The sequence below is a fragment of the Aulonocara stuartgranti genome (assembly GCF_965226115.1).
Source record: "Aulonocara stuartgranti genome assembly, chromosome: 5".
Taxonomy (NCBI): domain Eukaryota; kingdom Metazoa; phylum Chordata; class Actinopteri; order Cichliformes; family Cichlidae; genus Aulonocara; species Aulonocara stuartgranti.
The window spans coordinates 10,090,070-10,378,427 of NC_138943.1; the positions used below are offsets into that span (position 1 = coordinate 10,090,070).

A 288,358-nucleotide genomic window follows, 5' to 3' on the forward strand; every position below is an offset into this window, starting at 1 on the left:
CACATGCAAATTCAAAAACACAACGGAAGTGCTCCAGGACGCTAGGGGCAGTGTTGAGCTTTTGTTACCTAGTAACTACACAAGCCAGGAAGTACCAATGACCGGATTTGGGGTTTGCAGCCTTAAAGGCCGCATTTTAAGGCCGATTACCTCACAGCGACAAGAGAAGGCTTTCCGAATTCAAAGGCTGCCCGAAATGCGGCCCTGAAATGCGTCCTTAATTTCCCTGAATTTTAAGGATGGGTCGGTGTAGCCTTCATGGCCCAACATATCCCAGACTTCATAGTGCGGTGGTGGTGTGGATAATTTTGCCGGAAAAAAAACGGTGGAAGCGGAGCGGAGGAAGAGTAAACTTTCAGAAGTAAGTACTGAATATTATGTCACTTATTTATGCGCAAATATTTTTTTAATGAAGAACATGAAACCATTATTGTTGGCCACATGTCAGGAAAGTTGACATTAGCGATGTTTGTACTTTCAGAATTAACTTGGTTTTAAAGCCTTTACTTTAATAAATATATATATAGTCGACCTTAATCTTACAGAGATGATTTTGTGGATAATTAAAGTCAGTCATATATCCACAAACACAACAAGCTGAAAGTCAGTGATGCTGCTCAGTTCGCAGTCATGAATATCACGGCACAAGCAGGATTCACTGCACTGTTAACGTTAGCTATGTTATATTGCTGCCTCTGTTCGGTGGTGTCGAGCCAAACGGACTTTAACGTGTGTTTGAACGAGCTGACGGTTCACTCGTTAAGCTGAAAGAAAGATGCTTTAATCACAGCAGTCACACATGTGTCCACTGTACCATCTGGGAACTCTTCTTGTTTTGTAATAACACAAACTAAATCCTCCTTCTTTTGTGCTGTTTTGTAGCAGTGTATACACCTGAGACTTTAACCTGTGTCTGTCCTGCACTCTCTCTCTTTTTCTTTCTCTCTGATTGTGGAATAAAAGTATGAACATGTGTTTATAAGTTACGCTTGTGTTTGAATCCTGCAGCTTATCACACATTTGATTTCCATGTGTGACAACTGCAAGTGTCCAGAGTGAGGACAGACTGAGGGACCCACTGCTGCACATCATCTGTGAGGCTTTGCATCCCTGATGATCCACCGAACTCAACAGTGTGTGAGGAAGAGGAGGAGGAAGAGCCAGCAGCAGCTGATAGATGGAGAGAATAGACAGACTGTTCCCTGTTTGTGAAGGACTGCTAGAAAAGTTTAACATAACTGTCTGTCCTGAATCAGTCTTATTAGGTAATGTTCAAATAATTTTATCCTCCCAGTGTTTTCAGTGTGGGAGAAAGTACTCAGGGCCTTCAAGTTACACACTATGAAAGGCAGCAACAAGTGTAATATTCAGAAACCTAAAGTATGTATCTGCAGCAGAATGGAGCTAAAAATAAATGTTTGTTCCAGTTCTATGAAGCTTTGAGTATTTTGGATTAGTAGCACTGCTGTGTTTGTTGCATCATATTGCTGTAATTGTTTATATGCTTTATATATTCTGAGGTAAGTTGATCTATAGTGTTACATCATATTCTATAAGGATGTTATGTGTTTGTTTACTTTCTGCCCAGTTTGACCCATTTAGCAGAAGTCAGCCTGTTTAAGGCTCTGATATCTATTCTGTATGACTTAAAGCAGTTATGACATGGTCTGATTTTCTCACCCAATAAAGGAATATTTCATATATCAGTCTACTCTTCATTTTATCAGAAACAGTTATCACAGCTTGTACATTTTCTTTTTATAAATATATGTAAGCAATGAGCCAAATTTAGTAATGGCAACATACTGAAGTAACAACATTTGTCTCTGATATATGATACACCTATATATACACTGCCAAAGATACTTGTCTTTGAGTGAAGATTTAAGGTGATAAGACATAACTGCAACTTGAATCTGTACTGGTCAGTATTTGACACAGAGTTCATGTTCACTGCTGTAATAGCTAATAATTTATATAATAACTATAATATTGGCCATATTATATTTACATTACCAAAGTGATATGACTTTAGTCTCATGAACAACATTAGCTAATTCTTATTTACTAACTAATCTTGAAATAACTGTTCAGTACAGAAATGAAGCCCAAAAATCATGTTTTACTGTCCTGTGGTCTCAGCCTCAGATACTTATCAAATCACACAAAGCTCTTGTAGAAACAAACAAATGAACAAAATATATTCTCCCTCATTTCTGTCAAACCAAGTTGTATGACACGTTTCCAGCGGTTAGTATCATGGTTGCTAGGCAACCTGGGAAGCGCGACAGAGACTAGACCGTCCCATACAGACAAACTTGCCGTTTATTTTGCAAATAGAGCTCAACACTGCCCCTAGCGTCCTGGAGCACTTCCGTTGTGTTTTTGAATTTGCATGTGTTTTTGAGTTTGCAAGTGTTTTGGAGTTTGCAAGTGTTTTGGAGTTTGCAAGTGTTTTGGAGTTTGCAAGTGTTTTGGAGTTTGTACGTGTTTTGGAGTTTGTACGTGTTTTGGAGTTTGCAAGTGTTTTGGAGTTTGCAAGTGTTTTGGAGTTTGCAAGTGTTTTGGAGTTTGCAAGTGTTTTGGAGTTTGCAAGCGTTTTGGAGTTTGCAAGCGTTTTGGAGTTTGCAAGCGTTTTGGAGTTTGCATGTGTTTTTTAGTTTGCAAGTGTTTTTTAGTTTGCAAGTGTTTTTTAGTTTGCAAGTGTTTTGGATTTTGCAAGCGTTTTGGAGTTTGTACGCGTTTTGGAGTTTGTACGCGTTTTGGAGTTTGTACGCGTTTTGGAGTTTGTACGCGTTTTGGAGTTTGCATGTGTTTTTTAGTTTGCAAGTGTTTTTTAGTTTGCATGTGTTTTGGAATTTGCATGTGTTTTGGAGTTTGCAATTGTTTTGGAGTTTGTACGTGCTTTGTCTCTAGGGGCCACCATAATAAACCCATGAAACTACTGATGATTTCTATGTGGCTGAAGCTATCCTACTATCAACCACTTAGAAACAGCATTGTGTTTTTTAGAGCATTAAGCAATAGTGATGTTTACACATTCCTGATTTAGTCTAAGTTAGTTATAAGGGCGTACACAAATCATTCCTGGTCACATATGACCAATTAAAACACACACACACACACACACACACACACACACACACACACACACACCAACTGCAACCATGGGATGAATCTTAAATGCAAAAACATCCAAAAGAGCTTAAAAATAAAATACAGGTTCACTACAACACAGCTGCTGCAGCTAAAGCAGAACGAGAGCGTGTGTGAAAGGAAAAACAATGCACTAATGTGTGTGTGTGCTTGTTGAGTTGATGAGACTAGAACAGTGGTATATTTAAAAAACTAAAGCTATTTAAAGTTTATCATGAGAGGCCAAAACTAGGCCATGTCTTCCTTGGTCCTGGTGATCTTGTTCATATTATTTGCAAGAGAGTTACTGGTCAATAGCTTTGAAAATAACTTGCTCAGCAGTGCATTAGGTCTGCAGCTTAATGGCAGTGTACCCTGGTAAGAAATGAAGTACGGGTCTTTGGTATGTTTTTAAGACAGCTGATATAAGAAAAAGGATTTCTACGATAGTTTCAGGCTGCTAAAATTGTTGTTTTGTTTTGGGTTTTTTTTTTTTCAAATTTAGTGTCCGCATGTTAGGTTTCTTTCCTCACAGCTGGTTAATGACAGCAACCAAATCCTGCTGCTGCAGTAAAGAGAAAGAAACAAGTCAGTTATGTTTAGTAACAAGATTTTTTATGCCATTGGGTCAAAATATCAAGATCACATAATTTGACTAAAGTAAGAAAACTGCCAGTTGAAAGAAACCCTCGAGAAACATATCACCATATCAGCAAGGTTCTGAGAAAGTTTCAAGCCTTTAAACATTGGTTAGTAAAAACGGCTGGTTCCTGGCAGCTTCTTTGGCCTGTGCTTCCCTGAGACATCGGGGCCAAGAGGAAATGCCACACTAAAATAGCATTTTGACCTTCAACCCCATCTTGTCATGTCTCTGAAAGACTACATGAAGTCTCCACAGCGAGCCTTAAGCTAAGCTGTTCTCTGTTCTCCACTATTTTTTGAGACATTATACTGACCTTTATGTACTGTGTGGGAGGCACAGGTCAATAATGCTGAGTGGTAGAATCACTGTCGAATACATTCTTTCAGTTTAACCTGAATGACAGATTTTTCATTCTTGAAAGCTACTATAATGGATGTGGGTACGAGGTCAAGAGCCCTGCTAACTCAACAAATTCCACTATGGAGGTATTAATGTTAAGAGTTTCAAAATTACCATTCACTGAAGAACACATCCTCATGGCCAACAGAGATGTGCTTAAAAATCTTTTGGCTAAGCACATCAACATTTTGACAACGTGGAAATGTTGGCTTTCACCTTTTTCTTCTGGACTTGATGCTTTAGCAGGCTTTTGGTTACGTGAGAACCAGTGCATGCTGAGAGAGGATTTAAGATGCTATGAAAACACTACAATTGAACATCTGCATTCTAGTTGTGTTTCGGGTGTATTGAGTGATATGGTGATCCACAAGTCTTAGCGTGGGTGAGAGAACACACACAAAAAGAACACATCTGGTCTATTATTTATCTCCACTCAAATTATAACTCCAAACCTGCCTGTATGTACAATTAACCACATTTAATTATATAGTCTATATCTATAAAAGTAACTGCTCGTCTGCCTTCACACACATATGAACCTGAGTGACATCCCATTCTTAATCCACAGGGTTTAATATGATGTTAGCCCACCCTTTGCAGCTATAACAGCTTCAACTCCAAGGAAAGGTTTTCAGAAGGTTTAGGATTGTTTACGGGATTTTTTGACAGTGCGTTTGTGAGGTCAGACACTGATGTTGGAAGAGAAGGTCTGGCTCACAGTATCTGTTCTAATTCTTCCCAAAGATGTTCTGTCAGGTTGAAATCAGCACTGTGCAACCCAGTAAAGTTCTTCCACACCAAACAGGCTCATGCCTTTATGGACCTTGTTTGTGTACTGGTGCACAGTCATGTTGGAACAAGAAGGGGCTAGCCCAAAACTGTTCCCACAAAGTTGGGAGCATGAAATTGTCTAAAATGTCAAGTTGGCCCCTCGACAAATGTTGAGTTTCTTTCACTGGAAATACGGTTCCGAGCTCAACTCCTGAAAAACAACCCCATAGCATAATCCCGCCTCCACCAAACTTTACCCTTGGAACAGTGTCATCAGACAATATAACAACTATAACAACAAACACTACAGAAAGTTAGCAACCTCTGCACACACTGCACCTCAGCATCAGCTAACACCGCTCTGTGATTTTATGTGGCCTAACACCTCATGGCTGAGTTGCTGTCATTCCCAATCGCTTCCACTTCACAACTGGATTTCTTTATAGGTGGCATCCTATCACATATCACACTGAAATTCACTGAGCTCCTGAGAGTGACTCATTCTTTCACAAATATTTGTAAAAGCACTCTGAATGCCTAGGCGCTTGATTTTATACCCCTGTGGCCATGGATATGCAATATAGCATAGATTGACTGACAACTTTGGTTGCAGTTGCATTGGCGTGTACGTTTTTGTTAGTTTTGTGGCATCCACTGTTCTGTTCAGAAAAAAGGTGCTGATGAAATGCTGATGATAATACAGAAGGGCCACCACTGCTACCTCTACACCATAGCTGCTCAAACCGATATCTCATCTCGAGCTTTTCCTCTCTAAAACGTGAAATAGACACGCATGCAGAAGTTGCAGTAACAGCACAGGGAGGTGTCTATTACACATTTTGCCGTGATACTGGATTGAGCTGCTAGACTAGGCTATTTAAAAGGTTGATATCAGGAAATTTGCAAATGTCGTGACTGATTTGCAGACCAAATTCGATGCTTGTTTTCAATTTTACCTCTGAGCTCTATGAAATCTTGTAGTAAGCAGTAACACAAAAATTGGATTATTGTGGTGTTAGTAGGGGGAAAAAAAGTTTCTCTTCACTTCATACATTTTGACACCAAATTCTAAACTGAAAAACGCAGAACGACATGTGACTGCTTAGGCCATTATGGCATTTGTATTAAGCAGCTGGTGAAAACCAAGAAGCAGCTGTTTGTTTAAGCATCTGTTTTATCGTATGTCCCCTTACAAACACCAGATTTAAATTGGGTCTAAAAGTATATATCCAAGGGAATAAGTGAATGAAGGATTGTGCTTCTGTACTTGGTATAGTCTCAGCTCAGCCCATATGTGAATCAAACTCTTTGTAATAACTTGCGTCTGTCAAGAGAGAGGATGTACCTGTCAGATCATTTAAATTACTACAACCATTGTTGAGATGGAAATGCTTGGATCAGCGTGTTTGACGTTGTGGAACTTTCAGGGCCCTGAAAGTATGCCTCGCTGAGTTTTGGTGGCTTTGCAAAGCAGAATTATGCTCTGTGAAATGTCTCTGTCCAAACTCGCGAAGTTGAATCAACAAACTCAGGTTGAGCTTGGATGTATTTCATAAACACACACACTGTTCCCCACCAGCATAAGCCTGCCTTTCATTCACTTTGACTCACACACTTATATAATCAGTGTACACACACACACACAGCAGACATTTACATACCGGGTGCTGCATGAATGATTGTCTTAATTTATGCTGTCACCATCAATACACTTTGACTGTACTGCAAGATGGTCACACTGGAAATTTTATACAAAAAAAAAAAAAAAAAGACTTTGTAATCATCCATTTATGGTATAAACTTCAAATACTTCTCATACAAAAAAAAGCATCTTTGCACAGGAAAATCCTGGATTTTAATTTACATTCATACACCTCACTCCTCCTCGTTCCCTATATTTAATAGCCTCTTGTAGATCCCCGACTGTTCATAAATCAAGAATTCAGCTTTGGCGCTATTACAAATTGAGTCATCTAGCAAACGCTGCTGTATCCATGATGCTTCAATGTTAAGTGCAGGAAAAGATGGAGAAAAACAAAGGAAAGGCCTTACTTCATTTCCATGTTATTTTTCCATGACAGTTTCCAAGATCTAGAACAAACCAGGTCTTATTTTTGGTCTAATAACCCAACACACCACAATAACTAAACACCTGCTTGTGAGCTAAATATAACATTCTTTACATGGGTTCTAAATGAAGAGACATCCATTTATTTATTTTACTTTACAATTTTAGAGGCACCTAAATATATTTTTTAAAACAGTTTTTAGAACTTTGGATGTTTATTTGTTTTATTTGTGTTTGCATGTTCATTTTTTCAACTTTTTATCATATTGACACAAGTGCAGCACACTGAAACACCGACCCTTCATTGCACTTGCACCACATATGTTGAAATGTTTCTTGGGAAGGAAGGATGACAAAGTCGTGTAAAATATGGCATTGTAGCATAACACATTGAAAGATTTTATAGGACCCTCAAACAACATACCACAGAAATATTACTGAATCTCAAACACATGATTGATTATCTGCGTCAGAACGCCGTGAAATTCTTATAGGTGCATGTTGAACAAGCCGTGGACTTGTGTGCTGAGACATATAGAAAGCCTCGATATGGAGGGAATTTATAAATAAATGCCCTGCTGGCTGAACTAGGCTCTTGCTGGTTTTTACAAATGATTCCTTCTTGTCATGTTACCTGTAATGCATTTATTTAAGAAAAAACAAAACTATTGCTATACATGTATACAGTACTGTGTAAGTAGTGCTGGAGTTTTGACTTCTTGAAATTCTATTCAGGTATAAATATTTGCAAACAAAGAAAAACAGGGATGATAGAATTTTGAGCAGAGAAAACACTGAAAGCATTTTATGATGTACAGCACGTCTTGCGCTACCCCTCAGTTTTTTATATATTGATGGAAAAAGGGAAAATCGCTGTAGAGAGGCATCGAAACATGCACATAGAAATAAAGTATATCAGGCAAAAACAAAGTTTGTACATTTCTAGCAAGCTTGAAAGTCAATATTTAGAATGCCCACCCTTTTTCTTCAACACAGCCTCAACTCACTTTTGTAATTTCTTGAAGTTGTTGTCAGGAATACTTCTTCATACTTCTTGAAGGACATTCAAAGTGCAGTTGAAGTCTGAGCTCTGGGGAGGCCAATCCATGACTGATAGTTACTAACTGTGACCGGTTTTTTTTTTGTTTTTTGTTTTTCTTTCTATCCAGTTGTGATGTTTCCTCATTGTGAGTGTATTTGGGATCAGTCATGCCAAAAAAAAAAAAAAAAACCTGTAGTATTGTATGGTGGATTAATCACTCCATGCCACTGTCACTTAATATCAATCCAGTTCTTGTATAATTTGGCATACTTCAATCTTTTTTCCCCAAATTTCCTATCCTTAAGAATGGCTTCTTTGCAGCCTCCCTTGAACAAAGACCATTTAGGATGCTTCTTCAGTGAACTTTAGATTAATAAACAAAAGGGTCAGATACATTTCTCAGTTTCTGTGTCAGGTCTTTGCTAGATTTTAATTTAAAATATGACTTTCACATACTGTTCATACGCTGCAAGCCTGACACTTCTTTCCTTCTCTACTTCTTCAGTTTCCAAGAAAATATTTCGCCTTAGAAGCAAAGAAATTAGGGGTCATAAATGACACAAAACATTGTATATTTGAAAGAGCTCCTTGTGATTTTTATGAGACTTTGATATAACAAAAAAAAAAAAAAAAAAAAAAAAAGCAATAATCAAGATCTTCCTGTGGGTTTGGGCAAGGTTGACACAAGAAGGAAAAATACATGCATAATATTGAGAATATTTCTACCTACTGGGAATACAAACCACCTTCATCAAGAAACTGAGCAGCACCAGTGTGTCTGAGTTAAGAATGCGCGGCTACTTCAGTCTGTTTTGCTTGGAGTTTTGTGTCCCAACTGCAAAGCCTCTATGACTTTTAGGATTATAATGAGTCTGTGGTAGTGTCTGAAGGGATTATTCCAAAATAGCATTGTTCTCAAATGAACTCCTCTTCCGTAATTACAATCCAACGAGATTACTGAACATTATACAAAACAAAAGTTTTGGGCTCACTTTGTGAATTTTTTGTTCACTACTGGTTCATGATAAGGCTCAGAGTAGTCCCTTTGTTTCCTCTGTTTTTCACAGTCAAGGTTAAAATTTTAAAGACTGGTATAACTGAAAGTCATAGCTTCAGTGACCTGTCTCTTAAATGTTGTAAGGAAGCACACTGTTGCTATGTGCTGGATTCCTGAAGTACTTTCTGAGTAGAGCCCCTGCAGGGAAAACCTATTGCACCTTTTAAAGAAGTGCTAGTGCCAACGCTGCGAAAGAGACATATGAGACTGTGGACATCCAATTGATTTTCAGTCAACACATCCCTCACGTAGTCTTTTATGTGTTAAATTATTTAAGCACTGCAGCTTGAGGGAAGTGAGTTTATATCCTCCCAGAGGAGCAGGCAACTTACCTGTGTCACTGAGTATTTTGCATCAGGTATTTCACACAGATTCAACTGTATTAGTTAAATTGGTTTTCTCAATTGGCCTTTTCACCCGTGGGTTGAAAAGGTCTTAAGCTGGTGCTTTAGGGCACTGCACATTATCCTCACAGAGAAGGTTTCTATCATTACTACCATGTATTAGTAAATGGACCATTTCAAATTTCCCCTCCAAGCATCATTTTATCATCATACAATGGACTTTCCCCGGCGGCGTCTCTGATAAATGATCATACTCATTATTCTTCAAGGATTAGTGTCATAATCGATTTTGTCCGAACAGGCTGCATTCCACAATGTGTTCTTAATCCTATCCCCAAGAGATGCTGAACTTTGTCACATCCAATTAGGTCACATAAGTCAGTTAAACTGAGCAGCTTTTACAACTTCTTTTTATATGCTGTATAGTTGCTGAGCCATCCTTGGATAAGACCCGTCTTTATTCATTTCTGGCATTTGTAAAGGTTGTTGTGGGAGGATATTTGACATGCCTAGCATTTAATGGGTGTGGGGTTTATTTAGCATGCAATCATTCAAATATGCTTTTCATCAACAAACAGCACAGTTTAAACTTTGAATTCAATTGTGACTCACATGGCAACTTAAAAGAAAAAATAGATGTGTTCAGCCTTCAAGTCACTGGATATCTTTGTAAAGCTGCCCTGTGTGTTCTCTGGCCCTTTGGTAATGGCTGCCCTGTACTCTATTCCCAGCTGCAAGATGGACCTGTGGTGCATGTGACATCTGTATCTGCCAATGGACGTGCTAAGCCTGTCAGCTCCACAGCACTGAGCCTGTCAGTCAGACTTGCTACGAACAGCCTGGGACCACAGCTGTCATAATGATCCAACAAAAGAAAAGAACAATCTGCTGATCTTCTCTTAGCCTGACTGAGACTGCGTGTGTTCTTAGCAGTAGTCAGTGGTCGGTTCAGCTAATGTAGACCAGATACAGAATATGACGGTCCTTCCCTGGCAACATTTTAGCATGATAATGATGGCGACGAATAGCATTATACAACAACACAAATTAAAGGGATTATATCTACAGAACTGACAATGACTGCACTGATTAGTTCATTCCTAAGCACTGTAGCATTAAGAGGGGAAAACTATAATTGTGAGGGACAGTTGGATTGGTTTAGAGTAGGTTTCTTGTAATTAAATAAGCTGCATAGTCAATAAATGCCATTTTAGTTAGCACAAAATTACATCCCTAGTGTTTAAACCATTCTAAATAAATCATGGCCTAAGAGAGCTCTGTTAGTTACAGGCATCTGTTTGGTACAATATACATAAAAATTGGGCCCAGAGGTACATTGCTCTGTGACTTTTTTTTTTTTTTAACATTGCCATTTAGAGAAAACTGTGAAAAGGTTAGTATGTCAGGTATTCTGGGAGGGCAGTTGGTACTTTAATGGTAAGAGAGTGTATGAATAGAGCTTACAAGAATAGCCAATTATATTTTAACAAGACTGCTCTAGACTGCTGATACTTCATTGATGTATACAGGGCTAAAACCCCTAATCCCCTGGGAATATTGGTAAGGTATAACGAGGCAGTTATTCAGACAAGATCAGTTCTGCCAGCCACTCGTTACACAGGCTGTCACTGCTGATAAAACTTGATGAATTGCTTTGTATAATAGCTTTAATAGTGTATGTTATAGTTTTTATCCATTTGTCAGCAAGCAGTTGAAGATCAGGGGGATAGACTGTATTTCTACATCTGTTAAAATTGCACTGCAATAATCTATCATGTGAACCACATGGCCAGGAATTATAGACTGTATTAAATTGTTGCCATCTTAGCAAAATATTACACTGGCTGAGAGATCCAAGAAAAAGAACACACATTAAAAAGGTTTTTGTTTTTTGTTTTTTTAAATGAAATCCAAGGAATTAATGGAAATAAATATCAGTTTTAAGCAAAAGAAATTATACAAACTAACTTTAAGAATCATTTATTTGAAAACATACACAATAATACACATAAATAAGACACGTAACTCATCTACACATGAAGAAATATGATTATTTTTCAAGCAGCTGTATATACTATACATCTGAAATTGCATATTTATAAACAAAATTTAAATTTTGCATAGTAAAATAAATTGTAAGTATTGGTGTTACAAATGAGCATATATGATAATTATGTTGCATAGTTGGAAAAATATATATATACATTGTGGGCCATTTATATGGATACACCGTAATAAGGTTCAAGGTTCTAGGTTCTTTATTATTTGTCACATGCATAGTTATACAAGTATAACACACAGTGAAATGTAGCCTGACACGCTCCTCGACAATAACATGGGAATGGTTGGTGATATCAAAGTCCTGTTTGTGGCACATTAGTATATGTGAGGGGGCAAACTCCTCAAGATGGGTGGTGACCATGGTGGACATTTAGAAGTCGGCCATCTTGGATACTTTTGTTTGTTTGTTTTTTTCCAATAGGAAGAGGGCCAGGTTAGGGTTATTTGAAATTGCTACACGATGATGTGTTTCCCTCTTTATGCACTGAAGCAGGCACGTTCCCTGAGTTTTTCCAGCAAGATGGTGCTCCACCACATTATGGGTGCCAGGTCCGAGCATTCCTAGATGAACATTTTCCTGGAAAGTGGATTGGTCGTCGTGGGCCAGTTGAATGGCCCCCAAGGTCTCCCGATCTGACCCCCTTAGACTTTTCTCTTTGGGGTCATCTGAAGGCAATTGTCTATGGTGTGAAGATACGAGATGTGCAGCACCTGAAACTACGGATACTGGATGCCTGTGCTGGCATTTCTCCTGCGGTGTTGCTATCAGTGTGTGAAGAGTGGGAGAAGAGGGTTGCATTGACAATCCAACACAATGGGCAGCACATTGAACACATTTTATAAGTGGTCAGAAACTTGTAAATAACTGATGAAAGAATAAAGTTACATTGAAACCAAGCACACCATTGTTTTTCTTGTGACATTACCAATAAGTTTGATGTGTCACATGGCCCTCTTCCTATTGAAAAAACAAAAGTTGTATCCAAGATGGCCGACTTCTAAATAACCACCATGGTCACCACCCATCTTGAGGAGTTTGCCCCCTCACATATACTAATGTGCCACAAACAGGACTTTAATATCACCAACCATTCCCATGTTATTACGTTGTATCCATATAAATGGCCCACCCTGTAGAATCCCAACACTTTGAGATAAAGAAGTAGAATTTGTGTTTGTTACATGAAAGGTGTCCTGAGCAGTGGAATCTGCCTCTAATCCTTTTCTAATACAAGCTCAGACTAACATATGGAACACAGAAAATGTGGTGCAGTAATTTTTTGTTGTTTCTGAACATAAAAATGTGGTTTACGTTTTGTTGTTGCTGTGGAACAAGTTTTCAAGGATCCAATGGGTGTTCACTTGGAGTGACTCCACTTCTTGTAAACGAACGGAAGCTCTTGCAAAGGGATTTAAAATGACAGTTCATATTTTTTCCCCCTCCACTGTTAGTGTTCAACAAATGCAGCCAGGATTGTAATGAGGCTATGGGTTGTCTTTGCCTCCTGTTACCCAAAGCAGAGTTTTAACAAGGGCATTGTGAAGGGAATGCTGTCATATGGCTGAGTGTGAATACGACGCTGTCTGCATTCAGATCGTAGTCTCACTCTCCCTGCTCAATGAATAATGCAAAGCTAGCTAGTCAGGTGATAAATTCTCAAGTGTAAATCCACGAAGCACATCAGTGATGTGACTGTATTTTGACAGTACATCGTCAGATGGAGAGGGTTCATACCAATCTGCAGAGAGCTGAGACAGGAAAACACTTCAGTGTTAACAGCTGCACTGTAACGGCTGACATTCGAAAGGATAAATGATCACAAATGCTTTGTTTCTGCGCCAATGCTCTATGAGTGATCAGATAAACATAATTATTATGTGTTCGCAATGAAATGGGAAAATTGCACCTGTAACTTTGGGTCATGGACTACCACCAGGTGTAGTCATACCCAATTATTTCAGTGGTTCAGGTAATGATAGGTGGAGAGGAACAACAACAGTCTGTAGTCATTCAAATACCATTTCATTTGAAACTCACAAGAAACAATAACTTAAACAGGGCATGGAAAAAATAGCTTTAATGTCATTTTCTATAATAAGAAAGTGTTTCTGCTTTAATTTCAGTAGCTTTACACTATTATTTAGTGCTTAGGTAACTAAGCTGACAGTTGCCATTAAGTTGCAGGTGGATTTGGCTGTCAGTATGAGGGTGACGCTGCAAAGGAGTGAATGAGGCTTAAAAGAAAATAAAACCATAGTGTTGTCAGTAAAAGACTCATGACAAGAAGCCTGTACTAGGAGGTGGTATAAAGCTGGTTATCAACTTCATCCATCCATTCGCGTCCGCTTATCCTTTTCAGGGTCGCGGGGGGCGCTGGAGCCTATCCCAGCTGTCATAGGGCGAGAGGCGGGGTACACCCTGGACAGGTCGCCAGTCTGTCGCAGGGCTAACACACAGAGACAGACAACCATTCGCACTCACATATTCACACCTATGGGCAATTTGGATTAACCAATTAACCTGTCCCCACTAAGTGCATGTCTTTGGACAGTGGGAGGAAGCCGGAGTACCCGGAGAGAACCCACGCAAACACGGGGAGAACATGCAAACTCCACACAGATGGTGGCCTGATGGTGGAATTGAACTCAGGACCTTCTTGCTGTGCGGCAACAGTGCCAACCACTGTGCCACCATGCTGCCCTGGTAATCAACTTGATGAGTTAATTCATTTTTTTTCCTTGTACATTAATACGAAAGGTGTGATGTTGACTAATCACAATTATGGCTAAATAACTCTGTTTTATTTTACAAAGGAAAATAAAAATGTACTATGGAGAAAATATAGAGGTTACACCTAGAATATAAAGTGAAAGTAAGACAGCTGCTGCAGACAAATCAGGGGTGTGAGTGTGTGCGAAAGGAAAAGCGATGCACAGTAGTTTAGTATTAAAAGCACTATAAATGCACATGTGCTTCAAGTGCTTTGGTCAGTAAGACTTTAAAAGTGCCACTAAATTAATGAAGTTCTGCCTGTTTGAAGGCAGAAAGGAAAGTAATCAAAAAAAAAAAAAAATGCTGACTGTGGAAGTTAACAGACTTATCAATATCATGATCGACTGTAATGATTAGTCCATTAAATTAACATTGAAATGTGCACAAAACATTTTTAATTTTTATTCTTTCTGCTGCAGCATCGTTGGCGTTTAACAGAGCAAAGAACATATACCAAAACAGAATTCAAATATAGGCTTAGACTAGGCAAAGTGTGAATTTGATGTAAAGTCCACCAATTTACAAATAAGTGCCCTGCTTCAGGTTCATATAGTCATGCTTATAGGATAATATAATTGTTCTAAATTTGCTTGCAGCAAACAATAACTACATATAAAAAGAGAAATCAAGTTACATACAGCAATTAAAAAAAAAAAAAAAAAAAAAAATCTCTGAAGGACAGAAAATGGGTTTTAACAAAAAGTCTTTAATTATGGCTGATAGAGGAATGTTAAAATAAAAGGCAATGGCAAAACTAAACTATAACCTGAAATGGGGAAGCTAGGATTAACCATGAAAACTGTGACATGAAACATGAATCTGAACCCAAGCTTGAAAATCATCCTGTGACTTAAAGTAAAGCTAGAAAGAAACACTAGACCTTTCAAAATAAAAGAGGGAAACATGGAGAGACACAGACACGCAACATAGCCTTGTCAATGGAACATGGAGCATGTAGACATGAAACACGTGACAGACTGAGGACGGATGGAACATGGGAGAGGTAACTGGGAAGAGAAAAGGGAGTCGATGGCACGGGCATAACTTACACATTTAACATGAGGGACAAGACAGACTGCGCAGAGGACACAAAGACTCCATAAACACAGAGACCTAAAACATAAACCAGACTAAGATTCAACTAAGACAACATTATCTCATAAGTCAAAATAACCAACTCAACTACAACCTTAAGAACAACACACTAACTAAACATTTTAACACAAGACAACACCAAATAAATTCAAAACGCTGGGTCAGACCCAGGCCCTGACAGGGCCCCAATAAGAAGAACGAAAACCCAGGGTTAACCCCGAAGTTACTTGGATAACCCCAAACCCTGCCGTACACACCCCAGGACTTCCTGATACGATGCAAACCCCTGGTAAATCCAAATCAGCAATATGAGGAGCACAGCTGACAAATTAAAAAAGTAAACTTCTGTTAAGGTAACGAATAAACAAAAGTATAGAGAGAAAGAAAAACGAAAAGTTCATGACCTGAAGCAGACCACCTCATCTGTAAAAGAATGTGGTGCTTCTGTTGCAGCTAGGGCATGTGTGACTGCCAATGTAACTGGCATTTGTCTGCGATTTCACTGCCACAAACAGAAGCAACAGCATGGATGTTCATACAGTTTGTATACTCAGATTCAACCAAATGCTGCATAACACAAAGTTGATACAAGCAGAATAGGAATCTTATGCATATAGTCAAAGCAAGCCCAAAAAAAAGGTCAAAGATAAGACGTGGAATTCAGTGACTGTATCACCTGATCTCAGAATAATTAACAGTCTTTTTTAAACATGATTTCATCCACATTTGTGATATTTACATTTTTCCTCTAAACTACTGAAAGGTTAATGCTTTCATTTCATCAACCCTTATGAACTGTTCATATGCATGTTTGTTCTTCATTTGAAGGTGTAGCTGCTCTACAATTTCATTTTGCATCATTTAATGACTAAAAGGCTTCCATTTTTTTAAAAGTTTTTAAAACAAATTTTTGGAGAAAACATCCATGATAAGAAAATATAATGTTCTGTTTGACCTAAGACAAGGAAATATAGTCATTTAACTATATACTGAAAGTGAAAATGTCAAGCATATTCAGGATCTCCATGCAAAATAATCACAACCATTAAATACTTACTGCTATATGAGAAAAAAAAATTAAATCTCAGAGCTGCCATCTAGTTATAAGATGGACTATTTGTTCATTTAAAGCAGACTAGTTTGAATGTGTGGGACTTTCACATGAGTTTCCAAAACTCACTAAAATGGCAGCTTATGTGCTTTTATAATCTTGTGACCCTCAAATCCCTCTTTTGATCCCCATTTTAACATCAGTTAGATTCATCTCAATTCTCTAAGAATAAATCTCAGTATAAATCATAAATACATTTTTTTTGATGTTCTGTGTTCCTTGACTTGTACAAAATGTACCAAAAATTACTTGAACAGCACAAAATTTTGCAATGTTTTCATTTTTGTATTCGGGGTCATTTTAGAAAAAAAATTATCATATCTGAGGGTAAAAGTGCAACATTTGGGGTATTCTTAACGCAGTTCAATCTCAAATTTTGGCCCAAACAGAAATGATTAAAAAAAGATTTTCTTCACATGTTTCTGTGTCTTTTAATAATTTAATTACAAGCTTTTGATGCTAAAGTACACCTTGACACCAGTACACAAAACATTTTAGAAAGACCTGCAGGTTAAGAATGTTTCTTGTCCTACAATCATCATAAGCAGTTTGAGTGAAATTGACTGTCCAGAACAAAAGGTGCAGAGAGTGATCTCTTTCAGAAATGCTTCTCACCATGTTAACAGTGTGTTTTGACTAACTCAGTTTAGCTTAATTAGACATATTCTCCATTTTTAATGGAGTTCTAAATCTGTCTAAAACTAAACAGAAATCGTAAGAAAGTCTAGAACTAGATTAGAGCGTGTCCTTGATACAATGCTCTGTACTATGCACACACATTGACGGAGCGTATAGAAAAACAGACCAGTGCACTTAAAAATGCAAGTGGTGCACAGGTGCATGCAGGGCATGTGCTATGGAAGACAACACAATTCATGTTTTGCCTACATCGCCACAGGCTCTCCTCTCTTCACGCTTCATTGCTGCAACCAGTATAACCACAAACATCGTCTGCTTAGACATTGATCTGTCGGTTTGATTTGGGCCCACTCCAAACTGGTACACATCCAAGTGATTTCTAATTATCATCACGGTAACACATGAAGAGGTAAGTTGACTGTAACACATTGGCATCTCTCTCATTAAGTCCTAGAACAGGAGAATGGCTTTACGTACAAGAGCAATTAAGCCTTGATGCCACTGCAGACTTACTCTTTTCCACTGGTTTACATCATTAGGGCTCAAAAGTGCTGCACTCTGCCTGTGGGAACCAGCTCCCAAGCCCTCAGAGCCACCTCAGATATCAAAAGGATGTTTGAATGTGCTTTGATTACGTGCACATTTTCAGAACAGGTGCAGTCAAAAAATCCCTTGCTCTGCCATGAAAATGAAAGTCTGTTTGGCTAATATGCCATTAGGATACTGAGTGTGAGACGCACAGCATTTATAATTAAAACTCTGGGTGAAAAGTATTTTGAAAAATAACCCTCGCATGTCTATAAATGTTAATGGCAACAGCACGACAGTGAAAGTCCAACCTATCATTTTAATACCTTCACACAGGAGCTAGATAATGCTTTATGACTAAACCGAGTACTTTACTATGCTTACTTTCTTTGTATACGGTTTTGTATGCATTAACAGCTTATTATCTTCATCATGCAACCAGAGATCTGAACATTCACAGCAATCTGTTAGATATTTGTCATACCTGAACCCCTACTTGGCTAAAATCAGCTTTTTGGCCAATTCCCACTCAATGCAATTTTCACATATGGAGCCCAAGGATGGGAAGAGAAGAGAAGTTACCCAAGAGGACCATCCCTGTTATTTCTAAATCAACAACTGTGCCTAAAGCCGACTGCATCCAAATTCTGTCACTTGAAACCTGCCAAAACCCAGGCCTGTTTCTGCTTCCTACTAGCTTCCACACACTGTGTCCGATGGTTCCCTGCCTCAGTCCTCCTGCCATTCACATTCTGGTCTCTTGTTTCTTGGCAAATTAGACGTTTGCTGTAAAATACAAGCCACGCATGCTCAGCATCTTTATGTTCATAGCGATGGAGAGGGAGGACTCTTCAGGCAACGACTGAGATACAGATTTCTAACTGCAGAGTTTTCCAGTAAAATATGTATACATCGGACACATGTGCTCCTTACTATGCACAATTCTGGCTATATATTTAGGGATCAGAGATGTTTCTTATTACCAAGAAAGATATTCCAGTTTATTTGTTTGTTTTTTAAACATAGAAAAAGAAAACCCAGATCTTCCTATTAATCATATTAGCAGTAAAGAGCTGAGTACAAGAACATGGATGATAATTTAATGTGGTCATGTGACAAGGACAAGATGCAGAAATCCGTTCTCCATATACGCAAATATCTTAGGGATTGCCTAACATCAAACCTACAGATACAATCTTTTTGTTTTGTTTTTTTAAATCAAATTTATAAGAACAACAAACAAACAAAGGTCAGTGGAGCATTATTAGCACATATTAAGTTGAACCTTGAGATGAAGAGAACTTTAGATAACAGATACAATAAGTCCTGCAACCTTGACCACACTCACCTCAGAAGCTTCAGAAAAACGCAAACAAGCCAATGCATCATGTGGCACTTTGATGCTGAACAATAACGGAAAACAAGGTTACAGGACCAATTATGAAGATGCTGCACTGGTATACATTTGTTTCTACAAGGGCACCACTTTATACCACTCGGCTTGCTTTCCTGTTCCAATGTGAGATTTAGTTTCAGAAATAAAATTGCTTTGTTAGATTTAGCAGTGTTTGTATAATGTAGGATTTGCTATATATACACAGCAGAATAGGTTTAGCAACCATCTCTCCCTCTTAAAGGGGAAATGGTTTGGAGTCTTCTCCCACCCCCATTCTCTGCGGCCTGCTGGAGCGGGAGGGCTAGTAGGAGGAGTTGGCCGTCCGACTGCGGTCTGGGGTGTGGGGCCTCCCTGCTGCTGCGGAGTCGGGGTGGTCTGCCTCTCCCCACCGCAGGGAAAAGGGTAACACCACCTGGGTCTGGGTGCAATTCCCCCCTCCAGGGGCAAGGGTACCTAGACCCGGTTTGTAGAGTACGCTTGGGGAGTGTGATTGTGTGTACAGCGTCTCTTTATGTCTGTCTCCACGTTGGTTGAGTGTGGAGTGAGTGCATATGAGAGCATGAGGGTGGGAATGGATGTTTGTGTCTGTGTGTGCCTGTATGTCTGTGTCTATATGTCAGGTTGGGTATCAGACGCCACCTCTCTGGGGACACCTTAGGCCCTCCAAGGTTTGGAGGCCTATCTCCACCCACCACCACTTCCCCTGCCGGTGGCGGACTCCCTCAGGTGTCGGTGTGTTGGTGGTTCTTTGTGTCTGGGGGTGGGCGTCCGGGTACACACCGGCTCACTCCTTGGCGGCCGCTTGTCGGGGCCTGGGGCCTGGGGCTTGCTCGGGCCACTTCGGAGGTGGGGTGCCCCCGGCCTCTCGGCCTAGGGCTCGGTCACTCAGGCGCAGCTGGGGGCCGGCGGAGCTCACGGGCACGTCACTGCAACTCCCCCTGGCTTCTGCTCCGCGGCTGCTGGGCGAGCCCTCATCTGGGACTCTCCTCAGCTCTTACTGGGACAGTGGCGCGGCTGCCCCTCTGTTGGTCTTCCATGGTCTCTTGTGTTCTGGGGGCCTCTGGATGTCTGGAGTTTTGATCTCCTCCATACCCGCTTCACACCCTGGAGGACGGGGCTGTGGCCCCCCCACACTCCCTAGCAGATCATTACATGGAGAAACCTTTGGAATGCAAGCATGCTGATCCACACAGGTATGCACACATGGGTATTCACAGACGCGGACTAAAGCTTTCTTGGCTGCTGCCTCAAAGCACACTGTGCGCTGTCTATCTTGCGTGCTGCACAATATCGTTTATTACTTAGTAAATATTGATATCTATGACTAGCTAGTTTATTGTGATGGTGCTTTGTTTTCTCTATTATTATGTTGCTCTTTGTTGTTTGCTGTCTCCTCTGTTTGTTTTTGTTTGTTTGTTTTTTTTTTTTTCTCCATACAGGTGACCCAGGAGTTTGTTTCTCTCTCTCTTCCCCCCCCTTCTCACCGTCTCTTCTCCCCTTTGGTTTTCTTTCTTTCTCTCCCCCTCTTTCTCTCATTCATTCCCCCTGTCCTATTTATTTAAAAAAAAAAAAAAAAAAAAAGGGGAAATGGTTTGTTGCTCCACCACCCATTCAGCAAAAAGGACTTGCATCAAAGAACAGACCATAAATTCATTCATTTCATTTCATTTTTCATTCATTTATTTATTCATTTTCAGGCACAACAAATACCTATATTGAACATAAAATACACAAAACAAAAAACAAAACTTGCCTGAAAAAGGAGTGGGACGAAGAAAACGTATTAAATCCCACCCCTATACTCACTCATCAACAAAAAAAAAAAACAATAAACTTCCCGCAGCTACGCCCATCATTGCATACAGACCCATCAACAGCCCCGGGCAGATACAAGCATCTAAGCGGCAGCTCGCAACCAACAATTAGAGCCTTCATAACTGAATACAGAATATATAAATTATAAATTGCATTACCACAGGTAACAGGCAGTAATAACTACAAGTAACAAACACACATACATATACATACATATATATCTACACACACAAGTACATATACTGTATGTACATACATACGCACACTTTATTTATTTATTTTTTGGAATCCATACCAGCAATGGTAAGAGGACAGACATTACAGAGCACACTAAAACCCATCATTGAGTATACTGTGACCAGACCAACTGTTTGTAGAGAAATTTAAATCTATGAATATTTTTGCATTGTTTCAATTGTAAACTCAGACTGTTCCAGATTTTCACACCACATACAGACACACAAAAGCCTTTACGGGTTGTTCGAGTTCTGGGTAATTTGAATTCTCCAAAGCCTCTCACATTATAAACCTTTTCTCGAATTTCAAATCTAGTTTGTAAATTTGCCGGTAAAAGTTTAGTAAAAGCTTTATACAAAATTATGGATGTATTGTAATTAACCAGATCCTGGAATTTAAGTAACTTTGCCTGAAGAAAGAATTTGTGAGTATGATCTAGATAACCAGCCTTGTGAATTATACGCAGTGCTCGTTTCTGTACTGTGACTAATGGATTAGTTGTATTTTTATATGTATTTCCCCACACTTCCACACAATATGTAAGATATGGAAGAACCAGGGTACAGTACAGAGTACGAAGTGCATCTTTATCAAGGAATTGTTTCACTTTGTTCAAAACTGCGAGGCTTCTAGAAATTTTGGTTTTTATGTGTCTGACGTGGGGTTTCCATGAAATTTTGTTATCAATTATAACTCCCAAAAATTTGTTTTCACTCACATTATCAATTGGTACACCTTCAATGATAATTGGTAATTCTATATTATATTTTAAATTACCAAAAAACATTGCTTTAGTTTTATTTATATTTAATGATAATTTATTTATGTCCATCCATTTTTTTATTAATTGTAGCTCCCTGTTTACAGTCATTACAAGATCAGTATAATCATCGCTACTGAAAAATATGTTGGTGTCATCTGCGAACAGTATGAGTTTAAGTACTTGAGAAACATCAAAAATATCATTTATGTATACATTGAAAAGTTTTGGTCCCAACACTGACCCTTGGGGAACACCACATGTAATACCAAGTTTCTCTGAATAGTAATGCCCTATGCTAACATATTGTTCCCGACCTGTTAGGTAACTTTTTAACCAGTTACCAGCTTTCCCTCGAATACCATATCTTTCCAATTTATCCAGTAAAATTGAGTGATTGATTGTGTCGAAGGCCTTTTTGAGGTCAACAAAAATACCAACTGCATATTTATTTTTATCCAGTGTATCAGTAATTTCTTCTACTGCCTCAATTATCGCCATTGAAGTGGTTCTTTGCGTTCTGAAACCATACTGACCAACATTTATTATTTGATGTTTTTCAAGGAATTTTTCTAATCTTGAATTAAAAAGTTTTTCTAGAATTTTTGAGAATTGAGGCAGTAGAGAAATAGGCCTATAATTGGTAAAACTGTGTTTGTCATTACTTTTATATAGTGGTATTACTTTCGCAATTTTCATTTTTTTTGGAAAACAACCGGACTGAAATGATAAATTACAGATATATGTTAAGGGACTAGCAATATTCAGAATAACCTGTTTAACTACAGACATATTTATGTCATGATAATCCATTGAAGACTTACTTTTACATTTTAATGTGATATTTATTACTTCTTGCTCATTTGTAGCTGAGAGGAACAGTGAAAAGGGATTTGATTTTATATAACTGATATTTTCATTTTTATGACACGGGATGTCTGCTGCTAGTTCAGGGCCAACATTTATGAAGAATTTATTGAACCCATCGACAATATTACTCATGTTGTGATTTTCACCATTTGCATCAGTAAAATATTCAGGATATGATGTTCCAGAAGATCCTTGTTTAATTAAGTTGTTTAACACATCCCAAGTTCCTTTTATATTGTTTTTATTTTCATATAATCTTCTTCTATAATAAAGTTGTTTGCTCGTTCTTATAATATCAGTCAATTTATTTCTATATGCTTTATATCTTTGTTCCACTTCTTTTGTTTTTACTTTGATAAACTGTTTATACAGATTGTTTTTCTTTTTGCAAGCATTAATAATTCCTTTTGTGAGCCAAGGACTTTTTATCTTTTTTTTCTTTGTCATGTGTTCGTTTACAGGACAATGTTTGTTGTACCACATAGTAAAAATATCTAGAAAATTATCATAAGCCTTGTCCACATCTGACTCTTCATACACCGAACTCCAATCTTGTTGTGCTAAATCGAAATTGGAGTTCGGTGTATGAAGAGTCAGATGTGGACTCTTGAGTCTAACCATACATGATGAATGGTTAGACTCAGTAGCTGCTGTTTGAGGGATTTCCGAGCAAATCTGAGCCGTTAGGAGTTAGAATTCTGCTTAGAAATCAAATCTAACTTAAAAACAGCAAATATTGACACATTTACTATTTATTTTAGTTCAATCAGCTGCTGTATGTGAAATGCCGAAGCTTGTTTTCAGGACCCAATAAAGAATGAGTGGTTAACTCCAGCTGTATTAGTGAGGCAAGAATCAACTTATCTATTAGCTTGGTGGCACTTACATCTTGAAAAGACTTGAACAGCTCCGTCTTTCGCTCCCATAAGTGGTGTGCCTCATCATTGTAGTTCATTTTTATTTTTCTGAGTGGTGGGATCTCACAGAAATGTATACGTGTAGAGAAGGTGCTGTCTGATTAATCCTGTGGTCAAAAAGGTCAACTTTTTCACTCCCTCAGCTGTGTGAGTTTCACACCTGAGACAGGTTACTTGATTAGGGATCGCAAGAATCTGCTGCACATGTGCCTCACACTGGTGCATTTGACACCATCTATACAAGTAATATTCCAGTTAAAATCTATCATATCTCCAATAGTAATTTTTCAACAGATGTATTAGTTGACTTTTCGTTGTTTTCTTTATTTTAAATATGGTTTTATATGACTGTGTCCAAAGACTTGCTTGTTAAGTTAACTGGTGATTCTAAACTGGTTTTAGGTGCAGATGGATGGTTATAGAATTTGAAGCTGTCCACTTTACAAACAAGCTAGTGAACAATTACTTCAGTCAGTTTTTTTACAGTGTTCTTGGCTACAACCAGTAGTGGTGATTTAGCTTATTTTATTCAAACCTCTATTCTTCCTCCCAAATTAGCACAAAACAGTGTCAAAGGTTGTTTAACTAACTAACTACGGTACGTCGTCCCAGGGATGACTGGTTGAGCTGGGTTATATAAATATGATAAATGTACAGTCTATTTCCCATGTATTCCATATATTGTCTATTACATTCATTATATATCCAATACATTTCTTTACTTTATGAAGCAGCGTGGAATAGCTTTCATTAGGTGAAAATGATTGTGGCTCAAGAGTTGGGAGTTCGCCTTGTAATTGGAAGGTTGCCGGTTCGAGCCCCAGCTTGGACAGTCTCGGTCGTTGTGTCCTTGGGCAAGACACTTCACCCGTTGCCTACTGGTGGCGCCAGTGTCCGGCAACCTCTTTCAGTGCGCCCCAGGGTGGCTGTGGCTACAATGTAGCTTACCATCACCAGTGTGTGAATGGGTGGCTGACTAGATGTGTAAAGCGCTTTGGGGTCCTTAGGGACTAGAAAAGCGCTATACAGGCCATTTACCTTAACCTCCTAGGACCTGGCGTCCACATATGTGGACATCACATTTTGGGGCGTCTAGACCAAACTACTTAATTTTTCTCTACAAGGGCCTGATATCCACTTACGAGGACATTATACTGTCACTGTTCGATCAAAATTTGAAACAAATGTCCTCATATGTGGATCTCATTTTTCTCAAAAACAAAAATTAGGTAAAAAAAATAATAATCTGGTAATTCTTTAGGTCCCAATCAACCCAAATAGCAAAGAAAAATTAAAAATGCATGCCATGAAAGAGTTCGGGTCTTAGGAAGTTAATATCAAAAAGGCTGAAAGGTTGAGTTCACTATCACTTGGAACCCAAAAAAGCATCAACAAGGAAAGTCTGAGGTAAGGTCACTTAAGAATGATTAGTGTGCACAAAGAATGAACCTTGAGATGAAGGGAAAAAAGAAAACAGATATATCTTGCCACATATATCCAGCACTTGCATACTGGAAAATAACAAGGTTACACTTTCTACTTTCAAGGATGCTGTGAGTCATCAAAGGAAAACTGGCTTTACTGTAGGCCCTGTCACCCAGTGTAGCTGCTGGGCAATTTGTCAGCACCAGAATTTCTTTATTTGTCCTGTGAAAAATATATATACATGGTACTACCCTGATATCATAGTTGCAAGGGAAATGTACTCCAAGTAAACTGATGTATGATCACAGTACACGGGCAACACATCTTTTGTAGGAATGGGTGCCGTAAAAAGACACGTACACTTGGCACAACTATATAGATAATCCTCTGAACATTCAGTCGCTTCGCTATACATTTTAAGACAGCTTCAAGTATAGAGCAACCATAGTTTTAGAGTAAGGTATGATTAGTCTATAACAACCAAACAGCTTAACATGATGGGATTATAGTGAACAACATGAGGGACCTATTAGGGAGATTTTAGAACACGGACATAATTCCTGGGGCTGGAAAGTGTGATAATGTGCAAAAAGCAATGCTGACAGACAGTCTAAGATAAGTGGAGCCCCACAGTAATGTTTCTGCAATAATGCATATCATGGGTATATGTCGCAGAGCAGAAATACAGGTTGACAGCTCGGTGGGTGGAAGAAGGAATCTAGAATTTGTTTGGTTAATGTACAGAACCAGTGGGAATAAATTACTACATAAATAAGGTAGTCATACTGAGTGAGCTGAGGACTGTGTATGTGTTGTAAATATATTGGCATTTCAGATTTACATATTGTAATACATTTTATTTAGAAAATACCATAAACGGCATTTATAGTCTCTCCTTCATTTATTTTCTGTGATATTAGGTTAAAAAAAATCACTTTTTTTCTTTTTGACTTAAATGCAAGGCCACCTGGGTTGGCTGGAAGACTGTTTACTTAGCCTGGCAGGGCGAAGGACACTGTCTCAGCTGAACTATGGACATGCACACACATACATGTACTGATTCTGATAAGCACTCACTGACGCATCACCCTCCCTACCCCAGATCCAACGCCACCTCCAATGCTTACCCCTCTGATGTGGACATCAGGTCAGCTGGAGGCGCAGTTGAAGATTGCAGCGGTCCCAGATCAGATGTACACACTGGAACACTTTCCCATGTTGCTTGTCTGTGTTTATTGTGCTATGGTGTGTTGATATCTGTGCATTCCTATATTATCCTTTTGTGTTACACATTTCGATGTTTTTTTCCTCGCTACCTAGCCTGACCTGTCTCCCCAATGTGATGTTTGTGTATTGTATGTACGGTCGGCAAGGTCTGTCATCTCGGTTGTGGGCAAAAGACCTGCAACTGACAAATAAAGGCTATCTCATCTCTGTCTCATCAAATGCGATGTAATGTAATAATAGCCATTTAATTAATGTGAAGTATTCACATCAGACTCAAAAAGGAAATGTTCCTCATATTACTGGTTAACTCAAAATTACTGGGTTTCCTGGTTATAGAGTAAGGTTTTCTTATTTCCATTGTAGGGCTAAAGCACAAAAAAGCCTTTGTGTAAATGGCGAATTTATACTTAATGTTAAAGGTCTACAACCGGCAGTTGTACCACAATGAGCAAGTGATAAGATACCTAACATAAAATTGCTTCCAGGTAATCATAGGTCTTTGAGCCAGAACCACCTGCAGGGTAATAGTCCATTCTCTTTTTCTTGGGAACAAGTTAATCTTATTCCAAGTTAATCATGTGTGGATCCCACTTGAAGAGCATATCGAAATTACACTGACCATGTGGTAATAGTTAGGTTAAACTGAAGATAATGTTTAATACCTGTAGTGGCGTTTAAAATAAGTAAATAATGATGTTTAAGGCCAGCTCAAAATATTTCCCCTGGAAGCGCATATGTCTCAAAATTGAGGGACGCGATTCATATTAGAAATTAAAGTGCTCATGCTGATAGTGGCTTTCGTGCTCGTGTTTATCAGATAGGATCTACAAGTTTACCTATCGTGCTCCCTCAGTCCTCCTGAGCTGCCCACTCCAGGCTTCGTTTTCTCTCTGTCTCCCTCTCCTTTCTCTATGCTTGTGTGTACATCCGTGTTCATGAGCGGGACTCATCATGGGTTCCTGCCTCTGGCTGAACACGCCTGCAGTAATCAACTACCTGTTCCAGATGATCTCATCAGCAGGCCAGTACTTAAGGTGGTGGCTGAGATTCAGTCTTTGCTGGATTGTTGAACTATGCTGTTAGTAAAGCCCTGGCTCTTTAGTCTAGTGTGTTTCCCTTACAACTAATCTCATTGTTCTTTCCTTCGTTTTACAGACCTTCCCTGGATTTTTCCCTCCCTTGAGTGCTTGGAGAGACTACCTGAGCTGAATGAGAGAGGAGAGTTTGGATTGCTTGGATGGCCCTTTTGCCTGGATCCCTGGAGCCTCTGTTTCCCCCATCACAACCTGTATATATCACCCTGTTGTTTTCACTGTGAATAAATGCGCAAAACCTGACCTCTGAGTTCTGCCATTGAATCCATTCCGCCCAGTGTTCTTATATTACCATTTTAACATTTGTTCTAGTAAGTAGTGCAGCCCAGGTACATGGGGTAATAGCCTTAGTTTGAGTCATAAAAAATGTTTTGAACAACTTTAGCCCATTTAGCACCAGCACCACTTCTTGTGCCCATTCAATCAGAAGATACTGGAAATAGAAACTTTGATCTGCTAGAAATGTAGTGCAAAATTTTCTGCACAGTTTGTCTTGAGCAAAATATCACCTGATTTGCGATGCAGACAAACAAGATAAAAATGCAATTTTTGTTTTTAATTAAAAAAAAAATATGTGGAGCTCTGGTAACAGTGTATTTTATCTCCATTGTTAGCTTGTGAAAAGAGAACATAGTATTAGAACATTTACTTAAAAAAAAATACTGATAATTATGCTATCCTCAAAAGTCACCCACACAAGAAAACAATGAATGTTAAGTTAAATAACAAATTGTGGAAAATACAGTATGGCATTGTTCTCACTCCATCTTGCTCAGCATGAGTAGATTTTCCATCTGCAGTATTGGCTTCCTGTCCATAGAGACCCTTACATAATGTATCTGATAAGCTTTGACTGTCCCGGACATCCTCTCACTGAGCTTTTCATATTGCATGAGCATTAAACCTTAGGCACACCAGCCAATTTGATATGTATACACATTCTGTCTCCAGTGGTTATACTCCGTAAGATTACCTTCTACTTTATGCCACCTGGATTGTTGATATCACAATAAAAGTCCTTTGGGGTATCGGGTTTATTCAATTTTGCCACCTAATTTCTTAAATCTGAGCTAGGATCCCTGTGGCTGTGTGGTAATACTCAGGCACTAGAACATTAAACTGTTTAGTTAAACTTGCTCTGCATGCCAAAGGGGTAATCCTATATTAGAGATGAGACCAAAAAAAAAATCCCACAGACTCTGGCAAATACAGAAACCCTTTAGACTGTGACAGCAACATAATCGCTTCAGTAACCATTGGCTTATTTGTCTGCCTGGCCCATTTTGATTTACTGTGTGACAACTACCTCAAGCAATAAGAAAGAACCAGTGAGTCCAATCTGTTAAAAAAATGGAGGGATGGGGGGTGTTAAGAAATGCTCCTCAGATATGCCCACTCTCTATTGTGTTAATGTCTCCTAAGCAAAAAAGAAAGCAATAGCTGATAAGTCTTTTGTTGACAGTTGCTCTGACATTAATACTGTTTTTATACCTTTTCCATTATACAGAGTGTCCAAGAGAAAGGCATCTTTGTAAACTGGGATTATGGGCATCTGTTTGCACTTTGCAAACAGTGGCTGTTCATGAATTCAGAGCACTAACTCATCCGCTGTTTGTACTGTATACTCCAAGTGTGACCTTCGCAGTGCACAACGGCCTTTACTGTGAACTCCCACTCTGTCTTACCTCTGTAACAACAGGGGAGTAAACCTCACATTTGTATCCAGCATCCTCTGACTGCTTTTAATGAAATGATGCTACTTCTCTAGAAAGAAGTGTGGGTTTTTTAAAGTGTTAATTGTTTTTTTTTTAATCAAATTAGGAATTAGCATAATATAATTCATGAAAAATAGAACTTTACTGACCCCACAGGAGAAATAACAATAAAATAGAAATTTTGAATTTAAAGTTTGTAAAACAGTAAGCAGCTATTTCCCATTGCTGAAATATATTCTAGAACAAAAGCAGTATAATTAAATGATAGCTTTTATGGAATTTAAAGAATATTTTTATTGCAAAACACCGGTGTGTTTCTCATATGGTAGGCAAAGTGTGAAATAACGCATGTGTCTAATATTCACGTGATACAGAATATCCACTGTTACTGCTAAAAGTTCCCGTTTTGATTAGATGAGGCTGTTATACAAACTGAGACCGTTGGAACGCAGATCCAAAAAAGAAACAAGGGTAGAGAAATGTGCACATTACTGTGTTGTGCTGAAGATGATTGCACTACACAGTGGGTGGTGAAGTTCATTCGTCAAGTATTTCAGCATTTTCTGAATCCACTGCTGAGAATCCTCAACCCTGCAGACAAGCAGAGGAAGAGTAACAATAAAAGAAAATTGGTCAAAACTTAACAGGGTTTCAGTGAAGGGCTATATTCAGTCAATACGCTCAATAAATGCTTTGGCCTGTTAAAGCTGGTATAGCTGAAAGGCTTAAATCAGTTAGACCAAACAACAAATAAATGTATCACTTACTCCAGGTTTAAACAAGTGGGTTGGTAAAATGAGCTGTCATTGAACATGTTGGTACTTGTAACTGTATGGCTGTGACTTTTGCACAGCCATACAGTTTTTAAAAAATGCTGCAAAAAGAATGAATGAAACAATGCGTCAACTTTTCTCCTCTTTTTAATAAGCTGTGCTTTTGGAACACCAACTGGATCACTAATTGTGTCTAAGGATGGATGCTTCTGTACACTTGCACAAGATGCACGATGCATCAAAGCCTGATGGGTGGTTTAAGCGGAGCCCTCATTTTTACTGTTTGAACAACATTGAATAAATGTTGAAGTCACTGAGCCACCTTGGAGTATAGAAAACTTGGAGCAACATTCCTTTCTTGCTGAGATGTGTGTAAAGTGAATAGACAAAGAAAAATTTTACACAGCTGCCTTTTCAGCAAAAAGTGCTTTTCGAAGTAGGCTAATATGCATGGCCATATCCTGAATTACAGGAAAATCTTCAGTTGGAAAGAGTTGTGTTTGTCTTGAACATAAAAAATTCTTACAAGATTTGCATCTGGTTTCACCAGAAATTTGTTTACTTGCTGTTTGTCTTCAGTCTGTTTGTCTGGCACCTTTGGCAGGCAATGTTCCCTCTAAGTTGCGCGTGTGCGCAATTGCGCACTGCTGGCACGGTCTCTGCGCACAGAAAATCTGCGTTGCGCACAAAAAAGAAAAAATCTAACCTGAATTGAAATTAAAATTAATACTTTAACAATTCTGTTTTGCAGTGTTAGTCAGTAAGTGACTGGCTGCTCCCGTATGTGATTAGAACGATGCCACCTATCCCATAGTCCAGCCAATAATGCGATTCACATTCATATATACGCAGCCAATCAACGTCGTTGACAGGGTATGACAGCGTCCTTATGTGCCAACACCAGTGTTTTAGCTGCCAAGGCGGCGTGGCTGATGTGGAGTGAAGCCACGTTAATGACAGCGTGTACAACCATTGGAGATGTGAGCAGGACAGACGGAACAATTGACGAAAAAAAGTGTGGACTTTATACCAGTTTTTAAATTGTGTTGATAGGCCACGTAAAACCAGAGTTATGATAAAAATATTTGCAATGTTTGGTTTTCTTCCTGAATAATATCGTTGTTTATATTTACTGCGGGAAGAAACAGTAAAAACGGCGTTTTATAAGGAAAACGCTCAAAAGCACTCTCCACCTGTGAGCAAAAACAATGCCAAAAAAAACCCCACCCTTTCCCATTGGTCAAAAAATTTACCATGTCGACCAATCAAAAAATGATATGGCAACATTGCATTTTGAGGTTTAGGAAGGGGGAAGTTTTAGAAGTGATTTGAGATGTGAGAGATTTTCGACGTTTAACGCAAATCTTGTGTAGTTAGTGTGTAGTGTGGTCAATAGTTTTGTTGTGTGTGTCAGAACAATGAGGCGACTGCTGAATGTTACAGGTGTTACAGGAGTGATACATCTCCTGTTGTCAGGCCTGCAGGTATCAGGCTGTTGCTCTCCTTTATCTCATAGTGGACAGAAATTATTTTTGGAGTGACACAAATAATTTGTGACATCAAATTTGATGCAGAACAGCTGATTGTTCTGTAAATAGTTTGAAATGTTTATTTAAAAAAACGCCTTGGCTGCATTTTTAGGTAAACAGCTGCAAAAAAAACTTTGTTGTTTGCAAAACTCAGTTACTTTTTTGAAGAAGTAACTACGTATATAATTAATTGCCCAACATTGGTCATTATATACTGTATTTTGCAGACAGAGAGTTACAGACTCTCTACCAGACCACAGACTCAGAATACAAGTCAGAGCTTTATAAAAAAAAAAAAAAAAAGAAAGTTTTGTTTTGAAAATTGGAGTTAAAGTTATTTTTACTTCCAATAGTGTTAACATACTACACAGGTCATGAACAAGGTCTTTTTCATTTTCATTGTAAGTGGGCTAAAGCACTTAATTAAAAGTAGTCTAACATAAATGTAAACGCTGTAATTTGATTATTTCAATAAACCATGTAACTTGGATGGATTCGATGCTGGCTTGACCACAGTGCACACGTCTACTGTTGCTCACAGTGGTCCAAGGGAGCGCGCAGGGAGTTTGTGTGTTCGCTCAGACACATGAAAAATTAGAGGGAACATTGCTGGCAGGGCAGGTACCACCCAATTGGCTTGCGTAAGCTTAGGGGCCATGAATCACTCTCCACACGAGTCGCTATAAGCTGGTGTGTCTTACAGAAAAATTAGCAAACAAACTAAAACTAAAAGCCTCATTGTACGTGGATCCTTATCATCAGTATGTTTTAAAACACACTGATACTTTTGGAGTCATTATAAAAAAAATACAAAATCCTCATTACTTTTATTTGAAAGAAGTAAATTATTTTACCTAATTATTGGCTGGAGAAAGTAATTTGTTACACTACTCATTGCATCACTTTAAAGTTACTACCTTATATGCCATGAGATGCATTGTCATTACCACTTAACAACATAAACCCAAGGCTGCTGTCCCAAACACTGACACATATCCCTTTTCTAATGAGGATGAACACAAGTTCTTTCTCCTAGTGTTCAAATTTTAACACAAAGCCGACAGCAAAGCTGAAAACCAGCCCAAAAGGCACTTCAGCAACGCTAGAGCAGTCATACTAGAAACACATACAAGGAAGAAATGGACTGCAGTGCCACGAGCCCGACTACTTGTAGCATCTCAGCTTTTGTTACCTGTTGAAAGCCAAGCTTTGGTTGCTTGGATGGGTTTGGCACGCATTCACTTGGCATGCTAATGTTGGCATGTTGTCCGTGCAGAGTCAGTGTGTTAGCAGTAGTTGTTTTTGGTTTGAGTGTGTATGCACTTCACCATCATCTATTTGTGCCTTTGTGGAAAAAATAAAGCAATAAATAATTAAAACTAACGTCCACAGCTCCACTTCTCCTCTTCCATTTTCCTCCGTCAGCTGAGTGTAATGCAAGTTCAAAGGTTTGAAAAAGCCACGTTTAACTTTTTAATCCCCCCATCGTTCAGACAACTGAAACAACTTTGTAATAGAAGTCACCACATAATCATCACTGTAATGTGAATTTAGCGTCATAATGCCTTGTCCGTGCACTATGTTTATACATGTTTATCTATTTATCTACATATACAGGGTGGGCCATTTATATGGATACACCGTAATAACATGGGAATGGTTGGTGATATTAAAGTCCTGTTTGTGGCACATTAGTATATGTGAGGGGGCAAACTCCTCAAGATGGGTGGTGACCATGGTGGCCATTTAGAAGTCGGCCATCTTGGATACAACTTTTGTTTTTTCAATAGGAAGAGGGCCATGTGACACATCAAATTTATTGGTATTTTGTTTTGTATTTACAGATTCAAAGTTATATTTGATCTTAACTATAGCAGCCAAATGACACAGTCACTGCATTTCTCTGCGTCTTCAGTACAGTTCAAAAACTTCTACTCCCTGACCACTGGCAGTCTCACCTCCTCCTGAAAGTTAGTTAGGAAATGTGCTGAGTGTGCAGCTGCACTGCCATGAAGCCCTGCTTTCTCTGCTGACACAAAAAAAAATTCGAAAATTACACATTTTAAACATTATTACAGAAATACCATTATGGTTAGAACAAAATATTGAAGGAGCAGTTTATTGTATCACTTTGTTTTTCGATGCAGTTATTAATGCACTGTGGCCAAATGTCTGTCTTACCTGTTACTACTTCAGGACTTCTTTTGCTTCTTAAATATTTTGGAGTTTTAAAAAAAAACTAAAGTTAACTAACGTGCAGTGATTAAGAAGAAACTGGGAAAATGGTCCACAGCAGGGGAACACAAATCAGAAAGCTAATTAAATGAATTATTTAGATTTAACAATAATTATACACACAGAGGGAGTCAGAGTGTGAGACTACTGGGATTTTGCCATTTTAGAGGTATTTTGTTTTCTTATTCCGCCACAAAGAGTCACAAGCTGTGAGATACTCTACGATTCTCAGCCCTAAATCACAGTAGCTTAACTTTAACAACAAGGCTGACTGTGTTTTTTGCACAGTTTATTGCCTAAAAAGCAATAAATAAATAATTTTTTTTACATTTTGCTCATTCTGTTTTAACATATTGGACATGTTTTTGATCATTATTTTGTATTACTACTGTTTAAATACAATGGGGGTTTTTTCTATTCTGTATTTGAAAAAGAAATGAATTCTCTGTGGTCCAACCAACTGCTGTGACAGTGTTGGATTGCAGGGTCTTTCTCAGAGGAGTGAGGGGTATAAAAATAGAAACTGTCATTGCTGGTTATGTGAATGTCCACTCTATAAAATAGACAGCCTAAAAGCTGCCAAGCTTCTTGCAAAGCCAACCCTCCTCTCCTCTTTTTATCAAGAGAGGGAGTGCATTTTGAATAAATATCATACCTGCCACCACTCACATTGATTTTCTATACCTCTGGAAAACCAAGAATCTTAACTGCACCGTGTAAGTGGCTGTCAAACTTGATGCCTTGTACAAAAGTCCATTACTCTGTTACACTCCTTTCGTGCAAGACAGGAAATCATGCTTGATGAGCTTATGTCATATCTTCTTCTCTTCTTTTTTTTTTAAATACTTCATTCTGAACTAGGGCCATCAAAACCACAGCTGACATGCCGTAGCTCTGTAAAAACAACCCACAGTAACTAAATCAGAGATACCACATCTACTTTATATATAGAGAGAAACCCGTGGCAGGACAGTTATGATTTCCTCTTGCATCCTTTAGTACTGTCTTGGGAACAGTAATATTTTATAAAACATGGCTGCCATATTTACCATAATACAATGAAAATGTGTTTTAATAGCCTCCATCTGTCATGCTGAAGACTAGAGCAGTAAAAGGTGCAGCACATCTCTCCCCCCAGGGAGAAAGTGATGCAGGACAGAGATGGAGAGGGAGATAATGAGGAAGCGTAAGAGTGAGAACAAGTCAGAAACATGTGAATGAGAGTCACAGAAAACTGAACAAAAACAAAACAAAAACACTTAGAAACTTGGATGGTTGGAAATATGGTTAATATTAAAAACAATGGATCAAAAATAAAAATTGCTTAGCTATCCTGTGAATCGTGTGATTCAGGTGATGCAAGCGTTGCCTCAGAGGTGTCAAACCGATCGACAGAGACAGTGAAGATGAGATGTTGCTGCTTTTGATACTGAAAGAAAAAAATTCAAGTCATAGTTTTGCCCCTCCGGTGAAATGCAGGCAGGTTAGAGCCACATTCAACACATTATTTACCTCTGAAATGCTCTCTGGCTGGCTTCCAGATTCAACAGGGATGCAAAAAGGAGAAAACCTGGACCCGAATGCTAACATTCTCATTTTGTTTGAATAGTCAGAGAAATGTTGGCATAAAAGTGACTAGATACACTGCGAGACATAAAAAGAAATTTTATCTTCTCTACAGAGGTCCCACTGAGGTAGTAGCAAAGAGTTATAGCAACAGATATATGAATTGAAGGTCGCCCTTCAAAGGCCTAAACAGACTTGGAAAATAAAACACTGCAGGACAGAAGGGTGTGCAGAAACATGTAAAACTGGCAAGTTTATGCGTAGCACCGTAAATAAATAGTGGGGATAGGAACGTTGGCCTGAGACATTATATAAATGCATTTGGAGAAAATTGGCTATAAAACTCTGCAAGTTGCACTTCACCTATTATGATTTTACAGACTGCCAAAAAAAAACCATAAATGCCATTGTCAAAGGGACATAAAGCAATCCAAAGCACACAGAGACGCTACTTTTACAAGCAGCAATCACATTTTTATTTTTCAGTACCTTTATACAAGTAGATGGACAAAGAGAGAGAAACTCTGGGAGATTATTACTATTCAATACAGGCCATGTATCATGCCATTAAACAGACCTCTCTCCTTTGGGACAAGTTAAATAATGTACAGTTATCAAAATTGTATTAGTCTTTTGCATGATTAAAACGTTGTAAATAAAACATAAGTGTAAGCAGCCAGGAGAGGATTGTAAAAGACAGTCCTACTTTAAACGAGACATTGAGGGAATTTAGTTCAGCTCTAAGTTTCTGAACTCAAAAACAATATCCACTATTAAAATATTGATTTTTTTTCCTGTTTATTTGAAGCTGACATTGCCAGAGGAGACAGTTACATCTGACATCATGATGTGACCTAGCCTATCTCTTTGGGGCTGTGCATTAGATGTTGACAGGCATCAGCTCCGAGCGTTGATGGAGGGTGATAATAAGACCCGAGGCAGCCCTGTGCGGGCCTTATCCATGCATTCTTCGTATGCAAATCAGTAGCTACTGCCTCCTTTGTTAGGCAAGGTTTGTACAGTGTGCTCTTCTTCCTTTATCATTCGTACTGCCAAGCCTGCGGAAATGAAAAGCAATGCAAATATGCCAGGCTTTTAGGAGTCGGCAGATAAAGCAGGGAGACCTTCAAACTGCAAAGCTTCATCCGCTTCAGTTTAGCCTTGACCGAGGCATGCAAATTATACCTGAGACGTAGGGAGAGTGACGCCGCAAGCTGCACAGGCGCAAAGCTGGGGCTTGAGATAGGCAAATCTCTCCTGGAGCAGGGTTAATTGGCAGAAAATATCTATAGAAAGGTTTAGAAAAGGGGGTTTGTGAAGTCCCACCAGAAAAAGCACACTTATTTATGCCTTATACTGTTTGGGGTTTGACAGTGGAATGCTGGCACAGCATTTTGGCCTCTCATTTCGCTTCTAGGCAAGCATGTGCTCCATTGTTGACCTTGGTACAGGAAGCAATTGAGCACTGCTTTATCAGATCAGTGTTACATTCTCAGTTCTTACTGGAGTTTTAAGGACTTTTTCAGGAGCTCCCTGTTGTGGTGTCATCCTTATTGTGCTGCCGGATGCATGTTTGCGTATTGGATGCTCCCACGATAACATCTATGAGCCAAAAAGTTTGGGTAAATGAGAGCTTGCGGCAAAACTGAAAGGAGTACAAGTAAACAAAACCTAGATTGTGCGCATACCCAAGAAATGAAGAGGCATATTAATGGCAGAGAATGCATTATTTTCTGATCTAGATCTGACTTTTATGTTTATCTAACTGAATCAGTGACTTTGGACGTTATTACTATTTTAAATAAAAAAAGAAAATTAGTCCATGTTCATTTGCATAGTGTATTTAAAAACAGGGTGGTAAGCCACAAAATAAATAGCAATGCAGAAAAACAGGTTAAAATAAAAACTGTAAACAAGAAGTTGATACAAACTGTAAAATCAATGGCTGCATAAAATAAACATGATACAACACAAAAGCAAGACACAACACTAAACCTGCACAATCAATATGGTCCAGCATAATGTTGCACCAGCTACAAATGTGAAAATGTGTGGATTGAGCAATAAGAGCAGTGTATTACAGCAATCAAATATTAAGAAGATTAGTGCAGTGGTAACAATCATTTCGCTTCTCAGATTACTCATGTACTGCAAATCCCTACTCTCTTCTTCTTTTTTCTTTCAGGGTTGTGCCCTAAGATTTTGTTACAGTGTGCATTAATGCTTGCATGTAGGTATGTATGCATGAGCGTGTGCTTGAATGTGCATATTTGGGATTATTTTTTGCACTTGTCTGTAATATGTGAATTTTATCCAGACTGTGCAACCTGTGTCAATTAAAAAGTAAAATAAAAATCAGCAAACAAAAAGAATAATTACGTCATTATTGGATAGATATTGGATGGATGTTTTCGTTATTTCCTCTTCAGCCTCAGCTGATGGGCACAAGGTTACAGTAGGTTTATACCTCAGCTGGTTGTGATCAGTTTAGACATGTAGTCTAAATCTGCTGCATACAGCTGAACCACAGTTTGACCTCTCTTTGTTTAGTCCATCATTTATGGTTTATTTAAGAGCTGACCTTTCGTGGTAATTTCCTGTAGGCTGCTGTGGAAGCTCAACTCATTGGCGCACAGCCCCATTACCCCCACCCTCTGAACCTTTATCTGACATTGTCAGCACTAAAGGGAGCCTTCATGTGGCCTGACGGCTCCATGTGAAAGTAGCAGGAAGAGGAGACTATTAATATAACTGTGGTCAAAGGACACCCGTGTACACTGACCTGAGAATTACTCATGAGGAAAAAGCATGGCTGGATTTCCTACTACAAAGTATTCTATATTTGTAAAGACTTCATTGGCACATTTTAAATGAGAATAAAAAAAAGACATTGAGGGAGAGAGAGGAAGACAGGCAGAGGCAATAGAGGGAGGAGGGGTGAAAGAGGATGGTTGAGGAATGGTAGGAGTTCCCCAGTGTGTTTTTGAGTGTGCCGGTAACAATCCTGCCCGTCTCCCTGAAGTGCAGTGTGCCATGCAACGACATAAGCCTCTGGCACTTTACCTACGATGAAGGTGAAGAGGCATAAAGGATGTGACAAAACAAGTCTCAGTGGCGATAATTTAACTCAAAGACTGCACTTATAGAAACTACATCTCTGTAAAGTGCCTATGATTGACAAAAGCTGTCAATCTAGGGAAATATAGGCTTGGAACATTTTGTCCCCTACTGACTGTTAAAGGATATAATCAATGCTTTTCTTCTTCTTCTTCTTCTTTTAAATTAAATCCACTTGTAAAATTGATGCCGTCTTCAGTTTTAAGCCAACAATGCTCTTGGGAAATAACAAGAAAAAAAGTCCTGGACTAAGTAGCCTGTGATGTGATGTCTTGGGGGTAGTGGGAAACCACTGAGCACAAAATTAAAAATTACATCAGCTTTTGTTTTCCTCAGTCTCAGTAGTCCCCAAAAAGTTCGGTTTTTGTTGTTTCTTTTTTTTTTAAAAGCCCGGCTTCCAACAGATTAAGCCTGTTATAATTTAAATAACCAAACACAAAATAAAATGAGGTAATTACCCAAATGATGGTATCAAACAAATAGAGGACATTCTGCTGCTAAATCTCAGAAAAGTAGCAACATTTTAATGACAAGAAATATAGTAAACTTTTGACAGCATCCACTGCCCCGTTATTATTAATCAGTCATGTAAATAAATAAAAATCAAGCTTAAACTCTTCATCTTCAATGAAATGCTTTAATTTAGTATATGCACATTAGACAATATTTAGACATGTAACATCGAAGTACTGCAGCAAAAGGAAACAAGCATTTTTTCCTGTATGCTTGTGGCCATTCAAGTGCAATATTATTACTTGAAGTATAATTCTTCTTCATCGCTTTTCTAACCTTATTGACGTTACATTTCTATCAGCTATGATAATATTCTACTCGCCAAAGTAACGAGTCACTGAGATCTGGGAACTATGTGACAACGAAGCCTGTAAATAAGCCAACAAACCTAAGAGGAGGAACTTAGGGTGGATGCATCTTTTATGACGGTAATAATGCTTCACTGCACAGGAAAATTATGCGTACAACGACATCAAAGTAGGCGATGGGTGTTTACAACAGAGGCTTCTTACTTTCAGTACTGTCACAATGTTGTCAAATCTCAGCATCTTTACGTTGTGAGTAAATGTTATCATAGCTCAAAGAAATAATTGTCAAATCTACTTCTATAGATCACCACAGGAAGAAAACAATGTGTAAACTGCTTCTTATTTCAAAACGTCAGTAGAGTTGCAGTCCTTTATATAAAATGAAATAGGTTTAGTACAGTAGGACTTCTAATTAGTAATACATTATGTTCATTCTTGAGTATTAACATTCAGTGCATGGATAATACCTGCAGGCCAATACTGTAAGCAAATGAAATGCCAAGGTTGATATGTGATATGAAACTTTTATTGCAGAAATTACATTTATGCTCTGTTTAAATAAGTTAAGTGCCATAGTAGCCAAATGCAACACTCCTGGTTTGATTCCAGCCATGTTTGCTGTCTATTCCCTCTCCAGTCGAGGCAAAAAATAACCCTAAAAACGGCTGAATGAACAATCTCTACAGTTACTGTGAGTTTTGTGCCTTCAGCAGCGTTGAATTTCACATGAATTAAAATATACATTTCTGATGTGACATTTAGATTTACATTTAGATGACAGCATCCAAGGACAGTTTACATCATTTTATTTTATTTTATCTTTTTCCTGAATGATTCCGGCTGACAGCGGGATGTTTAAAACGTTTTTTGGAATCTCACTTGTGAGGAGCAGAACAAAAGAGAGAATAAACCTCGGTGTGCCTCAGGGAAATACAAAACATGAACTTCATGCTTCTGCGATAAAGGGATAAGATGAGAATCCACGTGTGGTGGAAAAGCTAAGTAGAATAGAGGTGGAGAAAAATGATATACCATAACCTTAACCATCGCTAGGCTTATTGAAAATCAACAAAACTCAGGTCGTAGTTGGATACTTGTGTGGCCTCCACCTACTGTGCCTGCACACCGTGAAAGATGTGCATTGTAAAATACGTACCTCTTGATTTGGGTTCCTCTATGAAAGTCCGTGTTTACAAGTCTGCCAACACGTGTTCAACTTTAAGACGTCTTAAAGGAAAACCTTTCAAATACTTCACACAGTACCACTGAACACTTCTCATACTGTTGGGTGCTCACAAGTTTAAAAATATGTATGGACTCTAAGGACACTGCATTACATATACTTTGTTATCCCTTTGTATTTTTTTAATTATTTAAAAAAAAGAGTTTTATATATATATTTTTTTGGTTAAACACAGATTCTGTAAATCAACTAATCTCGAGACATGATAACCACAGAAAAACTGTGAGGTTTCTATACATAAGGAATGACAGGTTGTTTAAGGACGTCTTCATATCCTGATTATAAAATATTATGGACAAAATGTTTGACTAAAATTCCAAATATTTACAAAACATTAGCAAAACAGAAGGAAAACACGAAAAAGTCTCCATGACTTAAAGTCCTGGGTGATATCACTGGTAATATACATCATCACGACCATCTGTTAATTGTATTGTAACTGTATTAGAACATATTTAGTCAGAATCTTCCTCTGTTACTGAAATTAATGGTCCTGTAAACATGAGCATTTGTATTTGTACACAGCTGACAGCAGTTTAGATGGCTGCAGCGCTTTCATTTCATCATTCGTTTGAGTCTAACTTTGAATATTTGAATGTGGCTTCCCACTGATGTGAGCCGAGTATTCGCAAACCAGGGTGCACATTTGTTTAATTATGCTGATAGATGCCAGTGACTAATGAAACACATATCTGGCATTTATAATATTGCGGGAAGATAATATGCTGCTCTGGCACTGAAAAGTTTCATTTGATCAAATAAAACTGTAATAATTAGATCATTCTGCAGTGTGATTATAGATTCTGTAGTGTAGAGTATCACCATCTGTGACTCTCATCAGGTAGTTTTCCAAATCACGTATTTTCTTCTTCTTCTTCTTTTTTTAAAAACACTGTACTAGGATGACTCTTCTTAATATAGGCAAAGTACGCTTTAAGAACCAAGAGTAATTTTTGCAACACCTGCAAAAAAATAAGAAAAATGACATTCTTTTTTTTTTTCCCTCAGAGAGCACCGATTCAGCTTTGAGACACAATGCAAGGTATCGTACATTCACATTGTATGGGATGAGAAAAAAGCTGGCAAAGCTTATAAAGTGATGCTAATGTGCTTTGTGATGCGATGGTAGTCCCCAGCTTTCAGCTCTAAACAGATGGGATCTCTCCCACAGGATCAGATAAAAGACGTCCATTTCCAACTCTGCAGAGCATGGCAGATTCCACAAAGGCTGCCTCTCAAACGCGTCGTGTCCATGGGCGCTCACACAGAAATCCTGTGGCACGGCACACGTAGCAATGATGAGGTTAAATTGTGGCGCATCAATCTTAACTAAGGAGGGGAGCTGTTCAAAACAATCCCACAGCACACACCTAATCTGTAGTGGCCTGTGCCTCTGCTGCAAAGATCACGATGCGCCATCCTGAACATTCAAAGGATCCTATGGGCTGACTTATAAGCAGCATTAACTCATTAGCGTGCTTATTTCACAGGTTCGAACATAACATGCCATGCTCTGGGACAGAGGCACCGCCTTCTCATCATATACTCAAATGTACAGAATTTATGGAGTAGGTGATTCAAGCCTAAGCTATGGAGAATTCTATGAATACACATAAGTTTGCCACATCACACTGTCAGTGGGAGCTGCCATACCATAAGAATATTCTCTAAACCCTCCCCACTTGTCCTAGTACCTGCTGCTGCTCCCTCCTTCAGTCTGCGAAAACCTTTTCCTCCAGAGATAACTGCAGCAGAAATCACCCTGTCCCTGCGGCCCCCATCCCTTTCACAAGTGCGTCCCCGGACCCACATTTCTGGGTCATCGCTGAGCTCGTAGATAGATCCGTCTTCCACGCTGTGCTCTAAAGACTCCAGCGAGGAGTCCGACGCCTCGTCGCCCAGCGCCGTTAACGGCCGTCCGGGCAGTCCCGACGTGGAGCGCAGCTTATACTGCAGCAGAACGCCACGCCCTTTGCCTCTCCCCTCTCCCTGGTAGGAGCTGGAAGGTTGCAGGGATTCCTGAGAGGAGTTGTCACTGCGATCCTCGACTACACATGCAGAGTCTGGGCTCTCCCCAACAGAATCCCTCTTTAGAAGTTCAGGAGACAGAGAACTTGTGGTGGCCGCCAAAAAGTCCACAGGCCCACAGTGGGCATTTAGTGAGATCATTCCCTTTCCTGAAGAAGGCAGAAGACAAAAATATTCAAATGGCATTCTGCTATAAACAGGGCCGGGGTCAAGACGTCATGAGTTGCATCAATTAAATGTGAGAATAATGCAAGTTCCAATTTCAAATGTATGAACTTGAAATAATTTGAACCCAGCCTTGGATCATATGTCATCAGCTGTTAACTGTGTCAATTTATCATAATCCTACCAATATAGCAGCAATAACGGCAGCTATAGTTTGTGGCATATTTACATATTAATCAATAAACTAGCCTGGAATAAGATGGCCGTGAAGTAAGGGTACTGCAAGTGGGAAACTAATGACCTCATTTCCTTGGCATTATAAACAAAACACAGCCAAGCAGTTTTTAAATTATCCTTCGAAAACATATATACACACAATGATTTGTGTCTTGTCAGCCTAGTTATATTTGCACTGATTCCCACGGTAACAAGAAGAATGTGAAGTGCGACCTCAATAATGGGCAGTGCAGAGTAATTTTCTTTCGAAAAAAAGCACAACTCCTCCATTTTCTTTTGACCTCTTAAGAGGCCGTTCAATCAGAGTCAGACACCCCCTTTCTGATCCATACCTGTTATTTTGGGGATGCCCTCCAGTTTGGAAACTGGAAGAGTGATAATTAAGCCTTGAGCTGTGCCCACCCATAACAGCCCCTGGCAAATTAGAAGACTTGTGACTCGCATGCTCTTCTGACCTGCAATATAGAAAACATTGACAGAAAATTGAGTTTTCTTCACCACGTATTGTTACAGAATAACATAGTTCAAAACTCCAGCATGTTATTGGAGATTGTGGAATAAAAATAGACTCCCTGCTGATAAAAAGATACAACCAGACTGGATGGTCTATCTTTTAGAGAATGAATTATGGGCTTTCATTTATTTTAATAATACCAGAACAGTTCAGTCCTAGTATGTCCACATAAATAAGTAAATAAATAGAAATACTTTCATTGTTGATTCCCGGTGTTAGCTTTAGGTAAGATTTAAGCTCTGTGATCAGTCTGTATTTGCCAAGCTTAACACATGCACAGCACAGCTACCTAGGGCTCTGGGTTACATAAGATTATGAAAAGTTGGATCCATGTTCTTGCTACTGACCCAGTTGAAAGAAAACTCATAGAAGCACAACAGAAGAAACGAGACTGTGAACTCAATATTAAACATTTTTGTCTGCGAACTGAGTGCTTCAGAAATGTGGAGCTACATCGTTTTCATAGTCGCTGCACCTTCTATACTAAAACAAACCCAACTTTAACACGAACATGGGTCTGATTTTTAAAAAGTCCTGATGGTGAAAATATGAGTGTGTATACTACATGCTGTAGGCCACAAGTTTGTGTATTATCTGCTGTGCAGGTATGTGTCAGGTGTGTCTCCCCAAAACAATGCTGCACAAAACTGATACTGTGATATGAAGGGGTTGGTGTTTTTTGCTCTGTGACAGTTTTGTTGAGACACAGCCACCTCCTGCTTTATTTTATTTTGGGAAGAGCAATATCTTGTCTTATTCGTAGCTTGAACCTCTGCTGTTTTTTACTGGCCGTTCTTATTAAAAAATATCATTTTCAGCTGCTTCGTAATTATACTAGCTGATTTATTTTTAAAATTGCGGGCTGTAATTTTCATATTATTATTCAAAATATATTTATTTTGCAATTTCTGGGAAGATTTAGAGTGCAAGCGAAGCAGAAGGCATGGGAGAAATGTTTTGCTGACTGTAGTGGAGGGAGTTCCAACTCTCCTGATAACACACACGCACACACGCATCTACAAAAGTTTTGATTTTTGTGTCTTGTTATTTATCTTAACCAGGGCCATCACTGTGCACGTGGACAAGCAGAATTAGCTTTAACTCTTTACCTACTTATTTATTCTCGTCTGTAGTTGATAACACCAGATGTGATGCACTGCAGCAAGTTGTTATTCATTCTGCTACAATTCAGGCATATTTTCTTTTCCTTTAGAGTGTGTTAATAATCCTTTGGATAAAGTTAACTTTGAAATTCTGTTATAGAGCATGATGCAATATTCAACATATATTTTGTACTGTTAGGTTTCCCACTGCAGAGCTGTTTGTAGCACTGCATTAGTGCCTTGGAAAGGATAATTGCACCCTCTTATTGTACATGCACATTCTTTGTTTCCAGTTAACAAAGGACTAAAAAAACATTGTTGCTGTGGATTTATTTTTGCATTCCTTATGTGGTCCCTCAGCTTTTGGCTCCCACTGTGGCCTAGTTATCTATAGAACCATTTACCATAATATCCATGGCAATGATAATTGAATTACACCAACAGTCATTTGAATACAACCAAGAGAATGCTCATTTACATGTGTAGCTGTATTTACACGCGGTTGTGTGTCATGCTCAGATTATGACGATTTGCATGAGTGGCTCAACACTGTTATTAATTAATTAATTTCACTGTGCAGAGATGAATCCTGCCAAGTAAGAAGTTCATGCAGTGTGTACAAGAGGAAGCGCAGTGAGCAAACAGAGCGCAGAGGCCTTTGGATGGAGACGTTAGAGGGTCACAGCAGTTAGTTAGACGTCGGGGGAAATGGCTTTTATCTCAAAACTGTTTATTTGAGCTGTTTGTCTGTTTGTGCTTTGGTTAGAGGGCTTAAGTGAGAGAATGATGCTCATGAACACCCACTCACAGGCTACCATGAAATCTCAAGTTAAGTCAGAAGATGTGGGCACCAGGCATTGTCTTTAGAACAGTGTTACAGAGGGATAATGGCAAAGATTAAGGAGGTATAGCTTAACCTCGAGCAATATTGCACCTCCAATTTTTACAGCAATGTACACACTCCGAAATGTAGTGGGTTTATCGTGGGAGCTTAAAAAGAAGATGTCTCCAAAAGATAAATGTTTCCCTATGATATGTCACTGAGGAGTTTATTTTGGGATATTTTTTTCACCCTAAGGATAGAACTATTAAAGGCATTAGTAGAGAAGAGATCAGCAGTTTTCTCTGCCTCAGAAACTTCTCTGTTGTTTACTGCAACTGGAATTCCCTGTTGAGTATAAATCACATTAAGGGGAGAGGATTAGGGGGTATATCATTACTGCATGTCCTAGCATAAGTCAAGGAGAAACCTAAGGGAGCAGAGACCGAGTGATGGAAAGCAACTATCAGTAATTCATGTGCAGTATCTTTGGTTGTAGAGTGTCGAGGGATCCGCTTTTCTCTTGTGAGCTCAACAAATCACAACTTAAGTCAAAGATCCTCTTCCTTTTGTGGACCCAGAAGACATGAGCCGCGCAACTCTTTTTCTTTTCACCCTGTAACTTCCCCCAGGGCCAAGTCTTGAGGCTGTGACCCTCCCACAGATCTACTGCATATTTCAAGGGGGAGCACCAGCGCTGGGTGAAGATGACCTCTGGGTCACAGTTTTCTCCAGATACTATGGCCATAGGAGCCTGTTCTCCTTAAAGTCTCCTCGTGAGCGGGGGGGAAAAAAAGGAACTTTGATCTAAAAGAGAAAGGTTCTGTGCTTGAAACATATGCCTGTTGGTATTCTTTCTTTACACAACTCACAAGAGAAAAGCTTTTTATTCCTGATATGATGGAGTAATGCTCTAAATACATCAATCACACTCTGGTGTGACTCAATAAAAGGACCAAATTTTCTGAATCCAGATGTATTTATACCTCTCCCTTAAGCTTAAAGCGATCTTCAATATTCTGAATTCATGTTACAAATAGGCTAATAGGTGCACAAGCCACCGCTTGAAAATGTTTGAGCGAAGTTGACACTGAGTCAAACTATCATTATCACATTAGACACTTTTAGGTATGCTCTAATTTGTTTACCATAGTTCTTGCTTAAAAAAGGGAAAAACACCCACAGTTGCAGATAAATATTTCATCCATCATGAAGGAAGGTGCACAGAAAGTAATGGGTTCTCTGTGGCATCCTAAACACACTGCAGTGAGAAGTAAAACAGGGGTGAGAGGATTTTAAAGCAGAGTGGAAAAGATGAAAAAGGGAGCGTAAGGGAAAAAGTGGGACAAAAAGAAAGTAAAATATTAACTCAAAAAGAGGATAGAGGGGAGGTGCATGTAGAGAAGAAGAGGTAAAATGGCACGATATTAAACAAGCATGGATTTGAAGAAAGGCAAGAATATTTTCAAAGTAATCCTATGTATAAAATCTTTAAGGCTGCCATTTTACTACTGCTTAATGACATTAATCTTTTTTTTATTAATCCCTGTCATTCACCGAGAGACTCTATTATGGCTTTCCAGAGGCCCGAGATGGATACTTATCAGGTCAATCTTGTGAGTGCAAGAAACCAAAGGAGAAGAATATTTCTCTGCATTCTGGAGGAAAGCATCATGTCGTGCAATAAAGACAAACCCCAAAAAATGAAACAGGCATGTACCAGTGTTCTGGAGCGTTGAGCGTGTTGAGATGTTGATTTCCTGCAGAAGTTCCAACGTTTCAGTATGAAAGAGACGAATGGAGGAACCTTCTGAGAATGCCATCCACACCCCTCCACCAGCACACGCCATGTGTGCAACACTGACCAGCGGGTCTGGATGAACTTCAAACTTCTGTCAAACAAACAGTTTATTTCTGTTACAACAACATGTGAAGAAAATGCAATCATCCATTTCATCAATAAATAATATAGAAAACATTTAGAAAACTGAAAGGTTAGCTCTCTCTGGATTCTCGTTCTGGTCTTTCAAACAACAGACATGACTTTTTCTCCACATAATGAGTGGACATCCAATATTGAGGCCTCGGTACAATATTTGCAAGATTTTCAGCATCAACTATAAAAATACAGCTAAAATACAAAGTGAACCAGAGAAAAAATGACAACATTTTCAGTTAGCGTTCAAATTATTGTGGCATTCAATTCAAATTTCAAGAGTGTAGTGTTCATTTTTTTTGTTAAATATCTAAGATAACTGCCGTGGTTATATTACAACTCGATGAGGTCGAAGTAGAAGTCCCCTGAATAATACATTTAGTGTTGCTCTACAAATAAAGTCTAGCTGTCCCTCCTAATTTAGTCATTTAAAGAGTCACTGACACACGGGGCATGTTTTTGCATCATTGCCTTGGCTTCTATCATTTTAAGAGCACAATGGAAAAATAGTTTTGGGCACAGTCTTAATGAGTAGCTTGAAATAAATGCAATGAGCCTTATCATGGCAACACATACAGCCCCTGCGGTCTAAGGCGTGACAAGGGCTGCTTTGGGCATCATCTTGAAACTCATATCACTGTCAATGCACAAGTTGCATGAAGCTGGGCAATTAGTCAGTGAGAGTGACTCAGTATGGATGAGAATGCACCACCCACCCCAACCCAAGTGCACCAGCAGACAGGGATTACCACCTGTTTGTGTGCCCTTGCCAGTGGGTCCTCCTTTGTTTGAAATTAGGGAAAAGGAGAGAAGACTTTGATGTGTTTTCCCTTTTAATTGACTCCTCAGCAGTGGGTGCCTGTTCCACTAGGGAAACAATATGCAGTGCATCTCTACGTTTTTCAAGTGCAGCCATCGAAAAATTAGATATCCATAATAACAAGGAAAATTTCACCTTCAATAAGCCATTGCAATTCAAATATATTGACACGTTTGGAGAGAAAAATTCTGTTGCACTGCATGCGATGTATAAGTAATGCATTCCTCAATATCGAGCAAGGTGGCTCTAAAACGGACTTCCAGCTCATCAATGGGTAACATACTGCGGCGGTTAGACGCCATCTTTCCTGCCATGTGTGTGAAACCACCTGGATGGGATCCTGGAAAAACGAAACCAACACATCAGGCCCATCTGACGGGGCTACAAGGATTCTCAAAAAGTGCCCAAGAATATTTAAAATATTGATTTAATGGGTGTAATAAAATTTACAAAAGCATCGATTCACATTTCAGCCCGCACGGCAAAATCCATTCCATATTTCATCACACGTATACTGTAGATAAAACACAGTGAATGCCCATTGTGTTGTGTCAAATACGAGGTAAGTAAAAGCCACAACTGTTGCCCCCAACCAACAACGTGGTATTAGTCTCCTGAATCCAACGCTGCTTACAGAGATGAGTTAGTCAGTGAAGCTTGACAGTAGTAATGTGCCCTTTCCACTCAGCTCGGCAGTGCCACACTAACAGCAACATCTCCCCTATATTCCTCCCACCAGCAGTGGGAAATAACAGCAGAGCTAAAGCCACAAACACCACAGCTGGTCTGAACAGCTCATTAGTCCTTCATTACACAGGGTGACAAGGTGTCTTTGTCCTTTTCTGAGTGCAAAGTCCACATCTTCACTCTAAGGGCGAAGGAGCTGAGTGGACGTGTGAGTGATAGGCGAAAGCAGGAAGAGTAAGAAATAGTAATGGGAAGAGGAAAGAACAAGGCCTGCCAGTCAGTATTGATCAAAGCCTGTATGCCCACGTATGTCCTACTTTGTTAAGGTCTGGTTATATGGGAGTGACTCAAACCTCCACAGACTGTTGGAGTTTGTGGAGCACTGTAATGATACTGAGACTGGATGTTGAGTGCCTGAAATAACGAAGCCAAGCTTGGCAGTTTTCGAGCAAAATGAAATTTGTGTATGAATCAAAACAAACAAACCGAGCTCTGTTTTACTCTCATAGTCAGATCCCCTACTGCGTGACAATCTACTAAATAAAAAATCCCTTGATTGGTTGAAATTTTCTTCATTTTCTAATCAATGAAGGTGTTTCAGAGTCCCGTCGTATTCAGCGTTCCTGCTGCTACCAAACCCTTTCCTCTGGCGTGATGTGAATGTAAACAGGGTTATAATTTTAGTAATTTCGTTGTTTTTGTTTGAGTGAAACAGTTTAATAACAAATAAAAACACTGTTCCCTCCACCCCGACACACACCTTCTGTGTGTGTTTGGTGTAAATAGGGTTGGTCGGTGTGAACATGCCTCACAGCGTGACTGTAGCAATTGTATGTGAAGAGACACAGTGGGTGTGGCGGTGGGGGAAAGAGTTGGTGGCAATCCTTTTTAGGTCAAGAGGGGGGTATTTTTTTGTTGCAGTGCCAACTGAACGACATCTAGGTTGAGCTCTGTTAGTCTGAATACAAGAAAACAAACAGCTGAGAATAACACAAAAGCACACTTCTTAAAGCTATATTTATTTTCATGGCCAGCAGGAGCGACTGCAAGGTCGACTGCATTAGAAAACGCTCCAACTTCTGACTTAAAATAATACATCAATAATTTTTTTCCTGATGAGCATGTGGTCTCAATCCTTACTTTTACATCTTGATTGACAAGTCACTTCCTAACCACGTAGCCTTTGCTGTCACGACCATTTCCAAAAAGTTGTAAAGTGAGGGCTTGCTGTGAGGTAATTGATCACTCTTACTGAAAAGAAACAGCCTGATAGAGATAGATAACTCTCTAAAGCAGCACCTTTAGTCTTGCCACACTTTATCAACTCCACCAGTCTGAAGCTAGAAAATCTTAAACTGCATAGGAAAACCACAGAAACGGTCAGCACATTATTAGAACCCTTTGAAAGCTGCATATGTAAACATTTAAGCATGTAAATGTTAGATCTGCAACCTCTGAACATATTTTTGTAAATGAACACAAATATGGATTCACTTCTAAAACCTTACAGAACTTCACAACCAACAAGTGAAGTCACGAGGGGTCTACACATTTCAAATTCAGTCTATGCATAAAACAGATGTGTGCCAAATTAGAGGTGTGATTAGTGGGAACTAATGCTGATCTTGGCAAGGATTGGATCTCTGCTTCTGTCTGAAAAAACATTTTAGCACCACTAACAACTCAGACGGCAACGGGCGTTTTGATTAATATAGGCTAGATTAGCATGAAATTTTGCACCGACCTAGATGGCTCCAAGAGGTTGAATCACAAATAACGATTAAATGATGATCCATTTTCATAAACAGGGAAAATCTGTTGAGGTTGGGTCATAAACTGTACTTTGTTTTTAGAGCTGAACAAGATAAACGGCGTGCTATCTGAGCATTGAGAAAGTTGTCATTGTCATGCTAGTATTTGCATTTTGGTTAAAATAACACTCATCTTGTTTTCAGCTACAGATACAGCAGTGAAAAGTGCCATTTGGAGTTTCTTTGAACTACATAAAATATCCTTGTGTGATAAAACTGATAGCTGCTTCTGAATTTCTAAATGTGTTCTTTCTTCTATTATTGCTTTCTCCTTTCCTTACAAACATGGTATTTTTAAGCATTTGTCAGCACTATAATTTTCACGTACTCCACTGGGCTAGAGTGAATATAATTAAATAATACAAAGCTGAGAGTCCATACAATTTTGCAAGTGTTATGACAATCCTTTGGGGATCTGCTGAAGGCAATTTCAACACCACAGGAAGTATTTTCTTGTTTACCCAAACAGACTAAAAATGATATATTTAAATAACACTGTGCAGCCAAGGCCAGATTGTGAACATTTAAAAAGACTCTCACGATGAGCAGCAGGGTGCATCAAATGAAACGGGGCACGTGTCCAGCAGAGTCACAGATAAATGATTCAGAAGTACAAATCTCACAAAGTGGTGAACATCCATGTGGGGAAACAATGAAGTGAAGTAGAATTGAGTCCATGACCCTTGAGCCTTGAACCAAGTCACATCTCTTCCTGTAGGTGCCAAATACTTCTTGTCTAGATCCTGGATATGCACCACAGCCCCTGTGAAGTCAGCCCTCTTGAGTCCATATTAGTGAGGAAGACAAGGTTAGCAAAGTAGTAACCAGAGCTGACCTGCTAAGCTCTGTGGGAGATACTGTGAACCAGAACTGCGTGGTCATTCAGCTGATTAAGCTTGTGTCTCTGGAGAAGTAGACTACGGGAAAAAAGGTGAAGGAATAAAAGGAGACACTAGCTCGACTCGATTTTGAAGCATGCTGAAAAAGCAGCTATTTTTGATTTGAATATCCAGATCTGTCACATGATGTTTCTGAAAAAACCAAAAAACAACACCTATAAAATGTATCTTATATAATTCTGATTTTTGAGGAAGATGTTTTTTTTCCTCTACATCAGCAGTTTTATGATAGGCATAGGGGGAACAAAAACATCAGTAATTGCAATTGAAATGAAGGTGGTACATTTTCTACCGCTTTCTCCCCCCCGAAAATGTAACTCATTTACAATGAAAATGAAAAACACTTTTATATGAAATGAAATGAAGTGAATTCTCTTAATTGGTATTGTTTCTGTTTGTTAGTTGTTGTTTTTTTAATTAAATTCAGCAATTAATTTTATATGTCATAAACTTTTATTTACCCAGGAAAGGTTGACTTGGTACACATGCTCATTTAAGCTAACACCCTGTCCATTTATACAGCCATGTAGACTTACATCTGGGAGCTATAATTAAGCAGTAATGGTTTGCAGTTTTGCATCGGAATACCATATTAACATTACCCAGAAGAGTTTGTTTTATGTCATTCATTATTGTGTACCTCAGCTGGAGAAGTCACCCTGCTCTAAACCGCTAATGACGCGCTGTACAGAAGAACACCTTGGAGAATGACTACACGAAAAATGGAAACAATGACAAAGGCAACTAATTTTCTGGAGAGAATGGTACACATTCTGTGCCGCAACTTTGAGTGGCACAGAAAAATAAAACCATTTTCTGAGCAAGAACTCCAACAAACACTGTATGACTCTACAAGGGGTCTGTGTCTCTGTCTATGCAGCAGCTCCAGGCAGTAAATCTTGATTACATCACAGATTAGAATGCTGGCTCTCTAGGATGGCTGCATAAATCTTCCCAGAAAATGAAAGGAGTGTAAGTTTGCATTTCTTCAAATGTTGCAGAAAACAAAAATAGAACAAAACCACTGTAATGTGGATTTTCACTGAACTCATTTGTTTGCTCGCGTAACCTTTTGGAAAAAGTCAAAGATAATCTCTTTGAAGTTTATTTCTTAACCTGTTTTTAAACAGCGTCCACATTTCTTAATATGATGGGTAACCGTGATGAGATGCTAAATCTAGATGCAGTTGAAAATATAACATTAACTAATATTTCTTAGAACAAAATATTAGCAGGGAACATAAACGGATGTTCTAACAACTGAATTTTAGCATGCAATAATTTCTCTTCTGTCATTGGCCATGTGGAAATGAGATTTCACACAGACAGGGAGTGACAACAGCTATCAGCTCATCAGCTACTTGCTAACTATATCTGACTTGTTTCAACCAAATACATTTCTCTTTGTTCTATGGGCTTTTTCATAACGCAGATTTACTATCAGCTGTGGAAATTCAACAGTATTCAAATACTAACATTAAGTTTTGTGTTTTGCTCTGTTTTATTTAGTTTGAAGCAATGTAGAAAAATCACTGGCTGTTCACATTTTTAGCAGTTGTATACACTGCCAAACTGTATGTCCAGAGACAGTTTCTTTATTTACCTGTGTGTTGAAGCTAGATATTTCCATGACTGTGACAGAGTTCCCGCAGCTCGCCCACACTGAGTCGTCTAACACCAGCAGTGTCCGAACTGACTCTGTACCCAGGCTTACACATCTACGGGATTTAGGGTCCCAAAGATCATCTGAGGAACAAAAACAGTAACGAAATGAGAAAAAACAAACAAACAAACACCACAATGCTCAAAACTACAACCAACATGTGAGAAACCCCTTAAAATCAGAAAAGGCTATTATCACATCTAGCCTACAGTTATATTAATAAAGTCTGAACACATGCCCCACTTCTGCTGGAGCCCTTTCACACTGAGTAAGGCAATTAAAGTCAATTCTTCCCACTTGTACCACAGCAAGTTAGCTTGGTGTTTATAACGCAAAAAAATAAAAAAATAAATATAAATAGAGCTCTTTAACACTGTTGAGCAATTACGAAAGCTTCAGCGGAGAGGGTTCACGGAAGAGATTTGCTTTGTTTTTTTCATTCTACTGAACAACTGTGAGAGAACTACAGGTTGACTGAAGATTGTGGACTTCCATTTGAAATACCACACACTGTGTCTCACCACACACTGTGTCTCACCACACACTGTGTCTCGCCACACACTGTGTAACGCCACACTGTGTAGAACAATGCTTACACCCTTGCCACCCATATCCCAACGAGCCTGGTGTACACTTTAGTGCATTTCCTAACATCTTTATCACCAGGTCTTTTGCCAATTAAAAAATAAAACAAAACAAAAAAAACTGAAATTTTGGCTCTCGACACCTCATCCTCGTTCTTTGGTTCATCGGTGTGAAAATGAAGCAGAGTTTTAATCACGGGGCACACACTGTGGCTACCACAGAAGCACATTATAAAGTAAATTACACGAGAATTTCCTTTGCTATGCGTTAATGAAGCAAAATTAGAGAAGAGTGCATCCAACCAGTTAATTAACATTTTGAATTGTTTATTTCTGCCTTTCAGTGCAGAATAGCTTTACAATGCCTTCTGACTTCCACAGGTTAATTGTTTGGCATGTTATAAAGGTCATTTTTTTCACCTTTTCAAAATTCAATCTTGTAAATGTCCCTCTGGCCACTATGGCGAAGCAATGCCACGCCGTTACTTCTCTCTCTTTAACATATGGTCCAATCTTGTTGCAGTAAACCAAACTTCCCTCCCACGTTTTGTGTAATATTACCATCGCAAGAGTACATGATATTCAACATGCACTTCACAGTGAGATAAGCTGCAGAAGCATGCTATTTATTGTCAACAGTTTATTAAATGTATTGACAAAGGTTTCAGCTGAAGCCTTGGTATATCCTGAATGCTGTAGACTCGTTTTCAGACAGCAACATGCTAGTCAGGGGCATAAATCTCTAACAGATGTGCCGAACCCACAAACATTCCTGGGCAACCTCCAGAGCTCTTCTCCTGTCCTCTTTTTTAAAAAATTTTTTTTAATGCAATGCATGAATAGTAATATTTAATCGGTATGCAGCAGCTTGGTGTAATTAATCATCTTTTCTGCTTGGGAGGAGAGAGAAGCACAAGAGGCAAGCAGGCGAGCCTGTTGACATACTGTGGCCAGGTAAAAGGAATCTGGTGATAGAGCTATTGTGCTCCTGCTGGCTGTGAAGACTGCAAAGCGCTGCTGAGATGGTGTTAAGCCCCCTTGGCCTTTGCAATGCCTGACTAAACATGGCATGCCATCTACCACATGGTGTAGTGTTATTTTCATACTTTCAGCAGGTGTGAAAATCACTGGGAAAGGGAAGTGTAGCATACTGAGAAAAGTGATTCTATGGCAATAATTTCAAATCTAGTCATATATATATATATATATATATATATATATATATACACACACACATATACATATATACACATATACATATATAGGACTAGATTTGAAATTATTGCCATAGGAGACATATATATATTACATAGAATAAATCATTTTTATTTTTAGATTATTTTATCTAAACACACACACACACACACACACACACACAAATTTGCAGACCAAATTAATGAAACAATTTACATTTGAATACAATAGATGTTTTATAAATACCTAATGAGAGAAAACAGCAAACCCATGTGTACTAATTATTTCACTGCTGGGAAAAATATTATTGTTGATTAACGATCCCCATTAGAAATCAACCATAAAATACTTTTTAGCCCATTTTGGTGTCACGTCTCATTAGGAGTTGACATCAGTGCCATGCAGGTGCCTATCTGTAGAGGCACAAAAAGACCTGAAATATGGGATGACCTCACATGAGTAAATAACCAACAAAGTAATCTAAATTTAATTTGTTGTTAAAAACAATGCTTTCTGCCTGTGTAATTGGGACTGTTTTGGAAAAACAACACACATTGATTTCATAAAGGAGAAAACCTCATTTGCCATCTCTACAGGATATACATGTTTTTTTAAAAAAAAGAAAAAACAGCATTTTTCGCATTTATTTAATATAAATATGCTTTTCTTTTTTTTTTGCCTGTCCCATTTTGCTCTTTTGCCATCAGAATTATTGTCTAAAGGCGAAGAAAGATGCCCAACGGATATGCATTTATGTTCTGATGTCTTTATCATTTTATACCCATTACAAAGGGCAAACTACACCCAGTGTCAATTATACATCCTTAACTTCCTTAACTAGCACACAGACACACACACTCACAGACAGATAGCCACCCCTCACAGACACTAAACTATAGCCAATCAGTCTATGGAGCAAAGCAGCTTCAGGAGCACCTTACCACTGTTATTTCTTCCATAAACCATCATGGTCCCGTTCCGCAGTCCTGCAAACAGGAAGCGGGAGGAGTGCTTCAGGCAGAGCACAGGGCACCCCTCTGGGTTATGGAGGGTCAGTAAGCATTGTGCTGCAGTGTCCACACTGCCATAGACCAGCACTCTGTAAGAACAACAGCGGCACAAGCCAACGTGATAAATGAGCATCATTTGAAATGACAGAGTGGCTCATTTTCATGCAGTTTGATTTAAGAGTGCACGGAGCATTGAGTATGTGGGACTACTCCGTCTTTCTTGTGTTTGAAATGCCATCTGAACTTTGCTGCATCTTATTGTCTTCTTCAGGATGACAAATGCACATCACATTTGTTTCTTTCTGACTGAGAAAAAAAATGTTAAGTCACATTGGAGCTGACAAGCTGTGCTAAAATGCTGAAATTGTGTTTTTTTTTTTTTATTTATTAGTTGTTATTATATCTTTTTTCCCCTTGCCCCAGAATAGACACTTACACTGAAAAGGAATATGTCAGCATAAACAAACTGCTGACATATCAGTTCCTATGCAAATGACTAACACTAACGTTAATAAAAATAACTAAATTTATAAACATAGGAGTTCTCTCTGTCTAAAACAACAACAACAATTTATGCACTGTAACTGTGACAGGGGACTGAGATTAAACCTATCCCCTATCTCACACAGTGAGGATCAGAAGGTTTATTATTTGAAAATGAAACAGTGATCTTAGCTAAAGTAGCGGTATTGATGCTGTGTTGAGGTTTCATCTCTGATATCTTGCTTTGATGAAATACTGACAAGCAAATCTATACTGCTAGAAATCCCAGGGGACCATCACAGAGAATAATACAGCAGATTATTTTAAAACAGAAGATGTCAGGTATACCCAAAGCCATTTCCTCCCTTATCTTTGAATTTGTGCTTTTTCTGTTACACTAAGCATAGCTTTAAAAATTGGCCTTTTCTGACATTAAACCTCTCTTATATTTTGTGTCGCTCACCGGCCATCGTCTAATCCAACACAAATATTGGAGCCGATTGCCGAGGGTGTCTTATGAACTCCTGACTCCACTTCGTCAGTCGGGGAAGGTAGCGGGACATATTCTAGACATCGGACTGGAGAATCTACTTGTAGGCTTTTTACAGCCCGTGGGATGGGTCTGTTGAGGGAAAATATCTCTATCTGTCCTTGGGAACCTTCTGCTCCACCAGCCACCTGTAGAAAGGAAAAAACCTTGAGTGAAAAAGGTTGAGACCTCATGTTAAGCGGTACCAGTGGACTGAATCATAATGCCACGGATAATAAGCTATTTTGCTGAAAAAAGGACACCAGTAGCAGGGAGCACAACCGGAGCAGTTCTCTTAGATCACAATTGCAGTGTATGTTCACTGAAGGCAAGAGGATAGTATCATGATTAAACATTATCTACCTGACAACAATGTAGACCTAAAAAAAAATCCAACCAATTATCCTGTTAAAGCGTTCTGTTTGTAGCCCAAACTCACTCCCTTTTATATTCTTTAGGCTATTAAATACCATTATATAATGGATTCACAATGTCATCGCCAGAACATCAAACAAATCTTAAAACTTGTGCGATCTTTTCATCAGTGAAGAACAGAGGGTTCTGAAAGGCTTTGAGTTGTTTAATCATGATGGTTTTTGTTACTTTACAAGATCAAGTGACTGATTGCAGGAGTCAGTTCATTACAAAGAGAAAAGAAAAATCATTTTCAATTAAATGTACTGACATCTGATATTAACAAGTCCAAGGTCACACTAAACATCTGAGACGCTGCTCTCAGTTCTAATATTCAGATATCAGAATCAGAATCAGAATACTTTATTGATCCCTGGGGGAAATTATTTTTTGTTACAGTGCTCCATTTTAAACCAACATTAAGACAAGACAGACAATACGCTAACTAAGAATAGTACAATATATACATATATATACATACATACATACATAAGTCACTCATAAATAAATATTTGGAAAAGAAACATGTGTAGTTGTAGCAGTAAACAGTGTGTTAAGTGGATGCGTTGTACAGGGAGATGGCCACAGGCAGGAATGATTTCCTGTGTCGTTCAGTGGTGCTTTTCGGTAATCTCAGTCTCTCACTGAACGAGCTCCTGTGACTGACCAACATGTCATGGAGTGGGTGGGAGGTGTTATCCAACATTGTCTTTATCTTGGACAGCATCCGCCTCTCCGACACCACCTTGAGGGAGTCCAGCTCCATCCCCACAACATTGCTGGCCTTATGGATTAGTTTATAAGTCTGTTGGCATCTGCGACCCTCAGCCTGCTCCCCCAGCATGCAACAGCATAGAGGATCGCACTGGCCACAACAGACTCATAGAAAATCCTCAGCATTTTCTGGCAGATGTTGAAGGACCTCAGTCGCCTCAAAAAATAGAGACGACTCTGGCCCTTCCTGTAAAGTGCTGTGGTGTTTTTAGCCCAGTCCAGTTTATTGTCAATGTGTACTCCAAGGTATTTATAGTCCTCCACAATGTCAACACTGACCCCACTGATATATACAAGGTTACAAACTGAGCTATTGACAGCTCAGTTTCGTGGAGGCCCGATGTGGAGAAAGTTTTCACCAATCAATGACTGTAGATGTCGCCCACTTTGCTTGATGCTCCATAAATTTGTCATGGGTGGAGAAGCATCACCACCCATGACAAATTCCTCAAGGCGATTGACACCCTGAGCTGTAGCTAAAAGTCTGCCTCAACAGAAGCTTGATATCCTGTGTACCACATTTTTACTGCGCATTTATTGGTCTGTGAGTAAGCCTGTCAAAACCAATTCTGAGAAAACTAAAAGGGCAGGAACCCTCCAACCTATCGCTGATGCAATTCCAATTAAGATGACATCGCTTTCATTCCTAAACAATTAAAGTGTCACTTTGAGTTTTCAATATGATTTCATTACTCCTGTGAGAAGCCAAGGTAGATGTACATACAAAACACAATGCTGTTCTTGGAAAAGAACACACACAGCAGCTTGCTGCGAGACAGCGAGGATTTATTCCCTGTATGAATCACATCGTGCGAATGTGACAGGAGCTAAATATAGTCTTTAGCTCTTCTCCTCCACCCTCACCCTTATTTGCATGCAATCATTTGTTTGATTTGTATCAGTGTGCAGAATCTGGACAGGAGCAATCCTTCGAGCTCTTGAGAAGGAGCCAGAACAAATAATGCTCTGTTGCACAGGGTGAAGCGACGATAGGGAGAACTTATCTTGCAGGAAGGAGCCCAAAAATGACTTCAAAGGACTGTGGAAACAGAGCCAGAGGCCTAGACCCCTTCATCCTGCCTCTTACACAATTTAACATTCACACGTCCACTTGTACCTCCCAAAACCCAAACAGCCTTAGTTTAACCTATCCAGGGAATCTGTGGTGTCCACACAAAGACTTATTTAAAGGGACAGATACATTTGGAGTTATGCCCTGGAAAGAATCTTTGCCTTGGAGAAAGAAAAACAAACTTTCTCTGCCAGCATTAATGAGATTATTCTGCAAACCGTGAGGAGGTGTGGGAGAGTGGTTATGATGGCACCCTCTCCTAAATTCTTTTCACCACACAGAATGCAAACAATGGGTCATTAATTTCCTCTGAAGCTGTTATATTTTTAAGTTTCTCATGAGCTATGAAAGGTAGCTTGTTGAATAGGTGCGTAAAGAAAACGCACAAAACCAGAATTCATTAGGCCTTTATCTAAAATGAGAAGTAGGAAGTTGGGGAAAGTGGGACAAGGAAGGTGAAGGCAAACAGGGAAACACTGGGGTATCAGTATGATTAGACACAATGTCATTACTCTGATCAAAGCACGCGGAAATCCCCATAGCCCATCTCACTTTAACATGATTAGTGTCATCCCTTATTTGACAAGCCTGCCAGGGAGGTAGAACCAACTGGAGGCGGAACACTCAGCCACTAATTATTCGTCCTGGTTCCTCAGGCCTTCACTATCTTTTTCTTTATTGGAAACCATCTTTTTGTTACACTTGGTACCGTACTGTATGGAACAATCACCGTGATAGAAAAAAGAGGATCAGTGTATTTACTACTCAGGAGCTGCTTGTTCTGTCTGCAAGGTTGGTTTGCGTACTGTGCACCACTGCGTAAGCAGAATGCAAAGGAAATTCACTCCTGAGACTTTAATTCATAACAAAGAAAAATTACCTCCTGAATGGATTTTTGTTATAGAAAACATTCAACACAAAGGACTCTTAGTCCTTTAGTTTCCACAGGGAGATATTTTGAACTTATGGAAGAGCAATAAGAGTAAAAACAATTTAGAGTAGTTTTGTTTCCAAACAAAATTATAAATACGTCAAGAGATACATTTCCGTTTTTTACCGAGCAATGTTCCATCTGAGTAAACCCCAGCATTTTCTCTTTTGAAGCACACTTATATGATGCTCAAGAGAACTGAATGGGAAACTTGCACAATTTTAACTTTCATTGTTGGTGTGATTTGGAGTTTCATTTGCAGTGGCCATTGTACATCATTTATTTATTTTCTTTCAGCAAATTGCATCAGTACATTAGTCATGATTTTCAACTTGGACATTTCACTCATTAAGATCTGATATGTCATTCAAGTGTCCTGGTTTAAAATAGGCAGCATTAACACAGCACGCCCCAGATAGTTGATTCTGTTCAACAGGACGTAGAGTTTTCAGTGGGAGAAACGTTTCGTCACTCATCCAAGTGACTTCTGCAGTCACCTGGATGAGTGAGCATGCATCAAGACATTACCATGGCCTGCTTTTCAACTGTGGGAGAACCCAGAAGAAGAACCCAAAACAAGCACAAGAGAATAAGAACAAACCACATAGAAAACTTTTACTGTAAGGCAAAAGAAACTTACATTTTTAGCTTGAGCGTCACCAAAATTGGAATTTAGTCCCTAAATATTTGACTTAGAAATGAAACCTCTGAGGCGATGACCTGAAAATGTTTCTAAATAACCGAGAATACGAAACGGCCCGCAAACCTTTGATGGTCTCATGCAAAATGCAGTTAGTTAACTGAAAAAGATTTCAATTCAGACACGGTAAAACTGGAACTTTGAAAGAAAACATTTAGACAATGTGGGTCAGCAGTTAGAGACCTGGGGAAGTTCCTGAAGTTTTAGAAGAGCTGCAAATTTAACAAACTACGCCTACAGACGTCTAAGAAGGTCTGCAGATGTCCTTCTCACTCTGATTTGACAGAACAGATGGTTTCTATTTAATCAATACAACTGTTTCTTCTAGTCTAAAGCATTTCCATCTACATGTACAAAACCGCGTCTCACTGCATCATTACAAGCATCAAACCAATCTTCTCTGAATGCCTAATTCAAATTCATGATTTAAAAAAAGTACTCACAAAAACTGTGTGAACCAACTTCAGCTTTTTTAATACATTAATCCCCCTTAAAATGTTTATTTTACCTTATTTTAGGCCACTCTGCTCTAAAAAAAAGTAGAAAGTTAGATCAGCCTGTTCTCCTTTAATCACTGATATCAAAAGACCCTAAATGGTAATGGCACCATATCTCCTCCTCATCTGAGTGAGCATCCAGTCTTCTTTAGAATACCAACACAAAAGCAATTAAGCCTGAGACACTGAGCCATAGTCTGTCTCTTGGAGGGCCTGTACTTGATTTAACCACCCTTCTCCAAAAAGAAGGGGAAGAAAAAATTAAAACTGGAAGATTAATAGCAATAATAGATTGTCTGCATCATTTTAAATTCTCCCCGTCTTTGTAGATTCAGCTAAATTTCCACAAGTCCCGAGACACGATGCGATAGTCAGGCTCTGCAATTTTCCTCGCTCGCCATGAAACATTCTGCAGCAGTTACTCCACGGTAGCCTTTTTACAGAATGAATTCACAGTTTTCAGGCGATATTTTGCAAAATGAAAAATGTTGCATATCCTGTTCTTAGCCTTGAGATAGATTTTTTTTATTCGCTCTTTAATGAATGAGAGGAAAATTTAGGAAGGACATTTAAATTGTCATGGTAATTGTGTGAAAAGCTTAAATAATCAGTACCAATAAAACAGGCATTCTTCTCCCTTGAGTTTAGTCAATGGACATTAAACAGCGTCTGTGTGCTTATATACACTCCTGTACAGACAGGTGACAAATTAAAGGAAAGCCAATATTCAAGCGTCAAGGTCACTGTGTGCTGCCAGAACTTTACTTGTCCCACCTTTCCTGTAAAATCTACTCGCTGTTTTGATGATGATAGCAGTTGAGAGCACTATCTCCAATAGATGGCCAGTTTGGTGGAGATGTGGTTTTTAAGGTTATAGCCTAAAGCACTCCAGATGAGATCGCCCCTCTCAGGAACTAAATGTTTCATCACCACCATCAGATCTCTTCATTTTCAGAGTGAAGAGTTTGTTTTTTTACTTTAAATGCCTGTAATGTAATGTCTGCATGCGTGTATAAGGAAGATGTTACTTACCCAGAGGTATCCTTGAGGTAAGGATGTACTTGCTGCAGAGAAGCCCAACAGTGCACAATGAACAGGATTGTGGAGAGCAGCTTCAAGCTTTAAGAGACAAAAATGAATATTGCTTATATAATGTATTTATCACGGCTCCATACCTTAACATTTTTTTTTCCTTTTACACTGACAGAACCTTGTTATATACTTTCCCACAAACATTACATATTACATTCATATTACATCATCACCCAATGCAAGTTTTACACCACAGCTGCCTTAAATCATTTTTTATGTTTCTGGTTAATCCACCAGTATGTGCTAGCTTTTTAATCAAAATTATATTTTTAATGCTAAAACATAATTATTGTTATCCATGAATTTTAAAATTCATTAAAAAAAAAAAATCAGTAAAGCAAATCATTACTGTTTGATTAAAATGCCAAATTACAGTTATTTACTAGCTTTCCCCTAAAAAAATAAAAAATAAAAATTGTTTTTGTGGTTGAATATCATGCTTGATTAATTTCTGGCTTTCTGGCATCAAAAGTGGTTTTGGAATGGTTAAAGCAGACTAATATTATGCTTCTTGAAAGTTTTGCCCAAAGCCCAGACCTCAACCTTATTAAAAAAAAAAAAGTAGCTTAAAAGCTGGGGCTGTCCCAACGAAGCAAATAAATAAATTCTACCAACACCGCCAAAAAGAGTCGTCAAATGTCTAGCCAGGATTATGGAAGAAGCTTGTTGATGGCTACCAAAAATTATTTGGACGAGCTGGTTTTATGAGACATTTAACCAAATATTGGTAGGGGTATATGTATACTTTTGACACCGTGCGTATTAGAGAAAAGCCAAGACAATTTCAAACTTGTTCATCCAATTCTTGCTTTTTTTATTTGCTAAACGTTTTTGCTGTACAACTATATAACCTTTAAAAAAGAGCATTTGAAAGACATCCTGAAAAGGCCAAAATTACCATGATATCCATGCCCATGATGAGTATATGTAAACTTTTGACCACAACTGTATATATTCTTTTTACTCGTTTGCTGTTGAAATACTCTTGAGTTTAATTCTAAGAACACTGACACAGAAAAACACAGCTTTTTCCATCCAATGTCCTATTATTATATAACCAGCAGGTGTTAAATGTTACTTTGCATTCTGCTACCATTGGCAAGATCAAAAGAACAACACCAAAACAATGTTTGATGTTCCAGCTATTGTTGGAGGCAACCATTGGGGTTCTAGTTTAGTTTGAGCTTTCTTTATAAAAAATGATTGGATTTGTTACTTTTCAGTTTAGTTTTTTTCCTTTAGTGCCCTCAGCTCCCTTCTTATCAACTTATTCGCTCTATGAATTCTTTTGCTCAGTGCACTTTATACATTTTGTTTGGCAAACTTTGAAACACAAAAATAACAATTTAAACATAGAGAGCAAAGGCAGAAAAGTGAATCTCCTTATTATTTCCACGTGCAATAATTTTGCAAAGATTATTCCCTTAAAAAGTACCTGGGATTTAGTATAGCTGCTAACTTTACAATATTAACTTGTCAAACTTGAATGCACATTGATGTGAAAGACAAAGTACCTGTCAAAGTATTTATTATCAATACAAAAGAGCTAATAAGTTTTAAAAAAAGTAAAATAAATCAAAAGTTATTTGACAGGTTGTAAATGAGACATTGACATTTGCAGTGTGGAGTCTATACCCGATCAAACCCCCAGCTTCTCTAACCTGCAGTCTGTCATATAGGAAATGATTACCATTTTACTGTATGACCGCTAAGGGTGGACTGTGTGACAGAGAGAACAGCTAATTGTGTGTTGTCGGGATGATGGGAGGTGACAGTGGGTAAGGTGCTGCTTTTGAGAATGGTGGGAAGGGTGAGTGAAAGTGAACAGAGTGTCAACAATAAGAGCTGCGCGTCTTTAACTGTCGTCCTCTATGGCAGCAAGCATCAATCACAGGTAATTTATAGCCACCCTTGTCCAAGACCCTCCCTCTTTTCTCTCTTGTTGGGTGTGTTTGTAAACACTAAACAAAAAAATGGTAGTGGATAGCTCACGGCTCCCCTCATCTGCACTGCGAGGCTATTTCTCCACTCCCTCTGTGTCTCTCTCCATTTATTCAAATTCACCCCACAGATGCATGGCTGGTCCTCTCTATCAATCTTTCAGTCCCAATTTCCCATTTCTCTTGCATCGTTCATGCTCTTTTTATCCCTGCTTTTTTCTTCTTTATCCCTGCCTCCCCACCCCTTTTCCCCTTCTGCAAGCCCTCCGTCAAGAGCTGTGAAATGTTTTTTGATAGGTAATTAAGTGGCAGCCATAATAGGTATCCATATGGAAGCCCTGTGGTTAAGAGAAAGAGAGTGACGGTGGACCAGAGGGACAGGAACACTATAGCTTACGGTGCTGGCAGCACAATGGTGGTTGGAGTTTATCAGTCACCTGAGACCGGTAAGCATTGCAGGCCAATCTTCCCAGACCTAGATTACTTTCTGAGTTAGCAAAGTCAGTCTGGCAGCACAAATGGGAGCAGTATTCAAAAACAGGAATGTGCATTCGGATCATTCGGATAAAGAACTCATTTGTAAATGAAGAGGCTCCTTCCTTAATGAGTTATCCACCATTCGAAAAATTTGACGCCTACTCCTGTAAAAATGATTGCGGGTATAAAGAGGAAATCTCATTTTAGAATATTGTATAAGTAATTAGCTATTTGCTAATGACCCCTTATTATGCTTAAAATCTTAAACAGCACTTCTTTCCTCATAGGGCAATTATTTAATTCCACACAATCATGTGATAATTAGTGCGAGTCATATTTTCTATATTATCAATTTGAAATGAAGCTCTTCAACAGCTACATGAACAATTTGAGTGGAAATAGCTCACAAGGCCTGATATACACAAGGATACCAAGCCAAGGATAGATCTGGCTCCCATTAAAGTGCAGACAGTGACTATGATCGATACAGTAAACCACTGGTCCACTTATTGAAGTTCTTTAAGCAGCCAGTGGAAAGAGCACGGGTGAGCATAACAACAGAGCCTGTAAGACCACTTCTACCTGTGAATGTGCAAATTATATTGACAGGCACCTAGGAAATGTGAGCCTTCAGCAATGGCCATATCACTGGCAATCCCAATGCTAATACCGTATCAGTGAGGCCCCATTTAAAAATCAATAAGATCCAAGCCTTCTCAAAGTCTATTGTCAGTCTCGTTTATCGCACATTCTGCGTGTGTGTGCCTGCAGAGCTGTAGGTGTGAAGTTGAAAAGCTAACGCTATTCCCCTGCGCGGGAGGCAGGATGAGAGAGGAAGGTGAGCCTGTAAGCCAGCTGAGGGAGGGTTGATGGAAGACTTCAGGGAACACGGGGGAAGAAAAGGGAGGAAATGGGCAGGTGAGCTAATTAAAGCAAGATTTGTTGATGTGATGAGAGCGCGGCCTCCCAGCTGCTGGTTACCAATGAACAGAATAGGATAGAATAGCCCTTTATTGTCACCGTACATGTACAATGAAATTGTGGGTGCTCTGAGCCAGCTGTGCCAAAATAAAATATAAAAAGTAGACAGCGGGAATAAACAGCAAACAGGAGAAATATATACAATCAAGAGGGACATATACAAAAATAAAAGAAAGGCACATGTTAGAGAACAAGTTGCAAAGTCCCCCACCCATTACCCCAAGACGGCGCCAGCCCAGATGCTGGCTCCAGGTGGCAATGGTAAGCACGGGAGCTTTGTTGTTCTTCTGAAAATAAATGTGAAACGTGTGTAATTAAATTACAATCCTACAGGGAAGAATGGATGGGACCATTTATTGTTATTGTCTTTTATTTACTGTGAAGATTTTGCCTAGTTGGTGTACACGCTGGTACAGCTCTTGGATCTGTGCAACAACAACTGCAAATGCATGCAGTGGTAGAGATTGGTAGTGGTCTAATATGACAGGGAGGCACTTTAATGATTCATGCTTCTGGCTGTCAGACTGTCAGAACAGTGTTCCCTTGCAAAAGATGACTTCTCCAAATCCAATTAATGTTGTTATACTTCCCAAGGCTACTCAGGTGCACTGTTTTTCCTTACAGCAATGTTCCTCTGTAAGCACAGTGAAACCTGCTTTCAGATATGCGGGAGATTTACTACACGTGGGATTTTTGACAATTGCTTCCCGAAAAAAGTCCATGCATCATATTCACTAGGGTCCTATAATGTTATCAACAAGAAGATGAGACACGCTGCAGCCAGCGTTGCATTGTTTGGTCTCCGCTACACTTATATATGCTTTATTGGAAAGAGAGCTTTATAGTCAATTATGATATATTGCCTTACTAGAAACTCCTGACCACACATTTCTGGACCTTTTTTACGAGACAAAAAAAGTATTTGGAAACGCTATACACTGCACCATGGCCTTCTGAAAATCAAATAACAAATATTATCTCTTTAAATGGCATGCACAGAGAGGGCTGGGTGCTGTATATTACACCCAGAGAAAGCAAATATGGCTGTACTATTTTTTTCGGATTCCATAGTCACAGTGACTTCCCCCAATTCCACATACCAACAATCTTTTACACGCACTAACAAGCACTAATAGAAAACTTCCACTGTTTATTAACTGGTAATTGACTGACTGGTGTTTGCGCTCCCTCCCCACTGCAACCCCACTGCCTAAGGCTACAGGCAGGATGGCCGCAGAGTGAATCGCCAGTCAGCCTGAAATTGCTTACATCCAAAGCCTTGCTACAGGTAATGCACACTAAACAAACCACAAATATAAGAGATTTTTCAAAGTTTCTGCTCAGATTATCAAGAAGGCAACCCTGACGCACAGGCATTTCTAAATAACACGATACTGACTTGGTTAACCACATTTCTTCGTCTTAATCTGACCTTTTATGTCAGTGTAGCACTGACAAGCGTGTCTTCTATTGAGCGTGCTCTCTACATCTAAACGTGCTCTAAACTTGTTCACAGCCTGGTCCCGGTTGAGTAAGTGATTTCTAACCTTGCACAAAAATTCCCTTGAAACTCCTAATATATTGGATTTGTTCTGTGCTTGAACTAAAGTACAAAAAACAAATACGAAAATTACATTTTAAAAAAGAAAGTAAATCAGTGAGTGTAGTCAAAGGAGCTTGCAAAGAAAAGCGTCTGGACTTCTTTAAGTTGCTTGAAGACGTTTCACCTCTCATCCGAGAAGCTTCTTCAGTTCTAAGGTCAAATGGTGGAGAGTCCCAGATATATACCTAGTGGGAGTAACCCCCCACAGAGGGACAAAAGGACCCCCTGATGATCCTCTAATCGCCTGAGCCAAGGTGTGAAACTGGGTGTGGGTCCCAATCAGCCAGAGTTTCGGGTGTGTTCATTGTGAAACCTGGCCCCACCTTATCATGCGAATTCCTGAGATCAGATGGCCCAGGATGTGAGTGGGCGTTAAGGCGTCTGGGAAGGGATCTCAAAACTGGATTATAGATGGCAGAGAGTTGGTGTCGGAAACCCCCGCCTCTGTTCAAAGATGGTCGCTCACAGTGGACATAGATGGCTTCTTTCACTCCTCTTTCAAACCATCTGTCCTCTCTGTCCAAAATGTGAACATTGGCATCCTAGAAAGAGTGTCCTTTATCCTTAAGATGCAGATGGACTGCTGAGTCTTGTCCTGTGGAGGTGGCTCTTCTGTGTTGTGCCATGCGCTTGTGAAGTGGCTGTTTGATCTCTCCAATGTAGAGGTCTGAGCATTCCTTGCTGCACTGTACCGCATACATCACATTGTTAAGTCTGTGTTTTGGCGTTTTGTCTTTCGGGTGAACCAGTTTTTGTCTGAGCGTGTTGCTGGGTCTGAAATACACTGGGATGTCGTGCTTGGAGAAAACTCTCCTGTGTTTTTCTGATACACCGGCTACATAGGGGATGACAATGTTGTTGCGTCTGTCCTTCTTATCCTCCCTCGCTGGTGTCTGGTCTTCTTTTCTGTGCCTCTTTGCTGACTTTAAGAACGCCCATTTAGGATAGCCGCACGTTTTGAGGGCTTCCTTTACATGTGTGTGTTCCTTCTTTTTTCCTTCAGGCTTAGAGGGAACATGTTCTGCCCGGTGGTGTAGGGTCCTACTTACTCCAAGTTTGTGTTCCAAAGGGTGATGGGAGTCAAAGAGTGTAGGTAAAAATTGAGTGTAGGTAAAAATAATGTACAGTGAGGTATACACAACGCAGTCTGAACACACACACAAACAAAAGAAGAAAAAAATGTTACAAAGACATGAAAGACAGATGGTGAGAGCTGAAAGAAACAAAAGACAAGGTGACATTTAGCAAATGTTCAGTGAGAATTTTTGACCAGAGTAATGGAGGAGGGGGAGGACAACCAGAGACAAGATTTCAACTACACAAAGTGAAAGCATGTAACAACTATGCCTACGCTTTGTTTTTTTCTTTTTCAACAATTCAATTCTGCTGGTCAGCAGGTGGCACAACGGTCAAAATCCCATCAGTCCTTGGTGTGCTTTGCAGTTCTTTTTGACACTGACACGCATAAAAAAACAAAACGATGATACAATCCAAAGCCTTAATTATCCCTTTATCTTTTTATCAATTTACAGAAGAATCCTTGTCTATTAATCTAATTCTAAATGATGTACTTTTTGGTTGTTGTCTAAGAAACTGAATTTTGAAAAAGAAACAAAAAAAGACCATGAATACATTTGGAACAAAGGAACTCTGACCTCTGTCAACCTGTAGTTTTAATACCTCCAAGATCACACTGGCACACTTGAGGACAGTTTGGGTAATGTATTTGAACTACTTAATACTAACAGAGTGACGAGACAGTCCAGTCTGTTAGTTTTATTATTGTTTTTTAAGTAAGCGGAGGCTCCTTTTACACTACTGACTGTTGGGCTCATATTCAACAGGGCCATTCTGTGTGACAGGTACATATAGGGAAGAAGGGACATTAGTTTTGCACATTTTACCCAAAAACAGAGAAGAGCTGTGTAAATAAATTATTGGCACGGTGTAATGTTGCTATAGAAACAACTGAGATATTATTTTACTAATAGGGAAATCTATAAGTAAAAAAAGTATATCATGAATATTTAATAACAATTGATGTTTTTTTTAATGGTGACAGCAAAATTGAACAAAGACCTGCAGAGTTGCACGGAGTAATCTCTGAGGTTAGAGAGAGGTTAACTAACATATTTATGTGCTTGCTTCTTCCTACCATAAGAAAACTCGGGCTGAATCACAAACATGGACATTACATCTTAGAATCTCTTGTCTATTCACTGGTAACTATTATATGCAAATCACAATTTGCTGTAACTAGTAAATTTTAACTAATATTAACTTTTTTTAAACTTATTTTTTTTCTATTTAAAAGGGAAAAGTAAATGGACGCTGAAACAGAGGTCATTCAGGTTCAGGTTACCTTATTTGTACCTGCAGGCAGATTTTGTAAAGGTCAAAGAGTTGGTAAGACAAAACATTTCCATTGCACATACATGTAGAGTATACCATATGCACACAAAATTTCACAAACATAGTGCTTGTGGACAGTCACACTCTCAAGACATGACCATATGGCCACGGCAAAGTGTTGTTTGCTAATTATCACTCTTGCAATTTATCATAATCTGTCATGAACCTAATACAAAAGGACAACAGGATCAAAGCAGAAGCTTGCTGTTAATGTTATGATTTCATGAGCTAGATGTCACCCTGTGATTTAAATTCCACTAGCATCAACAAGCAGAGATCAAAGGGCCAACCACCTGCTGTGCTTGCAGGCCTGCGTTACACTCAGAATATTCAAAGTCATTGGAAGACAATAAGATTAAACCATCTGCACAAGAAGGCTGAGTAGACAACCTGATTTTTAATTCTTGATAGGTCCGTATCGGGCCTTTTAGAGGTGGTTAGGACTTGCTGCAAAACCATATGGCTATCAGCTTATTATTAAAACTGGCTCAGGACATTTCCTCCAATTTAATAACCACTGTCTGTACAGTAACGATTCCCTGTCTCCCCTGGCTATGCCACAGATCATATCAGCAATAAGTGGAATGAAGCTGGAGAGTGGTTTTGCATATCTCTGCTCAAAGCCACAGCCTGACATTGGTAGGACATTACAAACTCATATTCATGACTCGACTGAGATTTTATTCCTCGTGTCCTTCACCGCTCCTGGCTGAACGATTGCAACACGCTCAACAAATGTGATGCAAATTCGCTGTGTCGCTATGCCCCCCCTTCACAGATACACACACACGGATCCACACACCCACACCGCTGACTCCTGCGGCCATGGCAGTTCCAACTCTGGATGAAAGCGGTTGTACTGCCCCTGCATTAATGGGTTCAAAAGAGGACTACGGGCTACTGTGTATTCAATCACTTCCTCCATCTTCCCTTCCCTTTTGCCAGAGACAGGAGATATCCGTACTGGGTCCAAACAAGCTTGGGATCTTTACTCACCTCAAACACAGAAACTGACACAACTGTGTGTCAACATGGGGTCCCAGATGAAACCCTGGGCATAAGACTGGACAGGGCTTTCAATAATCCTTAATATCAGATGGCAGGAAATGCAGAACAAAGGGAACCTTGGTGCCAGCTCAGTCCTAGCCATTTGGTGGCTGTAACACTTTTGCCAAGGAAGCTGTGCACATCAAGGAGTACCTCCCAAATTTGAATGTGGCCCTTACAATCCTTGGACACTAAATCTATGGTGGCCTCTTTGGCATAACATAAAACAAACATAAATCTTTGGTTCTTAAACAGGACTTCAAGCACCATAGGTTAGGCCAGTTATCTCAATTTCTCTTCTTCTTCTGTTACTTTTGATGAACATATACTTTTCTAACCATGATGTGATGATCTTAGATTGGTTAACCTTCTTTCATGACTGAACTGAACGGCAAATTCATGAGTTTCCACAGTAATTAAATGAATTGAACAAACATTCTGAAAAACCTGAAAGCTAAAAGTAATCCTGGTGTTTGCACCTTCATAAAGAGAGATCAGAATGCAAAGACAGCCTATCCTTAAAAAGCTTACCAGTGGCCAACAACAAAAAATTAAGCAGAATTCAGAGCAGTAGCTCTGCATGTCTTAAAAATATGAAGCAGAAACACTAATTAGACAAACTGGAAAAGCAATATAAGGAGAGAAGCTATCACTGCAATAGACAGGACTTGTTTAGCACAATAGGAACTCAAAGACAAGACGGCCTTCATCCCTTTCCCTTTGACTCAATACAGCTTTTTCCTATCATCCTTTCCATATTGATGTATAATCACAGAGGAAAATGTGACCAAATTAGCACATTTAGCAGATCTGCAGGATTTCCCTTCTGGGTACATAATTTGTTCCTGCATGCTATCTTGACAAGTACAGAGCGAGCAGAAACCCAGGGCCCGAGAAGGAGAACTCCACTCTGAGGCATTGCTAGAGTGTCTATGATTCACTGTAATTAGTATGTTAGCTGTCACAGCAACGGATCAGGCCCTTTGCAAATGACCTCACTGTCAAGATGGGGTGTGGCTGCTCTATTCACATTTATACAGACACTGCACTGCCCTCTTTTGGAAAGGAGATTGCTAGGAGGAAAGCAGAGGAAAGTGAACATTGCAAAGCCTTTAACTAGTTTACAAAGACTATGCACAGCATGTGTAAATAATAAGAAAACTGAAAATGCATTCAGTGAAAGACTCTTGCTCCGCAGCACTAACTGTGACAGCAAGACCACCGCAATCCATTCACTACACTATAAATTAAAAATTTCAAATCCTTTTCACTGTTCCTAGTTCCAGCTGTTTAGCAAATTAATTAAAAGCTTAGATACGCAGGCGGTAATGATGACATAATTATTTTAACATGCAGGTAGTAAAAAAGCCTTTCAGAGTTTGCACTATTTATTTCGAAACACCGCTGTTTATTTCAGCAACTTTAATGCCTGCTCTGGCAGTCCAAGCGGTATCGCCCTGCTGGCCAATAAGGCAGGGAGAAAAGGTGGTTACTGTTAGTGAGCTTGGCAGCCATTTGCAATACAATACAATAACTGCACAATACAATAACTCCTCTCTGGTATTATGTTGTTAGTTAGGTTGTATATACAATACAAAAATGTTTCCCCCTGAAAGTCTGAAAGAGTACAAGGTCAGCATCACTTATTATAAAAATAATGTGCTTTAGGCTTTAAACTCTTACCTTATCTTTCTTTTTGTTTTTTTTAGTCTAGTACATTTTTTTCCACAGGTGCTTATAAAATTGTAAAAAGTTCCCACTTTCATAGTCAGCTCCTGTTTGTAACCGTTGATACAGAATTTAAGAGAGATCCAGACACACAGCAGTCAATCCAATATTATACGAAGCACCTTCTAACTATTACATGACTTCAATAATCTCGGCTGCTGATGCTGCTGACCAACAGCAGGGTAGATACAGATCTACAAAGAAAGCATGACCTCTGGACACTTTGGTACATTAGCCAAAATGTTGGGAACTGTCACAACTCCCCCAGAGTTGTTCTCGGCGAATGCCAAAGTTTGACTTCTGCCCTGACCTCAGAGAGAGGGCTCTTTGATCGGGAATGTCAAGCAGTCTGAAACTGCAGGTTGTCAATGCCCCCTGTATATGTGACAGTGACAAGTTTGGTGTGTCTGGGGTTGGGTTTTGCTGTGCTGAGCCGCAGTGACCAGAAGGGCCAGCTCTGGCGACAGATCTGCTGTGATCCAGCTTCACACAGAGAAATTAGACTGACACTTCCTCCTGCTTTGTTATATTCTGCATGCCAAACACTCCTCTGCCCTCTCTGAACTCAGAAGATGAGCATGAACAGAAGTGCTCTGTTTTTGTGGTCAGGACAATGGTCCATGTTTACAAAGCTTCAGATAGTGGTTTAAAAATAGAGCAATTACAGCAATCAGTTACATCTACTAATCAGAGGATACAGTTTTTATACCAAATCCATTTTAAATACAAGTTTGCGGATTGAAACAAACACAAAAGCAGTTTTAAAAAACAGAATGTGCCAACATCTATGCATTTAATGCTTAAGACTGCAATTATTCGAACATATAAGCAAGAACTCCAACAACGCCGGTTATCCTGTGAAAACATCAGCGTGACGCATAATTTGTGGTGAGCATATACAATAAATCTTCAGAATCTAAACTGCAAACCTTGCAAACCAAAACAAATCCAGAAGCTGCGCACATGAACATATTAGCCTTATTTGGGGTTAAATCAAAAATCAAAATCAAAGTGCAGTTATTGGTGTTAGATCTGAGCATCGCTGCAGCAAAAAATTATGAAGAAAAACTTATTTGAACTTGTTGAACATCATTATTAATATGACCCAATGTATGTTGAGTATCCTAAATTTCTAATGCTTCACTGTGCTCAGTGGACAAGTTAAAAGTCAGAAACAAACTAAAGAGTTTGTCTTTATTCACTATTTAGTTAAATATTCCAAATAACAGTTAGATGCGGAATAACAGTCTGAATTATTTTCCCCTTCATTTACCCAACTCAGAATTCTATGATTGACTAATCAAGAGTCAATTTATAAAGCCTCAGACGCACCTGATTTTGTTTTACAAAATTGCAATCATTGTAAAAATAGGGACACACGTTTCATTTCCATTCCGGCAATTATTAATAAATTGATGTAGAAACTTTCTTAAATGTGACCTGCTAGGCACGGATATGGCGATTTATAGAACTACTATGAAATGTGCCTGTAAAACAGTATTGATGATCAGTGATTAATCAACTGAGGGATTAAATGAAGAGATTGTTTACAGAGGAGCAGTGGCTTGAATTGAAATGGCACTGAAACTAATTAATCACTAAATGTTCATGAATGTGCCCTGAGAAACATTTTTTCCGAATATGATGTTGACTGAAAAATAATAAGATAATCTGTGAAGCGACCACAAACAATTTCTTCACCTTATATTGCCCTGTAGCTGGGACGAGGTCTACTGTGAAGTATTTAAAGGTTACACAGTTTATAGCCACTTATAAGAATCACGCATAAATGATAGGGGTGCAACGATACTCGTATCGATATTGAACCGTTCGATACAGTGCTTTCGGTTCAGTACGCATATGTATCGAACAATAGAAATTTTTAAATTTATTTTATCAACTTTTCTTCTGACGATGCTGTCTGTGTTGAGAGCTCAGTGGATCTGCGTTCGACTGCTCCGCCTAGGCTGCACTGTCCAGCGCAGATCCACTGAGTGCAGGGCAAGCTAGCGAGACAGAAGTTAAGCTCTCCTTGCAACATGGCAAATTGAACCTCCCCCACCCTCATTCAGATCTGGCCTTTGGAACTATTTTGGTCTTCATGTGATGTATGACCCTGAAGGTAAGCGCGTCATGGACAAAAGTAAAACAGTATGTCGGATGTGCCACGCAATGTTCAATTACATTGGTGGGAACTACTGCGTTAGCGCAGTTAGCTCGTTAACGTGTTGACGCTGTCCAGCCCCACACACGGGGCGAACCGCGGTAGCTCATTAATGGAGATTTGCCGTGTTGTGGCGTTAACGTCATTTTAGCGAGATTAACGCTGACAGCACTAGTGGGAACAACGAATATGACTGCACATTTACTCCGACATCATCCTAGTGCAAAGACAAGTGGAAGCAGACAAAAACAACAAGCACGCATGCTACAAACTTTACCCGAGTCATTTAGACAGCCGTTAGCACATGATTCTCCTTATGGGGACCTGATATGTTTAATATGCTGCTGAGAATATAGCCCAGAAGAAGCGTATAGTATAGCTTTTATTTTGGAAAGAGACATTTCTCTGTAATAAACTCTCTTTTCCAAAGATGAGTGATTTCTCGATAAGATAGATTTATTTTTTTTATTACTTTGTTGTTTCAGCAACATTAAATTTAAAAACTGTACATTTGAGTTAAAATATATATTTATAATTATAATAAATGACAAATTAAAAAAGCGTGAACATTTTTTGTATCGAAAAACTATCGAACCGTGACACCAAAGTATCGAACCGAACCGTGAATTTTGTGTATCGTTGCACCCCTAATAAATGAATTATTTTAATTCCTTTGTTTGCTTTCTAATGTTCATTCAGAATCTGAGAACTGCACTATGCATTGAAAAAATGAAAAAGAGACTCATGTTTAGTTACGTGAAATCTAAACACACTTGTCAGATATTTGGACAGATGCTTCAAAGTTAATGTCAAGCCTTTAACAATATAAGCAAAGTGATCTTGATGAGGATCGGGTCTGAGAGAGATCGATGTGCTCTCTCGAAACAGTCTCAAGCACTTGCGCATCCTGCTGTTTGTGTTTTTCTGTTTGCCAGAAGGATATTACTGCAGAGTTAGAAGGGGAGCCGCTACGCCTGGGTGGCTATGTGGATAGAACAAGCTTTTAATCCATGCTGGGGCATATTTTCTCAACAAATCAGAGAGGTGGCTGAAGCTGCTACCTTGAAAGGTAGCAAATGACCTTCAAGAAAAACAGAGGGACAAGCATTGCGTAACTTGCCAATTTGATGACTTTACCTTTAAAAAATTAGAATAAAAATAGTCTAGAGGGGGAAAAGGAAATAAATCATCAGAAATGTGTTGCTACAGGGGAAGGCCACCTTTTCACACTGTCGTCCTTTTTTATCCATATTTCATAACATTGTGTCTCATCTGTACTGTCCATGCACACACACAGAGCCTTCAAAGTGAACTCTTTCATTCATCTTTTGTGTAAAAGCTTTGAGTCATTATGTCTGTAAATCACTCATTCCCCCGACAATGCCATAAATGTAGCCATGAACAAAGTGTATGCTGCTGCCAGGGGTGCCACTCAACCCGCTCATTTTCTGTACATGCAGTCACTTTCATGTGCCTAGCTGAATGTGCATTGCTGCTCTCTTATCACTCCATCAGCAGGAAAGATGGATGACACAGCAAGTGAGAGGGACATGCACAACATGGCCCAAAAGCACCAGCTAGTCCGGGAAACAAGAATTGACCTCGGTGCGTTTCAACAGATGGTAATGACCCGAGCACCTATAATTAATAGTTTTCGAGGCTTAGTACCAATCAATTCAAACGCGTTTGTTTGACTACAGCAAACATAAGTAAGTAAATAAATAATAATGGCGATGATCTGTGCGATCTATGTAAACTAGTGGAGTGTATTAGCGGTGAATGTGAGCAGGCTTTGCCGTTTTCTGAGCTGAGACACAGAAGCTAATCCTCTCAGAAATAGAGAAAGAAGGCTAACCCTGATGCAGTCCAAACCCCTTCCAGTTTGTCATTCCGCACTTCAAAGCATACATGATGAAATCCCCCAAGGTATTATAAGAGCTCTGGCATAGCAGCCATCCTCAACCCCATCCTAGCCTAATGCCTCATAAATGGAGTCTAGAAACATGTCCCTTTACTATTTCGCAAGTCTTTGTAGTCTTGGATCGTAAAGAACCTTTTTAGAGCGGCAGAAGAAGAGGTGCTTTCCTACTGGAGAAGATATGAGGCATTTGTGATTCACTATTTGTCCCCTAACTGTAAAATACTGCAAATACAGAATGCACATACACCTCTTTGAAAATGGTTAGATCACGAAAGGAAGTAGGCATTGATCATCTTCAGAGCCTTGCTGACTAAGTGGTGGGACAGAAATACTGTGCACAAGAAAACATACAGTATGTGTCCTAGATAGAGACAGGTATGTAATTTAGGTAATTCAGTTCCAAGTGCTCCATGTGATGCCATCGAATGCCAGTTAGTTGCTAAACAGCTTGCTGAGCTGTCAGATTACTGGGTTTCATAAACGCCTCCATTATTGGTCTCCAGGCTTCAAACTAACACAGCCTGTCTGACAAAACCGAAAGATACGGCCGATTAAACTGTAGGAGCTGTACAGTCAAAGAGAGAGATGAAAGGGGAGAAAGAGCAAACAAACATGATTACGGTCCATGCCAAAAAATATCATGTCCTTTTTTTCCCCCCTTTTACAGCAAATACAGTGCAGTAAATACCATTCCTGATTCAGCTACTACCTCCTTTTAGAGCTGCAACTCTTCTCACAGTTAAAGTAATGAAACATTACCACGTCACCACAGAGTCCAGGATGCCATTTTTAAACTGCTTCATCCAGGCTTTGGGCTGAAACCCAAGTGTTCCAATCGTACAATACAAAATAGTAAATATACTGAAACTGAAAAGATAAAAGTAGCTTACATTTGGCATTTTACTTTGAAAAATGACTTAAGCAGTTAATTGAATTTAAAACGGATTGTTTTGTAAACACACCCTGAGTTTCAAAACTGGTTCGTTTCAGTGCTATGTTTATTTGAATCACCACCGATGCACTCGGGAACAGTTCGGCAAAAATTCAGTCAAATTCTGAGCTAACGTTTAATCTGTTTATCTGTAATAATTAAAAACATCAATCCTGTTAAGACTGACATCATGCACCAACATGCAACTGTTGCAGAAAATAGTATTAATTGTTCCATTTAACAGCCAATTCTCCTGTATAGAAGTCTGGTTCGGCTGTTACCCTTTCTGCTATAGGATTTCCTATTAATCCTTTAACCCAACCACCTCACACCCTCCCTTTGGGCCAACTGCCAAACCTGCTCCGTTTCATCTTTCAAAGTGGCAAAGAGGGCAGTGAAACAGAGCGTGCACTGACTCTTTAAACAACAAGGACCATCAGAATGTGGTTTGTCTATTAACCAAGATAGTGCCTGATCCTGTGTGTTTGTGTGTATGTGAGAGACAGACAGAGAACGAGGGAGAAAGACAGGAAAAGAATGAAAGAGATAAATTGAGAGGAATCAGTCCACCCCTGCTGTTCTCACTCAGCAGACTTGTGATAAGGTTTATCTCCGGCGCCTAACGAGTTCGCCCAGTAGCCCACTCCAGCTCCCACTGAGTGGACCGGGGCACACAGAGCTGCACACAGCCAGCAGTGAATTGAGCTCCCTAAGGTGACCTGTGCGTGTTGTTCATGCTATGCTGCTTTAGAACTTTATTTTTGTAGGAAATGGCTTTGGCCCCTTCGGCCACATCTTTTTTAATCTGGGATTTCTTTTTTGCCTTTTCTTCATCCTTTCTACTCACTGTAACTCAGACTGCCAAGAGAAGCTGCAAAAGCTGGAGAAAGAGCTGTGGAGCTTTGGCACAGAGAGGCGTGTGTTTCCCAGAGGCAGTGTCTGAGGCAAAGATGGAGACACAGAGAGGGAGTGGGGGGCTGCTGCTGAGTTAAGCCCCTAATCACAGTCTGCTCTGCATGAAGGACTTAAAGTCACTCCATTTAATGCTACCTTCTCTTTAGTCAAAAAAGGAAAGAAATATTACTGCCTACCTCTCCAGCTTTCTGATACCTCGGCCCCCATTCCCATTACTAACCCATTCTTGAGATGCATAAAATTCCAAAGCTACAGTATACACTCAAATATAGCGCAACGCGCAAGTCATGCACATTCATAGAGTTAAGGAAGCATGAACATAATACCTGCACACACAGAAGTACAAACGTAAATGCTTCTACCTTTTACTCATGCATGTTCATTTCACCACATGGACCAATTTTGCGGTAAACAAGGTTTGTAACTGACATAGCTGCTATGATTTTCACTGGTGTGCTCAGGTGCTTCATTTATTTTTGCAAGAAGACGGTGGTATCAGCAGATCCTTAGAGACTGCAGCGTCCCTCTGGCTCAAAATTCATTAATTCACTTGGCTCAGCTTCTACACGGGTGTAACACGCTTTTGCAAAATACTCCAGATAGTCATTAGCACCTTTTGGGAAATCCCACACCCCACCCTGACCCCGCTGTGTCAGTGCTGCACTTTTTCCACTTTTCACCAGCTGCTCTTTCACCTTATCGTCCTCTCTCATCAACATGGCTAGCAGACAATGGTTTGCTGTACAGGTCTTAATCTAATGCTGGAAGATTGATTTATGCTTGGTTGTCCCACAGCCATTAAGATAATTGCATGATCACTTTATAACATCCTCCCCTGGTGGTTGTGGTAATTTGCCTCCCCGCCACATTCCAACTTGCACAGTAGGACCCATAACCACATTATGGATACAGAAAATGTGGTCGGAAATATCATCTTTCAGCCCTTGCAAACTGATTTCATACCATTACCACTGACTTCTAAAACCCCTTAAGTCTATCTCTCACCTGTACTGACCATTTGATCTATCTGCGGCTTCTAGGTCTTAACAGCTTGTATTGATCGAAATTCTTGAGCCAGCAACCAGAAGCAAAAGCTTGCGTGTCACCTTGTAATTCCAATAGTCTATGTATTTTTGAGTGAGATCATCACTGAGATGGTGTATTTTTATCTGTTAGGTCAGTGCAAGTGGGCTTTGATTACATTCAATGGGAAATGGCTGTGTAAAATGGCACTATGATCTCTTTTGACAAAATCTTTATTAAAGGAGCCATTCTGCCACCACTATGGACTAATGGCTGCTTCACAGGAAAAGTTAACGTCAGTGGAAGTCAAATTGGTTTGACAGATTGATCTTAAGAGAGGCACTTTGCTTCCCGAATATAAACACTGCCAGTTCAAAAACATTGAACACATCAAAATATTTGCAGCTAAAGCACAATTGGCAAGTTCAAAAAGAAGCAGAGATTTAAAATTCTGAACTGACAACAACAGTAAGATGATCCTGCTAAAAATTTAATTTGTTCCACTGTTTATACTTCATCAGTCATTATTAGCATTATTGCTGCACTTCCAATTAAATTATACCGAGTCAGTGAGAGTATTAAAAAGCAGAATGTGTTCATCCAGTGGATTGCTAATTCTACAAGATAAAATTACATACACCCATAATCCTCAACAAGGTACAGCTTAATATTACACCAGATGTGCTGCTTTGACCATAAATAAGCAAGCTGAAACCTGTGATGCAATTTAGCCCATTCCAGACATGGGATATGTAACACCATTGGCTTCCTCAATCTGGTAAAGTGATGCTTCATTGAGACATACTCCATCAGGAAGAGCCAGGGCGTGGTGTGAACATTTAATAGGCTTGTTGCACTTCTTGAAACCAATACTGTAAGCACTAACTGCAGAGAATTGTAATAACACTTTCAAACTTGTGTATTTGTGTATATGTGCATGTGTGTGTCTGTTATGATGACAGCTATTTCCAACAAAAACACGGACCAAGAAATCTCTGGATTTGCATTAGACAATTAGTAGACTCCAGCTTATAAATTTGGACTGTTTAACAGCTCACCTGTCTAAAGTGGGGGGCATAATGCCATTTCCTGTTAGACCCTGAATGCTCTAGTCTCCATGCCAGAAATGGTTTAACTCATTAATGAATTGCTGCTGTCATACTCTGTGGGTGATTGTTCCAACCTTCCTCATGGATGGATTAAGGTATAGTCATGAGTAATGAGTCATCACATACTCTGCCCTTATCATAGTAAAACCCTAACATTTTTGCTTTTAAATCAACATCTAAATTATAACAGATAATAAAGCAAAGTGGGGGAAAAGAGGAAAATTCAACACACATAAAAGGAGTTTTGTCTTAATGGAGTGGTTTGTTTGCACCTCTGGTAATAAAATCTGTGCCTCTTCCTCTCAGTGATATTTGTGTACCAGTGTTGGTGTTTAAATGTTAAAAAGCTTAATGTTCAGACTTTGTCCTGCGTGCACTAAAACCTTAAGATGTACTGCTGTTTTTTCCCAAAACAGCAGATTTGAGGTTTCCATGAGATTAGTTTGAGCAGTGTGAATGTAAGATAGAGACTGAAGGAGAGAATCTATTTCTCTGGGGTTTTTTATGTTCTTGCTGTTTATAACATTCTCCAAAACAATAATGACTTTGGTGCGCAATTCAAGGCGCTACATAGAGATGCCATCCTAATTTTGTGTCTGCTCATCTGTAAATGAGACAGCCATGTTAAAACAACATGTAACAGTTACTATCTGACCTAGCAGGGATGCTATTTGGACTGGCTTCACCAGAACAGTGACCAGAATGAACATTTGAACATGGAGCCTATATGTTGAAATACCATTAGACTGTTGGAAAGCAGTGCTGGCAGGGGCTGATCTTTGAAACTTCAGAAACATGTGTACAAACTAATTGTTTTTAAAAATAGATTTTTTTCCTTTAATCACAGAAGCAAAATTACCTTTCTCTCTGTTGATTTTGTAGCAAAGACAGACATGTGACAGGCAAGCAGTGGATACCAAAAGGGGGCTGTCGTCTTTCCTTCATCCTCTCCACATAACCAGCCTGGTGAATTTTCCTCTCCTGAAATAGAAAAAAAAAAGAGACTCTTTTCTATTCATTCTTACTTAGGTCACCCCAACTTGATGTTTAGTTTATGTACTTATTTTATTTCTTTTCAACATGCATCTCATTCCCACAGCTCAGCTAATCTGTAAACTATTTCAAGCTATGTCAAACCACATAAAATCACCATAAAGACATTTCACAATCTCAGGTATATAATATGAATGGTGTGATTAGCATGTGAATAATCAGCCAGAGGCTTATCCCCTGTTGTAGGAGGCGAGGCCAGGTACTGCCAATGCAGGGCTTCAACAGTGATTAAACCTTTACTTAATCAACAGTGAGAGTCTGCCCCAGCAGGAAAAATGCAACTGCCGGATTTGTGTTATAATATAATGGATTTGCCTGGTGTGTGAGCCTCATAGCACTGAGCCTTACAACAGGTGTACCCCTGACAAGTCACTGGGCAATTCTGCCAAGGTACTCCCATTATATAATTGTGTAATCATCTATTTCAATGTATAGAAACTAAACTGAGCATGAAATTTAACAGCTCTCCTTTCTGGTTTGTTTGCATATTTTATCTAGGTATAAGCTAGTAGAGATCACAGATGCATTATAATGAGCAAAAGGAAAAAGCTAATTGCAGAGTTTGTTTTATAGGAGTATCATATCCTTATTCTTTAGGTAGGGGATAAAATTTAAGAGTCAGTCAGTTATGTTGGCCAAGACAACTAGCCTGGCTGTACCCAAGAAAACATACCTTAATCACCAACTCCTCTACAAGAATGCTTGCATTACTGCAAAATCATTGGATTACTCAAAAGTTCCAGCACTGGAATCAAGGACAAAGCACTACAATAGCTCTCCTTTTGTCGAATTTCCCAGAGGAACCCACCCGAGGGATTAATAAAGTTCTATCTTATCTTATCTCTTATCTTATCTTTATTGCAAAAAAAATGCAGGAAACAGTTTGCCCAAGGCAAGACTCTCTGCACTCCATCAGCCTCCAGAACATGTGGTGTCCCTCAGGGATCAGTTCTGGGACCCCTGCTATTTATAATTTATTTCCTTCCTATTGGAAATATTTTTTCCATTTTGAAATACAGTTTCAGTTTTATGCTGATAGGATATAACTTTATATTTCCACGAACCCCAACACCTCTTTTCACCTTCTAACCTCACTGCCCGCCTAGAAGCCATCACCACTTGATTAACAATCAATTAGCTCAAAGCAAAAAGCTATAAAACTGAAGTCATAGATATTAACTCAAAGTACTCACTTTCCAAAGTGTCTCCATAGCTGGTTCGCTAGACATTCCCTTTTTTACCACTCACACAAATAATGTCACAGTCAGCCTATTCCACCTATGTAACATTTCTAGACTATGCACTTTTCTTTCTCAACACAGCATCCAAGTTCTGGTTCAAGCCCTGGTCACCCCTAATTTGGATTATTCTAATGCCATTCTCTCTCATCTCCTCAAAAACTCTAAAGCAAGAATCATCACCTGCACAAAGTTCACAGACCATATTGCACCTATCCAACTTGGCTCCCCATTCCCAAGTGCATCCAGTACAAGATTGTGCTTTTCACTTTTAAAGCTCTCAGTGAGTTGGCACCCCCATATCTCTTCGAGCTCCTTCACCCTCACACCCCATCCTGTGCTTTACGCTCAACCTCAGGAGCTGTCCTGACTGCTCCTCGTTTCAGACTAAACGCATTGGTTGCCAGAGCCTTTAGCTGTGCTGTGCCTCGTCTTTGGAACGTACTACCCTTTTCACCTTCTTACAACTAGTCTCTATCACATAGTTTAAATTACAGCTCAAAATCCACCTGTTCCCATCAGCATATCAGCTGTCATGCTTTGTGTTTAATATGTTTAGATTCAAATATTATTCCTGGATTTTTAATATCTATTTAATATTGATGTTGTTTTAGGCATCTTGCATTGTTGTGATATTCGAGGCTTTAGCAGTATAAATAAAAGCCAAAACACATTTATACAAAGAAAACAATAAGAATGATCAAGGGCAAAACTGTGTAGACTTAGATAAGTGCATTCTATCTTTTTTAGAAATTTCTTTCAGTGAGTTTCATCCTGTGCTTTGTGCCTTGTATTTTCTCATAATTTTCACATTTCCATACTGAAACTTTTGACCTCTACAGAATTTCTTTCAGCTCTACTGGATTCGTAAAAGCAGAATCATAACTGTCATTTTTTCTAATCAACATACATTCAATAAACCATTAAAAAAATGTTAATTATTTGTTGTATATGAATTGTCAATTTTTTTGTATAAAAATAGTACTTTGTCATTTGGCAGCCATTACAAATTCAAACCTTCTTAGGCGAGTGTCTACAGGCTTAAAACTGAGGGGTTTATGTCTTAGCTTTGGCTACTCAAGGACAGTCAGTGACTTGTCCTTAAGTCATTTCTGCAATATTGTGACAGAATGTTTTTGTTCACTGAAATTATAGATGAACTATTTCCCCAAACTCAAATGCCTTTTCAAAAGCCTGTAACAGGTTTTCTACAAGGACCTCCGTTTTTGGCTGCATTCAACCTTTGCACAGTCTAACTGTACCTGAGACAAGCAACCCCCCACCCCCCACCCCCTGTCTTATCCACATGATCGTCAAAGGAGGAGGATCACTTCTCGTCTTTGGGCTTTCAGTGTAGCCAGCAGAGATCAGGAAAAAGGCTTTTAATTTTGTCATTCTGTCCACTGAATTGTTAGGCAATGACCGATAATTTCAAGAATACATTTTAGAAAAATTAAAGCCGTCTGTAAACTGACTGGCCAATTGACCACAGACTATAAGTGGACCTCAAGCAAAAACCAGAACCATCCCAGGGCCAGAAATGTTTTTCTTGTTGTTTATAAATTCAACATCTTCATTACAGATGTATGTTCATAAAGATATTCCATTGATGGACTCCAATCAAATTTAAACATTTAAAAAAAAAGACCAAAAAAAAAAAAAGCAAACAGGATCCATTTGGACACAATTTGGAACGCTACAGCAAAAATCACGAGTGCTTCTGTAAATGAAAGGTCTCAGTTTTTAATTATTTTATAAGGTTGCTTACTTTTCAAATCCAAATTTTAATTTTGTCACTTTGAATTATTGGATGAAAGCAATTTTAAAAACAAAATTTACAATGGAAAAAGCAAACTAATATTAATATTCTGTTAATCAAAATATCCTCAAGTATAACAGGATATATTCCTGGCTCCTGTAAAGATATAAAGAAAAAAATATTTGTACATTATAGTATAAATTCTAAGCAGCTTTGCATACAGATTGTACCTTGTTGACCCCATACACACAACATACTTGATATAATTTACTTACAATTCAAACATTTTTTAAGCTGTATAATCAAATTATGCTTTATGTTAGATACTTAATGGAGATATTACAAAGAATTCATCCATTTGAGTGCTTCATCTCAACACTTAAACAGTCACACTAAAAGCAGGGTTAATATAAATCCTTTCGTATTTTTTTAATCATCTTGAATTGTGGAGTATTATTGAATACAGTGATTATTTTGTGTGTGGTTGGCTTGTGTGCTGACTATCCCTCAGCAAGCCCCTGCTACGATTCATGGAGGTGTGAGGTCACTTATTAAAAGACTACTTGAAGACGGAGCAGCAAGTTCAGTGGTTTTCTATTCCACAGAGAAATTATCGACTTTCTTCAACTAATTATTAGATTAGCATAAATAATGTGCCGTTTGGGTACGCTGACTTCTTTTACTAAATTGTCACTCAGTAAAAATTAAAAGACAAATACATAGAGAGAAACACGGGGAATGAAAAGGACTGGGATACAAAGAAAATGACAGAGAGAAAAGTGGTAGGAAAGAACACAAATTAGCCTTAACCTTCAATCTTTGCCATGTAGTAATGAAGATGAATAACGGTGAACAAATGATAAGCACAGACCTAAATTGAATACGGCATCGAATAGGGACACACAGGCCAGTATCCTCACACACACACTCGCACAATCACACGCATGTACAACTACACAGTACACTTTCGCATCTGGGAATTTATTTTGCATCAGTCAAACCTTTAAACACAGGAAAATCTAACAATCAAGTCCTCCTGTTACATCCCATTTCTCCTATAAAGGACTCTCACGTAAGCATTTTAGGCTTCAGTGGTCTCACTTCTCATTCACTTTGATTGAGGTGACGTCATGTGTTGGCCAACTAAATTGTCGGGCTAGTCCGTCATCACAACAACGGCAACCAATCACATCGTGTAAACGCATAACAACAGGGCAAGCTCCGGTGTCTGGCTGTTTTTTTGACAACTAATATATGAACTACACAGACAGACACACACACGCGTTTATAACCTCTATATTTCATATCCAGATGTTACATCAGCTAATACAGGAGCCTGAACTGCTCCTATTGATGCACACGAAAACTTTTGCTGTATTTATCTCTATTACAACAACAAATGTGATTTTGGTATATCATGTCTTAGATTTTCTCCTTTTTAAAGGACAATAGCCAAATAAATATTTATAAGAAAACTACATTTCACATGCTTACAGCATTTGTTTGTGTCTTCACAGCACACTGCACCTCAAACTAGATTCACATCGTGTTGAATTTACCACAGATAGGCTTTACAAATCAGGAGAGAAAGACAGTCACATTAGCTTTCGAATCGCAATTACAAGCAGTTGTGTAGGACATGCGATTTATTGTATCTTCCTATGCATACCAATTAGATTCAAATTGTCGGAAATTGTCGACACAGGCAGAAAACTACAGCAAAGCTACTAACAAAAGCAGTCTAAAGAACAACCAAAGAGGTGAGTTATTATGGTATTATGAAATGAGACAGTTATTTTCCATGCAGGTGGTTAGTAACTTAAATGTAGAGGCTTGGAATGTGCATCCACCTGTAAGCAGGCTGTTAAAAACATGTGTTTTAATGTCACATACAGACAATAGTTGTTTGTTTGTTTATTTTTTACCATGGTGTCCTATCAGAATAATACAACATTTGATCCAAAGAAATTGACATATAAAATTATGTGACAGTACAAAATTTGTCAGCTTAGTTGTTAATTCCCTGTTGGAAAACAGTGAAACTGAAGGCATGAACCATATGGATAAACATCTTAGACACAAACTGGAAAATCTGGTAGTATGCCCAAGTAACAGTTCAATCAGATTCCCTGGAAACATCACAGACCATGTAGATAACTAGATCTTGACTGATTTTTCCTGTTTGCCTCACCCCCATGCAAAAACACGAGACATCAATCATATCATCCTCGTCATTTGGCAGCTTATACAGTAAATGTCTTTCACGCTGGTGTCACATGCAAACTACATCACATTGGTTAAATGGGATTACAAATATACACGATAATAAATCAAGAAATAATGACAGATACAACCTTTCACAGATTACAAGAACATTATAGTTCTCATGAATCTAACCTCTTTGATATTTAACATTTAATTTTTGCGCTGTTTGCAAAACCTTTGAATGAACCACTTGGGTTTCCTCTAAACCAGAAAATCCTGTGTTTCTGTGTAGTCTCCTGGGAAAAATCTATAGTGAGTCTGAGAAAATATTCAGAAGTCAAAATGTAGCTTTCAGTTTGCCATTTACAGGCAAATACTCTCGCACCACCAGGCTTACTAAATCATAATCTCACCAGGGGGCTGAGGTACATATTAAATTCAAATGCCCGGATGCTACGGCTCTATTAGTGTGCTCTTAGTTAAATGACTGCTAATGGCACTTCTGCAGGGCAAGCTACCACCTGTTTGAGCAAGGGCTACACTTATTATCTCAGGGTAAACCATATTGAAGTCAATTACTGAGCTATGCTCCCACTCGCAAAAATGGAGTTACATCTATACGTGACTGCTGTTTCTGGCCCCTAATGACACTGAAGTACTCAGTCTGTTCTCGGTCTACATTTCCTGCAAACCTCCATCGTAAGGATTTATTGGAACACTGTTGACCATTTTATACCAGCGTTAGTGTCTTGTTACAATAAAAACTAATAAAACAACCAATTAAATCATAACACTGAATTTTTTTAAATAAAATTTTACTGTCTTAAAAAGCAAAAAATAAATTGCAGTGATTTCCAGCCGTGATGTTTATTTTCATACAGTGTTGATTAAAAGCAATTATGTAAAAAATGAGATTACACAAATTAAAGGTCATGGTCAGTTCTACTCAATCCCAGCTACTGTACCGTAACTATTCATAACAACATCATTTGTAACGCTTCTGGATTGGAATACTAAGTAGGGAGATTTCGTTTCTCAGTTTCTTTATTCTTATCATGCTTTTGTTTCAAGTCTTTTGCTGATTAAGATTCATTTGCAGATCATGGCACTCTATCAACCCTTGTGACACAAAGGCCAAAGATATAGACTAATTAAATACACCAGTGCAATTGATATTTCCCATGGATCAATGCGAGTGTGGGATCTGTTAATTAAATCCGTGATAATGTTTGCTCATCATAAACATTTCCCATGTTTGAGCACAGTGAGATAGGGAGATAATCTCTGCTGTCTGACAGATTAATTTTAGGGCTAACAGAAAATCCTTCCGATGAACGCCTTTTTTAAATGGGAGGTTTTCCTTGAATGTTTAGTTTAAAAGACAAAGGTGTTCAAAAGAAATCTTTCCACCTTCTTTAGCTTACTGGCACAAAAATAAAAGACAACACTTCCACATAAGGTTGACTAATGTTATCTGAAGAGATGCAGCAATATCAGTCACCATAGCAACCAAGTAATCTAAATCCCTTGGCTAATGGAAGTAAACCCCTGACGGTCTCCCATAAGACCAGGTGGATTTTGTATTCTCTACCCTTACTTGTCTCCTGTGTGGTATACATCGGCATGGCATAGGTTATCACACAGTGGATTAAGAAGGCGTGTCAGAGTGTGTGCCAGAACCCCCAAGCCGCACTCAACTCATCTATTGATCCACGTACGAGGGAAAAAGTGAGAGACCGCCACACTTAGCAGTGTAACCGCAGGCAACAGCCCCCTGTCTGCCCTCTGTTCCCTGCAGTGGGACTGATTGCTTGTCTCAATCATCCTTTCACCCCCCCCTCCACAACCGCCACTTTCTCACCTCCACACACAAACACACAATCCCACACAACTTCACCATCTCTCTCTCTCTCTCTTTACCCTCATTCATTTTTCCACTTCTGTCTCCTATGTCTCAGCGACAGTCTCTCATGATTTGACGGCCTCTTGTTCTTCTTGTGAGGGCCATCAAAGTCTGCAGCCTTAACCCTGCCTGAAAGAGCTGGGACTGCATGGAAGGAAGCAATTAATTCTGCAGTGAGAAAACCCATTAATTAAGCAATGCTTCTGGCTATTTCACGAAGACCCTTCAGAAACAGTAGGGCCACTCGGAGAGGCATAAAAGATGCAGTGGCACACCAGGTTATTAATGGACCCCAGGGCTCCTGGCAAGGAACCACCATAGGATAATTCTCACTTTTTGTTTCTAGGCCTCATAACTACACCACACGCACTCAAAAGTGACAAAAACTGTTTTCTGGAAACATGTCTTGTCAGAATTTGCTGCCATAATCATATCTAAAGCTCCACTACCAGAACAGTTTAAACATCTTGCTGAAGCACATCATGCTGTAGTTGATTTTTTTTTAAACTACCAAGAAACCAAAGGTTTATGGATGATCCAGGTGCAATGAGTTGAGAGACCAAAATGTATCAACAAACCATGGTTAATGGGCAATACACTAATAAGACTTAAATACAGTGTACAGAAATGTCATTAAAAGTCAGTGATAGTCACATGTGGCACGCACAGGGAAGGCCAGCAAGTACGTCAGAGTGATGGAGCCGTATTTTCTCTAAATGGGGGTAACAGGATAAACTCTAGTGTGAAGATGGGTCTGGGAAAATGAGTTTTGTGATATCTAATCGCTCACTAAATCATGCATGCGAACATTATCTACTTGTGTTGTCCACTATTCAGGGACATTTCGAAGCAAGGCACCCATTTCAGACTAAACAAGACCATGGTTCGGTGCGTTTGAAATGCTGATTCAACTCTAGGTCTCCCCTGAGCACAGGCCAGGCCTGCCTACGATTGCAATGATGAGGAAGCCTCGATGACAGCACGCCATCCGTGAAATTAAATCAACAACTCCCATATTGTAATTACATTTGGTTAAATGGGAAGGCAAAGTGTGGTTGTAATACAATTAACACGTAATTGTCATCCTGACCAGGTTGGTGCTGATCTATTTCCCCAAGGGATTCAATGAAATCCATCTCCCTGCCCTCCTCTGTACCATTTGTTTTGAAATGAATGATTTGCTGAGTACCAATGGGTCACAGGGCAGCTTCATTACCAAACCGGTGTAATGTAAGTGATCTAAATGCTTCTGTGATCAACTGGAAAAAAGATATATTTCGCAGAATTATGACACCGATTCTAAACTTAAGGAAGATGTTTTACAACAGCTGTACAAGTGTAACAGCTGGTCATACAAATATTGTCAAGAATAAACCTCAAGCATAGCTTCATGAAATTGATGCAAGACCATTTTAGACAGTTGGTCAGAATTGCGTACATTTTTAGAATCTATTTAGTTGCACAACATATGTTCCAGATTAATAAAATAAAATTAGCACTAAACTGTGTATTAATATTCAACAATCATTCATGGTTTGCATGTGGTATCGCTTACTTTACAGCATTTGGGGTCATCTGCACCCCTGTAATCCTATAGAAGCTATCACAAATAACCAGAAAGATGAACTACAGGCAGCTCGTTTAATTCATACTTTTAGACCAGCTTAGGTAAACAAGGTTTTTTTTTAATTATTTTGTTTTGTTTTCATAAACTCTATACTCTTATTAGCTATTAAAAATTTCCATTAGTTTCAGTTTGTGATTGCAAATGAAGTAGAGTGACATTGTGTGCACTGTCAGCTGTGAATATCTTACATCTTTCCCCATCTCTCTCTCTCTCTCTGGCTCGCTCTCTTCAAGGGTAAGAGAAATGTAAGATGGCCCTAGACTAATACTTTGAAAAAAAAAAATAATAATAAAACGAAAACAAGCAACTTTTCTCAAGTCTGTGCCACTCACGACTTTTTCCAATTGCTCGCACTTTTATGTGCATCATTTTTGTGCATGCCACTGGTAAGTTAAGACTGCAGTGATCCTAAAACTGCACTGATACAGCTGTATGATGCATAATACGAGAGTTACTTCTATCATTTCTGGGCGAAAAAGTCAAAAGAGCATGAAATAACACCACAGAGCTCTGCAGATCGAAACAACCAAGGCTTATGTATATATTAAAGTCCAAAAAAATAATGTTGCAACTTAAGTTCTTTGTAAATATCTGATGTTATCCTGAGACAAAATCTGAGACTTAACCCTAGTTGTTTTTTGATAATCCAATCAAAAAAGCAAACATCACCAAAGTAAGCACAGGTTTAAACACAAATGCTGTCAATCACTGACAGGGAATCAAGTTGAAGCATGGTCTTCATTCTTCCTCCAGCCTACACTGCCCAAATCTGTGTCTTGAACTTGATATGTAGTAATCACATAATTACTTGATATCTTGACTGCAGCGGGAGGTTGTCTATAATCTATCTTTTCCCCTCTTTGAACTCATCTTCTTACTCGCTCTTATTTCATTCCTTGTCCCTACGCTGCTATTTTATTACTTTTCCATGCACCTTCAAGCTTGTTCTCCTCACACTTGACTGCTTGTCATGTTGGTGATGGTAAAATCTAGATGTATGTTACTGCAGTTCTCATGGTAACATGGCCTTGATAGCAGTGTTGGCTAAAGGCCTAAAATCTTACAATCTTAGATATGTCAAAAATGTGACACTTTTCTAAGTCAAAGAAAAATTGTAATGTCAGTGACAAGCACTTGACACTGCAAGGTAGAAGGGTAACGTGGCAAACACAAATAGGTGCTGACATTGCCGTTATTGTGAATAAACATTACAGTAAAATAATATTAATAATACAATACAATATTTACATTTTGATAGCATTTTATCCATTGTCTTCAGGCTGTTCAGGTTCTTTCTAAAGGTGTCAAATCCAATAAACCAAGAAAATTCAATGTTTGTCTTCCTCCCATGTGAATGCCAAATATATTTTGTTTACTGGATTAATTTAAGCACAGTGGGTTAAAATTGCATACTTTTAATCTTCTTCTGGTCATTGTATTCTCCTTAGTATTCTCTTGAATTCATATTTGATATGGATGGTCTATATAAATGAGTAATAACTGCAGCATGGGGGTTCCTTGTGAGTATGACAACTATGGCTAATTTGCATGATTTGGCTTTGAATAATGTCCACACAGAAGCCATAGGGGAGGAGAGCTGCGTGTTATAACTATGGTGCTGTCCTCATCAGTACGCCTGCTGTGTTGCTGATAAAGGTGTGAGCAACAAGGAAAGACTGGGGATGCTGTGCTTCACTGCCACCACAGAATCCTCTGCTCTCAGCCTGATGTCTTTGATGTCACTCTGACACAAACCATATACAGCAGGATCTACTGGAGGGTCTACAGGTGCACTTCATGCTTCTTGCACCTCTATACCCCTGCTGTGAGAGGTAGGCCGGCAGCGCATGGGAAGAATCCAGTGTTGTTTTTTTATTGTAATGTGCAAGATTGGAGAATCTCTAGATACAGCAGAAGTATAGTTATTGGGAAAAATCCTGTAAAGCACAAAACATTTCAAATTTCCTCTTGATCGTTGCACAACCAAGATTTATCCGACCCCCTGTTCATTTCAAAGCCCAGTAGGGGTATTAAATCATTCCCAAATACATGGCCACTTATCTAAACAAGACATTTCATTGAGTTTTCTTTAATCTAGCTACAAAACCTTCTAAAACTATTTTTTTCTGTGCTAACACTCAATGCAATAGCCTCTTGGATGAAAGAAACCACATCAGTAAAACTGCACAAGAGCTTTGTTGGAAGACCAACAGCATGCACAGTGCAATTGAATTTGCACAAGAGCTGTGTAAGGGGACACATTGCACGCACAACAAACCCAGAATAAACTGTATGTGACATAAAAAGTGCTCAAGGCAATACAGTGAAAGGGAAAGGATTGGAAAAAGGAAACAGAGGTGGTGATTAAGTCGAAAATGCGCCTTCATGGATAAATAAACAGATTACTGTCCTCGAGAGTCTTGTTTCTGCTTTTGCCACTGGATGACAGAATGCACCGATGAACCAAAGACAGGAAGATCTCCTGTACTACAGCATGGTCAGATTGCATAATAGGCAAAAGTCTGGGCAGAGCAAGACAAGGGTTAGAGGAAAGAGGTTAGGGAGATAAAGAAGAACTGTGCTGCTCCCTGCTGGGCAGGGTCTGGCCAATTTTATTTCTTTCTATGTTGAATGTGCACGTTGTGAAGTCTTGATACCCAGTCGTGATGTCCAGAATTAGAAAAAGAAGACTTACTGCATTAAAAATGGTAGGATATAGAGCTATAAAACAGTTCTAAAGCTAATGCTTTTTCAGTCCCAATAGTAACCTTCATCCTTACAAAGCAACTTCATTAACTCGTAGGCGGGAATCTTTCCTGAATGATCACTGACGATTGTTTCCACAACAGACAGATGGAAAATTGTATTAACGTAACGTTGTTTTAACAGTTTGCTTCACTGTTCAACATAAACTTCAGGTGACCCAAGTGAGAATCCTTTTCTCTGCTTACATAAGCCGTAATACTTAGTACTTAGCCAATAGAGTAAGAAGCAAACACTGATGATGTGTCTGAGCGCCTGACTTAAAACATTGTCATTGCATTTCATTGTATTACATCATCCCGTTTAAAAAGAAATGACTTCGTAATCCTTTCTGTTTGTGTTAGACTGCTGCATGCCTTTGTGAATGTGTGTGTTTGTGTGTGCTTACGTAGTGCAATCTTGGCCAAGTGCAGACGGTTGACCCATGAGATCTTACTAAGGGGGTTAGGAGTGTTGAAGACCACCATGAAACTGACAGGACGCCCTGACCTGGTGGAGAAAACAAATGCACAAAAAAAAAAAACACACAGACTCAGCTTCAGATGGATGCAGACATCATATGGCATCGAAAGGCATTATTAAGCAATAGCAGAAACACTTTTTGGGTATTATTTCTTTTATTTTTATTATATTTGTGCAATTTGGTGGCATTTGGGTGGAGTTTGCATGTTCCTGTCTAGCCTGCATGGGTTCTCTCCAAGTACTCTTGCTTTCTCCAACAGTCAAAGACATGCTGGTTAGGTTAATCAGTTGTTCTAAATTGACAGTAGGAGTGAATGATTGTCTGTTTCTCTGTTAGATCTGTGGCATACACCCTATTTAAGCTGTGGAGGCGTAGATATGTTCCATGCCCCACTGCAACCCTGACTTGGATAAAAAGATAAAAGAATGAATGGATGGATTTTGTCTGTGTTGTTGGGATCATTTTAAGTGGTATACAACAAAGTAGACCTGACATCACTGTGACATCAAAACAGAAGGCTACAAATTCAAATTCACATTAATGTGAAAGCATGAAGCTTAAACCAGAATGAGGAAAACAGGGGAAAAAACAGCATGCTTAACAGGTCTCATTTCACTGAGCTGAAAATTGCATCAGTGTTACTGGTGCAGTAAAACAACTAAATAAACATATAAATGCAAAGGCGTTCTTGATCCCCAAAACAAAACAGCAGGGAGGATTCAACCAATGGAGCTCTAAAAGCAGAGGAATCACACTCTAACTGTTGCATGTAATCACTCCTTTCTGTGCGCTACCAAGCAGTAATGACCTTAACCAAACAAAACAAACTGCGGCCATGCATTAGTTTATAACTGGCTGAGAAATGCCAAAAAAGGGGTTTCAAATGTGTTTAAATTGTGAACTAAACTAATCAAAAAGTCTGCTTTAACACATAATTAAAGTGACAAGCTGGTGAACTTGTTTTAGATTTACCTCTTTTTATTTATCGTTATTAATACATTGTATGCACTACAAGGCTGATACCTTTAAGGCACCCGAAAGACAGCAAAAGCACATTTTTGACATATTCTCGAGATGTTCTATATAAAAGCAGAAAGCAGAACAATACGCTCAGAGAAACAGCACCAACAGAGCACCAAAATAAATTTTTCATTTCATGGGACTTTAAGTTTAATACAACAAGATTTTTTATGTCATAACAGCTGCTTGCCTGCTTGTAGCTTTACAGCAGTTCAGTCCAGTAAGCTGGGGCTTTATAATTTCAGCCTGTACGTCAACATTCAGTTTGGCTTGTGATGATCACACAGCGTGGTCCCACTAAATCGCTTATAGGTAGCCTCCAGTGTTCAAAATGCCACTAATGCATGGGCTTCAATGGCACAACCAGCACAGGCTCTTTTGAAAGAAACTCAGAAACAGTGGGAGACCAGATAGTGTGTGAAAGGAATAGAGGAACAAAATGACTGGTAGAACAAAGGATTATTATACTTGACATACTGAGAAATTTGCAAATACATGTTCATTTTAAATTAATATAATTTCAGTCAGCATGTAACAGCTTTCTTAGTTTTTCTTTAAAAAAAAACAAGATTTTAATCTCTCAATCTAAAAGGAAGACAAGTTTATGAATACCATACTTAAAAGAAACTTTTCTTGTCACTCTAATAGCAGAATCATTTTCTGCTATTAGAGTGACAAGAAAAGTTTCTTTTAACTCTTTTCTAGCCTTAATGTGACAAAGATATTAGTAGATTTCTTACAAGGAGTGCAGACAGGGAATGAGTGATTTGGGCATTTCTTTATCCTCAAAATACACAATATGCTGGCAAACCATAAGACAAACTTAGTCATTAATTAATGAAGGTGCTCAAAAGTTGAATAAATGGAAAGGGAATAATTTACCAGAGGAAACAAATGCCCTGAACAACACTAGCTACTCTGTTTATGTGTAGTTCCATTATGAACTCATAACTTGAAGTTAAACAAAGCTGAAAAATGACCTACATCCTTATATCCCATTAATATAGTTTGCTTATGGCCTTTATACAAATTTGCATTTTGCCTCCAATGCTTTATGGTAATATTGGTTATCAGTATCTACATGTATTTACAGGTTGTTTCTTCAAGGTAGGCAGCACGTAGAATTAGAAAGGTTATTTCGTAAAGTCCTTTTAAAATTACATGAGTTTAAAATATGTATGATATGAAAGGGGAAAAAATGCTAACTTTTAAATTGGATAAAAATTCAAAAAAGTAAAAAACAAAACAATTAAAACAACAGTGCAGACAGTAACCAACAACTGAAAATGTTCAAGATTCTCCCATATTTTCTGAATATGTGCATATTTTCAGATTTAGGAAACAAACTGACAAGTGAGCAACAGAAAACAGAAAATTATTCGTGATAAATAGCACAAAGGAGTTACTACAATTTGAATTCAGAACAATCTGAATTTTATCAATGCAAACTGCAGTGAAAACATGTGAAGACAAAATATTTTACTTGCACTGACTCCTCCCTAACGCACAGCCAACCACCCTAAATTTGCCAGCTGTTAACACTGTCAATAGCCTTAAAGCCAGCTGGTGTTGTGTCTCCTTTATCCCCTCTGGTCAATTTCTTTTTCTCTGTAGTCCTGGGTTGCAAACAAAAAAACATGTGCGGTGAACAAATAAACGTCAGTCAAATTGTTATGGGCTGAGCCTTCCTGGCTGCTTGAGCTTAAAGCACTCAAATGCTTTATATACTATGCATGGTTGCCATGCGCTTGAGCACCATTGTGCTATATCAGATAGAAATTTTACCTTTCACTAACGTCTGGGATCACACAAACACATGTGTGCTGACTCAGCAGTAAACAGTAAATGATAAAAGTTGAGGGTAATTGTTTGAAAGCAATAGTCTAACTGCATTATACTGCAGTCTATATTAAACTGTTAGCTAGTGCCTGAATGTTGTTACATAAAAAAAAAAAAAAACCAATTTGGTGCATTAAAATTCACCTGAACGCAGGAAATCTCGACAGGTCTCGACACCCCAAGATTCTCAGCTTAATGTGTTCCTTCCTGGTGCTGAAACAAGACCTATGCCTGTGACACTGAGCGTGTCTTATGTAAAAGCTTTAAGCGGGTTTTCCCACCCAATAGAAAACACTCCAAGTGATTACCAAACCAGGTATCAAAATGGGTCGTGAAATGCAAGGTCTCTCCCAGAGCAAAATGTTTTAAAGTAGATTTTCTGTTTGAATGCCATTACTTAAAGGTTGTGTAAAGTGCTAGAAACACAAAACTCAGGTAATAGACGCCTGTCTAAACACTTAGTCTCTTCAAGCATCCCCTTTTGTCAGGCTTTTTGTCAGCTTGAGACCACTAGTCATGCATGTGTTGATTTTTCACTCTCTTTTCAGTCAAATACAATAACCTTTAAATTCCTAGCAGTCTAAAACAAGACTGGCAAAGACTGCCCCGAGTTAACAATGACTCATTGTTAGTCAGTGTCTAACTACAGACAGACGGTGGTGTGGTGTCTGGCTTTATTGGAAGTGCAAGTAAATTGTCTAGCCAAGGATGGGACATCTTTTTAGAGCGCTAAGCAACTTTCCAAAATAATGCTTTACCTTCAGTCACCTGTACAGCTATGCAGTGATTCTGAGGCAATGAAAGGAAAAAAAAAGTGCAAGGGAATGCAGAAAAAGGGGTGGGGAGGGGCTAGGGTCTCAGGCACACATAAGAAAGACAATTTCACACTCAGGAATCATTAGAAGGCAATTGAGTGGAGAGCAGTGCGTAGTCGGATATTATGCTTCTGTCATACCTGCCACTGCCCGCCACAAATTAATTTTAATTTCATAGAGGAAGGATGAAAACGTCAGAGAGAGACACACACGTATAGTGAGAGAGAGAGATTGAAGACAGGAACAGAATAAAGTAACTAAGATCTCAAACTTCCTTGACATGTTGAAAAAGTGGACCTTTCACAAAGAGGTGTAATTCATACAATTTGCTGCTTAAATATAGGAAAGGCAATTTGCCCAAGACAGAAGGGTAGACAGGGTGTGATGAGAATACAACTACTCTCTTGGCTACATTCCTTAGGTAACACTTCATGCCCACACGGCATCAAACATGCTAAACTGAGCGCAGTCTCCATTCCTCCCTCCTGCCCTCTGATTGACAGCCGCAGTGCAGGTGTGGTGCATTGCCAGAATGGAGAACTAGACTCGGGCATGCTGGCAGAGGCGAGATGAGAAAGGCTGAGAGGTAAAGAGAGAAAAGGGAAGGGGAGGGAAACAGAGAGAGGGCAAAGCGGGGCAAGGGAGCGGAGAGAGGCGCTCGCCCAATGGATTTATGGGAGCAGGTCAGTGCCGAAGCACACGTGTGATACTAATGCACAAGGACGGGACAGATGTAGGATTGAGTGCTGAGTGGCAGCCTGTCATGCACCCATCCTTCAGTTCACCCCGTCCTCCAGAGAATCAAAGAGAAAGTTTGTTCTGCAAAAAGTGAGATAACTAAGGGAAGCATTCAGATGTAGTTCTGGTATGACTTGATGGAACTTCAGGAGAGATACACTTAAAGTGCGTCAGGATCGAATCTGATTTATAGAGGCGTTTCATGATAATGTGCAAAATCATGTTTGGCTTTTGGTGATGCAGGTTGCAACTTCCAGAGCGCCTAAAATCTGAATGAATGCTCAAACCGCCACAGCAGCAGTCGTGATACTTAAATGTTTGTGAATCCAGTACCAGCACAGCCCTCCTGCAGATGACACAATAAAAACAGACACGGACAGCATACACTGTGGTTTTATCTGCGATACTGTTGATCGCAAGTAAATATCTGCTTGTCGGTATTAATACAAGTCTCAAGTCAGCCTGCAATCCTTGTAGTGGAAATCTCTCTGCTACACAAAAGAATTATACTTAGAGGACATGGTTAAAATTAATTTAATTTCATCTTAATTGGTTGCCTCGGTGTTTACAGTTAAAGTAGTTAACAGGGTGAGGTGACCTTATTATATGATTTATTCCACAGCTTAAGGCTACATTTAAAATAAGCAGTGTTTGATGTGAAGTGGGTTTTTTTCCCCCACTTTCTCTAGCTATATGGAATTATTCATTTAAAGATTTCTGTGAGCTTGGCAGAGTTGTTGTTAGTACAAGTTATTTTTCTTTGCATTATGAAAAGTTAATGTTAACTCACAAGAATCATATCTTTATAACTATGAAGGGGAGAACAGACAGCTGAGTGGGCCGTCCACTATCTCATTGATGTTACTGTCAGGCGCTGGAGATATAAATAAAGGTTTAGAGCAACATTTGACATCTAAATTGAGTGGTATCTAGTAATTAAAATTCATGGTGTAAAGGTTAGAAGCATTTATACAAAAAAAAAAATCAATACATAACAAAAAGCTATTTATGAATATGTTCTTGTGGAAACAGGTTCAGATAATATAAGATACCTCTTCAGTTAATGAGAGCATACTCCTCCAGCAGCCCTGACTGCTCGAGCAGTGAGTAAAATGTTTCCACTTAAAGCTGACCATGGAAAACGTGTCTTAGGTGCCCCTCAGCTCCAGCCTCACTACAAACGATAACTAGCACATAGTAGAGAACGGTGGTTATTCTTTGCCACATACTTGTGCGAATGTGGGTACTGTACATGTGGGAATAAGAAGGGAGAAAAAGAAACAAAAGAGCAACCTGTCCCTGGATAAAAGTGGCTATAAATAGAAGAACAGCGCAGGTAGGTGCAAAGGTGGAGTGCCTTTCACATAAGTATGTATTCACATGTATGTTACAGATGTTATACTAACACTGCCATCTTCAGAAATTTGGGACAAGTGTCTCCCGCTGCCCTGGATGCTTTCCAGTACTTAGGCCGGTGGCCAGGATCCTCACTCTGTTGTGTGCTTTTACTCATCAGCCTGATGATTTGCCTCACCTGCCAACCTCAGTATATATATGTCTCATTGTTCCAGATAACTAAATGGTAACTAAATCACAGAAGTGCCGACACAAGATCCCTTCTCTTCAGTCCAGCTGTGCTTAATTAAAAGAGTCATCCTGTTATTTAGTTACTCCGCTGCCCTTCCCTGCAAACAATTCAGTTAGTTTGCTGCCTGTTCAAGCGGCAGATTTGCTTGTCGTTAATTATCAATTTCTACTAAAAGAGTAATGTAAAGTTCAATTCTATTTTAGTCCCCTTTTATTTGTGTGACAGACAACATCTGAGAGTTGGACAAAGCATGAATAACTTTAATCTAAAGCTAAAAAAGTAGTCCAAGTAAGAAACCTTTTCCTGAAACTAGGGCTTCCGGTACTAATATCAAGTCATGCCTTCTGTATGTTTCTTGTTAGACACGTGGAACAATCAAAGAAAAACCTCTGTTGTCCAGATGCAAAGATAAGACTTTCAGTCAGAATGCACTAGAAATCAGTCATCTGACTGCGAGCTGAAGTACTGCCACCTGCCTTGCAGGCATTCGGCACATAAAAGCTTCCGTTAAATAAAAAAAGGAAGAAAAAAATGTTTCTCTGCTACTGCTCTTTTGTGTATGCTGTTCTGGTGGTGTAAGTGGATGAAGCAACAAACACATTTGGTTAAACTATGAAATTTGAACTCTGTATCTATCGCTTGCCAGTATGGTCCATGAATCTATGCCTGTGGTTGCTCCTGCAGACGCAGTAAAAGAGGATGTTAACGAACTGCTGTCACACGTAGGCTGGTGCCTTTGAGGCAGCAGTCGGGATTCTCTCCACGTACTCGTCTGTTTGCAGTGTGGAGGCTGTGATGTGCTGCCTGACTGCAGAGAGTCGCCTGCGGCCAGACAGGAGGGGACCAACTCAGTACAGGGGGTCCCTGCTGCGGTCCCACTCTCTCACCAGCAGAGCAAAGGCTTAGCTCTGCGTGCGAGAGTGTGTATCTATGTTTCTGCCCCATAATGTGTGTGCCTCATCGTGTGAAATACATGCTTGCTCTTTTTGCAGTTGCATTTGTCAGTGGGAAGTATATGTGAATACATGTAACATACAGGTGCTGGAAGCAGTGTGATGCTTATGAATCATACTAGTCACAAAATGGAAAAAAGACAGTTAGGAAGGAGCTGTGTGTGTGTGTGTGTGTGTGAGTGTGCGTGTGCGCGTGTGTGCGTGTGCGTGTGTGTGTGTGCATTTCTAAGAAACACAGACTGTGAACCAGAAATTGTGAACCATATTAGTCACAAAACAAAAAAGGACAGTCAGGAAAAAAACAATGTGTGCGCGTGTGTGTGCGCATGTGTGTTTGAGAGAAATAGAGCCAGTCTGTCCACTGCTCTCCCCTACAATCTGCTGCTATTGCACCCTGGGTAGTGTCAGAATGGCTCGGGTACCCGCTGTGCCACCTGTCACCCCAGCCCCGAGGCTCACTGCCGGTCCAGCCACCCAGCACTGAGGCCCAGCCTCAATTAGATTGCTATCACACAACCAGAATTGGCTCTTTTTCCCTACAGGAGAGTTCTCTCTTTCAGCTGACATTGTTATCTTTTACGTCACCACAAAAACTCCAAGTATGATTTCAACACGAGTCTTGCTCTACAGTATTGAATTTTTAAGTACAAATATACAGCTTGGACATATGTCGGGGTGGGGAATCTCCTTGTCAGTTCAGTTGCTAATGACATTATCACAGGAACTCAGCAAATAGGGTACCCCTTAAAGGGGAATTCGGGGACTCTCTTGTAAGCGTGGCATCTGGCTCCACCAAACATCTGAGTAAGCAGATTGGCCCTGCAGGCCTGGTGTGACAGCCGATGAGGAAGCTAGGAGATGTGGGAGAAGTGATCTGCACAGCTCCGCTGCTCAAGCTGTCATTTTAGCTTGGTTTGGCACAGTTAGATTCTCTCTGGCTCTGAAGCATTAGGCCCACTCTTCTGACTGCCGCTGCCCTGCCGGCACCAAGCCAAATCTTTCATGGGGGAGGTCGCTCATCACTCTCACTCTTTCTTTCTTCCTCTCCTCCCCCTGCTTAGTATGTCTCAGCAGGGCTCTGGCTTCTTTATCGCAATCTTTCTCTTTTTGTCTTCCCTTGCCTCTTTCTTATCCTATTCCCAGCAGAAGCCACGAAATGGAATCCATTATAATCTGCCATTATTTGCTATTTTCCAGTTCTTGTTCCAGCACTCTAAGCTACTCATATGCTCTCTCCTTGCCGTCTTTGTTGGTCTCTAAGTAGGTGTTCAGTCATTCATTAGTCAATCCACCCACCAGGATGCACCTCAACATGTAACACTAGCACTTCTGTGCAAGGTAACCTTCTGTGCATTGTATGCAGCTTTGTATTTTAACCTAAGACAATAAAAAAAATCAAATGTTTTTTTGTTTTTGGACTATTGAAGAAAACATGCCTGAAAGTTCATAGTATTGCATTTTACAAATTTTCTGTGACTTAATAAAACTAAATAAAAGAACTATAAGACTACAACATTTATATTAGGAAATCCAATTATAGGACCGAATATCTTGCATTTCAAGACACTATAAACACACCGTAAATGTAGAAAGATATTACCGGGCAATTCATCAAAATTACACATTAGGGGCCGAGAGTTAAGTAAAGGCCAAAGCAAAAAACGTTTCTCATTATACGCTCGAAAAAGAAAATTTTGTGGAGACAATTCATTATTCAATCCAAGCACTGAATAAAATGAATTATTTGAGTTGGGTAATTACGCAGTCGAGCCACCTGGGGGGCTCTTCAACTGGTGGGGGAGATTGTCACATCTTGCAGGAGCTTTCCTCTCCTCAGGAGCTCCCTCTGCAGGAGGGGGAGATACAGAAGAGGTGGAGGAAGATCTCAGCCTGGGTGTTTATTGTCTTATGTAGTCTGGAAGATGAGTGGCCCCAGGGAGGGGTCACTTGCCCCTCCCTTCCTTCCCTCCCCATCTCCAGCTGCCTCCCTCTTCCCGCTCCACCACAACCACCCACACATGCAGGGCCTTGGAGTGGGGGTATGTCACCAGGGTGCAGAGGAGGCTACCCCCCCGTCCCCTTCTGGCTGCCTCTGCCTCAATTTTATCCCACAACTTAGACATTCACATTACTCACACTCTCATTACACATACATATAGGATCTTGGGGGTGGGCACGATACACGGAGTCCAAAGTACCATCAGGGTGTACACCTCACCCCTGGCATCGTTGCCCACCTCTCAATTTTAAATACACTTAGACATTGAGGGCTAGCAGGAGGGACCATGCGCTTACCTGCTGCTCTCTGGCAGGTAGCTCCAAGCCCTCCTGGGTTTTAATTGCACCTTAGAACACACATGCATCAACACTACAATGAGCGGGTGGAGAGAGGTTTGGAGTCTTCTCTCACCCCCATTCTCTGCGACCTGCTGGAGCAGGGGGGCTAGGACTAGGAGGAGGAGTTGGCCGTCCGACTGCGGTCTGGAGTGTGGAGCCTTCCTGCTGCTGCGGAGTCGGGGCGGTCTGCCTCCCCCCACCGCAGGGAAAAGGGAAACACCACCTGGGTCTGGGTGCAGTTCCCCCCTCCAGGGGTGGGGGCACCTAGACCCGGTTTGTAGAGTACGCTTGGGGAGTGTGATCGTGTGTACAACGTCTCTTTATGTCTGTCTCCACGTTGGTTGAGTGTGGAGTAAGTGCATATGAGAGCATGAGGGTGGGAATGGATGTTTGTATCTGTGTGTGCCTGTATGTCTGTGTCTATATGTCAGGTTGGGTGTCAGGCGCCACCTCTCTGGGGACATCTCAGGCCCTCCAAGGTTTGGAGGCCTATCTCCCCCTACCACCACTTCCCCTGCCAGTGGCGGACCCCCTCAGACATCGGTGCGTTGGTGGTTCTTTGTGTCCGGGGATGGGCGTCCAGGTACACACCGGCTCACTCCTTGGCGGCCGCTTATCGGGGCCTGGAGCCTGGGGCTCGCTCGGGCCACTTCGGAGGTGGGGTGCCCCCGGCCTCTCGGCCTGGGGCTCGGTCACTCAGGCGCAGCTGGCTGCCGGCGGAGCTCACAGGCGCGTCACTGCAACTCCCCCTGGCTTCTGCTCCGCGGCTGCTGAGTGAGCCCTCATCTGGGACTCTCCTCAGCTCTTTCCGGGACAGTGGCGCAGCTGCCCCTCTGTTGGTCTTCCTTGGTCTCTTGTGTTCTGGGGGCCTCTGGATGTCTGGAGTTTTGATCTCCTCCACACCTGCTTCACGCCCTGGAGGACGGGGCTGTGGCCCCCCCACACCCTCTAGCAGATCATTACATGAAGGAACCTTTTAAAAAAACAAGCGCGTCCATGCTCACAGGTGTACACACGGGTGATCACACCCACAAACTACACCCTTTTTGGCTCCTACCTCAAAGCACACTGTGTTCTGTTGATCTTATGTGCTGCACAATAATGTTTAACATTTAGTATTTACTGTCATATTCCCATATATCATTGTGATGTTGTTTATTCTATTACTCTTGTTCTCTTCTGCTTGCTTTCTTTTTTCTTTCTCAGCAGGTGATCCAGGTGATTGATATATGCATTTTTTTTTCTCTGCCCGTTCTGTTGGTTTTTGTCTTTTGCCCTTCTCCCCCGTCCCTCTTCTCAGCTGTTTCTCTTTCCCTCTTTCTTTCTCCCCTTCTTTCCCCCAGTCAAGTCTGTCCCGTATTCAGTAAGTGAAAATAAAATAAACAATAAAAGGTGAATCAAATGGACCATTACGGCAAGGCTGGGATGGTCAGTTTGGTAAAGTAAATCCGTTGGGCATCTTTCTTTGCCTTTAGACAACAATTCTGATGGCAAAAGAGCCAAACGGGACAGGCCAAAAAAAAAAAATAAAAATTACGCAGTCACGACAGAACAAACTGTTCCCACCTCTGATTTGCAAAAGGTCAAGGTGCCTGTTGGCCCACGGTTCTAAGAGCATGTATGTCACCACAATTCCTGTTGCTTTTACCCATTCCTATTTTTCTTCCAGTATTTTCTGCCTCTGTCACATTAACAAATATAAAAATATATGAATTTAGGCATTTAAAAAAATACCATAAATAAAAAGTCAATGTTAAAAAAAATAAATGCCAAAAACATTTGTTTCAACATTTACTCGTGACCATTTGCTGCAAATATAAATGAATTCAAGTGTTCCTGAGATGCTGTGTTCTTGAAACAGGAGATTAACCTCTGAATTCTAAAATCTAATCAAATGAGTCCAAGTGAATTTTTGTGCCAAAGCTGTAAATGTTTCCTCAAGGCACTTAAGAAATGTTGTGAGATGTATCAACATATGCACAAATGTACCCAAAAACAGAAAGCTTCCAGCCACAGCTTTTGCCAGCTGGAACTGTAACTGACTGTATATAAAAGATGGATGTACCCACTGTGAAATCAGCGACCGGTTTGTGGACAGCCATTAGAAAAGCCCTAGAGCAGTAATCAGCTTATGCTAGTAATGGAATGGAATGGCTGTAACACAACTCTAAAAAGTTGTGAGCAAAAGGCTGGAAAAGTAAATGGTACTAAAAAGAAACAGCTGGAGGAACATTTTGCAACTAATTAAGCTAATTGGCAACAGGTCAGCAATGTGACTGGGTATAAAAAAAGAGCCTCAAAGAGGTTTACCATTCTGCAAAAAACTGCCCTGTCAGAATAAAATTTCCCAGTGCAAAGACTTTGAATTTCTTATCATCATAATAATACATAATATCAACACAAAATGGAGAGTGACTGGAGAAATCTCTGTGTGCAAGGGACAAGGTCAAAACTCAGTATTGGATGCTCATAACCTTTGGGCCCTTGGACAGCACTGCATTAAAATAGACTTGACTTTGTCGTGTCAATCACTGCATGGACTCATTTCCAGAAATCAGCGTCTGTAAACACAGATTGCAATGCCATCCACACATGTAAGGTAAAGCTATACCATGCAAAGAAGAAGCAATATGTGACCGTGATCCAGAAACGCTGCTGTCTTCTCTGAGCCAAGACTCGTTTAAATTGAAAGAGGCAAAGTGGAAAACGGAAAACTGTAAATTCTTTTTTTGAAAAAATGTAAGCCATGTTCTTCAGACTAAAGAGAAGAAAGACCACCCAGCTTGTTATCAGAGCAAAATAACAAATCCTGACTGTATGGACTTGTGCATACGGAAATGGCACCATTAATACAGAAAAGGTGTATATATAGAGTTTTTAGACCAACCTTGAATATTTCAGTAAGACAATACTGTCCCGCATACTACACCTATTACAACAACAAGGCTTAGGAATGAAAGAGTCTGAGTCCTGAACTGACCTTTCTGCAGTCCAGACTTTGACAAATAAAAACATTTGATAACACGGAACAGAAAAAAAACAAAGAGCAAAGAAAACCAAGGAGCAGCTAGAATCCTATATCCGACAATAAGGGGACAACATTATTCTCCCACAAATCAAGCAACTGGTCTCCTCAGTTTCCAGACGTTTCTGGAACGTTTTTTGAATTTTTCTGCCATTTTTTATCTTTTAGATTTTTGTCAGTTTAAAACACAATATCTGTAACTTATTACATTCTGTATTGATTTGCAAGTTACACAACGTTCCAACATTTTTTTTAAATTGTGGTTGTAGATTTTTGTGTTTTTAAGCACCACTTTTCTCACTCTCACAACAGAGACAAAATAGCACTCACCAAGTGCCAAAAACCAAATAAGTCACAACTTTAAGCCTTTATATAATTTAAATGGTTGAAATATATGTTGTATGCCAGTTATATAAAAAAATAAGTAAATCATAAAGACCAAAAACATCTTTTCAATTAGATTTTAAACATGTTTATTTCTACTAAAATGTTGGAATTTTTAAATGACTCAAGCTCAAGTGTCCAATTGAGGAACTGCAGTTTTTTTGCGTTGCGCATGGGCTTCATCTATCAGCCTCGGCGGCTGCTTGGCATGGAAAAGTAAAAATGTTGCAAAGCATAGGGAGCATGGATTCTAGCCGAGCATAAGCCTAATTCTCCACGGTGATAGAACATGCACAGTAATATAATAACTAATTAATATACTCATTGGTTATAAAACGCTCATCACTGGGTGTTATCGTTTAGTGGTTTATGTGACTGCCAGGTTGTGTCAGTGTTTGGTAATTTCATCATTTGAACATTTAAACCATTTACCAAAAAACACTTTTGAACTACTGTTAATGGTGTTTTGTTTTGTTTTTACTCTTCATGTCATATACACTTAAACAGTACATTTTACTTGGATCCACATTTGTATGTGAAATACTACTCACTTGTCTGGCCTGCCAGGCACCTGCAGGCGTAAGCGACATTTGTTAGCACTCTGGATCTGTTCTTCTTTGATGCGGATAAGCCTCTGCAGAGCCAGACACCAGTCCTGGGCCACAGTGGTGTTGAGGTTCTTTGACAGAAAAACACACAGTTAAAAATTGTTTCTCAGTTCTAGCGTACACTAGGTCATCTAGCACAGACCCAAGTGCACCGAGCACAGGTGTATACTATAGATGTACTTGATACTGTTGCACACAAACTGAGAAACTGCCACACATCCATTTGAGAAAAAAAAACTGCAGTAGGTGATTTGAGGCAATGTGCTTCAAATAACATATTAAACAAGCATTTTTATCTTATCAAGCGAAATTCTGAATTGACTTCAGTACCAGTATCCATTTTACAGTAAAACATAGACCCTCAAGTCAAACAGAATCAAATCAATTTTCTGAAGTCAATGAGCTGTGCAGAGATATTCTGTCTATTTGTTCAGCGGACAATATTAGAACTCTGTGGAAAGTGAATGTCATTTAGTGCAAGGCGAATATCACTCTTCCTGAGGACATTATGCTCATTAAGTGCAGGGAGGCAAAGGTGCCACCATTAGCCTGAGAGGTTCTTTGGTGATTGCTGGAGTATACCTCCCCGGAGGTGTTACTGTATGCAGTGTATGGCACTGTTAATGTGACAGTGCTGCACTACTGTGCCCTGATTTAAACTCTGCAGGAGGGGTACTGACAGCTTCTTTTGCAACATAACAAATCTGACACTCCTTTAATATATGAGAGGTGCATCTCATTCTCACAGTTGTGCTACTATTGATAATTAGACGAATTTGAAACCAGTGATCCGAGAAGCATATTATACATCTCATTGTTCATACTTAAAACATCTTGAAGCCTTTTGCAATATCTTTTACAGGAACAGAAACAGACTCCCCAAACGGTCTTTTCACTATCCAAATGTGATCACTGAGTTTACACTGAGTTCAGAGATTTAATTTAACTGAGCATACTTCATTGTTGTCTTTGCTACCTCTGTGAATCTTCAGTGTGTTCTCAAGGCTTAGAAGGTATTGTCAGTTTACAGAACACATTCCATACTTCAACCATTTCCATTCCATGCCTTGAGATAACGCATTTATGAATAATTTGTGATGCTGAAAGCGGTTTCTGAGAGGAGAACAGCATGCCTCAAGGTCAGTGCAAATTTTTTTCTTCTTTTTCTATAGTTGACAATTAAGTTCTCTAAGCAAACTCTGAGAGATTTAGCCTTTGCAGCCATATGACAAACGACACACTGTGACTTTTGTGGTTTGGCCCGTAGAGTCAGCTGGACTGACAAAGCCAATGTCCAGTGCCTTGTCTTTCAGCTAATTTTGCTGTACTACAAATGTTCTGGGATACACACTTCCCTGTGAGACACTCCGGGAACAGCAAAAGTCGCATAAAGAGACAAGTACCTGATATGTCCCTTCCAATGTACCCACGAGCAGAGTGACCTCTTCCACAACAGAAAGGTCATGTTGTAGCTCTTGTAGCTCCTGGTAAAGCCGTGGAGGGCCTAGGATTGCTCTACCTAAGAGACAACACACAAAGTTGGAGAGTTTATGAAATGACCACCTCTACTGTTATTTAAAGAATAAGACGTTGTTCAACAACTGCTAGTAATGAGGGAATATATTACATATGTTACTGTTACAAAAATAAATGTGGATAATAATGAAGAGACTTTTCAGGTTTGAGAAGCTGTAACAAGTGGACAGTTTACAGCAGCAGTCCCCAACCTCCGGGCCTCGGACCGGTACCGGTATCACTCGTTAATTGAGTGATAAAAAATAAATTGATTCAATCCCACTTCAGTTTATATTATAAATGTACTCAGTTTATGGACCAACTGGCCAGATTAGGTTTTAAAATAATTTTATATATTTAAGCAAAAGCTTCAAGGTCACAGTGTTCAAAAACTGTAAAGAACATGGTGACGTTGTTCCTTAGAACTCATGGAAGTGCTGAAAGAAAAGTTGCTTTTGTTGAAACTCCAGTGGCACTAATAAAAGAGCTTCGATGTGCAGATGGATCGATCTTAATTATTTGTTGAACTACAGAGAGTGAATTTATGAGTAAAAAAAAAAATTAGATGGAGAAACTGTTACTTGGAGCCATGATGCCCTTTTACTGGCCAAAAGGAATGCAGGTGTCTCATTAGACGCAAAATTCAGCATCGATTTGAGCTCCGCTTCCTTCAAAGTCTCCCTCTCCTACTGCCAGGAATCAATAGTTGCGTCTCCTCCTGTCTGCCATCCTCAGTCCTAGCTCCCCTGGCCCACATCTCCCAAGCAGCAGGCACTATGAGAACCACCTAATTAAATTCTGCAGGTAGCTTTTGCTCCAGAGCTGTCCTGCACTGTCATCACTACCACACAATAAAGTAGCAGAAGAGCAGAGCTGGTGGGCAGGCTTGGTGAGGCATGCATGTCCAATGGGACCTGCAGCTTTCTGTGTATTCACGTGCATACGTGAAATTAGGGTATAGCCAAAATAGGGAAGGGAGAGAGACAGAGAGAGATAGCCTGGTATTGTTCATCTAAAAAGCTCCATTGCAGCTTTTGGGGTTTAATGGATCTTTGACACAGAGAGACAGTGACATCTGTCATCTGTGGAAGGAAATCAATAGGTGAGACATCTGAATACAAAGAGGTGGGCTGCGAGCCGCAAAAACAACGTTTTTCTTTTCTCCCCGAGGAGACTGCCGGGAACCCTGTGCAGGTTTGTCGAGTCCTCGCGGGCTTGCTGTTGGCTATGGCCAGAGAGGTGAATGTGCTGAGTTGTAATCCAGCGTAATCCAGTTGGTGAGGCACGATATGGTTTATACACTCAGACACGGCTATCCACACGAGCCGCCAGGCATATAACTCACTGGTGTGGAAGGCTTGAGCCCAGAGGGGTCCATCCTTGCACTCAGCTGCTGTACCGGTAATGTTAGCTGGTAGCTTTAGAGACAATGCAGATTCACACCTGCACCAAAATCCTTGTCTGACTCCCAGCCAAAGCCCGCTGTTACACTTCTGACAAAAAAATAGCTTTTCTGGGAGTGGATCAAAAGGGAAGCAGCAATAAAAAGGGCAAAACGAGGTAAGACAGCATGAGAGTAAACAAATGGCACAATTGGCTTTTCAGGAAATAAAAAAAACAACCCATAAACATTGTCAGGTCTTCTGTGTATTAGTAAAAAGAAGTAGAGAGACAACACGATAGAGACACAGGCAGATTCATTGGGTAGAGTAAAAAAGACTGGCCTGCATGTCCCTGAAGGCCAGCTTTCTTCAATAAAGAAGGATACTGGGGCCTGCAGAAGATGAAAAATGACTCCATTTTGAGCCATGCTGAGCGAGAGAAGGATTTAGACTAGACACCCGAAACCTGAATGACATCACAGGGGACTCTAAATAGATGGGACAGCCAGTCAGAATGAAAATTTGGGAAACAGCCCCCAGATGTTCAGAGAGGTTTCTGGATAGACATGATTATGATTACCACACTGTGTCGAAATGGCAAAAAAAGAGAACAGAGAATGTTAGAATCAGTATCCAGCACCTCTCAGGGGCATAACATTTGCAGAGTTGTACACAGGTAAGGAAGACAGACAGGTGGGTGAGAGCTAACCCTAAACGATCCCAAAACCTTGCAGCAATGTAGTGAGTATACAACCACAGACTACCTGAACAACTGCAAAAACTAAATCCTCTGAGAATCTAAACCAACTCTCAAAACACTAGCAGCTCACCGAGCGTGACACGGAGAGCTCTGAAGAAGGCGCCATTAATATTTAAGTCATGGAGCTGCAACTTTAAAAAGTGTGTAGCATTACATCCTGATAAGGCTTTGTATCTCCCTTTTCCCATGGCACATTTATCAGGGATCTCGTCAAGCTCTGTATACACCAGAGTTTTGTGAGGGGTGGTGGGAGAACTAGTGTTTCAACCACAGATTCCTATCTACAGCTACTGGCTCTCTAATTGGGCCTGGAAAGGGAGGGAATAATCTCTGCAGATTGATGACTCCACTCTAGATGTGTTTGTGGTCTATCAGAGAGTGAAATGAGACCGCGAGGATGATGCAGCAGGGGGCTCACTAGCCCCACATCGCTCTCCAAGATAAAACACCCCAGGCAGATGAGAACAAGTGACCATCATCACTATCCTCCTCACAAACACATCCTCAATCAGAGTGACAAGCAGCGCGGACGCATCTCCTCCCCTCCATGCGATGCTTCAGAACAGAAACAGATTAGGCTTGCTGAGTCGGAAGCAAGGGCTGGGGCTAACAGTCAGTCCCAGTGATGAGATTAACAAAATAAATGAGAAAAGACAGTTTGGCGTGTTCGCATTCTTGTTTTTACCTGACGTGAAGGTACCACTTGGCCTCTTAGCCCCACTCTGCTGGAACAAGGTGTCTTTGCTTTGAGAGCCCTCCTGCCCAACTTCTACTACTTGCACCTGTAGTAGGGGGGCGCTCCACTTAATGGTGTACTTGGGGCCAACAGGGACTAGGCTGCTGATATCTGGAGGCCCTCTGTTAGAGACGGAGAGAGAAAAAAAGGAGGGATGTAATTAAAAGGAAAACAACTCAAGAGAAAACCTCGCTCTAGCCAAATGCTCCCGCTAAAAGCACTACACCAAACACTCGATGGAACGAGATGCTCTGCGAAATGTTACAAAGGTGGTTGGTAGTGGGAATTACAATTTTTATGATCACCCATGTTCCTCACCAAAATTGTACCCCTGGCTGTGAGGAGGAGTTCATTGCTATTCATGTATTCCTGTAATCACGCAGACAATCAACATTGTGATCGGTTTGTCAAGTTCCTGGAGGGCAGACAAAGTCAACTTCGGGACACTCGAGTTGAATGAGACGAAGAGTGATAATTGCTTTGAAGGCTGAACAAGAAGGCTTTAAGCGACATCTTTGACAGGGGCTTTGCAAAATATACAAAATCCCTTTCCTGTTTACTTCTCTCAAGAAAGAGAGGGACAGACAGAACGGGACAGGGAAGAGTGAGAGAAATGCAGAAAGAGAGTGAGCGAGAGAGATGTGATCAGTGGTGCTGTCACATAAGATAAATTGGACAGAAACCAAAAAATGTTTTATGTCAGTAATCTAGAAGTCCTGAAGCTGTAGTTAGGTATTCTACCATTTGTTTAAAGCTGATAAAGCTGCTGCAATTCCAGATAGTGCTCAAAACCCCTAGCAGCTATTTCTCTTTACTATGCAGTTTGCCAAAATATCTTTGCGAAACCTAGGGCACAACATTAGAGCCTTTTGCCACCTAATAGCAATTTCTTCTAACCGTGCAGCGTACCACACTGTCTTTTCGCAACTTGCACACAACTTCATGCTAGAACTACACATTAGGAACGCATTAGCAAAGTGTTCTAGGATGCAAGGGCATTTAGCTCAATTTGCTCTACAAGAGGGACTTACTTGACATTTATGTTGGCACAGATGAGTACATCATCAAAGAGGAAGACCTTTCTCTCCTTCGACTTCAGGACTTGTCCCCGCTCACCATACACAGTCTCAATAAGCGTCTCACAAAGGACGAGTGACCCCTGCTCCGAGTTCAGTTGCTAAAAGGGACACAGCAATCAGATCAGAGGCACAGAAGACAGTATCACAAAGGGCCAGTCCTCTGGAGTTCAGTGCCTGGAGGACGCACAAGTCAGGCTTGGAGGAACAGATGTCTCATCAGGGATTAGCAACACACTCATCCTTCCCAAGGTCGTTTAATGTGTGTGTCCTGAATGTATACGCAAATACATCTAAAGCACGTTTATTCTACAGACTTAGTTAAAGTAAGCCCACGCATGCCCTTCTGCCTATCTCTGCTTTTCATACTATTCTTAAGTAATGAGAGAGGATCATAAAGCCAACCTTCAGTTTAATTTGAGGGCAAGAAAGGTTTGCCCGGATTTTTTTCGCCCAATGCTTCAGAAATATGCTTACAATTATTCCTTGTCCTGTTGCCTATACTATGCTCTCCACCATCCCACTAACACAGAATCCAAACTGGCTTAGCTTATGAACACTTGGACATGCAATCCTTTCCACCACAACAGGGCAACTACACGGGTATACAAATGCATTAGCTGTTGCGTGCACCCCTTTAACACGAACACCCACACAGAGACACAGTTAAAGAATCCAATAACAGATGGAATTTATGCTACACTATGTTGGCACATGCTTTCCTTTTCAGTCATCCATATGTTTGTCTAAGAGAAATGGCAAAGGAAAGCTTTTTATCACTTTGGTCCAGCTTCTTTTATGACTGGCTAAATCAATACTTTTATTTTATGCACACTGCACCAAAATAAGCTAGACTCATCACAATTAAAAGAATACCACTGTAGTGCAAGCACCAGGTTAAGTTCAAAGATGAAGCTCACATCCTGATACATTGATGTTTGTGCTCGCTAAAAGGCACGAATTTTAGCAAATAATGAAACTCTCTGCTGCGTTCATTCTACAACCTGCAGTGCAACAACGCAGCTGACCACATTTCAGAAAACAGAATGTCCTATCTACAAGAAGTAGCTGATTTTGGCTCAGATAGCTCACAGAATGACTCATTAGTCTGACTTGGACTGCTATTTGATGGGCACAAAACCATACAGCTCCTTCGAGATGTGGGCTCTTATGAGAATACATTCTTAAAGTCTTCAAGCATCAATAGACACACACGGCAGTGCACTGTGCATGTGCGCTCATGTGAGTGCATTTGTGTATGTGCGTGTATGAAACTCTCTCGCATGGTTATCTGTCCTGTTCTGGTGACTTAGATACTTTGAGACAAAGAATGAATATTTCATTGGATAGTTTTGGGGGCAATAGAGGCGAGTGTTTCCTATTGGAATTCTGCAGTGTCACCGCAGCAAATGGAATTCTGTGTGAGTGGAGGAGATTGGCCGAATCAGCTCATCTCGGAGTCCTGGAAAGCAGGGGCTGATAGAGAGAAGTAAAAAGGGGAGGGTGAAAAAGTGAAGAAGACAGAGAAAAAAGCAGTCACACTAGAGAAAGAGAAGAAGAGTATATAAGCTGAGTGAGAAGGTAAGCAAGAGAGTAAGCAATGGAGTGCAAGAGGGGAATAGAGAGGAGGTAAAGAGGAGAGAGAGGGAGAAAGGAAGAGGGAGAGCGACAGGGTGAAAGAGATAGCTCTCTTACAGTTTCCAATTAAATGTCTCATTTACCCCCTAATTCTTCTTATTCAGAGCAGCATTTGTTCAGATTCGCAGCAGCAGGACTGTAATTTCAGAGTGGTAATGGAGAAGCAACGCCTCTGCCACTGCATTTGGTACTGTTTTGGGATGATAATGGGCATCGTTTCTATGAGGTAATTTCTCTAAATAAAAATGCCTCCCTAGATTAATGTTTGGGAAAGTGATATAAGTGATTGCTTTATACTAGTTTAATTTTAGGTGTTTGGCTCACAGTGATAACAACACGTGGAGTTAGAGGGCTCAGTGGACTGGTTCACAGCTGATTTGATTGGGGCATATGTACGTGTGTGCAAATGCAGATATGTTTATGCGGGAGTGCATGCGTATCCAGTCACCTTACTGAGCAAGCGATCACTAACGCTGCGGGCTAGCTGCTGAGTCTCTGCAATCTGGTCGGCTACTCGTTTCTGTTCATTCAGCTTCTCGGCCAGCACCTCTAGCTCTGTGAGAGCAAGCTGCAGGGGCAGGCGATCCACATGTCCTTTTGGCGTATTCTTAAGCATGTCCTAAAAAAGGTCACAAAAAAGTTTTAAGTAAAGGTATAACTTGTTAGAATTATAAGCCATTCAGTGTTTTTACCTTTATCCTAAAATACAATGAATTAATGTGGCCTGAAGGATCAAATGCTCACTGTATGTTTATCACACTGATCTTCCAGTGTTAGCTCTATAAAGCACACAATCAACAAAACAGATTTAAAACCCCCAGATGTCTGTTAACATGCTTGTGCTGTGCCTTCCATCTGCATCTATGACCCAGTGAAAAGTCAAATGTTTTCTTGATATGCATCTCAGCTGCACCTTCAGGTCTACTTCCCTGTAATGTATGATTTAATGCATACACTTCTTCTTTAGAGTACTGAGTTTAGGCTGGAAGAAAATGCCTGATTCACATTCATAACTTATCTTTGGAATTCATGGATAATCAATGCCTACTGAGGGATGAAATGAGCTACTGCAGATCCAGCAAGTCAAGCTCAAATCCAAATCTTTGCTCAAAATGGAAAATGGAAGCTAGGACATAAAGACAGCAATATGAAAAACTGATGTGGCTAGCTACTTTTCGTGCTTTGAAAGTATGCGAGGAAATGTACTTTGGAGTTAAAACCCATAATCCATTGCATTGCAGCTTTTCATCTTTATTAGTCTATATACTCAGCCTTTAATGTGACCAAGGTTTCTTATATTGAAAGCAAGTAAGAAATAAAGAGATTGATTAAAATAAAAGAAATAAAATTACTAGGCTCTAAAAACAACACTTTATACCTGCAGGAGCAGTATGAACTGAGGGAATCGCTGAATGGGCTTAACCATCAGGCCATATAGAGTGATCCGATCAACACTTGATGCCTGCTTTTTCTGAAACCAAAAGCAAAAAGAAAACAGAGTTGTGCAGTTAGAGAAAACGTCTTTCAAAAAAGGCCATTAAGAGGAAACTATGTTATTCCGGCTTTAAAAGGATCTAGTCAGAATTCTCTTTAGACCACGTGTGGGTGTGTGAGTGGGTGAATAAGATATGAAAAACAGGGTGTATTAGTCATATGAGTGCATAAAAGGGGAGTTTCTTTGAGTGTGTTATGTCTAATGTATTTCTGTGGGTGCAGGTCAGGAAAAGATATCGTTTGGTGCAGTGTTAAGTCTATGACATGATGACACCGCCAGTGTAAAAAGACAAATCACTGGACCTATTTAATAGACTGTATGGTGGAACAGTTTGGATAAACCAAACTGTAAAAAAGAAATATTGAAAAAGACCAGAAGGCGTTTTGCATCTCATTATGTTTAGGAACTAAAACATAAACTGTTTTGCTGATCATTATTGACTTTAGTTTGGACTGCTATTTGAAATAGGATAGGTTGTCAGTTACGGACAACAGGCATGTCTGTGCTGAGGGGGAATTGGATTTGGCCAAACATCCCTTTGAGCCCATCGAGTATGGTTCTGGTGGAGCATTAATGCTGGTGGGAGTCATTGGTGTATGACATTTTATGTTGTGTGTAATGCACCCTAGATTAGATGTAATTATGTGCTAGTGGTCCCTGTTAGTAGAATCATGGGACAAGAAAACTGACTGATTTTCTTCAACAGTGATTTAAACCAGTTAACAAGTGAAACGAGAGTATTTTGTCCATGTTCACTTTCAAAAGTCCATAATTTAATGTAATTTGAATATTATACAAATAATATACGAATGCTACTCCCGTGCCACTCGCTGGAAATGAGCTTCCATCCTCAAATGAAAGAAGAAATTCATGAAAAAAGCTGACGACTACCTCCACTATTAGCTCATCATATTTTCTCACATATCTCCTTTATGATCCCATACTGGCTATCATGAAAATGCATCAGCAAGAATTAAGAAAACACAGTCTTTCATAGAAAACAACACCTCTGTGCTACTGGTTTTTTATTCATTACATGTCATAATTCCATTAGTTTTTGATCATGCAGTGTTATCAAAGACCAGTGTTTCTTAATGATGGCAAAAGATTTGAACTTGTTTCTTGTCCATCAGTTGTGGCTCAATAGTGTTCCTTGTAAATGGGCTTTAAGACGAGACATCTTGTATAAAGAAAATACTAACACAGAAGACAAGTTACACACAATCATTTGACAAAGACAAGTTGGCAGTAGTCTGCAACCACCCTCCTATTCAAACACAATTGCAAGTACAAGGCAGTGATCTCTAAGATCGTATCTACCTGATCTAATGTTCACACACTGACAAACACAACTTTTTTAAGGTAACTTAACAAACCAAAGGTGACCCCTGAGTGGAAGAATTTCAACTGATCAGATTAAAATCTTTTTCACCACATCTGGCCAAGGCAAGACGTCATTGGAGATGGGCTCTTTCCTGCTTGGTGCACTAAAATGTTTGAGTGGTGTCAGGCAGTTGAAGGTGAGAGCAGTTTTAAAAAGAACGTCTCTATTTCCCTTTTGGAGGGCAGTCATGTACAGTCAAATCTGTCTAACACAGATGGCCTATAAAACCATAATACTGTCTCAGATAATCTGAATGCCGTAGACGTTCACCTGACTCCTCATTCAGGACATGATCTGAATACTCTCACTTAATAGAGAGGTCGTGGGAAACACCAAGTGAGGCAGAGTAGGACTCCTCGTTCCACACTAATAAGAAGTGTCCAGAAAAACCCTGGAGTTGCTTCTTAATATATGAGGAACTAAAAGGTATCTCCATTAAGAGAGTTAGAAAGACGGGGGTGGGGGGGGTTAACTGTTTTAACCATGTAACATCAACATCAGCTCCCACCAGAGATAAAAGTGGGCCAAAATGATCGGGAACTAGGTGTTAAAGCACCTGCAATTAATGAGTAATTAAATCTGATAGGCAGTTTAATACATAATATTAATCGGGTTAATTTTTTATGAGCTGCAGCTTGGTGATGCTTCCAGCTGATGCAAAACAGATACTCAATCAACAAATCAGAAAGTAATGTTACCCCATGGTGCTGCCGGCAATCTCAACACATCCTCGTTTTTCTTCCCATGTCTGTCACGTGCGCTCGCATGCAGATGGCATTAAAGTTGCAACAGTTCCCCATACAGCCTTTAAAAATGCTCATCAAATATCACCAAACACATAAACTGTTTCTGTGCAGTTTGACTCAGAATCAGTCTGCTAGCTAAAGGCACAGTTGCTGTATTTTCCAGATAAGAGAAGAAATGTTAATGTGTGAGAAGGCTATTCTCACAGATGGAAAAAGATCAAGTTTATGCTTTAAGTTTAATCACAATATCCCCAATTCTCTGTCAATGGATTTATCCCATTATTCCATATTATGAAATGTCATTTACAACAAACTGGATTCCTTTGATTTAGATTTTTGTTCCTGGACAGTAAATAGACTGCAATGGCCACGGTTATTGTCAGGTTAGGTTACAGTTAACTGAAGAGATATTACAAGAGACATACGTGACACTAAACCAGTGCTAAATCAGAATCAATGAGGGATTCCAGTATGGTGGTCGAAATGCAAAAAGAAAACGCTTTTTTAAATCCTATCTGGAGACACAGTCAGCAGACTTTTTAAGGATTTATTTATCAGATTTTATTAATCATTCTATGCATTTTTTTTTTTTTAAACGAGAGCAAATTTTATGCAGCGCTTGTTTCCAAATGGTTGTTGTTGTTTGTTAACAGTTATCAATTTCAATGAATTTTAAGTAGGTAATGCTCACTGGTGTTATTTGCTGTTGAATTTCACCTTTACACTGGCTTTTTACCAGGTAGAGGTTTAAAACACAAAAAGCAGTAAACTTCAAAGCACCACCAGCACAGGTCTGCTGAACACAGCCAATAATCAAAGACTGTGCCAAAGAAAACAAATTAACTGGAGCTCAAAGTACAAATTGCTTTGTGGCCTATTTCTAATTTAGTCATTTAACCACTGCACTGCTGTGCCAAAAATTGGGATTCCTCCACCTATTTTAACTTCTGATTACCACATCAAGGTTCTTAAAATGAGATCCAAAGCAAAAAAAAAAAAAGTTCAAAGTGGTATCCAAGGAGAAAACATCTGTTTCTGTGATGACATCTAGAAAATAAATTGTACTTTGTGACAGCCACAATGTAGGATGATGCAACAAAGCCCCATTTTGTCATTCAAACCACTGTCTGCAAAGTATCTGTTGCTGTGTCAGAGCTACGAAGCAGGCGAGGAAGAGGCAAAAAGCACATAGCAGATCGGCACATGTATGATCAATCAATCAAATTATTTTATTTTAAAGCAAGCACCTGCCAATGTCACCAGAAATATAACCACTTTTACCTTGCTGCCTAAAGCTGTGTTTGCAACCTAAACATCAAACAGCAAGATGCCTCAGCATTTACCGACATGACGTAAATGATTGAACTTTCCCCCATGTTAATTTTATTTTGGGGGAAAGTATTTTATTTTTTCACATTAGAAATTGACGTCAATTTCTAATGTGAAAAAAGGGGAATAGGGCAAGACTGGATTGGACCTATCAAGTGCACACTTCCCTCCACAGCTGCCATGAACTACATTAGGCCAGTGACATCTCCAGCAGGGTTAATAACAAGTCTTGCCATCCAAGAACAAGCTCACTTCACATTTGCTCTACTAACGGAACTTGCGATCTGGATTAAGCTACACTTTAATGCGGGTAAGTACAAAATGTCTAACAGTACCATTAGTGCAAAGTTGAATCAACGAGGAGTACTTACAGTCATAGTGTTTCTGAGATTTTATGTATTGTCTGATTTAACCCTATATGTAAATCACTGTATCAACTGATGTGTACTGAACTCACTAAGTTGCACATCTACAACTATAGCTGTCATTTTGCTGTCACAGTGAAATAACATGATAATGTCACTGCTGCTGCAATATTTGAAAAAGAACCCATTAAAACCTTCATGAGTTCAGTGTTTTTTCTTCTTTATGTCCATGTAATTTGTAATTTTGTTTGTCATCCCATTGGCAGTAAGAGGTGCAACATGCAGTGGGAGAGAAAGAGGAACCTTTCAAGAGAAAGAACAGGACACATTTTATCTGGAGTAACATGCAAGCCTGTCAGCCGGGTGATATGGTTCTGTAAATCAGCATTACAGCTCAATGATCTGGGTCATACTCATGCGTAAATGCTGGGAGCAGAGGGAATTGTTAAATCATTTCATGGCATCCTCCATACACTGTGGTACTTTATTTCCTATCTGTGAGCCCATGATTTCTAATTAATGCCTGAAACATTAAGTAAACAGCAGAGCCTTTAAATCGCACACACGCATACACACTAAATCAGACCATAATTTAATACAATCAATGAGCTGAATCCCAATTTTGTGTAAATAACCACATTTTTATGAACTTAACTATTTGTATGTTTGAAAATGCGAAAATGTATGATTTAATTATATGGCTCAATGAGATTTGGGGATTTGCTAGATTCAGCGTTTGCTAAACACTAAAAGGGGGAAAAAAATAGGAGCTAAAACACAAATGATTCATATTAATCTGTCAATAAGACAAATATGCACACTATACTCTGGTCGGAGCTCACCTTTAGGAAGTCCAGAAAAGCTGGTTTGGACATGCACGCCTTTTTAATGAGCGCCATGGCATTAGTGAAGTTGTTCACATAGTCACTGTATACATCCAGCACCATGGACTTGGAAAACTGTAGAAACAGAAAGCACAAACAGAAAGCATCATTTTCTGAATCGGAGGCAACAGCTAGACAAGCAGAGGCTCTACCGTGTTTTGGTTTTTATAGCAGAATCCACTGTCCTGTAATTTCCTCTAATATCTCAAATGACTAACCATCCATTTTGCAGGACGACCTGCAACCTTTAATTTTAATGTAAAGAGAAGCCAGGAAATGGATGTTTAAGTATAGTGTTTTAAAATGGTTTGTTTACCATTCCAGTTACTGAAAAACACCCTTCACGAGCCATTTGAGAAGTTGGGCAAAGAGGAATGAGCCGGCAGAGCGAGCGAGTGTGTGTGCATGCATGTGTCTGTGGGGGAAGGGGGTGTGTCCGTTTTGTGTCATTTATTCTCTATCCTCAATTAAACCCACACCAGGCAGCTGATAGTGGCAGTATGAGGTGTAGTGGGGAATTGGCAAATTGCATGAAGGATTTAACCCTCTTTGCTCACACTGCCCCTCAGGATACTGCCTTTCAGATATTACAACAAGTCCTGCAGGTACAGGTACATTACCACATGAAAAAGACCTGCTCAGTGAGGAGTACGCAGTCCCAGTACTCTTGTTTCCAATGTGTCCTCATTTGGTGGTAGGCATTATGATATCAATGGAATAGCACTATAATGGCCAGCAGTGCAGGGAGTCAAATCAGCCCCTCTGATAGGCAAATAATGAGCCAACCTTATGGGTGAGCACATGGCTGAGACTCACATAGGAAAGCTCTTCCTGAACACTACTATTCTAGCGCCAGAAGTTGTAAGCACACATCTCAGAGAGCAGTGGATGCATCGAGGATATTCATCACAACTGTAATTGATTTCATGTTTGGAGTAAACTATGCCTGTTTGCTCAATCTAAAACCTGTAGCTCATTATAACTCTGGTAGCAAAGCCGGTGTTATAATGTTAGCCAGAAATGGTAAAAACAATATGAGTGCCTCTAGACACAATGCAAGACTTCGATTGCATCTTAGAAACAAACAAAGAATGCACGTAAACACACAAACGTGTATAAGACAGCAAATTATCCTCCGGTTTCATTTCTATTTGCCCCACGCACACACCATAAACATGCACATGCACGCACACTAACCGATGCAACAAATAAGTCTCCGATTTTCTCAGTACTGTCCCACTCAGCCACACGTGATGCCAGTGCAATCTGAAACATGGAGTGGCACTGGGTGATCTCCCTGATTCGGTAAAATATAGGCCGGATTTTCCGTGGGCTCAGGATGCGCGGATCAGCTTCCATCAGTGGTCGGTGGTACTCCTGGGGAGATTGTGACAGAAAATTGTGTTTTCATTTTTCTGTATATCAATATACAGTATGTGGGTGGGAGGTTAGGTTCTTAAGAGAGACCAGCAATCCACTCTCTTAAGCACTTCTCCTGTCAGAAGCATAAACAGACATAAACTGCAGGGTAACTGACGCATTTCTTGTGAATCAGGGAGAGAAAGAAAATTCAGTTATTCTGCCTGGAAGCCCAGTAATTCAAGGATTGTAAAATAGCATTTGCCACTAACAAACATGTTCAGAACTCAATGTGACCTGTAATCACAAAAGCCAGAATAATAATGACAAAAAAGAGCTCCCAGCAGTTATAGATTAAAAAAAACAACATGGCAAAAAGAGGCTTAATTCTTCAGTCAGCACTGATGGGTATATTGGCCTATACAGCGTACAGAAATGCCTTGATGCTCTGTGGGTGATAATTAACTTCCTTGAACCTGTTATTGCTGAAGTATAGATATAATGTGTAAGCTGTAAGTTAAAGATAAAAATGTTATTTAACAGAAAATAAAATCAAATGCTGTAACCATGTTGATCATTTTTTCCTCGTACACCATAGATGGTATATAAAAGATGCCCGTATTCACAGTGATCTCTGCTAGGTATAGTTGTTTGAACTGATGATCTTGGAATCTGTGGCTGTTTAGAAATGGCCAACTTGTGTAAATCTATAATTCTCCTTCTAAGGTCTTTGCTGTGTTCCTTAAATTGAGAAGTTAACAGACCTTGGCCTTGTCAAGTAAAAGACATGGAACCTTCAGCACTATTAATCGAAGGATTTAAGCGAGTACACATATATATTTGAAGCCAGACTTTTGACCCTGTATAGATTACAGAAAATCCAAAATAAATTCAAACTTGTGCAACCAAGTCATTAAAGATGTATGCTATATAAAAATTCCACTCTGAAAAAAAGAACAGTTCAAAGAAATCATTAAAAGCCCGAAATTGCCATGACGTTATTGCCTATGACGAGCGTATGTAAACTTCTGACCACAGCTGTATGTCTGCTAGAGTTGAGGCACTGTCAGACTGAAGATGGAAACAGAGTGTATTGAGTTGACAGATCTATCTGAAGGAAGAACCCATTAAATTTGGGAAAGAGTCCATTAAATTTTTAAAGTGTGTCCATTATGCTTTTCTGTATTTCCTGTCATATATACACTTGTTACATGCTGGGTGCAACTCTTATTACAGCTGACAAAGTTTAAAATAATGAGCTAGTGTACATGCAAGTAATTGTTATGAACCAAAAACTCGTGCCAAGCTCTAAATGGCTGGATACCAACATTTTTCTTCTACTCTTGGATGTGTATGATGTCAAAGAGGGTCTAAGAGAGGAAATATGGAGCTGGAAATGAGCATTATAACTCAGTGCTAATACTGGAGATAGGGCATTGGCATTGGAAAAGGATTTGCTTTCCAAGAGCCCTTCTAGTTGTTTTGCAAGTCTTGTCTGTGCATATCCACCAAACTGATAATTAACATAAAAAAATTTGCTAGGCAACTCAGTATAACTGCAAAGTAGTTTTTCTATGTTATAATACAGAATGTAGTTCTAATAATGGATTTACAATTCTGTATCTAATTGTGGTAGGTATAGATTCTTATTTTCATATGTTTGAAGATACTATTTTTGTATTTATCAGGACTCTCTGACTAAGAAAAGAGAAATTTCAAATGAGCTAATCCAACCTATGTATAATAAGCAATCATGTCACTCAAGAACAAAGGTAGCCCATTCTATCTTTACAATGAAGGATTTTGCTGTGAAGCCACTGATCACTGTTTATTCAATTTCAGTAGGTGCGCCTCTTATTTTTCACCGATTAGGAGATAACAACTCTTTTTCCCTCCAAAAAGGAAGATTAAGGACGAGAAGCTCCACCCCCTTCTATGCAACCACAACTCTGCCTCTCTCCCGCGGCAGCGGTACAACATCACAAAAATAAGGATGGGTATTTTATCAGGATTATTTACACTGAGACACCTCGATAATTTGATTGATACCGCCGCTTCTCTTTTCAGTGTAATTCATAACAGTTAAATTTTGATGATATTGCATGTGGCAGAAGAGGACAACTGGACTAAACAGCTTACCTGCAAGATTCTCCTGAGAGATTCCAGGTAGCTGCGCTCACTCTGAATGATGGAGCCAAGGATATGGCGCCTGACAACCTGCGCACACAACAGACCAGTCAGGAGATCTAGCGCAAAGAAGATATGATTGGGCAGAAGTATGTGTATGCTTTCAGTTAAGCATGGCACAGTTTGATGGATTGAACTATGATAATATGTTTGTCACAGGAGGAAAACACTGAAAGACAGGAAGGTTTGTTTGAACAAGGTTTGCAGCAGACTGCATGAATCACTGGATTTGTTTGACATGAAAGCAACTATTGTACCAGATACAAAACGCAACGCTTTTCGAAAGAGGATGAAAAGTATAGAGTGTGAGGTAAATACTGCGGAAACAATAAATACAATTAACAGCCTCAACTGGAAACACAATAACCATAAAGATGTGACGTTTAGAACATGCACAAGCTTGTGACAAAAAGCCCTCTGATGTACCTGGTGGCTGGTCAGCCCCTCTGGCATCGGGCTCAGCTGTGGGGGAGGATGCTTCACTTCTGACACAGCCACATCCAGATATCCTGCATCATCCTCCTCTTCTGTAGATGTTGAGAAATGGGGGGGAGAAAAGAGAATAACACAAAATGGTTAAAGAGTGCGTATGTGACAGAGATTGAGGCAGGGAGAGCGAGAATAACAAAAATGCAGCCCTCACATCTCACTGCAGTTGGAGAAAAACGGCGACACACTAAGTTTATTACCTCTAAAATATGAAGAGACTTCTGTACTCTCTGAAAAGGGAGCGCAATGGAGAAAGAAGTGAGAGAGTGAAAGCGGGCGAGGCAGAGAGGCCTTTAGAAAAACGAAAAAAAAAAAATCAAACAATACTGTATTTCTGTAGGAGTAAAGGAGGCACAAAGGAGTGTGACTGCAAAGACACAACCCAAAACATTCTCATCTGTGCATTGGCACAAAGACATTCGACAGTCTCAAAAATCCCTACTTCACCACTAACCATAAAGACATAAATACCAGAAGCTTCCAAAATTCCAATTAAAGACTTTGGAACGATGACAGAAGACTGGTGGAAAAGAAATACAATGCTGTGTTGATTTCCTTCAATCAATATCTAAAAATAGCAACACTGGCCTCTTTACTTCTTTGTGATGGCTTTTAAGATTTGTTGGAGGTCTGGGTTTAGTGCCTGTGGTTTATGGGGCTGCTCAGTTCTCCATTAATGGATGCTAATCCATTAAGCGAAGGTCCTTATAACGCAACATATATGAGAACGCACGAGGTGCTTCATTCTTCTGCTTTCTCCAGCATCAAAAAAAGAAAAGAAAAAAAAAAAAAGAATAGCTCGACCACACTGTCTGTCGGAAAACTGAGGAAGTGTGTCTGTTTTATTTATTGTAGTTATAATCAGTGAGATCTGTTTTTCACAGTGCTTTCATTTCTCCCTGAAGGGATTTGTATAAAGAAAAAGTAAGACTTTCTACTCTCTCTCCCTGAAACACTTCTTTGGCTTGGCTAGCTTTATATACAAGCAACTGCCTATAATTCAAAGTGTCAACTGTAAAGAGTTACAAAACCCAAACTTCATAACTTCCTAAACATAGTATAACTTCTATCCCCAAAAGCCAGTTGACCAAGATTTACAAAGTTTTAGACTTTCCTGCATTACCCAATTGATCTTTTCTCTGCAGGAAGGAAACTTTTCGCATGACAGCTATTTTGGTCCTTTCAAGCCCATCCTTCGTTCCGCTTCTTGCTGCCTTCATGAGCTGCTGAACCTAGTTAGAAAGAGCAGACAGAGACAACAAAGGAGTGTTAGCGCATGAGGAAAGTGCCATGCTGTGGCAACTTGGTAACCTACTGTGCACCTCTGGAGAGAGATGGAGAGAAGTGGCGCTCAGTAGACTCATCATGAATCTCACCATCTGCAACTCCCCGTGGGTCGCTGAACAGGCTCTAATCAGTGAGTCTATGAGCGTATCATGGGAAGATTATGGTAAGAGAGTTCCACATGAGAGCAACAGAGCTGCGTAGCTCATGGCGGGAGAATTCAGCTGACCACAAACTCCACCTTTAGTATCAGAATAGCCCTGCAACAAGACTCCACAGACCCAGAATATACCCAGAGTGCTAGTATTTTTAAACAATGCTACTTCAGGAAAGTAGGTCATTAATTGGGGGCAAGTTGCACTAGTGTTTATGGAAGCAAATAGGCTGAATATTAGTTAATAATTAACGAGTTCCACAAATATATCTTAATATTAAACCAGGCAGGAAAAGAGAGAGTCAGAGAGAGAGACCAATAGACTGACCAGGAATCTTAAATTAAAGTCAGAGTCCACAGGAAAGTTGGGAAGGATGGTATAGCAAGCCAGTTAAGCCTTTACATCAGCTGAGCATACAAGACAGCATATTTCAGCTCAGGGTCAATCCTATTGGCAAACATCTAGCAGAGTGATTTTTAGCTCTCTAAAGACACGGTGAGATATTGCTGTGTTCACTTGCTGCTGGAGATATACCTTGATGTCATAGTTGTGTTTTCCAGACAGCCTCATGGCCAGTTCTCGTTTGGTCCTGGCACACCGTTCCCTCAGCCGACGCACTTCAGGAGTGAGCTACAGGTTTCGGACAAGGAAGGGCAGGGCATAGGTGCGGGTTGTGTTTAGCCACAAAAGGCAAAAGGGGGATGAAAGAGCAGGAAAAAGGAAATAGAAAAGGGAAATGGAGGCAAAGAGATCAAGGCAAAACAAGCAACGAAACACTGGGAATTAATCACAAGCGCAGAGTGAAAGCTGGAAGCACTGCATTGGTCAGAGGGGTTATGCTGTATCAGACTGATGGCAGGGGTTTCAGGCAGTTTAGTGAACATATTAAATAAGAAAACTCTATTGCAGGTCTCCCAGGTTTCTTCGGTAAGATGAGAATTTTAGGTATACTTGGTATAAAATTAATTGGACGAAGGAATTAAAAAAGTATATTTTTGATCTACCTATGGTCTCCCTCGCTTCTCAAAGCATTAATTTAACTTGAGCTTCTCTTGGATTACCATGGAGTTATATCAACACCTTCAATATGTAAAAATATGTAAAGGTAGGTGTACATCTATACATTGATAAAGATTCAACTGAGCAAAATACTTTTTTTTTATTAGAGTGATTGCAATTTTTTCTTATGCCTGCAACGGTGTATGCGTGTTGAAGGCTGGTGAAGCATGAAAAGAAATGCAGCACATTGTGAATGTGAACACAGTGCCATCATGTGGAAGGACACTCTGAAGCCGAACACTGATTAACAGCATCCTTGGCAGAAAAGAGGCAAAGAGATCTGAGGCTTTTCAAAAAGAAATGCCTTGTGTTTACTTTCATCCCACAATGAAAGTATAAAGCTAGACAGCCTGGTATACATTTTTTATGTTATTTATAGTTTCCTTACAGTTCTATACATTAATAAAGACAACTGCACAGCAGAAGCACCAGATGAAATAGTCACATTGATTTTTTTTTTTCTATCTGCTGGAAACCAACCAAAACAACCTGGTCAGTCATGATGCCATTTACAATCTAGAGAAATGACAACTTGTGTAGAGAAGTAAACGGATGCATTCACACAGGCTCTACCTTGCTCTTTGTCGGTAGTTTGGCCTCGTTATCAGAATGCTCATCGTAGCTTTCAAACTCACTGGAGCTCCATCCGTTGCCTGCCTCTAACGCACCAGTGTCTCTCTGAACGTCTTCATAGATCATATCTGCTAAACACAAGAGCTATTACACATCAGAAGCTGCATAATGAGATCTATGAGAAAGCAAGCAAGAAAAGTGAATAGGTGTCTACAGCTCCTAACCTTCATCAGGAGAGACGGGTTCTTCGCTTGGAACATCATCATAGATCACCTCCGAAGCCTCTGCCGTCGGGGGTTCGGCTTCAGTCACGCATAGAGTTGGCAGAGTAAAACAGGAGAGTTGAAATAAACACTGTTGTTCTGACTTGCACCTGCTTTTGTTACATCATTCTTTTATATCTCTCAAAAAAAACAGCAAACACAATCTAACAGAGCTTTACACCGACTGAATGTTTATGCTCGATCTTTTAGATTCTGGGTGTCACTTAGCTTTAGAATATTTCCACATTTATGGCATTAACAGCATTTAAACATCATCATTCACAGGGAGATCTGCCAAATATCATGTGTATCTTGTGTACTGTTGCCACAACGGCTTTGCCTACATGACATAAGATGATTGTATCAGGCTTGTTTGAGCTATTGACCCATTCTCTCTCCACGCTTGGCAGGATTTGTCATTAACTGCTTTGAGAGTGTTTCAGCCTAATTTAGCTCAGTGAGCTTTATTGATTTGGTCTTAAACTGTGATTTGTCTGCAACACTTTCCCCTAAACCCTGAACAGCAACAATCACTGTTTTCAATTAATCTGACTGAAGATGTGAATTCTATCATGGATTATTGAGTCTAAAATTTAAAATAACCTTGCAATACAAGCCAGAAGATAAACTATTCTTTTCTTTCTCTCTTTTGTCCCCCAACAAAAAAGGATTAGCTCCACAAATGTTCGTTATACCTCGCTTGGTTTCCGATGCCTGTGCATTCAAAGAGGATTCACAACATCAGCCTGACTCCCAGCATATCGGCAAAGTGACTGGGCCTCTTGGGAACATGGCTTTTTACTTTAAATGTGGTATACCAGAAGTTCTTCCCTGTGTTTTCTTACTTTATAGTTAACTTTTCTCCACAGCAAGAAAATGACGTTTGAATAAACTCATTCTTAGTTCTTACTGCATCTAAAGGCACACTCTAATCCATATAATATCTATGATCACAAAAATATATTCTTGCTTTAAGAAAGAGAAAAAACATAATTATTCACAATGACTCTACACAACTTTGGTTCCAGCGCAGGTTAATCCACATGCAAAATACAAAGTCCGACAATTGAAGACTTTATCTGAAAATGTGGCAAGCGTGAAATAGTAATAAATTTCTCATTAGCATCAGCACAACTGTAGTCATTTTTCTTGCTTTAAGTCAGCTTGCATCTACCATTTTCTGTATTTTAATTTTAGATATCAGGAAGAAAGGTTTAATATACTTCCATTATTTGATCAATTTAACTGCATTGTATGCATTCAGACTAAAGCAGAGGCCCCTGTGTGAAAATGCATCAGAGGGGTGGGACATAAAAAACGTCATGCAGTACTGCAGGGCTCCTTTACATCTCTCGTTTCTGAGCCACCTTCAAACAGCAGCACTGCTGACTGAGTCGAAATCCGAAAGCAATTTTCCCTCATGGAAATGGTACTCTATTGATCCTCGTCCTAAATTAATTGGATTCATGTCATGTCTGGGTAGAAATCAAATCATGGCACAGAATATGTGTGTGTGTGTGAGTGTGTGTGTCAGTCTGTATTGTATCAGTATATGTTTGAAAGGGGTACATATGTGTTTATACACATGAAGGCATCTTTATGTGTGTCTGGCCTTTCAATGTAGAAATCAATGAGCCATGAGATGACCACAGATTTGTAATATGGTGTTCTTGCCACCTTTGATCAAGGTCAAGAGATGGAATGCGTGATACTAACAAAATATTGTTTACAATTCATATTGCCAGTTTCATTATGGTGTGGTCCACAGTACTGTTTACCCAATTCTGGAGGCTGTATTGGTTTTTCTATCAGATCTATCCGCAATGTGAACACTGTAATACATAGGTGGAATGAGTTGGAGTCCCAAGGCAAGCTTAGGTTTAATCTTTTTTGGTCTGAAATTGAACCCTTGATCTACAATATAAGGTGCACGGTTCACTGTCAATATAATTTAGCTTTGTACCTTCAGGGATGCCCCTCGAGCCTTGCTTGACGGTTTCTTTGCTGTGGTCTCCTGAATCGACAGAGGACACCACAGCTGATGGTGCCACAGGAAGCCCCCGGAGCTCCTCTCCTACACAAGGAACTGAAGCACTGGGCTCATCTGCTTCTGCTGCTGAGGCACTGGAAGGTACCCAAACATTAGCACAGTTAAACTAACACAGAGTTCTGTGTGCCTCATAATAAGTTAATTTCAATGGGAGGAAGGGGAGGCAGAGTGGTTGGAGGTGGGTGGGTGAGTGGGGGGTGGTCGAAAATAGTTCTTTGCTGTTCAAGCGTGCAAATGCACACTCCCTAAAGTGTGACAGAACACATCTTGCTACTGTCAAATTCATGTGACGTTTCTGAAGTAACTTCTTTCGGAAACAGGAACAGAATTCTTTTCCCAATTTGGCTAGCTGTGCAGCTTTACCTCTAACAAAGAGGATGTTTTGTTTTCCCTTTTGTCTTTGTGCTTATTTGATATTTAAGAGAAGTTTCTCCAAGACAAAAACTGATTTCAAAGAAATTGGGTTGGAAGTGATGACAGTTTTTTTTTGCTGCATTGGGGAATTCTGGCACCGTCCAACGACCAAAGAAAAGTCTCTAACATAATTTCAGCTTGTTTTCTCATTTGTGTTTCGTTTAATCAAGCGTTTTCAAACATCAAAAGTAAAAGTCAACATAATTTTTAGCAAGCCACCAGAAACAGGAAAATTTCACAGATTTCTATCATATAAATGAACACTAAACCGTACGTGGACATTGTGTCACTATGTGTTTCGATATGCAGTTGTGAAATCAGATCAGAAACCAAGATTAAATTAAGAGGACTGCTTAGCCTCTATAACCTGTCTCATTGCTTTCTTTTTTGTGTATTTTTGAGTTGTTGGGGTTGTTTTAATGGTATTTAGAGGCTCTTTGGTCATGAACATCTTCCTACCAATGCTGAAAATATAATAAAAGCTACATAATGTAGAATTATTGTTTAAATCTTGTGACAGCAATGTTATGCCATTAAAAAAAAACAGTGATACCCTCAGTTGTAACTGGGCTATACTTTGCTGATTCAATTATTCACAAGAACTTTTGCAAAGCCCAAAGTGTGCTACTTGAGTCACTTAACTTGTCCCTGAGCACTGTCATATCATCGTCTGTCATGCCTGAGGCTGACTATAATTACTACTGGCTTTATGAATGAAAACATGCCCTGAACCAGCTATTAAAATCAGACTCTAGCACCACAGGGGGGAATCGTGTTGATACAGCTATCACAATGCTTGTGTTGATGCTGCCAGTGAGGCATTTTTCTCCCCCACATGACTGATAATATGACAGGATCCAGCATGTAGGAGAATCTCATCTACACTAATTAAATTGTCTCTCAGCCAAATACCTCAGCAACACTTGCAATGCCAGTACCAGCAGCAGCAGCTACTCAAGATGATGGGCAACTGGTAGACAAATGAGACGTGCCAGAAGAATGTTGTCCATGGGAACTGCTGGGGAGGTAGCCTCGCAAGCTTGAAATACACTGTTGGCATTCAACAATCTTGCAAACTGTTATCTTTCACTGCGGGAGCATGCAGAGCGCATACAATGATCAAAGCTAGCAGGAAGGCGTTTGTACCATCTGCGATTTTTGGACTATGGAAAGGTAAGATTAACTGAGTTTTTGTAATGGAAGCATTGCTTGATGGAATTTTAAATGCACTCCTCTTTGACATTGGTTATGTCTCTACATATACACACAAAAGGTATTGTAAATATTTTCAAATGAGATATATATATATATATATAAAACGTCAGTTGTCGTTTGTGCCATGTTTCCCTGTTGCACAATAAGCGCCTGCCCCATAGGTGGAAGCAGATACGCCTTGCCAACATGTTGTATTACAGCTACTGATAATACCGTTTGGTTTTACAGTGGTGTCTAGTTCTGCAAAGTATTATTCTGATGCATTGTCTATGATGTGGCATCATTCATCTCAATCTGAAGGACAAAAAGGATCTCCTCCCACATGAAAACAAAAAAGAGCTATTTCTCATCACATTTCTTGCAATGAACTGATCTCTTGTCATTAAAATTACTTGTGTGGGAAAAGAGCAGAGTCAGAACAATAGTGATACACAGATTGCCTCCCTGACTGTGTGCATTCATGTCAAGTATGAGTAATTTGAGCAGGGTAGCAATCGATCCAGGAATATTTCTGCGCACCCCCGTCACAACTTATCTCTGCCTATAAGCCCTAGTGAGTCATATAGCTTAAGGAGAGAAAGAGGAATGATTTTCCAATGCAAATGACATCACCTGGGGCAGAGCACAGCCTAAAGTGGAAGCTGCTTGAATGCAAATACTGCATTTCCATCTGTTTCCATTCTCTTTACCAACAGCACCAGAGCAGTGCAATATGCCAAATCTCTGCCCGTTTTAGCCCCTCGATCTCTCCTGATCATCTCAGATAGAGCTAAAAGGAAAAGTGACCCTTTGGAATTATCAGAATTTCTCTGGTAATTGCTCATAATATGTGTGGTAGAAAGGACCCAAAGCACACAGTGTTATAGACACGTGAATGACTTTATTTACAATTTGCTTCCTGCTCATAAGGCTTTTCAGCCACCTCTTTCTGTGCAGCACACCTTCCCCCTGGTCTCGGCATCCTACTAAGGGAAGGCGTGGCCATGCGATGGAAAACCTCCCCTGACACCACACATCCCGCCATTGCCCCGCCATTGCCCCCCCATTGCCCAACTTAGGCCGGGGAGCTATCTGGCCTAGCCTACTCTCCATACCAATGTGCTCAAAAGGGTCCTCCACTAATGGCAAAGGGCGCAAAGGTTTTTTTTGGTATGGCCGGTCAGTTGACCAGCTCACATCCCAGGCTGGACACGCACCATCGATGCAGATCCCCCCAAATGCACGGGCAGTAATTTGGGCCATAATTCATTCCAGAGTATTGTCATATCCCATAATCCCTTCCACTGGGTTATAATGAGCCGCCTGGAGATTCATTTCGCAGCAGCTCTTAGGCGCCAACAGCTGGGTGTGTTCCTCTTCTGTGCGAGTGTCACGACTCACTCGCTAAAGCCTATCTTTAATCAATACAAAATGCGGGTAGGTCAGCGCTGCATCAGGGCACACCGTGTGACCATCAATTCTTATCACTTGGTGAAAGGCTGAGCGTAAGGTGTCATCACGATGCTGTTCAAGTGGAAAATCTCCCATGGAGTGAATTACCGGAGCCGGCGGGGCCCTGTCATCTCCTTCTCACCAGAGTAAGTGTCCGACGACCCCCACGTCACCGCTGAGTGCAGCGCAGACACTACACGCCACTAAACGTTGTGAACACATCCCCAGCTGAACCACAAACCACACCCCGCCACAGTGATCTGAATGATCTTCATCTAAGTCAATGTGTCCAAACATAATTTAAAGAACAAACAATAAACAGTAGCACTTTTAGTGTTTTTATTAAGCACACTGAGGCTACGTCCACACGTACACGGGTATTTTTGAAAACTGAGATTTTCTGTTTTCGTTTTAAAAAATAATCCCGTCCACACTTAAAGGCAGAAATGAAGGAAAACACGGCTATGAACATGCCAAAGCAGCAGGTGGCGATATATTCCTAACCATGCAGAAATGTTGGCCAATCAGAAGTCTAGAAGCCTCGGTGGGAAAAAGTAAACAAAGCTGGGGCATAGAAACAGAACCGAGTCGTATGTGTGGAGGGACAGTAACTGTGTGTATATGTAAGCATTTAAACACTGCAGAGAGTAGAATTAACAGTATTGTAGAAATTCATTTGACCGAAACAATAACGTGGCGCACAGTGTGACGTCAAAAAATGCGCACACCTTTGACGCTGTGTTTTCTGCGTTTTTCTCGTCCACACGTAAATGCAAAAACGGAGTTTTCAAAAATATCCACCCTGGCCGGAGTTTTTAAAAATCTCCGTTTTCAGTGACCAAAAACGCCGTTTACGTGTGGACAAAAGGTGCAAACGCATAGAAAAATCTACTACTTATCCTGAACCTTTTCCAAATTGCACACTGTGTTAATGCCAAGCTTTTCTGTACAGCAATCACAGACTCCAATTAGACTGCACTGCAAGTCTTGAGTTCATGGCTTCTCATTATATTTATATACTAGTTTGCTTTGAATGTTTTTACAGAATCATCTTTGTTTCTTTTTCGTTCACAGCAACACCAACAGAGGGAAACACAAGGTGAGAGTTCTTCAAACAAAGTGGCTGTGAAAAATAAATGCGTTCTTCATGGTAGATTAGACACGTTGCTTTCCAAGGGCAAATGTGTAAAGTTCCCCGCAAAGTTGCAAAAGGGGAAAAAAGGTGAAGGCAAAAAACTTCTGTGGGGAAAAACAACAAAAAGTGAAAAAGGAAAGTTATTCGGTAAGGTTAAGGCTCTGTGTGCATAAAACAGATGCATGCAGACACGTTGTCATGGTATCTTTTGTGCTAATCTTTTCACTGCTGGGGTTCCGTGTCATCCGTTTAATGAAAACTATCTGTCAAGTGTTAAAATGTGAAGTCAGAGGTAAATGCTGGTATCAAACACTGACATGCACATAAAACTCAGGAGAGAAGTGCTGCTTTGAGCCTAATAGCTGTAACGAGCTGATGTGCTGTCATAGCAGTGCTAAAAAAAAACACATATTTCTACAATAACATTCGCAAAGTAATTTTGGCAATATTATTCTAAAACTGCTGACAGATTTAGTGGATGTGCTGACAGTCTTAACACCTTGATTGTGGAAAGTGCTATTGATAGCTTTTCTTTAAAAGGCAGACTATTGACTAAACCAAACTGGAAATGTGCACTCAGCACAAATCTTCCTGAATGAGAAATTGCCAAGACCTCGCTGTGACTTTATCGCACACACACAGGCACGCAAGCACACACGTATATAATCATTTATGAGCTCACATATGCACACAGCAGAAATGTACACATACAGACACGCTCACACCTGTGTACAAACACAGGCAACTTCTCTCAGCACAGGAAAGTCGACAGGAATCCAAACTATCAGCAGAGGTTTCTGAACACACTTCCTAGAAGCACGGGTGGGAGACCTCATGGTTTCCATCAAGCAAGCACAGAGGGTAGAGAGAAATTATTCTGATGAGATCTCAAACCAAAGGGGGTTTTTTGGTCTTTTTTTGTAGTTTTAATGTTTTTTTCATAGACAGAACTAAAAACAATAGAACTGCACACAAGGTCAGTGTGTAAAAGATAGTACAAAAAGCAGTATAAGCTACAAAGCTAAGAAGAACAAAAAACAGCTAAATTTTCCAGCACAATCCCCAGATATTTGATCGGAGCACCAGGGAATTCAGAGGCCAAGTCAATACCTAAATCTATTCCGAAACTATTTTTGTAGTAGAGTAAGAGCTATAATTCTGCCGAAGCACGACACTGATAAATAAAATCTAAATCAATGCTAAGACAAAGTATACTGCCCATAGCGTGCCTCTGCAGCCTTTTTTAAATAGTGTGTCCTGCTGCCACATAGACAGTCAACCACACGGTGTAACAGCAAACGTGACTCATCAGACCACGTCTACTTCCATTCACTCACATGCCTATTAAAGCACTTTCAACATAGGAGATGGGGTCAGTGTGGGCTCTTTGACCAGTCTGTCGCTACATATATCCACACACAGCAATCTTTCCTGTGTTCTGACACCTTTCTATCACTGACATTGTACAGCTTTTTTCTTAAATGTGTGCCAGAATATCTCTCCTGTGGGACTGAAACACACGGGTCAGTTTTTGCTCTACACTTGAGTCGTGAATCCTGAGTGATTATAGGTAGATAGAACTGTCCTTTTTTAAAGCAAACATACCACTTAGAATCTAGGATAATCTACCTCTTGATAAGTTCAGCTGTAACTATATAACCAGTGTAAGTCAAGTGTTTGTATATTGCGGCTAATTTCAGTGTTCACTTTATTTTCATTATTATTGACTGGCGCAATGGATTTTACCTTTGGGGATTTAATAGGATGACTGCCTTTCAAGCTTACGGTGAGTTCAAACACACCATGAGCTGAAATATGCTTTGGAGAAACTCTAATTCTGCCCGTTAGTGTCTGGGTTTCTGTTCTGTAAGTGACTTTGACTGCTGACCTCCCCGTGGAGAGCAGGAGGCAAAAAGACAGTTTCCTTAGTGGAATCAATAAACTATCAAATCATCATTTACTATGCAGACGCCTCACAGCAAATCATCTTAACTGCATGAAAGATGATTTCTGACTGCATCAATATCAAGGTCATTTCATGCACCTTCTCAGGAATGGATATTTTGTCTGCTGTTCATTTTACATTTCCAATGATTCAGAGTCAGGTACTGGATTATCATGTATTCATGGATGTAGAAAGTTTCATTCGTGAATGTCAAATATTATATGTAATATTTCCAAAAGCACAACAAAAATAAGTAAAATGTACTCCCCGTGGAAGAGAACCACGCAGTTAGTATTATGCGCCAAGTTATGCCGTGATCTGCCTCCTAATGTCCCTGTACACCCACACAAGCATATTCAGCTATTCTGGCTGATTAGACCACTCCTCAGGTTGGAGGCAGTCAGACTTCTGCTTGGAATTATGTGAGGACTCTGTGTACAGATATGAGTACATGGAGTCCTCCCCCACAACTCAGAGCAAAGCTAACAGGCGAGGGAGGGAGCTGTCATTTATAGTCATACACGCCCACACAGTTCTAAGAAGTCTAATCAGCAACAACACCAACAACAAAAAAAAATGGAATGAACTTGTGGGCGTTCCATATGTGCAGGGCTTTAACAGGTACCACAACACTTATACAATGAAGAATAATGGAATTCAATTTGTTCTACTCAAAGCAATAATGGTAAAATGGTAAATGGCCTGCATTTGTATAGCGCTTTACTCAGTCCCTAAGGACCCCAAAGCGCTTTACACTACATTCAGTCATTCACCCATTCACACACACAAACACACGGGTCTTCGCAGAAACGCTGTCCCCGTTTTTGTAATCGACATGCACCTCACTGTCAGTACATGCATACATTTAGACTTGCTTCATTTCCACTAGGGAGACATTTGCAAAGGATAATGGAGAGAAACCAGGTCTAGTCTTTACTATGTAAAGTGTGCTAAGTTGATATATGTTATGATTTGGTGCTATATGAAGAAAACTAAATTGCATTGCAAAAAAGACTTGCAAAATTTACATTACTACATTAGGAATTATAGATGAGGCTAATCCTAATATACTGTATGCATCATTGTGAGTCAGGCAATCCAGTGATTTCCCTCTAGAACTGTATCAGCAGAAGCACTTCATACTTGACATCACCTCGTCATTATCTGTGACATGTCATCTGGCATTTAATGTTATAACGTCACAGTATCTCCCACTCAATGTCGTGTTTGGATGAAGTGCAAGCATGACATTATCGCAGGCGTAATGACATAATAGTAATGAGTTTACTTTCTCCACCACCCTTTAGTGATTTTCCCCATGGTCTGATCATAATCAAAGGCAACTTACCAGTTGGGTGACTCAGTAACTGGAACATCTGTCAAAAAGAGCAAAACAGCAAGCATGAGGCAAATTATTCCGAAGAAAATGAAGCACTACGTACAAACTTTAAAATGAAACTTTACCACGTGATAAAAAGACATTTTGTGACTCTGGTGTATTTATTATTTATTTACTACTCGTATGCAGAAATTTTCATAAACTAAATTTGTGTTTAGAATTTAAATAAACTCATGAGTGTTACTAAAAGTGAAGCAATATGTGTATAAACCACAGCTAAAAGTGATTTGCATGATTGTAATGTATTCTGATGGCATACGTTCTGTACAAAAAAAAAAAAAAGGTGCCCTTAATCAAAGGCTACAATCAATCTACTTTGGCACCTTTCACAAAAGCTTGAGTCATCCAAGTGAGGGAAGAATCTACATTTTAGCTGCTCTCAGCTCTCGATTACATAAGACCTCCACTACACACTGTTATCGACACTCAGAATTCCCCTACGCATCTCACAGCCCACTTAACGGATTACCACACATACTTGCTAAAAAAGCTTTTTAATTAAGGACTAATCACTCCACTTTGTCCAACAGAACTTCTCCAAGACCTAAATCTCCCTCTTTATCTGAGCATGTACTTACCAGGGCCTATTTGGCAACATTAGCCAGGTAGTAAATATCAGGGTTCATACGCCTTTTTCAGGATCAAATTCAAGCTTTTTAAGCACTTTCAAGGTCCCTTTTCAAACTTTTCCAGCACCGGCCTCAGTGTGAGCTTGAAGACATTTATAATGTTTAAGTAGTTTAATGTGTAGGTGCTGATGATAAACACATTTTGAATGAAAGCCGGGGAACTTTGGTACTTAGCACAGAAACAAATGACTTGTCTTTGTGACCATATGGATCGGTCCCTCATATTACCATTATTTCACCCAAAGGCACCAAGTTAATACTCAAAAAAGCTGTACACACAAATATAAACAGTACTTGGTGACAACTTTGCTTTTAGCCTTTAACCCTCTGGGGTCCAGGGTATAACTGGATGTTTTTGACTACTTTTGATTTGGCCTCTATATTTCACCTGTTCATCTTGCCAATCTGTTATTTTCTCATTTTGACAAACTGTATCAGCACAATTTATCTAAATTCAGACAAAATTTTAAATACGAGTAGAAAGTGATATTTTTGACTGTAAAAACCACAAGCATGTTTAACGAATCATTTTCATAACTTGTAATGCAAATACAAATTGTACATTTTTAAAAAATATGCACAGTTTTGCAAACAACAAAGTTATATGGTACTATTTACCTAAAAATGCAGCCAAGGCTCAGACGTTTTTTTATATAACCATTTAAAAGTATGTACAGAACAATCAGGTGTTCTGCATCAAATAAGAAGGCACACAAATTATTTATGCAACTCCAAAAAAAAGTTTGTGTCCACTATAAAACAGATGAGAACAGCACAGGGATAAACCTGCAGGTCTGACAGCAGGTGTGTCACTCAGCATTTACACTGCAATCTGCCTTTGGTGGCTTTTTTGCAGCAACTGTGACATTCACACTAACTACACAAGGCAACACACTAACTTGAGACTACAAACACATTAAAACAGCAGCCTACAGGTATGTTAGCGCACAGATCACCGACTGGCCGAGGCAGGGGCGGGATCACACGTTGAAACAGACACAAGGCAGCCCAGGCGGGGAAATTTTTCTTTTACATTTTGCGACTCATTTTATTTCTCTGTCTGGTAAGAAAACTATTCAATCAGATAGTTATTTGTGGTGAATGAAATACAGTTACACTTTCAAGCACCACATCTGAAATTCAAGCACTTTTCAAACCTTGAAAATACAACATTAAATACACCATTAAAATTCAAGCATTTTAAGCACCCGCACAAACCCTGAAATATAAATGTATAACGCTTTTCTAGTCCCTAAGGACCCCAAAGCACTTTACACTACATTCAGTCATTCACCCATTCATTCACACACTGGTGATGGCAAGCTACATTGTAGCCACAGCTGCCCTGGGGCGCACTGACAGAGGCGAGGCTGCCAGACACTGGCGCCACAGGGCCCTCTGACCACCACCAGTAGGCAAACATGGGGTTAGTATCTTGCCCAAGGATATTTGGCATGCAGCCAGGAGGCAGCCTGGGATCGAACCACCGACCTTCTGATTAGCGGCTGACCTGCTCTGCCACCTGAGCCACCACCCCCATACTTATATCTACATAAGTTCATCCAATTAGTTAACTCTGCTCTCTAACGCCTGTCTGCTTCGGGCAACAATTAAATCCTTTTAAGGAGAGATTAAATCCACAAGCAACTGGTTGAAGTCACTGAGACTCTGCCTCGCTACGGAAAACAGATTAGATCACATTAAGTGATGAAAAATCACATTTACATCTCAGCTTACCTGAGATGAGCTATTAGGCAGTGGCATAGTAGGTGCAGTTCACCGTTATGCCCAGGGGCAGTTTAATGGAAGTTGCGTAATATAACACAGGGCTGGAGCTTGTGGGTTTCACAGGTGAAAAATATCAAAACAGTAACCTTCACTTTTGTCGATAAGAAAGCTCCATTTTATTCCATTTGTACTTTCAGTGTACTTTTAATAGAGTTTTGTAACCAGAATAGGTATCATTTTGATGACTTGAAACGCCTGTACAGCCAACCACACAGTCATTTTCACTTATACTGCTGACTTTATTCTATTTCATACTTCTACCTCACTACATTTGACAGACATTTATTTGCTTTTTAGACCAAAAGACAGGAGGATGTAAAACTTTGAATGCAAAGCTTTGGATGCTTATTAAAAACATTTTTATAAATTATACAGTATTTCCACATCTGGAAATTTTTACATGAGTAATTATAATCCATCCACCCATCCATTCATTCTCTTCTGCTTATCTAATTCAGGGTCATGGAGGGTCATGTGCCTACCCCAGCTGTATTGTAGTACTAAGAAAACATAACAATGAAAACAGACTAAGTACTATTATGAAGGTGGTAAATCTATGATGTAGGTTACACAGTCATCGTGTTTGCAAAAGATTCTTGGGAGAAGCCAGGAGGAGAAACACCCAGCCTCAGGGAGCAGATATTACACCAGATGCCCATCCCGAGGAAGGGAAAAAAAAAGTCTGTGCCAAATCACACATGTGATTCATGTCCTGTCATAACCCCTTGGGAAACAAAGGGGCAGCTGAAAGTACCTGCCGACTCTGTGTAATTCACTGAAGTCCTTAACGTCAATAATGGCAAAACAGCAAACATGAGGCAAATTATTAAAGAAAATGAAGCAGGTATGTACAGAAATAGAACTGTAAGATAAATATGCACAAATAACCACTGCATGCTGAAAGAGAAGCTCTCTTACCTATACTGGTGAATTTTACTAATAAAAATGAAACATACCTAGGGCTCGTCCGGGATTTGAACCCGGGACCTCTCGCACCCTAAGCGAGAATCATACCCCTAGACCAACGAGCCACGTCTATTACGCTGCTGCTCAGGCTAGAGGTGTTCAGAGAGTGTTCTGGGTGTCACGTTACCCGTTTTCGGGACACAATGCATAAAAAAGTAGCTATACGTCTAAGAAAAAGCATTGCGCATCTCTTACCGCGACAGTCTTTTACTACCTTAAAAGCCGATGACCGCTAACTGCTGTCCATGAACAAGTTTATGCGGCTACCCAGTACTGAGTTTGAGTAACGTCATATCTAAATATGCCAGCTAGTTTCGTCAATAATTTCAGGACATGGATTGGATTACTATTTTTTGTCGATGCCTACACGAGTAAATTACTTATTTTAGATATTTCTGTTCATATCCGTTTGTTTACCTGTGTCCATTTTAGAGGCTGTACAAGAAAGGCTAGCCTTACCGCGTGCCCAATAAAGCTGTTGATGCAGGGTTGTACATAGATGAAAAGACAGTTCGCAAAAAGCAAAAAACAAGGAATATAACTTCCGTAAAGAGCAAGTTAACAGCTACCCACACGATCGCCGCCCGAAGTTACCTTGCGGTAGCTCGTTGCTGTGAATGCAATCATATACAGTTATTATGCAAAGGTAGATTGTGTCTGCAGGCTGCTGTTGCTCTGTGACAAGCGTCGGCATGTTGGCTGGCGGTTTGTTAATATTTGAGGAGTGCCAAACATGCGGCCGGAGGCCACAACTTGGGTCCACTTTGGATGGCTAGCATTACGTTTTAATAAAATTAATATCTTCATCTTTTGTGCTGCTGCCAGCATTGCTGTGCAGGTGTGAAAATGTCTGGAAAATTATAAGTAATTCTAGATCTAGACAAGTTGTTTGAAGCACAAAGACTGTAATTGTCAGTTTTTGTGCCTCTCCACTGTGAAGCTTACATTGTACCGCATGGCAGTAGGCTCTCAGGCTGTTCATCATCTGTTTTGTAAATGGAAACTGCCTTAAATCAGAAGATAATTTTACAGGAAATAGCCTAATACTTTCTGATGCCTGGGGAATTTTTAAGCAAGCTGAGCAAGAGCGGCCTTTCACTTGGTTTTTTAATAAAATCCTCTTCTTAAATTAAAAAAAAAAAAGTAAGGAAAAAAGGCATTTCTGAAGGTTATTTTTCTTAATATATGGTATTGCACAATCATTTCAATTGAGACCGACTTGGACTGTATGTAGTCCATCAGCCAAAGTGAGTATGAAATCCCATGGTTTTATCTGTTTGATGTGTGGCTTTGATATATAAATAAATAAATAAATAAATAAATAAATAGCACATCTGTTTACTATAAATAACTGTTTGAAGAAGCTGACTTTTCTCCTTAAAATATAATAACGATAATCACACAGCCCCCAGTGTACACATCAGATTGGCCAATTATTTATGCTGTTTTGTAGAATGTATTTATTATTTTACAAAATACATAACTAAGAAGCCACATGACCATTTGCCTGATACCCCTTTTACTTCTGGACACTAGTTACCTGTGGTAGAAACTGAAACTGGATCCTTGGTGGCAACGCCGTCTGGTCCAGCAGAAGGTGAAGTTGTAGTTGTGCTGTCAGTAAATGTTTGTGAGACGCTGCCTGATGTCACGTTGTCTTCATGCTTTGATGCGTGGACAGGTTTGACACAGTCTGTGACCGTCTTACTGTCTTCCTGAAGTTTATCCTCATCTGTACTGTCATCAAACTCAAACTCTTCTCCTTGCTCCTCGTCATCATCCTCTCCATCCTCTTTTAGCAGTTGCTGAGACACCACAGTAGACATAATCGCTGAAAAAGAGTGAAACGTCTAGTGTAAATGGTTTTGTTTATAGCATTTTCATAACAGATAATAACTTAGAGAACAAAACAAGAAAAAGTATCGTGTCCACGTAATCAAAAAAAGACCTCAGCATTGAAAAAGATAAGGTTACTTGACGCACTGAATGACAGGGTGATAATACACTCCAAGTAGAAAGCAGAGAAAAGGTGGTGGTTATATCATCCCAAGTCTAATAATAAGCTGCTCCATCAAAAAACATTGTGCAGACATTAAGTATGTTGTTTTAACTCTCATCACTGCAATTTTAATACCAGGATCAAGGCAAAAAGGTAAATAAGCTCGAAGACTGGAATGTCGTCTTAACTTTGCAAACATACCAAAGCTGCTTAAGAGACACAAAGAAGTAGGAGATAAAGATCTCTGTTGTACTAAACAACACCAAACTGGAAAAAATTAACTTTTAACCTTGCAGTGTGTTCAGAACAAAAGGATGAACACTGGACTTTTTGTTTTGGACATAAGATTCGTGTACACTTTTTTAAATACTAAGGAAATGAAGTCATTCACACAACAGATAACTGTTTTATGAATGCATAGAGAACACTGTAAGAAGAAGCTGAATTCATCTTGTCTTCTCAATAAATACATTATGATTTTAGAATCTTTCATACTGGTACACATAATAAAGGCCATTTCATTGTGATTTCACAATCGCACTTTCAAAATTCTGTTTTATTTTGTTGTTTTATAATTTCTATGGCACACATTCCCACAAGGCACTAAATTGCTCCAATTATTAAATATGTTGTACTTACTCCATTTCGGCCCATTTTAGTGCACCACGGCTGAACCCAGCATCTGCTTTGCATTTCGATTAGCACCAAACTGCTTCCAGTGCTGGAACATTGTTGGGATTAGGGGGGGCAGTTTGTCAGACTGCTTTGGGAAAATGACAGCTAAACACGGGATGCACGGGAACACAGCCATGAAACATGTTGCTTGAGGATTGTAAAAATCATTGTGAGCAATTTTGTTTGACCTGGATACAAGGATAATGTCTGTTATGGCTCTCATTAGCTTTTACTGCATGCTGACAGCTCAATTTGGATGATGTTTTTTTGTGCTGTGCTTCTGGTTTAGTGATGGCTTTCAATCCTAAAGCAAATGTGTTTGAAGAGTAGGTTCATTAGTTTTCATTGTAATCTTAAAACACCAATAACATACCAACGTGAACACTAGAGTGTTATTTTGTTCTTTCTTCTGTCCATTTTCCTTTTCGGGTAATTAAAATAACACAAAATAACTGAATGTGTTTTTAAGTTGGTCTTTTATTATAGTTCACTCTTTGCATTGCTGCTAAAAAAAAGGAAAAACATTGCTTCTGGGAACACAGGATATCCTGCAGAGGAAGGCCGTAGACTAACTTAAGAAGCTATCGTGTTGATTCATCTGACTTACCTCATGTTAGATAAAGTTAAGCATGCATTTTTGTAGAGATTGGAAATGGTGATTTTGGACGATGATGGCGACCTGTAGCCCTGACCCCCATCGTAAGCAAATGCTTCGAGAAGCTGGTCAGGGACTTCATCTGCTCTGCACTACCCGACTCACTGGACCCTCTACAGTTTGCATACCGCCACAACAGGTCCACTGATGATGCCATAGCCCTGACACTACACACTGCCCTGTCACACCTGGAGAAGAGAGACACGTATGTGAGAATGCTGTTTGTAGATTACAGCTCAGCATTCAATACCATCGTTCCCTCGAAGCTGGACAGGAAACTGCAGGATCTAGGACTGAGTAGCTCCCTCTGCAGCTGGATCCTTAGCTTCCTGTCTGACAGACGCCAGGTGGTCAGACTGGGCAGCATCACCTCATCCCCCATCACACTGAACACTGGTGCTCCACAGGGGTGTGTACTGAGCCCTCTCCTGTACTCACTCTACACCTACGACTGCACAGCCACTAACAGCTCCAACATCATTGTGAAGTTTGCGGACGACACTACAGTGGTGGGTCTTATCACCAACGGTGATGAGACGGCTTACAGGGAGGAGGTCAGCGCCCTGACCCACTGGTGTCAAGACAACCATCTCACCCTCAACGTCGCAAAGACAAAGGAGTTGATAGTGGACTTCCGGAGGTGCAGAGAAGTACACACCCCCATCACCATCAACGGCGCTGCTGTGGAGAGAGTGAGCAGCTTCCGGTTCCTTGGCGTACACCTGGCTGAGGATCTTACGTGGTCAGTACACACAAACAAAACAGTGAAGAAGGCGCAGCAGCGCCTCTTCTTTCTCAGGAGACTGAAAAGATTCGGCATGAGCCCCCGCATCCTCAGGACCTTCTATCACTGTGCCATTGAGAGCATCCTCACTGGATGCATCACCACCTGGTATGGCAACAGCACCGCCTACAACTGCAAAGCTCTCCAGCGAGTAGTGCGGTGCTCTGAACGGATAATTGGAGGTGAGCTTCCCTCCCTCCAAGACATCTACAGGAAGCGGTGCCTGAGGAAAGCAGGGAGGATCATCAAGGACTCCAGTCACCCCAGCCATAAACTGTTCAGACTGCTTCCATCAGGAAGGAGGTTCTGCAGCATCCGGTCCCGTACCAGCAGACTGAGAGACAGCTTTTTCCATCAGGCCATCAGACTGCTGAACACGTCATAGACACCTCAGCTTCACTACTGGAACTTCAACATTATGCACTCCACACTGTATATAAATGCCACTTGTTTTGCACATATTTTATTATTATTATTATTATTATTATTATTATTATTATTATTATTATTATTATTATTATTATTATTATTTTATTTTTTTACTATTTAATTTGTAAAAATGTGTATACACACACACACACACACACACACACACACGTAGGAAAATATTTAGTATACACATCCAGAAATGCATACACTATTATATATTGTACATATATTTATTAGTTTCAGGTTGGCCATTCTTGTATTTTGCTCGTTTGTGTTGTTGTGTTTGCACATCTCTGTTGCTTGTGGGGCTCGCACACAAGAATTTCACTCGCATGTGCTGTGCCAGTGTGCCTGCACATGTGATGTGACAATAAAAAGTGATTTGATTTGATTTGGAAGTGTTTTTTAAGGAACACAAGGACTGATTCAAGTCCCCAAAACTTAACAATAGTTTTAGGAAAATGTTGGAATATTGCTAACATTTGTGGGTATTTAAATTAACATAAAACAGAACAATTTAATAGAGAGCACAAGCCTTTCCTCAGAAACTGGTTCTCTGCTTGTTAACAACTGCATGCCAACACAGCCTTTGACCTCTTTCACAACCTCTGTACCACATACACAGTTTCTCCATTCGGCCCACTCCCTGGTCAACTCAACAATGACTCTTTTGTGGATGAAAAAACTTCTGTTCTGTCCTCCAAAAGCATTGTTTCTACATTCGTCACTGCAGTGAGGTACTGATTAATTCACTAGACATTTGGATCATGGCTGTGTAGCCTATGGCTGTATCTCTTTGTAAAAGAAAGGAGGATTTTTTTAAGGAAAGAAGTAGCAGGAATGCATGAATGTTTCAACGGGGTTTGTGCAATATCACAGTATTGCATTATGCTGGTGTATTTAGAAATCCCTTTTAAAAACATTTTTTTAAAAGACCCTCCTCGTTCTACTAAATTGATACTGGATTCCATGACCTGTATTAAGGTCACGCAATGTACATTCCTACATGAAAATGCCATCCGAGGGATGGTGGTGGAAAATTTAACCGAGCCTAGCTACCTGTTGAAATGTGAGACTGTGAGAATTAAAGTGTACCTAATAAAATTGGGGGGGGTATTCTGAGTGATAAAGGTGAGCTAGCCAACACAGATACTGCTTTGTGGACTGTTTTAGAAAGCTGCGACTAAAGAGAGTAAAACCTCACAGGGAGAGAGAAAGGAGACTTACACTGATAGTGTCACTTACATTCACACATGTACACTCGACCACTTCTGGGCGTTACACACAAATACAAAAAAATGCAAGCAGAAAAAGAACATTATAAAACCACATCAGGAACCATTATGCAACCACACACATTTTCTCAAGGTGCAGAAGTCAGCTAATAAACGCACCACACACTGGAACAGTTGGGGTCACTGACTGTCAGCAAAGAATCTCTTCAACACTTTTCCGTTTGTTTGACAATTTTTAAGTGAGATCATGCTTTAAAGCTACGGCTTCATGAGCTGATGAATGACCTCTTATGAGAGGTACTTCCCAAAGTTTGAATTGCATACACTCATGTGCTCCGAAATCAGTGTCTTCCTAAGTTAAGCTAAGTGATAGCACTGAGCTACTATTACCCAAATAATGAACATGAGCTGGGTTGTTACTGCAATAACTTATCAGCAATGGTGTTTAACTTTTTCTTTATGAAACTGAATGTCTTAGTATTATTTACAGTTGAAAAAGTATGTCAGCAGAATTCAGCTGAGTGGTCAACAGTGACCCTTTTGGAAAGGCTTGGACAGACCCCCCCATTATACTTTTCAGTATTCATGTTTATAGCTATAATGGGGGAGGGGAACTGTTGGGGTACAGTGCCAGTCATTGACTGTAGCACCTGATAACATAATTAGTTTAATAGGGCTGTGCGATATGACCAAAATCTCATATCCCGATATAAGAATTCTATCGTCCAATAACGATATAAATCACAAAAATGTAAAATTTTCTGTAAATTCTGTGAATCTCGGGCAGCTCGTCTTGCGGGAATGAAACTACACATTTTTAGACATAAGTTGTAAAGGCCGCCGTTTTCTTTGTGAGTATTTATTACACGGCGTGCTGCGGGGAAAAGCCTGTTCTAACGTTTGAGTCTAAGGTTTATTTTTTAGCACCTGGCGGCTCTTTTTTAATTCTCATCCGTAAATAATCTGCTCTTTCACGTGATTCCGTTTATTTTGAAAAGTCTCAACAGGATCTTGAGCTTTATTGTGAAAGGTTTATGTGGAACATAAACAAGCGGACACGCGATGGTGTTACCGTCGTGGTTGCTAACCACAACGCATAAAAACAGGCGCTTGTCCATCCCTAGTGTGGTTATATAAAATATAACAGAAAGAGAACTTTAAGAAATTAATATAGCCACTACAGTGACCATCAAAACGATGAAAAAAATATTGCCGTAAACATTTTATTTTGCGACACCACGAAACAAACGATAGCTAAAATGAAACGATAGATGTTTTTATATCATCATCCGATATATATCATTATAACAGCCCTATAGTTTAACATAGTAGCCTATCTGGTGTCAGCTAGCCAAGTAGAAAAGATCAATCATTTAGTCTGCCCACTGTTCATACCTTTCCTTTATACTGGTTCATTTTATGTATGTATGTATGTATGTATGTATGTATGTATGTATTTAGGTGAATGTAAATTTCACCATCTTTATCATAGACATGCCAGACTGAAATGTCAGTAGGGTAAAAATATAAAATAGTGAAAAAATAAACATCAGCCAAGCTTAACACTAAGTTCACTGGAAAGTTTCTGCTGTTGTGCTTCCACAGATGAAAGCCTTACTGGATGGAGAATCATTCTCATTTCTTCACTATAGACTTGGTCTGAGCCAACACATGAATGACAATGGAAATATTGATGTTTATGAATTAATTCAAGACAACAGGATAGCTGGTGGTTTAAACAAAGGTTCTGCTTGTGAATACTAATAGAAAACCGCAACTCAGAATCTTTAACTTGAAGTAGCCCCCTCAGAATTAAAATGACAGGTATTCTGAGCAAACTTTCTTTGAAAGAAAGCATTTGGACAAGCCATCAAAAAGATTCAAGCTTAGAAAAATAAAGAGCCCCAGGAGTGGTTCTGTGTGAAAGCTATTCTTGTGGGGAAAATGAGATACATCACAGAATAGAGATGAAACCAACTCCTACACACCCTGTCCCTGACCTACATAGGGCTCTGAAAACTCCCTCACTGTGCACCAAATGTGGTAATGAGAGGAGGGATGTATGTGTACAGGGAAAGTGCAAAATGCGTCTTTTTTAGGCTGTGCCAGGACACACATTTACAGAGTACCTTGTAGCTGAAACCTTGTCGTACTTTAAATGTGGCAGTTGTTGGATTTGCATATTTAGTATTGTTCTCGTCTGCATTTTATTTCCATTCAAAGTGTGCTGTCTTTGATTACTGAGTGAAATCTTGTGGGTCCCTGGCATCCAATTTGTGCTCCACGATTCCATCTCATCTCTCTATTGCAGTTTACTTAACAGCTTAACAAAGCAGTAAGGGTGCATAATTTTCTTTAAAAATTAAATTAAATCACAGAGTTTAAAGTTAGAAGACAAAAAACAACTGCTGGGCTTCATATTTAGTACTAGACCAAATACAGATAAACCTCACAGCCAACAGTCAGTGGCTGACTATGTTGTACATATCTATAGACAAAAGCAAAGAACAGCAGCTGGTGATGACTGAATAAACAGCATTGGAAAGATCCAACAGAGAGTCACTGAGAGCACCACTACTTTAGGGTTTTCCTTTACAGAAAGTGGCACACAAACACTCAGCAGACAATGAGAGACTAGCAGACCATTGACAGGAACAAACAGTGCCAGGCAGAGATGATTCTGCCGCTGGCATTCCTTCCTTCTTCATCTTTTCTTCAGCATCCCGGTGGACTTCCTATCAGGAGATATAAATGTGACTTGGCCAATTTAGTAACTGCAAACAGTTCTTTGAGAACAAACGGAATATGTCTTTCTTTGGCTGTCAAAAGGTGTAACAATTTGAGTGGGAGGCTGTTCACAGACATTTGTGGATTTCATGGATTTGCTTACACATAGACTTGCCCTACCAAAGACTTTGAACCCAGAAGATAAGCCTTATTGGTTTATACTTTATGAATGATCACGAGAGATTCACAAGGCGCCTGTGCCAAAGGCCAGGTGTAATACAATAACACACTGTAAGCACAATATGATAAGAGGGCTATCTTTACAGATTTTTGATCGTTTATTCCTACTTTCTCCCAGATCTGCTGTCATGTTTTCACTGTTCAGACATATGGGGATGTATTATTCATTCAAGAACCATTTTGGCCTTCATATGCCCTCTGCTGTACAGAGATTTGGTTGTAATGTCAGCTCACAACAGCACATTTGCTGGTGATGTCACATTAATCAAGGAAACAAAACAGTAGGACTAACTGTGACTTCCCCATATCCCATTTGTTTACACAGCACAATAGTGGGCAAGACAAGTGTGTCCCTTACTGTTCAAATGCTGAAGAATATCCTGATCCATGAAGTAGTTTTTTTTAACCAAAACATAAAGTATGTTAAGTATAAAATATCTGCAAAAATGTGTAAGACTGACTGACTGCTGTACCTGCATAGGCTTGAAATGGATTGTTGATTAATTCAAACTAGCCCAAATTACTGTAGTATCTATGTTAATTCCCTTCTCTTATTTTCACCTGTTCTTTTGCAAAACCATTACTGATGATTTTATGTGTAATCTGGGTGTCTCTATATGCCTTGATTTACCTGTGAGGTTAATAATACGTCACTAGTTGGAGGATTTGACAGAAACATATGTAGGAAAGGTTAAGTTCAATAAGTCCTGCAGTCAGCTATTAGAAGTGAATGAAAGCAATTACTCAAAGGTCTAGAGGAACATTTGAATCAATATGGTGTTATTCACCTTACAATACAATTTGTTAGAAAACAAAGGCCCAAAGACATTGCCTGTATCAAATGTTGATATATTTCCTCCGTATACATGCTATAAAAAAAGGAATTTCATCCAAGATTTGTGTAAGCACGACCTTAAACAGGTCATTCACACTCAAAAACCCTCCAGTGTGGTTGAATTAAATAAATTCTGTAAAGAAGAGTGGGCCAAAATTCCTCTGCAGTGATGTGAAAGACTCATGGTCAATTATTGCTAACACTTGATTGCAAGGGTGCGGCACGCACATGATCCGAAGATTCAAAAAAGCCCTTTCCTGCCCAATCCGACCAGGCTAAAGTTATTACAAAAGCTTTTGGGGTGTTTAGCTGTAGACGGGAAGCCGTATTCCGTTGTGCGAAACACGGGGTTTAAACTATGATTAACGCGCTTGAGCCACGCTACGCGTCCACTTTAGTGGCAAGATCATTCCAAGCATGTATGAGCAGGAAAAGTTTAAAGTTATGGCTGAACTGTCCCAGGCATCTTCTGTTGCCCAACTACAAATGGGTGGATCTCCAGGGCAACGGAAAGCTACGTGACCGTGACAGCTCATTATGTCACAGCGGAGTGCGATATAATGAGCGGTATGTATTGTTGTAGGGTCCACCTTACAATATAAAGCGCCTTGAGGTGACTGTTGTTGTAATTTGACACTGTATAAATAAAATAGATGCAAAGCCCTATATTGTACAGTCATTTTTTTTAATATAATTTCGTGGAATAAGTATTGAGTTTAATGTTTTTAACAGGCAAAAAATACTTCACTAAGTAAATGTTACATTTTTGTCTTTTTTTGTTGATCCGAAAATTGATCCAATCAGTGACTTAAAACCGTGAGCCGATCAGAACCGTGAGAGTTCTGATCAGTTGCACCACTAATAGCTTTTCTCCCATAGTAAATGAAATCAGTGTTTATAAACTGGGTTTTGTATTATCTTTGTTTATGCTTGTCTAAAAGTTTGTTTGATGATCTGAAGCATGTAAGTATGACAAATATGCAAAAACTAATAAGAAACCAGGAAGAAGATTCTTTGCATTTTAGATTCAATGTCTCCAATGTCTATAATAATATAATGCATATAATCATCAAAAAAGACACGCCTGAAAGATCATAACATTTATCACAAGTGTTTCTAAATATCAAAGTTGTCTGGTACATAAGGGGGAATTCTCCAGTAACATCAAATACTCAAAAAAAATCCCTGTGTGAAGTGCTATTATGAGCTTGTATGATGCATGCTGTAAGTGTTTTATTGATTTGTTCTTTGTGCACATTAAAGATAGTACAGACTAATGCTGGAGCATCCAAATGTAGCGGGAATAATTCCCTGTTGCCAATAAAAACTCTTCAGTGGCTTTCCTCTGAGTTCCAAGTAGATGTCAGTCTCTTCTATCTGATCTTGCTCCAGGCTAGAGCGTAACAATAAAAACAGCAACTGGGACCACAGAACAACAATAGTAACTACACTTAGTTAAATCTAAAATGTCTTATGTAAACAATCTCAGACAATTCAGTTTTTGATATGTGCAGCGACTTTCTTAGATTTCTGCAGTCTGCTGTTGCCTTTAGCATTAGATTTGACATTGTGTTTGTTTGATGTTTGCTATTGTGCACTTTAAAGTAACAAGGCAAACTGTCATTGTCAGTGACAAACAGGGGTGGCTGCTCTTTTGATGTGCCAATCAAATCAGAGATCACATATGAAAATGTGCTCCCAAATGAAAGAATGTCTTTGGTTTTCTTACGAAATCTCAAGAAGTTGTTTTAATAATAGTGCAATTAACACACAGCTACAGGTACCTTGGTGTTCATCTGAACAATAGACTGGACTGGACTCATAACTCAGACGCCCTCTACAGGAAAGGGCAGAGCAGGCTGTACCTGCTGCGGAGACTCAGGTCGTTTGGAGTGGAGGGCCCACTCCTGAAGACCTTCTATGACTCTGTTGTGGCTTCTGCTATCTTTTATGGCGTGGTCTGCTGGGGCGGCAGCATCTCTGCCGGGGACAGGAAGAGACTGAACAGGCTGATCCGAAGGGCCAGCTCTGTTCTAGGATGCCCTCTGGACCCAGTGGAGGTGGTGAGTGACAGGAGAATGGCGACTAAGCTGTCATCCCTGATGGACAACATCTCCCACCCCATGCAGCAGACTGTGACAGCACTGAGCAGCTCCTTCAGTGGGAGACTGCGGCACCCACGGTGTGGGACGGAGAGATTTCGCAGGTCTTTCCTCCCCACTGCTGTCAGACTCCACAACAAAGACTTTAACTGATCAAGCACACACATCCACACATGTGCAATAACACTAAGTGCAATAATCTTTTCTGGCATCGTTGTATTTTTACTCAGTTGTATATAGCATTTGTATTCTATTTTTATCTTATTGTATATTTTATTCTACTGTATATAGTATTTTATTTTATTCTGTACAGTTGTGTACTGTATTTATTCTTATTGTATTCTAATTTTTGCACTGTCCACTTCCTGCTGTGACAAAACAAATTTCCCACGTGTGGGACTAATAAAGGTTATCTTATCTTATCTTAAACCTTCCTGCAATTCCATTAAACATGTAATTTAATTGAAATCTTAGTTTCATTAGATCTGACAGAAAGAGACTAGTCAATACTACAGAGGTCAGGGTGCCCTAATCTTTAGTTCCTAGCGTTTCTTACGTTCCAAAATTAGATCTCTATACTTCCATAACTTAGCAGTTATGTGCAGAAACAACATAGAAGATTTTTTAAAAAGTGTAAATAGTGAGATGCTGAAGATGAAAATAGTTTATGGGGTGAAAAGAATAGGTGCATACCTCTGTTTGGAACAAGACACCAAGTTAATTATTTTACTCAGATTTGATGTTTTGGCTTTTTTGTCAGTACCGTCAGCAGTTCCAAATACACGAGAACATATAGCATAGTTCACAGAGTACATAAAGAGACTTCAAAGTACCACCACATTGCTGCTGAATTGCTAAATTAAAGAACACAGTTGTTTTCGCACAATTACATCAGTCAAATCAAGTTTTAAAAAAATCTATTTTCCAGTTCAGCTCACCGATTGAGCAGGCGACCATATGCCATATGGCTGAAATGCAGCATGGGTTCAAGTCTTACCCACGGCCCTTTGTTGCTCATCTTCCCCTGCTCTCGCCTCCTTTCCTGTCTACTCTACACTCCAAATAAATGCAAAACTCCCCCCTTAAAAAAAATCCACTTTGAAACCAAAGGGGGAAAAGGCGATCCTTAAAACCCCAGATCCTGTATGAGAAATTATATTTCTGACTGAAACTACTAATCAGAAATTCCAAGATTGTCAGGGTCAGACCCTGAAAACCCTACCTTAATTTAACCAACACTGGTTGTTTGTTAATGCTTTATGTCAAAGCTTTTTAAACTTCACATTTCCTTTCATTGTTCCTGAAGCAAAAACAAGATAAAAAGATATTCCCACACTAAGAGAACTTTTGAGTGAGTGCCAGCATTATCTTTGTTTTGACACTTACTGTGACCGATGAAGGTTAGTATATCAAAAGATGACAATTAATAAACATATTCAATTTCACTGAATTTCAAACAAATGTTTCCTTATGGCTCAAAAGTTTAATTTCACCTCTATTCTATACTATTTATATGATGCCAAATCATAATAATAGTTGCCTCGAGGCACTTAATAAAGCAAGGTAAAGACACTTCAATAACACAGAAAAAGCCACAACAATTAAAGGATCCCCTATTAACAAACACTTGGTGACAGTGAGAAGGAAAAACTCCTTTTTAACATGAAGTAACCTTTGGCAGAACCAGCCACAGGGAGGGACAGCTATCTGGTTGGGGCTGAGGGGAGGAAGACTGGACAAAACCCAGACTGTGGAAGTGAGCCTGAGTTTAACAACTAATGATTAAATGCATAAACACAGAGTTATGCAGCTCAAAGTAACAGGGCAAACTTTCATTGTCAGAGTGTATAAACACAGAAAGTGAAAAGAGGTGAACGAAGAACAAACACTCAGGGCATCATGGGAAGCTGCCAACAGCCTGAGCCAATTGCGGCATAACTAAGGAAGGATTCAGGGTCACCTGATCCAACTACGGTTAGGTCTATAAATATTTGGGCAGAGACAACTTTTTTTTATAATTTTGGTTCTGTACATTATCACAATGAATTTTAAATTAAACAACTCAAGACATAGTTGAAATGCAGACTTTCAGCTTTAATTTAGAGGGTTGAACAAAAAGATTGCATAAAAATATAAGCAACTAAAGCATTATAAACACAACACCTTCATTTCAGGGGCTCAAAGGTAGTTGGACAAATTTGCTGTCTATTTGTAAGCCTTTCTGTCCAAAGTTTAGGCTCCAACAAGAGAAATGGATGCTCATTAAGATCAGATGACTGACTTGGCCATTTAAGAATATTCCACTTGTTTGCTTCAATAAACTCCTGGGTTCCTTTGGCTGTATGTTTTGGGTAATTGTCCATCTATATAATGAAACACCACCCAATCATTTTGACTGCATATTTCTGGAGTTTAGTGTTGTTCCCTTGGTTGGCTGTTGTAAAGAGATTTCTCTTCATCATGGAAATGATTCTGCGATCTTCCACCACTGCTGTCTTCCGTGGACGTTTGGGTCTTTTTGCATTGCTGAGTACACCCGTGCTTGCTTTCTTTCTTAGGATGTACAAAACTGTAGATTTTGCCTCTCCTAATATTGTAGCAGTTTCTCAGATAGGTTTTTTTCTGTTTCTGTTTTTCTGTCCGTTAGCAGCTTCAGAAAAGCTTGTTTAACCCGCACAGAGAGCTACTTTGACCGCATGTTGTCTGTTTACAGCAAAATCTTCTAGATGCAAGTGCCACACCTCAAATCAACTCCAGGCTCTTTATTTGTTCAATTGACAATGACATAATGAAGGAATTGCCTGCACCTGCCCATGAAATTGCCTTTTGCAAAAATAGTCAGTTTAGAATCACTAACTAACCTACTAAACATGTTGTTGGCAATTACGCTAATGAAGGCTAATGAATTTTGTTAAGTTGACTTGGCTATAGAATTTGTTATCAAAAAGAGCTAACAGGAAATAAGATAAGACATGTTTGGGTAACATGACATTAGTGTGACTACAAAATACTTCAGATAAGCTTCTACATCCAAACAGTTCTGAATGTGTTCTACTAGTTAATTATCTAATTCTTGACTACATCCCAAGGGAATGTAGTCAGTGTGCGATACAGTACACCGGTAAACATTTGGGAGGCGTGTACCCACTATCAAATGGCTTATTGTTAAGTTCAGTCTGAAGGCCTTACATGTGTACACTGTGTGAGTGCATGTGTGCAAGTTTCATGGGTGAATGTTTGGCAAAATGAAGAGGGTGTCCACTGATAGTAACGTCTTTGTGGTAGTTTAAAGACATGCATGAATGGATTTCTAATGTCTGTTGGAAGTGCTGGACTGTGACTAAGGAGAAAAAAGATCGGATACAGTGAGCCCATAGAGTTTCTTTAAAAAAAATGCCTTGGACATCCGGCCAGTGAAGCAGAAACAGAGCCCTAGCACAAAATGCAAATTAGTTGGTCAGAGGTCCCTTAGGCCCCCCAACTGCAACCCTCCACCCTCCTGTGTCCCCTTTCTGTTCTGCTGAGAGTATAGAGGCAGTGTGAAATCCATCCCAGAAGGGGCCATTGTACGCCGGGAAGCAACCGTCAAACTGGAATGGTTTAGGCCGGGATCAGGCCTCTTTTTTATAGCTGAAGGCACTGGAGAAAAACCCCAGCTAGTAGGTGTTTTGGATCTAGGTTGAGCCACCAATCCCTCTCTCATCCTTCCTGGTGTCTGTCTCTGAAAATGCTATCATAACAAGGCCTCATCCTCTGTATCCCTGCTGGCTATTTGAGGCAGGCTCAGGTTTAATCGTCCATGATGGTGTGTACTCTGCCAAAGGGCCACACAGGTATCTACCATTCCCATCCTTTGCTCTTCTCCTCCACATTGTCCATTCAGCTGCCCTTCTAAGTGCCGGACTGAGAGACAGAGAGGCACAAACCAGCACACCCACCCCCAACTCCACTCCATCAATAGCCCTCTTGGACAAAGCTGCTGTCTTTGCAACATGCTAACCATGCTGAGAGTGGGGAGTGAGAAGGAGAAGAGACAGAATAAAAGGATAAAAAAAATAAGACAAGGAAAGGGAGAACCTATTTGGAACACAACAAATATGCCTCTCACCTCCTTGTCCTCAGTAGTGTGTCCTCCGAGAAGCTTCAGGCACTCCCTGATGACCCTTTAATCCTGGTAGCCTCCCATAAACTCTCAGCTTTTACCACAGCTCCAGTTCCAGCACACTCATCTTTATAGTCTCCTGTGAGGGCTGCAAGTGGCTGAACACAGATTGGAAACCTCCTGTCCTGTTTACTTTCCCACAACTTCTCCCCTGCACCGTGTGTACAGTTCTAGATGAGGTAACCTTCTTTGCTCCCTCCCCTTTTTCGCTGCCTGGTTCGGTTCCTCCCTCTGTCTCCCCTCTCTTTTTTATTGCCCCCACCCGCCACCCCTCAGCTCATCCAGTTTCATTTTGTCCTTTCTTTGGTTTTTCTCCCTCCTCCCACTCTCCAGACCCCTGCTGCTGTCCAGACAGCGGCACAAAGCGGGGTGAGGGTTCTCAGTCACAACTGACCAATAGCAGATTGGCAAAGGCAAGCATTCAGCCAATGAAATGCCTAGGGGATGATATTTTCACCAATCAGGGGCGAGATTCAGACAAAAAGGGGTTGGACTAGAGGAATTAGGGGCAACGCTATCTCACAGCACTTCCGTGTGGGATGAAGGTGTCTGTGCTAGGCAGCCGGTTGAACTGAAACAATAGATGAAAAAATACATTTGGTTCTCCAGCAAAGTAATGCTTAATACTATAATCCTTGTGTTCCCCCCACACCACACACAGCCTGTGTTTAAGGTGCGTTTATATAAGGCTTTAATACGGACTTTAAAGAAGCAGTCTATTATCTGAATTGAACATAAATGTATATACTTTCTTATTTATTATTATTTTTGTTTAGGTTAGACAATTTGAGAAAATGGGAAATAATCCCTTGCATTGTAAAAAACAACAAATATGGACTTATTTTACTAGCAAATTCTATATGGGTTTGTTTTAACGCTAGACATTTTGATACACAACTTTTGACATTATGAAACAGACATGGCACTCAAAGAATCCTGAACTGAAATCTGTGGGTAATGGGAAATCACACCAAAAAAATCTTTTCTTTTTTCTTTTTAAATCACATGTGACTGACGATTCTATACATGCACATTTTATGTCTTGGTGACCACAGACCAAATTACATGCAATTTATGGTAACTGGTTATTCTAAATCAGCCACAGAGAGTGTGTCATCTGTCTGCGCTAGCCCTGTCATGTTTTGGCAATGTGTCCAGGATGCACTACAGTGAATATCTGAAACAACATAGGGAACTGGTGTGTTAGTATCACAATGGAAGCATCTTAGGGCCATGTTAAACACAAACTATCAGCATTCATAATTACTTAACAAAATAAACACCATCATTAATATTAAATAGGCTTTAAGTTTCATAAAGCGATCGTGGCTCAAGAGTTGGGAGTTCGCCTTGTAATCGGAAGGTTGCCGGTTCGAGCCCCGGCTTGGACAGTCTCGGTCGTTGTGTCCTTGGGCAAGACACTTCACCCGTTGCCTACTGGTGGTGGTCAGAGGGCCCGGTGGCGCCAGTGTCCGGCAGCCTCGCCTCTGTCAGTGCGCCCCAGGGTGGCTGTGGCTACAATGCAGCTTGCCATCACCAGTGTGTGAATGTGTGTGTGAATGGGTGGATGACTGGATATGTAAAGCGCTTTGGGGTCCTTAGGGACTAGTAAAAGCGCTATATAAATACAGGCCATTTACCATTTACCATAAATAAAGGTACTCAATTTGAATTGGACCAGGGTGATCAAACTCCCTTAAGTTCAATGACCCAGTTTACAAACACACATCCAGAGTGTTTTTGGACAAAATGATTTTACAATTTGACTAAGTTTTTTTGAAAGTACATTTTCATTGACCTGATGACAGTTTTAACATTCGCCATTTCAGGGGCCAGATTCAACCCTTCGGTGGGCCAGTTGCCTCTTGGACTCTGTGTTTGATAGTCCTGTATCAGACTTTTACTTTTTATTGTTACATTCATTCATTCATTCACTTAACATTTTGGCTTTCTTTTTTTCCAGTCTGAGTACTTCAGTATTTCTATTTCTGACAATAATCACATTTGCAGTTCTGCAAGCTCATGCACAGTGTGACATGTGCTAGAGGTCGCTGCATATGAACACACTGTAATGTGTGAGGTGAAGTGTAGACAAATGTCATTCGCTTTGATTATGAAATCCTCAGCTCAGTTATTTATCTGCATGCTTCTTCAGCTGTCTCCAGACTGAGTACAGGGCAAGAACTGACCAGAAAACATTCTGTTGTTCAGAAGATTTATTAAAACACATTGAACAAATACACAGAATACAAATAAAAAGATGACAATTCACTTTTTCATTCAACTGCTATACAGCACAAATATCAGTACCATAACACTGCTTGGCGCTCATTGTCTGTAAATGCCTGCTATACCACCACCTCCCAAAAGTGAACCATCAAACGCTTCACATGCTGTGCATTCACTGCAACAAAGGTGCCTTTTAACAGGGTCTTTTGGTAGCTTTTAAAGCCACATTAATAAGCATGTGCATACATTGTTAACATATTGGTAATATTAGACTGAAGCCTTTTTAACAGACATTACATTCATACTGACTTCAGTTTGATTGCATTTCAGTGAAGTATTGTGTTTTTCGACGTCATCTCATGGTCACAGTTCCAGAGGAAAAGGACAAGTTTTTGATTGATGAGCACATACGGTGCACATAGCAGTTCTATGGCAACACCATCCAGTAAACATTCATCTTTTTCAGTTTAATACAAAAATCTATATGACATGGACTTATCTCTGAAAAATCTTTCAATTTCAACAAGTATTTACATGTTTCTGAGGTTCTGTCTGTCAACCATCCATGTCATGGTCAAGTAGTTGCTGGCATGAACAAAAACGGTAACGGAAACAGCATCGATTCACACTAAAAAAGCGTAGTGCACTCAAGATTAGTCTCATGATGCTTTCCAAATCGTAATGTTTTGAATTTGACTTTTAAGTCAAAGCATTTCGAGAAACGATGAGTGCGATACAAGCTGGAAAAATGAAGAGGGAATCAGAAGAGAGCACCTAAGGACAACCATTTGAACTGGCAAAAAACAGAGTAAGGATATACACTCACCATAAATCACTATTTCTTCACTTTAGATTAGTCAATAGCAATTATCCTTTCAGCATTTTCAAATAAGTGCCTTGGCAATGGCATAATAATAATCATAATACAAACATATCATTGGAAAAAGAAAAAAAAGATAGATTTGTCAATAAAGATTTGTACATTTAGTCCTAATATTCTTGCAGTGTGTTAATAGAAAATTAAATACGTGTGAATTTATAAAAAGACTGTTTTACCAGGTGCAGTCACTTTAGCACAAAACAGTAGATGGAATGAGTAAACATGTAGTAGCCTTATCACCAGGTAAAGCAATAAATGACCACGTACACTGTTACTAAGGAGGCTGAAAGTGACGACATCATCTAAAAGCAATGATGGTCCTTGAATGCTGATGCACAGAGAATATTACTTCAAATGAAAAGCTTTGACTGTAACACCACAATTTACAGTCTTAACCTCTGCGGAGGAAATGCACTGCAACAAGAACAAATCATTCTGGATCATATCCTTTAATGGCACCAAGTGACCAAAAACATTAGATTTAACCTCAAAAAAAGAGAAGCAAACAAAAGCGCAGTCTGCATCAAATGTTAAACTTGAGGTGACATTGCACCATAAGCACATGTGTTCTTATTTAGTCCTAACAATTAAAAGGGAACTGGGAAAGTCCCTGGGATATAAGAGGGATAAAACTCCACCCTCCATTCAGGACTCTGGTCTCGGTAACACTGAAGCCCTGTATGTGGATGTACCAGATGGGTCCCTGTTTACAATGAAGTCCCACCGGTCATGGCCCCAGGGTTAAGCTCTACAGCCACTACTAACATTCAAATATAGAAAGAATCACAAATATTGTACCATACACAGAAATACTCAGTCTTCTCTAAAATGCATTAAAAATCATTCTTGCCACTCCCAAAGTTTCTCTCACTTGATTTTCATGTACAACACTAAGCCAGGCTTCTGATTTCATCCATGTATGTTTACATGTGTTCACTATCATTAGACATATGTGAGGTAAAATAAACAGCAGTCTCTCAGTATATACAGTACAAGAGGCCAACGTTCCCAGGTACTGCAGTCAAGTCTCCCTGCAGGTTTAGCAGAAATTACTTTCTTGAGATTACCAGCAGGTGGCAGTCTTTAGAGGATTCTCCAAAAGCCTGTGTCCAGCTACTGCATACATGTTAATAGTTCTTGATTCTTTCAAATCAATATTTTCTTCACAGGTTACAACATGAATGACAAAACACAAGTTTATTTAAAATAACAATACTGGCCTTCAAAAAGCAATCTCTTATCAAGCTATGACTGTAGACATCCTCGACGACTCCACTCTTCACAGGGGACAAGCTCCGGGGGAGCACAGTCACAGTGTACAGTAAATAGGCAGATGAGTAAAAGCAACTGAGTGTATGCAGATGAAAAGAATTGAGGCTGACGCAAATAAAACACACATTCCAGAATCAGAATGAGCCCCAATCAAGCGCGTCAGGAACTCAGTGCCACCAACTTGCTCGAGTCTTCCACTGTAGTGCAGAGCGAAAGAAGCTGTTTTCAAAGAAGCTGCTCCATTTTCCTTCTTAATCTGCAGCTTTCCATCACAGGTAAACAAAAGCAAACATCTACTGAAATACTTCTATAGGATTCTTTAAAGATAAAAGTGCAATTGTTAAGATACATACGTCTGCATTAAAAAGTTAATTGCCTTATCCGTAGAGAGAAGAGAGCTTGACTTTTAGATCTGGAGTTAGGAAGGAGCGAGAGAACAAGGAGAGAGTGGCGTAAGAGTTGGTCAGTAGTCATCCATTGAGATTCCATCCCTGGGAGTTTCTGACCTGAGGTCAGTGTTACAGAGCTGGTCTAGTCCTCAATACAGATGACATCACTAGGTTTGCCTGATTTGAGGTCAGGCGTAGCCACGTCCCTCAAGGAGTCAAGTGACTTCTTGTCCAGATGGCTTGTAGGGGGTGGGGGGCCATTAGTGGAGACTGAAAAGAGAAGAGATCTTTTTTTTTGTGGTTCACTGAAACAATATGAATGTGAATGTTGAGAATTTTGCCAGATGGTATGAGACAGTTGTTTAAAGGCAAAACAAAGTCAGTAAATTTCTAAATCTTTCTTAAAAAACAAAACAAAAATTAGCTCTATGACAAATTAAAGCTCTATGACCAGCTATTTATAAAGCTAGGTCATAGGCCAAAGTGCACAATGGACATCTGCAGTGATGTGGGAAGATAGAATTTAGCTAATGTGACTGTTTAAAACCTGTGGGTTTCTACTAATGTTTCTACTTTTAAATGACTGCCTATTAGCATTAAGTAAGGATGGCAAGAACAATGACAATAAGTTGATTAACATGGATTCTTGATTAATTAAAATGATCCTTAACAATCACTTGACTTATCTAAGAAAACTAGTGCTTCTGCAAACATATGCAGACTTTTGCTTGTAGCTTTTTATTGCATATTTGCCAAGGTGACATCATTTACTGTACATGTAATCTCTCAGCCTATTGCACATGAAATTGAAATGCTATCTGTGTTGTGTGTCACATACAATATAGTGCAAAATGTTGATTGTTACCGCTGACGTATGGTCCTAAGGGCATCTGACTATAGTTAACCATAGGCTGTCCGCCTGGTCCTCTGAATCCGCCTCCAAAACTGCCGCTGTACATCTGGGAGCAGCCAAACCCACCTGGACTAAATGGCTGAAACACACACAAAGGATTAGTCATCCTGCTGTAAACAGCTTTGTGATTACAGCAGGTATTCAGTATGAGGTTTTTTCTACTATACAGTGCTTAAAAGGCTTGAGTTGCTCTGTAAGAGAAGTTTTCTTTCTACACCAGCAAAGTAAAGACAGATAAAAGCGGAGGAAAGTGCGTCGACTGTGTCATGGTCAGGAAAGCGTTGTCATAACAACCAAAAAAAGACTGTCAGAGCATATGGCCACAGAGACTACGTGGCTGAAATGATCCCTTGTATAACAGAACAAAATACACACTCTACAGCAGAGAGGAAAGTAAAGACACAACAACTTTTTCTCCTCTGGGAGCAAAATGTGGAGCACAGTGGTGAAAGCAAACAACTTAAGGGAGATTTTTCTTTCCCCATATCGCACCTGAGGGAAATCTTCCGTGGGGAATAGCGAGCCTAAGTTTGAGATTTCAAAGGAATAGTGTGGCTGTGTAGTTGCGACAACGGCGAACTTCAAAGGTTTTGGGACACAGCTTTTCCTTTTTCTTAAATTTACTTAGCCAAGTTGCCCACTTTTGAGCCTTAACCTGTTTTACAGGAAATGAGCTCAAATAACTTTAATTCCATTTTTTTAAAAAGCTTTCTAAAACCCACCTGATCTCCTTGACAACCACGCTCCATCTCACCTGCTGCGGTGGAGGTTCATTGCCTCGGCTGGTGAGGCGGCTCAGGATGCTCCGCTCAGACATCTGCAGCCTCGCCGACACCGGTGGGATCCTGGACAGCATGTTGGGCAGTCGTGTCACATCTGCTTTCATGTCACTCAGAAGTTCCTCCAGCTGGTTCAGCACTGCAAGAGCACGAACACACACAAGAGCAGTTTCACTTATGTTAGTATTAAAAGAATGATTTCGATAAAATGTCGGGAAAATGCATGTAAAACTTTTCCAACACCCTTGACATAATTAGTGTGAACCTCAAATAATTAAAAAAGCTAATTTGTTTGTTCCAGGACCTGAAATTAGCAAGTGCCAAGAACTAAATGCCAAAACATTTTTCACTGGCAGACAAATCAGTGAGGGTCACAGTCAGCATCATTTTGAAACGATAACATTTTAACGCCTCAGTTTCAATCAGTCTTTGGCCTCTTCCCAAACTTTCATCCTACTAATCACTGTAAGCATGTTTTAATGGTGAGTCAAATTAACATAAAATGAAGCCACTGTGTCAAACAGGATATTTACTGGCTGCCTTTTAGAAGCTCTTCACAAAACAGTGGAGTGGAAATATCTGTAAATGCTTCCTTTGGCATCCTGTTTACTGTCTGGATGGATGGAATTGACAGCTGTCTCCATTTGGAAACAAAACATGTATTATTAACAGGTTAAAATAGCTTTTGTGTACTAGTAATTAGTGAAATGACATTGACACCGTTTCAAATAACATAAAAAAAGACTTTTTAAAGTGTAACTGCAGAAGTTTTTTTCACGTGTTATAAATCTCTTCTAACCCACCCACTCCATGACACGCTGTCCAGCCACAGGAGCATGCTCAGTGAGAGACTGAGGTGACCTAAATGCACCACTGAATGACATACGTAGAGCTGTTTGTATTATTGGAGCTATTTTGCAATTGTTTGCAACATTTGGAATTTTTTATATTGGTGTTTTAACTTGTTCCTTAGTGTTCTTACTGTCTTGGAGCAACATAATTTACTCTGGTATTAGTATACTGATTCCAACAACACAGCACACTGTGAAAGAAACACAAATACTATTTATTTCATAAAATATACTGTCTCAGTTAAAAAATAGTGAAGTGCTGGTAATTCTAGGAAGATTTTAGGGAGTTTCAAGTTAATATTTCCTCCTGCATCTGATTTGAAACAGAACGAAGCACAAACAAACCAGTTACTTTGCATCACAAAAAGCTATTTATCAGCACTGGGTAGCTGAATCTCGCCAGGTTAAACTGTTGCTGTTTTTGACACTGGGCTGCGGACCTTTGTGCAGCACGGCGTTGGCAGGTTTGTTCCCAGCCAGAGACTCTTTGGACAGGTGCTGGTGGGACTCGGCCAGACATTCCACCTCGGCAAAGCGAGTGTTGAGTGCCATGGCAGGGTGACTCGGGTCCTGGGTCATATTCAGGTAAGCCGCCCGCCTCAGCTGCTCCTCGATCACCAGAGCCTGCTCTAACAACTACAGTGAGGCAAAGTAACAAAGAGAAGTTTGTATGAAATGCAGACATAGCAGGGAGATGCAAACTGGTTCCATTTGTATTCAGATTATAATGTGAAGAATGTATTATTGTTATTTTTCTGTTTTTAAAAAAAAAACAAAAACAAAAAACTCCACACTTGCCTTAAAGCGGCGAGCCAGGAATTTGTTTTTCATTTCTAAGTAGTTGCCCTTATGCATCTCGGTCTTGAAAGGCTCATTCAGAATCGCATAACGTGGATCATTCTGAATGTCTTGCCAGCGAGCGTAGCCATGTCTGAGATAAATTCACGGTCAAAGAAAGCAAATGGGAGCAAGGAAAACCTCATAAAATTCTTCAAATAAAGAGGAAGCAGGAAAGCGTAGTTGTACATCATCCTCACATTTTGTAAATATCAGCTCCGCAGCTACTTCTGTCATAAGTAATTACATTGCTCTGCCATATGCTTCTCGCTCCTCACTCTGGAAGAAAGGATACGTCACGATGCCAGCCAACAGCCAGTAGTCATGGCGACGGTGCCAGATGTCATGCATCTTTCCAGAAGACAGCGCTGCTCGCTCTTCAGTCTGCCAGAGGGTGTGCAGCTCTGACGGCGTAAAAATAAAAACAGGGTTCTTACAAAAATACAAAGTAATATCCCATATGTCTGTAACACGTAAAGAGAAATAAGAGCATATAAACACAAACAAAACTTATATCAAAACAAAGATAAATCAGTGTGACACCTGAAATAACCTGCAGTAGAGATTCTGAGTAAACCAAAGAAAACACGGGAGGAAAAGTGGGGAGAGAAAGAATATCTATTTATAAGGTGCAGACTTCACTCTACAGTCTGACGATATGGATAGTCTCAGAAAATCAGACTCAGAAGACTTCTATGATGGGCTTATAAGTGACAATTTCTCCCAGTGACACAACATTTGTCAGTGACTTTGTGAACTCAGAGTCTAATTGATCAACTTTATCTCATATCTTCATATGTGGATATGAAGGAGGAATGTGACCAGAGTACTCCAGGTGACACCTGGTCAGTCAGCATCAGGTATATTAAGGACAAATAGCAGAAATCGGATTGATTCTTACCTGTAAAACCTCCGTCAGCAATATTAAACATGAACTTTGCTTTGAATCCATTTTTGTCTTCTTTCCTGCTTTCGTCTATCTCATCCAAAGTGTCCTTGTCTCCATTTATTCGACCCTCTAATGCGTCTTCACTCTTTACATCATCTGCAAAGGTTACAATTAATTAAAATAAATATCTGTGGTGTATATAGTGGTGTATATAGCAGAATAATCCTCCATCTTTAATTTAAGGAGTCATAGCACGTTTACCTGGTTTATTTTCCTTGTCTTCAGTTTTTGCCAGAGGAGAATCAGTGTCTCCTTTTTCTGAGGACTTTTCGGTTTCTTTGCATGGCTCCACTGAGGATAGAAGAAAAAAGAATGAATAAACAAAGCACAGCCTTGCAGATAAGTAAAATCTGAAGTACACAGATCATAAACCGCTCACTCTTAGGTGAGGTGATAGTGGATTGCGCTTCGGACTGTTTGAAAGCTGGCTCTTTTGGGTTAGCAGATGGCTCCGTCTTTGTGGAGGGCGACTCGGTTCTGTTCCTCTCATCTCCTGTTTTCTCCTCTGAGTTGCCCTTGTTCTCGTCACTGTCAGTTGCCTTCTCGGGTGCAGATGCTGGCTCAACAGTGGAAGCCTGCCGAGGGAAAACAGACAGGACAACAGAGGGAGAAAGGATAGAGTCGGTAAAGGGCAAAAAAAGACAAGTTAAAAGGTGTCGGAGTTTGACAAGCGTCTTCTGAGAATGATGAGTTATGGTTACAGTGTGATGACCCATGAGATGATGGACAAGACAATAAAGGAGAAAAGAAAGAAAGTGGTGGTTAAAGGGAGAAAAAAAAGGACTCACTTCCTGCTCTGACAGTTTCTTGCTCTCTGGCTCTGTGGCTTCCTTGTCCTCCGCAGTACCCAAGAAAGACTCAGTTTTTTCTACATTCCAGAAAACAACAACTCAGCTCATTTGCAGTCATAAAGTGATACAGCATGAACTTTACTTTAACATTTAGAGGAAAACAGAACATGATCAAAGCAGACCTTGTGGGATAGGAGTGCTGGGCTGAGTAGCCACAGGGCTAGCTGGCACAGGCGTGTTGGGATCAGAGGATACACTCTCATTCAGTTTCTTCAGCTCCATTCCAATGGGAATCAGATCAGGAGAGCTTAACTTCCCATTTACATGCTCAAACTCTTGCACCTACAGTAAAGAAAAGAGATTCAACTGTGATAAAAAGAACATCCTATACTTTCACTGGATGTCCTACTTTCTTTAAATAAGGCATTAGGAAGAACTCTATTATAAAATTATAAAGTACATGTAGCATAATTAAGCACTAGTAAAATATTAATTCTGGCTCAAGCCAGATGGACCAGCTCATTTTAACTTCAAACTTAGCCTAGTTATCATGGCAACTCGGTTTTTCAACACTTTTTAAAAACTTTATTTGCCACAGGCCATGCACAAAAACATTAATAGAAAATCTAATTTTAAACTGTAGCTCTCATAAGGGAAGAGCTGTATTCTGCCAGCTGTAGCTACTTGCTAGTCTCTATCTGTAGTACTTGAGCATGTAATACACTAATGTTATACTTTTAAAAAATCTTGTAATACTACAAGTTTACTATGTATAGATTTAAATAAATGAATTAATATAGCTATTGTTATTTGCTTTATACAGTAGTGTGCAAAAGTCCCAAGCTCGTCATAACTTCTTTATATTTTGTTGTTAAAACTGGTGCAACAATTTATTAAAACACCTGTTAACCTACTTGGAAATAAAACATATAAAGACAGACAGTTAGAAAGGTTAACAGTTCAAATGAGCCTGGAAGTCAATATTTGGTATGATCACCTTTTATTCTTCAACAAAGCCTAAACTTAAAACTCTCTTAGGCAACTTTCTTCTAATTTACTTAAGTAGTCTTCAGGAATAATTTTCCAGGCTTCTTGAAGGACCTCAGAAATGTGAAACATTTCATCACTGATCCAAGAGAGTGATGTACGTGCTGTTTGCTTGTACTCACATGCCAGTTTTAGGCAGTTCTTGCCCAAGTGAGTCAAGATCTCGATCCAGGATCAATAATTCAGGTAAGGAAATCCCAGAAAGTTCATTCTGTTTATCTGGAAACAGAGTCCAGATGAACAAAATCAAACTTTTAGTGATTTCCAAGCGACTGAAGAAGTCATTGAGAGTCTCTTCATCTGGATGCCATCCATATGACTTCTTCGGTCCCTCCATCCCTTGAGTTTGGTGTGTTTTTATGATTAAATTATTCATAGGTCAGTGTTAAATGGTTAAACTATTGTAAAGGACCATTTGTAAGAATTGTAAGAAGGTAAGAAATCAAGGGTGGCTCAAGAGATTTGCACAGTACTGTATAATATAAAGAAAAAGTAGTATTAGCCTGTGATCCTACATTGGCGAATATAATTGTGGAAACTGTATTTAGTAACTTTCTAACCTTTCTAAACACTTTACATACAAATCTTCATCCACTTCAGTCTCAGATGTATTCACTGCTGACAAATCTCCAAAAAACATCTTATTTTGGAATATGCATGATGTTCAAAGCAAGAAAAAGTTTGTACCCAAAGATTACCCCCCCCCCCGCCCCCCCGCTTTGGCTTCCTCCAGGATGGGCTGACCTACTTTTTCTAATCTCAATGTTCCAGCATAGGAAGAAAATTTCTTTGGCTGAATAATCGGTACCTTTTTCCTGACAAGGGACATGACTCCGATCCTGGTAAGAACATGCTGACGAGACAGCCCCTCGCGAGGGACTCCATCGGCAAAGGTCTCTGCTCCATCTGCCCCCGGCTCACATAAATGTCTCATGAACAGAGACACGTAGGCCCTAAGGAACACAAAAATTTCTATAAGGTTACCAGCACAAACTCACATTTTCAAACCTCTACTAACGACTAGGGAGGTAGCAATAAGCTTGTTTCAGACACGCACTCCTTTCCTGTCATCTTAATGTCATTCAAGAATGCACACCCTGGTGGCAGAAATCTCACTGTTTCGAGGTGATACACTGCCATGTATCACTCTGAACTCAAACATGTTTCTGCTGTGCAGCTCACTAAACGACATGACATTTTGGAGAATTCCCCAAATAACAACATCATGAGAAAAAACCTAGTGTGAGACACCCATTTTCAGTCAGTGTATCACACTCTCACACTGCCCAAACTACTCTCCTGACAGTATCAAAGCTTCTTCTTCAGGAAAAGACGATTATATACGTTTCACAGGCTTACACGCTCGACACGGTCGGAACACCACAGCGAGTGCTGAAGATGTTTGTTGCTGGAAGCACATACATACCCTACCTTTCATGCTAGATTTTGTTGTACATTTTAACATCTATTAGAAACTGAAACTACACAGATGACACTGTGTACTAGACAGGTGCACTGTTACACTACATCAGCATGTAAGCTACAGGTTAACATTTTCTGATCTGTTTAATGAAGCTTAGTAAAATGGGTATCCATAACTACATATAGGATGTGCCATCTCTAATTATTAAAGAAACTATCAATACATAGAAGACAGCTGAAGTAAATGCTAATGCAGTGTAGTGAGTCGCTTTGGTAAAACATAATGCCATCACTTCAACTGACTGATTGAGAACAAGGTCAAAGTAATAGGTTTGCCAATAGTGTTATTGGCTGCAATAGCAGCAACAGGAGTGATGTGTTATAATTTGCAGGCATAAAATTTTAGTTTTAACAACCTGTGGGCATTTTCTTTCCCACTGCTCCAAATTAAAGTGAAATTGGCAAGGCCGACCTTTACCAACGTGACATGAGCAATCTGGAGCATTGCCATGGGCTAGCAAACAGTGTAAACAGTTAATGAAAGAGCCAAGAGCTGCCACTTAATATAATGACAGGCCCCTCTTGAGAAAAAAATTGCACTGTGTGAAAACAAAATTACAACTGATTCAAATAACGCTACTTGTGTCATAGTTGAAAAATGAATAATATTAGAGCTTCACCTGAACTCGCGCTCACTCTTCCCTCTCAGGTCCCTAACTAGCCAATGAGAGTTGAAAGCATCCTGAGGGGGCATGCCCCAGCGCATGATGGCATTAAGGAAGGCTTTCCTCTGACGAGCGTTGAACCCAAGGACCTTGAAATGATGATAATCAGAAAACAGAGTAATAGAGATGTTTTAGATAAAGAGGTTGTGAATTCAAAAAGTCAGAAAGAAGCAGTAGAAAGACATAAGAAGTATTCCCTTGTATATTAAAACAGTTCTAAATTATACTTGTGGATATATGTTTTATGATGTAATAACAGGGTGAGAATTTATTGATCCTGATTTCTCATTTTACAAAGAAGCACATGATCAGCTGCAGAGCAGTGATGCTTCCTGACATGCTGCTCAAAAATGTCAAATTTTCTTCAAATGAGGAAATATTCTAAAGTGACTGATTACAAAATGATCTGGTAAGACAAACAATTAAAGCAAGCCAATACACTTGAAGATATGCGAGGACTTCCTGGAATTCATACCTCGATACTGCCTCCAACCCGAGCCAGTAAGGGTGGAAGAGGTTTGTCTTTCTCACTCTTGAGCTGCCGACGTGATTGTCTGCGTCCTCCTACGTAGAACAAAACAAAGTCCGTTGTCAGAAAGATGGGCGCATGTAGGGACATGTATAATGACAGAAAAAATACAGTAAGAATCTGTTTTGTTTATATTCAAATGTGACTTATCGTGTTTTTTGCTGCCTACCTTCAGGCCTCTCCTCGAAATCTTCGTCCTCGTCCTCGGACCCCACGGAGTACTCCGACTGATTGTCTGAAAGATCATCCTGCCATTCTGAGCCACACATCAAAGAGAAACAGTACATTGCGTTCGCTTCTGTTGGTGGCCACCTGAGGGCGCCATGGCACTGCAGATTACTACAGACCACTACAGTCGGGCATGCACATACTGTACCACTTCAGGCCTCTGGAAGTGAAGTGAGGGTTTGCAACTATGGCAGACAATCACTTTAACTTTGAGTGTACTCTAAGCTACAATGAGCTTTAAAGTCTTTATTCACTCTTAAATAAAAGTTCAACTGCAGGACAACTACAATCGACAGGACGCTGAGCATGCAAAATTACTGCAAAAAGGGGTGCTTTAACACCCATTGATAAAACTACATAAATGCATGAGGTACAAGTGAGCTTTAGGGCAGTATAATGAATTCTAAGAGTTACAATGAAGAGGATACACCCAAATGATCCCATTTTGAGATAATGCCACACTCTTGTCTCTCTAATAAAACTCGGCAGACATGTTGATAGGGAGGTGCTGTGTGTCTCTTGAGCCTACCTTGGTCTTCCTGGGTCGTATCGTTGTAGTTGACCTGCTTTCGGATGCGTTTGCCTTTGCCCAGATTTCGCGCCAGATCTTCCTGCTGTTGCTCATAGTGGTGGCGGAGGAGTTTTTCCCAGTAGTCCGGATCCACGTTCTCCTCTTGCTTAATGATCTCTCGCTCTACCTCCTCCTGAATAATAGCACATTAGGACACATGCGTAAGTATCTCTAAAACAAGGCCTATGTCGAAGGTAGCGTATTGAGCAAAATAATTGAACTGTGATATAAATGAGATCTACAGATTTTGTGTGTGCGACCCCAATTATCATGATGTCACATGATGTGAAGACGGTTAAAATCTCACCTCTCCATCTTCTTCTTTCACCACATACTGAGCCACCTTGAAGGAGCTCAGGTACTCATTCATATTCTGTATCTCTGTGTCTTCAGTGGCATCCTGGCTGCGGTCCAGCAGCTTTGAGATAGCATCATCGTCGTAGTGAATCACACTGCCCTCCTCACCATCTTTGTTATCACCTGTTAATGAGAGGCTTTTACTTAATAACGAGCGGAGGCGCTTTTGAGTAGAGGAAAGTGTGTAAGCTTAAAAATGCTGATAGAAATCTACACAAAAAGGTCTCTAGCACAGGAATATCTGTGAATAGACAAACCCCAATAAAAATGGGTGTGCTTTTGTTCAATCCATAACAGAAACACACGTCAGTATACACATAGACAGACCCATTGTTCGTGCTGCTTCCATTTCATCTTTAAAAAGCTCCTCAGTTCCAAACTTTAGGATGTCATCCAGTTCTTGTTTGGACATGGAGCCCATTTTGGAGCCCAGGCCAGGGCGCACCACCAGGTGAGTCAGCATCATTTTCCTTTTGGCCACTTGGGTGATTCGCTCCTCCACTGAGCCTCGAGTCACAAACCGGTAGATCATCACTTTCTTGTTTTGGCCTATACGGTGCGCTCTGCTAAATGCCTGTAACAAAGAGGAAGATACAAGGCATGACACTGGAGTGAAGAGGTGAAATTAAAGAGATGGTTTTTCACTTGAGAATTAAAGCTCAACTTGTTACAAATTACAAATAAATAAATAATAATAATAATTCAATATTAAAATATTCTATGTGGAGTCAGTACTTGGATGTCATTGTGAGGATTCCAGTCAGAGTCGTAGATGATGACAGTATCTGCGCTCGCCAGGTTGATGCCAAGGCCTCCAGCTCGTGTTGAAAGCAAGAAGCAGAACTGCTGCGCGCCTGGTGCTGTGACATAAAACAGAGCAGCGAGTTGCTTTGTGTGTTTAAGAGTGTGTGAGTAAGTGAAAGCCAGACTGAGACAAATGTGCAAGTGCACAAAAAAAAACAACCCTCACCATTGAAGCGGTCAATGGCTTCCTGCCTTAGACCTCCAGTAATCCCCCCATCAATACGTTCATATTTATAACCCTCAAACTCAAGAAAGTCCTCGAGCAGATCCAGCATCTTTGTCATCTGTAAACACAATGTTGGACCTTACAGCTAAAAAACCTGAAATTGTCTTTGATGTCATTCATCACATAAAACTGCCATCGCACAGAAATGGCTAAAATATAGACAGACTCTGACACATACATTTATTTGAGTGTTACCTGAGAGAAAATGAGAACTCTGTGTCCTTCATCTTTGAGCTTTTTTAGCATTTTCTGAAGCAGCGTCAGTTTTCCTGAGGACTTCACCAGTAGGTTGCCATCATAAGAGCCATTGGGTAAAACAGGAGCCTCCTTCAAGATAAAACAATCAATGCCAGGATGGAGATTAGCTCGAGAATCATTGCTTGCTACAGTATCTCTGAATAACATGCTAAACCGAACTCAGAAAAAGGGGCAGTTTTCTAGTTTTCTGTGTTGGTTGATATAAGTCATCTGTACTCTGAAATAAAACAAATAAAGTAAATCTGCCTTACCACAGCGGCCACAGGGAACAGGTAAGGGTGGTTGCAGCACTTTTTCAGGTCCATCATAATGTTGAGGAGGGACACCTGGTTCCCTCCACCTTTGGAGTTCAAAGCCTCGAAGTTTCGTGTCAAGATAAACTTGTAATATTTCCTGCAGGTTAGAGGTCAGATAGAGTCAGGAGAAGAAATGAAAATCACAATCAATTATTTGCCCATGCTTCCTTCAACACGGTTATGCTTATTTTTTTCAGGCTTACTTCTGCATGGGGCTAAGCTCCACTCTGACAATCAGCTCTGTCTTTGCAGGCATATTCTTGAAGACATCAGCTTTCAGCCTCCTGAGCATGTGAGGTCCCAGCAGGTCGTGGAGCTTTTTGATCTGATCCTCTTTAGAGATATCAGCAAACTCCTCCAGGAAGCCTTCCAGGTTACTGCAGGTCACAATGAAATGAAATTATATTTTTTAAAAAAAGCCTATTTCTTAATTTAAATGTATTTTATTTAAAACAAGAGATCTATCTATTTTTGCTCCAGTACAATGTGCTGACTTAAAACTGCTTGAAAATGGATGCTGATAGTCTTACTCATCACAAAATGTAAAAGTGTTTTGGTCAGTTAGCTGTGCCTGTGATGTTGGAAATGTATAAAATTTGTCATTCTGGAGTTTTAAATGGACAAGACTCATTACTGGGCTGAACTTATGAGATAATAAGGAGGATCAGTCATAAAATCGATACCAATTTACCTGAGCTGCACAGAAACTGAGTCTATACGGGCAAAAAAATATTAGATGATGGTGAATTTTCATTGGCTTTAGAAAACTATTAAAAAAGACTTAAAATCAGTTTATACACAATTATTTATAATGAAGTTATTTACATTCACTTTCTTCCTGTTTGTATTTTTTATTGTTCATAACATTATATATATCATAATTTAATGCATGAAATCCATGAGAAAAAAAGGTAGGAAATTATATACGATAGAAAAGAGACAGCACATACTTGAAGCGCTCTGGGGTGAGGAAGTTAAGGAGGTGGAACAGCTCTTCTAGGTTGTTTTGAAGAGGAGTTCCAGTGAGCAGCAGCTTGTAGTAGATCTTATACCCATTGAGAATTCTGAAAAACTGAACATGAGAGATTGTGCAAGATGATGAAAGTCAATGCCATATGAAGAGATGTACACCCTACTCTACTCATCCTTCTCATGCATTTTTCTTTTTCTGTTAAAAGGATGCTGTTTCTGCTTCCAAAGCATATGATAGGATATATCTCAGTGCAGGCGGTGCAGCTTTACCTTTGATTGGTTGTTTTTTAATCTGTGGGCCTCATCTACCACCAGACAGGCCCAGGTGACAGAGCTCAGAATGGCTTGATCTATAGTAATCAGCTCATAAGATGTCAGCAGCACATGGAACTTGATAGGAGTGTCTTTCTGCAAGGGAGCAGATTGGATGGTAGATACGATGATTTAGTATGTGCTGCATGTAATAGGCATAAAATGAATTAAAAACAAAGTAAAATTATCATTTATTTCATCACCTGCGGCTTCAAAAAGTATGCACTTGAAAAACAGTATTTTGACCTGGTGAGAAAAACATGGATGAGCATGGGGTACACTACCTTCATACGGAACACCTTCCGCCCTGATTTTACTGCACTGTCTTCAAAGGTGAACTCGTTCTCCCTGATGATTGCCCTGCTGTCTTTGTCTCCAGTGTATGTCACCACATAGAAATCTGGAGCCCACATCTCAAATTCTCTCTCCCAGTTAATGATAGTGGAAAGGGGTGCGCTCACCAAGAAAGGTCCTTTGGAATGACCCTGACAGAGACAGGAGACATTAGGTTACTTCCCCATAAAATACATCACCCGAAGAAGAACTCAGTTCATCATTTTACTTTTTACGCACAATATTATTAGCTCTAAGTTTATATTCCCATTTATATTACTAACAGGTGCTTTATGAATTACACCCACAGAACCAAAATGTGATCTATGCAATGCAATATGGAAAAGACAAAAGAGGACAGTCTTTCAGTCTTACCTCCTTATACAGCGAGTAGAGAAACACTATCGTCTGCACCGTCTTTCCCAGGCCCATTTCATCAGCCAGGATCGTATCTGTGCCCTGAGCCCAGGAGAACCTCAACCAGTTCAGGCCTTCCAGCTGGTACGGATGTAGCGTTCCCCCAGTGGCATTAATGTACCATGGTTGGTGCTCAAACTTGATGGTGGGCTGATAATAGAAATAGGAGGCAGAATCTTGTAAGAGTCTTTCGGAAGGTCTTTCAATGCTTTTTTATTTTGTTACTTTGGCTCTCATTTCCAGTCCAGATCTTGTAGTTTTTGAACAACTTAATATCAACCTATGAATCATTTAAGCATAAAAAACATTAGCATAAACATAAGAAAACTTAGCAAAGGACAAATCTGAAATTTTATCTTTATGGGCTTCATTACAAGCAATCTGTCACAAAAACCCATAATTTGCCTTTAAAAAATGAACAGTTGGACAAAACAAGAAGCGGGAGACCTAAAAAACTACCAACAGCAGATGAACAGTATCTAAAAGTCATGTCCTTATGAAACATGAAAAGATCCAGGAAAACATGAGATAAGATGTGAGAGATGCATCTGGTGCTTCACCATGTAAAACATGGTTTGATCTTGTCAAAACTGCTGAAATTATGAATGCAGAAAAGTTCCATAAGATTTTGATCCAACATGCAATGCCATTTTAAAGCATCACAAACACACTCTCAGTGCAGTAAAAGCATACCTGAATAGAAAAATACACAATAGAAAACTATCAGTTTTGGATTGGCCTCCCCAGAGCCTGGATTTCAACATTACTGAAACTGTGTGGGATCCTCTTGACAAAGAACTGAACAGAACACAGTCAACATCCAAAGAAGAGCTTTGAATGTCCTTCAAGAGGCCTGGAGAACTATCCCTGAATTATCCTTAAAGAAATTATATGAAGGATTGCCTAAGAGAGTTCAGGCTGTCCGGAAGAATGAAGGTGTTCATATCAAGCGAATTAAATTTGTAAAAACTTTGGCTTTGACTTTTACTCTGTATTTCCATTTAGCCCATATTTCGTAGCACCTATATACCATTTTCCAAGCAAAATGCAAAGAAATGAGGGGTGACTCATAACTTTTTCACAGTACTGTATATGTGCAGTTTAAATATAGACTCTAGAATAATCAGCCACGATAAATTGTGGCTTTAGATCGAGAGCATTACTTTTGAAATGTTTGCTGCAAAAACCTGCTGCAGGCAATCACAGTTCAGTTGGCAGAAGTGGGCCCAAATATCCAAACTTACATCTATGATTGGGGCATCAGGAGGGACTTCTCTCTTTGGATGGTCATCTTTTAGTTTCTTGCCTTTCCTCACCACAAGAGGGCGCTGATCCTCTCCTAAAATTTGCTCTCTGAGGAAAAGGAAAAAAAATTATAACGAAGCAACAATTTCATGTCACAACAAATGACTCTAATGGTTGTCACAGACAGAGGGCGAGGATGAAGGGAAACAGCAGCAGATGTAGGCATATGCTTTTGTTTACTTTTGTGTGCAGGGGATTTCTGTGTTCTCACTGTCATCTTCCCACTGTGAGAAAGCTACTTGAAAAAGGTACAAAACACAGTTAACTAACCTGTGATCCCAGTAAGAAGCTTTATGACTTTCATAATCTGGGATGTCGAAATCATCCACCTCCCAGGTGCACTGGTCGTAGGGCAGGTCTCTCCACTTGATCAAGTAGTGCACATCACCATCTTTATCAAAACTACAAAGCAGAAAACAGCTGCAGGTTTTATAAATTTATCACACTGATCATTAAACAGACACTGAAAAACAACTTGATATGAGACCGCCATATGGAAGATGTTTCTTTCTGATCATTTAACTGTTATACAGATATATTGTGAAATGTTAAAAGCAATAATTAGAATATCTGGTCTATAAAATGTATGGTATTTTAAATACATCCTGAAAACCCTGATCTGAGAGTCTGTGTGAGCAGCTACCTATGATTGATTATCCGGTGGATAACCATCCACTCTGGTTTAATGCCATAACGGTAGAAGCGCTCCTCCATCGCAGCATACTGGGGATCTTTGCTCTTTCTCTTCTCACTGTTGAGCTCCTCCTCTCCGGAGCCGTAGTCATATGGCGGGGGCTCGTCCATGTCGTTCTTACGCTGATAGTTCCGGTACATGACCGTGTGGTACAGCTCCAACTGCACAACCAGCAACAAAGCAAAACTATTGGTTTTGTAAGTTTCCTTCAAGCACCTCCTTGAGCAAAGTAGGTACAAAAATGCAATATATTATTTTCCATCTGTAACAATGAAACTGACTTAATTAGTTACAAAAAACCCAGACTGATATTAATAAAGAAAAAGTTCGTGTAAAATAAATTAGGTGCTTTGTCGAGCATTTGAAGGAAAACTTCTCCATGAAAAACTGAAAAATAGATTTCATGTAACATTGTGTTTTTCTAATATTATATTAAAAAGTAATAGATCATCCAGTAAAATCCTCCCTTGGCTCCTTCGGTTTGTTCTATATTTAACAAAGAGAACACTTTGGCCAAGAAGAGCAGAAATGTTAATTTGAGACTGGACTGACTTCTGGCATCTCACCTGCAGTTCGCTGACCCAGGAGCAGTGCCAGTACGAAAGGCCAGCCCACTTAACAAAGAACTCCCTCTCTGGGCGGCCCTTGAGCGGGGGGTTGGTGAGCGGATCTGTTGGCTTGCCATCAGGTCCTGTAGGTGGTTCGGCTGGCAGCGGAGCTTCTCCCCACGTCCAGTGCATAATCTTTTGTACTTTTCCTTTAAGGGGAGGGCACTGCAAGGAAAAAGTAAGGTTCTGTCACACACACAGCTCTTCTTAGCTTCTGACTGAGTAACAATAATGAGTTTCTGTAAAAATATGAAGATGAATATGAAAGTCTTTGACAAGCAATCACCCTCCTAAAGGAGACATATTTCACATTAACATCAACAAGCTAATGTGGCTGAAACTGCTGTAGGTGTGCACACTTATCAAAGTGAAAGAGGTCACCCTTTATCTGCTCTGGCTCTCTAACAATGTATATTTATGCATCATTCAATTATGTATCAGTGACAGCGCTCTGGTAATTAAAATCAACATGATGTAAATGTGTCACGTTTGTAAACAACAAAGAGAAAAGACAAGACTGAAAAACAAAATAATTTGAACAAAATCACCAAAGAAAATCCATCCATTCCCTTTCGGGGTCGCTGGAGCCTATCCCAGCTGTCATAGGGCGAGAGGCAGGGTACACCCTGGACAGGTCACCAGTCTGTCGCAGGGCCAACACACGGGGACAGACAACCATTCGCACTCACATTTACACCTAGTGGCAATTCGGATTATCCAATTAACCTATCCCCACAAGCTGCATGTCTTTGGACGGTGGGAGGAAGCCAGAGTACCCGGAGGGAACCCACACAAACACGTGGAGAACATGCAAACTCCACACAGAAAGATGGTGGAATTGAACTCGGAACCGTCTTGCTGTGCGGCAACAGTGCTAACCACCGTGCCACCGTGCTGCCACCAAAGCAAATGTTAAACTAAATATCGTTGTGCACATATACAATTGAGGTTTACTTACACTCATCATGGAGATGAATGTCATGCAAATTTTGGGCTTTTAATGATTTTTTTTAACTGCTCTTTTTCCAGGATGAATGATGAATGAATTGATAGCATACATCTTTATTGACTTTAAAACAATAAGATTTTGGTGCACAAGTTTGTATTTATTTTCAATTTTCTCTAATGCACACAGGGTCAAAAGTATGACAACAGTTCTTTGAAATGGATACAGTCGGTTAAGATTGAACTTCTGGAAAGGGCTTCCTAAAACACAGACCTCGACACTATTGAAAATTTGTGAAGTAGGCTTAAAAACGGGGTACTTTCAAGGAAACCAACCAATTAACTTTACCAATTCTGCCAAGAAGAGTTGTCAAATATCCAGCCAGAATTATGCCATAGGTTTGTTTATGACTACCAAAAGTGTCCTCTCAAGATGCAACTTGCTAAGAAAAGTTTATCCACATATCATTGAGAGTATATGGATATATTAGAAACTACAAGAACTGTGTGGATTATAGTAAATCTAAAATAAATCAAACTTGTGCACTCAGTTCTTGTTTAAAATCATTAAGAGTGTATGCTGTACAACCATTTATGCTGAAAAAAAAAACCAGTTCAGAAATCCCAAAGTCCCATTAATAGCATTCATGTCCATCATGAGTGTATGTAAAATGTCCAGTTGTTCTGACTACAACATTTTCATGAACCTATGCCTAATTATTAGCCATTTTAAACAAAATAATATCAAATACTACGGCGACTGAGATGAACTTACCATACAGCGCGGACATAACCACTCCCCATTTGGTATCTCGGGAAGCGGCGGGTTGAGGCAGTGGATATGGTAGGATGATGGGCAGGTATCGCAACACAGCAGCTCTCCTCCATCTTTACAAACTCTGCAAAACTCCATGTGGTCATCCTCTTCCTCACCTGGAGCCTCCTCCTCATCTTCATCTTCATCTTTGGCCTCCCACTGGATTCCCTCCTTCTCCTAGAGGACACAGTTGATGTGGGCATGTTAGGGAGTAAAACTAAGCATACATATTCAGTTTAACTCTGACTATGTCAATTTTTCAGACATAGAGATATTCGCAGAAAGTAAAGTTAAGATAACAAACATCGTAAACACTGACAGTCCAGTTGTTCTTAATTGCGTGATTTCTTGGCTGTTTTTGTGCACAGTCGGGAACAGTTTGTTTGCAGCTTATACACAAAACCTGCTCACAAAGTCAAAAATTCCTCTTAATAGTCACACAGCCTACAGTCTTTAAATGCTGATCACAAACACTGCTGCACGTTAAGGCAGAAGTCAACTAACATCGTAAGAATAAAAAGCCATTAAAAACAAAATAATAAAAATAACCTGAATGACTCCTGTCAGCACTAATTGTCTAATATCTGAGGTAATGAAGGATTTTAATCTGTTTGTTCTACACTGGGTACAAAGTAACAGTGACCTGAGAGCAACTTCCTGAACTCAGATGGCAAAACATATTCAGGATGTCACCAAAAATAACTCTCATGAATCCAACTTGGGCAGTCACCACCTTACAAAATGTGTCAGTCTGCTCAAACTAATGTACTTACACAGTGTGGACAGCTCCATTTTCCCTCTGGGGCCTTCTCCAGCTCAGGGTCCAGACAGACCAGGTGGTAAGCTCTGGGACAGGTGTCGCACAGGATGATCTCTCCACCCTGCTGGCAAACCTCACAGTAGTCTTGGTGGTCTGTCTCATAGCCATCACCGTCCTCCTCTGGAGAAGGTTACAGAACAATTAAACCTGGGCAGTTCCCTCATATAGAAAGCCACATAGATATGGATGCATAGATAAATGCAAGATAATTACACATTAGAATCCTCTATATAAAAAAATATCTTAATGAGTATAAGCACACTAGCTGCTGTGGAAGACCATCTGCCTTTAGAAAGCATTCCCAGAATAAATAAAGCTTAAAAAAATACATTTTAATTTACTCATTACCCAAAATCAAACAGTCTGGTTCTGAGGGATTTCAATGGGATTTTAGAGGGAAAAACACACCACAGAGCATGGCAAGAGTAGACAGTAAACATACTTTTCCTTTTTTTCCGCCCACGTCGGGCCTTTTTCTTGGTGGCGGCCCCCGAGGTATCAGAAAGCACAGAGGCACTGTGGATGCTGATGTCATCAAAGTCTGACTCCTCTAGGAAGTCCTCCTCACTCTAGAAAAGCAAACACAGAAACTAAGGAGCGCAGAGCTACAGAAAGAATTAAGATAAACCAACTTTCACAATAAGTGCTGCAAACAGGCCGGTGGCTTTGATGTCGTTCAAGGGAAAGCTGAGGGAAAAGGGTTCTGCAAGACATACCGAGGATGCTTTCTTCTTCTTCCCACTTTGGCCCGACTTTGATTTGGTCTTCTTCGGCTTGGGCTTCTTCTTCACTTCTTTCACAGTCTTACTTCTCTTTCTAACTCCTGGTCCTGACACACACAGAGTCAGTCGTGAGATCTGTTAATCAGATGGCATTCTTGCTATCGTTTCTTAAAAATGATCTCGCTTTTTATTAGGTCTTACCCTTTCCCTCTTTGGTTTTGGCTTTTTTGATCGGCCCCAGCTGAGAGCTCAGCTGGCTGCTGCTGACAGACGTTGGCTGTGCCACAGTAACCGTTTCCACTGCAGCAGCCACAGCGGCGGCCACAGCGGTGGCAGATGCACCTTTGAACGGGTTGTTGGCACTGAACTCCCGCCACTTGGCCCCTAACACTGTCATCATCTTTGACATGGGAATCTTCGGGTTCTTCTTGGCAATGAGAGGCCTGAATAAAACCAGGGGGAGATGAAACAACAATGGCAGCTTTATTATGTCACACTTCATTCCTGTTAATAGAAGCTCTGCTTCCCACAGCACTGGAGGGAACTGGGTCTTGATTTGCTGACACTCCACTGCCCCTTAAGTTTTATTCTCCCTGCTTTGCAGTGTGCATGTCATGTTTGCGATTTGTCAGGCAACAGCTTGAGGTTTGGCACGCTGGCCTGTGAAAGATAGTGGGTCAGAGCACCGAGTCCCAGAGCCTCCTGGCTGTCACAGGCATCCAGTAAGCAGCTGACTACACACAGGGGGCACTGCAGGAGCTCATGCTCCACTTTGTCAGAGCAGAAGCTTAGCCGAGCCAGACAGCCCCAGGTGAGACAGACTCTTTATACCAACAGCCGAGCTTTCTAGCTCAAACAAAAAGAGCAGTGTTTGCTCGTCACAACACAGTCTAGTCTCACAGTGGAGTTTTGCTGGAAGACTCTCAGAGAATGACTTTGACAGTCCAGAGAAACTGAGGCAAAACAAAGCACTTTAACACAATGAAAGATCATCCAGACAAAATTAGATGCTTGCCTGAGGAACTGGCTGAAAGCCTTGTAGTTGGTTATGGTTTTATAGTCATCCTCAGTGAAGCCATACTGAACATCTTCAAGACCCCATTCGTGCATCAGCTGGCTCGATGATTTGGGCTCCTGGGGGTGTACAGATAACAGATCAACGCACATATGTTAATGATGTTTAATACATGAAATGTGAACATTAAAGTTATTTTAATCTTTTACCCTTCCACATCCACAAACAAAGCATTACACGCCATGTTTTCACGGTCTTTCGGTATCAGACACTATTTTTTTTTTCAAAGCAAGCCTATAATTATGATAACTATGCTAAAAAGTTAAACACCTTCCCCGACTTCATCTACCATTAGTCAATTGAGACTTAATATTAAATTTAGTCTTGGCATCATTACGTTTTTTCATTATCGTCAGATTACTGTATAAAGAAACGGTCACTTATTTTGATAAATGTGATTTTTACACATGCAGTACCCCCCTGAACTTCTCTAGAGATTAGCTGACAAAGGTGAGAGAAATGCAAATGTGCATTACAAAGGGATCAGACTCTAAACGCTCTTTAACCTGCCGGTTTCCTCCATTTGCACATGTGAGAACAGCAGGTAATTGTCCAGCAAATTCACAGTCCAGCTCCCTGCATATTTCACCCGGGCAGCTCACTGACCTTAACCAAGTGGAGTTAAAGCATGGAGAACAGGGCTGGTCTTGTGCTGTGTGATAACAACTTTGGACAATTTCTGCACACATTACCTAGAGCCCCCTACAGATTTTAATGTTCATTTGAAACACAGTCATGTCAGCATCATGAACATACACTTACTTTCATGTTACCATCATCGTCGTCATCATCGTCATCCTCTTCATCTCTCTTCTTCTTTCTGGGCTTTTTCTCTTTCTTCTCCTTGGGTTTCTTCTTCTTCTTCTTGGTGGGACCATACATGCTGCTCTCACTTTCGGAGCCGATTTCCGGACGTTCCCGTTCCTCCTCCACCTCTGAAATCTCTTCCAGGTCACTGTCAAGTCGTGCCTGAATTGTTCCCTGGAGGATTTTGAGAAGGTAAAAAAAACCCCATTACATATACACCAACAACCAGCATGTTGTTTAATTGTGCAAAGGTTAATATGTCACTCTTTCTCAGTCTCAATCTGGCATCTTTACAGGCTGAAAGTATATTTTAGTATATTTGGATTTATATTTTTACTAAATGAAAATGTTGTCTAAGCTATTTCTTTGATGTAGTGTAGAGCTTCTGCCAAGCAGCTATTTTTATAAATGTAAACACGTAGAATCTGGCTTTGAATCTCGCTTCAGCTCTGTACCTAAGGGCGCGAGCGTGACTGACTAAAGCTGCCATCAAAGCCAGATTCCTGAGACACAACTAGATTCCAGGTTTGGATTTTACAAACAGCAGGACAAAAGAAATCTAGGCGCAATCTTCTGAGACCCAATTTTATATCTAGCGCTAAAAAGGTGGGGATAAATAAAATACTAAACTTGATAAAGCAAATAAGCATGACATTAATTTTGCCAGGGTGAGGGATTAGAGCTCCCACAGAGGCCACCCACTCTAAAAACATATTCTGTGAATGCACTTTAAAGCAGTTTAGATAAAAGCTACCACTTGATGGCATTTGCATAAATTAAATTACATCACTCGAAAGTGTCGCTGCCTTGCTAATATGATAACTCTTCTGCCTGTGATGAAATATTTAAATTAGTACAAGTAAGCAGTGACTTGATGAAGAGTCAAGGCGGCTGCATGGTCACCTTTTAAATGTGCTTTTACATGAAATGAAAACCCAGAAAAAGAGCACTTCAGGTACCCAAGCCAATCAGAGCTCAGAGTTAATCTGTAGCCTGAGTTGCATCCTACTGGTTTAATATGAGACATCTGGAAGGCTGTATGGATTTAACAGTTAACAGGTGTTGTTTGTGTGACCAAGAGTGCTGCATATGAACAAATTTGCTAGTGGTTGCTCACGATAGTATGTGCGCATGAGTAAGCGAGAGAGGGAAAGTGTGCTGTTTCTCTCATCATGCACATGCCACCTAATTATTTGTGTTTGAATGTGGTAGGCCTGTGGAAGTTTCCATTTGTGCCCCTGTCTCTGACTGGGCACGTTCCTGTGAGAGAGCATTTTTGTGTGTTTGTGGACATGTTGGGGTTTTTTTTGAGCGTGTGTGTGTGGGTGCGCTCATTCTTTGTGAGTGCTTTCCTTTTTAAAAAAAAAAAACAAAACGCTATTTTTGTGAGAGTTCCTCTTCGCGTGTGTTTATGCACATGACTGTATGTGAGAGTGAACTTGTGTGTGCACATGCAGTGGAGCAAAATTAGAGCACAGCAGCTTTGTGCTCTGCTCGCTGCCTGTTGCTCAGCAGGCCTGTGTGGCTCCATGGAGAGACTTGCAGGCGTTTCGCTCTGTAGCGCAGTGGAAAGGCTCACGTTGCCGCAGCGCCCGCCAACCCTACCAGCAGCCTGGCTGTGTTGCCATGGTGACCAAATTTGAGCAGTGTCTGGCTCTCTCTAACTCTCTCTCTCGTTCTCTCTCTTTCTCTCCTCCTCTTACTTTCTCTCCTTTACATCTCATAGCGCTCCTCTCTCACCCCTCCACCCCATTATTTTCTCTCTCACTCTATCTCTTAACTTCTCCCCCTTTCTCTTTCCTCTCTCACTCTTTCTTTCTATCCTGCCACTCACTCCCCCCACCCCCCACACACACTCTATCACAGCAGCAGCCAATGGAACAGCGCCATCCAATCAGACACGTTTGCATAACGAGCTTGTTATGCAGAGGCCTGTGGTTGCAGAGCCAGTGCTCCAGCACCCGTCTAGACAAATCTCATTTATGCATAAGAAGAAGAAGGAGGGAGAGAGAGAGAGAGAGAGAAAGAAAGAAGGAGAGAGAGAGAGTAAATTGAAGATTGTGGATGGGGGATGGGGTGGAGATGGAGGAGCAAAAAGCAAAGAAGCAGAACCACCATTGAGAGCAACTGCAAAGACAAGGTGAAACTGTGCAACAGTCTCTTGGTGGCCCTGAGTTCAATGTTAAACACATATCATAAAAGCAAAGGACACAACAGCACAGCAGCAAAGATGGTGTCTGTTCTTTCAGAGGAAAGAAAATCAGATAAGTGCTGATAACCTAATCAAATTAGATGCTTTCCCATAATGGCTCTGCCTTAGGGAGATTGGAGCGGATGCCACAGAAAATATCGAATGAGCGAAGAAGTGGATGTTCAATAAAATGTAGTGCAACAGGAAAAAAAAAAGAAAACTGCTCTAAGAATTTATTTTATGGTTTCTAAACAATGGCCTCTCCTTTTCTCCAGAAATCAGAAACAGCTCTTTGTTGACTCACAATCCCAGAGAGGATACTGAAGTTATAAAAACAAGAAAGAAGCTCATCTCAAACCGACTGTATTTCAGCAAAATGTGAATGCTACAAGAACCCGCTACTTGGGTTTTTTTTTATTGTGGCCAAAATGCAGCAGTTTCCTCTGCTGCTAAAATGAATTGTTTTCCATAAACCCAGAATTCACTGATTTAACAGATATTTTATTAAAAAGCCCATTAAATATCCTGTCATATCTACACAGCTCTTTGTTTCACTGCAGACTGGAGAAGACGAGTAAACACAGCGCACCTCTCTGTGGCTATCATTCCTCCTGCCAGTAGCTGTGAACTCAGACTGGGATGTGCTACTGACAGTCTCTGACCCCAATTGACTTTTGGCCCCTGTCTGACACCAGCCTTTGGGGAGTAACTGGAAGTGAATTACAGGAGCAATGGTTTCTGAATGGGAGGCAAAAAAAGACACAAATACAGCAAGGTGGGGAGCAAGAAAGCAAGACTGAAAGAAAGCAGCAGCATCGTAATCAAAGCAAAGTGAGGTGATGCATGTGGGAGACAAGAGGAGAGGGAAGAAAAGGAGAATACAGAGCAGTGTCTGTGAGTTAGGGAAAGGAGAGTGTCACAGGGAGCCCCCCGCTTCATTAGCTCAGTGAGACCCAGAGCTTAGTGTTTACCACGAGCAGCCAAAGGGCCGAGTGGCAGCATGGTCAGCCAAACTCCTCACGGTACTGCTGGCATCTCCAGTCAGCGGAGGGGAACATCCTGGCTATGTCACTGACACGGTTACAGCTCGCCAACATGAGCGGGGAGATCACTGGGAATACAGCAAATTCCTGTAATTACTGAATAATAAATATTTCTTTTAGCCTCTGGGCTTTTGAAGAAACAAAACTTTTCCAGAAGTTAAAGGGCTGACTTTATTTGTAGGATGGCCCTTCAAGCAGATCATGAAGTAATGCTGGATCAAATGCATTGTTTGGTAGTGCAAACGGGGTCATTCGTAGACTTATTAGCCCAAAGATAATCATCATCCAAATTTCAGCACTTTTAACCACAAGGTCACTGTATGAATAAAACTGGATCTCTAACCTAAAACTGCTGGTTTCAATACACTCTGCTTGTTTTTTCCCTGCTATACCCTTAGAAAGCTTATTTACGCTTCTTTTGATGGATGCAAATTTGTACAAAGAAAAGTTTCTACATAAAATGGCGTAAAACTGGGTAAAAAGATGTATTTTAGCAACTCTGGAATGACGCACTGCATCTCAGTTTTTCTACTATATTTTTGGTGCTCTAAATACTAGAAAATAAAATGTATTTTTCACCATTATATTCAAGAGAAAGGAAACATGTCTAGAGCCAATATCTACAAAATTGGGCAGGTCATACAAATGAATAAATAGCACTAGAGGCCTGATGAAAAATATGCAAGAACCATCTCTTTAATAATAAATTGAAAATTAAATAATTGATCATTTATAAACAATGTCTCCTCAGAAAATGGAACTGAAATAATATAAAGTACAGTACTGACTTTAGCATCCATCCATTTTCTAAAAAACTGACTAATGAGGGTACACTCTGCACAGGTAACCAGTCAATCACAGTGCTAACGCAGCAAAACAGATAATCACACACTCTTGCATGCCCATGACCCATTTAGAATCATCTATTGACCTAAATCACTTTGATATGAGGAACCCGGCACACCTGAACGAAACACGTGGAGACACAAAGAAAGTGTCCAACCTCCACACAGACAAACCCTGAGCAGAGGGGTTGTAACCTCCTTGCTGTGAAGAAGCAAGCGCTAACCACGACACTACTGTGCAACCTCTTAATGCTGCAATTTTTCCTTATTCTCTAACTGTCTCCTTTAGCCACATGTGACCTATTCAGCAAAAGCAGCAGGCGTTCACCTCATAAGCTGTAAAATTATCAACATCACGCTGGTGTTAATGCTCTGAGCCAATCAAGTCTCAATCCTGCTATCTAAATATTGGAAATTAGAGGCTAGAGGCGAAGGACTGTCAAAACCGCTCTGTCATAACTCTCACTCCCGCTACTGGATAGACATGAACACATTGCCTCTGACCTACAGTCCCTGCCATCAGCACCAGCACCACAGGCACAAATCTACACTCTAAACTGTCGCTTGGAGCCCACAGCTTACACTGGCAGTAACAGTGACAATGCTGCCAACCTCCCCTAAGCCTGAGACAGTCCACTGCCTCTCATTTAGATTACAGAGGCAGTCCAGCAGCCAAAACACACCTTTGATCCAATTGCAGAGACATCAAAAGAGCGATGGTTTGAGAAATAGAGAATGCGGGATATGGCTAGAGCCAAAATGCCTGCCAAGCTGTTGTGTCCGAGGTCTGGACAGATGGTGCTGAATGTGAATTATGCCTTACCTCTTTTTTCCTCTTCTTAACTTTCGGCAGTTTTCCCTCCTTCATCTTTTTGGGCTTCTTCTTTTGTTGTTTGAGGGACTCGTCGTCAGAAAAGAAGCGGTCGAGAGGTGTGAGGGGAACTGTGTTGCGCTCACCTTCGTCATCCTCATCTGAACACGGGGGAAAGGAGAATTATTTGCTTAGTACACTTAAACGACACCGATAATTCAGCTTGTAATAAGACTAAACTGACACATTCAGCCTGACTCGTACATTTTTCTGCCTCAGTGAGTGGTTATTCAATTTTTTGATTTTGTTTGATCAAAGTGAGGATATGAATCTACTCTGAATTAAACACCTTTGAGTTTTGAAATTGGGCAGCAAAACAAGAGATGAAGACGTAACCCCGGGTTCTGGGAAATCGAAATTTCTGACATTTCAGACAAAATGGTTAATCAAAAAGATTAAAAATGAACAATAGATGTTGCAAATATTCATTTGCTGCAGGCTCTACTGTGAAAGCTCACCACGATGAAAAGTCAGTTAGCCTCCTGTGAAAATAACAATGATGAATCAATGTCAGACCAACAGGAGCACTTGGCAAAATCAACCTCATAATCACACATCATTGAGTGTGCATCAACTTTACCCATCAAAACACAAATAAATGGAGTGCGTGCCCTGCCGCTAAATGGGAACTCCCTGGAGGACCACTGAGGTATACTGAGCATATCTTCTGCCTTTAATGCTTGCTGGGACTAAAGGGACCTGCTGCTGGTTGTCAGCTGTACCGCCTCAAAGCTGCTGTGTAAACGTGCTGACTGCTGAGCACAGCAGACTTCGCTGATGCCACAGTGGGTCACAGAGGAGTAAGTAAGGGAGAGAGACAGTCCCAAACAATACATCTCTGTAAAAAGTCACACAGAGAAAATATTGTACACACATGATGCAACTCTAGTGCCCCAAAAAGGTTTATTTAATCTCATTTTCCCAACTGTCTCGCTGTCTCTTCCAGTCTGTCTATCTGCATGTCTCCCGTCTCTCTGTGTCTCACGCAGACAGACTGGAGGGCATGAAATATGCAGCACATGTATCAGAGTCAATCAGCCAACACTAGCCCTGCAGTCTACCACTCCCCTGGGTAGCTGGAGTGAGAGATTGGGGAGGAGGGATTCCTGTGTAGTAGACACACAAACCTCACCAGCCACTTATCCTCTATTTAGCAAAGCTAGCAGGAGGTATTCCACGCATACACATACAGTACACTGATTTCAAAGCCTTAATCAGAGGCAATGTCAAACTCATTGTGCTGTCCTGGCTTCCAGATGAACTGTGTCATCCCTTCCTCAACCCTGATTGGGGGTAACTTGTGCTTTTCTTGGCCAATATTATTATAGGAAATGTGCTGACAGACATTTACTGCCTTGCTACTCATTCCTTCTTTCTTCTTGTCCCACAGACCTTGGTGTTTTTCTTCACTTTCTTTTTTTCTAAATAAAGCCTTGAGTTTATGTATTCAGTAGCTCAAACGGGCAACTCTTTTGTGTCTCAGATGCATGGTTAGCCACCTGCCAGGCAACTTATGACGACAGCACGGCAGAGCCTTACATCTCTCTCAGATGCACAGATGATGACATGGCTCAGGTGCAGATCGAGATGGCTTTGGATTACACAAAGCGTACAGTTCATATCTCTGTGCCCTTGGCTCTGCTTATTGTAAAATAAATCAATCCAACTTGACAGTGGTGATGCGGTGTTACTGATGTGGGGTTTAAATGGTTCGGTGATAAGCACCTAATTCACTTTGAGCAGACTGAGCTGAGTTCTTTTTAGCCATGCTGGTGCTGAAGCTCAAGGTCTGACAATGTCAGCCTCTTGGTTGTTTAACCTCTATGGTTCAGACTAAAATTTCTCAATAACTAGAGAATGGACTGACATGAAATTTGATACAGAAGTTCAAGGTCCCCAGCGGATGAGCCCTACTTTGATGATATTTTCACCATGAGTTCAGTATATGCAGTTTTAAATGAACTATTTCAACTGGTTTATTGTGAGATTTCATACACACATCCACGGCGCATTAATAATGATCTGTTCTTCTGCACTATAATCTAGTCGATTTTTTTAATTTGCAGAAAAAATGGCAGTCATACATTATTTTACTGCTGTACCATTGTGCTTTGTGCGCTCATTACTGTAATTAATGATGGCACTAAACTATATATATATGTTCTAAATATAAAATCTGCCAAACATCAGCCTGTAAGCGCTGTAACTGGGGCCATGTTAGCTTGCTGACGTTTCTTTAACAGAACCACGTGCTGATAACAGATTGTCAGAGAGTCAAATAAAATATTGAACACATGGGTTCTCAGTAATCATTTTTTGTTACACAGGAATGTGTCACAGCAATGCAGCTCCCTGAAACAGCTCTGTGTTTATCACCTGAATTGCCTTAAAATCTGAACCCTGACTAAAGTAAATGGCCTGTGAAGTCCCCGTGGGGAAAGCCATCAGGGGAGAGATATTCTTTCTGCTTGGTGACTGGACCAGGCAGTGCCAGGTGTTGGAAGTAGGGGAGGTTGCTCAGTCATGTGACACACCGAGGTCTGGCAACAGATTGTGTTAGGAAGACGACCAAAGCTCCAGTTGGCAAACAAGCCTTCTGTAAAATGTGGCACAGACACAGTTCTGACCTTCCTGCAAGGGCTTGGCCACCAGACTGACCCATTAGAAGGGAGATTCATGAACGAGTCCCAAGTGAGGAAGATAGAGTTTACTGGAAAGCACATTAGTCATTTCTCTGTTGGCCCCTGTGTGGAAATACCCACTTAATGCTGCCCAGCATTGCTTCCCACAATGCAGGGAAGACGAGGCCAAAGGGTTTCCTATCTTCATCGATTAGGTACTTATGGCTCAGGCTTTAAATGCCTTCAGACAAAAGCATCCGTAGGCTATTATTAGAAAATGTTATCATCTAAGTGATGGAAGGATAAAGCCTAAATAGCATCATTAAATTGTAGTATATCTATTCTAAGGTCATAGCACATCCCATATAAACAGGTAGGAAACAGATAAGAAATGATGTTCCACTCATTTGCAAAAATATATTTAAAAGCATGTTTTTTTATGCTTACGCTACATACACACACATTAAGAAAAAAAAACTGTGTCAACTTTCACAGTGAGGGATCCAAAAATAGCCCCTTTTCCAACTGGGGATAACATTTGTAGGCACACAAAAGCCCATGATAATCTTTCAATTTTATGGAAGAACAAAGCAATTAAAACAGAAAACACAATGGAACAATCTGTGACAGTGTAAGTGCCCAGAGTGAAACAAAGGGACTTAGGACACTACGTGGCACAACAAATAAAGACTGTGATAGGATAGCATTTTGGGGTCTGAAGTCCCCACACAATGTGCTCCCACACTGTTGTGTTTTAATTGCACTGAAGTGTCTTCATGGTAGAAAACTCTGACCTGGATTTCTGACCTTGTCTATCACTTTGAAGCCTGCTGATGAGGTCATAAACTGTCTGGAAAGTGCTTCGTGTATCAGCAGCATAACAATTGATCCGCAGCATTTTGTTGTGATGAGTGTGTGATATGACAAATTAAAAGAAAGTTATTCCAATAAAACAGTCATATTTTCAGACTAGAAAGACTGACTCCCTTTTGTGAACAATTTCATGATGACAAAACCAATATGGACCACTGTGTCGGAGTTTCACTAGATTTACCCTCGAGTAGGTACATTGTGCGTCATCATAGAGGATCACACTGGTATTTATTATATTACAAGAAATTTTTTTTGAAGCCTGAAACACATAACTACAAAAATCCCATCAAAGCATATTTAAGCAATTTAAACACATTCTTCATTTTTTTGACTTAATTAATACTGACATATATTCACTCACCTGCCATATTCAGCTGCAGCCTTCCTTTCTTATACATGTTTAACAAACTAATGCGTTACTGAGGACACACATCAGTGCCTGTATTCTCCCTCTAAATATGGATGGCAGTCACAGATGTTGCTCTAACTCCCCCTCTGACTCTCCGTTCTCTTTGTCTGCCTCCTTTTTCACTTGCTTACTGCTAAGATGCACATAAATGCACATAAAAACTAGCAAGTTCAAATTACCCTCGTCAAAAAATATGTATATAAACAAAAGAAATGTGTGTTTAATGCAAAAGATTTTCTCAAATAATGCAGATATCACAATACTCAGACCTTGTGTTAAACGCAGAGGTAATTTTTGAATATTGTGGCGTATATTACCTTTTTCTGTCTAAGAAATGGTAACCAGTGGTACCCTTGAATTTCGTAATTGTATGCATTCTACCTCATTTTTTGTGACAGCACTTCAAAGCCTCAGATGTTCAAGAGCTTTATAACACACATACGAAATGAGCAAGGATTGCAATTTGGCAACTCAGTACTGTGACAACTGCTCACAATTAAGCCACCGAAGTAGTGTCCCAGTAAATGACTTTTCGTCACTCCGTAACGAGCAATACCAAATACCAATGCAACAGACACACCAGCAAGATGTTTAATAAATAAAACTTCTTGTGCCTTCTTTCACATGTATTCTATACTCCACATCACTGCATTATTTGAGCAACACTTAAGACGAGGAGGGCCTGCTGCTAGAGAAAACATTGCATTGGATTTTAGAAGCTTCATTTCATGCTGAATCTACACTGATCGGCCAATAAAAAGCAGTCACACACTCACATATTTCATTTGATCATGGCCAGCATTCATCAAGGCATCATTTCAATAAGCTTATGCAATGTCACAACACCTATTTCCACCTAGAGCTGTGTTACTTTCATGCCTTGTATTGGCGATGGGCTTGACAGTCTGCTAAATCTTCTCTAGCAAATCCCAAAGATTCTTAGAGGGGTTAAAGTCTGTACTCTGCGGTGGCCAGTCCCTGTTGGAAAATGATGTCTCGTGCTCATTGAATTGCTCTTTCATGTTTTAACCCAATGAATCCTGGTACTGTCATCCAGGAAAATGTCTTTGTTATCGGGGAAGAACAAAAACCACTGATGGAAAAACCTGGTCATTCAGTATATTGAGGGAGTCAGCTGACCTCATTTTTTGGGGTGATTTGACTTCGCTGAAACTAGCTCTCTGATCCAAAGCAGGGCTCTTACTTTCCGACCTTTCTGACTTTTGTTTTTGGCTTTGGAGTGTATTTTACAACCACAAACATTTTCCACATGTGAAAGTGAAGCAGAGGGCAAGGCAGGACTTTTTAAATCATGCCCTTGACATCAACCATCTGATGTTTGGAGCAAGCTATAAGAACTTTAAAATAAAAGGAACTTCATTGGCTGCACGGGACAATCTTATGTCTGGATATTCAGCTCAGCAGGCTGCAACAAGAGGGCACTTCATCACCTGAGCTGCTGCATCACTAGATCAAGAAACCAATCATTAGCAGTTCAGAACTGGGTTTGTGTTGCGCAGATGAAGATTCTGATGATGCCTGCTCTTTGGTGTACATTATGGACCACACAGTTAGCAATTTGAGTAAATGTCACAAGTAACCACAGCCATGCCTGCCAAAAAACTAAGACTGGGATTCCCCTGTGCCCTAGGATTGACACCTGCCAGAAAGTCTAACAAACTTACCAGCCAAAAGAAAACAAAAATGGCCAAAATTTGGCAAGTACCTTATTGTGCATGGTCATTAATTAGGGAATCTTAAAACCCCCTGTGACTTGATTTGATCTTGACCATTTTTTTTAAAGGAGGAAACTGTAGGAGCACTGAAAGCTGGTTCACTGCCAGAGTCAATGACATGTTCATTTTTCAGCCTGGAGAATTTTATTGCATAGGTTCTCCTGTATGAACTTGCTATGTGAAATGAATTAGCAGCACGCAGAGAATGTGGGTTAGAGTTAATTCCAGTTCGCGCACGACCCAGAGCTGAAGGGCTGCCGGTGACCTAACCGGTGTCATCAACGTCCAAGGCAAAGGAGCACACTTGATAAGCTCTGTTTACTGTAGCCCACACGTGGCTTTCACACCTCTGCGGCCATGCAGTGGGAGAAAAAAGAATTAAAGTTGAAACAGCTTCCTAATCACTAGCGCTAACGGCAGCGCATCATCCACAACAAAATGAACACGCACGTTGTCACCGGAGCCCCCCTTCTTTTTTTTTTCCACAAAAGAGCACATCCACGAGCTAAAAAGGGACAGAAAATCGCCAATGGACACACTGACACGGAAACGAGCAAAGTACGGGTTTTTTAACAGCTCTCTGAACAAAACTTGTGTTTGGACTCAAAGCCATTCACTTGTACACGCATGCAGTCTGTGAAAGAAAAGGCAGCCCACAGAAACCATGCAGCAGCGTTTCCATCGTGCCCCCAAATCAGGATGAATGTGAGGACAGCTGTGGGGGGGGGAGAGATTTAAAAAAAAACTACAACCCTTTGCCACCTTTAAGACTGCAGGTCGTACAAAAAAAAAATAATAGCATGACTCTGCTTATTGCACCCCACCCCTCCTCTCCGGTCTCAGGAACGCAGGACAAGCCCTTTTCCCCGCATTCAAGGCGTAGCGGCGCAAAATTATCTGAAGGACACCCCGCCTCTCCCCTTTCCCTCACCTGGTATATCGTCTTCAAAATCCATGTCGTCTTGTCCCTCGTCTTCATTGCTCAGCGACCCCGGCATCTTTATCTCATAGCCCCCAAACCCCTTTTAGGCTGGGAATACTGAAAGTTAACCCTCCAGACGCCGCAGCACAGTCTCTTTCTTCACCCAAAAAGACTAGTATTCGTCGCTGTGAAAAATGTAAGATTTTTTTTTTATTTCTGTGCAACGAACATGGGGCTTTCTCTCCACGAGTAAAATAAAAAAATTTTTTTTTTTAAAAAAAAAATATATATTCCAATGATCTCTATCCAGGTCTTCCAGTCTGAAAAATAAGAAAGACAAAAATGGAACACACATGCCCAGATTGTGACGTCTGGTCTGTTGCCATGACGATGCATCCCATAATTTCACCCACAACTAGTTAGTCATACTCTCCTAGTTACCACTTCAACTAGTAGCGTGCAAAAAAAATGCACATCGAGCGCCGTGTGCTGCTAATAGACGGATGCACTCCCCGCGCCTGTCCATTTCCTTTTGGAAGTCCGGAGAATTGAGACAGAAACTTCTCCCACTTTCTCGCACAGCTGCTGCTCTATTCACTCACAAGCTCCACTCCAAAGTGTGTCTGCAGGTGGAAACACAGCATTGCTTTCTATTTTGAAGCCAAACCGTTTGTGTAAACGGACGTTTTGGTTGATTTGGACGTCAATTAAGGCATAAAACCCCCAACTAACTATCACCCGACTCGATTTCATCTTGCAAGCGACCACACTGTCCTGACAAAGCACACACAAGTGCAGGCTGATGACTGCAAGCTGTGAGGAGTCCTGACTGCCAGTGGTCTAACTGTTGTCAAGGTTACCACAGCTGTATCACAGGATGCCCCACAGAGAGCTGAGCAGAGGAAGTATCAGCTTCAGCGTCACTTTATCTTTTATCAAAATATACAAATGAAAGGCTGAGAGTTCCAGCTCATCCCACATCCTGCAGGATTTTAGGGGGGTGGGGGCAAATCACACAATGCAAATAAACATTTTTGTAACCAGGTGACAAAAAAAGCACCATCCCACATCAGAATAAAGAACCAGAAAACATTCCTAAATCTAAAAATGTCGTTTATATGCAATTTACACATGCAAAATTGTCATCATGCATCTAAATAGCAAGGATTATTTTTGAAAAACGCTAAATGAAATCAGAGTGCACAGTCACATGTTCTTATCTCTGTTTTTATCGTCTGTGTGGGATCCAGATAACATACTCAAACCAAATGTTTCCAAATAAAACAAGACCATGAAGGGTTTTCTCTCTAAGTATTTTATTAAGAGTGGCGTAAGGTTTAATCTTCGTCCTCTTCCTCCTCATCCTGGTTGATCTGGAAGTAGCGCAGCTCGTAGCTCTCCTTGGTGTTAGCTACCACCCGCAGCCAGTCCCTGAGGTTGTTCTTTTTCAGATACTTCTTGGTAAGATACTTCAAGTACCTGAAAATGGAAGCAGAGAGTAGAAGAGTGTGAGTCGATCTGCCCTTAGATTTCACAATTTATATACCGTAAAGCAGCAAAATCCTGCTGTTTTTCTACATTTATATGAAGGTGTAGAAATTGTTAAACATGGCATACAACAGTTAAAACTCTCAGTAGCCCAAATGCACAAAAAAAAACAGCTCTGTGCGGTTTTTGCCATAACAGTGACCAGCAGAAAAGTGGGATCACAAAATTAATTTGCTTTAGCATCAGTTCTAACCTAGGAGACCTACACTGGTTATACCAAATGCTTCATTTAAGACTGAGAGTGCCACAGTCCCCCTCTGGTGGTGGTGTTTAAAATTTACTGAACAATTACAGTATGAAGTGGACATGAAGGTGGTTAGGGAAAGTTCCAGAAATACACACAGATCCACGTAACCCAACATTTAAAAGATGTAGATTAGGTGGACATGTGTATGTTTTGCAACTTTGGTACAGCCGGTTTTAAAAATGAGTTCAAGTACTTTAATGATCAGATGTATAATACACATGCCATTATTATATCTAGGTTATTATACAGTTAATACTGTTTATTGTCCAAATAGAAAATTAGCATCATTATTAAGTGGTGGCTACAGCCTAATAAATATATATAACAAGATAAGATAACCATTTTGGCTGTGCCACTCTAATCAGTTACATTAAGTACTACACTTCACAGTAACATCTGTGTTTCGAAGGTGCTTGAGGCAACTGTTGTTGTAATTTGGCGCTATATAAATAAATCTGAATCGAAATTGAAATAGATCTCACTTTAAGATATTAGTTTTGGTTTTTCTAAATATTTACAAAACTTCAGACAAATCCACAATTAATACAATAATTCTGAAACTCTCATTATATGATTCGACTGCTTCATGTGTTCACAGAAGAACCTTTAAGCAGCAGGGATGTTTCTTCAGAACTGACTGCCAGAGGACGAGACTTCCACACTAGGCACATGTCACCAGAACCGATACTTATGGTACCTTTCGATGCCGACATTCTAAATACACAATGGTATTTGTATTTTCTTAGTACTGTAGACACAGTATGTAGACAGTATGGTCAAATAATAAATACTAGACTTTGCCTCCTGCACCTGACACGCGACACCCTAGTGAGTACTGACCTTACAAAATTTATGCTACAACCTACCTTTTTTTGTTTTGTTAAATCAACCAACAGGAATGCAGCATGAAATTAGGCACTGATCAATGACAATTTCACACACAAAAGAAAAATGTGGCAGTAAAACTTGTGAAAAAGGTAATGAATTCAAGCATAGAAGAAAATACTGTGCAGTTGGGGCAGCACGAGTACACATTAAAGATGACACACCATAGGAAGAGACCATAGTTGTGTGTCATAGCCTACGATTCAGTCATTTTTTATTGTTATGTCTACACACATCAAACTTGATGTTATGCCCACATTAGGGTGCAGCAGGACCTTGTTGCACAATGTGGCAAGCAATGATGAACTTAGCTGATCCCTAAAAATCTTTTGTTTTTTTAAGCATTTTTATGAGATTTCTTGGCTTCTCACATAAGGTAGATACTCTCTAGTGGTGTATCTGTACAGAGTATTTATTGCCACACTTGTGTGAAACCAGCTCATGTAATACTGGATAAATGTACTTGTGCTGGAACTGGAAAAAAAATCAGATCACAAGCTCTCAAATAAGTGGGAAACCACAAAGACAGCATGATCAGTCAGAAGACACATTCAGGCTGAGTATCAGTAAAATTTTGCAACCACTGTTAAAGTGACAACCAAACACAGCCATATTTGTTTGGAGTCTTCTCATGTCTGTTCATTAAGTCTATTAAAATATTACTGGGGCTGAAATGTCAAATGTGTTTCATTTCCCTCAATATTACATTCAACAGGATTCTGCATACTTCTCTATTCCACACAAACAACAGAGATTTTCTTAAAAACTTAACATTTGTCTTTTTAGACATTGAAGCAAGCACTGTGCACACTATTTACTGAGGATTGCTGGTACGATGGCAAATGACTATGACCAGTTAAATAATACAATATGGCATAGTTGCACTGTTTTTCTTTTATTTACCTCTTTGAGAAGGGAACTTCAGAGTTCACAGCAATTTTACTCTTGCTCCTCTCAATGGACACCACACCACCACCAAGATTTCCAGCTTTGCCGTTCACCTTGATACGCTCCTGCAGGAACTGCTCCTGCATGTGCAGAGGACACAGCAAGTCACACACAGCAAGCACCAGAAATGAAGGCCTCTTTATGAACTACAGATCAGAGTTTCTTATAAACATATGACTGACATCTGTCTTTTTTTCCCCCTCTCTCTTTTCTTTTAATATCAACTGACTGGATCCTTAATACAGGGCTTTGATTGATGCCCCTTATTTGACAGTAGTGTCTGACACAGAGCATTTGTGTCTGACAGCTGCTACACTGATTACCAGACAAGATGTCATTTCTGTCAGAGGTGATCTACTCACGAAGTTGGCAGCATCCATGATGCCATCCTCAACAGGGTGGGTGCAGTCCAGGGTGAACTTCAGGATCTGCTTCTTCTTCTTCCCACCCGGCTTCTTAACCACCTGCCTCTTCTAACACAAATGGAGAAAGTTGCTTAAACTCGGAAAACCCCCAAAGCGAAGCGTAAGGAAGCAACAATAGTCTTCAGATATCTTTATTAGCGGTTAGTCACAGCGTGTTCAATATGTTCCAGACATTTTATACTAGCATTTCAAGTAAATATCGTAAAAGAATGTTGCAAAAACCACGAACAACTGTTTACGTGCACCCTGTTAACCCTCACGTCGATCGCTGCTAGCTTGCGCTAACAGTTAGCAAAACGTGGTTTGAGACGAAACGTTAAAAAAGGCAAACAAAATCGCACGTGAACACTCGTTTCTTCTATATTACTGTGCACACGTATATACAAGTCTATAAATGGAAAGACAAGCTAAAATAAGTGGCCTGTGTGCACTTTTATTTGGTCGGGCTACTACTCACAATCGGAGCCATGGCTGAAGAATTCAGCGAAAAGGGAAGGAGCAAAGGCTGCACGGGAAATATAAGAGCCGGCCGCAAAATCGATCGCATCGACTTTTCTAGACTCGATTATGTTGCACTACATAGAAAAAAGAAGGTACGAGAAATTGTTAATGCCACTTAAAGTTGCACCAAATGTTAACTTTGTTCAGTGTTCAGTAGTTTGTCAGCTGGAGTGGAACCAGACATAGAGAGAGATTATTGCACTTACAACTATAAAATTCCCGGCTAAAATGTTTAAAGTATAACAGATTTAATGGGCGTTTTAAAACCTTGATGTTGGGCCAAGTAAGTCAATATTTCTTTTTTAAAATTTTTTTGATTTTGATTTTTTTTTTTAACTGCCCAGAAAAGTGCATTTCAAGATGGCTGCGAGACGTTACCCTCCTAGCACTTAGCTACACAGCTTCCTATTAGGTGCTGGTTAAGTATGTAGTTTTTGTATTATGTAGTAGGTTTTAAAAGGGAAACATAATTTTTTTTTAGAAAAGTTGAATAACATCAAACACATATGTAATAACCTAACTAGCATTATGAATTATAAAAGAAAATAATAAAAGATATTCTACCATTATTATTATTATTACATTATAAATAGTAATAATATTGTAATAGTGTTATGCAGGTTATCAATATACCTTCAAAGGTGCTAGAAGACATTACAATTATTGTGATTACATATTACAATTTTTTATGTGTTTTTGTCATTATACTCTGTCATATGGTTCATAAAATCTATATAAAAGACAGACTGACATGTGTATGTGTGTGTGTGTGTGTGTGTACATACGTTACATTTTGAACCAATAAAACAAGTTATTTATAGGATATATTTCACTGCAAAAGAAAAAAAAATAATAACAATAATAATATTTTGGCAACAAAAACAGTTTTGGAGGATGTAAAAAATAAGATTAGCCCCAATGTGCACTATTCTCATGTCTAAACAGTTATTTTTAGACTATATACAGTGGGTAAAGTAAGTATTGAACATGCCACACATATTTCTAAAGGTGCTATTGGGATGAAATTCTTGCCAGATGTCAGTAACAATCCATCCAATCCACACATGCAAAAAAAAATTAAAAAAATCAAAACATAGATGTCTATAAATTAAGTCATGTGTAATAATGAGAAATGACACAGGGAAAAGTACTGAACATGCTTACTGAAATGTATTTAATACCTACTACCTGTATGGAGAAACTAGTTGCAAGCATTGCTCAGGTCTGTTTTTGGCCCATTCTTCCAATATCTATCTATCTATCTATCTATCTATCTATCTATCTATCTATCTATCTATCTATCTATCTACCTATCTACCTACCTACCTACCTACCTACCTACCTACACATATAAACATGTGGCCTTGGAATAATGCACTTTACTTGAGTCTACAGATTACATGTGAATGAGTAGGTTGTATAAATATATGTACATATTCCAGATGAACACGTGGGATTGAGCAGGAGGACATTAGAAATAGGACAACTGTTGTTACAGTCTGTGTGGGATGGCAATATTAAATTTCCCTTTTGCACTTTGGCAACACGTGGGGGCTGGCATGAGGTGTGTGTGTGCTGTCAGCTGCCTGGCAGACAGAGCCCATCGCCCTACTATTGAAGAGTTTCTGCATTGCTGTCATTCCTGCTGTGGGTAGCTGATAGCACCACTAAAAGGTAAGACAGAGCCACTCTGTGCTTTCCACAGACCGGCCTACTACATTTACAGTAAGTTTAGTTTGATAGTGGATATAATGTTAGTGATGACATCCTATTTTTATGTTATATATTTATGATCTGTGGATTGTGCATAGTCACCGAATTTACAGGCTGGTATTACTTGTCTGACAAGGTAAGCGATAAATGTTGTCCTTGTTTAATTATTCATGATCAAAGTGTTTCATTATCACTCTTGGCCTGGTCTCTGGGGTGTAATTCAGTATCACAGCACTATCGAAAGCTTTTTAAAGTAATGTGATTTTGTAGTCTTAAAAAAAGGCTGTTCCAAGAACAAACTAAAGGATTGTTGTTATTCGTGTACTCTGTTCCCAGATGGCAGGAGGAATCTTCAACAACTTGGGCAGTCTGTGTAAAGTGGATTGTGCTAATGTTCACCCCTTGATGTGTCACCTGTGCCATGAGCAGTACCAGTCCCCATGTTTATTGGACTGCTACCACATCTTTTGTGCCCGCTGCTTGAGAGGTCGGACTATTGACAATCGCCTCAGCTGCCCCCTCTGTGGGTAAGAGAGGGCACTTTTAAGTTCGTCATGGTCAAATTAGACTATGAAAGTATAAGTCAAACATGCTGTTTTAGTATGTGCTTAGGAGACCTGAGCCTCCACATCACACCAAAGTGAATGACTTGTGGTTTTGGTGGCTTAAGACACTGTCATTTTGAATTACAACCTTACACAATTTACAGCAACATTACTTATATTTTGTATTAGAAAGTTGAGTAAAACTGTCAAAATATGATAAAAGCTGGATTCTTATAATAAAATATAACTTTACTTCTTGAAAACACATCTTGGGCAGCGCTGCTCAACAGGATTGGTTCCATGTAAATTGTGCAGGAGACTGAAGAAGAACATCAAGTCTCACTGTTTTGTTTTTTAGGGCGCTGCTATGACCCACTGCTGGCCCGGTGTGGGTAGGGCAGAACTGAGTGGCTGGAGCAGCTGCACGGTCAACCCAGTCTCTTATTTAGCCCTTGGCCCCAATACGCAAAGGGGCTGCAACTTCCATGAAGCCATGTCACAAAGCAAACAAAGCATACTGGTATTTGGCAGCAGTGCTAACAGCTTAGGACAATCAAAAGAAGTCACATGATAGCAGTCCATTTAATATCTTATTAAGGAATGACCCGTGGTTCACAGTCACCTTCAGATCTGCAGTGTTAACTTTCCCTCATCAAAGCATGGGTCCATAGAAAAGGTCCTCTGATGCACAGTATCAGTCTTATTCTACTGTGTCAGAACGCATACGACTTTGTCTTATCTGAATCAGATATAGTGGTGATGAATTTGAGAGTATTTTAATTATTCTGAGATGCTTTCTACTTTCTTGTAGTTTCAAACCCGGAACTGCTTTAAAAAACCAAAACATTGTATATCAAATTCCTCTGGGTTTATATCTGAATTTATATTGATTCTTTACACATACCCATATTACACTGCCAATGAGGTAGGTGAATTTCTTAAAATACAATTCTCTTGAAAAATTAATGACTGTGGAACCCCGCATCTAACTTCCTCAGAGCTAGTTTAACTGTCATGAGGTGCATCAGATTATATAGTCAACAGTAAAAGTCAAAGTAATACCAACACATATGTTTTTACATATTGGATCTGTTTTTTTACACTAATAACACAGTGGGCACAAAGCCACTCTGCTCTGCTGTCTGAGCTCAGGATACAGGGGCCCACTGTCTGGCAGCTATTTCCATCAGCTAACAGCTGCTCACTCAAGAACCACATAATCTAGGAACTCACAACTCTATTAGTAGAACACAATGGATCCCGGTTGCTATGAAAACTAGATAAAATGTTCATAGTGGAGGCAAGAAGAACAATATTTAAGTCAAACGGGCCTGTGCAGATGTGGTAATATAACAAAAACTGGTTACATGTGGTCGTACAGCACTTGGGTTTCAATCTGCATGTACAGTGTTTTTATAACCCTCTAACCCAGTTTCCTACACGTGATTCAACCCAGTCCTGTATTTATTTCTTTAAAAACGGGACTGGGTTGAATCACGTGTAGGAAACTGGTTTAGAGGGTTCTAAAAACACTTTATTTAAACATTAAAAAAAAAAAAAAAAATCAGTGAAACAAGTTTTGAGGTCTACAACTAGGCTTAAAAAGGTGTATGAAAATAAGACACTTTCTTACCAAGGTAGTGATTTTATTCAGTATTAATTAGATGTAAGGTAATTTAATTGGTTTATAGACAACTAATCGCTCTTCAGTTCAAATTGATTTCTTAATCAAACATAAACACTCCAATTCAACCTTTGAAATTAGAAATTTGCTGCAGTTTCTTCCATGTCAGTTAATACTGGGCTAATAGGATATTTTACGCTGTAAAAAAATAAATATTGATAATCTCTAAACAAATAAGTTTAAAATGTTGTGTTCAAGGTACAATAAATTGAGAACACTACCAAAAAATGAGTGAAGTGAGAATTTGTATTTCAGACTCAAGGCAATGACAAAAAGTAAAATTCAGCTTTCAGAGTCAAATCTGCCAAATCAAAGAGCAGAGCCAAACTGCCAATTAAATACCAGTATTTGGCACACTTACAGGTGTCAAAATAAATACATTTGTCACACAGAAAGTGGCCCACTAAAAGGAAAACATCACTTTAATCTGAGTAAATGCAGTGCCATCTTCAGGGATTTCACAAGAATGCACTAAGTCATCAAGGATGTACGATTAACAACAGCATTTTAATGTGTTATTATACAACTTATTATATGCCTTTTATTTTTAAAGTACATTTAGAAAACTTGGAATTCTTCTCATTGATCAACATACCAATGAAAGGGAGTATTCACCCAGTGTTTAACTTAAAATGAGTCAAAGTGGCCGAAAATATGGAGCAACTTAATTATACTGGGATTTCTTTTGGACATTAATTAGCACAGATAAACTCATTCAGTCCCTCCAGGTACTGCTGGCACATTATTTTTCTCTTCATAATTCTCAGTCTTCATGTCATTCAGTCCCAGCTCTTCATTCTGTTGAAACGAGCGGGCGTACTTCTCAACAGTCATCTCGGGATCTGGCTCCGGAGCGTAGACATTCTGTAAATAGCTGTTCCCTGCAGGGTCATCAAGGATGACATGGACATCGAGTTCTCCTACAATGATCTTGTCTATTTTCTCTCCAAACTCACGCAGCTTCTGTATCCGATCTGCAGTGCTGCTGTCCCCACAGATGAAGGGGTTTTTGGAGACAGTCAGGTCTTTGATGTCTTTCAGCAGGCCCTCAAGAGTTGTGAACTTCCCACCCAGGGCTGCCATTCCCAGCTCGAATTCCAGCTCTGGAATGATGACGGCGCACGTCTCTGACTTCAGCAAATCTCGGGTCATGTCTGAAGGATCGGTGATGTGCAGGGTGATCTTGGTGCCAAGCGCCTCTGTCGCTCCACCTGATTTCACCTCATTGGTCCGATGGCCACAGCTGTCACAGTTAGTGGCCATGATGATTACCTCCTTGAAGTGGGGGATCTGGACCAGTTTCATGTTGGTTGAGGCTGGTGCGTTGCACTCGGGACAGTTAGTGTTGAATGTCAGAACTTCATTTCTCATCGTCTCCAGGTCGTTGCCAGCTGGTTCCTCATCCAGGTCATCATCTGCCTTTATTCCCAGCTGTATATCCTGCTGGACTGTCCGCTTGAAGAAGGCTACTGTGAGAGCCTCATCTTTTTGCGGTGCTACAGGATTTTCCACAAAACTGTTCCCAGATGGATCCTCAATCACCAGGGTGAACTCATTTTCAACCTCTTTTAGCTTCCTGAGCTTCTGGATGAATTCTTCTATCTTCACAGCCACCTCAGGATGTGTGGCTCGCCTCACAACCTGGTCTTGCTCCAATCCTGCGACTGCTCTGTCTAAAAGACCCTCAATGGTAGACAGAGAGCCCTTCTGAGTGAAGGCAGGGATTTCAAAATCCAGCTCGGGGATCCTTGTGGTCGCGCTGTCTGCTTTTACAACCTCCCGGTTTAGGTCCTCTTTTGTTTTGACTTTAAGCGTGTAACACACGCCTTGCTCTTGAATCCGACCCGCAGACTGGATTTCAGTGTTTGTCCAGCCACAGTTGGCGCAGCTGAAGGAGCTCAGAATTATTTCTTTAAAGAAAGGGATTTTGGTCAGAAGCAAACGTGTTGTACCGTTCTTGTAGCAGTTCATACACAGGCTCTCAATCTCAGTGGGCTGCCAGTCGTCGTCGTCTGCGCTAATATCCTTGAAAACGCTGCCACCTCGAACATGTTCCTCTGAAATAACAGACATGTTTAACGCTGACTATAACGTCGCTTTGTCGAAAAGGTTACACACGCTGTCGTTTTCCCTACAGAGATAGCTCTTGCTAGAAATTTCCAGATAACACACCACCAAACCTCCGCTACAGCGCACGTTTATTTGACAGTCTTCCGCTTTCTCTTCTTCGCCGGTGACAGCGGCAGTGTTTAGGTCTCCAGTGCTGCCCCCTCAGGCTTGCTGCAATACTGCACCAAAATATTTGAAAGGTTTTTATTCTTCTTCATGGAGACAAGCTCGTTTTGCAATTTTCTTTCTTTCTTTTTTAAAAAAATATTTCGGTCTTATATTATGTGTGATTTTGTTATATTTTTGCAGATCACTGGAAATATCTATCTATCTATCTATCTATCTATCTATCTATCTATCTATCTATCTATCTATCTATCTATCTATGAAGAAAGATAGATATGAGATATAAGATATGAGAAAATGTTAGGCCTTTGAAAAAAGCACTAACGCCCCCCCCCCCCCCCCCCCAGTGTTTTAGAAAACACTGTGACAGGGGTGTGTTTACTCTCTGCTGCATCACATTAAAAGCTACTTTTAGATGCTCCATTATTCACAAGGGGTCACCACAGTTGGTAGCTCCACATTTTTGATTTAGCAGATTTTGTGCAAAATGGAATGGATCTTTTGCATGTTATACAGATTTTAAATTACTATGTGTTGAATCACAGCCTCCTGTAAAAACACTGTCACGATTTGCAAACTGATGAATCTGTCTGGTGTAGTTTAGAAAAGCAAATTATTCTCTGATATAGACTGACAGTCAGGCCCTTTTTTATTGCATTTTTTTTTAGAATGCCCTATATGTTATGAGTGGATGAGCTGCATATTACTGTGTCGTTATTGTTTTAGTGATTCCCAGCAGGAGTGAACTTGAAAATTCACAAAATACTGTTTGTAGATAACTTTCATGATTCCTCTTAACATATTTTTTTAAGCTGTTTGTCTTTGCCACAGATACCCATCTATAGTAAAAGGGAATAATAGCCTCCCACCAGAGGACCGTCTTCTGAAGTTTCTTGTTGACAACAATGCAGATGCTGAGGAGGCGGTGCAGTGTGCCAATTGTGACCAGGAAAGCAACAAAAAGGTACTGATCTAACAGACCAACATTAATTCATGTTAAATGAGCCCATGGATAACCAGAAAATTACCTGCATTCTCTTAAAGGCTTCCAATTCTTTAGTCTTTATTATGACAGGAAAGCCAGGAGAAAGGCATGCAGTAAATGGCCTCAAAGCTCACTTGAACCCAGGAGTAAATAGCCTTAAAACATACGGTTCACATGCTTAACCCAGCCAGCTTTACCAGGATCCAAAACAGTCCCTTTTAATGGCATGCTTATTTCATAGCCACATATTAGGAAACAGGCAACCTATTACTTGGGCTTTATAAGTGCATAGGAGAAACCAAAGGCTAACAGGGATGCAGCTTTTAAAGGGGCTGAATTCTTAATTTCTGCAGGAGTGTTTGTAGAACTTCAAAATTTTTCACTTCAGCTTTTCAGTTTTAATTTTTTGATGTTTCATATGCAATTTTAATGCTGCTCACATTCTTCCTATAATATATGTTCTCTAAATTAAAGTCTAAATGACCACTGAGTACAACAGTGAAAATTTTAATATAAAACATATTCATAAATCTTTTAAAACATTCTTAAATATTCTTATTTATACAGGACACAGGGGTGATGTACTACTGTAACACTTGCAGCCAGCCATTGTGCGCCACCTGCAGGGAGCTGACACACAAGGCCAGAATGTTTTCCCACCATGAGATTGTGTCCTTGGCCAAACGCACCAAAGCCAAACACAGGAAATGCTGTGAGTGCCACCTGTAATTTACTCCAGAAGAATTACTCACCTACGAGGCTCAATTACACCTGTGTAGAAACATGTTCATAAGAACTGTAGTTATTCCAGCGCTGTGGCTGAATTTTCCTGGCTACATGTTAATCATACTCTCACACGCAGTGGTGGGTAATTTTTAAACGCAGCATAAAAAGGAGTGGTGTTAACACCCCAGTCAGTATGAGTGTGGTCTTTAAATTTAATCAGCAACCTGTGTCTGTATTATGAACCTTACTTGTTATATACGGCCCACTAGAATAACAGAATAGCAGTACTTTAACTCTGGCACTCCTGTGAGCTGAAGTTAAAAGGCGTCTGTGTCTCCACAGCTCTCCACGAGGAACCTTACATCCTATTCTCTACAGAGAATAAGTCTATGCTTTGCATCAAATGCTTCAGGGACATGCAAGTGTGAGTGAACCTGCTGCATAAAATTTATGATTGTCAGAACTTCTCTTCTCTTCTCTTCTCTTCTCTTCTCTTCTCTTCTCTTCTCTTCTCTTCTCCATGCTAATTCAGGTGTGTTTTTGTTTTTCCCCAGGGAGAGTCGGAGTCACTGCATTGATATTGAAACTGCTTACATGCAGGGGTGTGAGATGTTGGACCAAGCTGTGCTGGTGAGAGAGTCCTGTTTGTTCATCTACATATTCATGACACTCAAGGCAAAAAAAAAAAAAAAGCATTATGAATAATTCAGGTACTATGAAGTGTTGATAATAATGTGAGATGCGGTGCAGGTGTTCCCAAAATTTGTTTAGCTCGTTAAAATAACATTTTAATTTGTGCTTCTATTTGACTGCCCATTTTTTGGGCTTACCAAGAAAAGCTTGCATGCCCAAAGTCTATAGAACTGTCCAGTCATATATGTGACATTTTCAAGTAATAAAGTATTTCCAGTATGTCCATCCATTTTTTGCCACTTATCCTGGTCCAGATTACAGGACAAGCACTTCAAGCATAGTTCCTCAGACCTCTATCTTCCCTGTAACACGCCTCCACCATCATAACTAAGACTGTAAAGAGATGTTTTCATCAAGGCATCTCAGAGACATCATCTCTTATGTTCTGGTTCATAAGATCCTAGTCAGATATCAAAACTACCATTGGATCAGGAGGTGCACAGGCTCTACTGTGAGTAGAGGTCTTATCAGTCTGCTGCTCTATTCTTCCTTCACATATTAACAAAACCTGAAGATACTTTAACTCCAAACTCCTCTTGCCTCAGGTCCGATCCCCAGCCTGGCTGAGAAATCATGTCCTCTGGCTTGAAGGTGCTTGGGGACATATTTCAGAAATAAGGGCGGTTGTTGTGTTTTGTGTGTTACCTGGAACTGGGCAATAAAAAAAACAGCTACACTAAACCAGTCCAAATCTCAAGGACTTTATTAAGTATATCTGTACAATCAAGTGCTACAATCGATTGAACGATCTTGCATTCCCTGAAATAAAAGATGATTCCCATTCATTAAGTTGTTAAAAAGCTCACGATTGTCACCAAGCGCTCTTTTCCCTCTGTAGGTGGTAAAGGAACTGCAAACTTCAACTGGAGAGGCGATCCTTCTGCTGAGAGCTATGCTAGGAGAAGTGTGTCTGAACGTGGAGGAAGAAGAGAACGCAATCTGCAGTCTGTTCAACAGTTTGCAGGTCACATATTGATCCAATTTTATTCAGGTGCTGTTGTTTATCCTCCCCAGCCAACTGTAGGAAAAGAAAACTGCGTACACAAATATTTGTTTGAATGTGTTGACAGTGTTTGAGTCTAGCTCTGATGATGATGCATCAGAATGTTTAAACACTGTAACCACAACAGGCGCTGTGATGACAGGTGTGGTGAGGTGTAAAGATGTTAAAATGATCCCTTAGCTTTAGAAAAAGGGTTATTGCCCTGTTCTCTTCTTTGAATCTTAAAATTGTTTACTGGAAAAAGATCCAACTGTCTCTAAACTTCTGTCTATAGAAATATTTTTGGGTTTAAAGTGAATGCAGAGATCATCTCTAACACCAAATGTTTTTTATTATGTTCACATGATCCATTGGGTTACCAGGATTTAATGTGTCAGGTCTGCTTAGATTAAATTAGTTGCAGAGAAGTGGACTAATCTGGACTCACTGAATGGCTGTCAGATAGTTTGCTTAGATTTAACCATCTGCCTTAATCATCTTCTTCACAGAAATAACACATGGCACATTCTGGCACCATTAGCACTGCTTGGCCACTGGATGTCTCTGTTAACCTAATTGTGAGAGAAGAGTGAATTTTATTTGCAAAATGCACAATCAAACAGAACAGAAAGCACACTGTGGATTTTACATGTTGAAAATTAATGTTAGAGACCTCAAGGCTATTTTACGGTGGATAAAAGAGTCTGTTTTCTCTTTTCTGATCTGACAGGAAAAACTAGAAGAGAGGAAGAAGATCCTGTTAAAAGCAGCTCAAAGGTAAAAACCACATTTATAAAGAGTTAGCTTTCTTACATTGTTCCACACAGTTTGTGTCATAATATTTACGAGGCTGAATGCCATTATCCACTGTCACTGTATGACTTGGTACCCTTTTCCATTGTATCATGCTGCATTGTGCACAGGGTGATAAATAGCAGTGCCGTGTTTGCTCTGGAATAATCTCTGTCCGCACCGAACACCTTTTCTTGGATTTTCATCAAAGCATGGAGCTGAATTTAAACCACTTCAGTAAGATTATATGTGTGTCTGCATCCATTCAATGAAAATAAGGCTAACTGAAAAGTGTTGGAAAACAAATAAATGATATGTAAATCACAGACTTACTGAAGTCTATAATATCAACAAAAGCAACTGCTCCGGGAAAGCCTAGAAGCTGTCTGTAGATTTTCTACATTTTGCATTAAAACAGAACATATTTACGACGACTGATGGGTCAAGTGAAAATATATAATACACTGTCTTGAGAATATTATCTTTTCTTTCCCACTTTGCTATTTACTTTTTAGCTGCTTGCTTGTGCAGAACCTTTGTTTCTCAAACTATTTAACATTGACTCTATGCCACGAAAATAATTACAAATAGATTTATATTAGAATCAGTAAACTTTGATTAAATGCCACTGTTGCAGCTAATTAGTACGTTGGTTCAATTAACTGCACGTCAGGTAAAATTTATGAAAGACTAATGGCTTATCACCAACTGATGATAAACTCGCAAACTTAAATTTGTGTTTATCCAGGTTTTTATTTTGTCTGGAAAACATTGCAAGCACTTTTGCTCGCCTCTCCAAGCACTCCATGTGTACGTGTGCATGATTGAATGGGAACAATTTTATGTATTTGAGTGGGTGAGTGTATGAAGTTGCACTCTGTGGGGATCTTTAATGAGATTTTTTGTGGCCGGTGTCCTCCATCTCTTTCTGTCTCCCTCTTGCCTGGAAGCCAGCCAGCGGCTGCCTTCCCGGAAGGGCGTTAAAGGCTATTTATGTCAGGCTTTGTGTATCTGAGCCGGCATCTGTGCTTGTGTGTTTGTTACAAGAGAAGACAGATAGATTAGCTCCTGGAAATATGGAGTATGTTGTTTGCGGTTGCATCTCCTGAGCTGATTCCTCTGTGTATTGTGGCAAGCGTGAATGTGAAGGTGTAGTCTTACATATTTGTGCATTTGTGTGTTTGCAGCCAACATGAAGAGAAGGAGAAAGCACTGAAGGAGCAACTGTCACACCTTACTGCACTCCTACCTACCCTCCAGGTTAAGTGCTGTAAAGTAGACAAATGTTTCTGTTTCTCCACAACTATCAGACCTTGAAAGAAAATACTCGGATCCTTAATAAATTAAGAGTACACACAGAACAACATAAAAATACGCAATTAAGAGAACTAGTAAAAGAATGAGTAAAAACGCAAAATATGAGCAAAAAGTACTTGAATTACCTGATTGTACTGCAATAATGCAGTGAATAAAGTATAAAAATCTGTCTGCATATAATTCTAATAATAAATCAACTTATTATGATCTGTTTTGATTTAACTGAGACATATTCAATTAGCCAGTGTTGAGCTGTGGTTACAAATGAATCAAATGCTGAGATTTTATCAAAGTTGCAGGTTTCTGAGTGGATACACAAGATGCCCATTCAGTGTCAATCCCATCATGCACTGGGCTGTGGCAATTGTGTGACGAGTATCACTCCCACCTGGTCACATATTAACACTTGTCACATTTTAAAGGCACTGGATACAATCTAACAAATTAAATACAAGAAACCTTGTAAAGAAAACAACAACAAAAACCTTCCTTTATAAATACAGTTTAATACTATCAAGGCTGTATCTGCACAAAAATATTGACATAAATGTAATGTAAACTTTTATAGTGTAATACAATGTTTAAAATCATTAATTCAGAAAGGTTGTGATGATTATTATTTATTATTTCATCTTCATAATACATTTAGTGGTTAAAATGCTAAATACAGCAGCACTCCAATTTGTGGTGCAAAAACTCAGGTAAAAGCTGTAAAAGCTGACGTCGTGTCACACATTGTGAAAGCCAACCAAATAGAATCTGTTAATGGAAAATTACATCACAAAACTAAAGGAAAACAGTAATAAAGAAATAAAAACAGTACGGTGAAAACAGCTGATAGCAAACGATAAAGATTATAAAGTAAACAATACATCACTATTTTTTACAACAAGGAACTACTCGTGTTTAACTGTATCTGAACTGGGAAAATTCTTCGACTGTTAAGGCTCTGGGTTTCTCTTTTTAAACATTCTGGGTTAGAATTTCATCCCATTACACCTTCTTTTTTTTAACTTAACAAAACAGTTTATGTTTCAAAAACAAATCAAGCAGCCAATGAAAGCAACAGTAAAAAACAAAACAGCTAATAGGTTATTTCAGTAGATTTGTATTATATAGATCTGTATACATTTGCAAATTTCTTCTTCTTGCATCTGTTTTTTTTTTACTCTAATCTTTAACTTTTCATCCTTAAAGGTCCACCTTGTCACCTGTTCAGCCTTCCTCAGCTCGGCTAACAAGTTTGAGTTTTTGGATATGGGCTATGTAAGTATAGCAAAAACTGGGTGAACAGAAGCTGTGATCCATGTCCATAATTTTGAAAGTATTTTAGTATTTTTTGCAATAAAGTAAAACAGCCCTTCAGTATAAGATGTACAAAAGTAAAAGAAATGAGTGAGTACAAAAGAATGAGTGAGTATGGAAGAAGAAGCATGGATTAATAACAGGAGACTGTCCTGTCTGCTGCGTACACAAAGGGCTCTGCTCTTTCTGGGGAAGTTTTCTTGGCAAGAGAAAAGTTGCAGTATTAGCTGCACTGAATAGGCTTTTAAATAGATGAGGTCCACAGTGTCTTGGGGAGGTTAAACAGGTCACTGAATCACACCTGGATGTTCTTGCGTACACAGCAACTCATGGAGAGGCTGAAGAGGATTGTGAAGCTCCCTCATCGACTGAAACCAGTGCAGAGCAGCAAAGTAAGTAGGAACAGCATTCATTCAGACATAAAAAAGGTTACACCGAGAAAGCGATCCACTGGAGCCTTTAGTTGTTATTCTTTTTTAGTCAGAACTACTTTTTCTTTTATATAAAGTTTTTGGCCTTTTAACGTGCACTATATTTGTTTATTAGTAAGCGACACAACACAGTTTGTCTGTGGATCTCTGATAGCTTAATGCAACAGATTAAATAAGGAAGAGAAATAGCTGGCAAAACGACAGAAGCACAGAGGACACACGATAAATGAATCAGAACAAAACATGGGCTAACAAATTACCCAGAATTTTACATCGGCACACTAAACATAGCAAAGGACTAAGTAAGTACACTCCAGCAAGCAAGGCTAAGATGTTTTTGTGTTATATGTGGAAATACATAACATAAATGCTGCAGACAGCAATAAACATCACTCATACAGGAAGAGCTATTAAAACTTATTATTAAAAGCCACTTGGTTAAACAGATAGATTATAATCTAGGAAAGCAAAAAGAAATATGTAACACTTCTTGGGTGAGGCATTTAATCATCTTAAGGCAACTGGAGAGCTTCAGTATGTAGATTCGTGAACTCAAAAGACATTTCCTGGTTTGGTGAAGATTCGCATAATTTTTAATCTCATAAATCCAATCAGCAAAGCAGACAGCAGGAGGTGTGTCTACGAGAAAATATATCTGCAGTGTTTCTGCCATTTGTGTCTCTATATCTGTAATCGTAATATTTAAAGCAACAGATACATGCTAACAAATATATCTCATATAAAAAAAATCTATGATGGGGACATGGGTGTTATGATTGTATTATCCACAGATGCATTTTCAAATAAGTTGTATAATCTTAAAGTACTTTGTTTGATATTTCTTTGTACTTTGTGCTATTTATTTCTTTTTTTTAACCCGAATAAGGCTGAGTGACATTATCTCTGCTCTCCATTAGATCAACACAGAGTACAGAAGTGAGTTTGCTCGCTGTCTAGAGCCTCTGCTGCAGATAGGACCACGCTGCCCTCCTTCTGTCACTGGTTCCACAAGTGCTGCAATACGGTAAGATCATTTGGCTTAGAACCACTTTAAATGTAATCACTAACTGATCCCTTCCTGTGAGTTTTATTTTTACATTGTTCTTTCACCAACTGAATATTTCCACGGCATCTTTTGTATTCTTCCAAGTAAACAAAAGTCTGGGCAGAAAATTTCACACTTGTGAAGCATCCAAACTCAAAATCCCCAAATGTTTTGCAAGTGCACATGGACTGCAGTGAGACAAAAGGAGGCGCCGTGCTGACTGCCACTATGGCAGTTATTTCATCTGTCTGTAAGCTCTGTATGCTGATATATTTATGTAACTCACCTTGTCGTGTGGAGGCTGGACAGGAGGTCCTTCGTCCTGTATTAAAAAGGTCTGGTTGTGCCGTGGCCAGATAACATTCAGGAGAAGGATGCATGAGTGGTTGCACGTGCTCACAGTTCCTGCACAGTGTTTTTTTTCTCTTTTTTTCCTCAAGCTGTAATCATATTAAGTCAACAGTAAATATGACACATCAATCAATCGATACTTTATTTATATAGCATATTTATAGACCAGAGGTACACCAAAGTGCTTCTCAATAGTAAAATATGAAATAAAATTAATTATACATTGTAATTACATTACAATGACACATGCCGCTACCCATAAAAATACGAAGAGTTCAGTCCTCTCTTGTTTTGCTTTATGTCATTATCCACATACACAAACTCCCCTGATCATTTTCTTTCCACATCAGTGTCTCGCAACTGTTCACAGGTCCTTAAGCCCACCCACTAATGCCAACATACTGACAACTCTCCTTTGCAATTTAGTTAACGCCCTGCCAATGCAAGATGCAAAGTAGGTAGGGATTGGTGGTCAGTCGGCTGCCTGGCACTATTTTTATCCCGGTTTCACAGAACTCTCTCGGATTCATCTGTAAGTTGGCACGCAGGGGCCGCCCGACCGTTTTGTTCCAGACCGTTGATGTCACTGTTTTAGCACGGGCGAAGTCTTTAACTGGCGTCACTACTGGGAGGACAGGGGCTGGATGTTCAGAGGATAACGTGTAGAGCAGACAGAGAAATACATGTTTCAGACAAGTTTGCTGTTGCATCAGCTCTGGACAAAGAGGCAGGAGTAAGAGGCCACCAGGTTGCAGGTAATTTCTTTTCTTTTTGAGTATATAACATATACCTTAACTTGCATTGTAAGCCCAGAATATTTATTTAACTTTTGGAGTTATCTTTAAGTCACCACTGCTGTGTAGATTTGACTAAATTTGTTTATGAATCAGAGCCTGGCTTTAGCACTCGTGGGTACATTTCCATTGAAGCCTGTGGCACTGTAGGATGGCAGCGGTTACACAAGGTGCTTGACTGATCAGTCTTCGAACTTCACTTTGTACCTCAATTCAGAAACAGAGGAATAAATTAGCTTTTCTTTACCATATGGTAGTTCAAAATAACACCCACATGGTGTAGCCTGTTACTCAGCTGAATGTGCTGTTGTGTCTGAATGCTTCTAATGCAGGATGCAATGCAAGCAGGGATTGGTGGACAGCCAGCTGGCTGGCCCTATTTTTATCATAATTTCACAGAACAGAAGCTCAGTGAAGTCGTACATGTAAGTTCTTTCATGCAAAGAATGCTGCTGCTTTAGTACTGTCTTTAATCAGCTGTGTTGAGACACAGCCTGGATTTTTGGAGATGGGAACGTGAGAGTAATCCATTCACACCTCACCCACCACAAAACGCCTTTCTGGTTGTTTATGCTGTTTTAGGCATGAAGCCAAAATTATGGTCCTACCAGGACCCAGATAAAAGCAGGTTTAGTTGCGCTACCACATGCTGTGCTTGCATACCTTTATACTTTCAGAGAAGTGATGACAATAAGGCGCTACTCTTTTGAGTGACAGCAGTTATGTTGATTTACTCATGACCGCACTCATGATAGTGACAACTTCTAAACAGTTCCTCTGCGGATTTACTGTCGCTGTCTGTCGTTTTTTCTGTGGTTAGTTTTTAATATGAACAGCAGCAGATGGTCTGCTTTGTCCAAATTTTGCAGTATTTTATGGAAAGAAAATGTAAAAATGTATGTTTGTCACCAAAGACATTAGTGAGATATAGTGGATACTTGATTTTGGTAGCTTACATATCTGTACTTTCATACTTTCTAAATCCAATTCAGTTTTATTTATACAGCGCCAAATCACAACAACAGTCACCTCAAGGTGCTTTATATTGGAAGGTAGACCTTACAATAATAAATCTAAGTGACTGATGAGGTTACATGTTTAAAACTTTGAGTTACAATCGGCACGGCTTACAAAGTACCAAGGAAGAAGAAGCAAAGAGGAGACTTTATAAATTAGTCTAACTTATACATTTTGAATATGCTTTAAAAATGTGTAGCATGATAAAGTTAACCACAAAATAAGAATGAAAGAGAAATAGAACCAAAAATGGACTATATTTGCATGTAGTAAATTTTGTAAAGGTTCCAGACTCTCTTGACTTTCTGGCACAGTTTTTGATTTAATTATTTCACCAAAACACACAAAATCTATAATAAATTATGTAAACATATTATAGGTTTTGACTTATTAACTAATTTGACTGTTAAGAATAGAATTTTGTTTTTAATATAAGATATTGTGGTAATATATTTTGTCCTGTCTCTTCAGGCTCCAGTCCCCTCTCACTTTGTCTTGTCGCTCCCCGTCACTCAGCGAGATGCCCCTGGGCTCGGCGTTTGGGCGAAGGCCCACCTCTCACCGCAACATCTGCACTAAGGTTCTTTTGGCCGAGGGCAGGGAAACACCCTTCACCGAGCACTGCCGCAATTATGAGAACGCCTACAGGGTGAGCTGATATGTGTGACCTGTGATATTGTGGATTCACCTTCAGGATTTGTGGTAATTACCCAATCCTTAGGTCCAAAAATATTTTAGTTTGCACAATTAATTATACTTACACCAAGGAGTAAGAGGTTTAAAGGTGCTTCTTTTCTTAAGATGATGGTTACAAGAGAACCATCATCTTACAGCTACTTAAATATAAAAAAGATGATTTGTTGTTTTTAGTAGGCTTTTGTAATCAGTAGAAAATAGGGTATATTAGTTATAAAGATAAATGAAATATTTTACCGTTTTATATTTACTTTATAAATCACCTGAATTTGGATGCACTGAGATACTGAGATACGCAACAGTACACGAGGAGCCCACAAAGTAAAGCAGTGAAACACAGCAGCATAAATTCCACCAGGAGATCATTTTCAACTTGTGTAGTGAGCAGCAAGTTTTTCATGCTCAGCTGCACTTCACAGGCATCTGTACACCCATCATTTTGAAGGAAAGTTCTTACAGGTTGCCCTATATATGTGCATGTCTGTGTGTTTATAGTCTCTGCAGACAGAGATGCAGAATCTGAAGGACCAGGTCCAGGAGCTGCACAGAGATTTGACCAAGCACCACTCCATCATCAACACAGATAAAATGGGGGAGATCCTGGACAGATCGCTACACATTGACAGTCAGATAGCTGCCCAGTACTCCACAGTAGAAACTATGAGAGTCATGTTTGAAGAGGTGCGCCGAGTGATACCTGACATTTAGTATGTTCTGGCACTTCTGATTAAAACCTATCAACATGTGTGCTTGATTGGTACCTCTAGCTAAATATTACATATTAACAAGCTAGTTTTCACCCATTTGTCATAAATGTAGACTACAGGGAATGCAAACAGAAGAAAAAAGAAAACTGCAAATGCCAATGTATCCCTTGAGTGAACCAACTGCAGTTCCTGCAACATTTTGCTCTGTGAGAATCAGCTTACTTTGCACCTTTTCTTTGCAGATGTGGGATGAGACTTTTCAGAGGGTCACGAATGAGCAGGAGATCTATGAAGGTTTGTCCCCAATAATGACAACAAAAATTCAAATTTAAAGAATCTTTTTTTAATAGGTCTAATTAACTTTGTTTACTGACTGCAGCCCAGCTTCAGGACCTGATGCAGCTGAAGCAGGAGAACTCTTACCTCACCACCATCGCTAGACAGATCAGCCCCTACATCCTGTCCATTGCTAAAGTGAAAGAGAGACTTGAGCCCAGGTGTTGTATTAAGAAAGTGGATGACTACAATGTCTGGCAACACAGAGGCAGCTCTCACTGATAGTTAACAAAGTTTGGATCAATCTGCCACAAAAAACAGCCCCCAACTATAAAGCTTTTATTTTGAAATACAACACGATACAGCCTCGTTACTCAAACACGAAAGCTCCACCAAAAATAATCAGCTTTCAGAAAGTAAGTAAATTATAAAGAGTGAAAGTAACACAATGTCCATAAAAGTCTTTCATCCACAAATTTATGCAAGAAATGTCTGGGTGCAATGATTCAGTGATTACATAAAGACAGAGAGCACGATCTCCTAAAATATAAAGTATTGGACACACATACTAATGCAAAACCTTGACATTTATTCACAGTGAATGTAGACGTGTATCTTTATCCCCACTACATGCAAAACATTTGTGACCTATTTTTTTTTTAAAGAAACAAACAGGCTTATTAGGAAAGGCTGTGGCTAGAGTTATGTTGTGTTTGTGTGTGATTTTTTTTGGTAATCATCTCTTAAAATGTGTCTCGCAGGTTTCAAGGGCCCAAAGAGCACCTCGATGACCGCACCGAGACGATGCTAAAAATCTATGAAGACAGCACAATGACAAAAGACTGTCAAGAAAGGTATTGATATTTGCTGTGATTAACAGAGGGTTTCTCTAGCTGAAGACTCATGTTAAGTAGAAACTGTCAGCTAGAATAAAAGAGCTGCCACACAGCATGAAAGATTTTGTTTGTTTTGTGAATAAGAGATTATATGTACTTTAATTTAAGGACTTCAAACCTCAGGAAAAATTCTTCAGTCTCTGAGGATTTTTTTCTGCCTTTGATGCAAAGGTTTGAGTGATTGAGGGAACTTTTTGTGTGGGGTTTGTGTTTTTTTTGTTCATTTGTAGAACTAACCCCCCCCCCCCCCCCCCCCCCCCACACACACACACACACACACACACACACAAGAAACATTTAAATGTTTATGCCTTGTTTCATCACTCTTATTAGAATGACATATAAAAGTAAAAATCAAACAATTATCTGTATTTCTGTTTATGTTCACCCAAAATGTTGTAATATATGCTGTTAAATGCAGTCACTGGCATCAAAAAGATTTATGTGTTTGGTTTTACGGTGAGCATTGTCATTTATTTTCATTCACAGTGACAACCAGACTTGTGTTAAAGACAGAGACAAGAACAGCCGCCCACTGATGCTCGAGGGAGAATCCTGTCAAGACCCGCCGTACAGGCAGGCAGAGGGGCCCCACAGAGGCGTCCAGCGGCAATGAGATGCCTTCATAAACACCAACTCATTGCACCAGCGTGCTTTAATTCAGCCATGACAAGCACAGGATGGGATGTGACTCTCATGGCTGTCCACACCATGACATTTTCTCAGCAGCAGGAAGCTGTCAACAGCTCCAAGGTGAGCGCTGGGATTGACACTAAGTGGATATACACGGAGGCCAAGGACTCACACCTGTCAGAGCCTGACTTACAGGACCTCCTTATTCAATGTGGACAAATACAACAATATCATAAAGAGCTGTCATGGGATTCATTAACAAAAGTGAATAAGGTGACGTTTCTGGATTGCCTTTTGTTGCTCTGTTTGTGTTGTTGTGCTGTTAGAATGATGAGTACACTGAGACTGTGAATTATCGCTCTGTCCGGTTGTTTTTTTACAGTGTGTGGAATTGCATTTTCTGGTATCTATTCTTTGCATAAAACATTTCCTGTGGAGGCTGATGATGGATGACTGCCTGGGTCCGATTACCCAGAAGACCGTTGAACCGGCGTGACAGCACAGATGAAACACAGCAAATGCAATGATGTGTGTGTCATTCTTGGTGTCAGCTGAGGTCACATGTTGATGTGTGTCATGTGTATCATCTCGTGCGTCGGCGTAACGTAAAATGAGGCAGTCTATTCCAGGATTGTGTGTGGAGCTTTTTTTTTTTTTGCCTGCAGTTTCAACATCCACATGCAAAAAGCAGAAGAGCTGTAATGGCAGAGGTGTGTGAATGTTACTGGCCTTGCCTTAACCTCCATCTCCTGCTAGCTTTTTCCAACATCATACTCATCCCCAATATGCCAGCCAACTAAGGCTTTCAGTAGTGCAGTATGAAATATATTCCTCTTGGTTTGCCTCTGGACTTCATCACAGATAAGTGTCATGCTTTAAGGTGTTTGCCCTGCAGGAAAGCGGTAGAAAACTTTTACACTGTTACTTGTTCTCCTGCCCTTCTTTCTCCCTTGTATCTTTTCTTAATTAATCACGCTGGCATGTTAAACAAATCCCATGATAAAACTGAAAAGACTTGGCTTATGAAAGTATTTACATTTCACTGAAAAAGCTGGGTGATCTACAGGGGCTTCCACGCAGTATATTACCAGAACAATTTGAATTTTAAATCACTTTAGGTGAGACCGTCAAGGAGTGTAAATGATGTTGTTTCAAAGGACTTTTAATCTGCCAAGAAAAACAACATAGTTGAGTAATACAGAGCTTCACACTAAGTAGTAATTCAAGGTGAAACCTCCACACCTGCTACCAGCACAGAAACTATTCTGGGCACAGGTACGGATAATAATGAGGAGCCAGACTGATGGTTTGAGCAAACAGAAGGACAAGGTTATTTACATTACACCGGAGAAGCTAAAGTGGGTTCATTCAGAGCCACCACTTCAGAGGAAATATTGGGGTCACATTGGCCTTAAGGAACAGTCTTGCTCTGCAGAAGAGTCAGAGGTGCAAATTCATTAAAAATACATTTGTGACAGCAGAGTAACAAATGGCTGTGCTTCTGCTCTGGTCCTGTACTTCCTCCCTCTGGTCATTCATCATCTGCACTCATCCAAATACAAGGCTCATGTTCACTATTCATTATTCTCTCTCTCCCCCTAAGAGTTGTGCGTCCTCACCTACTGTAGGTTGGGCGGGGGGTAAAACCAAAGGCCATTTTACATCATGAAAAAAAAAATCAATATTTTTGAGGGGTATTAATACCACATTTGGATGGAAAGTTTAAAGAGAGATGGTTCTCTTTTGACTGCAAATGACAGAGCACTCCTCTGTGCCATTTATTTTACTGGAAGTGCTCGTATAGACACTAACAGGATATGCTGCCTTCACAACTCCATTTTTTAAATGTTCAAACCCTAATCAACATGTAATTGAGAAAAAAAGCATTAAAGATGGAAGAGAAGGAAAAGATAAAATGAAAGTTTAATGATTCAGGAGAAATTGGGTCAGGGAAGAAATTTAAATGTATGACAATAAGATGAATGCAGTTAGTGCAAATAGAGCAGATTAAGAATAAAACCACATGGTTTTATAATGAGGGTGAAAATACAGTTAAAAGTCTTAATTATGCTGCATACAGAAGTGCACTTAATATGAAAACATAACTCTAATTAGCTCTAAAAATTAGCTGGCTGGAAATGGTTTGACAGGTTAATTTGTTAAAATGTGCTATTATATTCGAATGGATTACAGTTACAAAGATCATATGAGAGCAATGGAAATTTTCCACAAAGGATTAACAAGTTAACAGAAATAAATAAATAAGAATACCTGCTTCTGAATCACAGTCATGGGAAGTCTGTTCAGGCACTGATGCCCTTGGACTGCCCTAATAAATTACACATTAATCTGACTGTAATACTTGGTCCCAGTGAAATGTTAAAGGAATAAACATTTTAGGAAAATTATTAACAGACTTTCTAGTGGAGATCTAGATAAGAAGAGTAATATCTCCATGTCTGAGGCTTGTAGTGTAACCTAGTTGAGTTGGAAAAGGGTATGGCAGCCTGCGTAGTGAGAATATTTGAATATTCTGTAAGATTAAAGCATAGACTATATATAAAAGATGGTTTCTCCACATTTCAGAGCCTCAGTATTAGGATTTTAGGACATGTAGAGATGATCCACTGTGGTGAGCCCTAAAGGGAGGAGGACAAAGAGGAGGAAGAAGAATTATTTTTGGTCACTTTCGTGTTTTTTGGAGGTCGGACTCACCAGTTATCTACTAGTCATCTACTCACCAGCAAGCTAGTTTTGCAAGTTGGGCAGTTTAAAACAGTGTCCAGAAGAAGTCACATGACCACTTGAGATTAAGCATTTCTAAGCACAGATTGCTAAATTAGTGCGTTACATTTGTATATATAGAAAGATCTTAGAGATAATAAAATCAAACGCTGAGAAAAATCAAAGACCATTTGGTTTTTCCATTTAAGCTTGTAAGAGTTTTCCTTCGAAGTTTGATATAAGGGTCACATGGTTACACCTGATGGCCACAACTTTCTTTACTCTTTTTTTCCCTCATAAATTAGATCAAATGTTCACAGATATTGGACTTTGTTACCAGGATAAACCTTTAATGCCAGAAGTATAACAAAATAAACAAAGGACCCAAAAATCCCAAAACATTTGCAGAACAGGAAATCCAAATATCAGATTTCACTGAGACCACAGAACAAGGAGACACAGTAAAATGGACAACACAACAAACGATAAGCAGAGACAGACAATTATACAAAAGGTAACGAGGGGAGAACAGGTGGGGAACACAGCTGTAACTAATCAGGAACAATGAGCCAACAAGGCAATAAAACTAAACAGCGCCAGAAATGAAAGACTACCAAAATAAAACAGGAAGAAACTGTAACTAAACTAAGAATGCAGAAATGGAAAACTGAGGATACGCTGATGAAAGGACAAACTACAGAACTCCAAAGCTAAGCTAATTTACAAAAGAAACAAATTCAAAATAGAGGAATCATGAACTCTCAAAGGAGAAAATCCTTCTCAAAAATAAAGAATAGGGAAATAAGCCCGCTGCATTTAACCCATTCACCCAGTGAAGCAGTCAGCAGCCACCACTCCAGCGCCCGGGAGCAGTGTGTAGGGACGGTACCTTGCTCAGGGGTACCTCAGAGTAGCGGTTCAGTGAATTCGAACCTCCGACCTTTCGATCACCACTCTACCTACTGAGCTATCCCTCCCTCATAAAAAACTACAAACCTGAGGTCCAAGAACCAGGGAGGATATCAGTCATTATTCCTGTGATTATTCCTATTGGGCCTTTATGAGTTTTGCAGAGCACGAGCATTACATTTGTTATTTACAACCTTTTCCTTTTTTTTGTCAGTTCTAGGCCTTTTTATTCACTTACACTATTTGTAAGTGAATATTTGTCTTTAAATTTCTGTCTTCTTAATGATTCCTGATGTGATGCAGACTGAGTGATTGTTATAACCAAACTGCCTTTGCAGAATGGTTTCAGAACTGTTTAATTGAACTGAAATTAGGGCTGAAGTAGCACCTTTTTCCAGATTTCTTTTTGTGAAATAACCCTGAGAAACACTGACTCTGTTTTCACTGTGTTTACTTAGTTTTATTTTATATCCTGCAAATAAATCAGTCCTTGCTTAATGGGCAGGGGTTTGCTGACCCCCTTCTCTTCAGGCTCGTGTGGACTGGAGGGTAATTGGAATCAATTTTGATGCCGTTATCGCTGGTGGCAGATGCATGAGGCTGCAGTGTGAAAAGGTCAAGGGTTGAGAGCGCTCTCCTAGGGGACTCAAGATGCCTGAGGCATAAAAATGTCACTGCTGGATCAATTTCACATGTAAACACGTTTTAATCTCAGAGGACTTTTGAGCATTTTTGTTGTTGTTGTTGTTTTTGTAGTTTTCTTATTGCTGGTTGCCGAAGAGCTCCAGAGAGCAGGTGGAGGGTTAAGATGTTGAAGATTGGGATATCAAAGTAACGCTTTCCATAACTTATCGTCTACGAAAGCCAAAGATTCTTTCTCCTGTGCATCTAGACTCAATTAGAGACTCGTCATCTTGAGCTTGTCAATAAATATATATATATATTTTATCACTCACTTCCCCCATGTTGTATAATTTACCCAGGAACACAGCCAAGGGAGTCAGGTTGACCTCAGTTGCTTTCAGGGTCACATTTTTACCCTCACCCTCAGCTGAAAGCATGTCATTAAAAATATTTTTTCCTTTGTATTTACACAGAGATCGCATTTATAAATAGAAATTTATTTTAACCTGAGTTTTTGTTTGAGGAGAGAGAAAACAATAAAGACTAACAAGAGAAAGAAGGGCAAAAATAAATGAAAAATGAGTGTATGGAATACGTAAAACCGCCATAACATAAACTGTAAATTTAAGCTAACAGACTAGATTGTGTTACTAATTCTTATATTCAAATGTATCTCATTAGAGACAAAAAAATGAAACTGTAGTAATGCCATCATTTATCTCAGTCACCACAGAGAAATTATCAGATTTCCTAAATAAAAAATATGGAGGAATAAAAACGTAGCTCACTTAACAACATAAATTCCCTTAAAAACCCTACAGGCCAGTTTCATTTCAGAAATATTGGACACCTAAAGATGCTGAAAATTGGTGTTGGAAGTCTGCAGTCCTGATGCCCACGCATTCATTTTTTTTCAGACCTCTCTAGGGATCATGGTTAATGCAATAACAGAGCTGACAAATTGAGTTGGTTTTATTGCATATACCACAATGGCAGTGAGTGAGCGTGTCCTTGACTCGGAGGAATCAGGTGTGAGCCCGAGGATGTGTTAAACCTGCATGCATGCAAGGCTCAGGAGAGGCAGTCCTGCAGCTCCTTATTAATCAACAGCTTGTTGAGCTCGTGGCCATTCCTCCTCCCCCACCTCCTCTGGTGCACCTTCACACTCTGTCGTCTTCATACGTTGTTTTTTTTTTCCCCTTTCTCTTTTAAAGCCACAGCCTCTCATTCTATCTTTCACAGGTTATCTATACATTATGTCCTCAGCTAGCTGTTATCACAAGAAAAAAGAAAGGAAATTATTTTTCAAAGATCATCACGGTACCTTGTTTTTGACCGTATCCTCAAATCATTTGACCAAATGAATTAAACATCTTCCCCAGGTGTGAATAATCAACTCAACTTGAACTGCAATCGTGAGCCTACTCTGTATGCTGAGAACATATTAACTGTGCTGTTTGGTTCTTTCAGTTTTATGGCTTGCTGTTGGCTGACATCCCTCCTGGATGACCTACAATATGGCAGATAAATAATATGAGAAAAAAAATATGTCTGCTGTCTCCATGTTTATAGTTGGAGGGTTGCTCATATATGTTTGTCTCTTTTAAAACAGTGGAGTGCCAAGTTGAAAGTGGAAATGAGACACTTTGCAAACTTCACTTGTGTTTTTGTATATTCAAAACTTTTCAGCCATCACCTCAAAGGTGTCTTTTTACAACAAGGCTGAATAGGGCAGTACAGTGCGTAAGTCACAATCTCATTAATGCGATCAATCATTTATTATCCTAAATCAACCATCTAGCCAACCAAACAGTAGAGAGTAAAATTTATAGACGGAAAAAACTCATTCCCATAGAAAAAAGCAAACATTTAATCAAAAGCATAGTGTGTCACTATAGGGCAGCACAGTGGTGCAGTGATTAGCACTGTTGCCTCACAGCAAGAAGGTCCTAAGTTGGATTCCACCACCTGGTAGGGGCCTTTCTTCCCTTGTTTGGGTTAGCTTAATTGGTAAACCTAAATTAGGTGTGAGTGTAAATGATTGTCTGTCTCTATTAGACTGGCGCCACCTGTCCAGGGCGTACCCTGCCTCACGCCCTATGTTAGGGGCCCCAGCCCCCCCGTGACCCTGACGAGGATAAGCGGAAGAGAATGGATGCGTGGATGTTAAAATATGTGGGGTTTATTCCAAGAGGTTTAAGAGTTTACTTTTTTTGACCTGTTAACCTCTTGGTATGCGCACACAGCAGCTTCTTCGTCTCAGTGCATCTTAATTGAGCTCCCTAAAAAGGTGGCAGTGCTTTAGGATCATATTTTTTTGTCTTTAAATGGTAGAGGTTGCACTTACCAGTGCAAGAAGAAACTGTTTACTGAATACATAACTAATATTGTTTGAAGCATCCTGAGCTCATGCAGTGATTTCCATTGCATACACCACTACAGAATCGTGTCTATTTTACACGACTGCTCCCTGTGGATCACAATCGTTGTGTTTTGATTTCGTCCTTGTGTGTGGAATCTGGCCAATCCTACGAGTCTTTTAATATTGCGCACCATAGATGATGAGCAAATACTTTGAATATACGGATTTGCAGTCTTTGACAAATTGGTGAACTGTCCCCATTTTTATTTCTGAAAGACTCTTTTGAAATGTTCTTTCTTTTACATGAAGTTTATATAATTTTTAAATCATTTAATTCTATTTTTATGTCAATTTTACACTGTTTTGTAAATTTTTTTTAAACTCAACAATACTATTGTGGCAGAAACTGAATTTCCCTGCTTTATAAAGAAGCCCACAAAGTACTACAATCTACAAACAGATGACAAAGCTCTCAGCTCAAGGGCTTTCAGCTCAACAGCCTGCACATTTGAGGACAATAAACCATTTAAGCTAACTACCTCATCATAATAAAAGCCCTTAGTGACAAAAACCTTGACTGCAGGTTCATAATCTGTTAACTTACTACTTTTAGAGTATATAAAATGTTTTCATTTACAACATAATTTACTGAGCCACACCTGTTTTCACCAGAGGTGTGGGTAAAAAATGCTAATGAGGTGGTTTACATTCCACGCGTGTACAACTGTGTCACTTGAATTTTTATAATTGTGCTGAGGGAGGCAGTGGAGAACGAATCCTTCACTTTCATGATTCTTTTGTGTGTATTAAACATTTGTGTCATTTTAACTCACTCATTGTAGCGTGAATTTGCCAAAATGTGCCAAAATTGAAAGTAGTGTGACTCTCAGAACATGCACAGTGGAGTGCAAAAATGGTTTAGTGCATGGAGGACAGGAAGATGAATGTCTTTTCTTGTCTTCTGTGACGGGGGTACAAATGAATGGTAAAGATATATGTTAGTGGAGCAGGATGAGAGGAACTAGGTATATGAGAGAAGGTAAAAGAAAAAAAATTAAATTGCAAGAAAATGGACTGTGCAAAACAAAAAATAAAAAAATAAGGTCATATAATAAGGTGATCATCACAGAATCAGTTAAACTTCCACATAATTCTTCATCAATTTCACCTGATTTTGTGCGAATGACACGTGGAGGCCACAGATCACAGATCCCTCTGATTGATGTTTTCATTTTCTTTTTTGTTAGGAGATGAAACCTGCAGCCCACTCAGGCCCACTCCTTCAGGTATTTTCATCCACACCATGTTAACTGTGTGTCTCCTGCACACTCAGAGGTGTGGAGGAGATTGACCATTAAACACAAAAGAAATACATTGCTCTAAAAGGGCAACAATCCAGCTGCTGGTCCGGTACCTGCTCCTTTATGTGGGCAGGAACAAGAGGAGCACTGCCAGAGCACAACAAAAGGCCTCTGGCAGGCTACTTGTGTGTGTTTCACACCAAACTCTCAGAATCAGAATCCACGAGGGTGGAATGAAAGCATGATGTGATGTAGTGGGACCTCTGCTCACAGCCCGGTGGTAGAGAACACCAGAACCCTCAGCTACATCCAGTTCTCCTTACAAATTAGAGGTGGTTCACAAAAAAGTCTGGAGATGCGACGGCAAAAACTATGCAACATGTGCAAGCATGACAGCAAACATATGGGAAGGTATATCCTTTGAGGGTTGCACAGACCTGAATGTGCTAACCAACCCTGACTGTTATTAGGTGCCTGGATAAAATCCTCAGTCGCACTGTTAGACCTTATCTTGGTGCACTAAGTACCACCTGGTGCAGGACAATGACTCATATGGCAAATGTGCATAGGCAGCTCCCTGAATGATGAAGGCACTGATGATATTGACTGGCCCTCATGTTCCACAGGCCTGAATCCAGACTTTATGAACTGTGATGCTGAACCTGGACTACAGTCTGTCCAGAAGCTCACTGATGCTTTGATCCAAGTCTGCAAGGAAAGCCCAAGGACACGATCCAGATGTTGCCAGGGCTGAATACAGGTACGTGGGGGCCATGCTATAGTGAAAGTAGCCTCAGCCTGTGATATGTGAGTTAAGTGTTAGTTTAATTTTTTATCTTAACTATAGAAATTCTTAGTAGCAACAGCAGTAATGTCTGTTTAAACCTAACGTAAAGGCTTGATAAATAACATAAATAGGCTATTAGATTAAACATTTGGCTTAATTAAATTATTCTTGTTAATTTATGGTAACCTGCATTTCTTGTGGTGCAAAAACAGTTTCTCAAAATACAACTTAAACTTTAGAAGTTATAACTTTACATAAGCAATACAGCAAACTGCAACTCTGCATTATTTAGTATGCTTCTTACAGGCTCTTTAGTAACTGCAAGTAAGGTGTGTCTTGTGATCTATATGTCACGCTACTATGGCATGCATAATTTCACATCTCTATACTGTGACCAGTATAGTTACCACATCTCCATTTAGTCACACAGTTTATCAGGATTTCAAAAAAAACACAAAACTCCAATCTTGTAACACTTTCAAAAGTGAACCGAGTCCAAATTGTCCAAATGATGCAATCCCTGTAGCCGCTTTTCTTTACACTCATATCGCTACCATAGTCGGACAATCTGCCAACAAAAACTGAGAGTACACACTTCTTGAAAAGCTCAGTGAACGACTTGTTGCACATTTTCAGTAACCACAGTGCTGATGTGAACATTTCAAGCTTTGAACACTTTTACTGTAATAATACTTTCTCATATCTCTTGTGCCTACACAGCAGACATATTGTAACATATCAGTATGGTGTGGTCTGTAATTTACGCTAAACACTGTAAACAGGTTTTGCATACTTAAGCAATTTACTTGCAACTATTAGAATAACAAAGAAAACAATCGTTTACTTTTTTTTAATAATCATTAACTGACGATTATGTGATGCTACAAAATCAGCAGTCTCTATATTTTACATTTTGGTAGATTGGCAGCTTGATATGAAAAAAGTCTTAGTATGAAGAAACTAAATATCAGCATAAATGAATAGGGCCCATCTGCTTTGCAGTGAGTGTATTTTCATGCCAAGTTAGGAGATGAAACATTAACTACAGTTCTTGCTATGCGTTCAGTTTGGTTGAAGCAGTTCAAATTTCACATTGCTTTTGTATTTTTTTCACCCAAAGTTTAACTTCCAAGGCACAGCAATGCACATTAATTTCATTTCTCGTTAGTCAAAAACCTCCATTCTAGTCAGCAGAACTGTAATATTTAAAATAAAAAGATCAATTGAAAAATATTAATCTACTGCTTACAAAATGAGAAACGGACTCTTTGCATCCGAAAGTACCACATTTGTGGGAAATAAAAAAGGTAACAGAAAACAAAACCGCTGTAGACACAGCAGTTCGATTCAACACCTGTCTACTAAAAATAGAAGGTGAAAAGTACGGCATCACAGCATGGGAATGGGAGAACAGTTTTTCCTCTGCGTGCGTTCAGCAGGTATGTGCCAAAGTTTGAAATGAAAATGGGTGTAATTATGCCACATTTCACTCTGAAGCTCAAACTGATGACTACTTAGCATAATAAAACTTTCAGAGTTACACGCCAACTGTACAAAACAGGGACGACACAGAATCGATTATAATACTTGTCCCAAAGTGCTGGGCAGGTGTTGCTGAAAGGAAAACACTGCATTGCTCAACGGCTGCTTGGTTCAGTAAGCGCGAACTCCTGGTTTGCTGTCCGGCGTCTGGTTGAAGGGATTTCCTGAGGTAGAGGAGCCATCCTGCTGGTCAATGGACTGATAGGCATCTCGGTTTCGTGATACAGAAGGGAAACCTGCAGAGACAAGCCACAAGTCTTCAACATCAGATTTTAACCACATCTAATCATGGACCTTGGAGACTGGACTGTTGTTGATATACATATTTAAAGTACTGGCACCCAGAAAGCTCAAATCTTTTTCTTTATTGTTTTCCCTTTCTCCTTACACACAGATTCATGAAACGGTTATGCAGATTTGCTATCTTGAGTCAAGTGCCCAGCCATGTCTGTAGAAATATAAATGACAGTGCTTGAATCTGTTATTACCAGCATACATTAAAAATACACACTCCCTCTGATGAATGGTAGACTGAGAAAACAGCCACTTTTATTCAAAATCCTTCTTTGATGGAAGAAGAAATTCCTCCCATTTCCCCACTACTGTTTGATTAGTCATTTTGAGAAGAGTTTGGGCACGGGAACTTCACTGATGTGAGACTGAACATGAAAAATCTCTTGTCCTTGTCCAGCAGTCAAATAATCAAGATTATTTGAAAAGAATAAATAAATAAATTTACCAGAGGATATAGCTTCCTTGCTGTATTATAGGTGGGAACGTTTATGAAAGATTTTTATAAAGGGACTTCACATGAAGCATCTACAACAAACAGTCCTGACTCTGACATGGCCAGAATATCAACTATCCCCTTTGGCGTTTCAAAGACAGCACCTCTGCACAGTCCAGAGTCCAACTGCGGTGACAAACATGCACCTTTAACGCCAGTAAAACAAGAAATCTGGTTTCACTGCAGCTGTGTGGGAATATTGGCAATAGCCCAAAGATTGACCAAAGGATGGCATCACATAAAGCTCAACAAAGCGTGTGCATAAAACCAGGCCATACTCACTGTCTAGTATCACATCACATCATGTTGATTTTAATTAGGCTCATTTTAGAATGTGCAGCATCATGCAGCTCTGCTTTAAATACATGCAAATACAATGCAAGAGCACAAATGAGGCATCTGGGGACTAAAAACCTGAATAAACCATATAGCTGATGCAAACTTTCAGATACATATAAACTCCTAAAATACAATAAATAGTGTTTGCATAAGAGCAATCTCTACAAACAAACATAGCAATGCAGGCAGGTATGGGCTTACTGAAGGTGGGAACAGTCAAATTAAAAGACACATTAAAAAAAACACAAAGAGATGGACAGCAGAACACTGACAAGATGATTGTTTAGAAATAAATACAAAAGGGGAAAAAAAATAAATCTATTTCTCTTTATCATCCTGCAGCCTGATATGGAATCTTACTTCCTGCATAGAAGGAGTTGGAAGAGGATGATTGGAGGAGAGAAACTGTAAAAAGGGAAGAGGCCAGGAATCAATAGCGGCGCCCAATAAAGGCACTGTCAGCACTGTCCGTAGTGCATCGACTGTCCACAGAGGTCTCAAAGTCTGAGAGGTCAAAAGGTTGAAGAGAAGAGAAGAGAAGAGAAGAAGAAATGATCAAATTCCAACTACAACAACAAAAATCAGCCTTTACAAAAAATAAATACTAAGGTGTGACAGTAAGGTATGCCAAAGAGCAAAGGATGACATGCAAGAAAAATAATGACATTTTAAGTTGGGAACAAATATTTAAGGAGTGCACATTAATTTAATTTAGGAGCACATTAATTTAAGGGTAATGCATGGCAGGCAGTCTGCTAAGCTGCAATTTACTTAGTTATTGCTAGCAAGGCTGTTGCACTTTACATCACGGCACAGTTCTGGTACAGTTCACACATAATGGCAGCAGACTCATTGCTCAAAATTAATGATAAGTGTTTAAAAGATGAGTCTGTCATTTCAGACGTGCTATGTTTATCTAGCAACCAACCGTCAATTTTCCAGTCGTTTGTTGTATTTAGTTTCCCTGGCTGCAGAGTTTTTACTAACTTTTCAATGTCTTGAGGTGCACTGTATGAAAATGAGACTCCTAAAAACAGTCTTAAATATGTATTTGTTGGCTAAAGCTTAAAGGTCCCTGGTAGGCGTTAGGCCTAGTATTTACTGTATGATGTGGAAACTGTTCAGACTGCTATTTGGTCTGTCTACAATAGTCTTTGCATGCACACGATTAAAAATCAAACTACACAAACGCAGAGATAAAAATTAATCTTATCTGTGTGTGTGTTTTTAAGCACTTGCTAAGTCTCTTTAGCAAATACGACCCTGGATAACACTGGCACAGTTTGAGATATGAAGTTATTCAAACCATTAATAAATGGCTTTTTCTAATGCCAATTTAAAACCTCAAAATGATTGCAGTTAGCCGTAAACATAAATAGGATACCAAACTCAAAGATGGAGCCTTTTCACTCTAAAAAAAATTGTCCACATTTTTTTTGTAGCTTGTTGAGGCCAGAGGTCAGAAGTGAATGGCCAGAGTGCTTCAAGCTGATAGGAAGGCAAAAGCAACTCATTACAACCAAGGTGTGCAGAACAAAAACAACAACAATCTTTCTATAATTTAAAATCTTTATAATCTTTATAACCTCTTTCTGCTATTTGCACATTTTTTACTGTAAATTTCTAAGTTAATTTGTAAATTTTTGTAGTAACCTGTAAATTGTAAATACTGTAAAACTTTTTTCTGTCATTTAATAGTCGGGCATTGCACAGCTACAAACATTTCACCCCATGTCATACTTTGTATGGTTGTGTGTGTGTGACAAATAAAATTTGAATTTGAATTTGAAACCCTTCAAACTTGTAACATGGGCTACAGTAGCAGCAGGCACCACTCCCCTCAGCTAAGAACAGTAAAATGAGGCTACAATTTTAAACTGGACTACAGAAGACTGTAAAAAAAAAAAGGGTGCCCTGTCTAATAAGCCTCAATTCCTACTGCACGAGAGCTGCCAAGTTACCCAGCAGGATAAGTTGGAATCTCACAAACCTCAAATCATCACAAAATAGTTTCTTGAAGATTACAATGATCTCACTGTAATGCCACGAGATCTGAATCTAAGAATGAACCTTTGGGATGTGATGGAAAAGGAAATTCAGCTGACAAATCTGCAACATAGTGTGATGCAGTCGTGTCAATATGGATCAATATCTTTGAAAAATGTTTCCAGAACCGTGTTGAATCTATGCCATGAAGAATTAAGGCAGGTCTGAAGACAAAATAGGGCCAAACCCATTAAAAACAAGATGTACATAAAAAAAATGCTACCATCTATGGCTCACAAATGAGAAGGCACCTTTTCCTTTCAATTTTGCTTATGGCTTTTAATTACCTGCCAATCATTCACAGTGTAAACAAAATCACAGCTTATTACTTGCTGTTCTTTTTCAATGCTTTCATCTACCCATGTAAAGTACGTGCCTCACCTCTATGTGCTTTGACAGTCTGGATTTGCCTGTTTATAGGTGCTAAGCACTGGTTGGTTTAATGACCACAGTCACTTTGACTGACTGCAAAAGTGTGACGGCTCAAATGTGCAGTTTTTGCTTCATTGGATGTAAAACTTAAGTCTAATACACAAACTCAGAGTAATTCAACCACCATAAGAGGTCCATCAATCAAAATTCTGGGAGCCCCAAATACCTGAATCAACAGTTCACTCACACACACTTGATTGTCTGGTTCCCAGAGTGCTCAGTGCAGCGGGGAACCATATAGATGCCAACAACGCAATCAGGCAGCAATTAAAACTCACATAGTCTGAAACTGACATTAGCCGCTTTCATCAGTCATTACACACTCTAATGGATGTACCTGCTGTGTGAATGTGGCGGTAAAGTAAAACCACAGAGAGAGCACATTCATCAATATTCAATTATCTGCCAAGCATGCAGGAAATATATTTTGTCAACTGCAGTTTTGGGTCGCAATGCAAGAGAAATTTCATTACTTTACCCAGCGTGACATGAAATAACATAGTATTTTGGCCTATAATACTAATATTAATAGTAATAAAATTGCGTTACACCAACAATATGTGGTTTTATTTTTCCCATTTGTGTTGTTGTTGCTCTTATTATGGATCAATCGCTAATGAATGAGTAACATTTTCCGGGATTTAAGAGTCCAGCGGACGTCACAGCTCAGTGGGATTTCTAATGGAAAAGCTCTCAGCAGAGAGAGATAAAGTCTGCAAATCAATGACCACACACACTTGATCAAACATCCCTTCACTTGTTAGCGTGCTTATTAGATGTTTGCCTGCAAACAGAACGCTATACACCCAAAAGTCAGTGCCAACACAAAGAGTCTCTTTCTGTGTTCATCAGATTTGAGTCCATCTGTGTTTCTTTCCACATCACTCCTGTGCTATTTCTGTCCATGTGCTATCATGGCAGATCATACACTCGTAGGCCTGCATGGGCTTAATGTGTTTCTCCATGCAGTATAAACTGGTTGCCAGGATGACACACAAATGTAATAAACATTTCATTGAGAAAGGGTTTCTTTGACTGGCCGAGCTGCAGCTCAAATATTTCTCTGCATTTTAAGTCTTGTGACTGTAACTAATCAGTTTGACGGTGGAATCATCTGCCAGCGCTTTCGCTCAGCGTCCTGCCAGGTTGCTGCTCTCGGCAGGCTTTTCATGGCAAACGGCATAAAACAACACAAGGAAGACATCAAAGTGCCCTTGGACACATGCATTACTCCATACCTTAGAGCTTTGGTCATAAAGTGGTGGGTAGGCTCAGGTATTTTAGATACTTTCTCACTAGTTCTGAAATTATACTGGGAGATGTACCCTCTGTGTTGTGTATGTATTTCTGCTTTCATTACCTTTTCACAGCTTTCATGACAGCAAAATGAAAAACTGAGGAACCTGAGCCAAAATCTTTTTAAATCTCGAAATGTTTTATGCTACTGTACGTGACCCATCTAGTCGTACTTACCAAAGTTGATGTTGTAATCTCCTCCTCGCTCGCGGTACATTTGGTAGACAAAGAAGCAGGAAATGGGTTTGAGCAGCAGGTTGAGGATGGTCATCCCTGCGCTGAAGCGAAACAAGTCGGTCGAGGCACCGAGAGGGTAGAATATTCCGAGATGGACGATGTCGGTCAATATTGTCAAAATCATCCCTATCAGAAACTACAGGGAGCACACAAAAGAGACATGTAAAGCGACATAATTGTAACATGGAAAATGAAGTCATTTGGTTGGTGGGTGTGATATTAAAAAAAAACTAAAGTATAGCATACATGTTCTGGAAAAAGATTTTTGAGGCAAGCCATTACAAAAAGAGTCAAACAAAACAAGATCTTGTCTTATAATTTGGGACAGTCAATGTCCATATTGTTAAATGAGAAATAACTTTCCAATAAAAAAAGAATTAAATATGAGTTAAACATGCTATTAGTTAAACACTTGAAAATAAGTGAATTCACTTAAGGCACCTGAGAAAAATGCTGCCAGGACTTAACCATACTGGAAAAGATATACAGTGGGCTATATTACCTGCAGCTGATTGGGCGGGTGATTGATCCAATTTAAAATACCACTCAGTGCTAAGAAATCCTGCTTATCCATTAGTTGTGCACCAGTGTTTTTTCTTGATAGATCTTGGACATGAGTGAATATGACATTGGACTTTAATGTACACAAGGTAAAAGGCTCCCCTGTGGTTACATCCCAGCGTCTATAAGTCTAAATTAAGTTCAGTACAGTGACAGAGTCCAGTACTGTCAAACTCTCGTTTTGGTTACTGTCAAAGAATAACACAGTAGACAGCTATTTTGTTCAAGATTCATCCCTTCATTTCAAACACTCAAAGCCTGGACAAAGGTGGACTTTAAGTATAGTTTTGTTAAATCCATCAGTTAAAGTTAGTCATAGTGGGTTAGAGTCATCCACAAAGCTACATAGCCCCCTGAGATTAATATAATTTCCCATCAATTGCAGTAAAGAGTTTGTTTTAGTTAAATAAAATAAGTAACCACATCATTCAAACAGAAACTGAAAGAATCCGTCCATTACAAGGACATGAAGATTTAGAGTGTAACAAATATTTTGCATCAGCATAAAACTATTTATGCAGTGAACACACAACTAAAATGTAGCAACCTCTGGGGCTGAAAAATGAAATAAGAGCTGAAGCTGAAGCACCAAAAGCTGCAGCCCCTGAGGTTGGCTTCACGGGCCAATCAGGTCCCATGCTAAAATGTCCAACGTTACAGCAGAAATGCATAAAGCATTTTGACATCTGGTGTTGTTTAGTGTTCAATCATACAAAAACACACTTGAGTAATTTTAAGCCTGTTTTGATGCAAGTCAGAATAAGCATCCCATTTAATATTACAACACTTTATGAAGGTACCCTGCTAACCAAACTAGCTAGCAATAGATGGCAACTCCTCCTCACTGCCTGCTCATGTTAATATGGTCAGATTTGACTTGAAAAAAAAAAATGAACACAGCCAAAGCCAGAATGTGAAACTCGATCCAAAACTAAAGCCATGAAAAACCACATACCATTGTGGCCATCTTCTATATACAGTCTATGAGAAGGGCTCAGTACTTTGTTGACCCACAGTCAGGATGAGGCACTTAATAGTTTCCTCTGACAGACAGAAGAGCCAACTGCACAAGTTTTCCTTCTATCTGATAACGGCTCTCATTAAAAGCTGTTCTTGCTTCAGAACACAATCAAAAAACAATTCTGAAGTCACACTTTTGTTTAGTTTTTTTTCCCCTTAGTCAGCTGATGTCACTAATGTACAATGGAAACACCAGTCACGGGTTCAGAGTTACGGTATGATAAGGGTTGACAATTCTGAAACTTCAAACATTTAAATTACATTTGCTTAAGGAGCCATTTTAAACTGTCTGAGGGCCTCAGCTACTGTACTGTGGTAAATTAAGGGCTCTTTTTCAAAGGGATGCTCACAGAATGCCCTAGATTCCACAGACAAATAGGTTAGCACAGATATGCAGCACTGCACCTAAAGTTGGACTACTTTATGTGTCACATGATGCTATAAGAGCGTATGAAGAAATGAAGGCAGAGACTCACCATGATCACTGCATCTATTGAGTCCCTCTGTGCAATCGCCCACACTCCAACTGCTAAAACGCTAAAGTTCGCCCATGTGAAGGCCACCGACAGCCACACCATACTCCCCCTGAAGGAAACACACAATTCATACGAGACAGATTCTTACACACCCCAGGAGAGTTACGTGCGATTTCACAGAGGATGAGACATGTAGGTGAAGGAGTTGACCTGAATCAGGAGTTTAAGCATGTGTCTGTGTGCCAAAAGAGGAGAGAAATTCCTCAGGTTTGTGGAAAAAAAGCCTGTGCTCATACTCACCACACTGTAAGCAGCCAGTGCACCAGTACGATGGCCTGGAATAGAGAAGGACAAAAATGTGTTTACACTGAACTGAGACCCAGAACAACCAGTGTATAGCTAAGAATGATGAAACTATCACTCAAACACAAGTTAAAAACTTCAAATAATAACTGCGTGCAGCTAATCTGCAGCAATGATTTATCTTTTTATTTAGGTCTCTAAGAGGACCGAAGACATCTTTTTTAACCTCGCCAAATTGCATTTTTTATACATATGATTTCCTTCAATTCTGTGAAACAAAGTAAAATTAACTCATTTCAAAAAACTTTAAGAGATAAATGAACGAATGACTGAACACACTAAATGAATATAAAAATGCACCATCGTGCAGAAACTGTTAGTGTCCTCCAAGCTTACTTTTAACATCACAGGTTTTATAATCCTTGAAAGAGCTGTCCAAAATTACATTTGACCCATTTTAGTCTTTGGACAGAGCACAAGGACACTTTTGTCCCTGTTCAGTTTCACGGTTAATCAAAGGCATCAGTTCATCAGTTAATGTTCATCACAGAATATAGTTTGTCTCTACTATTTTTTGATACCTTAGTTCCCCCCAAATTCACTGCATATGAGTGTTTAAAGTGTTTGTGAAAATAAATATGTTTATATGTTTAAATAATGACCTCTGTCAAAGGACCTGCTGCCACTCAAAATTGTCCTTCAGGGACCGTATCCCCTGAACATTACCTTAAACACTTCTTACTTAATAGCAAAAAGTAGAGCAGCAGTTTACTGTGATCTGAGTCACAAGCAGAGGAAGGTCGTTGCCACACAGAGGAATTACCACTGAGGAACAGAGCTGACATTTCATTGAAAACCAGCTTTTGTTTGAGCGTACAAGCCGAGGCAATCAGAAACGCAGAAAGTAAACCTCACCTTTAGATTTATGGCAGGGATTTCCATAATTGTCTGTTTGGACAAAGCAGCTCCTCCTTGATCCGATTCGGCGTTTCAACTTGTTAAAGAGCTACATGAAAAAGTACCGCAGTTTCTCTTCTTACACAAACTTCTGTCCAAACCCCTCCTCCCGTCGGCTCAGCCTTGCAAACACAAGCCATGTGACAGCAACCTGACTCGTTCCCATGTGACTCCTGCCCCTCTCACCCCCTCACCCCCTCCCCCCAACCCCTGGGGTGCGGTTCAATTGGCAAATTTGCTTAGGAAGGTTACTAACTAACTGAAGAGACCCGGAAATATGTGTGCGGCAGTCGGCCGCTTCCGTGCTTCTTGTATTACTTCCTTAAGCAGAACTTTAATTTAATGATTTAATAATAACTGGACGCAAGGAATTATATATATATATATATATATATATATATATAATTGAAATGATATTTCACTCTTGTTTTTAGTTTATATTCCCCGCATGGTAAATTAATATTATTGAACTTTTCTTTGTGAGTTCCTGCCACACAAACACATGAGATTTCAATTAAAGGTCCAGAATGTATTTAGTACATCTTAATAGAGTAGCTCAAATAAGTCAAAAGATATCAACCAAAAACTATTCTATTACACATTCTCAGGAGGATATAACTGTACCCGGATTCTCAGCACAGCCCGGTTCAATTTTCCTAAGTGGCCTTTCTAAAAGTATATTAACATAAAAAAAATTCTGTGAAGTTTTCAGTGCTGACAGAAAAAAAAAATACAAGATTAATATAAAAAAATATTATATTATATAAAAAATAGTAACATTTTATTTAAGAGTTATTATTATACTGTCAACTAAATATAAAGTGTGGTGATGGAGGTTGACTACCCAAGCACCCTGGGCTCCAAAAATTAGTGAAGCTCTCTGATGCCTCTTTCATCCCTTACAAATGAGGCAAAGTGGCTTAGTCCACCCACTCTTGCAGATGCATTCACAGCACAGCTAATTTATTGTATTTTAGTAACCGCTAATCCACATCCCGAATCATGTCTCTACCCAAGTAAGGATAGAAAAAGGAAAAATATAAAAGAAATGCTTGGAGAACAAAGGTCAATGGAGGACAGCTAACAAGTTAAAATGGTTTAGCTATCAGTGGTTGCTAAAGACAGAGAGCCATTGTCAGATGTGACACACTATTAAGTTTACTCAGCACGACTAAACAGCATGAAATTTCAGAAACAGCCAGAGAGAGTGAACCAGCAGCCTCTCCAAAGAGGAACTCAGTAAGTTTATTTCAGTCACTTGTATTTAAAGCAGTTTCAACAGAACATCAACAATGCCAACGTCAAGCAGCATTAAGCTTTATTGTAGGTTGGACCAGCTGTGTCGTAATCAATGCACATTTTGAGGAAGCCTGTGTGTTTACAGCTCATGAACTAGAATACCACAATGACACTGCTTATTAAAAAAATGAGTTTGGTAGTCACGTATATGTTGATAGATGTTTATTATTGTTTGCTACTTCTAATGAGACACTGTCAGGCAGCACACCAACATATCAGCATACACTCTTGCAAACCTTGTCATGCATTATTTAATCATCCTGTATCCACAAGACCATTAGACTGTCATAGATGTTTTGTGTTTGATAACATCAACGGAGCACTAACAGACAGTAGTGTGAAAATGACTTTAAAAGGAAGTTGGGACTGAAGGAGTACTTTGAGCATTTGAACCACTTGCAGCAGATGGTGATGTCTGTTGTTTAAATAGATACTGGTACAATACATGCCCCCCCCCCAAAAAAACAACAACAACAAAAAACAAAACAAAAAACAACAACAACCTATAGCCACCTTCACTGAGTTCTCAGTAAACATTTTCCTGATGATGATTGAGTCTTAATGAAAACAACATGTGGACTCAATTCACAAGCATTTTCTTATTGCTAATTCAGATTTCAAAGTAGGCTATAACTTTATTTAGTTCAGACATTTAGTGAAGTCCAATTAAGTCACAGTCTGGTCAAAAGATCTTGCAGGTGCATTCCTGTAAACCTTACACAGCTGGTGTGGAAAAATCTTTTCTTGTCTTTCAGTCCATAAGTATAGTTTTTAACAAAAACATATGCAATAGCCATAATTATATATCACCACAGAAACACTTACTGCATATAAAATATATGTAAGCAGTCTCGTCTGTCATCACACAGCTCAAGTGGATGAAAGCCAGGAGGTGCAGATGCTGTGACAGGCTGGGAACCTGGATTTACCCTGCCTCTTGGCCTCTGCCAGCTGTGATAGGCTCCACCCACCATGACGGAAGAGAATGAGTGGAGGGAGGTGCAGCTGAAAGCTGTAGAAATCATTCAAAACTGTGCTTGTCTGATTATTATATTATTTCAAAGGGTGAGCGCTGCTTGCCCTTTGGTTCTTAATATTCTAAATGACCAGAATCATGAAGTATGTATCACTCGTTCCTTATGTGACTGCCATTTGCCTTCCTCACCGATGCCTGTGTGACATTATGTCCCTGGACTTTAGCACATTTAACCTTTAGCTCGCTGTAAGTCACTGTGGATGAGAGCAGCTGCCGAACTTTTAAAATGTTAATATGAGATTCACTCTCTGTGATTTCTGTTCTGCAGTCTGACTCAGTCTTTGGCACTTCTGTGCCCTTTTCACTGAAGACAGATTCACAGCCCAGTGTTGGCATATGGCCTCTGCACTATCCAGCATTAACCCTGACCCCACATGTGACCTCTGACCCCACACGTGACCTCTGACCCCAGTGGCAGCACACAAATTAATTTTTCTCTTTGACTGAAAGATAAATTTTTTAAAATCCACCATAATTAAATTTAGCAGCCTTGCTGTCCTGAATGTGCTCGTGTATACATGTGTGTGAAAATGAGACTGCAGTGGGACAAACACACGAATGTTACATTTTGTAGTGTAACGTCAGAACTTTATCCAGCACAGATAAAGCACTCATACAAAAAACTAATATTTGAACTGAGCACATATAATTTCTTTGATGTTTTGACACGTGGTGGCAGATTTCGGACTAGCTCCCATGTGACGTCTTTTCATTTCTTGCTCATCTATGTGCTTTAAGAAGTAACCTGATTTTGAAAAGTTCCCTTGAAATAGACACCATGGGGGTTAATTAATTCAAGAAAGGTAAACATGCATTTGTTGTAGCTGCAGCTCTACAGGGATGTGGCTGTGTGTAATCTATCTTTTCTCTGGCTGTTGGCCAGGTTTCAACAGGGCACTCTACCAGAGCACTCTGGCATAGGTAAATATAAAGAATACATGACTGTTGCTTTTATTTTGTGTCTGTAAATCAGGATAGCACAATCGCAGTTCAACTGAGATGGTGCTTAGGAAAGAAAAATCTGTGTTACTTTCTTCATCTAATGAAATATTGATGTGGCTAGATTTGCAGAGGCTTTGTGTGATCTGAACTACGCTGAATGTAATTTCTTGCACTTGCTCTAATGTGTCGTAAGCTTTGTGTTAAAGCATTCTGAGACTTAAGTGTAGATGGCAGATTATCTTATTACATGAAGATAGACGGTGCTTCTTTGGTGCCTCAAAAATCTCCATATTAAGGAAAATGCTCTCTTTGAAACAGGCTTACATTACAAAGTGTATCGATCAAAGTGAGCCATTTAGGCTTCATCTTCATAAAGATTTTATCTTTTTTCCTTAAAACTGTGATATAAAATAATGAAAGAAAGGGACTAGCTAACTACCTTCTGGCCCAGTGGTGGAAGGGGATTAATTACATATTCTGTGCAACCCTGTTTCCAAGAAAGTTTAAAATATAAATAGAAGAAGGGGGGATTTAAAAAACAAAAAACAAACAAAACCAAAGCCAAACATATGCTTAATTTGACTTTGATGCCAGAAACACTTAAGCGTGATTCCTACTGCGCGTTGCATCACCTCTCCATTTAACAGCACACTCTAAGTGTTTCAGAACTGTGGGCATTACTTGCTGTGGTTTCTAAAGCTTTCTGGATACTGGATTTCAGCTGCTTCAGGGCAAAACTCAACATCACAGCCATTGGTTTTCAGCCTTGTCCCTTGCATGCAAAGATTTATCCCAGTTTAATGATACTGAGCACTGAAGATGATGAAGATTTCACATTCTTTTTGTGTTTCTACACTGAGAAATGTTATCCTTAAACTATTAAATGACTTGCCTCTTCCACAGAATGATGAACCACCCTCCAGTACTCCCCACCATCCTTTGTTCCAAAAGCCTATTTATAATAGAATATAAGGACACATTGTTTCAGTTTCTAAATTCAAAACTGACTCGAATTATTATTTCATGGTTGGTACAGTGTTTGGCTTATTCCTCTTGAAACTGCAGCGTCGCAGCCTCATGTGGCTCTTTTACCCATTTCCAGTGATTCCCTGTGACCCTGAGCCAAAAACAAACAACCCAACCAACTTTGAATATTTGCATCACAGCCTGTGTGTGTTACGTTGACCATTATCGTGTTAATTTTGCATACATGCAAAGATAACAATGGCTCGTGCTATTCCCCCTACCTATGGATTTCACATCCAAAAGAAATCTTTAGAAAAAACACAGAATTTAACAATGCAAGGATAAACCTTCACCACCAACCCTGCTAGCTTAGCAGTGGCAGTGAAACTGGCATGTTTTATAATTATTTTTACAATTGTAAATGGCTTTGGCTGCTGCATGTTCTACTTATTATAAAAGTAGGTGTTAATTTGACTGATTTGCATAAACCCAGTAGGTGTCAAGATAAACCTAAAGCACAGATTTTCCTAAAGCATAAGCAAAGTAAATGATTTTGTTCTGTTCTAATTTAATAAAAATAAAAAAAAGGAAAATATGATGTTATTATCACATAAATACCATATTTTAAGTGCCAAAAATCCATAGATTCCCGGCGGTAGAGTAATCACATGCAGTAGTTTTCATTATCTTTACCTGTGAACATGTTTTTCAATAATTGCTTTTAGAAATTATTTAAAATGGGACATTTTTTGTCAAAGTTAGTATGTGTTAATCTCAAGAGTCAGTATAGCTCTCTTTAGCAGACGTATATTTTTGCAGTCATTATTCTTAATTTTTAATAATCCTTCTTTATGGACTTCATGAACTTTCTTTTTGTTTTCTGCTAGTGTGTTTAAATTATTAATCCTGTCCAGGTGAAGTCCAGCTTCCCTAAAGATAACCTCTTATGTTCAATTAAATAATCTTTGGTAAGATAAAGAATTATTTGTTGAATCAGTGACTGCAAGTTGCCTCATGTCTGAGGCGGCAAAGCATCCCCAAGCCATAACATTTCCAGCACCGTGCCTAAGTTAGAAGAAGCTTCTGCTCCTGATCAGTTATCTTTGAACACATTATTCCAATAGGTCTTGTCTTTCTGTATAAATGGACACTGGCCAATTACAGTTTTGTTCCAATTCTATTTTTAGACTGCAAATGCGTGTCTCTCAGATTGTAGACTGATACTCTTTGATACAGATGGTTGCGAGAGTTATCTGCAGATCCCGTGATTACATTTTCAGGTACTTGGAGGCTTTGATTTCTTTCTCACTTCTTCAAAATGAGATACATTTCCTGTGGCAGGCAGGAAAAATTAACAGTTATTTAAAATCTGCACCATTTATAGAATAATAATTTGTTTCTATCTGGAAATCTTTTTAAATCTCATGGCAGACTCACAAGAATCGAAACCTTTTACTTGTGAAGGCCTCGGAGAGCGCTTTAGATTTGTGACACCGTACACCTGATTAGCAAAGAGGAAAAACTTGAACCCTTAAGAATGCTCTTATCATTTTATCTATTTGAAGGTTTAGGAAATGTAGACGTGCTTTTACTTATTTATCTGTCATTTATTTACTGAAATTATGAAAATGAACAAAAAATGTCAGTTTTAAATCATATTTGTTTGAGTACTAGTTTAAAAGAAGATCAAATCTTTTCTTGTCCAAAAATATATTAAAAAAAGTAAAGCACTTTTTTTAAATAATTGTTTTATGTGATATAAAAATTGCATTTAGAAATGTTCTCCTTGTGTCTCATCACACAATAGTGTCGATAAAACGACCGTCTAAAGCATAGGTGTCAAACTCTGGCCCGCGGGCCAAGTTTGGCCCGCAGCCTAATTACATTTGGCCCGCGAAGCCATACCAAATTACTATTAGCGCTGGCCTACTGGTATTATACAGTTAATATATATATTGTTTAGTATTAAGCTTTGCTTGTTCCATATTCAGTTTTTCAGCAAAACTTGTTTGAGTCCATAAGAAAAGATTCATTCTTATATCCAGAGATTTTTTTTTTCAATAAATATTAGCGTTAGCCCGCGACTTTGTTCCAGTTTTGAATTTTGGCCCACTGTGTATTTGAGTTTGACACCCCTGGTCTAAAGGATAGAGAGTTTGCTTTTTAGGATTAGTAAAAATGGTTTAGCCAAACAGTGTGTAGACGTGTAGAAACAGCTTAGCATCACACAGTGTGCATCCTAGTAAGTGTTTTAATTGTAAAAATAAAAACAGGCAGAAGAACTGAATATATAAACACGTGTTTGATTACTGAATAAATAAAACAGACATGTAAAGTGGAAGGTCAGACAAGCATTTTGTTTATCTTACTATCATTAAGCACATTTTTAACAGTGCTGTCAATTAAAAAAGGTGTTGGTAATTCAAACACAATCATATATACAGTACAGGACAGCAGACCAGTTTAGATAATATTTTTAAAAATAACTTTTAGCAGTTGTTTGGAATACCAGCTCAGAGAAGAGGACAGGGAACGAAATCTGACACGCTTCTTCACATAGTCACGGCAAATAGTCAAAGATAAAAAAAAATTTTTTAACATTATTTTTGTTTCCATTTTTATTTAACTTGGTCTAAAAGTCTTGAAGCGGAAAACGCCACTGTTCTGGGACTCCAAAGATCTTAAAGCAATACTAAAAATTATTTTGAACAGGTCAGCGTGATGAAAACTTACAAAATCTGTTCTTGCCTAAAAATGAAACCACATCAACAGGAACCATGAAGGCAGTAAATATTCAAACCTAATCTGTGTGATAGCTACAAACTTTAGTCACTGATGTGTCACCCAATGAGTGAATCTTTTCAACCAGGCAAATAAAAAGACAAAAAAAACCCTGCAGGTTTTCTTAATGACAAGAATTTGGAGAGGCCGTCTTCCTGCAGGGAATGAACAACACTAAATAAAAACAAGCGTGCTTAAAGTTGGTGATTTGCTGGATTAGGCTGCATAACGTATCCCACAATGCAACATTGAAATGTTATTTCCACTTTGGCCACCTGTTACTTCGCTTTAGCTGACTAGGTGTTGGCATCAGGGTGATTTATATATTGTGGGTTTGATTTGAAAAACCAGCAAGTCATCACCTCTAAGTACTTGGTCAGTTTAGCAGGGTCATGTGGCTTCTTGGTCAGGGGGGGTCATTATTTATGTTCTTCCTCCACCTTGGCCTTCATCACCTCCTCTTTATATGGTAATGAAACCCCCTTGGTCACTGCTGACTGACTCCGGCACCACGCAGCGACCCCTTCTCCTGGTCACGCGTCGCTTCCGGTGAAATTTAGCATAACAACGAAACCCTGAAAGATAACAAGTGACCCATTATCTGAAAAGGTGATTGAATTGGATAAAATATGAGTTTTAAATTACCAGAGGCAGTACTTTAACATTAGTAGAAATGCTCTATTTTAGGATAGAATAAAGAGCTGAATCAGCAACGCTAATGTAGCTGAGAAGGTATAAATTAAATTACTTACATTTAATATTTGTTAGAATTCTGCATCATCATCACATAATCTATGAAATGAACAACTTTAAGCTCAAAACAATGTCATGAAACACAAAAAATCTCAATTTACTGACACTTTGAGATTTACTGTTTACTGCTATGTTAGTCAGCCTCTAATCTTTTAGTCCCTCTGGGGACCCATTACAAGTCAAAGACTTTTAAAATCTTAATTGTAAACAGTAAGACTTGGGGGAAGTGACCCAAATGCACAACTGCACATGAAGAGATGAGCTGATGCTGATGCTAAAGCGCCTAATGATGCTAGTAGTGAGTAAAAAACTAAAGTAATAATCTCTCACCTTCCTCACACATGCAGTCGTCGTAGCATTTGTTGTTGAGACCTCTGTTGTGAGGTTTACACTCATGTTGCCTCAGGTCACAACAGGAACCTTGTTCAAGAAAAACACGTCTTTTATCAATCAAGCATGTTTTATATGTGTGCATAGACATTTAATATACAACACCAACACCACAGTCCTAACAGTGTAAAACACCGTTTTCAATGCTGGTGAATACATGGTCCGTGTGGTGTTTTATCACTTTATAAACAGTCAATAAATGGATTTTAAGATAACTGCCAAGAGCGATAAGGTCACAGTAAGGTCCTGAAAAATAAATATGACTCTTGTTTATACTGACCTGGAAGACAGTCCAGGTGGTGGTCACATGGTTCAATTGCATCAGCATCCACAGTCATATTTCCACTGCTGAGGTTCTTACTCCGCCTTTTGTCTGCAGAACAAGAAATGAAAACAGCTGTTTGAGCATCAAACCACTGATCAGTGTGCAGCGTCATCCAAGCAAACTGTTGGGTTTTTCACGCAGTAACAAAATTCTACTTGGTGTGTGATCTTCTTTCGGCTGCTTCCTTTAGGGGTCACCATCATCATCTGTCTCCATGTGACCCCCATCCCTAGCATCCTTTTAGGTCACACCAACCCCTCTGCGTGTCCTCCTTCACTACATCCAAAAATCTTTTCTGTTGTCTTCCAACTCTGTTTCCAAAGCGCTCAACCTGAGCTGTTACTCTGATGTACGCATATTGAATCCTGTCCATTCTGGTCACTCCCAATGAAAGTCTCAATATCTTCAACCCTGCTACCTCCAGCTCAGCCTCCTTTTTGTCAGTGTCAGCATTTTCAAACCTGTCTTTTAAACATTCCCCTTCAATCTTGCTGCTATCCTCATGTATAAAAAAAGAAATTCTACTTCACATATTTAACATGACACCCGTAAACACTGATGGCAGATTTAAGGCCTCCAGCTGCCCCCCAGCAGTAAGTGCTTTGTTACTTCTTACAAAATAATTATGTGTGTTGAGTTTATATTTCATTTACTTGAGCTTCATACGGTGGCCCCGGGAGGCCAAACAGACTGCAACTTAAGAAAACACCATCAATAAGAAAAACGCTGCAAAAGCACACAAAACACAATGAAAATAGGAAAAAGCAAAACAGAAATAGGAAAAACGAAAATAGAAATAGGAAAAAACACAAGGGAAGTGTTTCTGGGGAGACAATAACCCAAAGGACCAGCTGCAGGAACCCAAAACATGGTAGGCGTGTTTTATCATGATTCATATAATACTGATGACAGATTTTTAGGCAAATAGTTATGCTAACACACTTACCTCTCCTCTTTTCTTTCCTCACAAAACCGATAGATCCTCCACTTCTTTTAAGTGTCTTCCAGCACAATTATTAGCATATTTTGGTTCCTGCAACTGGTCCGTCGGGTTATTGTCTCCCCAGAAACACTTCCCTTGTGCTTTTGGAATTCTGTTTTTTCCTATTTCCGTTGTCATTTTTCCCATTTCCTCTATGTTTTGTGTGCTTTTGCAGCGTTTTTCTTATTGCTGGTGTTTTCTTAAGTTGCAGTCCGTTTGGCCTCTCAGGGCCACCGTAGCTTCAAGTTGTTTAAATTTAAAATATAATTTAAATAAAGTGTTAATAATGCAGTTTGTAGCCATCCTAACATGTCTCTAGTAATGGTAATATTGAGTCAGTCAATCTCTTCATCACAGTGGTGACAGATTACCATGAAATTTGATGCAGATATTAGCGTCACCTAACCTGTCTGTGGCACCATCAGCAAATGCCTTTACTTAAACAGTGAACACGTGTTAAATAGATTGCCGTGAGATTTTCTGACTGTATTCAAGGTCTCTTGTGGATAAATTAAAAACATAGATATCCTGATGTTTCTGTGGAGCCACAAGCAAGTCACGGGAAGTTTATTCATAAAGGGCCTATCAAACACAGTTATTCAAAGTGTTTTACAAGATAAAATTAAAAAAAAACATTTTAAAATTATTGTTTATTGTTTATGACAAAATTAACATAATAAAAATAAGTGGAGTTAAATAGTTTTAAAAAGTCCAGCAGTGTTGATTAATGCTGTTTTTAACTTCTTTTTAAAATAATGAGAGCTAATAACTGGTTTGATTTGACTGCTTTTCTTAGTTATTGTTAAAGTTGCAGGAGCAGCATTCTGACCTAACTGTAGCTGTCTAATAGTCTTTTTTAGGAAGGATGATAAAGACAGCATAGCAGTACCCAAATCTACAACAGATAAAGCTATTGATAAGCGTCTCAACATCTTGCTTTGACACATCTCACTTGAGCTATATTTGTCGAATACAGAAGCTGTTTTAGTTAGTCTTAATATGGTCAGTGAAACTAAGGTCCTCATCCATAATTTCTCTAAGAGTTTTCACAGAATGAGGTCTTTGGTGTCCTGGGTTCTAGGTAGGAACTCATCCATCTGTCTTTGTTTTTAATAACTTTAAAATAACTTTACTAACCTTTCTTCTTGGAAGATGACCAGTTGTCTGCTGGTTTCATGTCCTCATAATCTGTCCAGTCAAAGAGAGCCATGTCCAGCGTTGGCATCACCTCTCCTTGTCCTTTTCCTCGTCCAGACCTCTGAAAATGAAAGTGTACCTTGAAACTACACCTTACCTTTTACCCATATATTATCAAGCATAGACAGTAAATACATTTCTGTCATCTGTGATGAATGCTTAGTTGTTTCAATTAAACCACAGCAGCAATAAATGAGTGTGTTTTGGTTTGCTCACTGTGTTTTGCTAGTAAATGTATTCGGTGTGTTCTTAATGAAACTCATTGGACTTGTGTTGTGACCAGCAGCAGTGATGTTTCATTGATTTATAAAATACCCCCACGGAGACAACAGGGATAGCAGCAGAGCTTTAAAAACCAATCGATTGGTAACAGAGAACATGGCTGGCCACACACCAGCATACAAATACATCATGCAGTACTTGTGTGGTTAATACATAAACAGTTTACAGACTTGCAGTTCATTGAACAAACGCCTTTTCTTTCTAGTCAGTGGGGACAGCCACTGCCTGCAGATCAAATACAGCACAGAGTGGATGGTGAGGTGACATGTTTAAATGAAATCCAGCTGTATTTTTATTTTTATTTTTTAAAGAAATTGCATTGCAGTTATGGAAACGTACAGAATGTAATTTCTTACTTCATTATGTTTTGTTGTTGTCTTATCTATAAAAGCAAATGGAAGTGATTAGCATGCAAGAAAATCTTTGCCTTATGCGTTTATGTCAGGATGGTAGAGTGCAACATGCGATGCACTAAAGGTATGATGGTTGATGATGATGGTTTCTAGGCTAAGTGAGAAAAAAGCCCACCCAAAAGACCCGAACCACTTAAAACTGTTTTTTCCTATGTGTCAAAGAAAATAAATCAAGGTTTGCTGAACCAAATTCTTAGAATCTCCTCGAGTACCTATGCACAATTATGAGTTTAAAATGATCCTTATTTATCTTCGCTCTATTTTAGATGGAGACAGGCCCTTGCATCTGTTCTATCTCTGTTTGAAACAAGCTATTTTAGGCCAACTTTCTTCTAATTGGCTGATCCTCTCAAACAGAAGATTTGAACAGTTGGTAAGCGGGACATATATGCTCAAAGCCAGAGAACACAGAGAAGATATCTCGTTAATACAGAAGATCCTTTTAAGGATATCTGCTGTATTTGAAGGAAAATGTACTTGACAAAATGTTTGTGAAGGTTCTCAGTCATCCAGGTCATCGTAGTCTAAGGAGCTTGGAAAGAAAAGCGTCTGGACTTCTTTGAGTTGCTTGAAGACGTTTCACCTCTCATCCGAGAAGCTTCTTCAGTTCTAAGGGTCAAATGGTGGAGAGTTCCAGATTTAAACCTAGTGGGAGTTTCCCCCCAAAAAGGGACAAAGGACCTCCTGATGATCATCTACAGTACCTAATCACATGAGCCAAGGTGTGAAAGCAGGTGTGGGTCACAATCAGCCAGGGTTTCGGGTGAGCTCATTGTGAAACCTGGCCCCACCCTATCATGTGATTTCCTGAGGTCAGATGGCCCAGGATGTGAGTGGGCGTTAAGGCGTCTGGGAAGGGTTCTCAAAACTGGATTATAGATGGCAGACAGTTGGTGTCGTAAACCACCACCTCTGTTCAAAGATGGTCGCTCACTTACGTCCACTGTGAGCGACCATCTTTGAACAGAGGGGGTCCTTGGTCCCTCTTTGGGGGGAAACTCCCACTGGGTTTAAATCTGGGACTCTCCACCATTTGACCCTTAGAACTGAAGAAGCAGCTTCCACCTCTCTGGGGACATCCCAGGTCCTCCAAGGTATGGAGGCCTATCTCCCCCCACCACTTCCCCTGCCAGTGGCAGACGCCCTCAGACATCGGTGCGTTGGTGGTTCTTTGTGTCCGAGGATGGGCGTCCAGGTACACACCGGCTCACTCCTTGGTGGCTGCTTATCGGGGCCTGGAGCCTGGGGCTTGCTCGGGCCACTTCGGAGGTGGGGTGCCCCCGGCCTCTCGGCCTGGGGCTCGGTCACTCAGGCACGGCTGGCTGCCGGCGGAGCTCACGGGCACGTCACTGCAACCCCCCCTGGCTTCTGCTCCGCGGCTGCTGAGTGACCCCTCATCTGGGACTCTCGTCAGCTCTTTCTGGGACAGTGGCGCGGCTGCCCCTCTGTTGGTCTTCCTTGGTCTCTTGTGTTCTGGGGGCCTCTGGATGTCTGGAGTTTTGATCTCCTCCATACCTGCTTCATGCCCTGGAGGACGGGGCTGTGGCTCCCCCACACCCTCTAGCAGATCATTACATGAAGGAACCTTTTAAAACAAGCACGTTCATGCTCACAGGTGTACACACGGGTGCTCACACACACAAACTACACCCTTTTTGGCTCCTACCTCAAAGCACACTGTGCGCTGTCGATCTTACGTGCTGCACAATAATGTTTAACATTTAGTATTTACAGTTATATTCCCATAGATCATCGTGATGTTGTTTATTCTATTGCTCTCGTTTTCTTCTGCTTGTTTTCTTTTTTCATTCTCAACAGGTGAAATTAAAAAAGTATCTACTGTTATCTATTATTAGCTAGTTTATTGTGATGGTGTTGTTTTTATTATGTTGCTCTTTGGTGATCGTGGTGATCCAGGTGTTTTGTTTGTTTTTCTTTTTTTCTCTTCTCCCCTTTCTCACCATCTCTTCTCCCCTCTATTTTTCTTTCTCTCCCTCTCTTTCTTTCATTCTTTCTCCCTGTCCTATCCCCCAGTCATGTCTGTCCCGTCTTTAAAAAACAAAAATAAAATAAATACATAATTATAATAAAGGTCAATCAAATGGACCAATATGGCAAGGCCATGATGATCCACTTGGTAAAGTAAATCCACTTGGCATCTTTCTTGGCCTTCAGACAACAATTCTGATGGCTAAAGATCCAAACAGGACAGGCAAAACAAAACAAAACAAAAAAAAAAAGAACTGAAGAAGCTTCTCGGATGAGAGGTGAAACGTCTTCAAGCAACTCAAAGAAGTCCAGATGCTTTTCTTTCCAAGCTCCTTAGGCTACTTGACAAAAATAATAATTATAACAGGTCTTTTTAAGGACTTTTTCTAAAAACCTATCATCAAAAAGCCATTGTGTTGTTATATTAGGTGGGAGAAAACAGCTGTTTTAGGATGGATACATTTTTGCCCCTCTAGCTGCTCTTGCCTTTTCTTTATTTGTGAATCTTTACTTATCTTTAATAGTTTTTTCCTGTTCTGCCTATTTATACGGCTCAAAGAATGGCTAAAAAAAAATCTAGTAAAGCACATGTGGTACTGTTTATGTACATGGCACATAAACATAGCACTCTGAGGCTCCTAATAGGATATTCAAAATTCATGTCAGTAGCTGAATACCTTGTGACTGATCCAAATTTATATAAAAGTGCCATAAATTTAGGTGTCGTACTTTAATAAAATATTGTTGTGGAGATCGGCGTTTGATGGTCTAGTCATAAAGAAAAATTTCTTGATGAATTGCTAAGACATCCCTAACTTGAATAAAAGCCATAAGAACACGGTTACTGCCACTTTCCTCAGAGAGGTGAAACAAAATAGAAATGTAACACAGTAGGACTTTGTGATATCTCACGGGGAATACATGATCAATTAAAAAAAAAGAAGCTCCTCTTGGAAACAGATCCAAATTGTGTCCTTTTACCCTCAGGAAATGTGCCTGTGAAAATAACAATCAGTTTAATTGCAGGGGGCTACCTGCTTGTCCTCTACTGCTCATTAAACCATCAACATAAAATCGAACATTAATTAAGATGCCTCTCAGCATCTTTGTACAACTGGATCTGGGTTCAGGAGAGGCTAACAGCTTTTTCTGCTTTGGCCCAATAATATTTGACTGCTGTCAGAGTACAGTATGCTCCTGTACTCTCTGGGGTCTCAGAAGAGTCATAGTTTCTTTTTCCTTTGCATTTCCTGAGCGTTGTCCTTTTCCTTGTTTGCTTTGCTTCCCCATTCTTGCCTTGTGTGTGCATTGTCTCCTCACTGACATCCTATTTTATTTTGAAAGATCTTTATCTGTGTCATGTGTTTTTTACTCCCTGTCTTTGTTGTTTTTCTACCTCTTCTGATTGCCTATCCTGTCTTAATTGATTTCACCTGTCGTTTTTAAACATAGTTGTCTGTTCCTTTATAATCTCTTTGTGTCTCTTTGTGTCTTCTGTGTATTGTAAATGTCTTTATTTTACCCACTTTTGTTTTTTCCCTCCTTTAATTTGAAGCGGATTTAGAAGCAAAGCAAAGACACTAAAAGTTTCATCCTGGGTTTTTAGTGTTACAAGGGTGATTCGTTTCTTAAAGCTTAACCGCTCCAGAGCAAATTACATTTGAGATGAGAGATCAAAACAACAGACTATTCAGTCTCCTGGAAAATAGCCTGACCATTCCTGGAAATATTTTGTTTGTGTTTTTGCCACTCAAAAGTTTTATCACATTTTGCTACTTCATCCCATCTGTGTCCCGGTAGCTTGCACCAACATCCTCATTCTTAATGTCACTTGTTTTAACGAGCCAACTGCCAGTTGTTTATTTGATGACCTAAAAAGGACGAGTGACCTTTTGCAAATAAGAATCAGAGAATCAATGGGTTAGCGTGAGATTATTATAGGGCAGCAAAACGTCAGGGATCTCATTCATAAGAATGACTTTAAGTTGAAAACCATGAGGAAATTATTTCTAATCAGGCTCTAGATTTGATGTAAAAATAAATTTTTTGTTGGTTATAAGGTCCAGGATACATCTAAGGCCAAAGCTGGGATGAATTTTCCAGCTCTGTCTGTCTGCTTCTACCTTATTCAATGCAGTGACCACACACTTCAGCACTACAGTCATTTGGTTAGCAGTCACAGTGCTTAGTCCATTAAATACTAGAGAATGCTTGACTATATTCTCCGCTATTATCACCATAATCTCATCCAAAAAGTTTTCCTCTGTCTTTGACTCCATTTGTGACCAAGCAATGTGCTGGCATTTTTAAAGGAGCAATCCTAAGGCAAGGTTTCATGAATCAAACATGAGCATGCCATCAGAAGTGATTAGGAGATCTGAGACACATGATAATTCATCGCCAGGGTCCTCACTAAAAACCATTGTTTGTTTTAAACTTACAGGTGTTAAGATGTGCTGTTAAAAATTACTGTGTAAAAACAAAAAACTCTGCTGAGGTCAGTGTCCGTTGTGCAGTTTTAAAGAAAGGGATACTCAAAATTGGATGGGTCTCACTTTGCCTGTGCGCCACCAAATTTAATGGAAATGACTCGGATAATTTTGGATTATTTTGCCTGCAGAGAAGCGGCACTAAAAGCAGACCTCTATGTAATAACCATTTTTAGTGACAGCAGAATAGTAAGGCTTGGTTAGACTGTGGTACAAAAGGAGCTCGTTAGGTTTGGGAAAGATGAAGGTTTAAAGGACTTTAGCAGTAAACACGCAGTTAAGGTTACAGAAGGGTCGTGGTTGAAAGAAATAGCATTTACTAATGGTTTGAAAAAGGTGTCAAGCATGCACACACAACACGCAAGTTAATGGGGGACGGTGAGTGCTAAAGAACCATTTAAAAAGAAACACAAAATGTCTTCAATTTTCTACAAACTGCAGTTCAACAGTTCCTAACTGTCGTATTTTCATCCAGAAAATCAACCGGAAATTTCCCTGAAACATATTACAGGCTGTTGGGTTTTAACGGCAGTTTTGGCAAATCCAAAAACTTTCCTGATGTAGAGACTCTCTGTCCCCACATTTCATTTGTAACAGACCCGAGGAGTCTCAGGAAACCATATATTATTATTTTCCATTATAAATGTTGTTTAAGCATCATTCCGGGTGGCTGTGACGGGGGGTGAGTGATACCTCATAACCCCTGCAGATTTTTTCATGACACATGCACAGCCAGACACAAAAAAAAAGACTCTCTGCGCCCATAGATTTTGTCCTGAGGTGGTCTTTAATAAAGAATAGGAAGGTAGTTACAGAAAAATGTGCTGCTGGACTCTGAACTCCATGATTTTGGGTTCCAGAGGTGCCGTTTTGTTATACAGAACAGGCCATATCTATCATACAAACTGTGACCAACAACCAGCCAGTTTGGCCTGCTGGATGACGTTTTTCCACAAGCAGCACCTTTGGGTTCACACTGTAGAGAGTGCCATTTCTATGATGAGCTATGAGGCTTGTGGCAGCATAACGGCTGTAATGGGGCCCATTTTCACTCTATTTCCACCACACATTGAAATCACACTGAGGCACAACACACCCAGCCTTTAATAACCACTCCAGTTTCGTTGGTTACCTGGGGTTTGGTTGAGGCCGGGGACAGCGTTGGGGGATGCTCGTTCATCACCGTGGTAACCGTAGAAGAGCCAGAGCCAAAGACGCCAATGATGGGGGAAGGGGGTTCATTGGGTGGGGTCATGCTGAGGGAGGGGGAGGTGGCAGAAGCAGAGGAGGAGAGAGGATCCTCAAATAGATCTCTGTCCTTCAATGCAGAGCTCAGCTCTGGAGAAAACCCTGAACAGAGAGAGATACATTTATTTTTTTTGTGTCAGCAAATCATATCAGCAGATTATTAGAGAAAGTTTAATCTAAAATACTAATATATAAAATAATAATAACAATACAAATATACTAATAAACTAATATTGAACTGCAGTTAAGATGAGATAGTTTTGTCACTATGGCATTTCAAACTGAAGGGGTTTAGATGTTTTTAACCTTTAATTTTTATTGCTATTGTTGCTGTTTTTCTGTTTACTATGACTAATTCTTCAAATTTTCCATAAACTATGGTTTATTCTGCAGCACGAGTCCAATAAAAAGCTTCTCAGTGTAATCTGTGCACCACGATAATGTTCCTGTTGTTGCAGTTTGGAACTCTGCAAACACCAGACCAAAAACTTGAGTTCACCTCCACAATCATTCATAATATAAATTCAGAGTCAGTAGTGGTAAATCAGAATGTATTTCAAGCTGTCATGCAGTCCCTGAACTTCTTAAATTTCCTTTTAAAACCTGAAAGTACTGTATTTTGTCACATTATGTCATATTTACAGAACCTTTCAAATGTAACTGTTATTAATTTAGGTTCAAAGCCAAACAGGTTTGTCTGTGTCAGAACTGCTGAAACTGTCCACTCGATCAAATTGACAGTGTTATGACATATAACAGTGGTTTCTAAGGTAACAGCAATTGTTCTATTGAGCACCATGGGAAGAATGACAATGTGCAGAAAGACCTTTTTTTTTTAGCTGTGCCCCTGAGGCGTGGCTACTTGCTTATAAATAGAGTGGGATGCTTAACTGTTTTTGCTTTGCTTTCCTCTACTCCTGAAATCTTTTTGGCAATATCAGTGTCAATATAATGACCATAGATTTAGGCAAGGATGTTGCTCTTAATTCATGTTTTAAATTCTGACATCTGATCATTTAAGATCGAGATGGAGTGTAGAAAGTTGTCATGTAGATATTTGATCTCTCGTCTTGACAGAAGACATTTAAGAATTCATTTAAATTGGTTTCCTGGCATGAACCTGGCTTTTAAATGTAGGCAATACTCTATCCAATAGAGTTTTGCTTTGTATTTGGGATCACTGTCATGCTGGAACGCTGCTATATCCCAGCAGGACAATGATCTGAGGTGAAGTTGAGGAATTTGGAGGTAGTCCTACTTCATTATTTCATCTACTTTGTACAGTGCCACTGGTACTTTTCTCTTGTCTGACCTTCTAGGCAAAGTGGTGTCACATGTGAATAACTTGTACTTATGTACAACTATTTGATGCTTATTTGATGATCTGCAGTTGTTTAGAAATGGCTCCATAGACCTCTGATGCTTGTGTAAATCTACAATTCTCCTTCCTTTGAATTTTCCCATTGTTCTGCATATTGGTCTGAGTGCTTTTAAACAAATCCTTTTTGTCCTTGCAAATAGAAACTACCTGATGTAGTCAATTATAATAACAAGAAGATAATAAATCTTGGCCTTGTCAAATTAAAAGACATTGCAGAACCTTCAGCACCAAAAGATTTGAGTGAGTAAATGGATATATTTCAGACTGTCTGCATACTTTTGACCTGGTACAGATCAAAGAAAATACAAAATAGACTAAAATTTGTACACCAATCCTTGTTTTGTTTTTTTTAATAATTAAAGATGTTTGCTGTACATTCATTCAAACATGGAAAAAAGAAAGGTCAAAAACAGCTCAAGTAAATCATGAAAAACCCCAAATTACCATGACTAATGATTTATGCCCATGCAAACTTTTGAGCGCAAATGTATGTCTGGGTTTGTGATGCACTAACCTTTTCTGTGACGCCCCTTTTCACGCCGGCTCCCTTGTCTCCTGTGCTCAGAATGGTGCCCATGTCCATTTCCATGCCCATGCCCTCTCTCCTTGCGTGTTCCTACAAGGTGGTTCTCCTGGACCTGGGATGGACTCTTCACACTCATTCGAGCTCTGTCTTTGTCCCTGCCTGGACCCATCTCCAGTCTCACTGGGCTGAGACCTTCTAGGCCTGTCCCATCATCCTCAGGTCTGGCCAAGGGTTGCAGGGGCCTGTGAGAGAGCAGCCCAGCTCCAGCCTTGGCACCCCGGCCACCGTGCCCTCTGCGGTTCCTGCTATATCCGCGGCCCTGTAGAACTTGCGAGCGGTACTGTAGGGCATTGCTGCCACCTGCTGAGGTCTGCGCCTGCCTCCTCTTGCCATGAGGAGCCCCATGCTCAGCGCTGTATGACAGTGCCAGGGTGGCAAACAGCAGCAACATACTCCAGGAGAGAGCCATTGTCTGTCCAGCACAACACCACCTACTGGGAGGAGAAAATATTTCTCAGTGCTGCACATAATTTATTCTGCGGTGTCTGCAGATTTGATCAGATTTTCCACAGAAGCTATGTTGAGGATTTGTACATCTTAAAAAATAATTCGTTTTGAGTATCAAATACTAGTTGCCTATCTTTCAGCACTCTATTTTATTATATCATTTGTATAATCTGCATATTCTGCATTTATCCAGAATAAAAAGTTACAAAAGAAATATACAAACGTTAATGTACACACATTAAAGATTATTCCCAGTTATTTTAATGATCCACAGGTTTTCCATAGCATCATTATAAAGTTGATATTGCAAGTTCCCTTTCCAATAAATTGTGACCTCTTCATTCTCCTACGACAGTTCCTGAACAATTATTATTTCCTTCAGTGACATATCCTTCTGGAAAAATATCAGACACACAATTAGTGCAATTTCCTTCCAAAGGGGGCATCCCTCATTCAGCCCCGACTATCAGCCTTTTTGTGCAGAAGCAAAAGTTGGGAGACCACAGGTCCTTGAGTGTTGTGATGCGTACTCTGCTGTATTCATCATCCCACAAATTCCGACTACTTCACAGCCAGCCTCTCGAGCACACACCTTTATTCTGGTGAATTTGAAGAGACAATGGTGAGACGCTTGTTCATTTAAAAAAATGATTTTCCAACCTTCATTCAAGGACCTCTATGCCTTACTCATTATGAGATACTGCAGTGTGCACATGCTTCATCACGGTCTCAAGAGCTCTCCAACCGTACCTTTTATTGCAAAGGTCAACATATGTGTGAGGTGTGACTGAACTAAAATATGAGGTTCTGTATATCTACAATGGCACTTCATCCAAATGTGAATGAAATGGTGCTTAATAAAAAAGTAAAAATAGTTTTTCTTTTCCCATCTTGATATCCCAGCATGCACTGCAATGAAGCTCAGATTCAATTGTAATCCAACAGAGTACTATGTGCTTATATTAGAACCAATTTCTACAGTCATTGGTAAGAACACAAATGTCCAACACAGTGAGACTGGACACTAAGCAGCCTTTACACTCCCAGCTCAAAAGGCCTGTGTGGTATTTGATTGTTGCAGTTTGTGCTAGTGTGATAATAGCACTGGTGTACTGACATCATGTATCCTGCCTCCTGCATGCTCTAACTAGTCGTCCTGCTAACTATCCTGCCCTGTGCTAGATGTGAGAAATTGTTTCTATTTTACTAGCAATTAATTAGATTATGAAAAAAAATAATGGGAAAAATAAAGTAATTTCATAAAATAAATAACTGTCATAATGACGAAATTAATCTATTAAAACATGTTGACCTCTCAATACTACAGAAATGATTCACTATAAAACTTGATGTGTTCTAGCCGTCATTAAACTTTAAAGATGCTTACACTGATCTGCACCTTATGTTAGAAAATGTTTGTTTATTTCTTTAATCATAACACAATTTGCCCTGTAATTAAAAAAAATCCAAAACTTAATGGCAAATCATATACATGGGATGTTTTGTTTTCTCCTCCACTTAAATAGGCTAGCACAATCCATTGTGACAGACATACACAGTGCTATTATGGCGCTGTGGCAGGTAACTCCTTTGTGTTAAAAGACAAATGGCAGTGCAGGGCATACAGAAAATCAATGAGGGAAAGTATTGAGCCATCAGTGATGGTGGGCACATGTGCTGTGTGTGTCTCCAAGGTGGAGTTGGGGGGGTTGATAAGCTCTCAGTTCTTTTATCACAGCGACGCGCACACACCAAGCTAAAAAAAGCACACCCTTGGTTTTAAAGTCTGTTATTTAGGTGTTTCTAAAAACAGCACACAGGTGCCAGGGTGTGTGGGTGAGCGGGCTGCAGAGGATTCTGGTGATGTCAGGAGGAGTTTGCACTACGAGTGCCGGCATTGCTCCGAGGGATTTAAAGGCAAACGTTGTCCGTTTGCCTCCGGGAGTTCGACCAGTTGTGCAGCAAACAAACAAGAGTGTGGGGCTGGCCACTGAGACGAGACCTTTATCGTCAAACAGGTCCGCAGAGTGTCGAAGGGGAGGGTAATCAGCTGTGTCGCTCACATATATATAGTGTTTAGCTGGGATTACACTCTGTCTGTTTGACACATGAATTGATGCGGGTATCGAGTGGCTCGGATCTTATCTGGTCAAAGGGGTGATTTAGAAGGGAAACAAACAAAACATTTAAAGTTAACTGTGGTGCAGGGCAGTGAAACAAGGGGATTGATTAAGGGATTACATCTCCAAAGTCTTCTGTACACATTTATCACAGTAATGGCTTGACATCTGGGGAAATGTGCCTTCTTGCCGCCTAAGCGATGCCCCAGCTTATGTTACTCCTGTGATACATGCCTCTCTGTTAGCTAAACAGCTTTGGCAACTCAGACCCTTTTCAGAACTCCCCATTTGACCTCATCACACCTACTAATGCTCTAATTGCTCAGTTGTGTGGGCAATTAGTGGATTGAGAAAGCTGACTGTTACTGTTATCTCTAACTCTTACTTTAGTTGCTTACACAATTATTTCTGTCACTGTTTGCTTATACAGTCAAGTGACTATAGCAATAATGGTATGTTGTGCTGATGATCTGTTTTCGGTTTGTTGTAATCTGGATATTTTTCTGCTTTCTTTTTCTTTTAGAGGCTTTTATTGTGTATATGCTTTTACATTCCAGGTTTAGTCATGTAGCTTTAGACCACACCTGATATCTATGTAAGAGTTTTGTCCGGTAACTATGGCCGAAAATGACTTTTAGTTATAAAAATTCATACACAACATATGTTGCTAAATAAAGCATCCATCCATCCATTTCTTACCTAGTTGTACAATTCATTATCTGGAGGGACTGAAGCCTATCTGTGATGAGGAAAGAAGCAGGGTACACTCTGTACCAGGTCACCAGTCCATCAGAGGGCTCTAAATAAACTAAAGAAATAAAGTCTATACATTTATCCATTCTCTTTGCTTATCCTTATCAAGGTTGCGAGGAGGGCTGGAGCCTGTCCCAGCTACCATAGGGTGAGATGCAGCGTACACCCTTCACCTGGACCAGGGCACCAGCCCATCAGAGTGCCCTAAAAAACTAAAGAAATAAAAATCATGTATGCGCGATCATCTTTTTAATGCATTCTAGTACCTAATTCACAGCTTCTTGTTTGAATAAACTTGTAGTCAAAAGTAGGTCAAAAGTATGCAGACAGTCTGAAATATATCCATTTACTCACTCAAATCTTTTGGTGCTGAATTGGTGATGCTGCTGTGATGGTGCTCTTCAAAAAAAAATTTTTCCCAGTATAAAAAAGTAACATTGTTACATCTCCACAGAAAAAGAAGGCACCCATTCCAAAGTAAGGTCTTCATAGATGTGCTATGTGAAAGAGAAAGTAGGCGGTGAAGGAGGAAGGCCACGTATCTCGGCATAGCAGCTCCCTGTTTTCCTCTCTCATACTTTCAAGTGCTGCTAACAGGTGGCCCTTTGAGGAGACACAGGATGGGAATGATAATGGAGCACTCCGGGTGGCATTCCACATTTTAAGCATAGTCTCTTGTGTGTGATAAACAACCTCCATGAACAGCACAGCCTCTTGCCAGAGCTTGTATTATACAAGCCTGTGTGTTGAAGGTAGGGCACAGCAGGGCCTCTGCTACTGAGGCGATGACGGGCCAAACGAGTGGCCCGACAACTTTAATTCCACACTGAGGTAATCTGCAACTTGAATGGCAACATTTAAACAAGCAAATTATAGCTGGGCGGTAGCTTTCATGGCTTCTGTGAGATAGCTATTGGTTGAAAGAATAAAAGACTCCGAAAACCCATTTAATGACACTTTTAATAGCACTGAGGGGGTTCAAGGATTTCTGCCGATGTTGGGAGAGTTTTGCTTATTTCTTTCACATTTTCTGCTTCTTTTTTTTTTTTAAACATCAACTTTGACTGGTCTTATCTTCTTTTTCTCACAAAAAAACCTCATTGTGCTTTCTATTTTATTTTGAATGCTTTAAATCCTGTATTTTTACATTCATGTCAGCAACCCTGCAGGGTTTGGCTCTGACTTTGTGCATTGCTGCATTTTTGGTGGAAAGTTGTCAGAGATTTACAGTTAACAAACAGTCAGGTGAATAAACAACAATGAGACACTTGTGTAGGTTAACGTGCTGCACGGGTGAGAAGCTCAGAGCAAATCACACCGAACTGGAGTATTCGTTTATTTTTATAGATTACATCGTCAATATGCAAATATAATCACATTTCCTGTCACGCAGGTCCTGATGTCTGTCTGCATGCAAGCTGTGTGTGTGTGTGTGTGTGTGTGTGTGTCACAGAGTATGTGTGTTGCAGGTCAATTTCTAAGAATAATATAATGCAAGTCAACCTCTGCGGATATGTATTTCTGTGCTGGTCTCTTGTCAGTGTCACAGGGTCAGCTTCCTGTTTATACAGAAAACTGTCTGGTGAAATATGTATAACATAACTTTTGAAGCATAAGCAAATAAAACAATAAAAACTCCATAACAAAAGTCAACAGTGTTTTAACAGTATATTAGGAATTTGGAACCCATTATAATTGCAGATATTAAAAAGTTGTTTTTACCACAACTAAATTTAGGTCTTCTCATAGACAGAAATGTTTGATTTTAGGAAAGGGCTTTAATAACTAACAAATGCAAAGTGTGTGAGTGACTGTCTTACACACTGTCAAATAACATGAAGTTGTGTCTTTTTTTTCCCAGACTTAGAAAGAAGAAAAAAAACTTAAGGAACTGAAAAACCAATTTGAATTTTTATTATTTGCTCCTAATGTCAACAACAACAAAAATCTATCACCAGCAATCTGGTGCTCATATTTGGCTGTTTATGTGTAACTATATTTATAATGTGAAGTGGAGAGGATTCACATCATGCCATGGGAAATTTAAAGTCCAGAAGTAATAACAACCAAGTACACAAAAACAGATTTTTAATAGGAACGCATCTTGGATAATACTTTGAACCTCAACTCTCAAAGGTGTAAAGATTTATTGGTGTCTGAGCTCATCAGTGTACAGAGGGAAGCTGTGTATAGTAATATAAAATCCAATAAAATGTTTTACAAAATCCACATTTTTTGGAAGCAGGTAGGAGAAAAGCAGGTGATCTCTAACAGTGTGTAGAAAACACAATATATATTGTAGCAGTTTTTATAAGCCTGGCGTACAGTGTGGTGCCACCTGGGACACATGAATCAGAGCGGAGTAAGTATGAAATGATAGGTAATCTCACAAGAAATTGCAAAGGGGGCACTATTAGAGGGCTGGATGATTAAGCTCTGATGAGATCAGGGGCGTCTATCTGGGCTTTGATCAATTGGTCAGTCCCTTAAGCAGGACACACTCATATAAGAATAGACTTAACAGAGATTGAACCCAGATCTGCGGCTCATATTGGGAAAATGAGAGAGGAAAAGCAGTGAGGCGGAACAGGAGGCCACCCTGGTATTAAACTGCTGTACGTGTGCATCTTTTAGCTTCACCTGCTGTGACACCAAACCTCCAGGAGCCATCTGCTCCTCTTGTTTTATCCCTCATAGCAACCAGCAGGGCCATAAGGATAAAGGAAACAAAGGATCCAGGAACAGACTGTTGTCAGACAGAGGCCACCTTCGATACTTTTTTTCTTTGTTTCCAGGCCGCATACAGCGATCTGAAGTTTAACTCAGGAATACACTCCTGTTGATTAATGTCAGAATTACTCAGTAGATCTTATCCACTGGAGCAGAAAGTTATCAACCAGCTAATAATCAGGCTTGTGAGCATATGCTCAATTTGCAAATTTATTACAGGCTGTCAAAAAGAGACCAGGGGTCGCTTCGGGAGTGTGTGGCTGCACAGGAAAAAAGGAAAGCCACCTATCTCTTTTCAGCTGCTTGGTTCACTGAGCAGCAGCTCGAGTTTATGCTTGAACCAGAAAGAAAACCAGGAGAAGAAGAAAAAAAATGCACATTTAAACAAAGAAATATAGATGCGTAATCGGCTGTGTCACAAATATAACTCAGTTTTGCTCCATTCCATTTTAATAATGCTGAATATTTGATGTATTGCACTTGTCTCCTTATCGTCTGTAAAATAGTTCTAGTTTATGCTACCAAATTATCATAAATATCATCTCAATAACAAGCACCTAAATTACAGCTCCAGTAAATGCCTGTGCATAATAAACATGTCTGCCAACTGCAGTTAACGCCATAAAACTTCATTTCCTCAAGGGCCAATACCACTGACTTCAGCAATATAAAATGCTTTGTCTCCCCCAATCCTCCACAAACAATATCAATGGGATTCACACATAGACTGGGAGGATTTTGCAGCTTTTAGGTGTTTATTGGATGGCGGAGGCCCCTGGAAGCAACATAGGGTGATAAAAAAAGAAAACAAGAGCCATAAGGAAGGTCCATCTGTCACCAAGTGAGCCGGAGCAGGGAGCAGGGAGAGACAAAATGATTCGGTGGTAATTTGGTCGCAGGTACAACAGATGTGGAACGAGGCCAGAACATTGTCACTGATGCAAAGTAACATCAGCAACATCCTGGGATGGGGCCCTTATCGCCCGTCTGAATGCACACATACACACACTTTCTCTCTTTTACAATCATCGTATGCACACAAATACACACTCACAGCGGGGAAACCTCCTCCAGACACCCACATAGAGGCATGTTCCAAAAATGCTGTGAGACACAAACAGCACCAGAAGCACAGCAGGAGGCATCCCACAGAGAGGAAAGAGAATGAGAGAGACAAAGGAGGTGGGGGGACTGAGTGAAAAGGAGAAAATAAGATGTAATTCTAAGAGAGAGGAGAGCGGGAAAGAAAGGAGTGAGGCAGGAAGAGAGAGGGAGGGAGAGGAGAGAGACTGAAATCAAAGCGGGAGTGTGAGAGAGAGATGGAAAGAGAGGGAGGATTTATCCTGTCTTAATTAGAACAAAGTGTCGTGGCATCTCGTATTTTGTGGCAGATAAGGGCACCAGCTGAGTCCCCTCTTACACACAACAAACAACAAAGGGCTGGCTTCAGCAGCTGATAACAATACTTGCCCCTTTCTAACCCATGAAATGTGGACACCTGGGTCTGTCTCTGGACATTCTGCATGGGAACAGTTTGACCGGTCAGCGAGGTGGGAGGGGGGGAGGCACTCCTGTTTAGAGATGATCAAGTGAAGCATGCAAACGTATTATATGAACGCAAAGTTTCCCTTCTCCCCGCTCGCTCCGTGGAAGCGAGCGGCGCTGACTGCCTGCCAATGTTGAAAGCATCTTGATCAAACAGATGCAGCCATGCTTGGCAGTGGCGATCAAGGCGAGATTCACACCACGGTGGAGGAGACTGGATGGGAGTTTAGCAATGTAGCTTTTTTGGCTGAAAATCAATAAAAGATTAAAGAAATGAGGAGATTTGATTGTGCAGTGAGTGAAAGAGCAAAATGAAAACAAACAGTGATTCTTTTGAGGTAATTTCAATCGGTCTTTGATACCAGTAGACTAGATGCTAGTTCGGTTTATCACAGTGTGTGCGGCTTCTGCCAGGCACAACATTAACGACAAACCACTATCTTCCAAGTCTTTGAAACGAATCTAGAAAAAGACACAAAATTAATTTCCACTTGAACATCAAATGTTGTAAATGTGTCCTTGAGTTATCTTTTCATTTCCAACTCACTTAAGATCGAATCAGTTTTATTTGGGCCCGAGGTCCACTCACGGTGGGGTTCCTCCACACTCCCTCTGATCATGTCTAATGCGCCCCTGCTTGATTGACTTGCTATTAATTAGCATTAACTCCTTCAAGTGAGTCTGCAAAAATTGCTCCTTTCACTTTTAATTGCAAGGTGACACACAGAGTCCTCCCCCCATTTCTCTCTCACTCACTCTCTCTAACAAACACGCGAGCACACACGCGCACGCACCATTACACACAGCGTCTTTGGTGTGCAGTGAGCAACAATGAGCTGTCAGGAAGAGATAATCGCTCCGATCATTTATAACTATCCACACCATTCATCCATTAAGTTCCTTTGTAATGCTGATCTGATTTAAAAGCATGACAGCAGGACACACAAAAGTTAAATTAATTGTCGAGTCAAATCTGTTTTTCCGCCATCAAGCCATATCTAATCCGATGTTTGCAAACACTCACTCGTTGCACACAACCGTTAAGAACGACGCTCTGCCTGCCAGTCAAACCGCGTTTTTTTTTTTTAAATCAGTGAATCTGAAAGGAAAACCTCGGCATTAATTAAGTTATTAAAATGGTCTGTGTGACAATATTAAGGACTAGACGGACAGAAGCAATCCTCTTTAAAACATTTGCAATAAAAGGATTCAGAAATAAAGATGCAAGTCCATGATGGCATCAGAACTGGGAATTGGACTCAGTCTGCTGTTTGAGTATGAATATCTATTTAAAAAGGGCAGAGCGAATAAAATAGCAGGAATTTACAAACGTCACAGAAACACCTGAAACAATGTTTGGAAACCAAAGAAACGATATTAGCCGCAATAGTAAGCAATCTAAGCACTTGCTCTGGCAATGATGTAATTCGTTTTTCCAGGATTATAACAGAGATGATTCCTTACTTTCTGTTTGTTTCTCCTTGTTTTCCTCTGGTGTTATTTAAGCCTCAAACAGCAGTTCGCTCATATGGCTGCAGGTTGACAGCAGGACAGGACCGAAGCGCAGCGCAGCGCAGCAGCAGCTCTGTAGTCCGCTCTCCGGGATGTGCCGAGTATCCGGACTGTCTCTTGCTTCTTTATAATGAGGAGAGTCAACCACTCCGGAGTGCGCGCTCCCGAGTGCGCGTCAGCGTCAGGGCTAGCTTTATCTCCAAATGGGGCTTGTCCCGGCAGGTAAAACGTGGATAAAAAGGGGGAGGGGGGAGGGGGGGTCGCTAGAGCATTGACGTAATACTGACACAATCAGCATTTTCTATCAGTTTTCCAAGTTGGGAAAGAAGATCAAACAAAATGATCAGAAACTTGACTTTTATGTGAAATTCTCAGCGTGTCAAAAATATTCCTTGTGATTTGTTGCCCCAGTAAGCCTCCTCGCTTATCCAATATGAACAAAGCTACGTAGTTTTTGATTATTTTCGCTTTCCAGTCAGCACATGTGCTTGTTTCTTTTCTCCAAAATTCAACTGTGGACAAAGCCCGAGCATAAAGAAAAGAGCTTCCCAATCTGATGTAACTACACGCTCAGAAAATAAGCTAGTTTACCTTTAGGGGTACAAGAGCTTGACACTGCAGCAGTACTTGTAGTAGGTAGGCTACTGCCTGATGTACTCTTGACAATCCTCTAATTTTTTACACATTCAGAGGGAGCAAAATTGTGTTTCCAGTAAGTTTTCCAGTTTTACTGACACCACAAAGCTTTATAGGTATATCAAATCAGCACCTGCAGCAAACTAAACTGCACCAGTTAATACAGAAAAAAAAATTAAACATGGCTTTGGGCCGCAGGAGCACTCTGAGGTAATCCACCTGGCACAGGGAGCACAAAGGTCCCAGAAAAGCAAGAACCTTCTTACTGTGCAGTGCTAACCAGTATACAAGACAGGTGCAGAATTAAACTTGGCATGCATTAAATAGCTTTTATTTAACTTAAATAAATAGCCAAATCCATAAAAAAGAGAAATTAATATTTTGCCTATTTTCTATTTGCATTTGCCTGCACGCAGATTTTAAGTCTGCGTGCAGAAGAAATAGTGCAAATATGTGCCACTTATGGGGTTTACTTTGGAGATATAGTATGTTGAATTTCACCTGCAAAGAGAGAAATAGACTTTCAATGTACTTTCTGCCAGAGTCAAAATAACATAACCTGTCTGACTTTATACAACTATAGCCAGGACATTAGAAAGACTAACTGCTCTAAATTCAGCCTTATCAACTAAATTGGTGCCCAATCTCACCAAAGTTGTTGTAGCTGAATGAGAGCAGATTCCTGCAGCCAGGTTCAGAAGTCAGGTGAAAAGCATTCACAGGGTGGTGGAGATGGCCAGTGAGGCACATTAATGCACGTAGTTTTAGAATTTGAGGTGAAACATTTCATTCAAGAGAAAATAATTCTGACCCTATTTTTTTATGCCAAAAATAACTGGTTGCATCATCTATAAATCTATCTTTTCGAAGTACACGGCTCAAGAAGATTCCAGCAATACTTTTAATAACATTCAGCAGCGAGTTCGGTTTTTACATATCCTCTGCAGTGAATTCTGGTACTGCATCTTTCATGAACGGTTCTCACGCAAATCGATCTTACAAAGTCTGCAGAGCATCCAGCCCAGTCTCATTCTAAATCTACACTGTGAGTCTGTTATGTGTTGGCAAATTCAATTCTGTGTATTTGCAGTATGATTGTGTATAAATCACTTGGGGGAATAGGTTGACATTTAGAAACAGTCAGCTATTTTGTTTTGTGCATCCACACTGAAAAATGCGCTTGTTAGCTTTATTGAAACCAATGAACAAGCTTTATAGTCATTTGGTGTGAATGCAAACAATGGTGACAAGCCACTTAGCAAACTGTGAGTGCAGCGCAGAGGGACTGAGTCTGCAGAAGGCAGATAACAGACGGAAATTCCAACATGCCGTTAGAAATTAATATTGAGTGCCCAAACATCTTACTTTGTGAAGGGTCCAATTCTGACTAACCAAAAAAAGGACACGCTGTGTATAAAATCCCCAATCCTTGGGTTTAGTTATGCTTAGTATGGGCATATGAAGCAAACATCTTTATTTAGCATATCATTTCATAATCTCTTTACTTGGTGTAACATTTCTAAGGAGGTTAGTTTGCCTGTACATACCATGGTGACTATTTCTGTTTGAGCTTGATCGAGCGGCCCGAGAGGCAGAAAACAGAAATCACAAGTTGGAGCGGAGTTCTGAAATTTGAAGCACATTTACTTTTCCACCAAATGACACAAGAAATAGTTCTGGCCAGCACCTCTCCACAAACAGATTCCAGCATCAGTTCAGACAACAACTGACACACTTTTGGGTGCTTTACTGCTGAAACTACCTAAAAACATTTGAACACTGACTGTATTTTCTTCAGATTTAAATTTCCACATATTGCTTCATACTTACAGTGTATGTCAGGTGCAGAATGATATGAGCAGTCAAAGATAGCATTTTAATGGGACCCCTGTAGCTCCTGTGTGGCTTCTGTGAGACTAAAAATTCTTTTTGAGAGCTCATGATGGGAGTTGGTGGCGCACATGCTGGAATCAGAACGTATTCTCACAGGCTTGGATTTTACAGCAGTGTGGATTCTGAAGAACAGCTGCAGATTTACGATGGAAATATAGGAGGGTGATGTTTTTTGGGGGAGCTTTGTAATTCCCTTTTAAAAATACTTCTACAGCAGTTCTGCTTGAAATAAACTTTCTCAACTAATAACATATACATCCAGTGATCAGCTGCCTAATATTGTGTAGGCCATTAACTTGCCACCAAACAGTTCTCACCCAATAAAGCAAGAACACTGGTTGCTGGGAAGGCCTCTTCTATTTATTTCTTTTTGGCCGTGGGGTTTGAGAGTGAGGCCTGTTGGTATCAAGCTTATTACAACACATGCTGATGTTCAGCTGAATTGGATCTGGCAAGTTTGGAAGCAGGACTTGAGCCCTTTGTTGTAATGCTTGAGCCATTCCCAAGCAGTTTTATATGGTGCGCACATCATCCCGTTCAGTACCAACCACTGTAGGGTGTGCAGTGGGTGGTATGTGAACATAGGAGGATGTTACAGGAACCCAGATTTCCCAGAACACATTGCAGTGTAACAGAAAAATCCGTCATAGGTTTTCAATATTGTGTCAGACTGATGTATATACCAGATGAAACACAACTGCTGTAACAAATTAAACAGCTGATGATATTTTCACTGTTTATTGTCACAGCAGCAACTAAATTACAAGCTGCCAATGATGATGATGATGTACCTCCCATCAATTTGAATAACGATGTGTTGTGATTGAGTATGCATAAAAATTACAATGAGTTGAAAAGGCACCTAAAAGTAATACAAGATACAAGGCTGTGTTGTATAATTAATACCAAAGTGTCAGTAAAAGAAATGAGCAGTTAGCCAAGCTCAATAAAATAAACAAAAACTGAACTATCTTGGGGTTTTTTTTTTACCAGTGAAGTTGCTGAAAATTGAGACACGCGACCTTTTTGAAGGCCATTTTAGCACTTCACCCCTCTGCAAACTCACTGTGCTCCTCGAACACTAAATTCCACCATTTCTAAAAGAAAGAATAAGTCAGTAGTGGATAACATTTGAGTGAAAAAACTCAGATGTGTGAGAAAAAATTCTATTTACCACTTCCACAGGTAAAACCAGAAAAGCCATTTATCTAAAACAGTGGCGGTACCCACATTGTCATGTTGTATGTTTAAGGTCACGTGATTGATTTAATTGATGTTATTGTTGCTCAGAGTCACAAAAGGTTCAGCCACAGCGTGTTGAAATTCAAACTTGAGAAGAAAACTTCTTTTCAAACGACTGTGTTTACTGTAACTACAGTGATTTGTGTTATGCAAACAGTAACAGTCAATGCGTCACTGTCTCACTGGGGCTGTGGTATCAGTGTGTTATGAGCCTTATCTATAATTGGAAAGTTGTACAAAAACAAAAGGTGACAAATGGTCTGTTCCACTGCAGCTGCTGAGGTTTTTTGAAGTCGTTTTTGTGCCTTGTCAAGTGTTTGGTGAAGTAGTTGGTTTGATTTTCACAACATCAAACCAACTACTCATTTAGGTCAGATTATTGATGACCGGCTGACATAATACAATGCTAATATAAGTATGCATGCATGTGTAATTTGTTCCCTCAGTATAATGTACTGAATCTTGAAACCTAGAACCCACAGCCACCCACCATCTCTGTCAGTCTGCAGTATGAGGAAAATGCTAAAATGTTGATGTCTCTAATAGTTCTAATATTTTAAATTATAATATTCATCATCTTTAATTATTTGGCATTCTTTTTAGCTGTTGCGTTTGTATTGCATGCTTTGAAAAGTTACAAACTGTTTTAAGTGTCATTTAAGCAGGAATCATTAGCATATCAAAATGTGCATCAAGGCCATCATTCTCACTTAAATGACCTACAAGTTGGGCCACATTACAGTCAGTAGAAAGACTTTATAAGCAGGCCTTAAAAATATCATGCAAAAAGTCAAATCATAACTGTACGTTTTTAAATAAACATGTTTTTTCCCAAATTTGATTAACTTTATAGACATTTTATTTGTGTCTACAATTGTTCATAGTATGCTCTCCGTCACTTAATGAGTTCATTACGAAAAATAAATCAATCCGTGCATATCTACTAGAGAACTTTGTAAAGATGGCAGTGAGTTTCTTCTGAATACCCGCAGAATTAAGAAACACAACAGGTTTTATTTCCTTCTCCAAATCTATAAAAAAAGGTTTCTAGGTGATCAAACATGTTGGCATAATTTAGAGTGGTGTCATTGTAAGTCTCTGATTTCACTAAGTTTGTTTCAGTATGTTTTTTCACATCTCTTTATGTTTGCTTTGTTTTCTTGATTTTCCATGAATGCCAATTAACCTCCAGATGTCTTACATGCTAGTTTTCACTTCCTTTGAACCAATTTGTAACATTCTGGTAACCGTGAATGTTTGGTGCCAGTCCATCTTGTACTTGTAGATCTTTTAGTTTAGCATTTTGTTAGTTAAATGTTAGTCATCTGCTTGTTTGGGGAAAACATTTATTTTTTTGTATGTAGCAACATTTCACCCAGATACTGTGTGTATCCAGAGTGGATTATCTAACAGGCTTTCCTGTTACCAAATGGGAGTTCCTGTTCCCTGGAGCCAGAGCCTATGTTTGAAGTGGCTTTGAGCAGTTCACCCTAAATTCAAACAGCTTAAGGATGTCCCGATTGCCAGTTTGCCCCCATTAGACCGCTAACCAAATACAGTCCAATATGCTACAGCTGCACGCTACGCTGTCACAACACTGACATTTCTTTAAAACAAAAACAGTAGTCATTATAAAAATTGTAAAGAATAAGATTTAGCCATCGAGCAAGATGAGGCTGTTTCTTTTCTATACAAACTACTTTTTTCAGTGGCAGATCTCGAACCAACAACCCCTGCTTTTTATAAAAATACCGAATGGCTACAAACAACGAGTCTGGTATGATTTGAAACACCAGGAGTTGTCGGGACCATCAGCATCAATACTGACATTTATAAATTTCATTCATAGCTGTTATTGTTAAAAACAGCTGTGGACAGCTACTGGCATCATGCAAGATTAAAAGAAATGTAATGATTTATGGAATGAATTGATTGTTAACAGGCTACATCTGAATATTTCAATTAATACTAAATAATTGGCATAAATTAGACATTTTTTCTTTTTTAAAAATCTTTCTCTGTTAATCACGTGCATTTTTAAAGATGGTGGAAATAAATGTTCATTATGTGAGTTGATCACTGTGTACAAAACAGCAGAGTGGTGTATATGCACACAGATTATGATCAAACACTGATGGTAGTCATACAGCATCAGGTGTGTCAGTTCTGTGGATCAAGCTAGCCAAACTTTGTCAAGCTGTCTAGGTCCTATGTAGGACCTAGACAGCTTGTAGGAGGCAAGGGGTGCCCATTATCTCATGATGTGTGCACGACTGCACTGATGGATAGACAACCCTGTCTGCACTGGAAAGTGTAAAAAAAACCCCCCAAAACTAGCAAAAAAATAAAAACAAAACCTCCACCCGAGCAGACCTTTCATAGGCTATAAGCAGATGTCACCACATCCATAAGGGCAGGCTGAAGAACTGGTTGCGTGTGGGTTTTGGCAGTGGGAGTGATGAGCAAGAGAGAAAGCAGGAGGACCCCCTGCCAGGCCTCCTCATGCATTATCAGCTTGAAGCTCCCCAGCAGGCATCAACTGCCACATACTAGGGTGCTGAGCTTTCATACTGCCAGGGGCATGTTTGGTTTTTTTAATATGGGGCAACTTTCAACTTTCCCGATTTCTCTACTCAGTTCAAAACTCTTCTGACACATCTACAAAGAAAATGCAACACGCGCGCGCACGCACACACACTCACAAAGGTAAAATATAGGTTTTCACCATTTAATTAAAATTGATTGTCAAGAGAATAATAATACTCAAAATTGTGCTTGGTGTGCTTAACTGAAGTGATGTAATTTCACATACATACATACATAAATATATATATATATATATGTATGTATATGTATGTATGTATGTATATGTATGTATGTATGTATATATATGTACAAATGAAAAATACAATATTGCAATATGAGTACAGAAGTGAAGCAACTGTGACTTTGGGAGATATTTTCATACCAAGAATGTTTTTAATCAGAGCCTGCCTTGAATTTAGACCTTTGTGATGAAGTTAACAATACAATAAACTACTTCACATCAGGTTTGATGTTTGTTACAACTAGAAGCTGCCATATTATTGCCTTAAAACAAATATCTTTTGACTCTGGGATGGACTGCAGTGTGTATTTGTACATGCCAGGTAATTACAGTGAATGTATGGACTCATGCCACAGCCAGCTCAGTGACATCAAGTTCCATGTGATGCTTACAGTTTACTGAACCTGAAATATGCTGTGTTAATTTTGACACCAAGCACCTTTGGAAAGACTTAAAGACTAAAAATCTACATCACAGTAGAATACTGCCACCTTGTGGAGGAACACTGTAGGTTTCTTGAATTGCTGTGATAAAGTGCTGCTTCTCCCACTGATCAAGCTGATCTTCCCTGATTCCACATCAACAGCTACATAAATGACAATGACAGTGATTCTTAATTTCAATTCGATTAGTGGAGTGAATGTCATAAAAAGAAATGTGAGTTTTTCTTTGTCTATGGCCTGAGAGTGCTGGAAAAAACTGACATTTGTGTAACATGACACCTACAACAGGAATTAAATGCAAAACTGAGTGAGTGAAATCACATCAACCTTAAGGCACATTAAAAACGTCTCACCACTGAAAGCTGTAATTATTCCTGCTGCTGTCTCTATCTAGCCAAAAAGTCAAATCCCTTAGATGTACACAGCCATGTTGGGAATGACAGGCGCACATTTTCAAAATATAGGCTATGTATATAAACTGGTAGTACTGATAGCTATGATATGATTCAACAGAAAACTTGATGGATGTGCAAGAAAGCAATATGTTCATGAAGCCAAAAGTCGACTTTAAAATGAAACATACAAATCTCCCAATTAATGATCACCCTTAAAAACCCACATAAACTTTTAACAGTCAGCGTTAAAATCGGTTGTTCACTCAGTGGCAGTATACGATCATCCTCCTTACATTCAGAGCTTCAACTCAAACTGCTTCTGTCACGTTCAGGAAGGAGAAAAAGCACCGCAGTCCTTGTTTGGTTTCCCGGCTGGTACTTCATACTTGAAGACCACGCTGAACAGTTTTCCCCCCAGTCGGTCGGCCAGCCACGAGTTTTTGATAACGGCCATCTTGAGGCTCTCGCAGCTGAGCATGGCGTAGTAGTTGGTGTGAATGGCTCGACCCATTCCCTCGATGATCACCAGGTCGGTCTGCCGCTCCCGCACAACCATCGCCAAAACTTTGTCCAGGCGGCTGGGAAACAACAAAGACGTAGAATCACCTGATTTCTTGTCAGGACAGGGGCTTTAATCAGTTTATCTTACTCCTCCTCCCCAAGGAGTCAATTAACAGCTTATGTTAGCCACACTTTGCACTATTATTTTTATCATTATAGAAGCACAGCCACGACTATCACACGGTCCAAAAACAAGGAACTATCTTATCAGTATTCGGCTCTCCCGCCATCACTAATGTGATATTATTATCTTATGCTGATTACTTTAATATCAGTATTATACATACAGAGCCAAGAGAAGTCAAGTCATATCAGGTCAGAGTCTACATCACATATTAAACACCTTCAGTTGATCAAAGTGCTGTACAGGTTATACAAAATATACACTATACATATTAGTGACTAAATCAACAATAAATACAAAGAAAAAAATCAAATAGACAAAGCGAATAAGACTGTGTTTGCATAACAAAAAGTCAAGGTACTCTCGTCAACCATACCTGCAAACAACCAAAAACAAATAGGTTTTTAAAAGTAGTGAGAACATTTTAAAGTGAATCCAGAATGGACTGTATGAGAGAATATTAGTATCACAGGTCTGAAAGCAGATTAACCTTGTTCTTATCACTTCACGGGACTTTTTGGCATTTTGGAAAAAAATAGTCAGTTCATCCATCAGTGCTGTGGAGGTCAAATGTAATGTGCTTATTAATTCATTCATTCGACAGACATGGACTGAAGCTTGGATGCATGCATTCATAGCAAGAGGAGCTCATTCTGTCAGCTTCAGGCTGCAGTTTGCAGAAATCTTACTTAAAGTATTTAAAAAAAATATTTAAAAAGTTCAATGCAAACTAAAACAACTAACCTCAGATCCAAACACGGAGAACTGGAACCACTCTGCACCAGCAGCAACCTGTCCTCTCTCAGGCCAGCCCTACACAACAACAAACACACCACAGCCCAGTGCTTTGTAGACATCAGCCATGTGTACAGTATTATTTACAACAAGGATTTTGTTGCTCATGCTAGCTCCTAATGAGTAATGTTTTTGTTTACAATGCAAGGCAGCTCACCCTTAAGAATGAGCTGTTAGTACAAGCTATTTGTCATTTATTGTATCTTTGGGGGTGAAGGTTGTTTTTAATCAGTCATTCACATCTCCACAACTATTTGTTGTTTTGCTCTCAATACGGTCACTATGGCCCAAGATTTAAAAAAACAAGCATGTTCATGTTTATCACTGTTCAGATGTGTAAAACTAAAATGACAAGTATAACTAATTTATAGCAAACAACTAAAGCAAATTGGAATTTATCTAGTCCTTTAGGTCAATAATAAAAATCTATACCCTAAAGAGTTTGTCTCATCAATAACCACATTTAAAATCACTTATATACACTCACTCAATGACGGGATCCATAGCAGCAATTCTTTCTGTCAGTATCTGCAGTTCACCATTCGTCACGTCATTCAGAGCTGGACCAGAGTTGCTGGCCAAAACCACCTAAACAGTAGAATCATTGCAGAGTTTAATGAACATCTGACCAAATACTCTCTTTTTGTAATTATTCTGTCAGTTTCCTACCTCTGTTCCTCGAGAGAGAAGCTCTCTTACAAAAGGCATCACCCCTAGAATGATGTCTACTCCACTATTATCTACGAAAAACAAGGCACACTTATGAGGAGGACCCTGCAAGAGAAAACCAGGATGGATGACATTCAGCCATTAATTATCAAGAAAATAAAACACAGAAACATTCCTGCAAGTATGCAAAACACTACTAATGACCACCCAGAAGATGTTATCCCTTTGTGGTTCATCAAAACATGCTTATCCCTAGTTCAAAAAGTGTTGAACATAAGGTGTTTATGGTAGGTTTAAGACCATTTATTGTCTCAGTTTGTGTTTTCACACGAAGCTCCTCCAGGGAAACGTCTAGAAAGGTACATGACTGCAGTACATGTGTGAAAAAGCTTCAATCACATAGTCAGATCCAAAGGGAAACAAAGTTTGCTTAATTTCTAATGAGACATCCAATGAAAGAATACACTTATATCCAACACAGAGGTGAAAACATGTCTGAACCAAACTGTCTGCTGCTGTGTGATGCATGTAAAAATGCACAACTTCAGCCAAGATCCAGGCCTGATTTTATAGATATTGCCCTAAGATCACATGTGAAAACAGCTTGTGAGTGTGAAGACCAACAGAATGAATCTGACCTTTAGTCTTTCAAGCCACTGGTCATAGGAATCAACGAGCCATGGCCGCTCTGAGAGGGGAATAAAAAAGAAAATACAAATGTCAGTCTGACCACCAAGAGGCATAAAAGCAGGTCTAAAATCCGACAGTGTATCATCAGCAGACATCAGAAGGTGTAACAGCAAGCAAAAAGGCACACAGCTTATAGGAAATGTTTGAAGTGATGTCAAACTAAACAGATACCTTCCTCTTGAAAATATCAATCTGCCTCCACACCAGCTGTACAACAATATTTACTTGCACTTAAAAGTTCGTTTTCATGCTTCAGTTGTCATGTGATGCTGGGAGATTTTCAATATGCTATCTTAAGGCTTAATGTTTTTTCTCTCTCCTTAAACTAATATGTGATTGGAAATCCAATCCAATCAACCCAAGGTGTACCCATGTGATGACATTAAAACTAACCAAGTTACTTAAGAGGAACAAAAGTTTGAATTTGGTTCCTCGGTCTTCTCATCTCTCACATCCTGACTGGAAGGAGATAAAATGTAAGAGCAAGTGAGAGAAGCAAGGAGACATGTTAGTATAATAAAAATAAGCCTAAACGTTCTGTCTGTCTGAGTGCTTATGAAACACAGTTGACCCTCACATTGCACACAATGTGCTTGCATGGACTGAGACACAGATAGACCTCTGACAGTGCTTATGCCCTGCTAACGTGTAGTTAACAATACTTCTGCAGTGCAGTTGCAACTGCAATTGTGTTAAAGTACTTGGATACCTTCCAGCTGTCGTTTAGCCTCCTCAAACCCAAACTCGGGGTCAGATTCCAGGACGCTGTAAGTGTCAAAACGAAACAGACTAAAGTGAGCTCAAACCAGCAACAGTTTACCAAAAAATAACAAAACTTCAAGACTGAGGCTAAAATGTTTTGTGTCTCTAAAAGCTTGTGCAGCTGGGTTGATGTAATCTATGAACCCAGCAAGAGATGAAAAAAAGACCACTCACTCTGACACGGCCTTGGCTCCCCAGTCAAAGACATTCCCAGCCAGGACACCCTGGACTAGGGCAAACTGTTTCTCCTCCCAGCTCAGCTCATCCAAGGACTTCACTGCCTTTTGATAGTACTTGAGAGCAATGTCATTCTCCCTCTGTTTAATCTGAAATACAAAAAAAACAATACAACAAAAACAAAGTCAACAAAAAGAAAACTACAGAGTCATGACATTGGTCACTAAAGGCCAATTCAGCTGTAAAATTCAAGAAAGGTGCATAAAAGCAAAACAACACATTTGATAGATTTCACCTTAGAGTAGGGATCAGGAAAGTTGAACTCGTTTAAACAGTGTTCCCTCGTGTCTAACAAACTTCTGACAGTGAGGGATCCATAAGCACTAGGTGAGAAGAGAAGCACTCTATGTTAGCAAGAGAGAAACATATAGAAACAACCGGGCTGGGATAATAAATGCAAAGCACTTTTCCACAGTTTCCCCCCCTTTTTTAATGTTCTGAAATAAACTATTAGAAAGTTAAAATATATAAATATCTGGAATTTGGAAGTATTTCTTCTTTAAATTTTATAGACTGTTACAGACCTAGTGCTGTGATTCTATTACTAATCCACACTTATGGAGTGCAGCCCAGTCCTAAAAACTGAAAGAGTAAACAGGATCAACATCAAGATTTTGCCGGTATAAAGAGATGAAACTAATGCAGACGGTGAAGAAAGAGTTCGACTTAAAGCAACCTCTGAGTAAACTAGATGCAGTAGCAGAGCCACTAGCAGTCCTTACAACGGCTGTTGACGAAGGGTCTGAAGCTTGTGTCTGTATTTCTGACGGAACTTCTCAGCACGCAGGGCTGCCTCCGGCATGTCAGGCTGACTCGCTACAGCTCTCTTAACCACCTGCTCAAGGACCAAAAAAAAAAGTAATCAAAAAACACTTCAACTTTTGAGCAAAGAAATAAAAGAAATGTGTATACATCACCATGTAAATGGCAAATATTTCGACTAGAACTTTTCCCAGATCCAAAAGGGAAACGTGAAGCTTTACTGTCAGACCAGGATCAGGTCAAAATTCATTCCTTTGTTAAAAAAAAGATCCCACCACATAAGAGACAGATCTCCCCAACAGTGACCCAAAAATCAAACTACACTATATATCAACCCAATTATGAGCAAAGATGGGATAATTTCTTTGGGTTCAGAAGGAAAAAAATGGATGTCATGCACAACATTTTCTTTTTGTCTTGCATGATGTGTCACAATCTATGAGAACCTATGCCTCATCTGAGATCCCTCAGTACGTCCTAACAGAAAGACTGGCATGTTAGAATTATTTTGAGCAATTTAATTGAGGTTGACCAAAATAAACACAGAGCAGTCTGACAGCCAACGATGCTGCCAGTGCAGTCAGGTGGAACTGTGACTAGACTGGCAGATAGCATTACAAACACTGCTTTGGTTCCCATTGTATTTACATTCTTTACTGGAAATTACTAGCTAGCAGCTCTTCATGATGCTGCATGCATGAGTAACGTGGGAAGAACGTGCAGTCAGTCATGTCTATAGTAATGAGAAGACAACATTACTTTGTAGCTGTCTAATCTGACAGAGTTAAAATATTAATAGAAACAGACACCTTAGAATTCATACCTTCGATTTCAAAGCCGAATGCTGGGCTCCGACTTGATTTTTGTCATTGTGTTTTTTCCCCATTTTTTAAGAATAATTTTGCAGATATTTACCACATTTGTCTTGCTATTACAACTATGATGCCATCCTACCCCATCTAGGGCCTCTTCGAAGCAGTATAGCCAGTATTCACGGGCCAGAGCATCCTCTATGAGGTCCACAGTGTCAGGGATGTAAGAGGAAGGGTCTTGCAGCAGAGGCAGGTTCACCAGTTGCCTCTCCAGACGGTCCATCTCCAACATGTCAAACTGTACAACAAAGACACAGAAAACATTCACGCTATCACGCCTTGCCCATAAAAGGCTTTTATGGATAAAAGCCTAACCACTCAGATAACTTGACGTTTATTCCAGCTGTTAAATTGTACAAGCCTATTCCCACTACCCTTCTTAAACACCATCATTCCAGGATGTATTTTAAAATATTTCCCCTTCTTTGTGGCACTCATGTCAGTATTTTTTCTTCAGTGTGTCAACAAAAACGATGAGCGTGAGATGTAGTAAAGAGGAGAGGTTAAACCAGAATTTAACTCTAAAAGCCAATGAAAGCCAACAGATTCATTAAATGGACACAATCAATAGTCCATTAGAGGAAGTCCTTTCCTTTTAAAGAACTTAGTACATCTGCTGATGGTTTCTCGAGAGGAAAGAAAAGCAAAGAAGTCTGCAGTAATGAAAACTAGTGAATGCAAGTTGGGCACAAGGGTATTTCAGTGATTGTGGGCTGAGGGAGGGAGACTGGGAGTGGGGAGGGCACATAGCTGCTCCTGCTACTACAGTGGCCTAGAAGCTCAAGGTATTACAAAAAAAGCAAAGTGCACACCTGAAACACTTCACATCTTTTAAAACCATCAAACAACCTATTATTTTCTATTGTTCATCTAATGTGAACACACAAATGAATGCCTGTCACAACAACTGTTTAAGTGTTTGCAGTTACACGACGTGTTGAACACAACCAATGTGCCATCAAACCACCAAACAAGCAAAGCAGGCAGAGGTACTTACAGGAAACTGAAGGAGAGAGTTAGAAGAGTGTGTGGACAGAAAATGGGAAAAAAATTAGAATACAAAGATGAACGGAATGAATTTTTTATGACTTTGTATTCAGCGAGAACAATAATGATGGCATCTCCATCAAAAACGAAAACATTAATTGAAGTTTATAGACAAACTTATCAATAATTAGATGGAAAAGGATGTAAAGAAAAAAAACATTAGCAAATGAGGGCTGATGTGCCATGTTGTGCTACGTGGCCCAGCCTCAGGTCTTCAGATACCACAAATCTCTAACTCACTGTGGACTCACCGTTCCACTACGAGCACGTTGCATAGGATTCATGTCAGGAGAAACGCTCATCAGACCTGAGCTACCTGCGTAATTCTCACCCCAGCTATACTGGTTTGGATCTAGAGGAGAAAAAATGTAAACGTTAATATATTTACCAAACACTGTTTGGATTACAGAGAATTTTAATATCATTACAGTTAATATTTAAACAAGTCTTTTGCAAAGTTAACGTATTTAAACGTTACCGTTATTGGTCTTTGATGATACACCATTCCTTTAATATACTATTATGGCAGTTTATGAAATGTGTTTTTGTCAAGGACCACCTCCACAGATTTTATTTATACTTAATCTCACTAAAAACTGCTTCCAAAAAAATTCTCATAATACTGTTAAGTTTTCAGTGATCCTTTTAATGTTTCCCACAGAATACCCATAACTGTTCCAGTGGTCACTGTGGATGGACTTTAACTTCACCATCTTGGACTCCAACTAGCAAAGGTAGTCCCTGTTGTGCAGTCTTGAAGAGCTTAGTGAAGGAGCACTAGTGCTGCAGGTTCTGGTTAGAGTGGGCCTTCAACGTGCAGTGGATCTCAAGAGCAGGAAAAAAAAAAAGACTACTTTTGTCCAGCTGCAGTCCGTGACGGGGGAGTAGAGAGTCTGTCCAACCACAGGTTGAATCTAGAAAGCTACTTGATATAAAGGATTTAGCAGCTACTAGTTAGCTCACGTGGGTAACGACAGCGAGACCTGGAGGGGCGTGATTGGGAGGAACGGCCTCCCTGATCTGAACCCGAGCGGTGCTCTGTTATTGGACTTCTGTGCTAATCACAGTTTGGCCATGACGAACACCCTGTTCGAACATAAGAGTGTCCATAAGTGCACGTGGCACCAGGATGCTCTAGGCCGTAGGTCGATGATCGATTTTGTAATCGTATCAGCAGACCTGCGACCATATGTTCTGGACACTCGGGTAAAGAGAGGGGCTGAGCTGTCAACTGATCACCACCTGGTGGTGAGTTGGATCAGGTGGCGGGGGAAGACGCTGGACAGACCTGGTGCACCTAAACGCGTAGTGAGGGTGTGCTGGGAACGTCTAGCAGAGGCCCCAGTCCGCGAGATCTTCAATGCACACCTCCGGCAGAGCTTCAACAGCATTCCGAGGGAGACTGGGGACATTGAGTCCGAATGGACCATGTTCAGCGTCTCCATTGCCGAAGCTGCTGCATTGAGCTGCGGCCGCAAGGTGGTTGGTGCCTGCCGTGGTGGTAATCCCCGAACCAAATGGTGGACACCAGAGGTGAAGGGAGCCACCAGGCTGAAGAAGGAGTCCTATCGGGCTTGGTTAGCCTGTGGGACTCCGGAGGCAGCTGACAGGTATCGACAGGCCAAGCGGAATGCGGCTCGGGCAGTGGCTGAAGCAAAAACTCGGGTGTGGGAGGAGTTCGGAGAGGCCATGGAAAAAGACTTTCGGGCTGCCTCGAAGAGATTCTGACAAACCGTCAGACGTCTCAGGAGGGGAAAGCGGTGCTCTACCTGCACTGTGTATAGTGCTGGCGGAGCGCTGCTGACGTCGACTGAGAAAATTGTCAGGCGGTGGAAGGAATACTTCGAGGACCTCCTTAATCCCACTGACACGTCTTCCGAGGAGGAAGCAGAGTCTGGGGATGAGGGGAATGACCCGCCAATTTCCGGGGGCGAGGTCACTGAGGCAGTTAAACAACTCCTTGGTGGCAGAGCCCCTGGTGTTGATGAGGTCCGCCCCGAGTTCCTGAAGGCTCTGGACGTTGTAGGGCTGTCCTGGTTGACACGCCTCTGCAATGTTGCGTGGAGATCAGGGGCAGTACCTGTGGACTGGCAGACCGGGGTGGTGGTCCCCATCTTCAAGAAAGGGGACCGGAGGGTGTGTTCCAACTACAGGGGGGTCACACTCCTCAGCCTCCCTGGGAAAGTCTATGCCAGGGTGCTGGAAAGGAGAGTTCGTCCGTTAGTCGAACCTCGGATACAGGAGGAACAATGCGGTTTTCGTCCTGGTCGCGGAACACTGGACCAGCTCTTTATCCTCTCCAGGATACTTGAGGGTGCATGGGAGTTTGCCCAACCAGTCTACATGTGTTTTGTGGACTTGGAGAAGGCATTCGACCGTGTCCCTCGGGGTGTCCTGTGGGAGGTGTTGCGGGAATATGGGGTGTCTGGCCCATTGCTACGGGCCATTCGATCCCTATACAACCGTTGCAAGAGCTTGGTTCGCATTGCCGGCAATAAGTCGGACTCGTTCCCGGTGGGTGATGGGCTCCGCCAGGGCTGCCCTTTGTCTCCGGTTCTGTTCATAATTTTTATGGACAGGATTTCTAGGCGCAGCCAAGTGGCGGAGGGCTTTCGCTTTGGTGGCCTCAGAATCTCATCTCTGATTTTTGCAGATGATGTGGTTCTGTTGGCTTCATCGGGTGAGGGCCTCCAGCTCGCACTGGAGCGGTTCGCAGCCGAGTGTGAAGCAGCGGGAATGAGGATCAGCACCTCCAAATCTGAGGCCATGGTTCTCAGCCGGAAAAGGGTGGAGTGCCCACTCCGGGTCGGGGATGAGTTCCTGCCCCAAGTGGAGGAGTTCAAGTATCTCGGGGTCTTGTTCGCGAGTGATGGGAGAAGGGAGCCGGAGATCGACAGACGGATTGGGGCTGCAGCTGCAGTAATGCGGATGCTGCACCGGTCCGTCGTGGTGAAGAGGGAGCTGAGTGTAAAAGCGAAGCTCTCAATTTACCGGTCGATCTACGTCCCTACCCTCACCTATGGCCACGAGCTGTGGGTAGTGACCGAAAGAACGAGATCGCGGATACAAGCGGCAGAAATGAGCTTCCTCCGAAGGGTGGCTGGCCTCTCCCTTAGAGATAGGGTGAGAAGTTCGGCCATCCGGGAGGGGCTCAGAGTAGAGCAGCTGCTGCTCCACATCGAAAGGAGCCAGCTGAGGTGGTTCGGGCATCTGACAAGGATGCCCCCTGGGCGCCTCCTGGGTGAGGTGTTCCAGGCATGTCCCACCGGGAGGAGGCCCCGGGGCAGACCCAGGACACGCTGGAGAGATTATATCTCTCGGCTGGCCTGGGAACGCCTTGGTATTCCCCCGGATAAGCTGGAGGAGGTGGCTGGGGAGAGGGAGGTCTGGGCCTCTTTGCTTAGGCTGCTGCCCCCGCGACCCGGCCCCGGATAAAGCGGATGAAGATGGATGGATGGATGGATAGTTAGCAGCAGAAATTATAAGATAAGAACAAGAGCCCTGTCAAAGACCAACTAGATCAGGTTGTTGTCTAAACCAAAGCAGAACAGTCAAGTGCAATCATCGTTGTTTGAAAACCACAACAGGCATTAGCTGTTTCTTTCTTACTGTCTTCCTCTGCTCCTTTAAGAAAGGCTCCAATGGTTCCCAAATAACCTTCATGCCTCAAAAACAAGGCCTGAACTTCACCCTACAACAAAGCAAGAGGAGGTCAAAAGGCTGTGGTTTAAATATTGTACAGTTCACAGCTATACTGACATGAAACAAATAGACGACTGCCTTTTGTAAAGTTGTTTCTGTGTCAGAGCACAAAGTTTTGCTTGCCTTGGTAAAGAAGTTGATGCTATAGGTGATTGTGTGCATGGTAACAGGGTGTCCTCTAATAAAGAAGCCTCCAAAATACACTCTGGACAGGTTGTGAAGCTTGGCATAAAGACAGGCCAGCTGCCCGATGTCATTGCTGATCATATGGAGTAAACTCTTGGCCATGTCTTCTTTAGAAAAGTCTAAAATTCAGAGCAGGTTATATGAACATAAAGGCATAAAAGAGGTAAGACTTTATATTAGTATATAAATAGCACCGGGATGGCACTGTGATAGCCTCCATAAAACAAAAAACAACAACAACAAAAAAACAAACAAAAAAACAAACATATTAAAACACTTCCTTAATTTTCAAACTGGAACTATAACCTAGAATTACTACTTACCTACAATAATTGCTCAACAGTAGCAGCTGAACAGTTACAGACTTCACTTCAATAAATTATAAAAGATGTTGAATTTTCTGGGATAACACCATCCCTTTATTCCATAATATTCACCAATACAACACCGGATGAAGAGGCATCAATTTGATTCTGCAGCTGTAATAAAACTGAAAAATATTAGATGCTTTTTTTTCCTGGAGACAACAAAATTCAATTTATCATGATAGAGTTTGGCTTTCACCCATCCATCCTCTTCTACTTTTCCAATTTATGGTAACATTCACACCTATGGGCAATTTGAATCATCACTTAACCCCTAACCCCAGGAAGTGCATGTCTTTGGACTATGGAAGGAAGCAGGAGCACACAAAGAAAACCTGACAGGGTGAGAACTTTTTGCTGTGAGGCAACAGGGCCAAGTATGGCTTAGAAGCAACTCAACACGATTTCCTCCTTTAATATGTATAGTCAATATGTAATATATGAATAAACCAGCCCTGGTTCATGAGGTAGAGCAGGTCATTCACTAACTGGAAGGTTGGTGTCTCCAGTCTTCAGTCTGCCAAAGTATCTTTGGGCAAGATCCTAAACCCCAAGTTGCTGTTGATGTTAGATAGAAAGCATGTGTAGAAAACTAAGTAGAAAAGCTCTATATAGGATATTTTTTTCCTGACATTACCTAATATATAGGGTGTCACTAATGTTAGCTCAAACTCGTTTGTAATTGCAAGTTCTGACAAGTTAAACCCTCCCTAAAAGATATGGCATGTGAGAGGATTGTTAGGCATTAAACTGGGCTGCAATTCCAATAGAAATGCTCAGCCATGACAGCCATGCTCATATGTCTTTGAGCAAAAACATCACATGAAGTAGTTAACAAGGTAAAAAAGAACAGGGATCCTGCCTTGTTAGAGAAATAAAAGTATCTGGTTATAATCAATTTATTTAAATCAATTACGTCTTTAAACTGCAGTAGCTACACTTAAAAATCACCATTATATGACAGTTAAAAAGGAAGAAGCCATTTTTCCACATACTGAGGAAGAAACTACTCAAATGTAATAATCTGAGGTGGACTAGTGTGGTTTGAGTTTAAATGCAAATTCAGATATATTACGCTTTGAAACTAGGCCATCACTGAAATACATTTTACCATGAATAATCTGAGCTTACTGCAGCTGTTGCCCTGCAGCTGTTGATCTTCAGAGCAAGCCTCTTTCATTTTAGGACTAAAAACATACTAAAAGGATGTGAGGTGTTTTTTTTGTCATGATAAATGAATAAGCTGCAAATACAAAACACAATATATAACCAAGTTGTTAGAGTCTGACATTACAAGGATGCACAGTACTGTCTTTAACCACCCACAATTTCTTTATAATTTGCTTCCATGAGATGCACATTCTTGCAAGTTTCTAATTTTTTCTTGGGAAAACGTTCTTTGAGCTTTTTGAAGGTCTTTGAGAGTTTTCTTTGGACATTAACTGCTTTATGCTCATTTTCAGCCCAGTTTTTGTACTATTTTCGCAATTAAACAAAAGCGCAATATAACTAAAGGGATGAACCAGTGTTGTGTCCACACATAACAGACAACTTAAAAAAGAAACAATTTTAAATTGACCCTTTAGGCACTTTCTTATTAGCAGCCTGCCACTTAACATATAATTTGCTCCCATTTCTTTAGTTGAATCCACAAAAAAATGCTAAAGATAACAGTTAACAGGCATAAGATAATATTTTTTTGCAACGACCAGGTGATTCCCAAAGAGCTATTAGCTGGCTTGGCATACTGCAGCATGCTGTGCAGTGTACCCATTAGAAATATTTGAGGAAGCTGGAGGATAAAAGAAGAAGTGGCATGCCAAATATCTACAGCAGATGAACAGTATATGAAACTCACTGCCTTAAGAAAAAGGAAAAAATCCAAAGATAAATATGGCCCTTCAGTTGATCCATCTACAGTTCACTGAAGCCTCATTAGAAACGGTCTCAGTGGAAGGGTGGCTGTCAAGAAGACACTCTTCAGGAGGGGAAACGGGGCAAAAAGGCTGAGGTATGCCAAATTACACTAGAACTGAACTGAAAATTAGTGGCAACAGGTCACATGGAGTGACGGATATGATTTTATTTATTTTTTTGTTTAAATTCATTTTTAATATGTACAGATGAGTTCAGAGTAGAAATACAGCAGTCAGTGTCTATAGCCATCTCTGAAACACAGAGGAGGCTCTGTAATGGTTTGCGGCTGTGTTTCAGCCAGTGGTGTTGGAGATCACAGAAAGATTTTGATCCATCATCCAGTGCAATATGTAAAGTATCTGACTGGCAACAACTTAATTGTCCAGCATGGGTGTGAACCCAAACACACTGACAATGCAGTGAAAACAAACCAAGATATAATGATTCATTATCAGCCATTAATTGGCCTTCCCATTGAAGCAGTGTGAGAACAAAAACACAGCCAACATCCAAAGAAGAGCTTTGAATGTCCTTCTAGAAGCCTGGAAAAGTCCTCTTTAATACTACTTACAGAAATTACAATAAATAAATAAATAATAATACATAAATTATTGCACGTTTTCCCACTATTTTTTAGCAAAATGTAATGAAATGAGGAGTGACTCAACACTTACATAACACTACAGGTTAGCTAAATGAAACCTGTTCGTCCATGACTCACCTTTGTCGGCAGTAGCAGACTTCCCAAAACTGCTCGCTATAAGATCTCCAGTCAAGCCCAAATACCCGTATGATCCTCCATAGATATCTTTAACAAGCATATCAACACTTGCATGCTGACCTTTTGAGGCCAACTGTAGCAGCTCGTCAAATCTCTATGGTTTAAATAAATTAAAAAAAAAAGTCAAGACAACCTTAAATACACGATTTAAGTAGTTGCTGATAAATGACTTGTAATAAAACCAGTCCACATTACTCAGGATACCTTTGTTTTGGTGAGAAGGGCTCCAAGTCCCCAGAATGTCCCTCCACCTATTGAGCTTCCTCCTATTCTCTCAAATTTGTCCTCTGATTCAACCTGGAGAAAGTGAGAAAAAAAGTGATACAGCGTAGTGCGTTAATCACAAAAGAACCTAGTAAATCAAATGAAAGTGATCATATAACCTCTTAATATTATATTTTTACTGCATCATTGAGAGAAGTGATAGTATGTTCTATTTAACAAAAAACACTGCATCTTAAGTCCTTTTAAAAAGCCAGTATTTGTCTGTTGTTTCTATAATTGAGCTTTTTAAGAGGACACAAAGACATGTGGGAAAAACAGGGTATTTGGAAAGTATAACAAAGTATACTCTTAAAATCTGTGCAAATGCAAAGGATGGGAAGAAATGGAAACATGTTCCAATGTAATGAATGCAGATGCAGCACAAGAAGGAGCATTCTTTATTCTCTTACTTATTTATTGTATTACCTTAACTATGGACACCCCGGAGCCGATGTTTACCAGCAGGTAAGGAAAGATGTCTGGATTAGTCGTCTGAAAGCGGAATTCTGAGTCGGCATGCTTGGCGTACACGAAAGCCTCGTGTGGTATGTTCTTCAGTACAAAATTACAGCCCTTGATGAGGCATGTCATCTCATCCTCTTTGTCCACTCTGCCACAGTACAGCACAAAAACAGGTGAGCATCATCACCAACAATAACAAACGATCTAATTCAATGTGACTACAAATTTACACTCTTCAAGCTACACTGGCTACACAGGTAATAATTACAAACAAGCACCAGCTGATGCAAATACGTTACTTTTTTGTATTAAATGACTAGAGTAACAAACTGGGAAAACTGAAACTGTATCTCGCTCTCGATCACATTAATGATTTTTTTGTCGTCTGTTTAATTAGCCGATACAAAAAAAGAAGGCTGCCAAACTTGGGAAGCCATCAAATATTAAATATTTTCCAGAGGAGTCTTTATAAGGTCTTCCAAAGGTCTCTGTAAAAAAAACCATACAATTTGTCGTGCAATTTCCTGTTTTACAGGAAGAGGACAGGATATTGCTTTGTGCACTGGTTACAACAAGAACGGAGGACTATTGTTAATTCAAGGCTGGTCACCCAGAATATGCTAGAAATGTAGCTACCTTTGTTTCCATTTATACCTACAGTTTCTACACTTTAGCACACTGCCACAAATGCTGAATGATACAGCACAGGTAAAGGGTTTTTTTTGGTGATAGCTAACATTGATTTGTATATACTGACTTGAGTCCCAGTTTCCTCTCGATTAGCTCTTTGAACTTGTGTGCCCCTCCACCTGTGGCTTTGATAACTTTGGTTTCAGTGTTAACTAGATGGTCTTTAATGAAGTCCAAGCATGTTTCGATGTAAGCATTTTCAAACTTGATAAAGTGCAGGCGTGCCGTCACCTCCTCCTGCATTGATATTTCATACAGCTTGTCACCAGCAGCCGCCTAGAAAACAGACATACGGAAGAGAAATGTCTGAGTACTTCAAGCAGTCCAGATGTTGGCTTCTGATACAAGCCCTGACAAAAAATGTGGAATTGCTACACTTGAAGGATGCACAGCCAGCACTTATTTTTAAACTCTGTAGCAAATCAAATTAAAAAAAACAACAACTCAGAAATATATTTAGTAGCTGAATAGTTTGACTTCAAGATGTAGGAATGCATCTAATGTAAAGGACCAAGGGAGATGACAATCATTATGATTAAGTGATTTTTACGGACGTCCCAAAGCTACAGTTAAAGCTTTTCCTCATCCCCGTGACATGGTCAGCAAACAACCCAGATACTAATCTAATTGAAAATTATAGTTAAAATTATTAGAAGGAGATTGATGG

At 39.8% G+C, this 288,358-nt stretch overlaps 8 protein-coding genes across 16 annotated transcripts in view; 1 reads left to right on the top strand and 7 right to left on the bottom strand.

Moving 5' to 3' along the window:
* Nucleotides 1–38,959: 38,959 nt before the first annotated feature.
* Nucleotides 38,960–156,780, bottom strand: arhgef10la (Rho guanine nucleotide exchange factor (GEF) 10-like a). Of its 5 annotated transcripts, none has more exons than XM_082532947.1 (27): nucleotides 156,379–156,780; nucleotides 142,130–142,420; nucleotides 137,156–137,183; nucleotides 129,581–129,741; nucleotides 127,579–127,656; nucleotides 127,355–127,482; nucleotides 126,257–126,352; nucleotides 125,407–125,515; nucleotides 124,221–124,321; nucleotides 123,747–123,824; nucleotides 121,446–121,625; nucleotides 120,207–120,323; nucleotides 115,424–115,516; nucleotides 114,494–114,664; nucleotides 112,363–112,508; nucleotides 111,281–111,453; nucleotides 108,342–108,457; nucleotides 106,882–107,009; nucleotides 93,557–93,657; nucleotides 81,480–81,601; nucleotides 62,310–62,396; nucleotides 56,824–57,038; nucleotides 55,809–55,966; nucleotides 53,030–53,172; nucleotides 46,994–47,165; nucleotides 43,169–43,291; nucleotides 38,960–42,583 (listed from the first exon to the last, which is right to left on the bottom strand). In XM_082532947.1, exons 2-27 carry the CDS (start codon nucleotides 142,413–142,415, stop codon nucleotides 42,033–42,035), a joined length of 3,861 nt encoding a protein of 1,286 aa, XP_082389073.1. In that variant the 5' UTR covers nucleotides 142,416–142,420; nucleotides 156,379–156,780; the 3' UTR covers nucleotides 38,960–42,032. The 5 variants fall into 5 exon arrangements, with proteins under 5 accessions (XP_082389073.1, XP_082389072.1, XP_082389074.1 ...); XM_082532946.1 differs by having other exon boundaries at nucleotides 127,355–127,485; XM_082532948.1 differs by lacking the exon at nucleotides 126,257–126,352 and having other exon boundaries at nucleotides 127,355–127,485.
* Nucleotides 156,781–158,630: 1,850 nt separating this feature from the next.
* Nucleotides 158,631–194,830, bottom strand: chd5 (chromodomain helicase DNA binding protein 5). Of its 3 annotated transcripts, none has more exons than XM_082533055.1 (40): nucleotides 194,133–194,830; nucleotides 187,515–187,663; nucleotides 182,568–182,786; nucleotides 181,746–181,864; nucleotides 180,932–181,173; nucleotides 180,725–180,837; nucleotides 180,451–180,577; nucleotides 179,962–180,128; nucleotides 179,147–179,365; nucleotides 177,385–177,591; nucleotides 176,768–176,979; nucleotides 176,395–176,526; nucleotides 176,064–176,172; nucleotides 174,778–174,969; nucleotides 174,354–174,554; nucleotides 174,028–174,165; nucleotides 173,736–173,857; nucleotides 172,989–173,162; nucleotides 172,741–172,882; nucleotides 172,427–172,558; nucleotides 172,172–172,289; nucleotides 171,937–172,061; nucleotides 171,529–171,775; nucleotides 171,152–171,324; nucleotides 170,803–170,977; nucleotides 170,215–170,280; nucleotides 169,992–170,080; nucleotides 169,472–169,605; nucleotides 168,178–168,322; nucleotides 166,505–166,664; nucleotides 166,320–166,399; nucleotides 165,911–166,106; nucleotides 165,733–165,822; nucleotides 165,484–165,627; nucleotides 164,878–164,986; nucleotides 164,544–164,676; nucleotides 164,186–164,381; nucleotides 162,870–163,033; nucleotides 162,041–162,194; nucleotides 158,631–161,472 (listed from the first exon to the last, which is right to left on the bottom strand). In XM_082533055.1, the coding sequence occupies exons 1-40, from the start codon at nucleotides 194,197–194,199 to the stop codon at nucleotides 161,345–161,347; spliced, it is 6,009 nt and encodes a 2,002-aa protein (XP_082389181.1). In that variant the 5' UTR covers nucleotides 194,200–194,830; the 3' UTR covers nucleotides 158,631–161,344. The 3 variants fall into 3 exon arrangements, with proteins under 3 accessions (XP_082389181.1, XP_082389180.1, XP_082389182.1); XM_082533054.1 differs by having other exon boundaries at nucleotides 170,215–170,301; XM_082533056.1 differs by having other exon boundaries at nucleotides 162,068–162,194; nucleotides 170,215–170,301; nucleotides 194,133–194,829.
* A 592-nt stretch (nucleotides 194,831–195,422) lies between these two features.
* On the bottom strand, nucleotides 195,423–198,716 carry rpl22 (ribosomal protein L22). The gene is made up of 4 exons (XM_082533060.1): nucleotides 198,634–198,716; nucleotides 198,114–198,221; nucleotides 197,707–197,831; nucleotides 195,423–195,602 (listed from the first exon to the last, which is right to left on the bottom strand). Exons 1-4 carry the CDS (start codon nucleotides 198,643–198,645, stop codon nucleotides 195,461–195,463), a joined length of 387 nt encoding a protein of 128 aa, XP_082389186.1. The 5' UTR covers nucleotides 198,646–198,716; the 3' UTR covers nucleotides 195,423–195,460.
* rnf207a (ring finger protein 207a) lies at nucleotides 198,634–219,500 on the top strand. 2 transcript variants are annotated; one of them, XM_082533058.1, is made up of 19 exons: nucleotides 198,701–198,769; nucleotides 200,120–200,351; nucleotides 200,727–200,917; nucleotides 205,686–205,818; nucleotides 206,407–206,551; nucleotides 206,908–206,989; nucleotides 207,120–207,195; nucleotides 208,097–208,222; nucleotides 208,971–209,017; nucleotides 210,220–210,292; nucleotides 211,547–211,615; nucleotides 211,978–212,046; nucleotides 213,003–213,109; nucleotides 215,764–215,941; nucleotides 216,484–216,669; nucleotides 216,938–216,989; nucleotides 217,075–217,192; nucleotides 217,733–217,825; nucleotides 218,357–219,500. In XM_082533058.1, exons 3-19 carry the CDS (start codon nucleotides 200,727–200,729, stop codon nucleotides 218,481–218,483), a joined length of 1,872 nt encoding a protein of 623 aa, XP_082389184.1. In that variant the 5' UTR covers nucleotides 198,701–198,769; nucleotides 200,120–200,351; the 3' UTR covers nucleotides 218,484–219,500. The 2 variants fall into 2 exon arrangements, with proteins under 2 accessions (XP_082389183.1, XP_082389184.1); XM_082533057.1 differs by lacking the exon at nucleotides 200,120–200,351 and having other exon boundaries at nucleotides 198,634–198,769.
* zpr1 (ZPR1 zinc finger) lies at nucleotides 202,848–204,883 on the bottom strand. The gene has a single exon (XM_082533059.1). The coding sequence runs from the start codon at nucleotides 204,690–204,692 to the stop codon at nucleotides 203,331–203,333; it is 1,362 nt and encodes a 453-aa protein (XP_082389185.1). The 5' UTR covers nucleotides 204,693–204,883; the 3' UTR covers nucleotides 202,848–203,330.
* An 8,542-nt stretch (nucleotides 219,501–228,042) lies between the features above and the next one.
* Nucleotides 228,043–237,393, bottom strand: agtrap (angiotensin II receptor-associated protein). Its single transcript, XM_082534999.1, has 5 exons — nucleotides 237,162–237,393; nucleotides 236,244–236,278; nucleotides 235,944–236,052; nucleotides 233,827–234,022; nucleotides 228,043–228,985 (listed from the first exon to the last, which is right to left on the bottom strand). The coding sequence occupies exons 1-5, from the start codon at nucleotides 237,186–237,188 to the stop codon at nucleotides 228,861–228,863; spliced, it is 492 nt and encodes a 163-aa protein (XP_082391125.1). The 5' UTR covers nucleotides 237,189–237,393; the 3' UTR covers nucleotides 228,043–228,860.
* Nucleotides 237,394–243,690: 6,297 nt separating this feature from the next.
* draxina (dorsal inhibitory axon guidance protein a) lies at nucleotides 243,691–266,122 on the bottom strand. The gene is made up of 7 exons (XM_082534221.1): nucleotides 265,322–266,122; nucleotides 256,191–256,696; nucleotides 254,180–254,397; nucleotides 247,815–247,935; nucleotides 245,651–245,743; nucleotides 245,311–245,400; nucleotides 243,691–244,802 (listed from the first exon to the last, which is right to left on the bottom strand). The coding sequence occupies exons 2-7, from the start codon at nucleotides 256,669–256,671 to the stop codon at nucleotides 244,690–244,692; spliced, it is 1,116 nt and encodes a 371-aa protein (XP_082390347.1). The 5' UTR covers nucleotides 256,672–256,696; nucleotides 265,322–266,122; the 3' UTR covers nucleotides 243,691–244,689.
* Nucleotides 266,123–272,088: 5,966 nt separating this feature from the next.
* The window catches only part of pank4 (pantothenate kinase 4 (inactive)), a 17,304-nt gene continuing 1,034 nt past the window's right edge, over nucleotides 272,089–288,358 (bottom strand). The window contains exons 3-19 of one of the 2 annotated variants that reach the window (XM_082533337.1): nucleotides 287,759–287,967; nucleotides 286,966–287,149; nucleotides 286,480–286,572; nucleotides 286,216–286,369; nucleotides 283,150–283,331; nucleotides 282,934–283,015; nucleotides 279,576–279,676; nucleotides 278,360–278,515; nucleotides 277,366–277,478; nucleotides 276,879–276,966; nucleotides 276,581–276,732; nucleotides 276,354–276,409; nucleotides 275,593–275,642; nucleotides 274,955–275,059; nucleotides 274,773–274,873; nucleotides 274,235–274,303; nucleotides 272,089–273,383 (exon numbers count right to left, since the gene is read on the bottom strand). In XM_082533337.1, coding sequence (XP_082389463.1) covers nucleotides 273,134–273,383; nucleotides 274,235–274,303; nucleotides 274,773–274,873; nucleotides 274,955–275,059; nucleotides 275,593–275,642; nucleotides 276,354–276,409; nucleotides 276,581–276,732; nucleotides 276,879–276,966; nucleotides 277,366–277,478; nucleotides 278,360–278,515; nucleotides 279,576–279,676; nucleotides 282,934–283,015; nucleotides 283,150–283,331; nucleotides 286,216–286,369; nucleotides 286,480–286,572; nucleotides 286,966–287,149; nucleotides 287,759–287,967 — 2,145 coding nt within the window. In that variant the 3' untranslated portion in view covers nucleotides 272,089–273,133. The remainder of the gene's footprint in view (nucleotides 273,384–274,234; nucleotides 274,304–274,772; nucleotides 274,874–274,954; nucleotides 275,060–275,592; nucleotides 275,643–276,353; nucleotides 276,410–276,580; nucleotides 276,733–276,878; nucleotides 276,967–277,365; nucleotides 277,479–278,359; nucleotides 278,516–279,575; nucleotides 279,677–282,933; nucleotides 283,016–283,149; nucleotides 283,332–286,215; nucleotides 286,370–286,479; nucleotides 286,573–286,965; nucleotides 287,150–287,758; nucleotides 287,968–288,358) is intronic. The other variant, XM_082533338.1, reaches the window with a different exon arrangement.

Bases quoted from the DNA above. Each gene is read 5' to 3' on its own strand.
- arhgef10la (XM_082532946.1), bottom strand. From the start codon at position 142,415: ATGTCTACTGTGGTGTCTCAGCAACTGCTAAAAGAGGATGGAGAGGAT. The intron at 47,166-53,029 runs GTAAATAAAGAA...TTTGTTTGACAG, and splicing joins TATCTAGCTTCAACACACAG to AAGTTTGAAGTTCATCCAGA. The intron at 43,292-46,993 runs GTACATGCCTGT...TCTATATTGCAG, and splicing joins CTCAACGCTCCAGAACACTG to GTCAGAAGAGCATGCGAGTC.
- chd5 (XM_082533054.1), bottom strand. From the start codon at position 194,199: ATGCCGGGGTCGCTGAGCAATGAAGACGAGGGACAAGACGACATGGAT. The intron at 176,173-176,394 runs GTTAGTTAACTG...CCTTTTCCTCAG, and splicing joins GCTTCTTACTGGGATCACAG to AGAGCAAATTTTAGGAGAGG. The intron at 161,473-162,040 runs GTATGTGACACA...TTCTCTTTTCAG, and splicing joins TCAACATTTTGCACTATATT to TCTCCACTAATGGCCCCCCA.
- rnf207a (XM_082533057.1), top strand. From the start codon at position 198,644: ATGGCTGAAGAATTCAGCGAAAAGGGAAGGAGCAAAGGCTGCACGGGA. The intron at 205,819-206,406 runs GTACTGATCTAA...TTATTTATACAG, and splicing joins ACCAGGAAAGCAACAAAAAG to GACACAGGGGTGATGTACTA. The intron at 217,826-218,356 runs GTATTGATATTT...TTTCATTCACAG, and splicing joins ACAAAAGACTGTCAAGAAAG to TGACAACCAGACTTGTGTTA.
- rpl22 (XM_082533060.1), bottom strand. The intron at 197,832-198,113 runs GTGAGTAGATCA...CTGCACATGCAG, and splicing joins TCATGGATGCTGCCAACTTC to GAGCAGTTCCTGCAGGAGCG. The intron at 195,603-197,706 runs GTAAATAAAAGA...TTCCATTTTCAG, and splicing joins GAAGTTCCCTTCTCAAAGAG to GTACTTGAAGTATCTTACCA.
- zpr1 (XM_082533059.1), bottom strand. From the start codon at position 204,692: ATGTCTGTTATTTCAGAGGAACATGTTCGAGGTGGCAGCGTTTTCAAG.
- agtrap (XM_082534999.1), bottom strand. From the start codon at position 237,188: ATGGAAATCCCTGCCATAAATCTAAAG. The intron at 236,279-237,161 runs GTGAGGTTTACT...TCTCTATTCCAG, and splicing joins TCCCTGCCATAAATCTAAAG to GCCATCGTACTGGTGCACTG. The intron at 234,023-235,943 runs GTGAGTCTCTGC...TGCTCCCTGTAG, and splicing joins CAATAGATGCAGTGATCATG to TTTCTGATAGGGATGATTTT.
- draxina (XM_082534221.1), bottom strand. From the start codon at position 256,671: ATGGCTCTCTCCTGGAGTATGTTGCTGCTGTTTGCCACCCTGGCACTG. The intron at 254,398-256,190 runs GTTAGTGCATCA...CTCTCTGTTCAG, and splicing joins AAAGGGGCGTCACAGAAAAG to GGTTTTCTCCAGAGCTGAGC. The intron at 245,401-245,650 runs GTCAGTATAAAC...TTCTTGAACAAG, and splicing joins CCACCTGGACTGTCTTCCAG to GTTCCTGTTGTGACCTGAGG.